This window comes from Aythya marila (assembly GCF_965140915.1).
Source record: "Aythya marila genome assembly, chromosome: 1".
Taxonomy (NCBI): Eukaryota; Metazoa; Chordata; class Aves; order Anseriformes; family Anatidae; genus Aythya; species Aythya marila.
In genome coordinates this window covers 25910480-26198837 of record NC_139042.1, presented here as the reverse complement: position 1 = coordinate 26198837, position 288358 = coordinate 25910480, and the positions used below count along the sequence as shown (strand labels likewise).

The 288358-nt window shown below is 36.9% G+C and overlaps 1 protein-coding gene across 2 annotated transcripts; it reads left to right on the top strand.

Moving 5' to 3' along the window:
• Positions 1-95259: 95259 nt before the first annotated feature.
• TRPC4 (transient receptor potential cation channel subfamily C member 4) lies at positions 95260-260583 on the top strand. Of its 2 annotated transcripts, XM_082752548.1 has the most exons (12): positions 95260-95831; positions 143203-143249; positions 158944-159348; positions 188609-189127; positions 216213-216549; positions 232391-232530; positions 240418-240728; positions 241586-241781; positions 243561-243755; positions 252676-252717; positions 255540-255629; positions 258027-260583. In XM_082752548.1, exons 3-12 carry the CDS (start codon positions 158971-158973, stop codon positions 258741-258743), a joined length of 2925 nt encoding a protein of 974 aa, XP_082608674.1. In that variant the 5' UTR covers positions 95260-95831; positions 143203-143249; positions 158944-158970; the 3' UTR covers positions 258744-260583. The 2 variants fall into 2 exon arrangements, with proteins under 2 accessions (XP_082608674.1, XP_082608673.1); XM_082752547.1 differs by lacking the exon at positions 143203-143249.
• The last annotated feature ends 27775 nt before the right edge of the window (positions 260584-288358 follow it).

The following is a 288358-nucleotide window of genomic DNA, read 5'->3' as shown; positions in this document are numbered from 1 at the left end:
TGTACCACATAGGCTTATTTTTTTTTTTTTTTTTTTTTGGAACACCATGACTTCAGTAAAGCAGTGAATTTTCTGTAGGAGGAAGAATTACTTTCTCACCAGCTCACATTTCCTGAGAATCTCAATGCATGATGGGTAAGATTATTTATGAGAAAGAGGAGATAGAACTGATTTTCTTGCAGGTAGGACTACTGAATATACAAGTATCTATGAATACATTTTATTATTATTATTTATTTGTTTGTTTGCTTGCTTGTTTGTTTGTTTATTCATCTGCAAAATCAGTTGAGTCATAGTGTGAGGGCCTTGTGTATTGTTAGAGGCATGGGGTATCTATTAGCCTAGTCATATCTGATACATATGTGAGCAAATAATCCCTGTGTCACAAACAGAAAACTCTAATGACAAAAAGCAGTAAAACATTTCCAAGCTGACATGTTGATTCATATGTATCAAGAAAAAACACCATTAGGATTTGATAAATTATTGCTGATGTACAAATGCTGCTGAATTATCCCCCAGGCTCACTCTTGCCTGCCTGCTGGGGAACCTCTTCTATTGCTAGTGTCTGGAAATGTATTAGCCTAATGTCACAAATAGCTTTGGTTGTGAGTATGTGCAGGTGGTTTGACTTCAAGATCAACTGGAAGAATCCCATAAAGATGGACTATATACAGGAGATGAGTATGTCTTAACAACAGCCATTAATCATCAGCCTTTCCCACAGCAACATAATCTAGAGCCTTCTTTATTTATAAGGAGTTATTTTGTTTCTCTTCTGTGAAATATCATTGGGTAATGGTGTCTTGATAGGATGTTAATGCTAAAACTATCCTGATGGAGTTTAATCAAAAACAATATTGTTCATTCCTAGTTGCAGAACACAGTGCAAACACAATGGCAATTCCAACCTTTACTTACATGCTAGGGTGTATAAGTCACAATGTCTGAATAGGTTATTTTTAAATTAATTATGACATTTTAGTTTAATATATAATTGACTTACGTGGTTTAGAAAATAGATGTTGCACTATAACCAGCAGTTGGTAGGTAGCCCAAAATTAAAGCCAAATTAAAAAAAGTATACAGCTCAAAAGTCTTTCTTTTTTTTTTTTTTTTTTTTTTTTTTTTTTTTTTTAATGTGAAGTGCTACATTTTTGAGTATAAATAAACCACTTCTTCCTTAAAATCACTTTCAAACACGTAAGTGAAAGATGTCATTAGAAAACCTTGTCAAATAAGAAAGCACACACACACAATAAAATTGTTAAAGGTTTTACATACAAAATTCGTACATACTTAAAAATAGTCTGAAATACATAATAGGATGAAAATACAGTGCAGGCAATGTAATAAATGTATTGATGTAAATTCTACACCATTACACTACAAAGCACAAAATAATGAATTTGACAATGAATCACAACTCTAAATTCTGTATCTAGAGCCAAAGAATAAAGAATTGTGAGAATATATGCTGTCAAATACAAACTAAAGAATAAGATCTGTTATATGTTTTTATATAAGAGATTCAAACCATAAAGAATACAAAGAAATCTGCTATAAAACTGATATATATACTTAACTTACTATTCATAGAGACCAAGCTTGATTTCTTGTCCTGATTCATAGAAATAGTGTTCACATGTCAGGCTGGAAGAGGTGCTTATTTAGTACATTTAAGCATTTCAGAAATGCATTTTTCTAAACGTGTAAGTTTCAAATCCTTGAAATAGGTAAATGAAAAAATCAAGCAAGAAACCATGCTGTTTGTTTGAAAATTGAGTTATTGTCATTTTTAAGGATTAGTTGTTTCTGACACCTCTTGGATAACTGTTTCCTCTTACTGCTATATCTCTGTTATATTGAGTGAAAAAGCACTTGAGACCCTTCAGCAAAAGTCAAATGATAGGAGTAAAACTTTGTCAATATCAGATGTAATTAATATAAACATTTTTAGGCCACTGACACAGAAATGATGTATACTACTGCCATAAGCAATGACTCAGGTAGGTCATGTTGCCAGTCTGTGTCTCAGTTTCCCCCCTCACTCCTTTTTTCCTCTACTAAATAAAATCTGCAATGCTAGGATCATCTCTCTCATGCTATATGCTGATAGTGTGCTCCTCTGAGACCCACATGAACGTGAGAATGTCTTGAGCACTGATAAGGGTAATTTGAAACAGAATATATTTTTTAAAAAGCTGTTTTCTTCTGTTACTTCAAGTTATTCTTACCTCACCCATCCTTTAATTCCCTGAATTGGGAGATGCTTAGGAGAAAGAGAAGAAACTGAAGGCATGTCAGATTTGTGTCTTAACAATACAACTCAATTAAAAAAAAAGTGAAATTATTTAACTTTCTTAAATGAACCTTTTCTAATTGCTTGTCATTACTGATGAGATCCAGAGCACTGAGTTGTAGGGAAGCTTGAAAGCTGGTATGCTCAACCAGAGTATTCATGGTAGATGCAGGTCAGTTGTGACAACCAATTAAAAATACCTCACAGCTATGTAATTGCAAGATTACAAATCCGTTGAAGGAGGAGAAGCTCTCATAGGCAAATATCACAGGTCAGGTGTTTTCTGGCTGGATTTTCTGCTTTTTGTTTCTGTGAAACCGATGGAAATAAATTAATGGCACAGTGGTCTTACAGGCAGTTTCCTTTTCATCACCATGGATGACAGTGAGTTATCAATTCTCACTAATCATCCAAGCCACAACTGCAAGACAAAACAACTGGGAGTGTGTTTCTGACTACCTGCAGGTCATGACTCAAGCACAGGACATAGGGGAATTTCTCAGGCTTTCAGAGCTATCATGCACAGCTCATGTCAGTATTGTCCAAGGTTTGGAAGAGAAGAGAGAATTATTTCACATTAAATGGACGGAACTGAGCTCCGCAGTACAAAGAAAAAAGAGTTGTTTAATTATTCTGAAAAAAAAAAAAAATCACAGATGATTTATTACTTTTCTCTTCTTTTGTCCCTACACTTCACAGACTAGAAGCTGTTCTGCTGGGAAGTTCTCAGTCTGTTCCACTGGCAGCTGTTGGAGACAATGTAGAGAAAAGATGTTCCCAGAGATACTGCTGACAAGGGTCACAAATGGGTCAAATATGGCAGGGATAAGCCACATAATTTATATTTTTCCAGACTCAGTTTTTGGAAATGGGCATAATCACAAGTTCAGATGTGGATCACTTTTCCAATAAGTGATTTTTTTTATTTTTTTTTCCTTTTCTCCTTTTATAAATTTATAGCTATAGATTTTTTTTATTTCCCTGTATTTGGGTAGACCTTCACCTCTACCAGCCTCCTTTGTAAGACTTATCTAAAAACATAAACATGTCATGAAACATATGAAATGTTTATTCATAAATGTAATGATTTCCAAATGAAACCATTAAATAATAGAAAATTATTATACCTGTGCTACTTTATCTGGTCTTGTGGAACAAGCTGGAAGGCTCTACTCTTATTCCAACTTCAAATATTTGTTTTGCTACTTGTAGAATGGGAATATATGTGATCCACATAATCCAGTCCAACCCCTCAAGATATGCCTAAACCATTTCTGATAGAAATCTCCCTAATTTTTAGGGCTAGAGATTCCCTAAACTCCCCAAACATTCTGCTCATATTGTACTATCTGTAGAACATCTTTTCCATTCAATCACCCACATTTTTTTCTGTTGAAATTTAAAATCTGTATAACTAATATCTCCCCCTCCCCCCTTCCAATTTTTATGGGTAGGCAGAGTTAATAGAATAGAAATTCTGTCATAAATGCAGGTCTTTAGCCTGACTAGCTACCAAATAATATGAGATGATAAACATGTTTTAAACTCAGTTCATCCTGTGTTCAAGATCGGGTGACATAGATTTCTCTACTGACTCATAATCAACTAAATAAGTGGTATGAAATTTTATTGTATTTTATTGGAAGTGACAATACACTCATGATATATAAAAGTAAGCCACCACTACTGAGATGCTGAAATATAAAAAGAGATCCATAACTATACATATTCAGTTTTGAAAGTGTTGACTCAGGCACGTATCCTATTATACTGGTTTTTTGTTGTTGGTGGAGTTTTTATTCCTGAGAAGTAATTGGGTAGTGTAAATGCTGGTGATAAATAAATGTCTGATATACATGTAGGTATTTCTCAACCCTTTGGGTGTAAATATTTCCTTGAAGAGATGACTATTTAAAAACCTAAATTTGAATACTTTGGTTAATTTAGAAATCCTCAAGTCATAAATAATACCTTTGTTACCGTACCACTAGCTTTTTAATGTGTACACCAGCAGAAAATTTCTTATATCTGAAAAGACACTATGCCACAACTTTATGTTTCTTTCAATTTAGACTACCTAGTGGAAATTGTTGATAAGAACAGTACCTATCTTTTATGCAGAAGCATCTTTCAAAACATTTGCACATATACAAATTTCAGTAACTATTTAATTACATGTATTTTAACAAAACTAAGGGACTCTTTATAAAGTGTGCTGAAAGTAATTCATCATTCCTTTTTTATTCTGGTTTGCTCATGTTCCCAGACCATTGGGAAACAAAGATTTATGTGTTTTTCTTCCCTCCTCTTCAGAACAGTAACATTAATGAATGTCTCCCCCATCTTAGGAGTGACCCGGTTCCTGGCATAGGCTATTCAGGGGATGCTTACTCACTCACGGGAATGTCCAGCATTTATGTGCACAGCAAACACAACACAGGAGAAAAGGATGAAGTTTACTTGTACTGTTCATATGCTTTGATTCCAGCCTAGAAGACACATGCCTTTGCTCTACTGCCTACTACAACAACACTAAAAAGTTCCAGAAGTTCCAAAAGTTATATGCTCTAAACCCTTCTTAGCAATTTGTCGATCTTTCTTTTTTTTTTTTTTTTCTCCTCCTTCTAAACCAATAGATATAAGAATATTGTATGTATACAAGAAATTATGTTAAAAGTTCTAAAAATGACTTGCCTTTCCATGAATGAATTTCTCTTTCTCTTACCGTAAATTTTTCAGTACTATCCTAATAGCCAATGCTTACTAAGTAGTGTGTTTTGCACTATTTGCACTACAAAGAGGAACAATCTTTCTTTCTTGGAGATAATATTCAAGAGTAAAACCTTAATATTTGCATAGATGTATGACTGCAATTTCATGCTGTTTTCCACCAAGACTTATAAGTGTATTTTAAGGCAATATGGACAGTACATACTGCAAACTGTTTTTAATTTAAATTTATTAGTCATTTTCTGACTCTAGGACACCATCTTCTGAGGTCCAACCTCTTCAAAAGCATCCTTTTGGATAAGTTTTGCATAAGCGATGATGCATTTCCACTGAGTGAACTGCCTTTTTCAGAAAGGAGCTGACCTAAACTGATATTCATCAGTATAGTTAAATCTGTATGGTCATGGTTTAAAATAAAAATTAATTTATTTAAAGTGAATGAAGTGATGGCTTTCTTTCTTTCTTCCCCAAAAGGAAAATTAAAATGAAAAGAAGGTTCTTCAGTGTGATGCATTTTGCATTGCCCATGTTAATAATTGTCTTGGGATACTTCTTTTTATATTTTTATTTCCCTTCTTTTCTTTTCCAATACCATACCTCAGAGAATATACATATGATGAAGTAGCATTATTAATAGCATGATTCCAACCTACCACAAGTGTCTTCTTCATTTTACTCCCTTGCACAATTGAAATCAGTTCACATATCCTATATAAAAATGCATATATATACCATATGTTTATATATATATAATGCATATATACATGCATTTAAAAAAAATATGTAAAATCACTTGGCAGACCTAGAAAGAGAAATCAACCCCTAGCTTCTGTGTCATTTCGGTAGAGTTCTACATTATTTTACTTCCAGACTTAATAGAAGGTGTACCTCCTAAGATGAATATCTTCTCAGTGGCTCCAAGTAAACAACACATAGGCCAAATTTTCATTCTTGATTATTGCCTTGCCTTTCCTAAAAAATAGAAATCTAATACTATTTATTGGTATGGACCTCAATGTAGAGAACTGTTCAGGCTACCGTGAAAGATTAAGGCAGCCTGGATCTCATAGTTCCTATTCTATTGCTACTGAGTGGACAGCAGGTTTATACTTCCAAAGAAGTGTGTCATTTTCAAGTGTTACCACATTACACTATTATTCATATTCTTTTTTCCAAGGTGTAAGAGGTGTTGCCACAGCCCAGATAGGGAAAGCTATCATTAAAATAAATAAATAAATAAATAAAAATATTTGGGCACATCTGATGCACTTTAGAGTATACTCATACTTCTATATGGTCCTTTCTATCAGTAAAGCTATAGGCTGGAAACCTCCTGAGTGTTATAAATGAGAAGCAGATGTGACAGGTAAAACTCTCACTGCTTAATCCAAAAGGCAGTGTCTGACCATGCTAATTTTGAGCCCTACAGCCCATGATTCTCATAGAGAAATTGCTAGTCTTTAAGGCTCTGCTGCACTCAGTTCCTTAGTAGATTACCAGCAGGGAATTCCCAGGTCTTCATCACCTGTGGGATGTTCTCAGTGCTGCCTTGATTTCATTTGCATCAAGATTTGTCCTAGTTCATTGTATTTAAAGAACTGAAGTAAGATAATAGATGGATATGTTGTCAAATGCAATTTGACTTAGCACTCAGCTGCTCTTATTCTTTCACAATCCTTTGACTGGGAGCTCTTTCAGTCATGGCATAGGAGCCCTTGGCCAACTCATGCTGTTTCTAATTTGTAAAGTGACATGTAATTTGAAATCTCTCATTACAATTTGTCTTTAACACTATACCAGATATTGGAAGTCATGAATGACAGAATGCAATTCCCATAAATATCATAGTTCAAAATCAGACAGATCTACCTAGAAAGTCTATTCTTTATATTCAGATAAATGGACTTTATTTTATAGAGAAAACCTCTAAGCACATACAATTACATGGAAGATACAACAGTTCAATCTCCCAGGCAGTTGTTCACTTCTTGTCTGAAACTATATCTTCTATACAGGGACCTTATTCTCTTTCATTTCTTTACAGAATTTAGTTTATTTTGGGAAAGTAACAAAAATATGAAAAGAAATCTCAGTACAGAATTTTGCTAGAGTCTCAAAGACTGAACAGAGAACATAAAATTTACCCTGATGTGTGTCTTACTATGTCTCATGTATCCGAACTCAAATGACTGGAGGTGCAAGGTCATCTGGGGAGATCTTGACAGAAGAGGAAAGATGTGCAGTCTGACTGTGTAATTCTCATTTTTGAATTCACAGTTAAGCCTGCTGAGAGGCATGAGTGAACAGAGGAATAAACTAACAAAACCTGAGTACTTGTAGCTTGAAATAAACAGACACCACAAGCTGTAAGTACAACGCTGTAAGTACAGCAGTTGAAAGCATGGGTGTGATGCCGTGTATGCAGAATACTTGTATATTGAAACAAAGCCAGATCCTGAGGGGAGGTCAAATTCCAATTAATTTTAGCATCTGATCCCTAATGTTCCAGCATTTACTGATCACTATATCGCCTATATGTTCCTGAATGATGAGAAAGATGAAATCTGGGGATAATAGTACCATAAAGTCTTGAGCATTGTGAGCAAGGTTGTTTTCTCCTTATTTGCTTGCCATCAGCCTTGTCTAACACGTAAAGTATTAACTGTTTTGGGCTGATCTGTTTAATTCTAGACAAACAGGGCAAGGAGTACGTGGAGCTTCTTGCCTAACTTTCTTTCGAGCATTACAGAACATTTGAATCATATTTTATCCCAGTGCCTAGCTATCCATTTATCCTATTTTACTGTTATGGGGGGATTTAAGAGGCTGTGAAATGCAAGATTTTGTAATCTAAAGTTAACATCTGAAGTCAAATTATTTTCTTATTTATTCCTACATATATAGGCAGTAAATTCATTCAAGTGAATAGGAAAATTCTGGTGTAAATACGAAGAGAAACATGTTTTTTTAGCTCTTGTAAATATTCACTTTAGAAAACACTTTTAAAGCATAGAGCTGATTGAACTTTGAATGCTAAAATGTTTTCATTATGGAACAAACAGTATTTGAATTAGGCTTTTTAACTTCTTCTCTGTAATGTTCAAAATTACTCTGTGGGAACTAGCTCTTTAAACCCCCCAAAACAAAACAAAGGAAACCGAAATCTCCTTCTCCCCCAGAACCTTAGGGGTTCAAATTAAGTCAATCAAAATCAAGATCTTTTGTGGGTTGAGAGTAAATGCTGTTTTCCTCTGAAAACTCTGACCTCAAATAGGTCCTTTTCTTTCTAATCTCATACTTTACATGCTGTGAAGAATGAAATGCATTTAAGTCTTTGACTCAGCCTCCCTTTATGACTATGTGAAAGAGCTGGTGAAAACTGCAGGTGAAGTTTAGTAAGAAAGAATAAAGGAAAAAGTGGTCTCGTGTGTTCCCCTACTCCTAGAGCTCAGCATGAGAGCTGAATTTCAAAGGTTAGAAATAAATTAAGCTCTGGAATTATAAGAAGGAAAGACAGTCACATTTTATTTTATTTGGGTGGAAGAGGGTCTTTCTCTGACTCTAGGACTGCCCCTTCATGTATCCATAGCCTTTATACCAGAGCCGGCATACCATTTCTCCCTCAGCATGATTTGCTGGAAGCTGCAGCTCTGTTTGGTGCTGTTTGGCACAGCAGATTGCTGTGTGTGAAGTGGCTATTTGGTTGCTTCTCTGGGAACTTCTCTGCTGGACAATTTCTTACCTGTCTACCTGTGATAGATAAAAATATTTCAGGACTTTCTGAGAAATACAATGACTTTAAGACATATGTGCTCTTCAGAACAAGATGGATTGCCTATCTCTATACTGCTAAAGAAAATGTGTTCATGACCACAGAGTGGGACAAGGCTCCTGAAGAAATATTTTTAACCTCCAAAAAAGAGCAAGGGCATCAAGACAGCCTAACAGTTCTCTGTGTGCTAAACTACTCAGCTGCTCCTGGAAATGAGTGAAAGACACTGAAAGTATCATTCTAATGATCTGAATGTGTTGACTACTATTTCTAGCACACAGGAAAGTTTCTTTACCCCCTAACACTAATCTCTCTCTCTCTCTTTTTTTTTTTTTTTCCCACAATGTTTATAATATAATTGTTTATCTGTTCTCACCTTTCTCGTCAATTCACTCTTTTCAACCATACATTATTTTTTTTTATATCCCACTTAAATATAATTCTTTTCTTTACCTCTTTTTTTTTTTTTTTTTTTTTTTTCCTCCCCAGACTAGAAAGAAAAGATTTTTCTCCCACTTTTATTCTCTGAATAGATATCTTTGACATTGCTGTCCATTTCTTTACCATGGTGCTCAGCAAATGAAATGCATAATTGAAGAACATGGATATATACGTTATGGAATTATCCTAGCTGCCTATATAATAGAAGATATAGACTTCAAAACAAGTGGAGAAAAATGTAATGGAAAACACCTTTCTAAGACAGTGGAACAAGTCAGTTTCAGAGAATTCTCATCTTTCCTCAGTGAGCTAATACTAAAAGCTCTAAAGCAGTGGGAATTTCTTACCGTGATAATGGCTAGGGTTCTCAACTGCTTCTGCACACCACTCTGAGATTGTCCTTTTTTATTATTATTATTTTTTTTTTTTTCATGATGACTTAATTATCTTCCCAGTATATTTTTCCTCCATCTTCCTTTAAGGTCTTATATCTAGGCCTGAGAGAATGGTGTTTTCTAAAACATAAGCAAAGAGGTCTAAATTTGAGAGCCCTTCAAACAGTATGTGAAGATTGAATCACCAGTCAATCACAGAAGTCTCTGTCTTCAGGGCAGAGAAGGCTATGGGCCAGAACTGAACTTCATACATGAAGACATGCAATGAGCACAAGGGAGACATAGAAAGTTAGAAAGTGGAGATTTTCCAAGGTGACACAGTCAGTGGTAGAGGTTTCCAGCATACTTTTCAGCTGTTTCTTTTCTTTTTTTTTTCTTTTTTTTTTCTTTTTTTCTTGCTAACACCAATCAAAATTTAGTTTGAGAAGCAGTATTTTGTGTCATCCTTACTTCAAAAATAAAGAAAAAGGAAGATCAAAAGCTTTTTTTAAAACAGACAAACAAACAAACAAACAAAAATAATACATCATCTTTTTCAAACATTCCACTCCACATATTACAAAGTGCTGCAGTAACCTCTGATTTATTGTTTTATTTTTTAATATAGTCAATCCTTCTCCCAAGTAAAATAGTGTAACACAAATAATGTCAGATCTATTAGCAGCATTTATCAAACTATAATTCAAATATGTTTTGAAAGATGATTTATTGTATTTACTGTTGGAAGAATGGACAGAGATCAACATAGCTCAGAGGCTCTATATTTATCTTCTCTACATTCAAATCTTGCATTATTTTTGCCTTTTTTTTTTTTTTTTAAACTAGGATATACCTACAATTCCTTTAACTGAGAGCCATAGTAAGATTATAACACTTGGTATTTTTCAAACATTAGAAAAAAATGAAGGTCAATCAGATAGATGTTCATGATTTCATGATCCTTCAAAACCGTACAACTATTTCATGTTTGACATCTGTTCTGCCCTTCTGTGTTCTCATCAAAATTTTCTGAAATACTTACAGTATAATAAAAAATATCACCACTGCCAATACACCTGAATCTGCTCTCACATGATTGTCTTTCAAAGAGAAATGTGTTGCATTTATGACGTATAAGGCAACAAGGCAGTTATATTTGACATGAATACATGAAGAGCTGTCAAATATTTTGGATTTTAGAAAACCAAACCTCTTCAGGAATATTTTTGAATACTACAAATGCATGACGCCTAAATAATAGGCAAAGGAGTAACCAATTAGAAATATTCCTGTTTGTGAGATACTTACCTAGAAAGCCCTAAAGAATCAGGTTTCCACATTTAGAAGTGTTTACATATTCAGATTACTGAGCTACAGTGAGATTTTTCATTCAAAATTAATTTCTCTTAGTTTTAGGCATTGATAGCATAAAGCTAATGAAAACAGACAAAAAATAACCGACCGACCAAACAAACAAAAACCACTAGGCATATCCAGCAAGAGATTCTCAGCTCTGTCATGGGCACCTTAAGATGCTTTCTAGGGCGATCTATTTTGCCCCAGTACCAGGAAATCCTAGCTAACATTTTATTACATGTTTGACCAAGCTGCCCAAAACTGAAGTCCACAGGAAGCATGTAAAGAAAACATAAAAGTTTTAAACTAAAAACTAAAAAACTAAAAACTAAAACATAAAAGTTTTATACTTCACAAGATTCAGAGCATTTCTTACTTATATGTAAGTAATTTAATGTATAAATTCTTGAATATTAGAGGCTTTTTTTTTTTTTGGTGGAGTCCTGACAGTATCACCAATTTTATTTTATATTTTATTTTATTTTATTTTATTTTATTTTATTTTATTTTATTTTATTTTATTTTATTTTATTTTATTTTATTTTATTTTATTTTATTTTATTCTTTACTTAATTTTGTTATTAGTTTTGTTTTGTATTATTATTTTTTAACTTATATTTTTATAAAGCCTAGAGAAATCTGCAGGTTTATTCTCTTATGCAGGTTTCTCAGAGATAACTTCCAGTTATGGATTTGGCAGAGTGAATTTTTACTTCAGGCTAGATAGAGACTATGAAATCCAAACTACAAAATCTCTTTATACGAGCCTGTAACTGACAATCACAACAAAATCACTTCTAATCATTAACCACATTCAGTTAGACTTAAACCAATGCCAAAGGAAAAAAAAAAAAAAATATCTGCTTCCCCAAATCATTCTGACTTCATCTACAGCTTGCATATTTTACTTCAGGAAGTAACAATACCATAGATATCCTGATACACAGAGAAACTCATGGGGTCATCTAAGATAGAAAATTTAGTAACTTATCCAAAAGCTCATACCAGGGTGATTCCAGTCCCATACTGACAGCAGATGTCAGTATTTCTTAAGGTTTTTTTATATTTGAAATGAAAATGTACCTTAAGGTTTTGAACAGGATTCTGGGTACCTGTGAACACTCCAATGATCTAAATTTAAGAGCAACAGATTTTGTTGTTTTCATCTCCTTATTTTTAAAAGGTGTTAAAGAAGGTGTTTTTCACTTAACCAAAGGAGTAACGGTTTAAATTTATGTATGGTCTCAATTCCAAGTAGTGCTGAATATCCTGAATTCATGCATGGCTTTTGCTGGGGTTAGAGAAAAAAGTTACTGTCATGTCTAAGCAGCTTCCAGAACTTTGGATTTGATCTTGAGTTATGTAGGGTATAATTAGGTCATCATTCATGAAGGTAACCTGCTAATCTCAGAGGCAGATGAAAAATCCTCTAAAATTTTATAAATGAAGTTATTAAATATAGAATAAAAGGTGAATATAAATATTTAACAGCATATGACATTCTTAACAAACAACTTTCAAATATGTGTACAAGACAGGTTTTCATCCAGATTATTTAATACATCTGCTGAAGTCATTGAGACTACTCACATGAATAAATCTGTATAAATTATATTAAAATTCAGAATAAGGGTTATATAATCTTTCCTTAAATCATAAAGTCTTGAATATTGGATAAACATGTTATATCTATACCAGCTGAAGAGCTGGTCCAACCCTTTAGTTTATCAAAAGAAAAGAAATTTACATTCACTTGAAGGATCTGCTCATTATGTACCTAACAGATGCTGATATTTTCTAGCAGTAGGAAGGTAAGATCATGAAACCTCCCTTGGTGCCCACAAAGAACTGTTACAGAATGATTATGGTTGCAGCAACTACTCAACATTAAAGCTGTATCAGAAATACCGTGCACTTTTTCAAAATGTTGTGTAGTTAGGAGGGTATCTGTAGTCAACAGCAATGAAGACACGATTACTTTCTTCCCAATGCTAAGAAGAAAATCAGGCATAAAAAAATAAATGGAAACAGTTTTAAAATATATTTGATATATACAACTCTAATTGTTTATTGGTATTGTTAACACTTGCACAATACCTGGATTCTTGGTATATAAAACCAAAAGACCACTTTGTTTTTCAAAGCATTTCTGTAAAAGGAAGAATATAGAATTAAAGGCTTACTTTGATCCAGATCAGCTTCCTGCAGGTGCAGAATCATTTTTAACAGCATATTTTCTGGTGTTTTGTTATACATGAGTTTGAGTCCCCTGAATGAGACTTCCAGCATTTTGGAGCCCCTAGTCACATGCACAATTATTATCAGTGAAGGTACAAATGGGATTCGTATCACCTAACTTTAGACTGAACTAGTCAACCAAGCTTCTCTTTGTAGTCAGTAGAGAAATATATTGTTTTAGATTATGGTTTCCCTGACCAAAGACAGATGTCTTTTGGAACAGATAATTCTACAACAGAAGTTCTTATTCATCTCACTAGCTACAATTAAAAGTGCCATGAACAACTAACACAGATGTAGATACTGTCTGTATAATCTATTATGTTAAGTATATCTGCTGAGATTAAATTCAGATGAAAAATTTTATAACAGAATGGACAGTATTTCAGTATTTCTCTGCAGAGCAGGGACTGCTTCATTTTGCATAGCTTTCTACTGAACCTCTGTAGTGCAGTTGACTAAAGCTCTGCTTCCCAAAAAGTCAACTCCAGGGATGTTGACTCAACCACTTCCCTGGGCAGCCCATTCCAATGCCTAACAAACTTTTCAGTAAAGAAGTTCTTCCTAATATATCCAGCACCCTGCCCAAAGCAGGGTCAGCCCTGGGATCAGACAAGGCTGTAAAGGCTTTCTCCAGGTGGTTCTTGAAAAAGCCCAGGGAGGGAGCCTGCACTAGTGCTATGGGCAACCTGCAAAACCAAAACCTGTTTGTGTTTTGATTTCATATGTCTCTCCCTAATGGATTAAAGAGCTGAGATAAAGGTAATTTATCCTTTTAAAGTGTTTATATGCTGTAATCAAATAACTTCTCAGTTCGCTAGGAAAAGTAGTTTTAGATCTTTTAGTTTCTAATTGTATTTTTCCAGCCTTAACTTAATTTTTATGTCTCTTTTCAGTTCCTCATGTTATGCCTTTTTATGAATTGAAGCAGGACGAACCTAGAATAAAATGGTCTTATGAATTGGATTTATTGCAGGTTCAGTATGAAGCAGGTTGAGTAGGGTTAAAACTCACAAAGTGTCTGCCAGCCAGATTAAAAAGCATCTTTAAATGTTTTGTCCAAAAGAATTACTTTAAAAGATGCAATACAAGACAATGATGTGGTTTGCTATAGAATGGGGTAGATGAATCCCATTTCATTGTGTTTTGAATCTGTTTAAGCATCAAATGCTTGAAATTTTATCTTGAGCTATTGTGTCAACATGTACAAAATAATGGCAAAAACAGACAAACAAAAAACAACCAACCAGTCAATCAAACTAAAAATAAGCAGAAATAGAAAGTGAATAGTATGACTACAGTGTCAGCAAGCTCTTGAATGAATATCATCAAGCACACATAACTCTGACAACCTAGCTTGTTGGCTATGTGCTGGTCTTAGTACATAAACAGGATAAACAAAACCAATGTATTTAATAACCTTTAAAACAGATCATTCTCTAAGTTCAGTCCTTGTGGCACCCCACTCACTTTGTACTCTTGATCACTTATGAAGCTGGCCATATGAGTTCCAGTGACAGAATTATTATTTCCACATTAGTTTTGGCAACATGGATAAATATTTCCCTGTGTTCACAGACTTCTTAGGTCCATGAGCTACACTTTTTACAAACCATGGCTAAGATACTGCTTTTTCTTTTTTTTTTTTTTTTTGTCTGGGAGTCTTCTGATTAAGTCTTCTGATTTAAAGGGAAACCTTTAGGCAGTTTTAAAGCAAATAGTAGATAGGGGAAAGGTTTTATAAACAATCCTATTAGGTGTTAATAGGATCAAAATGATTACCTCTCATATCATGCTGAAAATGCACCCTCAGAGATTTTTCTTCATGCTATTTATGCTTAGGTAACCTCTCAGCAGAAGTTTCAAATCAACTATAACTTTGAAGTAGTCTGCACAAGTCTACACAAGGTAAGGAGGTTTTATGACACAATCTGCAGTGAAAGAAGGAGGTTTTACATACCCTGTCTGAAACCTGGTCCCCAGATTTTTGGGCTTTTACACCATCCTGCAAAGCTCAATTTTTGTTTATAATGAATGAAAAGAAATAATGTACACAGAGCAGAGACTGCCTATTTTCAAAAAGGAGAGAGTTGTCCTTAATCAAACAGCCCAGGCTGGTGTAACACATGAGTCAGAGCTGGGCAGGGAATCAGGGAGAAATAGTCAACCAACCTCTGTTTTCTTCCTTTAGCAAAGAAATAAAATTTTGCTGATTTTTTTTTTTTTTTTCTCCTTGAAGCATACGACAAAGTGAAATTTGACTGAATCAACCTGTTCTTTCAGGAAAGACAGTAAATATATTAATTCCATTAGATAATTACAAAAAGAGAAATAAGGTGTTTGAAAGTTCTTCTAGTTCCTTTGAAATGGTGGGTAATCTACCAATGTCTGATCAGAATTGCTTTTTCCAGGGTTCTTATAACTCACCAGGACACCTTGTTTATGTGAAGGCAAAGACAATTCTCACACATATGTAAGAGAATTGTGTGTGAGAATATGCACATATTCAAGTGCACACACATACACACAAATACGTCATATGTACACACATGCCCATGTGCACACACAGTAGCTGTCAGGAAATAAATCTTTCTAGGCTACTCACTACAACCACTGTCACATGCAAAGATGTAACCGTTCAGGTTTTATTCCTGAAGTCATCAAAACAGAATTCAATGCTACTTACTTTACAAGCAAATAATGCGATATTTATTAAAATAAAAAATAAAAAATAAAAAAAATAAACACATTTGTAATGTTACAGTGATGATCTCTGAACATATCTAGAATAATCAAGAAAAAAGATCTGTGGTCTCTCAAAGACCATAAAAAAGTACTTCAGGCTTTCTGACAACAAAAACAAGAAGAAACAACCATTCGTTACTTCTTGTTACTCTTATGAAAAATTAATCTTAATTAAATTGTGTCCTAACAACGAGGAAGTATTAGGAAGCATAAGCAGGATCTCAGAACTCAGACTTTACAGCAGGACTTTGTTGTTCCCAGTAAAACATCATAAATAAAAACCAGAAGAGCTTTCTGTTCACGAGAGCTCAGGACTTCACTAGAAGACAATAGAGGGCAATAGATTGATGCACTTGGATAGGGAAAGTATGGAAAGACCACAATGATCAGTATGACAGAGACAGACAGCTGTGAAAACACTTTGGCAAAGGAAGTTTAAGTTTTCTCACAGTAAACTAGAAGTTCAGTCATGTATCTGAAAGTCAATATTGAAGTTAATGCTTGTGATTAAAAAAAAAAAATAAAATGCAGAATTGAACATTTCACTTCTGAGTAATGCAGTATTATTAACACACATATTAAACTAATATTGGCCTGACATATTTACAAAGTATGAGCAGCTGAATGACTAAGATGGTAATATATACGCATTTATGTGTTTTTATCATTTTGGAACCAGACTTTTCCATCCCCAAACCATTTTTTATTATTTTTTTAGTTAGTTAGTTAGTTAGTTTTTTAGTTATTTTGCTTCCTATCTGTTTCTCTTAGTCTCTTACAGGCCTCATAACTTCAGATGAATTTATAGATACTATTTATAGATACTAAAGAGGTCAAGAAGAAGCAAAAGAGCATGAGTTGAGCTTGTAAAATATACTACATAGGAAATAGGGGCTGTCAGCAGGGGATGACTAGAGATAATAGTTAACCTCTTGACATTGAATGAGGGGTGATTGCTTCAACTGAGGGACTGAAAGAGACTTGATACCATACCAGCCACATGACTGAAAAAGTAATCATCTTCACAGCATAAATCAGGAAGCATTAATAGTCACAATATTCTCAAGGACCTTTTCAAAAAAACAAACACTGGAAATGCTACTAAATACTGCGTATCTTCACAGGTATATTTAAGTACTGTTTAAAGGTCCTCTCTCCTGTTATCTGGCATTCCACTTTATCTGTTTTTGCTTCCACTTTATCTGTTTTTGCTTCTGATCTAATCTAATTGTAACATCCTTATAGCAAAGTTATGGCTTACTTTCTACATCTTCTTGGGTTTATTATTATTATTATTATTATTATTATTAATATTAATATTCACTATTCAGACATCAAACAGGAAGCAAATTCCTAAGTATCACATCTCTTTATGGTGTCTAACAATAAGAGAACTGAATCTATGTTTCTCACTGTATTCTTGATCTATACCCATCCTATTTCAAATCCTTCATCTCACAGATCTCAACATCTCATTTTTTTTTTCCTAAAAAAATGTGGATACTGACAAAATATTTACTTTTGTCTTCCATTACATATTGACTGATAGAATGCTAGCATGTGTTCACAAACTGAACTTTAATAAATACATAGTTATTGAATATACACATAGACTTCATGATAAGACTCATATGAGGACATTAGATGTGCAGTGACAGAACAATGTATTTGCTGTATTTGCTGTAACAATGTATTTTCCTGAAACAATGTCTTCATGATGAAATGGCAAATATAAGAAATATAATGATAGCACTTTCACAGAAAGTCACCTAAAAATAAACTAAAACATAAAAAAGACTAATGTACTTAAAACAGGCCTTTCAGAAATGTCATTGCTTTCTACATTGCCAGTTATTCACAATGCATTGTCAATACTTTCTACATTGCATCTCATTCATAAGAGAGAATTGAAATAAGTTTTTCATTCTTATAAGAGGAGTCAATGTTAACACTAGAATGGATGCTTACCTCCTGATTGTTTTACTGTTCATTCTGCTCTGCCAGCAGAATTTACTTTTTGTGAGTGATTATTACTTTTTGCTGCAGCTCTGGAAAATTGTATCACAGAAAGGGCTGAGATTCAGACCATCCAAAGCATTAAGTAAATGATTCATGCTGGGCTCTGCCAGTTAGATCTAACTGTTTCTGAGGATTCAGGTCTGAAAAACCTTTCAGTATATCTGAAAAAAAAATAATAATAAAAAAAAATCCGTACAAGACACAAAGATTTTCCTAATCGAACGGCTTAAACATTAAAAAGAAAAGCTAGATGCAAACCTTCAAGGTGAATTAAACTTCTCTTTTCTTTAAAGCATGGAAATTAGAACCAGAATGAACAGATACATGGAAGTGTGTGTGCTAACAAGTGAGCTCAGTATCTGTGAACTACATTATATCAATCCTGATGATTCAACAGAATAGATGAGCTATTCTCAAGCAATAGATGAGCTATAATCAAGCAATAATCCTTGTCAGCATTTTTCTTACCTCTACAACACACAGTATTGGTGTCTCCAGCCCATAGAACCTTGCACATTGGTTCTATAAGTACACTGAAAAGTTGTATAGGAAAAAGTTGAATAGGAAACAAACAAATAGCTTAATAGTCACCATTTGCAGATTAAAACTTGCCCTTGCCATTATTTATCATTATTTACAATCCATTTGCAAAGAAGCATATAACTGTATCCCTGAGCTAGTTCCACATATTTTTGTCCACAATCTGGCTTTCCATGCAAAAGAACCTCTTCTTAGCATTCAGAGAGTGTTTCAGGTCAAACCACTCTTCATGTGTCCTTCTGCCTTCCTAGGGAAAGGAAACATTCCCTACGCAGGAATTTGCCTTGTCAAGCCTCAGTAAAGGAAATTGACTTTGATCCATATGATAAGTTAAAAAAATACTGACTACTCTCTAAAGAGGAACATTCTTTTGGGGAGGAACTCACAAATCTGTGGACAATTTTCTTATAGTAAAACCTTTCCTGTAGAGTTTTAGGCACCAATCTTCTTTTTGGTATTAACATTATACTAGCAAGGAAAGATTCTCAGACATTTTAAATGGAATGCAAAAATGTCCTTTTTTGTGCACAAGCAAGTCTGATTGTACTGCTGGAGAAATTAAATAGAAATGTGTTCATTTTGAGTCAACACAGCTAATTATCCACACAAAGATCTGATACATCAAATCTAATAAACTTTATATCCATAGCATAACTGTCTTTTCCAGTGTCACTTTCTTTCAAACCAAGTGAAACATTTCTCAGTACTCCATTCCCCAAAGGTCTGGATTTCTTTGATTATACCACACACTGACTGCCAAGAAGTGTGGCAGGACTCAAGACTGTAAACCTGAGCGGATCTTTATTAAAACAAACAAACAAACAAACAAAACACACCTTATTAAGAATACCAGAGACAAATACAGCAAATATAAAGAGAATTTACATTGGCTATTTTGCCATTACTTCCTTAGGAAGTGTCCCTCATTCTTGTCATTCTTTGATCATATTTACATGTTTTCAGTTACCAAGAGCACAATTCAATGAAAGACTCACTGTGAGAATGAGGTTCATATTTAAGTAAACATAAACTTTTTCTTAATTTTAAGAAATGTTTTCTTAAATAAATAGAAACATTTTTTTTCTTCTGAGAGCTCTTAAAAATCCTTGTAGCTCTTAGTTTTATATTACTGTATTCAAGCCTGCTGCTCTTGTATGAGGATTTTTACTAAAAACAATTAATAGATAATTTGTAAGGAAAAAAAAAATCCCTTGATAACAAAAACAAGCCCATCAAAAAGCAGCAAAAGTATCCGGGAGGGTATTTCTTAGGTGTCTATTATCAGTGAGTATCTTCATGGGCTTTACTTGGCATTCAGTAAGTCCAAAACAATCCATCTTTGTAAGATAAATTCTAGGACAGAAGTTAAATAACTTCAGGAGAAGAAGGAACAGGAACAGGAAAAAAAAAAAAAAAAAAAAAAAACAGAAAAAGAAAAAGAAAAAGAAAAAGAAAAAGAAAAAGAAAAAGAAAAAGAAAAAGAAAAAGAAAAAGAAAAAGAAAAAGAAAAAGAAAAAGAAAAAGAAAAAGAAAAAGAAAAAGAAAAAAAAGAAAAAGAAAACCCTTTGTAATGTCTATTTCATCACATAACGACTGTGTTTTTAGTGAATTAATACAGTTAATAAGGAGTGTCAACAATCTGAAGCAGCTCCACTGATCTGTTACTTCTTAAAATGAATCTCTACATTCACAATACCACAGGGAGTTTGACTCAAATCATCAATTCTCTGTTGAGAAGTTTTCCACTCCAATATACTTTAGAAACAGTGACTGTGTTATAAAGCAACCCTACAATAAATTGTTTCTTTTTTTGTTCTCCCCAGTGGTGCTTCCCACTCCAACTCCTGTTTTAAACCTTCATTTCACAGACTTAGTAAAATGAAGAAGCCTCCTGCTCTGCCCACCTGCTTCTACCAGAAGCTGTGAATGCCTCCCACATTCCCTATTTCATTCTATAATTAGAACAAATATTTGAAATACAAATGCTCTCCACTTCTCCTGCCAGTCTCTTGTTGATATCCTGTCACTTTCCTGTCATCCTTCTGCACTGCCTAGAAAGACTGAGACCTTATTGAAAATCCACTTTTTCTGCTTTTTTTTTTTTTTTTTTTTCTCAAGGCTCTAGGTTAGATACCTCAGCACAAAGATAAATAATTAAATAAATAAATAAATAAATAAATAAATAAATAAATAAATAAATAAGCAAGCTTTAAACTGCTTTGTTCCCCATGGTTGTGGGAAGTCCCCAGAGTTGCCAGCAGATACCCTTGGTGTACCTTTCCTCTTCTCTCTGTGTTCACACCTTTCTGAGCCCTGGCAAGCAGATATCCTTGAGCTATAAATATTCCTTTTGAAGCAGACAACAGATTCTCCAGGGCTTTTCAGTGTGGTTAAATCATCCCTCGGTTATTGTTCAGTCCCCCAGAAAGATCCCCATGATGAAGCTGGACCATGGTTGGCATATCATGTTCCTGTTGCTTTTAGATCAGTTGTCATGGCTCAGGCTACGGCAAAGGCTAGCACTGAGGACTGTTCCCTCTACAGTCCTTTTCTGCTGCCAGACCCATAATAGTATTTTTCAAGGGTCAAACCCACAGACCCTCTTAGGCACATTCTCTGTTCTGCCTGACTTTCATAGCTGAGCCAAGTACTTCAGCACAGGGTTGGATTGAAGTTAAGTCCTTGATAGCAGCAGCCTCTCTGGAGACAACCCAGAGTAGGCTAAAACTCAGCAACAGAGCTACCAGAAATGAGCAGAGGGATGAGTTCATAGTTTTCCTGTCAGTCATATGTTTGCTTGAAAACAAATAGCAAACCAACCACAACACACCATGCTTCTACTAAGAGGCTTGCTACGTCTTCCCACCCCCGTCATGATGACTCTTCTAAAGACCTGCTGAAGTCCCACAAATCTACCAGACTGCAAGGTAGCAAGATGATATTGTAGAATGGTTGGGACTTTTACAGCTAAGCTTAGTTTAGGCAACAAATGTTTCTTCTCTCTGCTTCTATCATGCCTATTATTCCCCTTATTCCCCTAATCATTTGTTTAAGGTTTCTGAGACTTTGACAGCCTTGAATTCTTAAAGTGGTCCTGAGAAGCCCAACTGAGAAATATTCCAACTCCATCACTAAACATGCCTTTGACATCTTTCCTGTTTTTATTAATTATTGTTATTGTTATTGTTATTGTTATTGTTATTGTTATTATTGTTATTGTTATTTATTTTTATTTTTTATTTCCCAGCTATGAGAATAAGTCATTGATTGGCCTGTAAAAAAAAAAAAAAAAAAAAAAAAAAGGAAGACAATGTAGGAGTCTATTTTAATCCTTTTGTAAAAACAGCAATTCTTGTGAAGCATGTTTGTTAACAAATTCACTAGGGACATATCCAGACCTTAGTATTTCAATATTTTTGGTTGGTTGTTTGGTTGGTGTTTTTTTGTTTGTTTGTTTGTTTGTTTGCTTGTTTTTCAGTCATGATCAGTATGTGGGTGCTACTTGAATCTACTGATAGCATGAATAATGAGATTTGGAAAATATGTGAGTCTTTCTTTCCTGAACTCATATAGATACTGAAGTCTGTGTTAGGAACTTTAGGAACTAGAACAGGTGTTGGAAGTACAGTTCTCTACCTAAATACTTCTATTTGTTTCTTCATCCTTTGCTTGCCTTATATAAATATGAAATTCTTTAACAGAAATCATAGAATCATATAATATCCCAAATTGCAAGGGACACACTAAGATCATTGAGTTCAGCTCCTGGGTCCCCAGAGGACCACCCAAAATATCAGGCCATGTGTCTGAGAGTATTGCAGAAACACTTCTTGAACTCCAGCAGGCTTGGTGCTGTAATCGCTTCCCTGGGGAGCCTGTTCCAGTGCCCAAACACCCTCTTGGTGAAAAACCTTTTCCTGATATCCAGCCTGAACTGCCCCTGTCACAGCTTCAAGTCGTTTCCTTGGATCCTATCACCGGTCTTCCACTGGTTTATCTGTATACAATTGATAACAAGGGATCCTTCATCTTGTTTGCCAGAATAGTGAGATGAGTTCAGCTGTATGTGTATGTTCATAACTTTGATAACAAACAAATGAACAAACAAAAACCACCAAGAATGAACATTAGAAATTAAAAGAATGAAATAGAAGTGTTTGTAGAGTCTGTAATCAATTCTGTCTTGGGTTTGCATGCTCTGTGATCACAGCTGCATTTCTGTGTTTTGAAATATACTTTTGATTTAAATCAGAACAAAATGTTTTTTCCTAAATTTTCAGTTTTCACTGAGAAACTGGCATTCTTCTCTGTTTGCAATGGAGATCTTTGGCTAAAGCTTGATGAGCTTGATTTTGAAAGAATGTTTGAGGCTCAGCAAATAGGAATGTTCTTACTGAACTTCCTCCTGCCTAATATTAAGTATGCTGCAACGTTTGACTTTATAACTTTGCAGTCTTTCGTAAGGTATCCATAGATAATTCAGTGTTCACTTTCACAAGACATTAACAAGTATAGGGTCAAGTATATCATCATTAAGTACATACATCATTAAGTATAGGGTGGAGTCACCATCCCTGGAAGTCTTTAAAAGATGTTTAGATGTAGAGCTTAGGGATATGGTTTAGTGGGGACTGTTAGCGTTAGGTCAGAGGTTGGACTCGATGATCTTGAGGTCTCTTCCAACCTAGAAATTCTGTGATTCTGTGATTTCCATTCTGTGGTTGATTATACCATGGTCTAGCCTCAATATCAATCTAACATATGTTTGTGATGCACATCCAGATCTGAGATTTGGAAACATTCCCATGTATATAAGATTAGACAACTTTAATAAGTTAATAATCATTTTTTTTATTAATTTTCATGAATAAATCAATGTTTTAAAAGGAATTATTTATTTAGATATGAATTATTTGAAGGTGTTCATCTGTGCAGGTTTTTTGTTATGAGCCAACAATTTCAGAGAAGACAAAAAAAGCTTACCTTTTTTAGCCTTCTGAAAATACAGTCTGAAAGGGGTATGATTGCTCTCTGTAAATACATTGGGAAAATAAACACCAGAGGAAAGAGAAAATCTGTTAAAGCTAAAGACAATATTGACACAGACAAGGAAAAAAAAAAAAAAAGAGGGTTGTGAATACCAGCTTTAGACAGGCAAGATCCTGTATGGTTTTCCAGTTAGTGGGGGAAGGAAAAAAAAATAAAAACATAAAAGAAAATAAATAAAGAAAATAAATTTTAAAAAATAGGATTCTGTGACATATTCATCTGAGGTAGCAGAGCTGAAGTTAAGTATCCATGGAGTTCCCTCATGTACATTGTACATGTATTGATCTATTTGATTTATTTCTCTCCAGATAGTATTTAACTTATTTATCTCCTGAATGATTAAGACATCTGTCTGAAAATACCAGGATGGAGCAAAGATATTCAGCTTGGAAATATAAATCCAAATGCTTTAGTCTTATATGCAGTAGAAAATTACCAGTAGTAAGAATCTGACACTCTTTTTAATGAATAGTACTACAGATCTTCCCCACATTGTTGGCAAGTGTTGCTTAGACAGGTTTGCCTTAAAAGACTCAAGATTTAGCATGGCATAGATGTCAAATAATTGAATAACATCTTTAAATCACAGAATCACAGATTGATTGAGGTTGGAAGGGACTTCTGGAGATCATCTAGTACAATCCCCCTGCCAAGCATGGTCACCTAGAACACATTTCACAGGTTGTATCCAGGCAGGTTTTGAATATCTCCAGAAAAGGAGACTCCACAGCTTCTCTGGGTAACCTGTTCCAGTGCTCTATCATCTGCATGGTAAAGAAGCGTTTTCAGCTGGAAATTCGTTTCAGTTTACACCTCTTGCCTCTTGTCCTTTCTCTGGGCACAACTTCAAACAGTCTGGCCCAGTCCTTTTGATACCCTTCCTTCAGATATTTATACACATTGATAAGATCCCCTCTCAGTTTTCTCTTCTCCAAGAGAAACAGGCCCAGCTCTCTCAGCTTCTCCTCATATGACAGATGTTCCCTTATCATCTTAGCAGCCCTCCACTGGACTCTATCCACGAGTTCTATTATATCATTGCCTATCTACATCCCTCTTGTACTGGGGAGCCCAGAACTGAACACAATACTCCAGGTGTGGCCTCACCAGGACTGAGGAGAAGGGAAGGATCACCTTCCTTGACCTGATGGAAACATTCTTCCTAATGCAGTCCAGGATGCCATTGGCCTTCTTGGCCACAAGGGCACATTGCTGGCTCATGGTCAGCCTGCTGTCCACCAGGACTCCCAGGTCCTTCTCTGCAGAGCTGCATTCCAGCAGCAGTCCCCAGCATATACTGGTGCTTGGGGTTATTTCTCCTTAGGCAAAGGACTCTCCACTTGCCTTTGTTGAACTTTGTGAGGTTCCTCACTGCACAACTCCCCAGCCTGTCCAGGTCTCTCTCAATGGCAGCACAGCCCTCAGGGGTATCTGTGGTGGTTTTACCGTGCTGGGCAGCTAAACCCCACAACCGCTCTCTCACTCCCCCTCCTTTAAATGAGGAGGGGGAGAAGTAAAGCAAAGAACAACTCACGGGTTGAGATAAGGATAATTTAATTAAAGGGAAATAATTATAATAATTAAATAAAGACTACCATGAACTAAACAATTTAACTAAGGGGAAATAAAAGAGAAAGGGGAAAAAAGGGAGGAAAACAAACAAACAAAATAAATGAAAGCTATATGGAAGTGCAGAGGAAAGAAATTACTCTCTACTTCCCACAAATGAGCTATGATTGACCACGTCCTTGAAGCAAGGCCTCAACGCACGCAGCCGGTGTTCGAGAGGAGGACCGACGTCTTCTCAACGAGAGCCCACCCCTCCCCTCTTCTTCCTGTTTCCACCTTTTATTGTTGAGTGTGACACCACATGGTATGGAATATCCCTTTGATTGGTTTAGGTCAGCTGCCCTAGTGATGTTTCTCTCCTCACTTTTTGCCCACCCCCTAGGAGGGTTAGAGAAAGGCCCAATGCTGTGCCACTGCTGCTCAGCAGTAGACACAACACTGGTGTGATAACACTGCTGTTCCAGCTACAAGTACAGAGTACGGCACTGTATGGGCTGCTGCCGGGAAAGTTAACATTCCAGCCAGACCCAGTACAGTATCAGACACTCCTCCCAGTGTTGTGTAATCCACAGACTTGCTGAGGGTGTACTCTGTTCCATCACCCAGGTCATTGACCTGGTGATTTCCTTTCAAACCAAGCTCTAGTCTCGCGAGCCTTGCATAACATATGACACATGTCTTGCATAACTTATGGATCAGTTTCTGTTCTGTAAGTGCACTGCTATAAACACATAGATATTTCTACTAAGTGACCACTTCTTGTAATATACATTTGGAGGTGGCAGTAGTTGATTGTTAAGGTAATCAGATAGGATTGTAAAGTCTATCCCAGTGTTTTTGGTTAGTACTGGAATGGAACTAACAAATGATTCTAAGAGAAGTAAAAAATGAAGGCCTGGTGTTAGGTGATATTTATATGGTGCAGACATGCCTAAACTAGTTTTAGAGCCATATATTATTACCTTAATTCTGTAAAACCCTGTTTATTTTACTGTTGCTGTCTGGAATAATACCATATAGTAAAACAGCTAGCCAGCTTGTCACACAGTGATGCTGGGAATAGAAATTCCCACCAAAATAAATAAATAAATAAATAAATGGGGGGTGGAAAAACCTTTTAAGTTTATCCAGCCACTAGGAAAGTAAGATTCGTCAACAAAGCCAGCCAGTAGATAAGGAAACACTACAGTCATGAATTTATTGTCCTGTAGAGATGAAAAGATGAATTACCAGGATTAGCAGTGAAACACTTGGCTTCCTAAGGAGAACAACTCAACTTGTTAGGTCTCTGAATTGTTCCTTGTGGTGTTACTCTTGATTTCACCCCAAACTTTGACAATTAAACCAACCAAACAAAAACAACATGCAATACTTCAGTAAGCTTATTATACTCAAAATATTAATAAAACTTGTCTATTTGTTGCATACATCTGAATTGCTACCTTAGCATTTTGCTACCTATAATTGTTTTGTTCTTTATCTATCCAGAATGTCATTTTCATACTTAGGGACGTTAACATAGCACTGTGTGTGTTTAGGTGTAATCACCTCTCTCTTCAAACATTAGTCTGAAGCTGTACAGCTTTTACAGTAGTTCAAACAAGTTAAAAGAGTCTGAAAGAAGAAAACACCTGACTCTACAAGGTAATTGAAGATGTTCTTGACTGAAAGGATGTTTTCAGACATCATAATTCTACTGCAGAATTATTGTGCTTTAATTCTTTTTTACCTATGTTATGTGAAATATAAATTCTGTCACTAACTTTGATTTTTTGATAATTCTTCCTGAGTGACAATATGTTCGAAGTCCCACTCACAAGTTCTATTGGTTATGAAAATAATCTTTACACCAGGGTGCATATAAACTATGTTTCTGTGATCATGGAACCCTGAAGACAAATTGCTTTATATGCTGCCAACACTGCCTTCCTATTAGTTTTTCAAAAGGACAAAACATAAAACCAATTTAAACTAGAGACACCTAAACAGGAGATAGTATCATAAGATTTTATTTTATTTTATTTTATTTTATTTTATTTTATTTTATTTTATTTTATTTTATTTTATTTTATTTTATTTTATTTTATTTTATTTTTATTTTATTTTATTTTATTTTATTTTATTTTATTTTATTTTATTTTATTTTATTTTTAATTTCCACAAGAGTCTCTGAAAGCATTGTCAAAGCTTTGCTGTAAATAGGCTTCCCAGCCTAGCTGTCTGATAGCTCCAGAACTCTGACAGGACCTGAAATGCAACAACATTTGCAGGGCTTATGGAAATCATTAGTAGTAATAGTATTGTGCAACAATTTAGGCCAACAAAATCAGAGACAAAAAAGTGTATTTCAGCAGACAATACATGCACTTACACAAAATTACTTTGAAAAGTAAATTGCTGAACAGATCTAATAAAGACCACGCCTTTTTTAGGAGTGTGGATCCCAAATTGTTCAGGCAGATGTAGTGATTGACAGAACTAGGATCTCAGTGATAGTAGCTAAGCTCTGTCATCTCTGATTAGCAATATTACTTCTGCAGCTGCTAGCCTCAGGTGTCTTTTCAAGCATCTGAAATATTCATGGAGGTCTGAGCATGAGGAATCACTTGAGCACAAGTGACAAGGAAGAGGGTAGCAACGTCCTAGAGTGGAAATTCACTATTGAGGGGCAAATGGAAAATTTAGAATAGCTATCAAAATCTTTGGTGTGAGTCTGAGGGAACTAATGATCTTCATGTCCACTGGATTCAGTGAGAACAAGATTGAGTTAATCAAAAAACAACAGTAAGGTCTCCTAACAAATGTGTTGTAACTTCTAAATAGCTTAGTTAGAATGATCTCATGATTTTTGGAATATATGTGTTTACAAAAATTTCTAAGCTCACTTTAATATTCTGTTTAGAATCAGATAAATAAGAGATTATTTGAACATTGAATTTTTATATACACATAAGTAATATATATAATAGTAATATATATTATCCATTTTCCTTTATCTGTAAAAACAGATGCCTCTATATCTTCCCCTAAAGGCAGTGAACTTCTGTATAGACGCAAGAAACTGCTGCCAGAAAAATCCTTTGTGTCCTTAGTCATCAAGCTTTCTTCCATTATTCTTTGTTACAGGGTGCCTCATCACTTGAGGTTTCAGACAGTACTGTCACCCTATGTCATAATACAAAGAATAAATTTTCTATTTTGTGTTTTACTTGAGAAATAAAATGAAAAGCCTCATTATCTGGTAGCTACATGATGGAATGTGTTTATTTTATATTTTAAATAAATTGAAATTTAATGTGCTTGAAATCATAACATGAAAAATAACTCTGAAGAAGTTTACAGTGCAGATGCAGTCTGGTGTAGAAATATGTAAAAGTTTTAGGCTAGCTGACTTGATACTACCGTTCCCAATTCTGGGTAGTATAGAACAATCCAGTGGTTAATCTGCCTTGCCACAGAGGTGGATTTTCCTGGTTATTTACACAGTGAATCACACACTGCAAACTGCGCTGCTTGTGAACAACAACTGCCAGTGCATGCACTTTTTTCTTCCTACATTTCTTCCTGAACATTTCTTTCTAAACAGTTGTGAGCAGAGGATGGCTTGTGACAAGCCTTCTCCTTCTACAGAAACTTAGTTAAATTTAGTGATGTTATCAAATTAAGAAGTTGTTCTCCTGACCTCTCCGGCAGCAGTGAGCTCTGGGTGACAACTCCTTAGTCTGCGTACAAACTTCTTGCCAGGCTAACCTTGTCCATCCAACCAGCTGCTGGTGCAGGTAAGAGCATCTCTTGGGCTGGGGCTCTGTCATACAGGCAGCCATGACACCGTGAAGCTCTTCTGGGCCAGGCGCATATGGCTGCATCCATGTCTTTTCTGCAAGCCTCAGCAGAAGAAAGCCTGGCCCCATACAGATGTGCAAAAAAGTTTATTTCAATAAGCACAACATATTTTTAATTAATATTTTGTTTTTATTTTTACAGCATGGACCACACAGGTGAACTGGTGAATTTCACCCATTTGTTGGGTCTGTCTGTCTCTGTTTTTTTTGTTGTTGTTTTTTTTTTTTTTTTTTTTTTTTCTCTTTCTTTCTAAACGCTCTTCTTGCTGCTAGGGTAACCTGGTGTAGGAAGAGCAGTTCTGAAAGCTTGCACATGGCTCCTGTTGCTAAGGAAACTACTGACGTTGCCTGCAGACCTCTGGTGCAGGGCTCTTACGTGCAGTTGTACACTTGAGGGCTGAGATCCACATGGGTGAAAAGGCTGTGGAGAAAAGAGTATTGCTATTTTTTCATTCTGTTTCATATTGTGAAGGTCACCAGCATTTAGTGCCTGAGAGTGATTTTCCAAGAACTTAGCAAGGAGAGTATCTCTTATGTTTCCTTAGCAATGATGAGTGCCTGTGTTTGCAACCATTTGCAAAGTAGCTAACCAAGCAGCTACTGTAACAGCCATGTCCAATTTCCTTCACTCTCATCCTGAGTTATTCCAAAGAGAGACATAGGAAGGAGACATAAACAGATGTGATGTGTTTGGAAATGCAAACGATGACCCTTCCATAGTTCTTGTACATCTGTATAGCTGGTTAAGAACAAACAAACAAACAAACAAAAACACTTTCTAAGAACAGTGAAAATTATATGTATTGCTAAGCCACATGTTGGAAGGATGTTAGATTCATTCTCAAGAGTCCCAGTGATATTCCAGATGTGTCTATTTTGAGTTGAGGTTATATATGCAAAATTACATAGAAAACCTGACATTTCTAATATCCCATAAGGACTGACACTTATCTGTTCATTAGTTTACCTTCATGGGTTTCTTATCAGGTATGTATGAGCACATTTAGCTTTTTGACTTTAATAGTATTTTTCTTCCTCATTTCAACTCATACTCCACACCAGTTGCTTGCCTTGTAGCTTAGCCAATATTCTTATACTAGTAAAGATTCATAACTAATTTATTGAATGAATTATTGATCAGAAATAAATTGAACACAGAGGGCAAGTAAAAATTTAGGATGTGAAACAAAACAAGTTTTGTATAGCAGTCCAGTACATTCAGAGCATACACTGAGTGATTCCTCTTCTAACAGACAGACAGATTCTTGAGCCATTCCTGTACATTATTTCCAACATGTCATCTCTGGTTATATAGTTCCTATAACTCTCTCTTGGCCTCAGTCTATGAGGAACTCAATACAAATGCTAACAGCTACACGAGCCAAAGTGCTGCTCATTTGGTGGGACTGGGCAAATAAAAAGTATCTGTATAAATTAATGACTCATAAGGAGGGTTTCATGAGCTTTGGGATTATATTGGCAGCAGAATAGGGAAGAGCAGCTGGAAATTAACAGAAAGCTCAGCTTTTACCTTTCCTATTCAAAATGTATTTGAGGTTGCAATACTAGAATTTCGGTATCTTTTAACATCTATGGAGACATAGAAATACTGATCACATTATAATGAAAAATATTAAGTTCAACAATATGTCCAGCATCTCTCCAGCCATAAAACTAAGAAGTTAACCACACTTTATCTTCATGTTCATTTTGAGCAGTTAGTTTGTGAATCAGACTCATCCCTTTAAGTTTTGGACATACCTTTAAAACACTATTTTGCAGCTTCCCAAAGCCATCCTCTCCCCAGTATGTTCCCTTGTTACCATATTGCAGTGCATGGAAATAATAAAGAGTCAGAAAAAGCTTCAAGATTTGAAAGTATTTTAGCATTTTGAGAGGACACCTTTGGAGTTTAACTGTCCATATCTAAATGAGGTCTGTGCTGAAAATAACTGACTCTTTTCTCTCTCTTTCTCCCTCTCTCTCTTTCTCTCTGTTTTTTTTTTTTGTTTGTTTGTTTGTTTGTTTGTTTGTTTTTGTTTGTTTGTTTGTTTTAATAATAGAATAAAGTGTTATGAAAAAATAAAAACAAAAACAAAACAAAACAAAACAAAACAAAAAAACAAAGCTGAGCTTAAGACGTGTTGTTTTCCACTATTTCAAGAAAGATAACAGACTTCAGTGATAAATCCCACATTCTTCAAAGAACCCTCTTGTTCTGCTGAAGGATGTTTTCCAGAGAAACAGAAAAAAATTGTGTTTGACCAGTGTACTCAGAGCAATCCCGTGGAGAACTGACAGCACAGCAAGCAATAGTCAGACAAGTTTAGGTACCTAAACCTGGCCATACCTACCAGAATGGCCAGGAAGGCCCCTGGGGAAGCTGTTTACTTCACTTCCTTCACTTTCATGCTCTTCAAAATTCACTCAGCCAACAAAACTGACTGAATCTGAATTTGACAGAGGGAACTTTTATTCAGTCAGGCATTGATTTCTAATTAGTTGGCACTATGAATTCACTGTAATGCAACTCTTTCTTGCCCCTGGTGATCTGAGAGCATCTTAAAAATGCAGGTTAACACAGTTAAGAATTCACGGGGTTGGGAACCGGTTGTCATTTGTAGCCAATGAAAAATACATGCTCTTTTCCTAAGGGTACAATGACCTCTAACACATGGATAATTTTCCCCATATATCTTTAACAGTTTACCCCAATATTTCCAATTTTCATAAGTTTACAAAAATGGTCATTTTGATCATCTGCAAAAGCTGATTTATATTTTTCATACACACGTGCATGAGAACAAAACAAAAATTCCATTTGCTCAAAATTATGAAACTGTGGTGAGTGACTTCAACACCCGTAGAGAAAAACAAAATTATGACTTGTGAATGCTAGAGAAGGTGTTTCTGAACTCCCCTGGTTAAGGATAAGTGATAGTTATGGCTACAATTATGATTACTTATGCACAATTTATGTCAGAACCTGATTAGCAGGCAGTAAGAACAGATCACATAATGGCAATAGGCAAGAGTTTTTCTCTAATGAAGCAGAGCTAGAAGTCTGACTGAGAAGGTAAGAGCTGTTATTGTATTTGAAATAAGAGAACAAAAATAAGTAAAATATTTGACTAGCTTATGATTATTTTTCCATATGATTTTCAAATCTTTAAAGATTTGCATTTTCAGGGGCCTAAAGATTATTCATGTTACAGCACTGGTAAATTTGAAGATGCTGTCATGCAGAAATCTGTTTATCTATCTTGAAAAATGTCCTGAAAGTTGAGATGAAACACATTACTGGAGTGAAAGCTACAGATACTCTACTTCTTCCATTAACAAATAGTCTTACCACACCTTACTTAGCAGATACACACATCTTTTTACTAATCACATAGCACTTTTTTATGGTGAGGCACAGGAAGAAGAAAGTATGATGGGAAAGAAAAAGGCTCATGGATTGAGATAAGGATAAATTAATTAAAGGGAAAAGAAAGAGAGAAACAAGCAAAGGCCACATGGAAGCAAAGGGAGAGAAAAAGATCATTCTTTATTTCCTATCACTAAGAAATATTCAGCCATGTCTTGAGAAGCAGGGCCTCAATGCATGCAGTGATTGTTTGGGAGGACATATGTTTTCCTAACAGGAGTCCTCCTTTCTCTTTCCCCTTTCCCACTTTTGCTGTTGTGTGTGACATTATATGGTATGGAAAACCCCTTTGTTTGGTTTAGGTCAACAACCCTGGGTATGTCCCCTCACCTTCTCTTTCCCACACCCAGCCTACTGTTTTCTGGGGATTTTGGAGGGAGTCTTGGTGCTGTGCCAGCAATGCTTGGCAACAGACAAAACATGGGTACAATATCAGGGTTGTTCCAGCTACAAGTGTAGAGCACAGCGCCACATGGGCTGCTGTGGAGAAAGCTAACTCTAACCCAGCCAAACACAATACGCATTCAGAAACAGTGTTTATCCAACAGATCAAGATTGCTCAACCTCTGAGCAGCTGACAGATTCACAGAATTGATGGGGTTGGAAGAGACCTCTGGAGGTCATCTGGTCCAGCCCCTCTGCTCAACCATATCTAGATGAAGATCTCCAGTGAGGACACTCCACAACATCTCTGGGCAACCAATGCCAATGCTCAGTCACCTGCACAGAAAAGAAATGCTTCCTAGTGTTCAGACAGAACTTCTTGTGTCCTACTACCTCTTGTCCTGTCACTGGGCACCACTGAAAAGAGCCTGACTTCATCAACTTTACACCCTCCTTTCAGGCATTTATATTCATTGGTAAGATCCCAGCTGAACAGTGCTAGCTTTCTCAGCCTCTCATAGAAGAGGTGCTCCATCATCTTCGTGGCCCTTTGAAGGACTCTCTCCAGTAGCTCCATGTCTCTCTTTTACTGGGGAGCCCCAGACTGGACACAGCACTCCAGGAGTTGCCTCTCCAGTGCTGAAGAGAGGGGAAGGATCATCCCCCTCAGCCTTCTGGCAATACATTTCCTAATGCAATCCTGAATACCATTGGCCTTCTTTGTGAAAAGGACAGCAATTTCTCCATTAAAATGAATGGCAAATCTCTCACTAAGATTGGGGTAGGAGCCAGCTGTTAACATGGTTCCTTTCTGGTTAAGTATTTAATTTCACTCTTGGAAAATAAAATGTGGATGAGGAATCACAAAGATTCATTTCACTTTCATCACAGTCAATAATATTGGGCAAACTATCAGAACTCTGTCTGGTTTTTTTTGTTTGTTTGTTTGTTTTGTTTTGTTTTGTTTTGTTTTAACCTGAAAAATAATATGATAGCATTTCCCCTATTAAAATTTACTTGTAAAATAAGTAAATAAATAAAAAGATATAATTCTTTGTATATGCAATAGAAAGCTGAAAATGTAATATTGCAAAAATGACCAGCAACAGGCTAAGCTTTGTTAATGAAGTATCTTTTGCATATTGGATGTAATAACTCTATGCAGTAAAGTAGGCTGTTTGATTAGAAACAGCTTTGCATAGGAAGAGTTGGGTGCACCTAAAGAGTAGTTGTGAAGTAACAAGGACTCACTTTTGCTGCAAACTGATAAAAATAATTAAAAAAAAAAAAAAAAAGTGTTGTGAATGTTGTAGAACTCCAGCTCCCCCTTTCCTTTTTTTTTTTTTTTTTTTTTTTTTTTTTTTTTCTCATATACTTCTGCATTGGGAAACATTTAAGTGTGTCCAAAATCTGGGATAAAATATTGTTGAAAAGCTTTTGCCAACAGCAATCAGGTAAAGAAGTATGACTCTTCTCATGCTAGATCACTAAGTACTGCAGCAGTCAGGGTAGGCAGGAGACAAAGATGACTGGGAATTAAGTGGTAAACAGGCAACAGCCAAGGATCCCAGCTTTGGTTATGTTTTGAAAGGAGAAGACACGGCTTCCTGGAAAGATTCCTAAGAGTGCATCAGTGTCAGCAGTTTAGGATGTTTCTTACTTCAGTGACAAAAATTATAACATTTATAGAATAAATATATATATATATGGCTTGATTTTTATATACACTTCTATTTGGCAATTTTTTTCTTCAGTTTTGTTTTCCTTGAGATTACATTCACCATGAATGAGAGTTATTCCTACAGTTCTACTTGCAAAATTTGCCTTTGCCAGCATTTCTGTTTGAGATCACACTTCAAAACTGCACCCAGCTGGTTTAACTGGAAGGATTTCACTTCCCTCCTAGTGGCATATAACCACTACGGATTCTATGGATATGCAGCTACCTTATTTTCTCTGTCACTGTAAATTGTCCTTAAACATCAATCCAAGTGTTCTTGATAGAGGTCACAGTTTAGACACCTGGCTTTGAGGAGTTCACAGTAACCGAAAGCATTTTTTTCTTTGGGAAACCTCAGCATTTGCTGGATGCACTATATTCCCTGACTTTGTAAATGTACAGGTCTGAGCAGTGAAATGAAGAAAACCAAAGTACAGCAATGTTTCTTTAAGAGGAGGAAGTGATCAAAGCTTGCTTATTCCACCAACTCCTTGTTTGCTGCGTGTGGCAGGTCTGACCCTGAATTGCTGCCAGACTCCCACCTACCTGCTTTCTCACTTTCCCTCCACAACAGGACAGGGGAGAAAATAAGATGGAAAAACTCACAGGTCAAGAAAAAAGCAGGGACATATCTTACCATTTACCATTGTGGGCAAAATAGACTCCACTTGGGGAGAATTAATTTAATTTTTTTGTGAATTAAAATAGAGTAGGATGTTGAGAAGCAAAGGCAAAAGTAAAAACACCTTCTTCCAGCCCCACATATTTTCCAGGCTCAATTTCCCTGCTTTGATCCTGTCTCTTCTACTTTCTCCACATCCTAAGTGGCACAGAGCAATGGAGGTTGGGGGTTCCTCTCCGTTGCTTTTTTCTCCTCACACTTTCCTCCTGCTCCAGCATGGGGTCCCTCCCATGAGTTGCAGTCCTTCATGAGCATCACTGCTCCTACATGGATCCTTCTCATGGGTTGCAGTTCTTCAAGAACTTCTCCAGCATGTGTTCAGGTCATGGGGTACAGTCTTTCAGGAAAGGACTGCTCCAGCATGGGTCTCCCCATGGGCTGCAGCTCCTGCTCCACTGTGGGATCACCTCTATAGGCTGCAGCTTTCTTCAGGACACATCCATCCGCTCCGGTATGGGATTCTCCATGGGCTCCAACGTGGAGATCTGCTCCAGTGTGGTCCTTCATGGGCTGCAGGGAGACAGCCTGCTCCACCATGGGCCTCTCCACAGGCCACAGCAGAACTTTTGCTGCGGGCCTGGAGCACCTCCTGCCCTCCTGCTGCACTGATCTCTGCAGGGTTCTGCAGGGCTAGTTCTCTCACATTTTCTCATTCCTCTCTCTCCCAGCTGCTATACAGCATTTTTTTTTCACCATTTCTTAAACATGTTATTACAGTGGCACCACCAAACATCACTGACTGGCTTAACTTTGGCTAGTGGTGGATTCATTTTGGAGCCAGCTGGAACAAGTTGTGTCCAGCACAAAGCTGCCCCTGATCTCTTATTACTGAAGCCGCCCTTTCAGCCTCTTTACTACCAGTTCCTTGTCAACCCATGCATGTGTCAACCCAATACACTGTGACAGTCTCTCTTCTATAACAGATGTATTCACCCTTCATGCCTACTGGCTTAAAGCAATGTTTCCCTTCCCTTCCCTTCCCTTCCCTTCCCTTCCCTTCCCTTCCCTTCCCTTCCCTTCCCTTCCCTTCCCTTCCCTTCCCTTCCCTTCCCTTCCCTTCCCTTCCCTTCCCTTCCCTTCCCTTCCCTTCCCTTCCCTTCCCTTCCCTTCCCTTCCCTTCCCTTCCCTTCCCTTCCCTTCCCTTCCCTTCCCTTCCCTTCCCTTCCCTTCCCTGTGGACACACAATGACACAGCTCAAAGCCATTGTACTGGAAGCTTCTGCACATGAAGCATGTCAGGCTCATAATATTTTCATTAATAATTTTATATGCAAGTTTTAGGGAGTTTCTTCTAGAATTTCAGGAATTGTTCAGTGTCTCCAGCACATTTTCATGATCTGCTTACATCATTCATATTTTCTAAGTGCTTTCATTTTCAGCAATGAAAAATATTTAATTTTATATTGGAAGCTTGGCCAATGGAGGGTAATCAAATTCCCTGTCTGTCACAATGTGAGAATTCTGCCTGTTTATCACCCACATTTTGGATAAGAAGAGAGGTGATTGAAAACTGACAAGTGACACAAAGTTATGAAATAAATCAAAAAGACTTTGAGCTTAAAAATATCTCAAGGGAACAGTTATTTTCACAGAATCACAGAATCACAGAATTTCTAGGTTGGAAGAGACCTCAAGATCATCGAGTCCAACCTCTGACCTAACGCTAACAGTCCCCACTAAACCATATCCCTAAGCTCTACATCTAAACGTCTTTTGAAGACTTCCAGGGATGGTGACTCCACCACTTCCCTGGGCAGCCTGTTCCAATGCCTCACAACCCTTTCAGTGAAGAAGTTCTTCCTAACATCTAACCTAAAACTCCCCTGGCTCAACTTAAGCCCATTCCCCCTCGTCCTGTCACCAGGCACGTGGGAGAACAGGCCAACCCCCACCTCACTACAGCCTCCTTTAAGGTATCTGTAAAGAGCAATAAGGTCGCCCCTGAGCCTCCTCTTCTCCAGGCTGAACAAGCCCATCTCCCTCAGCCGCTCCTCGTAGGACTTGTTCTCCAGGCCCCTCACCAGCTTCGTCACCCTTCTCTGCACCCGCTCAAGCACCTCGATGTCCTTCTTTTAGCGAGGGGCCCAAAACTGAACACAGTACTCGAGGTGCGGCCTCACCAGAGCTGAGTACAGGGGGACGATCACCTCCCTAGCCCTGCTGGTCACACTGTTATCACCTCCCTAGCCCTGCTGGTCACACTGTTTCTTATCCTATAGGCTCTCAATGAGAGTCTGAATAATAGCAGAGGGAATCTGAGAATGCCCACTACATCAGACCTTTTACTGACATAAAAACAACGTGTCCAGCAGAGTGACCTCAGACAAGAGGAACAAGTTTGCACAGGTAACAGGAATATTATGCTGTTGGTAACTATCTGCTAAATATTGTGGTAGGACTTGCTACAGCAGGTCCAGTGACTGTATGTGAACATTTGTGTGTGTGTACACCTTTCAGCTGAGTGTTCCAAGGAAACAACACCTAAACAGTCATGCTGTTTATCTATAGAAGAGTGTATTAGTCTATCTGTCTTTTCACCTTTCACCTTGACTGTTGAGTCTGTTGTAAATTTCAACTGAATTTCATAGAGGAAAGTCTAAAGCTTCTAAATCTTTTACAGAAATTTGAAGCTGTGTAGAGGTTTGTAACCCAGCTAAAGCAGACGTAACATCTGAGATCAAGTACATTCTGTACTCAGTATTCTACTTGGAAAGATAATGACTCCAGCTACAATGAAAGCTTTGATTCAAATCCACACCTTTGCAGATAAGAGCTAATTTAACTATAAGATACAAAACCATTGCAGCCCAAGCTATGTTAGTTTCAATTGTTCTGGAGACTTTTTTTTTCTCCACGATCAGGGGTCTGTGATTCTTAGATGAGTTTCACATTCTTACTTATTTTTAGAAACCAGGCCCTTTTTATCCAAAGATTATCTAAATATAAAGTCATGGAAAATATGGAAAGTACGACAGGCAGATAAAGCTCTCAAAGATACCAGTTTTATGTGAACATGCTGGGTAGAGAAGGGAGTTTCTATTAAGGTCCCCATGACAGAACAGTTGTATGAACCACCAGAGGTCACACAGGCAGAGGATCTCATCTCTGCATAACAAATATGTAGAAAACTAAGCTTCTTTGATTTTGATTCTCACAGCATTGCTTGCAAATGAAATGCAAACAAAGCCAGCAAAATATACAGTCTCTTGGTGAAGAAATGGTACCCATACATGCACTTGGTAACATAGGAAGAGCTCCACTCACATCCAGCTGGGTATCACAGGAGAGCACTGAACTGCACTGAATCAGGGCATGCAGACTTCAGTGACTGTCATGCATGCCAGGAGAGGTCTAGCCATAGAGCTCAGTGGGAACACTTTATCCCTTTTCACAGTTCAACAAATTTAGGCTTATCTCAAAGCCTATGCTCAACTTCAGACATTTCTTTCATCTCTGGGACATTTTCAGCCTCTGGAAAAAAGAGTGCAATTTTTAGCCTGTCCTTTCTCCACAAATAAATGGGGTCTTCTGCCAGGTTCAATTTTAAATAGGAAACTGTTTATTTCTTCTGCAGGAAAGGAGGTCTGGTGTGAGGAGATCTTAGTGCACAGCCCATTCTACTAGTTCTTATAGCATTGCTAGAATATAATACAATGCATTTGGGGATAAAAACATTTAATACCTTTTAATATAGAAAAAAGACTTGCACAGAAATGCCAACATCAGTAATGTATTAGATGGATAACCTATGAGATAAATTGAAACAGAAACACAGTTCCAAAAGAAGTGTTATCTAGTGTTTTACCCTTTCTTAAATACACCTTCCCAGCAGTGCCATCAACTTGGCTGATGGGCTCAGATGTGTCCTGCAGTGGTTCTATTAGGGATCTATCTTGAACTGATTGTGTCCAGTATGGGGCAGCCCCTGGACTCTTCCTGCAGATGCAATCCCCCTTCCCAGATACCTAAACCTTATCACCTATATCCTACAAAATTTGCAAGAATGAAAACTGAAATCAGAGAAACACTGGGAAAAAAAAAATGCAGTGAGAGTAAACAAAATAACAGGATCTTCCTCCTTCCTCATATGAAGTTACCATGAACCTTTTTTTGTCTGTTCCTTTCTAAAACCCATGGATCTTAACCTGCTCTGTATCCTCCTTCTCAAATCATTTTACATGGCATCTTTTTTCTTCTTTGACCTACCTCCCTTAAGAAAATTACTATCAAAATTTATTTTTGTGTGTACATTTTAGCAGCTCTAGTGATTTAAGAAGTAAATTATTATTTATAAAGGCAAAAACTGTGAAAAGAATTGCATGTACTTACTGAAAAAATAAAAAATAAAGTAGGTTCAGCAGTAGGGTCACCATCTGAATAATTTTTCCCCTTCATTTCATTTTTAACTTTTCTTCTTTTTCAGTCATGTTGTACATCTTTAATTTTGGTCAACCAGTCCTTATTTAAATTCATAAATCATAGAGTAGATAAACTTCCTAAATACAGTGTATAATTTGGACCATGCAAACCAAAACTGATTGAGTTGGTTTAGGTATCCAAAAAATTCAGCATGCAAAATATCAGTAAATTGTAAAGTAGTATTATAATATAAAAGTAGTATTATAATATCTTAATTATTTTTCCTGTCTTGTCATGAAAAAGCAAAATGTCATAAAATGACCTCTTTTAAAATGTGAGATTTTATTCAGTAATTATGTTTTGAATTCTGCATTTAAAATAATATCTGAAACATATTTTTTTTCCCCATTCAATGTCAGTTCATCCTCACACAAAGCTTAGGAAGAGGCATTCCATGAAGAACAAAACCAGTCACAGAAATGACAGGCACCTGTTTATTCAGTCTGTCAACATTTATATTGGAAGTGAGCATGTAACAAGTGGTTAATCTTACAGGAATTATAGCTACAGAACAAAATATTATTACTAACTTGTTCAAACAGGTGTCCAAAAATGTTTTTAATGGATTTTCCTTTCCATTTTTAATGCAGGATATACACTAAAATAAGTTATGCTGAAAAACAAAAACAAAAACTGTTTCTTTATTTTTCAGTTGACAATTATACTAATAGCTAGGCTACTGTTACCACTGGAGCAGAAGCTAAAATAAAATGTCTCTATTCATCTTTATCTAGATTTTTATCACCACCAGGTGATTTCTCCAAATATTAGGAAAGAAAGTCTTTTGTATGCACAGTGATTACAATGCAACTGCAAAAATAGCACAGTGGGTTATAGCACAGCTTTTCCTTTAGGTCTCCTACTATGTTCCTGTCACATCACAATATAACATAACCTCATAAAGATTATTCTTTTTTCTCTAATACACTTTTTTAATATATTGGCTTAAGAACAAAAAAAAAAAAAAATAAATAAATAAATTAAAATAAATTAAAAAAAGAGATTTTTTTTTTATCTGAGCATCCTCAGATAGCATTACAAGGGAATCAAGGCAGTGGATGGCTGTTAGGAGATTCTCCTCTTGAAAGAACTAGAAAAAGGATCAGGAAATGATGGTAGGAGCTGGTTAAAGGGCCGCACTGATTGGAAAGGAGGGATGATGGAGATGAACTGATGTGATGGTTTCACCCTGCTGGGCAGCTACAATACACCACAAATGTTCTCTCACTGCCCTTCCATAAAGGAAGATGGGGAGAAAATATGATGGAAAGGGCTCAAGGGTTGAGATAAGGACAGGGAGTTCAATTACCAATTAATGTCACAAGCAAAACAGACTCAGCCCAGGGAGATTAATATAATTTATTGCCTACCACTATCAGACAAACATAATGAGAAACTAAATGCAAACTAAAAAAACTTCCCCCATTCACCCTCATCTACCAACTCCCCCCAAGTGGAGCAGGAGAACAGGAAATCAGTCTCTAATGCTGGGGTCAGCCCCTAATGCTTCATCTCCACCACTCCTTCAGGGTCACTCTCTGCCCCTGCTCAAGTGTGGGGTCCCTCCCATGGGATTCTGATACCCCCAGATCCCTGTTCCTGCAGGGGCTCTCCATGGGCCACAGCCACCTGCTCCACCAGGGGCTCATCTATACACCTGTGTGTTGAATTTTCTTAAGATACTAAATTTTCTGGTCATTTCTGTAACTCATGGGAAGGGGAAAAACATGCTAGAAAAAAAAATAATAATAATAATCTATTTTCATGTGAAATTCGTGGTGTAACTTTTCAGCTTTTGCGGAAAAAAAAAAAAAAAAAAAAAAGATGTTTAAAATAGTAAATACACTATGATACTGATGATAAATCTACAGTTATTCAACAGGTGGGCAGAGCTACCTAATTATCTTTAAAAATAATATTTAAAAAAAGTCATTAACACATTCTAACAAGATGCAGGTGCACCTTTGGAAAGAAAAAAGAGGATTCTGCCCAATGTCTCTAACAGAGCTTGATTTTGAAGTGATCATTAATTAGGGCTTATCAGAGGCTGACAAATTTAGCTTCTATTTTTTGAATAAATTAGCGCTAGTAAAAAAGTGTGTTTTTTTTTTTCTTCTTCAGTCAGAAACCCCAAACTGTCTCAAGGAAGAAGAAATATAATTTTTCAATAGCAAAGATTAATGCCATGAATACTTGTGACCTATAATTTTTTTTTTTTTTAAGGTATGAAATCATGTTTTTATTTATAACAGGAAACTAATTTTCATGTATAGCAAGACATACATGTTCTTGGAGTAAACTCACTGATAAGGTAAACAAATGACAACAATATCTACTACAGGTAAGGAATAGTGTTAACACAGTAGTGTAACACATATCAGTGGAGCCTGAGTTAGTTTACATGTGAAATTCGGAAAAAAAATGAGTCTTTTAGCCATCAAAATTTGAAGTTCTAGATGTGCTTTTCCACAAGTGTAATGCAAAGCACTCAATGCAACTTGTTTTAAACAGAGATTAAGACATTTGTAGCTGGTTCTTTCAGTTTGACTTTGATACTAGGTTCAACGTGGTGAAAGGGTTGACTCATAAGGGTGTTTTTGTGTGTGTGCTTAAAAACTGCTGATAAGATGAGAAAACATGCATTAAAAGCATTATCAGCAGTATGTTTTCATCAGGAAACAGAAAGAGAGGATTTAATTCTTATTTGATTTTTTCCTTGAAAAGAAGAAAGCTCTGCCGTGAGATCCAAACCAAATAAGTTGAAAGTTAAATATCTGTCAGACAGAAGAAAAGATATTTAGGGAGATAGCTTCATAACAGGAATTTTAATTAAATTCCAGGTTTATATTATTTCAGTGCTCACAAGCAATGTTGATGTACATTAGAGAGGTTGTTGGCCTTCATTTTGTCAGTGTTTAAATACATGTGGAAATCTAGTCAGCTCAACAAATAGAATATGTAAAAGTACTTAAATATGAAAGCAGTTATTCCATGAAGTGTTTGAGGTGTCAAAATGTGGTTTATTCTGATTTCATTTATTCATTATATTAATAATAATATAATGAATAAATAATAATATAATTAATAATAATAATATAATTAATAATAATATAATGAATAGCTTTTAGGTATAGCTTTTAGATATAAAGGACATTCGACAGTAGTGGGTCTGAATACAACGCAATATACATTTCCTATGCTTCTGAGATTTTTTTTTTCCTACAGGCAATTACATTATATTTTATATTGCCTATATAGTTCCCACTTCAGTAAATAAACAAATAGAAATCTACTAAGCTCTTGTAAGAAAGGCTTGAAGTGTGAAATGTATGTCAACTTTCATTTGTCTCAGCGAAACCTTTTCAGCTTATACATAGTCTGAAGGAATTCACAAAAACAAATGACTTGTCTAAGAGTGTTTGAGGGATATAGGCTACAATTAGAGATTTGTAAACAGAGGAGTGGCACTACCCTTACGTAGACAGGCAGTAAATTTAGATGTTACTTTTGAAACCAAGGAGGACCCTGCCAAAAAAAATCCAGTTACAGAAGTGACTTCTCCAAGGCTGAGTCAAGAGGGTTTCACAAAATCCTGTGATATTATCCTCTTCTCCTGCAGTTCTTATCTCAAAAATGTGTTGTATTTTCTTTGGAATAAAAATATATTGCATAAACCCATGTAAATTTAACACTAACCAAAATACTAGGATCTGAATGAACTTTGATGAAATGACCAATCTCATAACCTACGATAGAAACTAATCTTGCTAAATATGAGAATGAGAACACTTTCTATGGAATGTAAGAAGTTTCAGACAGAAATGGTCATTTAAATACACAAACAAACAAACAAAAAACGGTTGATGATGCATTAAACATGACTGATCACTAAAGAAGCAGATGTTTTTGTTCTCCTGCCTTTCTTTCTCAAAATGATTATCAGTAATTTATTTGCTTTTCCTATGAAAAGAAGAAAGACCAATATTTAGAAAGCCCTCATGTGATGGCATTTGCATGAAGTAGTAAAATCTTTAAAGTAAAGTAACTTAATACTTGGGGCAGTTGAGAGAAAGAAATAATTGTGGGTTGTTGATGTTTTTCTTCTTTTTAATGGCCCTGTCCACTGTCTTGAAAATATCTGAATAACAATAATAATAATAATAAAATCTAGTCATCTGTGGTGTTCAATACATATTGAGACAAAAGAATTTAATTTTCTCTTCATAGCATATGAGAATATCAGAAACTGTGCTAATAACAGATCCATCTCAAACTAGCTGTTAGATGAGTGAGTACCAATATGTAAAGAAGAATTTCTAAAAAGTAACAAATTTGCACCTCGGGCTGTCCTTTCTTTGAGGTATAGCTTAAAGAGGTTCTCTTGGAGCACTACAGTTAAAGCTTTTGTCTTTGTTGCAGAATTTTTATGTATGCTTTGGAGACTCAATTGTTTTTTGCAGTGCACAAAGCTCATAAATTGGACACTTCAAAATTGAGGATGTGAAGTTAAGAAATACTCAGGCTTAGAGAGTATATTTATGGGATCCTGTAGCAACAAAGTCAGACAAAAGACTGCAAAACAGAGACAAGGCAGTTGTTTAGCATGCATACAATCTGGGAAATGTAATTCTCTATTTCCAGACGCTCACATTCTTGCACTTCTTTGCTGGCACAGTCAGGAGATGAAGCCACAGTTTTGGCAAAATCTTGGAGACAAACAATGGTAACTGCTTTGGAAACTACTGGTACCTCATGTTTCCACAACATACATGTATGTGTGCATTATAGTTCCATTTTAAGAAATATAGGAAGTAGGAAAATATATGATGCTTATGTTTATCATGTAAAAACCTATCTCAGAAGCGATGCAGTCATGCTGAAAGTGGAGAGAAATAAGTGTTATCAGGGTGTAATTAATCTCTTCCTAAAGCATAGGAATATAGGCATATTGATAAAAGGATTAGCCCAGCTAAAGGATCTCCACAGCTGAAGTGGGAGAGAGAAACCAGTTTTTACACACTGTTGTGTGCCATAATCATATAGTTATAGTTGGCATACTACAGGTAATATAAGCTAAAGACATCTCCACTATCATCAGCAGAGCAGACATTAAAAAACACCCACCTTAACTCCCTTGTTTAGTTATTGAGATATAAAACACAGTGACTGGCAAGTTATCAACAACAACAAAAAAAAAAAAGTTGCAGATAATTTAGGTTATCAAATCAGAGAAGTAGGTCAGCATATTCCTGAATTTGGAAGGAGAAAATAAGCAATTAAGACAGCAGCCAACCAGCATAGACCTGTTTTTTTCTTACAGTCAAGTAAAATACAGAATTTAAGGAAAGATTAGAAAACTGTTGGAAAGCTACAGTTCTCCCCAAGATATATCAATCACTGTCATTTCTCATGTGTAAGCATAACACTGCCTCCCTTTTAGGCTGCAAATTAAAGCAATTAATATATTGCTACGTGAAATTTGAATAATTTAAAAGTGTGACAACTAACCTCATTATTTAGTAAAAAGAAAGGAAGTCTTCACAGAATGCTCTTCGTTACTAATATCAATCCATTTCTGCCTTTCTAGTAACCTCTGAAGGCTAACTTAATGGCTTTGAAAGGTGTTCCAGCAATGATCCAGAACCAAAATAAACATCTTGCCATTAGCAGTCGCTCAACAGGCAGTGAGCAGGGGGAAGACTATTTTGTGGTTTGGACTCATTTGCTACATAATGATCCCCAGTTTCTTCTTTTCTATCTGAAAACTGCATGTAGAAGTGCTAAAAGGAATTAGGGATGATGGATACTTAACTAACCCATGAAGGGACTTTTGTGATGGTATTCCAAGAGCTGGGCAATGTGGACAACCATGGGTTTTGGAGTCAAAACAGAGGTTCAGTGATATGATGAGCAGTTCCAGACTAGGACTGTGAATGAGTGTGAGTCTAAAGGCATTGGTGTTACGGTGTTTAAGGAAAGGTTGTTCCTAGTGATTAGGGATGTGGGTTAGTGGATTACACTGGTGGTAGAGTGAGGGTCGGACCAGATGATCTTGGAGGTCTTTTCCAACCTTAATGATTTTATGATCTAACTGCTGTCAAATCTGTGTGAATGAGTTGATTCTGATAAATGTCATTTCACCTGAATATATTGTCAGCCACATTTAATTTCCTTTATTGACACATCCTGTGACTGTATTTGGGTGAATCCCTTAATTCCTCTCTACATCCTCATTTTCTGTATGTTTATGACCTGTAAACTGCAGTGATGTTGCCTTACACATAGTGCAAACCTGGATACATACTTGGGCTAATCTAGTGATATATCTTCTGAAATAGTCTTGTAACCCATTTCATAACGTGTACTGCTTATGTGAGTAAATTAAGAACTTTAAATTTTAGAAGTGGCCCATTTAGAAAGAAGAATTCTCACAATTTTATATTCTGTCTGGAGGAAAAGAGATAAAATAAATAATAATAATAATAAACAACACTTTCTATGTTCAATTACTCCTTTAAAAGTAAGGAATAATATTAATAATAATTAAAAAAAAAAAAACTTGAATGAAAAAATAGTGTAGTCATATTTTTATCTCCTTAGTCTTTTTGATTCACTGTGGCAATGACCCATCTGTGTGATTTTCTGCAGTACATGACTCAATTACTGAAAAGCATTAGCTCTTGTAGGAAGCTTCCAAGCAAAACAGCTCTGTTCCCTCCTTTTCTTTCTTCAGCATTAATCTGAGCATCATGGGAAAGATGAATTCTTTGGTATCTACTTTCTCATAATATTTAGATTGTTGTGTTTCAAAATAGAATATAATCCCCAATAAAATAGAAAGTAATACTCCAGAATAGTTTTCAGAAAGTAGATTATGAATAATAATTTATTAGAATTGTACTCAATTAAAAGGAGTCAGAAGGTAAGAGTAGTTGCTGTGTTCTGCAGCTTGTACTGTGTCAGACTTTCTCATCTCTGTACTTTCATTTTTGTTCCAGAAGAAAACCCTAGAGTTTGATGCTTCTGGATGCAATGCATTAGTGGGGAATTAGTTATCCAGTAATCTTTCAATGCAGAAATTGTGTACTGGATGACTACATGCTTACTCTTGAATAAAAGTATACAATAGAAAGTACCAAAGTACTACAGTACTAAAGCAGATCATTGAGGAGTCCTTGAGTTATTTTATGTGTTTCCTTGGTAAGATATATATTTTTAATAGAGGAAGTCTTTGCTTTGGGAGGTGTGGGGGGTGTCAGATCTATTTTCCCACAGATTCTATGTAGATTTTAATTAATAAGTTGACAGTCACTTTGCATTTATTAGTAAAAATAAACTCAATGTTCTTTCACTTTCAGCCTTGAACAACAAAGCCAGTTTTGAAGCCAGATAGATTTATTGCTTTATGCTATGTTTCTTCACACACTTCATTTAGTGAGCAAGTCACAGTGGAAACAGAGTGACTCAGAAGTAAAAGTAACAAATCACAGAACACTTTGACCAGATGAAATTAGTGACAGAGAACCTAATCTCAATAATAAAGAAAAACTGTTGGGAACAGGAGAAAAATACAAACAAACAGAAAATCTCCACTATTTACTGTGTTTTGGTTGTGAGGACATATGGCACAAGGTTCATGCATAAAACAGTAATGTGGCAGTCTACATCCCTCACTGCAGTATGTAGGGTGTGATTCAGACATACAACCATAAGTGTCTACTGTCATTTTTGGCACTGTGAGGATAGTTACCAAGTTCTGGTTAAAGCTTCAGAAAGTTTTAAGTGGCCTGTACATACGTGCCATCTGTAAACAGGTATCTTGGATAAAACAGAACATTTTAAACAGCCATAAATGCCTACAGAATAAGACAGTCCAGTCCTTACCTTTTTGCTGAAGTATATTTTTTGGTGTGTTTACACATGTATACATGTATACAGCTATGTATTTATGCTGTTCACACAGTCCACAGTCAAAGGAGATAATCTATATTTATGTATAAGTATCCATATCTAAATGCACTTTCCTTTTTTATTTTTTTTTTTTAATAATAATAATAATAAAAGGCTTTTCCCAGACTGTTCCACTACCTATAGTTTCCATAGGATATATTATATCACTGTAGCTGGTTCTCCAGCCCTTTCCTGCACAATGAATGCAAAATATTATTTTTCGCCATGTAACATTATTTTAGGAAGTTAGGCAGTCAGTGTTTTATAAGCATAATCTGATTTTCTTTTAGTCTAGATGATCTGATCTTCTGGTGGGGCTGATGAGTTCTTCCAGCGAACTGTCAGGGACCATCTGTTTTCACAGACAAGGTCTCATTCACCATTTCCCTGCTGCTGAAATATTGTCTGTCATTGGCTAATGTTTATGATGTATAATAGCATTGAGGTATTTAAAGATCCATAGTTTCCTCTCTGCCCCCAAAGGTGCTTTATAATTATTATTATTTTTTATTTTTTTTTGGGGTGGGGGGAGGAAGGAGAGTCAACATGGCTAAGGGGAAATTCACTCCTTGTTAATGAACACTCAAAGTAAAAATCAGACCGTTCTCTGAATCAGGTGAATCTGTTAATCAAGTGGGAGGCATAAAGATGTACTCCAGTCCTCTTCACAGGTGCTCTGAATTGTTGATAGTGGCATGGAAGTGGCCATAATTAACCAAGCAGCATGTCACCTCTTTACTGGGTGTGAACTGAGTGCAGTCTTGTTCTCTTCGCCCTTTTAGAAAACAAGACAAGGCTTGATGAGGCAGAGAAGGCAGAGAGCAAGTCAGTCTGGGAAACAGGATCGCACTCTCCATCTTGCCAGAAAAAAAAACAGAGTCAAAATTCTGCTTTTCAGCAGTAACTTTGTATTTACTTATTTATCTTTCCTGAGGGACAATCTCTCTTTGACTAAGCACCTACAGGCTAGATTTAGTACTTATAAACTAGAAAAAATAAATTTCTTTATGAGTGAACTATCATACACAAGTTACATCTACCATATAAATTCAAGTTAATAGTTTTAAATGAGTACTGCTTTTCTTTTAATAAAAGGGCTGACATACAGTTATACAATCAAACAGTCATAAAATGATTATAAAAGTTTTCATATTTTATGTAGGAGAGATGATTTGTTTCAATTAGAGCAAAGTACCTTACAATAATTGCCATTTCTCTAAGAGTTACTTTCTAAGAAAAAGCAATTAGGAAAAAAAAAAAAAAAAAAAGTTTGAAATGAAAATTGCATTTAGAACTGTCACTCTTGTCCTGTTTCACTAACCTGTGATCTCAGTTGGAAAGAATTGTGTGATGATTATATTTTTGTACAGAAAGGAAGACTTTTATTTATTTAATTATTTCCTCTCCTGGTATATATCTTCATGGATCAGTCCTGCTGGATAGATTTCATCTTCCCTGTCTTTAGCCAGATAAATGTTAGTCACCCAGTTTTATTTAATTTCTCTGGAATTCCCAGAGACAGATGGGCACCCACAAAAGACATCTGAACATCCTCAGCTGTTGAGTACTATATGGCATGAATCGTACTCTAGATCATATTACATTTTCCTGGTAACTATAAAGAAAGAGTAAATGGCTAGTTTAGCTGTTTACCACTGCTGGAGTTGTGCTACGTGAACTCCATTCTTTTTCTCAGCATGACTTAATTTTTATCACTACAATTGCATCATTAAATTCATGCTGTACTTTTAATTACAATCCACAACAGATTCTAACTATATTTTGAGTACATACATCTTTACTGACAGGGCACTTCCACTTAACTTTTTCAAATAGGACAGCATCATTCCTTGTCCTCTATTCTCCAGAGGAAAATTCTCTTCCTACTTTGTTTTCTACTGTCTTCATTCTCTCTGGACTTTTCTCAAGATGACAAAGGAGGGTTAACTAGTAACTACGTTAAAAATAAAATAAAATCTAAATTTTCAGAATTTTCCGAGAAATGCCAACCACAACTTAGGACAATATTAGACAGCAACTAATAAAGCATTTTAAAATTCCATTGATGAATTTTAAAAGGTTTGATTACAGAGTTCTCTTGTTATAGAATATTGATTTGAAACAATTCTTGTAATACCAAGAAAGTTCATAAAGACTGGAAAAGGTTACTGTTGTACTCACAGTGTTGCTCAAATTAAAAATAGACCAATCTGACTAACATCAGTAAATGTGGGAATGGATGACACTCTGTTAATGAGTAATTAAGGGAATGATTAATCATTTATGGAAAACCATTAGATCTTTTCCAACTAGTTTGCTCTTTTAATGATCCCTGTTTGGTTAATAAAGGTAATGGACACTAATGTAACATACCTCCACTTTTTTTTTTTTTTTGTGCTCATGACTCAGTATTGTTTGATATTTTGATTAAGAACTATAATGACCTGAAATTAGTATGATGCAGCAAATGCAGACATTAAAAATAGTCATGAAAGATCTCAAAGGTAATTAAAGAACCAGCCAACTGTATTTCTGAGAGAGCAGAAAGATCTGTAAAGGTTGATTCTTAGTTTTATAAACCATCTACTTCTTTACAAAAAACAGAGAATAAAGCAAAATCACTACTAAAAATTGCTCATAGCACTTTATTGGAAAATAACAAATGCAAAGGAAGAGGATAGATTCCCCAGGTTTGAACAAATGGATTGTTTTGTCTGCTGAAAGGAAGCAAATGAATTTTTATTTTTTTATTTTTTTATTTTTTTTAATTATTCTGTTAGTGGGAGTTAAAGATTTTGAAAATAGGTGTTATTGAAAGAACAGAACTGCTGTTTAGCAGTGCTACTGGAGAGGACTCTGGAGTGACAGAGGAGTGGCAGTTAAATCCCTTCCAGAATTTCAGAAGATCAATGTGGTGTCCCAAGCAGGACCTGCATGGTTACTTTTCCTTTGTAATGACAAAGCTGTGGCTGTCACTGTATACCCACACACTTATTGCAATTTATGAGGGATGTTGGTAGCCTAGAGACTATGAAATCAAAAATCTTGCCTTGTAAAAGCATCCTGGGAGCTGAAGCAATTTAGTTTATCAAAAACTATAGACTAATAAAGACTTCCCTTAAGTACCTACACAGAAAGTAAAACATAGATAATGGGTACTTCAATCTTCCCTCTAGCTGACAAAGTTATAACAAAATCCAATCCATACTGGAAGCTAAGCCTACACAAAGGATTGCTTAGATAGAGAGGTGTTTTTCAGCTTTCAGTCTAATGATTCACTGAGACAATTTACAATAACTTCCAGTGTATTCTGCCTCTGAAAGCTTAAAACTAAGATGAGATACTTATTTTAAAAAATGGAAGTTGAATGAAAAGCTGGTGAGATCTCATAGATGATGTCTCAAAAAATCAGATTGATTTCTCTGCTGGGAACCCTCAAATATATATATTTTTGTAAACATTAGTGAATGAAGGTAGTTGACCTATGAGATGTAAATAATGTTACTTTTTTAAAAACCTTTTCAAAAGTATTAACATCTGAAGTTCAGTCACCTGTCCAGCATCATACAGGATGTATGCAGCAGAATCAGACACTATATCATCACCTCTGGTGTTCTGAATACACTCTTCTTTCTCACCCTTTGGGCATCGTATGGATCCAGCACCATCCATGTTTTGAAAATGACAAATGTTGGAAATAATCAATGGAAATATAAATGTATTTGCAAAAACTTTTGTTTCTGATTCATTTTCAAAAGACTTTTAAGCAAACAAAACAGAACTCAATCCCCACTGTATGCTATATATGATATGGTTAACTCATTCAAGGTTGGGTAGTGTTGCAAAATCTCTTGTTTTCATGTTTTATATCTCTGATTTTCTTTATAGACTTGCTAAGGCATCTTTCCGTGCAGGCTATACTGTTTAATTACTGTACATTAATTACTGTTTAATACTGTATGTTACAGCCTCTACCTAATGTTGGTAATAAATAAATAAATAAATATACCAACAGCCGGTATCTCAACCTTCAAATGGCCTATGAAACCTTATGGAGAAGCACTTTATACCTTTCACACAGGCTACTTTTTTTTTTTTTTTTTTTTAATCTTTAGCTGAATGGCTGGCACCTTAATACTATCTACTTGTTTTATTTAAAGAATTGTTATTCCTTTAAGAATAGCATGCCTTGATGATTTGTATTTGACTTGACACCCAGACTTAAAACATGTATCAAAGTAAAAGAGAATTACATATCAAAGTAAAAGTAAAAGAGAATTACATGTAGAACTCAGAGTTTGATATTTGGACTAGATGCAGTGGTACCCAAGATCCTTGTGGTATACTATGACTTGTCCTATCAAACACATGGGGCTGGACAGATGGCTGGCACCACAGGAAATAGAGACATGTGCAAAGACAACAAAATATATGTAAAACTGAGCTTTAATGTTTTGTTTCCTCAAGTCCACCCACACTTCAGATGTTAAAAAATGAAGGCCCCATAAAACTTAATTATCTATCTGTCCAGATACAGTCATGAATTTCCAAGGACCTCTATGGTACATTTGTTTTACATCAGTGTTTTTCTTCTTTGTTTATTAAAAAATGAACCACTTTTCTTAATTTATCATGCATGAAAACTAGAAAGATAATTTCAGTTCCTTCTTCTAGATGCTTGCCGTTTCTTTTCTAACTTCTTAACTAGAGGTAGTTAAACAAGAGAAGACACTGGGGGAGGGAAAAAAAGAAGGAGAGAGGGAGAGGGAAAAGTGGAATAGCAACATGTTTTATGGACACATTACAAATTCTCATCCTGTGCATCAGTAAAGGTGTAGGTGGCTGAAAACTGGTAGGTATGTAGTAACCTACAAGGAAAGAGTTACTCAGTATCTTTCTTCACGTGGTGCCAACATAATTGTACATTAAAACATTACCTCAAAACATCCCAAATATTTCTTAGCGCGTTTCCTCCCCCATAAAAATGGGCTCAAATCAGAACCATTCACCCACAGCCTTACAGCCTTCCTGACAAGGGAGCTGGAGGTATCAGTATTCATGTTTCAGCCAACCTGCAAACAACCTCATCAAGCTGGCTAATGTGACAAACAAACAAAAAAATACCCTTCCCACCCTTGTGGGAAACCACCCTTGTTTCTCTCTATCCCATGCCCAATCCACTGAGCAGTTGTTAATTGGACACAGGAAGGCTTTCATAGTTTAGGACTGGTGTTTTGGTATTTCAATTTGGCATAGTATAATTGAAACTTATTGGCTTCTTTTATCTTCCATTTAAGCTGCTATATTACAAAAGCAGTACAGAAAATATCAGATGTTCTGGGAGCTGGGAACTTTATGTACAGTTCAGGAGACAGATTGTGATCATCCCATAGCAGAGTTCATATCAGTCCGTATTGTTTGTTAGGAGTGCTTTTTCTTAAGTATATTAGTTGAAGAAATGCTTTCTAGTGATCCAAAAATACAGAGTTCAACCAGGAACCAAGACTTTGCATCCAGAACTGTCACCTTTATCACTCTGCAAGTAATACTAGCCAAAGCAAATGATAGCCCCTCAGCCAAGCAGCAAGTCCTCTTTGTAACCACTTCCTAGGAATCACTATGCTATATAAGCTATGTCAAATAGCAGCTCTTTTATCTTTCCATAGACATTTTTATCCTGAAAACTAACACCAGGTAAGAAAGTTAAAGGTTGCCGTCATGGGAAATATTACCTGTCTCATTATATCAGGTAAGAAACAAAAAAAAAAAAAAAAGGGGTATGTTTTAGCATGTACCTTTGCATCCATTCCTAACACACAGCTTGTTGCACAGTCCACATTCACTGAACTTCTTTAACAGCTGAGAAAAGAAGCAGTGAAATTGAAATGGGGAGGAGAGAGGGGAGGGAGAGATGAGAGAGAGAAAACAACATTTTTCCTAGGAAACTTAGAGTTTGAAGCAGTTCCAGAATCCGTACTAGGTCAAGCCTCTCACTTTAGTTAAGGTCACCATTCAACCATGTTTTTTCAGGTATGCTTCGTTATCCTAAAACTTTCAGTCCTAGAATAAAACATAGATAACCCAGAGTCATGAACCCTGTTGTTCTGGCAGACAGGCTGTTGTAGGTTTAGGAACACACTGCTTTTAGGGTCTTAAAACAATTCATCTTCATTTCCAAAGCAGATGTGACAAATTACTTAACGCAGGTCTAGGAACTCTGAAAACACACATTTTTTATAGGGTAGTACATCAGGTATCCAGACCAAAATATTTCAAACTGACATGTTAGAAAGTAAACATTTCAGGCTCAATGAACTAGAATTTTCTGCCAAATTAGGTTTAGATAGATTTTTCTTACTATCTCTAACTCTGTACATCATAAGCATTGAATAAAATCGCTACAATTATATGGTCAGTTAGGGCTACTTCTGCAGAGCAATCAATGTATTGGGATGTCTGTCTCATTGGGCAACACTTATGTTGTAAGTAAATATTTGGAATAAGATTTGAATAACTGAGGCATCAAATGACTAGGTCTCATTTTCTCTATACAGTGTTTCTAAATTGCATTCCTTACTTTTGACAGTTGTATTCTGTTTACATTGTTTATTTATTTTATGCTATGTTTGCAAACTCTGTGACATGCAGCTAGCAGTATGGTGTTTCAATACCTTCTTTATGGTAAAACATCATCCAGACTGGAATAGTGCATATCTCTCTTAGAAGGAAAGTACTGTTAATAAGTAATCAAGATCTGAACCAGAGAGTTTATGCAAGATTTGTTACAGAACGAGACTTCAAAGCAGTCTCAATCTGTGCCAAATCTCCTAATGAATACAATTTTCATGTTACTGTATATTGTACATGATCCAAAGCACTGCATATATATTCTGAAGAACAGAAGATCCGTCACATACTACATGACATATAAAAATAGCAGTGCAAAATGCCAGGTCCCTAACTCAGGAGATACATAAGAATAGCTCTAACATAGCAGCAAGGATGATTTACACTGGGTTTGTAATCCAACCTTCTGGCACTGTTGCAAAGACAGTCAAATTGTTACTGAAGAAGTTACTCTGTTGTTGAATTTCACAGTCAAAATTGTACAGATTCTCAAAGTTAAAGAGCAAAAATTTTGAAATTCTACACTCCAGACTGTGGCAATCATGGAGCTATTTCACAAGAAGTGACCCAAGGACCTGAGAAGCAAACTTGTTCAGCTGTCTCTCTATCAACAACCCCAACACTTCAAAAACTGGATCTTGAGTGGTCATAGCAAGATCCCTGCATTTCTGCACAGGGGTATCCAGGCTAGGAACATTGTTACATTGAATCTGGATTTAAAAAATGTTTCTCTTAGGTCTATCTTTGTATTAAAGAACAGGATTTTGTTCCTAATTTATGCTAACACGTACAGTACTCTGAAAGTGCTGTTTGCCTTAACACAGTCACCCATTGGAAAGTCATGGAATCAGAACTTAACTATTATTCCTTATTTTAAGCTAATCAAGCCTCTGCCTAGCAATAGTGTCCTTTCCATGTCCTCCTACATCTCAGTGACCATTTTCATAACAGCATTTGTCTGGAAGTGATCTACCTAGCAGAGTATATCATCAGTTATAACAGCTGACTGGCACACCTAACACTCTGCCTAAATGGTTAACTCAATTACTTATAAGAATCCAACAGCTTAAAGAATTAACTTGGAAAAATTGAATGTGTAGACTGTTAGGTGCTAAAATTTTGTACATTCAAGTCTCAAAACAGGACCAAATGATCAAAGTAACCTTGATCTATGCTAATGTTAAAAATTGCATCTACAGAATCACAGAATCACAGAATTTTCTAGGTTGGAAGAGACCTCAAGGTCATCGAGTCCAACCTCCAACCTAACGCTAACAGCCCTCCACTAAACCATATCCCTAAGCTCTACATCTAAACGTCTTTTGAAGACTTCCAAGGATGGTGACTCCACCACTTCCCTATCATATACAAAATATGATATATTTTTTTTTTAATTTTATAGGGGAAGTTTTTATACTTCAGAGTATAAAAGAAGTTACATATGAGTAAAAAGGAGAAAAAAAGAGTTAGAAACTTAAAATTTGTACAAGAAAATTTCACCAGATAATGTTGATGATATTGACCCCTTTCCTAAGACCTAGGCAGAATGTGTGTAAGCTTTTCTTTTTCTAGTTATTTTTCAAATCTGTTAGTGCACTGATATTTGTTACTGGCTTTCACAATAATACCTGGACTAGAATACCAGGAATAATAAAGATAAATAATATAGAAAATATGTTTTTTTTTTTTTTTTTTTTTTGTATCCCTTGTTTATTACCCCCTTTTGTTTCAATTTTTATTTCTTCTTGTTTTCAGTTATTTAAAAAAAAAAAAAGAAATGAAACCAATGGAGATATAGGAGAGAACTAAATTCCTGGTTTAGTGGGAAATTATTCAATTAAATTATTATTATTGTTATTATTATTAATATTCTGAACTGGAATAAGACCAATGAAATTAGAATGTGTTATGAAACAAAATTCTGATGGAAAAAAATAGAATTCCCCAGTCTTAGTTGATAAGCATATGTATAATTATTATTTTTTTAATGTTCTCACTTCAAATTAAAATTTTAAAAACCTTTTCCCTGCCTAAATCTTTCATAACTCTCAGTTCCTACCGTTCCTTGATTCAAGGTAAATGTTCCCTTCTTTAAACTGTTGTCAGAGAAGGAAGATTCTTTGGGGAACAAGGATGAAAAGACAAAGGAAAGCAAAGCAGAAGGGAAAGACAAAGTATAAACAGAAAATTTCAGTAGATCTTTCCAGAAGCTTCAGCTACAACCAGTCTACCAGTCTTTATTTTTACTGCTCTACCTGGTGTTACAAATCAAGTTTGTTTGTTTGTTTGTTTTAACCTTTATTGAAGCTGTTTTGCTTTCTATATAATGATCTTAAATTAAGAAAAATGTGAGTTCAAATTCTTTACTTTGACCCAGAAAAACTTCCAGCATGAAACTAGTGGTTTTTGTAGCAATCTGACACTGCTATTTAACTTCCTTTAACACTCCCTGTTAGTGTTTCTTTCAAAGTGTTTCTTTGCTGAGGTAGGCTAAATATGTATGCTTGCTGTGCTCTGATTTTTATTCTTTGAAATAAAAATGTTTCACAACAAAAGTCAGGTTCATGAGCTTGTCAGTAGCCTACAATGTATTGTGTCATCCATTTTTTTAGTAAACAGCATTGTGAATTTTTCCAGAAAAACAAAACAAAACATTTTTTTAATATATTTGACACTCCATGCTATCTTCTTTCAACTGTGTTACCCTCTCCAAAGAGTAGAGGCATGCAAAACTAAGAACCCTTAGGATTTCTCTCAGTTCTTTTACCACAATTGAATGTTTTCTGTTGAAAAGAGAGAAATACTTTTTCCACCTCTATTTCCAGGGTGTGGAAACACTAAAATCTAGATCCAAGGCATTCTGCTGTTTCTGTGCAGGATATTTCACATTTATATCCTTCTGTTTTGATCTAGCCCGTGTTGGCTCCACTCTATCTGGCAATTTGGGCATCACCTGGCTTGTGATATCAGTGTGTAAGAGGGGACAGGGGCTGCTGCATATACCTCTGAATTCTGATGACAGAGACCCTGTCTTCCATATCCCTCTCCTTTAACAAAAGGAATGCCTGGGGATATACACATTTTGTGGAACTACTGACACCTTCTCCTGACATCACAAGTTAGTACCGCTGTTGTTCCAAGGTGGATTCTGAGGTTGCAACACCATGGTAGTGACAGATATTTGTTTTTTCTCCAAATCTGCAGATCAGGATTTTCATCTGTGGTATGAAGAAATACAGGCCTGATATGATAGCAGAGCTTCTGAAAATTGGATACACAGGATGCAGGATGGAGGAGTGCAGAAATGGGATAGTAAGACATGGAGCACATGTTGGCACTGGGCACTTCATTGCTCGTCAGTGATCAACTACAGAAATGTAAGACTGGAGTTTGACAAAACAGGTTTTAGAGTTAACAGAACAAAGTAGTATATATAAAGTGTAACAGGCAATGTGCATAATAAATTCTTATGTAACAGCATTGCAGACCAGAGAAGAAAGATCAAAGTGTAGAAAGAAGCATGTTAGCAAATATAAAAATAGGCCTGCATGGGTCCTAGAATGATGAAGAAGAAATGATCAACATAAGCCTTCACTGAGCGAAGGATGCCAGCTGCTAAACACTACCTGTAATACCTGTGTGACCAGCACCAGGATGAAACCACCAGTATCAATATCCAGAGGATGTGTGAGAACAAGAAAAAGGGTAGAAAATAAGAAATGGTTTAAAACAAGTTTAACAGAATTATTATAATTTCAGGAACTTTTCTGCATAGATATATATTTTCTACAACAATTACTTCTGGACTAATAATGATTCTTATCTGACTGATTTTAGTTATACTATCTTTTAAGATTTTATTTAACAATAAATTCTTGGCTTTACATGAGGTGTGTTTCTTTTCTTCAAACCAGGATTTTGAGTGTAATACTAGCTTGATATCCCCCCAAAAAAAGAAGTAAGAAAACTGCTTACCAATGGTACCAATAAACTACATTGTTATGACCACAAGACATAGGTATTATGGTCATCTGACACCCACCAGTTGTGATATTGATATAAGAACAGGCCACTACATGGATCCCTGAAAAAATGTCCTTTAACCCACCTTCTGCAAAATGAAAGATCCAGGAAAAAAATGAGCAAGATGTGTGTTTATATGGCTCTGTGTATGAACTGGTCTGCTGTTTTGCCTTGCACTGAAATAATCTCAGATGATATGAAAAAATCAAAGAAGGCTCTTCCTTAGTCAACAGAGATCTGTAAGACTTGAGCAGTGGATTCTGTTCAGCCCTGGTTTTCCATGCCTTCCTGGATAGAGTGTTATTTATTGTCTTTTCATGGAAAGAACTAGAAGAATACTATCATGTTTTAGGTTCAATACCCCATGTTTTAGGTTCTATTACTCTTAAAATATTCAGGGTTTAAAGTTCACACCAAATCTGTAATTTAAAATGATAGCATTTCTCAAGTTTCTGTAGACTCAAATAAAATGCCTAAATATATCAAAAGAATTGGCTTTACAGGCTATAATCCATTACCCTTAAGAGTCATCATCTATCACAGCCAAAGACAATTTATTAGTGTCAGAGAAAAACTGGCATTCCTCCTGTCAGGACAAATTCTGCACAGACTGTTACTCAATGAAAAAGCCATCATACTCCCCTTAATCAGCAGACAATACTAAATGAAGAAGGAAAAAAAAAAAAAAAAAAAAAAAAAGAAGAAAACCAACGTTTTTTTTTCAGTTCCAATTTAAGGAGAAATGAAAAGACTACAGAACATTAATATGGGACAGCAAGGGACAAAGCACAATAGTGAATGTCAAATATAGGGTATAGCATTTGTTCTGAAGGCTCATGAGCTAAAAGACACGACCAAAAATAAGGACAACTGGTCCAGTTTTAAGTGTTAAACGGGTTACAATTTCTGATAGTGGGAATCAATAAGACAGACAAAAGCAATTGGACACAAAAACAAAAGAGGAAAACTGCCTCCATTAGACATACTTTGAGCTCAATCTGCTTCCTAATGACCCTGTACTTTAGTAGTTACACTTTCTTCAGTGGTGTAAACTCTAGATTGACACTGATAAAAAAAGATTATTCCAGATTTTTATACAAAGATTTGTTCCAGTTACTGTGGCTCTGCTGTAAATACATCATCAATTTCTATGCTTTTTCTTTGGATAAAAATGAGTAGTCGTAATTTACACAGCACTGACAGCTCCCTGCATATTTGTTGCTGTGCCTTGCAGGGATTCCTGTCAACTGGAGTCTCTCTGAGCCTTCACATTTCTAGTAAGTCTGGCCAGACCAGTTGCCATTTTGGCATTAATAATTTATACTGCAGAAGATATCTTTGCTGTGTTCCTCTTTTTTGGGGGGATATATTTTATATGGCTTATTTTGTTACCCCCTTTCCTTTTTGTCTGTTTTGTCTACAGTTGAAAGTAAATCCTACAGATACAAAGGACTAGCTGCTTTTGAACAAGGAAAACAAACAAAAAAAAAAAAAAAGAAAAAAAACACAATCTCAAAATATATTATTTTAAAAGCAGACTCAAATCAGTTCTACTAAGTTTTATGAGCTCCTACAAGTAAATGAAACACTTCTTTTAAATCATATACACCAAATTAAGTCACATATTTGATCTTGAGACAGACTTTACACCTTCACAGGTGTTCCTTTACACCTAGGATGATGAAGATGGTGAAGGGCCTAGAGGGGAAGACATATGAGGAGTGGCTGATGTCACTGGGCTTGTTCAGCCTGGAGAAGAGGAGGCTGAGGGGAGACCTCATTGTGGTCTACAACCTCCTCGCAAGGGGGAGTAGAAAGGCAGGTGACCTATTCTCTGTAAACACCAGTGATAGGACCCGTTGGAATGGTGTTAAGCTGAGGTAGGGGAAGTTTAAGCTTGACATCAGAAACAGGTTCTTCACCGAGAGGGTGGTTGCATTGGCTCCCCAGTGAAGTAGTCACTGCACCAAGCCTGTCTGAATTTAAAAAGCGATTGGACTGTGTACTTAGTCACATGGTCTAAACTTTTGGGCAGACCTGTGCGGTGCCAGAAGTTGGCCTTGATGATTCAAAAAGCAAAAAATGAGGGTCTCTCTTTTGGAAGACTGTTGCCAGAAATAAAACATAATAAAAGATTATTTTCTTGGTATTGTAGAGAATTTACAATTGATATTTCTCAAAACCAGTTTCAATATTTATGTATTTATATATTTATTATTTAAGATTTTTGTGTCCATTCTGCCTTTTTCACATCTACCACTGCTCTTAAAATGTTGTGCACATATACCCACAGTTTGGCTAAGCTGATCACTGGCCGTTAGCCTAATGTGACTCTCAAGGCTCATTAAGGCTCTGACTTAGTATCCTGTTCCATGGAAGACATGGATCTCCTTCCCATCTCTCCACATCTGTTCTTCCAGATAAATATTTTATTCTTCACCTGGAAGTAGCTCTGACAATCACTAGATCCCTCCATCAGTTGATTAAATTCACTATAATGTCAGAAATAATTATTTTAATAAAAAATGTAGAGAATTTTGTGACTTTGCTTTCATCCAAATCCAGCCTCTTTACTTGTTGAATGTGCAAGAAGGAGATGAGAATCAGAGAATAAATTTATTAGGGTTACTGTGGAGCCATGAACTAAAAGTTTTATTTTTTAAATATTAAAAGTTTGTTTTTTATATTAAATAACCTCTTGTTTTCCTCTTTTATTTTGAGCAATAAAATTATATGGCTTGCAGTAAAGGGAGACAGAGATGAATCAGAGTCATATCATATTAGTTAGAAGTGGTTTTGCTTTTGAAAGCATATGGCAGGAAATCATGTAACATTCTGAAAAAAATCTCTAAATAGGTGTAAGCAACAATCCAGTTAGCTGATCTTTTACAAATAATTTGCCTGAAGACAGCTTGTAGCACATGGAACAAATCTGAAGACTTCAACTGTCCTATAAAACAATAAAGGTGGATTCAAAACTGGATGAATGGCCAAATTCAGAAAGTGCTGATCAGTGGCACAGAGTTTTGCTGGAGGCTAGTAACAAGTGAAGTAACCCAAGGGTCAATACTGGGTCCAATTCTGTTCAACACCTGCATTAATGATCTGGATGATGAGCAGAGTGTACCCACAGCAAGTTCACTTATGAAAAACAAACAAACAAACAAACAAACAAAAAAAAAAAGGAAGAGTGTCAGATACACTAGGTTCATTCTTTCAATCAGATGGAACTTGACAGGCTGGGCAAATGGGCTGTCAGGAACCTTACACAGTTTAATAAGGGAAGTGCAAAATCCTGCAACTGGGGGAAAACAAAACCAAAACAAATAAACAAACAAAAACAAGAAAGAGCAAACAACAACCAAACCAAAAACAGGTACCAGTGCATGCTGGGGCCACCCAGCTGGAATGTTGCTTTGTAGAAAAAGAACAAAGGGTCCAGGTGAACACCAAGTTGAATGTAAGCCAGTTGAACATGTGCCATTACAGTAAAAAAAAAGCCAAAGGTATCCTGGGCTGCATTAGGAAAGTGCTACCTCTCCTTTAGGAGGAGGTGAGGGTGAGGGAGGTGATCCTCTAGTCATCACTAGGAACACCTGCCCAGTCCAGTACTGTGCCCAGTTCTGGACTCCCCCGGTACACAAGAGGCATGAAGCTACTGGAGATTCCAGCAAAGTGCCACTAAGACGATGAAGAGCATCTCTCCTATCCACTTCAGTGTGTTCTTGGATTGCTTAATTTTGAGGAGAGGAGGCTCAGAGGGGATCTCATCAGTGTCTATAAATAATTGAAGGGAGGATGTAAAGATGAGGGAGACAGGTTGTTTTCAGTGTTACACAGAGACAGTACAAGATGCAATGTGCACAAACTGAAACACAGGAGGCTCTGTCTGAACATCAGGAAACTTTTTATATTAAGTATGAAAGAGCACTGGTACAGGTTGCCCTGAGAAGTTTTGGAGTCTCCCCCTTTGGAGATATTTAAAAGCTGCCTCGGCAACCTGCTGTAGGTATTCCTGCTTGAGCAGGAAGGTGGGTGGACCAGGTCCCTTCCAACCTAAACTATTCTGTGATTCTCTATGATTTTACATCTGAAACAGCCTTTTAGCATCATTTACTTCATAATAACTACATTTCTTTGGACTGATCCATGGCAGACTTGATCATCTCAATTTCATAACCATAGAACAAACACTCATTTCCCAGTAAACAAACTTCAGGATTCATCGAACCCGTGCTGTCTCAGTACAGAAGTTTATAAATTTTATTCTGACATCAAAAGACCTTAGAATAACTGTGTGGATGAACAAGCAATATGCAAGTTTCAGAATGAATTCACTGAGACTGATTACGGACAGAACCCCCATTCCTATGGGAGAACATTTTTGTCTGTTCAAATTTTTTTCCCTCAGTTCTGATCCTCTAGAACTTCAAAAGACATCATAGAGCTAAAGTTCATTACTCATATGAGTATTATAAGCAGGAAGAGTAATTTGGTCTCATGTTATAATTTTTGTTGTACCATTTGTACTTACCATTTCGCTTCACTGAGCTTTGTGCGATTATTAGACAGATTCCCCAGCTGACCAGAGGGGCTAGCAATCTGGTCAATTCTCAGATTGTTGCTGTTGCTCTATCTGTATCAATCACCTTTTTTTTTTTTTTTTTTTTTTTTGCATAATGTATTTCGGTTAGAACCAGACCAATGTTTTTCAAACTGTAAGTAGCTTTGATTTTTGTTTTGTTTTGTTTTGTTTTACCATTTAAAACCCAAAGAAGGAGTTTTGTGATGAAGAAAAAAAAATCTATTTTTCCAATTGTTTCACTTGATGAAATAAAATATTTATTCTTTGAAATGTTTGCTTCAGTGCTTGTAAATACTGAAAACTGTCAATAAAAACTTCACAACTATGTTTGTACAAGTCAATAGCCAATCAATACATGGACTGAGTTACGGTAATATAGTACTACTTTCTAAAATGTTATTATTATGATTTTTAATATTGCATGCAAAAGTGTGTTCAAAATGTTAATTAACCAGATTTCATATCAGTTATCTTTTTCTAAGAAATATTAAGAAATATATTCATTTCAGACATGAAAGGCAAGACAATCTACTATATATCTAAACTACAGTCTTTGATTTTACATTTAACAATAAACTGTAATATGACTCAGTCTTTTTAAACCTTCATTTATATTTGAAGCTCAAACAATCTGATGCTACATCTTCTGATGTTAAATTAATTCACAATGATAAATCACTCCTCAACCTCTTAGCCTCTTCTGCCAGGATGTGAGAAAATAAATCTGATATAACCATGAATAATTTGATTATTTGAATGTTTGAATGTTAAACTTAGAGGAAATGATTTATTTGTAAAATTTTAAGGAAGACACATTTGTATTCACTAAATAAGATTTGACTATTAAAAACAACTCTAAATATTCTTTATTAGAACAACTCTGTTTTTATTAAAAACAACTCTAAATGTTGGCTATTGAGAACAACTATAAACCAGATTCATTTTAAGAGAAAAATATTTCTAATGTTATCGTATCATTAAATATAAGGATTTATCATGACTTAATTAGACTGATTGAAATGTAACTGTGGTAGAAAAATGAGTTAATCTGTAAAATTTGATTGTATGAAGTTACAGATGGAAGAAAATCAGTTTGGTGTTTTAATAATTACATTTTGAAACAAAATAGTTGAATGCTGCAATTATAGTGTTAAAGTACTGACTAACTTAAAACATCCATAAAGAAGAAAGAACAAATGTTCCAAAGGTTTTTCAAACACTAATAAGTCTAGTGTTTTTTAATTTGATCATGGTCTCTATTCTGCTAGCCTTCCTCATGTACATGTATATCCATTTATTATAAGAGCATCTTCCAAGACTAAACCTTTCAGCTTGGCTGAAAGTATTAGTCTACATTTAGTTGAACACTATTATGCATGTGTCTGCATTTACTAGTTAACATGAAAACAACATATTTTTCTATCCATATTTATGTTTTTTCATTTTGGGCTCTACATCACATTTTCATTTATCATGATGATACCTTGCATTAATAGTTAAAATGCAATTTAAAAAAAAAATGCATTATAGCTATCAGAAAAATAACATGCAAATGTAAATCCAGATAAATCCTGTTTGAAACTGTGTTCAAGCTATGCAAAAGCTTGCAAATATTGGACTTTAAAATCATATCTGTATTACAGAAGTGAAAGCTTTTCATAGTTTCAGTGTCTATGTGTATACTCTGCTAACATCTCGCCATCCTTAAAATATGATTAAGGAGGAACCATCACATTTTTTACTGTAATGGACCACAATTTCAAAGTATGTTATGGTATGCATTAGTCAGTATCTCTAACCTAGCTTTCAAGACAAATTCAGCATGGAATCAAGATTACATTAGCTTCTCAGAGATCGTTGGAAAATCTGTGGAGGTAAATATGAGTCAGTGAAATTTAAAGCTAAGATTACTTAGTACACTAAATTCAGAGCTATAACATCATACTGTTATACAATATATTATAGGTTATAACATTATCAGAGTACTATTATATAGCAGTATAATATAATGTGCTACGCTGTTGGGAGAGTGAATCTAACTTTCAACTCCTTTTAACCAATGAAACTAATCCAAATATTTTTTTTTCTTTTTTTTTTTTTTTTTTTTTCCTGAGATGAATGATGAAACTATGGACTTTTTGCACAAAGACAAGGTATGCCTCAGATTGATACATGTATAGCCTTTTCTGCCCTGTATAAAATTTTCCTTTGCAAAACTGGGGAACTGGGTTTCTGACTAATTGTGTTTTGTTGCTAACACCTTCATTTTTTCCATCACTGATGTTGGTGATGTTTGCTTTCCACCTGCGATAAAGTTTGTGACTCCCAAAGAACCAAGAAAAACCTAAAACAGTTTAGCCTACATCACAGTTTGTCTTTTACAGACACCTTTCTGGACTAGAGACTAGATGCTGGGCTAAAGCTTTGTCCTTCTCAGATATTTCTTCTGCTTTGGAGGAGAGTAAGTGAAGGTGTACAGATGAAGAAAGAACAAGGCCCAAATTCAACTAATTCCTCAAAAACATCAAAAGCAGTATATTTAGTATTACGTCAGTTTCTTTCTCCAAGTGCTTCTACAGATTTTCTCCATTAACTTTCTTCATATTTTCCAGTCAGAGGCTGAAATGAGATATCACTTGAATCACCATACTCACAGCTCCTCTGGGAAGAATTTTTCTCATTGGCTTCTCCTTGAAACAGGTGGATAGCAATACGCATGTGCTGGGCCAGAGCGTCACTAAATCTTCCTTTCCCAAAGCATTTTTGTATGTGCTTGTGTTTTCTGTTAACAGATAAGTAGACAACCATGAAACTGATCAAACCTAACTAAACCCAATAAATATAAACCCTAACTAAACCTAACTAAACTCTGGCCACAGTGACACAATAGGTTTCCTTTTTAATTAGACTGACACTCCAAAAGAAGAGGCCATATGTTGTGAAAAAGGTAGGGCAAACTGTGTGACCTAAAAATTAACCTGTGTAGAAGTAAGAGTGTATCCATGTGGAAAAGCCATCCTGTAAATTTACGACATTTTTTTCACCTGTTTTGCCGAGTCTTTTATCTTTATTGATCCCATGTGAGCCCTGTCAGCAGGAGACATGTCCAAGTAATTCTTCATTGCCCATGATTTCCAGGCAAAATATGTGAGATTGAGACAGTGCTAACTGGCATGGGAGCAGGCCAGATCCTACCACAGACCAAAGCGGGACCCACACTCTGGTCCCATTTGCTTTACAATATACAGTCAGGAATTTATTTCAGTGTTTTCTGTTCTGTTTTCTGGTGATAAAGCAGTGACAGATCAAAAGTTGAATCCAAGATGGGGACAGGGAGATCTTCTACTGGAAATGTTTACAGAAGAGAGGAAGACCTACCCCAGCAGACCAAGTAATCTAATAATCACAGAATCACACAGAATCACAGAATTTCTAGGTTGGAAGAGACCTCAAGATCATCGAGTCCAACCTCTGACCTAACACTAACAGTCCCCACTAAACCATATCCTTAAGCTCTATAATAAAAGATTATGGAGAATGCACAATGCAGAATGCCATGACCACAAGGGTTTGACAATTTGGGACTGAATTTTTCTCTATTATATGTGGAAAACTTGGATGTGGTTTTTTTTGTTTGTTTTTTTTTAACCTGGGTGAAAAATGAAAATGTTTTTGAAATCTTGAATGCTTTAATGGCATAAGAAATATGACTGTCTGTACTCAATAATTTGCCCATCACTGGGCCATTGATGTATGGGTATTGTCTTAAAAGATATTATCCTGAAACCTCTTAAAGCCATTCATTTTACTTTAAAGTCGTAAAATCCCTTTGTCTTATCTACCATCTCGTATGTAAACAGTACTTTTAGAGCCAGAACCAGGCCAATTGGAAACATTTTGTTCTCATAGTCAAGAGGGACTAAATTTAAAAGTGCTAGTGAGCCAACACCTGCTATGAATAAAAGATAGGCCCAACTGCATTCTCCAAATTTATTTTTCAGTGCATCTGGGAGATGTGATAAATCTACAATAGGCTGCTCAACAGTTCATAGGGGAAAATACACGTAAAGAGTAGTAGTATAATAACAAAGTATCATGCTGTGTAAAGAGTAAATCTTTCAATGGATTATATTATAGTGAAGGGATAGTCTCCATTTTTAAGCATTTTGTTATGGATTTTTTTTTATACCCAGACTGGTTAAAATTTAGAAGAAAACTGCATAAATCCGTCTCAGAGGAAACTGAATGTAGAGAATAAAAAAAATATCAGAGGCTTTAGCAACATGTTTGATTCAGAGATGTAGTTGATGAGATTAGACTTATATTTGTACTTCTCAGAAATGACGAGGGGCAGTGAATCATGACATTTCTCTTCCGGCAATGAAACGTACATTTAGTTCTATTGTATGCCCAGAATAAGATTTTAAGGCATTGCATATGTTTACTGCTAGTTCTCCACACAAGACAGAAAGTTGCACTGAGAACATTGACTACCTATAATATAAGTGGAAAAAAAATGAAGTTTGCTTTAAATATAATTTGAAACTTCAGTGTTACAAATATTAGATTTCCCATGCTTGCTCATTTAATCTTTTAAAAAATATATTTTCTGTGTTGTTGCATATGGGTCTCCTATGGATGGTAGCAGTCCAAAAAAAGACTTTGTCTGAATAACAAATCCAGCTGCATGCAATCATACTGCCTCATTATCCTCCCTATGTCCTTCCCTGAAGTACTCTTCTGCCAAGATGTCCACCAAAAGGATAAAATCTAGTTATGTTTCCTATGATTAAATTCATCAGGCTGGTGAGTTAATACTTATTCTTGTATTCTCTCCATCCATTCTATTTATTCACCTGTGGCCAGGTCCAGATAGCTTTAATTCAGGCATGATGTCACAGGCTTCAGTGAAATCTCCAGATGCATAGCAAGGCACACCCTGTGCATGTGCCCAGGTCACTAGTGTATTTTGAAATCAATAGTGAACATTACTATTACTATTGTTTCCCATGCTACCTATCTTAAAGCTGGCATTGTTAGGACAAATTACAATATATGTGAATAAAATTTCTGAGCCTTCAAAACACAGATAATTTCTTCTTTAGATATTATTAAAGAATCTAGCTTTGACCTCTAGGAATTACCTTGCTAATTCTAGTGTTACTGCTACTGCTAAGAGGCACATGAAGAAATTATTTATTTTCTCGTTTCCTTGTTAGACTGTGTTTCTGAGAGCTTGAATAATGTAAATACACTCTGACAGCACTAAGACAGTACTAAGACAGTACTATCAGACTAGATGGAAATTACCATTAAAGCTGCTCATTTTATTGGATGGGTCATAGTCTGCTCTCAGCAGTTTCAGAAACCCTTGAGGTTGTCTCTGACAGTCAAGTTTCTGGATGACATCTGTTTAAACAATAATGGAAATAAAATATATTTTTTTTCTTGCTATTCTAATAGTTTTGAGGATGTGCAAATTACATAGTTTTCAGACTCATAAAAAATCAAAGTAGATCTATACATAGCTACCTTTTTCTGCCTGCTTGCTGCTCAAAACATGTAGACAGACAGTTAGTGATTCTGTTCCATCAATTTTAAATTATAAGGCTCTTCTTTTGCTGGGAACTGTTCTTTGTCATTATTATCCTCCTTTGTGGAGGACCACCAGTAAAACAGATTTTTGGTGTATGTCTAAAGTGCTAAGTAATACATAGGGTAGTAGAAACTCAGAATATTTTCCATCAAAGTAGAGATGGGGGATCTTGTATTTTGTCTCTCCTTTCCCACCAGTGATTTTGGCATGAGCTGTCTTTTATCAGGTTTGTAAAATCAGACTCAGAGACAGCTCCCCAGTTAGCACCCCTCAAGCTATAATTGAGTTTTACTATGTATTGATCCCATTTTATGTAGACTCAAAATCAGGGTTAGATTGATATAAATAAAACTTTGCTACTTGCACTTTATAAGTGTTTGGGATTCATTCATTCCTGTATGGATAAAGCATTCAAACTTAGATATTTTGTTTAAACAGACATGGATGACAGCTTTTTTTTTTTTTTTTTTTTTTTTTTTCCCCACAACAACTGTTTATATTTCATTGAAATTCAAATGATTAAAATATTTGAAAATTTGAAAACAGATATTTTAATATGGAAACATTATAACAGCTTTTACCCAAGCCTGATAGTAAAAGTAGTTCACATGCTTTCTGATATTATCATCCTCCATATGACAGAGTCTCTGGCCAGAATACATATTCCTGTAATGCACTATTGCCTGTTCCTGGGACTTCTATCTCAAGTAAATCATTGAAGTCTGAGTCTGCCTGGGAAGTACAAGAAGGAGAAAATGATGATATCAAGAAATCATATGAGAACTTCTATGACAGAAGCATTTCTAAAATGAAATAATTAATTTTTTATTCAATTACATGAATTCTGTTGTGCTCTTCCTCTTCCTCTTCCCCTCTTCCTCTCTTCCCCTTCCTCTTCCTCTTCCTCATTAAAACTTATACAAGTCTGTTATCAAAACATGATTTCCAGTATGATTTATCTTTTTTTCTCACTACACAGTGTATATGTAACATGCCAGGAGAAAACATGGAAGAATCACTTTGAAAGCTGCAGTTATACAGACTATTTTTACAGTAGCAGAACCAGCAAATCGTTCCTTTTCACACTCCTCTGAAACCCCTTCCCATGACAAATTATTTCCAGCTCATTCTACACCCTCAGCTGTGCTGTCACAAATCCTGAAGGACATGAAATACCTTGTTTAGCTTCTCCCCTTTTGTGAGAGGCACAGGACATTACAGTTGTATGTGGTCATAGTTTTCATGTATTAAGACTTTAAAAAATAAGTAACTAAATAAAAAACTTATTTTTAAATAGCCTACAAAAGACTTCCCGTAGCAACATTTTCTATTTTCACAAAATTAATAATTACAAAATTAACTTCAATTCAATCTAAATATTTTATTTGCAGTACTAAATAATTCTTATTATTTTATTTACTTATAAGAATGAAAACTATTAAGAACATATTTTAATATATTTGTTAGTTATTTTGATAGAATTGAGAAATATTAAATGACTTTAGAAAAGGCAGAACAGTATAGGCCTATTTTTTAGTAAGACAATAAATTATCGACACATAAAAGAATGAATTTTTCTTTGCATTCGTGATTGTTTACTTTGTTTCAAGACTGTAAAAAGGTTAATGATAGCCATATATTCAGCACAATTAAAATTAACAACAGAGTCACAGTTTAAACCAAAAAGACAATATTTAAGAGTATCTAGAGTTGTCGACAACACAAGTACTACATTCAGCTCTGGGGTCCCCAGGCTCACGGGGGAGCCCTCAAGGCTCCCCAGCCCCAAGCCCCAACAAGAAAGACATGGACATATAAGAATGAGTCCATAGGAGGGCCACAAAGATAATCAAAGAGCTGGAGCACTTCTCCGTTGAAGACAGGCTGAGGCAGTTGGGGTTGTTCAGCCTGCAGAAGAGAAGACTCCAGGGAGACCTCATTGCAGTCTTCCAGTGCCTAAAGGGGGCCTACAAGAAAGCTGGGGAGGGACTCTTTGTCAGGGTGTGTAGTGATAGGACAAGTAACAGTTTTAAACTCCAGAAGGGTAGATTTAGATTAAATATAAGGAAGAAATTTTTTACTCAAAGGGTGGTGAGGCACTAGAACAGGTTGCCCAGAGAAGCTGTATATACCCCATCCCTGGAAGTCTTCAAGTCCAGGTTGGATGGGGCTTTGAGCAATCTGGTCTAGTGGGAGGTGTCCCTGCTCAAGTCGGGGGGGGAGGAGAGGGGTTGGAACTAGGTGAACTTTAAGATCCCTTCTAATCCAAATCATTCTATGATTCTATGAAGACATATATTGCAGGATTCAGAACAAAGTGTCCTTAGCAACAGATCCTGAATAACTGGATCAAAATATTGGACAATCCCATTAAGTATTTTAAAAAGATATAAAATGGTGATCTAGGAAGTTATAAATGAGGTAGACAAGAATAAGTATCAAAAGGGATCCTGCAACAAATCACAGAATCATGGAACTGAAGGGGTTGGAATGGACTTTGAAAGATCATCGGGTTCAACCCCCCTCTTTAGAGCAGGCTGCTGAGGTAGGCATACAGACGGGCCTTGAGTATCTCCAGAGAAGGAGACTCCACAACCTCCCTGGGCAGCCTGTTCCAGTGCTCTGTCATGCTCAAATCATGCAATTTTAAAATTGTAAATATTGAAATACATCTCATACAAAAGATAGTAAATGAGAATGATAATTTACTATCAATTCTTATACCAGTTAGATATATTTTTCTTCTTTAACATAACTTTTAAACCATCAGGTAGGAGACACATAAATGATGTGATAGATGTACCTTGAGTAAGGCTTTACTATCTCCTAGATTTTACTCCTTTAAACAAAATGGAGAACTATGAATTGGATGCAGTGATATTGTAAGGTAAGTACTAACTGAAAGATCATGTTCAAAGACCAGTAAAATACTTCAGTCATATTGAAGGAGTCTACCAACAGAGTTTCACAGGCTACCTCTGGAGAGAGTACTGGGGAAATGTGTTCCTGAACTTCAGAATCTAGGTCCCCAGGATGCCAGGACAGGAGTTGGCTAAAACACACTGTGAACCCCCTCTTCCCTCAAATTTTGCCTGATAATTTTTTTACACAGAAATCAAAAGAGAAATAAAATTCAAAGACAAGAATACAAAGGGGGGGAAACTAGCTAGATACAGTTACCATTAAAATGCATCTTGGTCCAGATCACAGGTGAAAAAGGAGTCATTGGAATAATGAATTATAAAAAAAAATGAACAAACAAAAAAACCTTATCTATAATTTTGAAGCGCACTGATGAACGTGTTATATGTAAGAGATAGAAACTCCTTAGTTATGTTTTGATGAGAACACTTATGTTCAGTTCTGGAATCCGCACCTTTAAAACTTTAGAGAAGTTAGGAAGAGTTAGGAGGCTGAAGGAGAAGTGAGAAAAAAAAAATTTAAAAAAATGAGCAGAGCATGGGTGAGTTGCATTTTTGTGTGACTTGGAAAAACAACCAGAAGAGGTGACACAAACATGTCTTTGAAAAGAATTCACTGGTTATTCTACCCCCATTTTCCTTCAGGGCAAGATGAGTTGTACAAAACTTATGTTGCAGAAAATCTGATTTTGAAAAAAGAATAATGAAATTATTCAAATTCTTTCTAATTTAAGGTTAGGTATAGCACTAAAGCACACTGTATCAGATGTGCAGATTCCTATCAAACAGGATTTTCAACAACTAATTAAGCAAATATTTGGAAGGCTATCATATGTGAGATATACTTGATTCTGTCTTACAAAACAGGATGAACTGCAGGTCCTCTTGCAGCTCTCCCTAGCCCTACATGATCCTGTATATAATGAGCTTCAACATCAAATTATTTTCACAGACTAAGAAATGAGGACCCAAATGTCAAATTACTTGCATTGATTCATGCTAATGTAATCAGCTAGGTAAGTGGTGTTGCTCCTGATAAGACATAACATGAACAGGAAACAGAACATCATTTTGACCTGGGTTCAATCCTAATTAAATGCAGAAGATATACTCTTTCACCAGTGTTATGAATATTTATTCTGGCTCTCTTTTTGTAGGTAAATATAAACACATTCATGGAGATCTGAGAAACATTCATTTTGCTTATTCCTAATATGAGTGAAAAGAGGACCACACATGATTTCCTGATAAGAAACAAAATAACCATTGCAGTGCTTCAGGATTTGTTCTTTTCTTGGCCTTCTTCCCCCCAGTGTTAACTGGGAAATACTCACTGTTCAATGATGCATCACATAATCTTATTCTAGCTCTTGAAGTAACTTTTCTTTTTTTCCTACACCTGGCAACATGCAACTAGATGTTTTTAGTGGTAGAACTCAAGGTCTTCTTCAGTTAAATGATAGCTCATAAGTAGTAACTGGACTTTGGATTTTACCCATCAGTGAGGAACTTGGCAAAGCCATTCACTATGACTGCTTGCCAGCAGCACAGAGGAACACAGAAGCAGCGAGGAGTTTGGCACTTCCCTCTCTCCCAAATATAACCCCTTCACAGTGAGCAAACAGAATCAAGACTGAATGACAGTCTTTTGTTGATATGCCATGCAATTTACCTCTCTGTTTTTAATGTATCTTTCTGTGCTCTGAGCCAGCCCAAGCTCTAAATAATAATCAATCATAATCAGGTAATAGTACATGAGTTTCAGGCACCCTTAAGAAAAACATACCTTTTGAGATGGACTGCAAACACATCAAAATTAAATGTATAAACACCCCTCTTTTTGTTAATCTATTCTAGAGTGTCTTACGGGTACCATCATCATGATGTCCATTCTCAGATTCAGGAGTTTCCTACCAGTATGTTTTAGAAGTGATGTGCCAGCAGGCTGGTATACCACCTTGAGTTTTGACAATTTGTTTCCTCAATGTTATAAGTAATTTCCTCCTCCTTTCCATTGGCTACTGGAACCGACAGATGCCATTTCTTTGGGATATGAGGCTTTTCACATCTGGCAATAGTTTTCTCTGGATGAGGCAGTGAGTTCCTGTATTTTGCATATTCCCAATTTAATATTTTAAAATTGTTTTAGGGTTTTAATTTGTAGTCAGAATTTCCAGCTGAGTATTTCTGCAGCACTGCAAACTTCTCCATAGAGAAGTCCTGAATTAAATTATTTTGTAAAATAATCAGATTGAGAAAAGCATTAGATTTATGAGGCATTATCTGTGATACTGATATATACTTTTATCACCAATTCTGGGTTATATTCCTATCATTTGGCTGTAAAGTTAGGAATAGAATGTCTAATGTTACCCACCACAGTCAATAAGATGAAGTCATTGTAATTTTCACCACTATAGTAAGAGTGTTTCTGTTAGTGACAGGTTATAACAAGGTGTGCTTTGTTGATCTATATTAAGCCACTGACTTGCCAATTGTTATTGAAAGACTTCAGGTTTTTTCTTCTGTATATAAGTTGAAATATCAGTTTTGATAAGTTACTGAAATTCTTTTGTTCCCTTTCTCCATACTCTTGCTGGCTCCTAACTACAACCTTCCAATGTGATTTAAATAATGCACAAAACATGACTCCTGCTGATACCAGGGGAGGATATGCTGGGGAGACATTGCAGTTTCCATTGGAAACCATACAAAGCTCTACAGTTTTGCATGGGAACATAACACGTTAGCCTAATGTTTTGCTTTGAGTGTTAAGAGTTTTATGAAGCCAGAACTCCCAGAGTGAGTCTAAGAAACAAAAGAAAATGCTTACATGGAGTTCAGCAAGCCACTTGAAGATTGTCATGCAGCTCTGATAATGAATACTGAAGTTTTCAAAACCTTGGTCAGAACTAACTTCTGCCAATCTACATGTTTTCCATTGGCTTCATTAGTGCTGTAAAGAGGGGGGTGGGGAGCAGAGAAGGGGATTATAGTTAGCATATTTTAGGTGGCATGCGTTGTCTGTGTTTTTTCCCTTGGACATTGTCCTATTTGTTCTTCAGAAACTCACCCAAGCATATTTGGATATGTTTTGTTGTTGTCTTTGGTGATGGTGCTTTTGGTTTTAGTTTTATTTTGTCAAGGAATCTTTATTCACTGATCTTTGTGTTTTCACCCACTAGTAAAGAATATTGTGTACATTTGAGTACCTTCACCTCTGACCACTGCATGCGTCCTCTTTATCTGTGGGACTACGTGCAATTCAGGAAAAGTTTATCTTGTAGTGAGTAGAACAGTCTACCTTCACCATTATCTTTTCTGGGGAATACTAACAGTGGTTCTTGGAACACTACAGTTTTTTTTTTTTCTGGACAACTCAAAATTGTTTTTAACAGTAGTGGTGTAAATTTTTCTACTATGGCTACACAATTTATTCTATCTTGTAACAGGTTGCTCCAAAATCTCACCAGCTGTCTTACAGTAAATGAGAAAGCAAAAGGCCCCATATGATTTTTACTGATCACACACTAATGTAAAGATTGATTCCTATTGTGTGGAATGAAGGAACTGTTGTCTTAAAGAAACAGAAGAATGACAATTTTGTATACTGTATACAATGTCACATATACAACAGAGTCAGAAAAATGTTTTGAAGGACCACACTAAGAAACCACATTTTTCCAGGTTTGGTGTAAGTATTGTCTGGATCCTCATCCTTTGGATGAGGTGTGGTCCCAGAAATAAAAAAGAACTAGTTTTATTCTTATGATCACTCTAATTCCTCACTTTGATATTATTGTTACAGTCTTATGCTCAAAGTGACTCTGTTCTCACATTTTCTGTGAAATTTCTGCCACTTTCTATACTGCTTTGCCAAAAAGGACCTGATAAACTATCAATGTGCCTTTACCAGTAACAAGGCTAATGGTATTCTGAGGCAAAGTATTGCCAGCAAGTAAAGGGAGGTGATCTTTCCCTTCTACTTAGCATTGGTATAGCCATACATGGAGTACTGTGTCCAGTTCTGAGCTCCCAGTACAAGAAACACATGGAAAGAGTTCAGTGAATGGCCACAAAGATGATGAAGGGATTGGAGCATCTCTCCTATCAGCAGAAACTGAGAGATCTGGGACTGTTCAGCCTGGAGATCTTACCAATGAATAAAAATCCCTGAAAGGAGGGTGTGCGAAGAGGCTTCAAGAGAAGAAATTATCTTTCCACATAAGCACTTAACTAGTGTTCTTGAAGCACTGTTACAAAAACACCAATCAGTAGAATTATTTGTAGCAACAGGACAATAGACCTGACTCTTGGTGGAAATTTGTGTTGGATAATTACATTTTACATGTTGCAGATATCTTTGAGGTTCAGTTGAATGTGAGATTCTTCCTGCCTAAATCAGCTGGGTACAGATGTTATTTTATGTTTAATGACTATCTGTTTCCTGATTTTAATACAGACATCTCTACTTTGAAGGCGAGAAACATTTTATCTATGTGAATTCTTTTCCAGAAGTACGTAATTTGTTAATAAATAAAATCAATTATTTTATTTTATTTTATTTTATTTTATTTTATTTTATTTTATTTTATTTTATTTTATTTTATTTTATTTTATTTTATTTTATTTTATTTTATTTTATTTTATTTATTTTATTTTTATTATTTTTACTAAAAGTGAAATAGACTATGGTGTATTCTTTTTTTTTCTTGCAAATGAAAGAGTTCTTATTAATTACTTACTCTTCTTTTATTTTGTTCCAGGATTTTTCACTACATATGAAATAAAAATAAAAAGAACATCTGTGTTCAGTAATGTTTACAATTTTAATAAACAAGAAGAATGGAGATAAACAACTACTTTCAAAAACAAAGATTAAGTCATACTTAAGAAATGGATGTGTTTTCCTTCACTCATTATTTCCATACTTCTTTTAGGCATAAATGGGTAGAAGACCAAAAGAAATAGTTACAGTCATAGATGTTGTAAGGAAAGATTTTATGTTTCTTCCTTCAAAGAGGTACTGAACCAGAAAGTAATTTCTACAGAGGTTCTTGCCCTTTGCAACAGCAAAACATGTAGTCCCAGTATTTTGCAAGATATAATGCAAAATTCTTTAGTAACGTGGCTTTGGAGACTATTTAAATGAAATCTTCACCAGCAGTATTTGGGGCAATACTTCCTTTCTTAGTGTGGCCCTTCTATACCTGTACCAGAATAAAAAGCATCATCAATCAACAACCTGTAAACACAGCTAACATGCTGGTGTAACCCATTGACCGTTTGGGTCAATGTCACAAATATATCTATTAGAAAACAACCTGATGTCCAAAGAGCAGGCAGGAAATATGTCTACAACATATTTCATGTTGTAGAACCGACTGTGGAAGAATGCTAATAATTTGGACATAAGTTGTCTAGAGAAAAGTTATGTTCACTCTGATGTCATCGTCAGGTTTGATTCATTGTTTCAAAAGCTTGATTTTAAATATGTGTAGGGTATTTGGGGTTCATTCTTACTATTTTGGATCCAACTGTGGTTTGATAGTGTGTGATGCTGTCTCACATCGACATAGTTCATTATTCTGGATGAACAAAACTGTAAAAACTTCTTTGAACAGGAATATTCCTGTCTGTGAATGTGGTTCAAAGAAACATAATCCTTATCACAGCTACCATAGTTAACAGTCTTTTAGACCTGCAGTCCTCTCTCATTATTCCTACTCTTGCTCTATTAGTCATCACTAATGCTATTTTTATCTTCAGAAAGATTTGAAAAGCTCAGTTTCAGAAGAAAAGAGCTGTCCATTGCAATTCTACAAAACTGCAAGCTAACTTAAAATAATAATAATAATAATAACCCCCCAAAATTCATTGCTTATATAATCACAGCTATCACTTAGAATGTCTTTCTCATTGTGCTTTTAACTGATTTATTCTTGGCCAGGTTACCTAACTCTTTAGCTGAGACATAATTTCATGTCAATTTATTTTAAAATGTATACCAAATGTATATTTAAATTAATAAATTTAAGGTGTAAATTTAAGATGTTGTTAAAATAACCAGCAACACTTCCTTATTAAACTTAATTGTTTAGTATGAATTGTTAAGTTTTTATCAATGCTTATTTTATCACTGATATTATTATTTTTTTTCTTTCTTAATATGGTATTTGCTGTAGTTGTTACAATTTCCCTAGGGACTGATATTGCCTGCCAGACAGCCCTATTTTGTTCTATACATTTTGACTGGGGCCAGTTGATGATCACTGATTCTTTCCAAGTTTCTGTCATGATGTTTGGCCTCTGAATGTGCTGAACTAAATAAATTATTAAGCGATTGGATTATGTTCTCTACAACAGTTGAGTGAAAGGTCTTCACTTACATTTATGCAATAAAGTGTCAGATAAATAAGCACTAGCTTTATAATAGGATGCATTTCAGTATGCTTCTCATAATTAAGTATATATTTGTGGTTAGGAGGTCTTTCATCAACTTTCTCAGTGGCCTCAATATTTTTTCACCCACTTACTGACTTGCTGGATTGCCTGCATAGTCTTTCAATTTGTTTTATTCTTATTTTTCATTGCTATTTTCAAACTGGCATTGCTTCCTAAATTCACAGGCTATGAGGCCAAAAGGTCTGTGGAACCGGACTTTGGTGGCCCTAGTAAGATCACATGCTTGTGACAAGAGCAGAAGCTGACCACTAGCCATGCTGCTACATTTAGCCACCTGCACTAGACAGTGCAGTGACTGCCAGAAGCATAGCAAGTTCTTAGTTTTTATATTGAGAGGTTTAAGCATCCTCTGATAAATAGTTATAATTCTTCATGAAAGACAGAGGTGATGGCAGTGGTATCACTGTAATGAAAAAAAATGGCACCCCATCACCCCTTAACACCAGTTACGTTCTGCTGATTTTTTTTATTTTTATTTTTTTTAAAAAGCTCTGTAGTTTCTATACACAATAATTCTGTAGTTCTAAGCAATTATATTTTTCAGTCCATTCTGACACTTGCATGAATCCTACATAAATGCGTTCTGTTAAAAAAAAAAAAATGTATATATATATATATATATATATATATATTTTACTGAGAGATAGGTCAAAAATCTTTTATTTTAAATGGAGATGTTGAGTTATTTCTATTTAAATAAAGCAACGCAGTGGTTCCAATTTTGCATCTGTGTGTTTGTGTTCCTGTGTGCTTATTGCTTCTCAAACCAGAAGTGCCTACAGTAGAAAGAAAGAAACAAGAAATAGTGAAAATAAGGTACATAGAGAAAAGAATGAGAAAAATGGCTTCCTATCTTACAAAGTTAAAATAAACGTGGTAGTTTTAGGGTGCATTGATGATTTAACAGAATTCTGTACTAATACATGCAATAACCCACTTAATGTATTAACCTCTGAAGTCCAGCTCTAAAACACTTTAATGTTAAAAGTTAAAACATAAATCAAATATTGTAAATATATAAAATTTGATCATTAAGCCACACAAAGTGGGATATAAAAGCACAGTAAATCATAAATAAATATGTGTTTTAAAATGTTTGTAATTATTTTCATGAGAGCAAAGGCTACTTATGTAAAAATAAATCTATGCAAGTATCTTGCTAAGGATATTGGTGACTTCAACATGAAATAGATAATATGAACTGTTGGCTCTCTGAAGTGTTATAACATTCCTTCTTAGGATAATGAGGCATTTGCATGACTTTATTTATGAACATATTTGCTAAGTGAGCAACAGTATTATCCCCACAGAAATAAATAATAATAATAATAAAAAAGTCATCTATAAAGAAATAAACAACCAATATCCTTGCTCTGAATTGCAATAAGTGAGCATAACAAAAACCTCAAATATACGGTGCTACAAGGAATCTCAGCAATAACCAAGTCCAAAAAAGAACAGCGCAGATACATTTGAGAAAATGATTACCACCAAATACACACAGCACAGCTTAGAAACATTATTATCATAGCCAAACTATGTTCATTCATGCATGGTAATACATTTATTCATCACAGATTGATGTCATAGATCAACATACTCTCTGTACAACAGGCACCTCCATGCAAATAGATGACAAAATTAAACATGCAAAATGAACTTTGGTAAATTACTCCGTGGACTATTCTGTCATTTGTGCTGCAGCTAATTAGTGGGCCCAAAATATAGTCAGAGAATGAGCTAAAAAATGAACTGTGTGGACTGGTAAGGTCCTGGGTCCAAGCTCACTCCATGACTTTTTTTTTTTTTCTTTTAAATATATTTTCCATCATGGTTATATTCATTGTGCCACTCTGTAAGTGACTATTTTAAAAACAGTTAAGAGGAAACACATGGTATTTGTTATCTGTGATACTCTGGGTATTTCTGCAGTGTCAAAACACTTCTCTCTATTGGCCTTTGTTCACAGATTGTCCATGCAGCATTAGCATTGTTTTATGCTAGAGTTTCTTTTTGAGTGTTCTGCTCACAGCAAAACCTACTATGGCAGGATGGGTGTGGAGACATCATCTCCATCTCCCTCCCCTCCTTTCCAACATTATCACAACAAGGTTTGTGCTTGTGCGTGTGCTTGACCCACGTAGGTCACAACTCTGAACATTCAAATCCCACTTCTGTTTCTTGACTTATAAATAGCATTGTAGTACAGCACTCCAATTATTTTCTATGCTTTAAAATGGGAAAAAAAAATACACAAAACCAACCAATCAAATCAGAACTAAAACAGAACTCAAAGAAATAATAGATCATACTATGTTTTATGTTTGCCACTAAACGCTGAGCTGCTGTGGTGATGACCTCTGTTTAAAAAAATATAGATGCTCCCTGTGCATCACTAATGACATAATATGATAACAATGACACACACGTTACAAAAACTACATTTTTAGGGGCTAATTGTTGTTAATAGGGCTAATTGCTGAACAAGACATTTACAAATCCTTGAATGTCACCCACATGTTCATACAGATTGGGTACCAGTCTGTGAAACACACTCATTAATGTCCTGGATCCTCCTAGAGCATGGGTTAGAGACTGTCTAATGAAGATTAATGAAGAAAAAAGAGAGGTAAAAACCAACAAGCATATTCATTTATTACATTAAGCAGAATATTACAGGTGAGACACCAATACATCTGACAAAATGCTAGACTTGAAATACTGTCTCTTTATTACATGAAGAGACATTAATCACAGGAAGGAAAATCACATATTTTTTCCTTCAGCTCCTCTGTTATTTTCCAAGATAGATTTATGTTTCATTAGTGACATGCTTTTACAGAGGATAGACAGAAAATTGCCAATGTTTCAGAGTCTGGATCATGTCCTGCTATTACAGGATATTTATCTCTTCACTTAAGCTGGCAAGGTGAAGCAGATGGTGACTGAGACCATTTGTTGCTTAGAAATATGTAATACATATATATATATTTATTTATTTTTCTAAAGGGGGTTCACAGCATAGGGTTAACTTTCCATGCAAGGCAATTCTGGATTAAGCAAGTTTCTTCCAAACCTTCTCATGAGCTTCAGTAGCTGTGAAAAACATTTCTGAAATATATCTGAAAGTAATTCTTCAAAGCAATATGTCAAAGTAGCAAAATTAAAGAATATTATTGGAGTACACCTATGAAGGTCAACTGAGTCTGACTTTCAGAATTATTGTTTCTGCTCCTGGTGAAAAATTTGCACATCTAAACAGCTTTTGATCTTTTAGTACAAGCCCATTAAATTGTGTGAGACAATACCAATGGAAAAAAAGCATTCTTCTTCCTTAAAAGAGATTTCTATATAATGTTTGAACACAGAATGAAATAGCCAGGGAAGTTTAAGCATATGTGTGTGATTTAGTGTCCCTAGAAGGGTTTTTAATAAAATATTTTAGGCTTCTAGAATAGTTTTATCTCTTTCTTCTTGTGCTAAAGAATCAAGCACTCTCCACAGTTCATGTGTGTGGTTCTTTTTTATTTATTGGTTTTTATTATCATTATTTTATTTTATTTTATTTTTAGAATTAGAAGTGAGAAAAAGAGGGAAAGAGGGAAACTTTGAAGCAATATGCAAGAAAAAAAAAAAGGGGGGGGATATTCTGCTATTTTTAGTAGATAAATGTAGTTTGGATGGGCACCTGCAGTCAGTAAATCTCTGCTGATTATGGATGGAAAAGCTCACCCCACTGAGTTGGCACAACTTCTGTGGGTATGTGTCGTTTTACAAGACACCAAAATGTTATGAAAAGTTGTTCAGACCCATCCAGCCTTTTGACTCTTACTGTCTCATGCTTGAACAATCACTGGCAAAGTCTTTGCAAGATTACAAGACAGTAGAGCTACTACTACTATCCATGTCTTTGAGCAGATGCAGTGTCACTCTGAATGAGAAATGTCACTCTGAAAGAAGATAAAAGACAGTTCTTAATATCTCAGATGCTTGCAGATCGATGTAAGAAAAAAAAAATAAATAAAATGAAGATATAAGTCAATGTTTTAACATTAATATAGAAGTGCACAGATTGTTCAGATAGGAGAGATGAATATTTATTTGTATAGAAATGGTCAGTAATAAAAATACATGGCCCAAAGTACTTGTATTGGCCATTTAGAGAAAATAAAATCAAGAAGAAATATGTAAAACAGTTTTTAAGCATGCACGTGAGAGTTGCCATAATGAATTGGATAAAGTCTTTCTATAGAATCTGAATGAAGTAGTTAACATTACAAAATGAGGAATTAGCCTAGGCTTTAGGAAAGCTCTCTTTCAATACTGATAGTCAAGCACTAGAGTGATTTAGGTAACAGGACTGGGGTATTTCTGTCTGAAAAAACAGCGCTGCACAAGCTTCTGTCAGGAATGTTTCAGGGATGGGCAGTTCTGTTTTAGGATTGTCCTGGTTTCAGTTAGGACAGAGATAATTTTCTTCCTAGTAGCTGGTAGAATGCTGTGTTTTGGCTTAGGATGAGAAGAGTGCTGATAACGTGCATTAGGTACCCTGACACAGAACTTCTGCTCCTTCTGGAAGCTCCAGAAAGTTCCTCTCCAGTGAGACTCAGCAGTCACCAAGCCTGTTGTGCTTCAGGACTTACAGAGATTCTAATGCAGAGCCTAAGGTTGAGCATCCTCACTTTTTAATAGTCCTTTCCTCTAGCAGCAAAATTGTCCAGCTGCTTTTTTATTTTGAAGAACTTGCTTGTTGAAGCTGAAACAGAACACAGTGCATCTCTATTCCTCCATCATCACTGTGCCTCTCAGGGCTGCTTCTCTCCTCCTGGCTCCAGCAGCCTTCTCCTGTAGCTGCACCACAGTGACAAAGTGAGCAACATCACCCATAAAGGGTACTTTTTCACCATGATAGGAGGTCTGTTTCCTCTCTAATAGCACAAATTAAAACCAGTCCTATCTGTATCTGGCACTGGCACTGTCTTCTCACATGGCTGAGACTGGCAGAACAAAGAACTGTGAAATGTAAGGCTGAACTCCATGAAGAGGGTTTCTCCCCTCCTTCTCTCCTGCAGGATTTCTCCAAAGTCCAAGAATAACCTAACTATACATGCTTTTAAAAAACTTGTTTATTGAAAGGAAATGGTGTTATGCCTTTATTTTTACTCTGCATGTATAATTTTACCAGAAGAAGTTTGACTGTAACCTAATTTGGAGGATCCTCAAGCTTCAATTCTAGCTCTGAAGAGTCAATGAAGCACTGTCTTCATTAGAAGAATTACACATATCTCATGTAACATGCCAGATATACTAAGAAGTGTTTCTAGGATGACCTCAGGGAATTAAACTGCTTTCAGTTTGAAAATTTATGACTAGTAAGAAAATACTAATGAAAAATGCTTTTGCCTGACCCTTTAAGCTTGGCTAGCAAGTAAACATCACAAAATGTTTATATTAAAGAAAGCCATTTCAAAAATAAATGTTAGTCATGTCAGTCCCTTTTTTTCCATATCTCTTTTCTGTAAAAACTTCTCTAAATAAGGTTGTTGTTTCTTCTCTTTGGAAAACCCTGTTTATGGAGTAAGTTTCTAGTAATACACTGTCATAGATAAAAATAGAAAAGAAAAGAAAAGAAAAGAAAAGAAAAGAAAAGAAAAGAAAAGAAAAGAAAAGAAAAGAAAAGAAAAGAAAAGAAAAGAAAAGAAAAGAAAAGAAAAGAAACAAGATTCAAAGCTGAGAACAGTCTTTGATGTTACATTAACTCTTTCATTAACTGTAGTCAGGATTAAATATGGTCAGCTGACAGAAGAAAGATGGATAACAAATCATGGATATGTCAGACCTTAATGTTCTTGATCCTCTTTCCCCATTTAGGAAAAAAAAAAAAAAAAAAAAAAAAAAAGATATAAAGAATTATAGGAAAACCCAGTTGCCAGTCCTGTAGCAAGCTGGTTATCTGTATAACAAAGCTGTAAAAATTCTGTATATAATTACTGTTGCTGTAATTTTGGACTGAGATTCCATATGGCTGTGTTCTGATCTTTCCCTTGTCACTAGCCCTGTATTGAACATGTTTGATCATATTTGTGAATGCCACATCCCTGGAAATGTTTAAGGCCAGGTTGGATGGAGCTTTGGGCAAACTCATCTAGAGGAAAGAATTATACATTTAATTTCATGATGTCTTTTCACTAACAGTAACCTGTTAAGATTAAACATGCAGAAGGTTATTTTTAAAAGATTTATTGCCTCTAAATAAAACATATATATATATATTTATTTTTTTTTTTCTAGATAGGAACAAGACATAAGTGTCAGGTTTACTTTTTAATCATTTTCATATTCAGCATTTTATATGGCTGGTATTGACTATTTTGGGAACTGTTGTTTAGGAGCCAAAGCAGGAAAAATGTTCTTCATTCATGTGTGAGATATGAAAGTAGCTAGTCCATAGGAAGTTTTTTCTAGAGTGACAGATGAAACAGTTTATACATTAAAACTGACTAATAACAAATACAAAATTTTAGCAGAGGCAAAGGTCTCTGTAGACTGAAAGTTGTTACAGAAATCACTACAAAGAAAGAAGATTAACTAATAGTCACAAGATCTTTGATTTTTTTTTTTTTTTTCCTGTAGTTCAAGTCATGTTTTAAGTTTGGAAAACTATTCATAAATTTTAACATGCATAATAAACCTAAAATTCTTGAAAATAATGGCAATCAGTTGCATAAATGATACAATTACATAGAAGTATTTCCACCCACAAAATTATCTAGGAGGAAAAGGAAAAAAAAAAAAGACTTCTTGCAAGCCATTAAATGGTATTTTATGTATTTAAGCAAGGAATTTGGATAGTAGTGCAGAGTATAAAATCTCAATGAAAGTTACAGCAATATATTATTTCTGACAATGGATATGATGTCTCCAATGGTTAAGAAGGCAGTTAATGATAAAGCTTTTGGATATTCATATTCAGTTTTTGTTGTTGTTTTATAAAACCATGTCTCCAAGTTCTTTTTCCGTTAACTCCTACTGGATAAAAGTCAAGGATTATCTCTTACAAGTCATTATTAATAAAAGTGTTGTGCTAGTTTACATAAGCACAGACTAATCTATTGCAATAAATATCCTTTGTTCAGTGAGTATGCTTATTTATTACCATTCTTCTACAGCAACGTGTATAACTTACAAATAGTTGCCTTCTAAATAGACTTTCAACTCTAATCCAAATTATCCAAACAGCTGCTTCAAATATTTTGCTACCCTAGAGAAGCATTATGAGTAAAGTTGGAAGATTACTGTAAACACATCCTCATTATCTCTCATTCTAATATTAAAAATGTATTTAACTACATCTTCTTCTTTTGTGTGCTCATCTCCTTAATAATTCTAGTTAACATATTCGTACTCAGAAATTTTCAGAAATTTAGTGGATTTGAGAGTATACTGCAGAGTATTTACAAAATCTAGATACTCATTACTGACCGTGAGTGAACTGGAGTTGTAGAAAAATGTTAAGGAGAGGATTTTGAACAAGTAATTAATGTCAAAGAGATGAAATAATCATTTCACCATTTTGCTCATTTCTATCTCTGATGTCTGAGTAACAGTGATTACAGAGTCTTTATACTCTGAGAAAGGCAATCCAGTAACTCCATTAAGAGTACACCACTGAGAGTAGAACAAGATAGTACAGGTCCAAAAGATATGAATATCATATCCTGTTGCTTCATAGATATCTTCAGCTGAAAAATGGTGCCATTAAATTCAGTTGCTTCCTTATGGTATCTCTCTTAATTACTTATCCCATCTCCATTACTGACACATCTAAATTTTCTTACTTGAAGATGTAGTATACCTTCATCATCCAATCATTTTTAGGTTACAGGACCAGGAGACACAAACCACTGCTGCCTGATGAAGTCTTTATTAATATCAGCTCCCAGTTATGGTATAGTTTTATGGATGATGCAGAATGGACCAATCCCCCACACGCTTATGGCCCACATGATGTCTAGAAAAAGAAGGATTAATTACTTATCAAACAAAATGAATCTTGACTTAAAGACTTCATCTGAGGTAATGCAACTCCAGTTTACTCTATACACAATGGATATCATTTTTATAAATTCCACTTTCCAAGTTGCAACTTTTCTTACATGTCCTTTTCCAAAGGACCATGTTCAGTTGTGTTTCGTTGATGTACAAGGATGGGATTCATTGCAGATGTTTATATGATGTCTAAAAGTGGTGTTCTATTTTTGTAGTCATTGAAGAAAAACAGGCAGTCCTATGGCAAGGTTCACCTTCTCTATGAAAATATATTGCTGAAACATTTTGTCTGCATATGCAAGGAAGTGTCTCATGCAGACATCTGTACTGTAGATGTTTAGCATCTGGTTAGGTGGATCTCACTAGAGGTCCTAGGAACTGCATACAAACTAGGCACCCATGAAAGCAGGATCTGAGCATCACATTAAGTACCAAACTATCCTGAGATACAGAGGATCTCATGGAGAATTTGCCTGTCGTACATCTCTATTTTCTTGATCCCCAGTAGTGATCCCACCATAGCATTGATGGAATATATATTCTTCTTGTCTACATCAGTCAGCCTTCCTGCAGCAAGAGCAGCAGTGACCAGAAGCAGCAAACAGACACAGCAAAGCTGCCACCCCTTGCTCCCACTGTTGCTGATTAAGTGACAAGAACTCTGTGCAAAAAGCTCTGAGCACTAAGACACACCTATACAAAACACGGAGAGATGACATCCTATACCACAGACTTTCACCAAAGCATATCAAACCAAGATCTATGATCAGTTTACAGTGAGTACAAAACTGAAATAAAATATTGGAAAGCTTAAATAAAAATGAAAATACCTAGATACATACACACACGATACATATTTCTCAACAAGATCATAGATGATTTCTGTTCTTTGGCTTAGAATTGAGCATGAAACTTTATAAGGCAAAAGTGTGTGTAAGAAAAGGGTGTGTAAAAAAAAAAAAAAAAAAAAAAAAAAAAAAAGAGAAGAGTAGAATCAATTCTTTGTTTGAGCCTATTTCCTACCTTACACAGATGTGTATTAATAAAATGATGTGCACCTTGCACATCTGTACAGTAATTGCAAATTGTCTCTATAGCACCATCTATCGGTCTTTCATTGATGGTAAATCATACCATGGAAAATACACACCTAGAAACCGTACCCCTCACGGCTATATTAATACTCCCATACTTTCTGAATGCTTGATCTTCCTTTCCCCCTGCCCAGCTTCTGTAACTTCTCTTGAGCTAATAATTATGGGAAAAACACACTAGAAACACAGGGGAAAATAATGGTATCCATTTAATGCAGGAAAAATAGAAGTTCTCTCTCTCTGGATTACTCATTAAGCAGCGTTCTGAAAATCTATGCAACTAATTACCTTGCTTTTCTGTTACTCATAATCAAATACTAAGTAAATTTCTTTCTGGGTTTAACGCTACTTGGAGAATATATACCAAAAATGTAGCTAAATACTGCATTAAGCAATTTAAAATCCAACAAGAGCATTTGGTATTCTGTCATACACAAAAACACACAAAAAAATATTGAAAAACCTTCCAAAGTACTCTAAAATGATAATAATAAAAACATGAGTTAATCCTCTTTTGGGTTATCTCTGCCTAGCTATATACAAGCATAAAAGATCTGGCTACCTTCCTGATACCTTCTGACTTTTCTAAGCTCACTAATATGATCTGCCATAATATAAATAAATAAATAAATGTGTATATATATATAGTTATACACAAACACACACACATAATTAGTAAGCTTAACTAGTAGAGTGTCTCAGTATACATAGCAAGACGGAATATCAGAAATATTTTATACACAGAAATAATCTTCTCCCAGTGTTTTACATTCATGAAAACATCTGAAACAAAGATTAACTTCTGTTATCTAAAATGCAGAATCAGTGCAGCATCCACCGTGGGTAAATCTCTTGTTGTTACCATTGTTACTATTTACAGGGGGTTTAATGGCTTTACAGACATTTATGATTTCTTCCTAGATACTGAGTGCACAATAATAATGTTCTGATAGAAAAAAAATAATATATATTGCCACATCACAGGTAAGAAAAATGAATATATAAAAAAAAATAAATAAAATAATAATAATAATAATAATAATAATAATAATAATAATAATAATAATAATAATAATAATAATAATAAAAACACAAAAGAAGCATTTACAAGGTAGGAACAGAACTGATATTTCAAGCCTGAATATCTTCCTTCCCCTTCTTGTTCTAGTGTCCTTCTGCAAATGACTTAATTTTATATTCTATGTCTCAGGTTTTACATACCTTCAACACATCCCACCACCAAGCTGAACTGTTGTTATTCTTCAGACAGTAGGAATTAGTATACTGTAAAAGCCATACATTTCTAAAAGTGTGTCCCTTTTTGATGCATTAAAAGCATTACTGATGGATTTCTTTGTCTGATGGAGAGAGAAGCAGAAGAATCATGTGGGGTTAATACTTATATATATATTTATTAAAGTTTGGGTAATTAGTCTATGATTTGCTTTTAAAACAGTTTAGTATCAATATCTCTTACAAATAGAAGTCAAAGAAAAATATAAAAATGTTAGCTGAAAAAAAAAAAAAAAAAAAAAAGAAAAAAAGGAAAAAAAAAAAAAAAAGGAAGTGAAAAACTAAGAATGCTAAGAAAGAACAGTGGAACACCTGGTTGGTGGGATATCCCAGTTGCTTTTCTGGGTGGGTGCAGATCTGCTGTCAGACTGGGACTACATCTGCTGGCCCTGTGTGGACCTCCACAATACACTAAGGAATCGAAAGTGGCCTACGGTTAGGCATATAAATCCTCGTTTAAAGTCCTATTGTCCTAGAACACAATGGGCACAACCTGCATTTACATGAATTATTGTCATATTAGAATCACATGAAAGCTATCTGAAGGACAAAATTCACCATTTTCATACATAAAGGCCAGGACAGAAACTTTACTTGCTCTCTTAAGCTACATATGCTTCCAAATTTGAGTCACACTGTTCAAATGGCATCTGAGGGTGCAAACAGATTGGCTGCATGTGTCTTTTAAAAGCATGAAAACTCAGTTTCCCAAAATGTCATATAAAAAAAGGGGTACAGTAAGCTTTGGAGAAAAATCTCTCATTATGGCCACTTAGAGAATCCTAAAATAGGAAAAACAGCTACTCCCAGGAAAAGGCTCACGAGTGTCAAAAATAAAGATTCCACAATTTCCTGAAGTGAAATCTTCCACTGTTTAACTCTTTTTTATAGTCTGAAACATTCTACTTATGATTAAGCTTAGATTTTCCTTGCTAAAATCCAAAGTTGATTACTTTACTCCTCTATCTGTTGAATATGCTAGCTGTCTTTTTACAACTATTTTTAAACAACTATAAACTATGTAATTATATAAATATAATTTAAAGGCATCTTTTCTTACACAGAACAAGCCAAATACATTGAAACATTTCTGAAAGGTGACCAGGCCTCTGCATTTATTTATTTTTTTCTTAACACCACTATCAAACATGAAGTCCAAAGCTGACATAAAGTGATGCTTAGGTAGAGCAGAACAACAATTTTTCAAATATCATAACTACTCATTAGTTCTTGCTAATATATTCTGAAAGCCTATGGCATTTTTGCAGTTATTGCCTTTAAAAATATATATATGTATATTTTATTACTATTTTTATCCCTTTTTTTTTTTTTTTTTTTTTTTTTAAAGTACATTGTAATTACTCCACTGCTTATTTCTATTATTTCAAAGTCACTATTATCAGATTTGTCTGAAGGGCACCCACCTGCATTTTCAGTTGTTTCTCTCCATTAAGACAGAATAAAACCTAGTTAAATACACTCTAAGTATTGAAGATGCAAAGCCACATCTCCAAAAAGTTTCCAGAAAAGGTTCCATTACTTTTTTTTTTTTTTTTGATTGCTTAAGGTGTTCAATGAGCTCTCTCAAATTGATAATTTGAGTTAAATTTGGCTAAACATCTCTTTTGAAATCCTGTTCATTCTCTGTCTAGAAACTTGTCATATGTCATTTCTTTCAGAAGATCCTAAACACGTTCCTGGTAATGTAATGTTGTCTTTTTTTTTTTTTTTTTTTTTTTTTTTTTCTCCTGCCTTTCTTTCCTGAACAGCCTGTATCCTTCTATATCAACACTCCAATCCTTTGATTTATCCTACAAAGTCTCTGTCTTGCCAATTAAGTTAATTAAGTTATAGCTTTGTTTGTGCAGCAAGACATCTAATTCTTTCTGTTTATTCCCCATACTCTTAGAGATACCTAAAATGTTTGGCTAGTTGCCCTGGAATTCTGTTTCTTGATTCCCTTTTGAATTCCCTTGATCTCCCAGTTGAAACATCCCATTTGTTTCCACAATTTCAAACCTTTTACCATGTTACTATCCTCATAACCATAGGTAAAGGATTAAACTTTTTCAGAAAATGAGAAAAGGATGTCCCCCCGTCCAGGAACAGGACAAGGAGTAATGGTCACAAGATAGAACACAGGAAGTTCCGCACCAACATGCGAAAGAATTTCTTCACAGTGAGGGTCATGGAGCACTGGAGGGTCACTGGAGCCCAGGGAGGTTGTGGAGTCTTCTTCTTTGGAGATATTTAAGGCCCATCTGGACACCTACCTGGGCAGCCTGCTCTAAGGAACCTGCGGGGGGGGTGGACCCGATGATCTTTCAAGGTCCCTTCCAACCCCTTCAATTCTGTGATTCTGTGATCATTGCTTAGGTTTGTTTTCTATTCCTTTTCAATAAAATTACCTTTTCCATCACTGTCTTAATGCTTTGTCATGCAATTATAAGGATTCATACATCTGATTTTATGTATCTGTAATGCTGACATTCACATGTGAGATAGGGGTCTGATCTCCTACTAGAGCCAAGAGGAACTCAGTTTGGATTCAGGTGCCTGTGCCTGGGTGTCCAATGCCCTGTAAGAGGCCACAGAGCATCTGATCTAACCTCAAAAAAGGTACAGATCACGTAAGACAAGTTCTTATTAAAACGAGGTGAAACAAATCCTATTTGCCTGCAGATGTCCTATAGATTGCAGATGTCTTGTAGAGCCTTGGGAACCTCAGACAGCATGAGACACCTCTATTTTGGTGTCTTCTCCTTTTCAGTATGGTGCTTAGACTATTCAGCATATCTTCAAGTCAAAATCCATATTCAAAGATGAACTTTTCTATGATTCCTTAACTGTATTGAATAGAGTTCTACTGACTATAGAGGGAGCTTAAAATGCTCATTAGTTCAAATATGTACACCTAAATAATGATGTCTCTAGTCTGGAGCTGAATCCCAATCTAGCACTGGATTTGTTCCATTAGATCTGTGTTTTACTAAAACTACTAAAAGACTGTGTCAAAAATAAATAAATAGATCAAAAAGGCAACAGCTGGGTCTTCTGAAAGAATATAAGTGTTTACTGGAAAGCACAGATATCTGAGAATAATCATGGAGGACAAAAGCTAAACAGTTTTGAAAAACACCAAAAATTTAAATTATGTCATTCTACTGCTGAGATCAATACTTGCCTGCTTTAAGGACTTTAAGGACTTAAGTGCTTTAAGGACTATTTATTCTCATCCCCAGATCAACATCTCACCTTTTACTTATCCTTCCCTTCACATGTTCCTATCACTTTCTCTCATGGCCCTTTTCTCTCTGTATCACAAGAACATTTTATACCCCAAACATTCCCAATAAATGCTTAATTAAAAATGAAGCATTTATGCTGCATTTTTTTTTGTTTGTTTATTTTTCTCCTCTCTCCATTCCTTTCACTTTTTTTCTTCTTTTTTTTTTTTTTTTTTTTTTTTTTTCCATGTTCTTCAATCATTCAATAAACAGAATCTCTTTTTCTCAAGTCTTTGGTCTTGGAAACTTTAGTTTTGACTAAAGTACATAAATGGCAATACACTGAGTTATGTGGAAGGAAAAGACTGAAGAGTATGGAATGCCTGGTGTGGGCTGGCAAGAACAATTTACCACTTGCAAAAAGTTCAGGCTGGGAGAACTGCATGGGCTGTAACAATAGAATTAATTGTTACTGTAACTTGTTACAGATTTCATAAATTAGAGTAATACAGTGAAAAAATGATAATCTGTATTTTTTCTAACAATGTAGTCTCCAAAACAAATGTAGAAAAAAAACACTAAACTGCAACAAGACATATTATTGTATTTTGTGATTTCAAGTTACATTATTTCTAATGTGTAATATATCAGTAGAAGCATACTTAAAATCATACGTAAACAATAGAAACCTGAGGAAATCTTCCTCCATCATCCTAAATTAATAAAAAATAAAATACATTTTTAATTAATTGACTAGATTATTTCAAATACTTGCCATAATTTTTTTTCCTAATGTATGTAAATTTTCGTCTTAGTAAAAATGATCTTTCATGCTGATATTAAGAAAAGCTTTCATTGATACAAAAAGAAAAGAATCTGAGCAAGAAGAATGTTAGCAGTACTTTTTACCTGGTACTGAGCAAACCTGCCTAGCATTTCTGCTGTGCTTTTTCTTTCCTTACGGATGTAAAAATAATGAGCTATGTCTTCGGTAAGCTGATTCAGCTTCACTGGTTTTGATAAAGTCATCCTGTCTCACACCTGCTGCAGATGTTCTTACCTATAGACAATGATATTGCAAGGCTAAATCAATTATCATTTGCTAAATTTTCAGCTTTCTCTTATTTTTCAAGCTTCCTTTTTTTTTTTTTTTTTTTTCCTGTGTCTAGTGGTTCATGAAATAAAATACACCCTAGTAATATTCGCACAAACTGCAGAAAGAAGGGGGAAAAAGCAGCATGGCTGTTATTGCAGACACATAAAATTTAGCTGAACTGCAAATGGTCAACTGGTGGGCATTCATCAGTAGGTGTTCTTAGGAAAGTGGTGTAACGGGAGTGGTAGAAATGCACATCCCAAGGGAAACCTAATTTGGTGTGACACTGTGCACAGATAATGGAAGGCCCAGACATGCTGTTACAGCATAACTTCTACAGACACAGTATGTGTTACACATTTCACAGTATGTTTAATTTTCTCCCTATACCACTCTCTCCCTGACACAGTACCTACTGCTGAGAAACATTTGGCGTCTAGCTACATGCTGGGAATAAAATATACTAGCATACATTCAGGACATTGCAAAGATCCAGACCCCACTGTCCTGAATCAGAGATAAAATTCTATTTATGTTGTTTTCTTCTGAGTAAGACCACAGAGATTTTATCTGAACATTAATTTAATTGGGAATTATAAGCACTGGCAAGACCCACAGGAGACTGCTAATGGGTTATCATATGTAAAATGCCAGAAACCATAAAGCACATTGATAGTGCCATGTTGCATTCACCCCAAAAAGAACCAATGTCATGATACACATAAAAAGGCACAGGAAATACTGTTAATTATAGAGGTATTTGCTAGTGATAAATTAAACATGATACACTCAAAATAGAACTTTGCTTCTCAAGATCTAATAAGGAAATGCATGGGGAAAAAATGCTCTGTTCTTGGACATGAGCATCAAAAACCTCTGAAAGTTTTGTCTACAATTCCAGTGTGTAGTAGTGCAGTCTACCCTCACTACTGCTGATAGCAGATGAAGAATTCATGCACAAGGTGTACAAATACAATATCTAGATCAGCTCTCAGTAGCAGTTCCAATGCAATATAGTGGTGTAGCCTTTTCTGTACTTCAATGCAGATTGTCATTGTCTCTATGGAGTACCTCTACTCTCTCCTTATCTTTGCATGGATTTCAGGCGTATGACTACATGTCTGCGTATATAGAGAGAGATATACACTTATATGCATGAGTGTGTACTAGAATGAGTGGATCAGCTTACCAGAGCAGCTGCTTTTGCCATTTGATCTGTACTTGAATCAACACGAGTTGATCTCATGAGTGCAATTAACATCTCTCAGGAAGAGCCAGGCAGAGAGACCTGTTACAGCGTGTCTGGATTGCGCACTGCACTGCTCAGTGGCACCAGGCTGTTTTCTGCGGGGCTCCCCAAAGGCGCTATGTTCTGCCGAAATCTTAACAGTAACTAATTTGGGGCATGTCTAAAATATGTATCACAGTGGTTCACCCAGGAGGTACAGAGGCTCAGTGCTGCAACCGTGACAGTCCCAGAGCAGAATTAATCTGGCATTTTCACCGCTCAGCTCCTGCTGAGCAGTGATGCAGAGTGGCTGCATCATCGCTTCCTTTTTCTCTGCTGCCCGTGGAGGTCTGGTGCTTGTACAAATAGCTGCCATCGAAAGCGGTGCATCTGGCAGTTCCTTAACGCTTGCTGTAATGGCATTTCCAGGCGTGTGCGCTTGCCTGCTTCATCAAGCGTTTCACGTCTGTGTGCTCAGGTCTCTGCTAGAGATGTGGGGTGATGCATTTCGCATTGTTTTGCATTCCTCCTCCCCGCCTTGGACAGCCTTGCCCTGTCTCCTTCCCTCTGCTCCCCTGTGCTTATTTCCCTCTCCTCCTCCCCCGCAACCCCTGCTGTTCCCGGGAGCCCGGGGGTGGAAGATAGCCTCCCAGGGCTTCGGGCAAACTCGGAAAACTCTGAAGCAGTGCTTGGTGGTGGTGTAGTCCCTACGGACAACAACAGTGTCGGGCCGGAGGCCGGGGCGGTGCAGGCAGGGCTGGGGGGGCGGCAGGAGCTCCAGGCTAGGGGCAGGACCCTGCACCTGTGGGGCAGCAGGTGCCTGCCATGCTCCGTGCCTGACCCCAACACGGGCACCGAGCCCCCGAAAAGGTCTCAAATAAATAAATAAATACATATATATATATATATATATGTTTGTTTTTTTGGTTTTTTTTTTTTTTGGTCGTGCTATTTCGGAAACTGGCTCAACACTCTGCGTCTTTTTCATACCATTTCTAAGCTCGTGTATGTCCTAATTTTAGGGAAAAGAAAAGTGAGGAAATGGTACCTAGCCTCCCTCCCTCCGCTCTGCTATTGTGAATCTTGGCTCCGGCTCGGTCCCTAAAGCCTCAAGCGTGACTCTTGGCCAGCCGGACCCAGGGGTGCCGGGGCAGGGAAAAGAGCAGGGACCCTTCCGGACAGGGCAGCAGCTCGGCGACAGCCCTGCTCGGAGCGGTCCAGGTCTTCCCCAAAGATGCGAGAGCAAAGTTTGCAGATACACCGTCCGGCACGGTGCTTTCCTCGGCTCACCCATCACGCCCCCACGTTCCGATGGCCCTTTTCCCCTCTCCTCAATCCCCCGGGGGGACGCTTCGGGGTGAGAGCAGCCAGGGCTCCGCCGAGAAGCGGGGCCGGGGGGGTGCGCAGGAGCGCGGTGCGGCCGCGGGGGGGCGCGGGTGCGGGCGCCGGGGGCCGGCGGGGGCAGCGCCGCGGGGGCGGCGGCGGCGGCGGGAGGGGTCCCCCGGAGGCAAACGGTGCCGCCGGCCGAGGAGAGAGCGCCGAGGAGGGAAAGCCCCGGTGCTTGCCTCTCCGTGGTCTTCTCGTCTTCATTCCTGCGCCTTATCTCCCGCCCCACGCCTCGCAGAGCTGCGCTCCGGGGGGGGAAGGAAGAGTCGCGTCGGAAGGAGCGGGGACTTTTTGCAAGCAGCATGAGGTTCTCCGAGGCGATGAGGAGATGCCACACTGAGGAGCCGGGGTTGAAGCTGCCTCTCATCTGTTGCACCGGTGCCCGGCGGCTGGCGCGGTCCCCTGGGCTGGGAGTGATGGAGACCCTCTAACTCGTGGGCGTGAATCCGAGCGTCTGAGCGTGGGGCAAAGATGAAGAAAATAAAGTAAAAAAAAATAAAAATAAAAAATAAAATGGGGAAAAGTGCCTGAGGCGGACGAGAGCCAGTGAACTAAAACGAACACCTCTTAAAGGGATTTAACTTACAAAAAGGATTGAGAAGGGTACTGCCGAGGGAAAATGTGACCTGTTAAAGCTGTTGAAGGAAGATGCCGGTTGTCAACGCATACACCTAAACCAAGTAAGTTCTCATTAACTTTGTTATATTTTCCTTCTGAATCTTTAATTCCCTTCTTGTCCTTCTACCATAAATAAATAAATAAATAAATAAATAAATAAAACTCCCCAGGACGGTCTGAGCTAACTTTTGCGCCGGCACAAGCACTGAACGACATTGCGCACCTCCATGATCACAGTCCAAGAAGAATTAGGACCCTTTTCTTTCCCCTGTACATAATAAAGGTATTTTTTTTGCCTCGCAGCTGCTACCGTGGGAAGCGGCATTCCTCGGTGGCTGGGTGAAGTGTGACACCTGCAGGACAGCTGAGCTCCCAGGGGCCGGGGGATGCCGGTCAGGGAGAGGGCAGGGGTCGGCTCCCCGGCGGCTCACAGGGGAACAAAGTCCCGCATTTGTCCCCTGCTTCGGTCAAAAAGCAAGTGAGGCTGCAATGGGAGGCTCCCGCCCCCCCGAGGGGACCTTGCTCCCCGCAGAGAGCCGCGGTGCAGCCCGCAGGGAGCCTCCTGGAAAGGTTGTGGTCCTGCCGGGAAGGACCTCCTGCCTGGAGGATGGAGAAATGCGAGGTAGATAGGAGAGGAGCATGATAAAGCTCCTGGTGGGATTCATCCGTGCGTTAGGTTTACATTTGCAAGGTGCTCGCTGTTGGAGAGACAGGACAGAGGCCGCAGTCTTGTTGGAAAGAAGCAGTTGATGCCCTGGAGCCATGAATGCCGACAGAAAATTGCACTCTACAAAAAGGCAGATTTGCAAAAATCGCTGCTATTGGAGAAACCTGAAGTCTTGTTAATCTAATATATTTCCCCATTTTCACAAGGAAATGTCATTTATACACTTTTGTTTTACTGGACTCTGTTGAGTGATTTCCTGTTAGCATGGCAACCAAAAATTACATTTATTGAAGCATGCCTTAAAAGTGAGATGGCTCTTCCAGTTCTAAAACACCTTTTAGGTGAAAGTAAATAAACCCACTTTCCAGTCTCTGCCTTTCTTCAGAACAGGCACTCCTGAAAAAAATGGGTGAAAAGATGATAAAATGGAAATTGCATCTTGATTACATTTAAGAAAGGAATGCTTCTTTTTACAAGAATCTGATCACGTATAGATTTTCTGTAGCATACAGGAAGCACAGAATGGAAAATAGTCTTTTTTAGGTCCTACTTGCTTAATTAACGCCAACATTAAAGCACTTTTCAACACAATCTACTTAAAATTTGAAATGTAATTGTACTGCAGTGACATAGCACGTTTCAGTGTTTAAGCTTCTTTTTCAAAACCCAGACCCAGATAGCTTAGCAAGGTTACATATGGAAATATGTAGAATTTTCTATGATTTTATCTCATTCACATAAGCAAGAATTTTACATACAGAGAAGCCAAGCATGAGTGAGACTACTTTACAACTGTCTTGGAATAACAAATTCTGGATTTACAGAGGACCTGAGTTTACACCACTTCTTCAGGCAGGACTTGGGAATAGTCCTTTAATATCAAAACATCTGAAACTTTTATGACACTCTCATGTTTTAATTTTGGTGTTACCTTCTATACTGAAAAAAAAAAAAAAAAAAAAAAGTTGTTTTTGCTTGCACAAGGATGATGTTCTTTACTACAGTTTTTGTTTCTCTTCTCTTGTTCAGACTTTGGAACAGATGAGGCTATATTAGGAAACAGCAAAGCATAAATACGCCTGTCTTTTAAATTTAACTTCGGCCACTTATTCTGACACTATATATAGTAGTCGATGCACTTAAAATAGCTCCAGAAAAAAATCTCATTTCTTCTTATCTCATCTTATTTAGAACCAAATACTGCTAGTTGAAATTTGAATCAGTTGAGGTCACTCCAGATCTGGTATGATTTTGCTTCTTTTTGAGTATGCCCACTGCAAATACTGGGTCCTGATCAATGGAAGTGGATTTGCATTACCTCAGTTTGGAAAGTTTATACTGGAGGACACATATAGAGAAAACTATTAAGAGATTAGTTTTCAGCTTTGTGTATACACATACATATTTTTGTATTTTGTATTTTGCCTTAGGTGACAAGCAAAAATGAGCATGACAGCACCTCCTAACACCTGAGACCTTTCTCCATGCCAGTACACTGTTTGATCTGTCATTTTTTTTTTCTGGGACATGATTCATTGCAGTGAGGGGGCAAAATCAACAGGGAAAATCTTGTGTAGCATCTCTGCCTGCTCTGCTACATTGGTGATTCTGGTAATCAGTGCTAAAAAGGACTGTATTCCTTTTGAAAATGAAGAGCAAGTCAGCATGACTTCTCTTATGGAAAGGTAACATAGAAGCAGGAAGAAAAGACATAACCTATTTCAAGAAAAAGCAGATAAAAATATAGAAAGCATTGTTCTACTGAGATATTTAATGGCTTTATGTGTATCAGATTTACCATTACCATTTCTGTTCAGTTTTAAGGTGTATCGGGTTATAGTTTGGTTATTTTATCAAGCATAATATTTTAAATTATTGAATTTACGTTGGAGATAAAACTTCATTTATAAACCAGTTTTCCATTACCATGTTTGTTTCAACAAACAAAATTCCAGGAACTATCTGCTTAAGAAGCCTTGATTCCACTGAGGAAGATAAAAGACAGAGATGTTCCCTTACTCTGATTTTAAGTACTGGGGCATAGCATAACACCAGCAACAAGGGTGCCAGGATCTTCATGCCTGTTGAGATTTGCTGCTGGAAAATAAATTCACCTGATTAAAAAGATATTAATTATTTTAGTTTATACGGTGAAAAAAAGAGAAAGGCTGAGCAAATTGAGTCTTCTTTTTGTAACAGATATCCATGCAAAAATCATTCATAGGTGCATTAACTCTCTGTCAAATAGACTTTGAAAATGGTAAAGAGCAATGGTAATTGCTTTGCACAGTGAAGTTTACAAAGGAATTAAAAGATGTGTTGAATTAAAAGTGTGCTGAACAAACAATAAATATATAATGCACCTTTTAAAATCATTCTATTTTTTTTTTCCAGGGATTTCTTTTTCCTCCTTTTTATTTTATTTTTTAAACTTCTATTTTATTCTCAACCACTTATTTCTAAAATAGATAGTGACTGGTGTGGGACAAGAATTGAAAGGAACCTTCGATAAAAAATATAATTTTTTTACAGCTAAGCTATTTTTTCAGTGATTGTGGGCTGAAGGAGGACAGGAAAAGCTACTTCAGTTTGGGTGAATTTTACATGTATCAGGGAGTCAAATTCAACCTGTAAAGTCTATGGCAACTTGTGCAATTGCTTGGTCATTGATTGAGCCTGTTCTGGATATGCTCACCTGAAGAGCTCCTCTCATACATATGCATGTCAGATGAACCATTTGAATATTATGGTAATAATATTGTGTAATATTGGTAATAAATCTGGTATTTTGTAATAATATTATCTGGTATTTTATGTAACAGGTAGAGAGGGAAACAATAGATGGAGAAAGACTTCCTCCTGGGATTTTCTGAAACAAATGTTATGGGTTATTCCATGGATACTTCCCACATACTGTGGAAAGCTTCTGAGGAGCAAACAGCCTTCCCCAAGAAGGCAAAGGCCCCATCCTATCAGTTGTGCATATATGGTTGGTGAGCAGCCAAGCCTTGCAGTGGTGCCCTTGAACTCTTCCAGTCCTACCTCAAACGTGCTTGTTTTCCATGCATGTGCTTGAGGTACAAGTTTTTTGTTTGTTTGTTTGTTGTTTTGTTTTTTACTTTTTTTTTTTTTTTTTTTAATGTGATTCCTTCTAATACCAGTTTTAAGAAACAGAAATACATCCCTATTGGCTCAGAGAAATGTAAAATTTGTGTCATCTACACTCACACCTAAGATCAGACTGGAAAAACAGTTCTATGGGCTCTTGCTCCTTGTGTCCTTATGCCAGATAGTCATGTAATGTGCTTTTCAGTTGCTGATACAGCAGTACATCCTATCCTTTTAGTTGATTTAAGGTATGTTCACTGACTGCTGACTGCCCCTTATTCTAGGAGGGCACCAGTGTCTTATAGGTCATGTACCACACAGGCCAGCCTTTTGTGGTTACTTCTGATACCCTGAACTGATGCCTAAATTGACATGAAATACCTCTGTGTTGGCTACTGAATCCTTTCTCTTCTGGAGAAAGAAAGGCAGAAGACAAGAGTAAACCATCCTCTGTACTTCGACATCTTCTTTGGAACAGAAAAAACATCCTCCAGGAGTGTCTGTCTCTCTTTGCTCACGATGCAGATATGAGATAAGAAACCTGCCTTCTTAAGCTGGGTTAGTTGAATCCCAGCTGTGCAGGGTGTACTGTGATAGTACAGCATGAAGATTGCTATAAGCAAGATAAAATGCAGGTGAAAAATAAAAGACATGCACATACATACACCAAACTTTGAAACAACCTGTGAATAGCGTGAATTTATGACTGTTTGTTGGATGTACACTTCTGGAAGGTTGCCACCTACTACCTCTGCAACCCCTTTTCCTTACAGAGGATTCTTCAAAACATCATCTTATGCAAACTGGCAATAACAACCTAAAGCTTCTGTCACTTTTTGGCTCGATGTCTGGTCTCATGTCCATCATAAAGAGGTAGAAACAGCCAAGAGAGACAGCGATGCTCTTTGTGATGGCCAAGTATCAGGTATGATTACTAACCCAGGCCATAAAGCACGAGAGGAGTATCAGTGCAACTCTGCATTTACCGTCCTGAAAATATATGTGAAGCTGGCCTGGCCTGAGAGCCTGGGAGCTCCTTACGAGATGTGGGCAGTCTGCCAGTAAGGACCTTCCTATGGTAGTTTCTGTGTTGGATTGACTGAGAATTCAATTTGCTCACTTTAACCATCATTTAATCAAAGTACCCGATCACATCACAGGAAGTTAGCAATCCTAGAAAAATCAATGCAGTCCTCTCTTCATTAGATTAATGGACAGACTTTTGCCTGTGTTCCTTTTTGTGTTGCCATAAATCAGGAGAATACTGAAGGACAATTTTTTGAAGATTAAAACTGCAGTATTCCACAGCATAGAGACTGTCTTTAGCAGACTGGCAGTCTAATGTGAGACCTAAATGTACTGGACTAAGAAGGGAGAGCACCAAATTTATTTCCAAGGAAAATTACATTGTTTTCTGAATTAAAACATTACTTTTGTTTGAAAAACTGAAATTCTTTAAATATAGTTTTTTCTGTTTTAAAAAGTACAAACAATCAATTTATTTTTTGAGTAAAGGAATTGACAATAGGGTTTTAGCAGAAGATACAGGGTCATTTTATGTCTGATTTAAGATTAGCCCCAGTGAATTTGTATATTGTGATCTATGTCAAAAATATCTTTGCTGGTAAGTCTTGAAAAGTGCTAAAAGGGTTTTTTTTTGCAACAAATGTTGGATTCATTTCACCTAGCCACTATGAATTTGATTGCCAGTTGTAAACCAACCATCTATGTTCCTTGTATAGTCTGTGGAGAGATACAGAAACTGCCAGTGGACAAACTAGTCCATCTAATTCATATACCTGTAATAGAGTGGAAGGAATTGCTCTCTGCAGGTATATATTGTTGCTGATGTTGGATTTCATACAGCTAAATTTAGGTGAGATGATTTTTCCCTAATGGTATCAAAGGAAAATAAAACCCACATTCAGAGGTGCCAGAAAATAAGTGTCTTTTTAATTCTGAAGTATCTCAAGGTCCCACTGACCTTCATGGTACAGATGCAGACATCTTAGCATCAACAAGATGACTCTACCATGGTAAATTAATACAAATATCCTGTTGTCTGTTCCCAGAGTTTTTAAGAATTTGTGGTTTGGTTAAGTATCTGAAATACATCTTGTAGCTGTGCCAAGGGAAATGGGAGTGTCAACTGGACCTTTGTAAAGGGAGAACACACAGTTCTGCGTGCTCACAGCCTGCTTCCTGTGAGTGCAAGATGTCTCTCTTCCAGAGAGCACATTCTGCTTCTGCAGAGCAAAGGAAAGCAAGGACAAATTCTTCTCAAATGCTCTCAGCATTGCTATTTCTACAGTGAACCATAGTGAAATGAATACATAATTACAATGAAAACTATCTTTCAGAGATGATATCATTGTTTGAATCTCTGTTCTTGTAGATATGTTTGTTATTAGCAAAACACTTCAAAATAAACTCTCTTGTTATGCTTCAGCGCTGACTGCTGCATATACCCTGCTTACCTTTTACTGAAAAATAACTAAAATATCCCATTTGTGTTTTGCTTATACTGAGAACATTTTATTTTAAATTGGGAGAGATGTTTACCTTTCATTTTTTATGGTAATGACATAAAGTGATTGGACCTGCAGTAAATCCCTTGAATTTTGTGCTGGCATGGTGAGGTTTTTTATTTATTTATTTATTTATTTTAATTTTGTTTTATAGTACATTCATAGCTGCAAAAACTACTGCCACCAGTTTCAAAAGCATACACTTTCACTATGGTGGCTTTAACTACCTAGTAGATACCATACAGAAGGGATTTTGGCCATGAATGAAACCAAAACCAAGTTGCCTACAGATTGTTCTCTAGTTTTCCTTACACATCTTAACTACAAAGTTGACATTCCAAAAACAATAACTGCTTGTCTTTGAATGTATTTAGACACTTTAAAAGAATCACAGAATCACAGAATCATCTAGGTTGGAAGAGACCTCCAAGATCACCTAGTCCAACCTCTGACCTAACACTAACAAGTCCTCCACTAAACCATATCACTAAGCTCCCTTTCGGTAAAGAAGTTCTTCCTAATATCCAACCTAAACCTCCCCTGGCACAACTTTAGCCCATTCTCCCTTATCCTGTCACCAGGCACGTGGGAGAATAGACTAATCCCCACCTTGCTACAGCCTCCTTTACTGTACCTATACCTAATGTACCTATACATTAAACATGACAAACTTTGTAGTCTGTGGAAGGAAATTAGTAAGTTTGTAGGGTGATTGATGTGACCTGTCTTGAAGAAGGTTAATTGTCCCGTACAGGGCAGTGCATTTCTTCCCATTACTAAGGAGGATTGGGATGACAAATCAACTTTGTATATCTGTTTTTGGGATTCCTACACTAGTAAATACTAATCTCACCTTTATTCTTAAAATGTTTTTGATCAAAGTACTTCTTAATGGCACATAATGATTAATAAAGCTTCATAATGATAATATAAAGAATATATTAGTATTTTAAAAACTGATCAGGAAGCTAACACAGAAGGCACTGAGGTCACATGTTGCAAGTTGATGGCATAGGTACTTAGTCCTTAGTTTGTACTTAGTCCTTAGTTTGTACTTAGTCCTGTGCTATAATTACTCCTTTTTTTTTTTTTTTTTTTTTTTTTCTTGTGCGGAGCAATTACAAAAGTGCATTTTGGTCTGCACACTCACATAAAAACATTTTATTTATGACTGTTTAACTTAGCGATATTAACTTTGAACATATTTGTTTGTGGACTGAAGCCAGTTGTACCAAATACGGAACTGATTTGAGATGATTAAGTACATTTATCACTACACTATCTTAATGTATAATGTATAATGTATAATGCACTATCTTAATGTATAATCTATAAACTTCCTTAAACTTATTACTTTTAATAATAATAATAATAATAATAATAATAATAATAATATCTTGTTTGAGGATTTGTTTCTTCCACAATATTTAAAACAAGGGCTCTGACCAAAGGTTTGAATCTCCTCTTTTCTGAGAGTGCCTTTGTCCATAGGGACAAAGTAGAGGATTCTTGGTGAGCTGGGTTGCATTTCAGTGGTCAGGTATTTGTCCTACCTGAGAGCTTGCACAGTCTGATCTAACTGACACACTGAATTTTGTAGGGGTGGGTTAGGATAAAAGAAGGATTTATTGCTTATTGCCAAAATGCTTCCTCTTCACCCACTTACTAGGAACCACCTGCTTTTCACAACTGCCTCTGCTGGCTTCAGGCCCATTGGGAACTTTCCTCTATTTGAAGAATTCCTGTGGGTTAACTGCAGACAAAGATCTAGCCTTTTAGGTTTTAATAATTCAAAAAATGTCCAAACATGAGATAGGGTCTGGATGAAAGCCTTTTAATCCTCCCTTTCATTGTATTTTTTTGAAGGGACGTTACTCTCATCACATTCTGTTTCCTTGTTAGGGCCATTGGTGAAGCACCACATTGTTTTACTGATGTCTTCTTACTGACGTGCCTTTGATCTTTTGCCTTTTACCCCTTATTTCCCACCCACTCATTCATTATATTAAGTCCAGAAACTGTAGTTGAATTCTTAGTGACACTGAAGTGGATTTCATTTTAGCTTTAGTGTCACCAAGCACAAGACTCTGGGATGTAACTGGCCATCCAAGCCATTAGGACGACAGTACCCATGTGTGTGCCTGCAGTGTCTGTCCGATGAGATATGTGCAAGGACCTTTTTATCTGGTCAGTCCTCAAAGCATCTGTAATTCTTCAAGACAATGCTAATAACACCCAGGGAACCAGTAACCTTGCACAGAGTATCCTGCACTACCTAAAGTCCACATTTCAGGGTCCTTACATTCAGGAATAATCATTGCTGATGTGGTAACATCATTGTGGTAATCATTGCTCCTCAGTGGTAACATACAACTACACTTGTCCTTTAAACGAGGTTTTACTTACTTACTTTGGACAAAGTAGCAAGTGCATGAATGAGACTTCATGGAAGACAGAAATAACTTGACATTTCAAAACAATAATAGACAAAACAGTTTTCATTTCAAAGCCACCATATATATATATATAATAAATAAATTAATAATAACAATTAAAAAAAAAACAAACAACTGAAGACAGTTGAGACACTAGCACATTCAAATAGGTCATCTCTGATCATATTCTTCATGATATTCCCATTGGTAGATAGATAAAAGACATCTTTCAAGGCTTGATTTCCTTATGGAAATATACGTGTTTGGTAAACAAGTATTCTAGGACAAAATGACACTTCAGTCATCTTCCATTAGTTCTTTCTTGCTTAACTCAATGTTTACTGTTATTTTAACACTTTCCTTAAACCTTTCTCTTAAAAACAAATTTTACAATAAGAATTACCTACATGAGTCAACAGCTCAAAATAGTTAAGCTTTATGGTCAGCATGCAACAGATTTTATTTTAAAGAAACAAAATGTTCCATGTGTTTTGCAATTAAGGTCTTGATTCAAGGAAGTTTAAAGTCTTGGTATTCTACTGATAACAGTAGAATGCTATCATTCTACTTCTTGTTAAGTGTTCACTTCATTCCTTTCCTCAGTATGAGACAGTTGACTGAATGTAGGCTTAAGTGGTATAATTTGAAAGATCAGGTGAATATTCTCTATATTATAACAAGGAAAATATTAGTACTATACTAACCCATTATGGAGAATCCAGCATAAATTTAAGAACTTTACATGTAATGTAATTATGGTAAAGATGTTTCTAATATGAATGTTGGCATTTTTCTGTGGAAAGATTACTTTGGTTCACAGAGATATGATTTTTTTTTTTAATTTTTTTGTTTTTGTTTTGGCATTTTTTTCCATTCCTTTATCACAAATGTCTGAGAAAACTCCTATTATTTTCACTTTTATTGTATGGGTAGCTGTGATTTAACAAGCCCATTTTATAGCCAAAGATGCCATATTCAAAAAAAAAAAAATAAAAAAAATTAGCAGCTTTTGCATATCATAAAGTTTCCTAAAATCCCACAAGCTACCTGCTCTTCTATTTATTTGCATACTTGTTTGCTCTAAATTGCAACTGTGTGCACTGTTTGGGGTGGAGAATATGAAAATCACAGGTTAATTAAAATTATGATAATAGTAAAATTCCTTTGAAATTCTAGCTCCCTATTGTGAAAGTCTATGAAATACAAAATGAAACTATTGTGTCTTTTCATCAGTCATACATGCATTGGTTTAGACAGAAGATGATATTTCAAAAATTTGCCCCCTTGGTTCCAAGAGAATTATAATGCTCTGGCAGCTTCTTGTTTCTTCTCAATAATTCATCAGTTTATAAAAAATAAATTGTCTCATTCTCCATTCCAATGCAGCCAATGCAATTACAAGTTGGGGAGAACCTACTCTAAAAACTTCCTGCTGTAGAGTGTTTTAGGAAAACATGTAGGCCTAAAACACTCATCTATTTGCTGTCATTGTTACCACCCATGGTTGCAACCCACACAGCTACCATAATGTGGCAAGGGCTTGCAACCATTCTGTCATTTTATTCTCTATCTAAATTCTTTATTTTTATTTTTTTCCTTTTGCAGTTCACATTGAATCTTTTACTGAAGGGAAGCAGTGAATCTTCTCTTTACATATATAGACATAGTTAACAAGAACTAAAATCTCACTGTATCTGATTATAAGAATCCTTGCATTTTTCTGTTGTTGGTAAATTAATTTTATGAAACCAAATTAAACAGATGATGACATCTGTAATTTTTAAAACAAGTGTTTGTTTGTTTGTTTGTTTGTTTGTTTTTTTTTATGGTTTTTAGAACATTCAGGAACCATTCTGAACAGTTTTTGTTAGCATCACTAGAAAACTGGTTGCCAGTTCAAGATTATGGCACATCAAAGCAACAAATCAGTCTTGGAAGTCTCTATTACAAGCAAAACTCTAATGTACTCTTACATATTCAATACATTCAAGCTGTTATTCATAATTCCAGTAAATGACATATATTTCACTGAACATAAGGAAACACAGTTTTCATTTAATGTCTTATCTATTTATGTCAATTATGAAACCAGGTGCTGTGTAATGTAGGAATCATCAAGATTTTTGTTCAGTTTCCCCAACTTTGCTTTATGCCTTGTGATATCTCAATAACTTTACATAGTAATAGCTTGAAACATTACAATAATATTAATTTCCAACGTGGGGATTTCATTAGGAATGGAATATTTTATAGGAAATACAAGAAATTATGTTTATAGTTTGAGTATTTTGAAGGAAACGATAGTGTGTACATTGATCATCTGAAAGATTTATAGATTTATGGATGTCCAAGTTGTATTCTGTGACAAAATATGTTTTTAGATATATATGTATGTGCATGCACATTTGTACAGTATACACATATGCCTATATATATATACACATAACAGAAAAACACGTACATAAGTTTACATATACATAGATATTTATCTGCACTATGTGCTTGCCTTTTACTGGGACGCGTTAAAAGTTAATTTTGCTCCTGCAAGTGTAAGAGAAGGTCTATGCTGAGGTCCATAACATAACCTATTAAAGTATCTCTCTGTCTTGTGTGTGCATATGCAGGAAGTTATCTGCATTTTGTTGGCTGGGAATATTTAACTCTCTCTGCACTGGCTCATATGATTTAAAAGATAAGTGTTTAAGTTAAGTTCTTGGCCAACTGTAGCTTAATTGCCCCCACAAGCAAATAAAGGCTGTAAATTTAACTATAGTGGCAACCTACCAGGGTATGGAAAATTAATAGTGGTCCAGAGACATTTCCTTTCCTTACAAGTTCAGAAACTCCCAGGAGACAGAGGCTTCTTTAACAGCCAGCAACTTCTGGGCATGGAGCTGATGAGCCCTGACACTGTGCTAACAGTCACAGCTTCTACTAGAGAATGTTTTTCCTAAATCTGGTAGCAAAAACAGCTTGACTAAGATGGAGCCAGTATTTTTCATTTTGTTTATTATCAAGAAGGATTTTTTTCTAGACTTTTATGTAAAAATAATAACTCACCCATTTAAAAACACAGCAATCTATTAATCACATCCATGTAAATCTAGCAACAACATTTTTAATCCTAACATGAACTGAACAGGGCAGCTGTTAAGGAAAGGTTTTGAAAGCAGACAGGATACTCTCATGCTATGCAGCTTCAATCTTCCTCAGAATCCTGCTTCTGAGATTGGAGACAACAGTGTGCATGATACAAAACGAAAAAGTAGTTGATCCTTCAGCATCCTGCTGGTTGTTTCACAGAGGTGTTGCAATGGCAGATGCCTGGGAGCTGTGTTTTCTGATCTTCTGTAAGAACTGTAATGAGAATAGAGGAGGAGGATACAGAATACAATGAGAAAAGGTATTTTAGAGTAAGCAGTGTGTATCATCTAAGCCAATATAGAAAATGACAGCCTGGCCCAATAATTTCAATCCCCCTGTGACATGCACCTGAGTGTGGTCCTTGTCAATTTGTTCAGACAAGCAGTTATTTGAAATATCTAATAAATCATCAATCCAACTTGTTGACTTGGACTTCTTGAACATCCCTGTATTCACCTATCTACAGAACACTGAATAAGCAAATAAGCAGCATTCTTTTTGCATGGGTCTGTGAAGTAGCTGCACAGAGTAATTGAGTGTAAAGGGCTGAAGAGGACAAAACCAGACAATTCCTCTGACTTCTCTATATAACACTGTTGGAGTTAGTTACAGACTCATCCATAGCAATTACTTTTCAGATCTTGATCTCATATGCTTTAAAAAATATTTATAAGTTTTCTGAACTGTGGCACAGAAAGGTTAAATGGTTTCTTACTCAATATCTATCATCCATAGACAGTATTTCCTTTGCTAGCTAATAACTTATACAGTGGAACTGGTAACTTCAAGTGAGAGTAATAGCTAATACTAAAACAAAATGGGTAAAATGTAAAGATTTGGCTTGGGCTGCCAGATCAGAAACAGAAATGATAGCCAAAAGTAGTTTGCAAAACAGAACGGCTGATTCAAGGGAAGTCAGTTGCAGCTGTTCTGAATAACATAGGTAAAAAAGACAGACTGACCTTTGCTCAGGTCTATAAAGAAGGCTCTTTTCATCATTATTAGGGAAGATGATATGATTTTCAGTCATATTTTCGGCGTGTTTTCTCTCCTTTAATATTGTATCACTTTTTGCCTTATTGTTCACAATCATATATTCAATTTTTAATCATTATAATAATCGTCCCATGTCTCATCAAACAAAACACAAGAGCTCTGTCCCAGTGTTGGAGCACAAACAGACATTGAGGGCACTTGGATTCTTCCTTCATCTGTCTAAATAAACCTCGAATGCTGGTGCAAAGAAACTGAATATCACTCTTCAGGGGCAAATCATCATCTCCAAATATACTAGAGGCTGAAACAACCTCTGGAAGCCCCTTAGTGAGTGAAAAATCTTAAGTTATCTTAGCTTAACATCTCCAGAGTTCTTACAATGAATCTGTTCCTAATCAGAGGTCTGAAGTTGCGAAGTGTGACAACTGTCATCTTCACTTCTCCCATCTTCCTCCATTGTCTTTCTAGGTTTCAGTATTTGTCAGAAACATGACTGAAATAATAGAAATAAATGCAAGCATCCTCAAGTGTTCTATAATGCTAAAAACAAGAAGAGGAAATTTCCAGAATTTCTACATCACATTATATATATATAAATTGGAAATTAATTGATACAGGATTACAGTTATAAAATAGATTGGAGATGAAAATAGAAAGTGGTAGTAATTAAGACTGACTTAAAAGAAGGTTTAACAGCTGTTCAATTCCAAACGATTAAGAGACTGTTTAAATAAAGCACAAAGAATAGGAGGAAGCATGCCAGGGAACAGAAAAATACTGAAGAGATTTGGAAGAGGTTTTAAGAGTAGAAAATAAGTGGTTTGTTGAAGAGGAAAGAGATGGCTTGAAGTAGAAGATTAAAAGATTGAGTGGTAACACTAAAGCCAGATCACAGTGAGTCAAAAAATGAAGAAAAATGTTAGTTCTATCATTTGCTAGTGTATATGATATCGAAATAGGTAGTAGTAATTTTAGATTACTAGTAGTAATCTACTAGTAATCAGTAGATTTTAGGATGTTCCAGAACTATTCAACTGTAATTGTAATGTAGCAGTATTGTTATATACATCATGCATGTCTTCATAGTTTTCTGATCTATAACATCTGTCACATTTAAACAGAAATCATAGATTCATGAATTAATTTATCATTTCCTTAACCACAGTCTTACAAAAAAATTATTCCATGCACTGTGAGTAATCTCCTACCCAGCTAAGTCAAAGTTTGCTTTGCCAGTGACTTCAGCTGTTACGTTACTTCAACTTCTGAGTAGTCCTAAGGCCTTTGATATTTTAGAAGCAATAAAGATTGAAAGATAATATGAATGGTGGGTCAGGCTGGCTTACTGGAGTGTTGGCATTTGAGGATGGAACATGTTACCATATATCATCTTGGAGATTTCACATTAAAGAAATCAAAGGGTAGACAAGAATGTATTTAAGATTGCCTGGGAAAGCAAAAGAAAACAAATATGATAATATCACTACAGCCTTAAATAACATTATATGAGTGACACCAAAAGTCAGATATGTAGTATCATGGTGTAGTGGTTTCACACTGATGGGCAGCTAAGCTCCACCATACTGCTCTCTTATTCTCACTCCTCAAAAGAACAGGGAGAGAAAATATGATGAAAGAAAGGCTCATGGATTGAGACCACCATACAGGGAGATGACTTGCCAATTACTATCATGGGCAAAAGAGACTCAGCATAGGAAGATAAATGTAATTTATTATCTATTGATAACAGACTAAAAGTAAACTTAAAACACATTCCCCCCCTCATCAATCCTCTTCTACTTCCTCCTCACCCTAGGCAGCACAAGGGAACAAGGAATCAGTCCCTGACACTTTGTCTCTGCCACTTCTTCATGGTCACTCTTTGCCCCTGCTCCACATGAGGTCCCTTCCATGGGATGCTGTCCTTCCCAAACTGAACCTGCAGGGGCTGCCCACAGGCAGCAGCTCTTCAAGAACTGCTCCAACATGGCTCCAGTACTACAGGGTCCATCTGTCAGGAATGGACTATTCCATCATGGGTCCCCCACAGGCAGCAGCTTCCATCAGATCTCCTGCTCCACCATGGGCTCCTCCTCAAAAAGCTACTGCTCTGTCCTGGAGTCTGCTCCTGTGAGGGATTTCCATGGGCTGCAGCCTCTTTCAGGTCAGCTCCACCTGCTTCTTATGCTGATGTTCTTCAGTAGCACCGTTCTTGGAAACGTGAACATGCGTATTTCATATTTTTACATCAATGCTTTCCACTCAGGCGGCAATGTCTTGCCACAATACCAGCCCATTGGGTTTAACGCTTTGCTGCCAATTGTTTCACTTCCACTGCTGTAGTCACCCCCACTGGGCATTTACCACCATCTATGTGTCAGTATAAAGATAGAACACTGGCCACTTTTCTCTTTTGGCAGCTTTTAGGGCCAGCTGAATGGCTTTATTCTCTTCAAACTGCCTCTGAGCCAGACATAATGGGGTGATTTTGCCACTCATTCCTATTTAGGCTCACTTTGGCCTCCAATACTGACAGCTGTTGGGATCCCTTTGTCACCCTTAGAATCATAGACTCACAGAATGGTTTGGGTTGGAAAGGACCTTAAAGATCATCCAATTCCAACCCCATGGACAAGGGCAAGGACACCTTCTGCTAGACCAGGTTGCTAAAAAAAAAAAAACATCCAATCTTGCCTTGAACACTTCCAGGGATGGGGCATCCACAACTTCTCTGGGCAACATGTTCCAGTGTCTCACCACCCTCATGGTAAAAAATTTCTTTCTTATATCTAATTTAAATTTACCCCCTTTTAGTTTAAAGCCATCACTCCCTGCCTTATCACTACACTCCCTGATAAAGAGCCTCTCTGCAGCTTTCATGTAGGCACCCTTAGGCCCCACTCTAGAAATACAGAGGGGTTCTGCCTCTTGGTAACTTGTTGACATTAGGGTACTCTGTGTGCAGGTTGTGAGAAACAATCTGTAGCCCATAACACAGGCTCGGGAGAGCATCTCAGTGAAGTAGCATTTTTACTCACAATTGTAATGGCAGGCATCCTGCAAGAAGGAGCACCCAGCAAAAGTATATCATAGCCTTATATTCTGTATTACCCAACAATTGATTCTCCCCCTGTTTCCTAGTTGGCTGAGTACTACTTATTTTGGGACAATGGGATCTTCCCCTTATCTATTTATCATACTCCCCACTGTTATACCACTGTTATGCCTGCATAATCACTTTTGAATATACAAGTTTAGTGGAATTTTCTACTGCAAAAACACAAATTTATTTCTCACAATTTGTCCACTAGAGCCTTGTACTCCTGTGGGTCTGATGTGCCAGGTCATCATATCCAAACAGTCCAATAAATCTGGTTGTCCCTTTCTTCTGCCTATCCAGAGGCAGGGTCCCTCTAGTCCTGACCATAGTCCTGACCATCATTTAATTCTTTCAAATGTGAAACAGAAGTCCCTTCCTAAGGGTCAATAGTAAGATGAGCCCTTCTGCTCCTTCTGGAAAACTTCCCAATAGAAACTGGAGCAGTAATTTTCCTAGAAGAACACCTTTTGGCTGCTATTTTTCCTTGCAGTTCACATACCCAAGGTTCTAGGCTCAAAGTGTGTTTGCCATTCCACTTCCTCACGTCCTCCTTATGGCCACTCAAATAAAACCACAGGGAGCAATGTGGTGCGCATCCACAGTATCCTTTCCCTTGAGCAGAATAGCACTGTCTCTGAGGTACCTCATAGCTGAGGTACTGGTCCATATAGGTGAGAAGGAAAATCTATGCTCTTCAAGCTGCTGAACCTGTTGGGACAGTTTCTCCACAACTGAGCTGCAGGCCCATAACAGAGAAAGGAGATATTCGTATTGAAAGAATTGGCAGACCACTACGTCCACTGTTGGTTCCTCTGCATCTTTCCAGTCCATTGCTGCCACTGGTCTGCTCTGTACAAATTTCCACCATGTAGACCACATGACTGGATCTTTGGATACCTGCTTGTCATCCATTTCACTATAAATCACCTCCAGCACAGCTATCTTACTCAGGCACTGGATATCTTTCTCCATGGTAGTCCACTGGGCAACATATAACATCTCCCTCGAAGTGTTACCAGTCCTTCATGCCTAACAGGAGGTGCCTCCAGAGTCGGAGGACTGGTGTCCCTTTCTCAATCACTTTGTCAATGGTCACTTCCCTAGAGAGGGATCCCAGCTGCTTGGCTTCTCTATCCTCTAAGTCCTGGCAACTGGCCCTGTTATTCCAGCATTGGAACAGCCAGGTGACAATGTGTTCACCTGGGTGATGGCTGAAATGTTTTGCATATCTGTCAACTCACTCTTCTCCTCCAGCTGCTGATGCACAGCATTTATTTATTTATTTATTTCATCCTTTCTTAAATCTCACAGAGGTGCTAACAAAGTCACTTACTGGCTCAGATCTGGCCAGTGCTGGGTCCCTTTTGGAGCTGGCTCTGACATGGGATAATTTCTGGGCTCTTCCTACAGAGGCCACTCCAGCAGTTCCCTTGTTACCAAAACCCTTCCACATAAGCCCAATAAACATGGATGCAATTGCTGAACTGTAGCATGCCTTGCAGCTTTTGAGAAGTAAAGGAATTACATATTTGGGTGATACAAAATTCTTAAAGGTATTTAGGTCTCAAAACATCCTCTAGCTGTGTTGTAAGAAGCAACACAGACCAAGATCTACATCAAGTCTTGGAAGTCAAGTAAGAAAAACTCCAAAGAAAGAAAGAGTTGTAAAAAATCTCTTAAAATGAATATGCTCTACTTGAATGGGTAGATGAAACCGAGAAAAAGAAACAATTCTTTTTTTCACATGAAATAAATTCAAAGTGTGAGTCCCATTTCAAGTATAAACCATTCTGGATTAATTTGTGTTTTTCTGTGTGCTTGAAAAACTCTTTTGTTACTTTTACTAAAAGGCAGTGTTGATTTCCCCTGTATAGGTTGTATGAATTTCATTACTTGTGTAATGTAGCGGTGAACTTGAAATCTTTGGTGAAGTAAAGCCTGGAAGATAATAACTGATTCACTGAAATGAAGGAAATAACTTGTGTTGAAGTTAATGGGAGTTTTTTTTCAATTAATGTTAACACAGTTACATCCTTACTGACTCTATCTAATCCCATTTAAGCCTAGTAGTTGTGTTTGACAGTGGGAAAAAAGCATAGTTCTGGACAGGAGTACAGTAAGACAGAATGTGTACAGCGTCATTTCTTATAGTGCTTTCCCAGACTTTAACCACAGATTAGGGTCTTTGACAGATATTGTTTCTATATGTTTTGTAATCTTTTTTGGATTTTTGTTTCACAAGTTTATTCAGTCTTCTGTGTAAGCCATATACACTTTTAACATTTTCACAATCCTTCAGCAATGAATTCCTCAGGTCACAATGCGAAAATTCATCAGCTCTTGTTTTTCTTGAACCTGGTGCGTACTGCCTTCATTCGATTGCTTTTACATCTCATACTTGAAAAAGACAGTGAACATTTAATCCATGTTTGTCCTCTTCTTGACACCCATAATTACACAGATTGATATTACACCTTACGTTAGTCTTTCAAATTTTTTCAAACTTTAAAAAAAAAAAAAAAAAAAAAAAAAAGATTTCAAACTTAACTTAGTCATTCAACTTTTGGAAGCTTTTCTGTAAGTTTAATTATTCTGTTGCCCTTCTCTGAGCGTTTTTCAGTTCTGCTGACTATTTTTTGAGAGGAGGACACTAAAAATGCATGTTCAATCCTTTGTGCCACTCTGAAATGAAAGAAAAATATATATTTCCATTAGTATAAGTGAAGCAAATTCTTTTTGACAGAAAATGGACATATTAATTAGAGAAAATTAATCTTATCTTTCTGGAACCATGACTGCAAATTCTTTGCCTTTCCCCTTGTTATAAAACAAGAGTAACAGAATACTTTTTTTTTTTTTTTTTTTTTTTTTTTTCCTGGAACCAACTTGGCAGAGGTAGCTGAGACACATGGGAATGTAAGTGGTCATGACTCATTTAAGCTTAGACAAGAAAAGAAGATTTATAAAATATCTGCTATTTTGTTTATGGAAGTCTATTTCAATGCTGGGAGCATAAATTTTATTCTTCTATTTGAAATACAGATCAAATGGCTTTGTAAAATCTGAATCATTATCTTTTGGAAATGCTTGTTAATATCAGCAATTAGGACTTTTAATTCCCATACATTTGTTAAAATTCTGCTTATTACTCACTGCAGCATATGGATCAAATGCAAATTGCATAAAACTTCCATTATTCAGTTGAGCTTTTACTGTTTTTGCACTCTAATGACTCTCCACCCAGCTGATCTTGTAATTCTGAGTTTGTTAAAAACACATAACAGCCAGGCCTGTGAAACTGTAGAATTTAAGAGAATAGGAATTTACTGAGTCACTTAATAATGAAAATAAAAGCAGGGAGACTACCCACTGAGCCATTCAGAAACTGCAGTTCTTTTCTGTCTTTTATGGTCTAATTACATGTATCACAAAGTTACATTCACTCATTGAAATGTAATTTCAGTACATGTGTTCCTCTTCAAGAAATCCAAGGAAAATAAATTGGAGATCCTTTAATAAAAAGTTAACAGAATACCTCATTTGTCTTTCCAGTTGTCCATTGAGGGGAAAGGAGTCATCATTCAATCTCATTTTTGTCATGTGTACCTGAAAAATTAGAATCGATATTACAGTACTGTTGAGATGCATTCGTAGTCAAGTTCCTACTCAGTTGGCATTGACAGAAACATAACCCAGCCATGAGCTAGAGAAATTTTGATTTTCATCAGGGATATGTCTGAAGATTTTGTGCCTGTCTGAGTGTTGTCTATTCCCTAACACTGTGAGGTGTCGTCTGTGTTTGACAACACAATATATGAACAGCCAAAGTACAGGGAAAGCCGAGTAGGCCAATGCCCCACAGAAAACCTGTGGCTGAGACGTTTCCAAATTGTGAGAAATACCACTGACCTTATAAATGTTTCACTGTCTACCTTCCACATCCTGTCTTATAATCCAGTTTTTAGCTACAGAAAATATAAAGGTAGTATGATTCTATCATATGCATCTATGGCATAGCCTTAGGGATGATAATCCTGTAGTTCAGAAAATCCGTGAAGTCTATAACTCCAGTCACTGCTATATAATCTGAAAAAAAAAATAAATAAATAAATAAAAAAAAGTTGACTGTACTTTTCATTTCCTGTTGTGTTGCAGAGTTCTTTTCTCAATGGCTGCATGGCAAAGCTTATTCTGCTTCTGATGTGTTTTGATCTGGGATTCACTTGATTCCAGTAGCACCCCACATCTTGATCTTGTTGACATAGATCATTCTGGTTGATAACATTTCTCCATGCAAAGCTTTGGAACATTTGCATTACTCTTTCATAAAGAAAAAGGTTCAGTCTGCAATGGCTCAGTCCTACTTTTGCTAAAAATCTTGACAGGGTTGCAGAACCATACAGATAAGGTTTAGTCATATTTGACTCAAGAAAAAATGGTGAAAATAAAAATGGAGACATACAGCATCTTTGAGGTCCCTTGGTTTTCCCTGCTGGACAAGAGTAATTAAAAATCCTTACTGTTATATGTGACCAACTTTGATTACTGTACCCAAAGGGATTACTCTTGCCCCATCCCAATGGGTCGGAGGCTGCAGTTACATGTCCACATGTCCAACCCAACCCATGTATTCCCTAAAGACGCATGTGCAATGTCCTGGTTTCAGTTAGCACAGAATTAATTTTCTTCCTAGTAGCTGGTGGAATGCTGTGTTTTGGCTTAGAATGAGAAGAGTGCTGATAACACCCCGATGCTTTAATTGTTGCAGAGCAGTGCTTATACTAAGCCAAGGACATCTCAGCCTTTGCTCTGTCCTGCCAACGGGCAGGCTGGGGGGTGCAGTAAGAGCTGGGAGGGGACAGACCCAGGACAGGTGACCCAAACTAGCCAAAGGGGTATTCCATACCATCTGACGTCATGCTAAACAATATATAGGGGTGGCTAGCCGGGGGGAGGGGGCCGGACTGCTCGGGGTTAGGCTGGGCATCGGTCAGCGGGTGGTGAGCAATTGCATTGTGCATCACTTGTTTGTACATACTATTATTACTTTCGTATTATCACCATTGTATCATCATTATTATTATTATTATTATTATTTTCCTGTCTTATTAAACTGTCTTTATCTCAACTCACGGGCTTCACTTTCCATTTCTCTCCCCCGTCCCAGAGAGGGAGGGGGGAGGGTGAGCGAACGGCTGCGTGGTGTTTAGCTGCCAGCCGGGTTAAACCACGACAGCAAACATATGCACATATAGAAGATATGGCCACACAGATCAACACAGGCAGAACATAACACCTCTACCAGTGCTTATAAACTATATTCACATAAAAGCAGGATTACTGCAGAAGTTCTGGTCCTCCTCCTCATCTCTATGTGGTTCCCTTTGGTTGCTGACCTTAGGCACTCAATGTAGCCAGTAGCTGGCTCCAGATCCCATCTCTCCCTGATGTTGACACCTGCTCCTGAAGTTCATGGTTCCCCTCCAAGTGCTGCTACTCAGACTTCATAACTACCTTGCCTGCTAGTTAGTCTGAAGTTTGCAAGTGTTCACTCACAACCACTCAGAGTAGACAGCACACCCATGCAGAAGGTGGTGAAGAATAGAATTTAATGAGAAGGTGAGGTAGACCACAGCAATCAAGTGCAGGCTTTAGTCAAACAAGTGTGCTGACCAGAAACCTGTCTGAACTTGACCAACCCTTCTTATCCCATTGTCTATTTTCACATATTTATTTCTTCCCAATCCACTGTAATCTCTCTCTTCCCCTCCTTTTGATCCTTCTTCTAAACACACCATAATAAATTTTGTACACGTCTCAACTCTTTGGAGCATTCTGCAATAAGTTTTACACAATCCTAACAATTTCTTCTCCCTGAATCTCACAAGAAGTTCTATGCCTTGTAGGCAATAAACTCCTCTTGTTTGCATGGACTTATAGAGAGAGTTTTCTGCTTTGACTCTTCTGGATGAGTTTCACAGCAGCAGGTCAAATTGCTCAAAAATTTGAGTAAAACCCTCAAATCCCCTTTGAGGGTTTTAGGAAGCAGACAGGTTCAGATGGGTTATTGGGTTTCCTTCACTTGCTATGGTTCCTTTGGCTCTCATGGATCACTGTTTACTGCAATTAGCCTTAAATCAGATGATCTAACACTTAGTATCTTCTTGGTTAAACTCATGAATGAGCCATTATGTTGGTAGTCATCCTAGAGGGTAATTTCACCTTTTTAATTCTCCCTATGAAAACTCTTCAGTTCTCACTGCAATTTGTACCATGTTTGATTAAAATCATCTCAATAAAAGTGTAAAATATGACAGCAAATCATCATTAAGGAAAAGGCAAACTATATGAATGCAAAACAACAAACAAACACTCCCCCAAAAAGCAAGCAAACAAACAAACAAACAAAAAAAAAGTGGCTAGATTTTGTCCTTTTTACTTCAAGCTGATGCCGTTGGTCTTCTGGCAGAATTGTTTATGCGCATTGTAATCCTTTGCTTTCTTCACTGTGTCACAAAGCAAAAGTGCCAATAAAACATAACTGGACCTGTCTCAAGAGCTTTGGGGTAGGCATATAATCACCTCTGTACTGTGGGTCAGCATAGATATGATATTCTTTTCTTTCAGTATACATAATAAGAGACAATATTGTGCTCTTCAGCTTCCTGGACAGAAGACAACAGGTGTGCTATCTAAAGCTCAGCTTCTTTATAGCTTAAGGTGATGTTAAACTCTCTCTGTGCAACTCATGCATTAGAGACTGGTATTTTATAAAATCTTGGTTTACCTAGAAAATTCTATTAGACTCCATATCTTTGCTTTCTCTTCCAGTGAATATAAGTTGCTTGAAGAGAATGTTGTTCCTTCATCGTTTAAAATGTCTGTGATCATTCACCAAAATTCATAACTTCTACTGTGATGAGAGCTACACACCCCATTTAGGGCTCCGCTGAGCCCCAGACTAATCTAAGGCTTGGCCTATTAAATTCATGCTAATAGTTCAAAATCTTTACATTAGATCTTAGTGGCTCTACAATTAAAAGATCTCACTTCTGATTAACCAGTTCATCCCTTCTCTCCCTGATGTCATTGTATTTATCTGCCATGATCCAAAACATACATTACTTACCCTAAAGAATGATATTTCCTAATGACATGATTATTGTCAACAATAACACATTATAAGACAGGAATTGGTCAGTGATTGGCTACATTGTTTTAGGCTTTTTTTTGTTCTTGTTCTGTTTTTGGTTTTTAGTTCTACCAAGATGAATAAAGAAATAGTCATCCAGAATTTTAATTGTGCGTAAAGTAAAAACTAAGCATATGTCCATTTGAAGGCTGCTTGGTATGAGAAGTTTTATACATACACTTTAGAGGTAATTATCAACAGAAATTATTATTTTGTATATAAGAATTAAGATAAATGTTCTATCCTGAGACTCAGAAATGAGTCAGAGAGAAGCAGGAGAAGAGAGAAAGTCCTATGAGCCAGCTCAGATAGACCTCTGTGCTCCATCAGCATTGCTAGAAGCATAGCTAATGAAGGTACAAACCTCAAAGGCAGACATTGGAAATACATTCCTAAGCAAGGCATCTGGATCTTGCAGTTGCCAAGTGTGGTCTGTTTATACTTATCGTAAATGTTAACTAGAAGAGAAAAAGGAGGAAGAAGGCAGGACAAAACAGGAGTCATAGCAATAACAGAACACGGTAGTAAATCATCCTACCTGAAATGGACTGCTTATGTTAAGAGAGATGAGGTCTTACTTCATTCTAATCATCCAGCTATGCATTTACAAGTTGTAGGTAGCTAATAACTACTGCCTTGGGAAAAAAAAAAAAAAAAAAAAAAAAGAAAAAAAAAAAAAGAAAGAAAGAAAATAAAATAAAAAGATCATGTTTTAATAAGGGACATACAATTGCAGATGAGTATTGTTGAACTGCACATTTCACCTATCTAACTGTTAGAAGAAAAAGTACCTAAACGAAAAGTCATGCTTTAGTTTTATCATAGTACTTTTAGTGTACAGTAGGAAAAGTTAAGAACTAAGAGATATATATCAAAAAATATTGTCAGTACTTCCTTCCAAACCAGAGACTGCACTAGACTTTTAGCAGTGAACAGAATAATAAACATTGTAGTATGTAGGTGGGACTACTTCTGCAGGGAAAAAAAAAAAAAAAAAAAAAAAAAATCTTGAGAGCTTGTGATAGCTAATCTAATGAAATTTTTCCTAAATAATTTCTTAAGGAAAGTGCTGGCCCTTGTATTTGATAGCATCCAAATGATTTTAGAGAAGGGATTAGTTTTGTGTCAAGCTTCCTTTTGTTAACAATTGTAAAGTACTCTTGTAAACATTTGCAAAGTACTCTGTGATATACCAGAATGAAAAACAACCTGTATATACATTATTTTCTAACTATCACGTAGAGAGATACAGGATGGATATTTGTGGTCTTATCTAGTATCAGTAGTATCAGTCAAGACTTAGTACTATTTTGATTGCTTTAATAAGAAAAAAATATTTTAATCTGATGAGATTTATTATTTTTTTCCCCAGAAGGTGTTTATTCACTACTATTTTTTTCAAATGACAATTCAGCTCAGTTTCCATGAAAATTTTGTATGACAGGGTTTAAAACTTGTTCTTTATAGACATTCCTGACTACATGGGCTAAGTTTACTTAATCAAGGAACAGAGGCAGTGCTAACTGACCGCAAGAAATACATTTACAATAAGCATGCCTGCTACTCCATCTGTGTTGCTAAAGACAGATTTTTTAAAAAAAAAACATTTTAAAAATACTCTTAGTTATGGTGATTCTGCACCCTTTCCTTCACTGTACTTAGAATTAGTTTTCTGTTGATGTCACAGCTAATTGGAAATGAATAAATAAATAAAAAAAAATAGAATAAAAGTGAAGAAAATTTTGAAAGTATGTTTTAAAAATGATATATTTAAAGTAATTGCTACCTGTACATATATATCTCAAAAGAAATCTGAGAGCAAATGGAGATTTAGAAAATTTCTACTTTTCTCTCATTGTGCAGGCATTCTCTAAAAGGAATTTTAGTATTTTAGTAAATTTAAATTTTTAGTAATTTTAGTAAAAGGAATTTTTTATTTTAAAAGTTTAAATATTTAAAATATTTCTTGGAAATTGGGTAAAAACAGCATTGTTGAGCCAGTCCAGCAGCTTATGTGCAGTTTGGATGCATATACAAGTAGGCTCAGTGGCTTCATCCCAGATTCATTCCAACTTGTGAATGTTGACTTTAGTTTGAGTTTTGAGCCATATCAATTTGTAATTTGTTCATTAAGTTAAATAAGGGCAGTATTAGACACTGTTCCCTTGACAGGAATGACAGTAATAGTTCTTCTGCATGCAGCACTTGTCCTGTGGTAAGCCAGTTTCATAATCCTAATTCTGTGAGTCACTGGGCAATGTGACTCACCCAATCTCGCTGATATCTTGAATTCCAGCCCAATGCCTTGCTCACCAGGTAACTGAACACAAGTACAGCTATTCTGATGTCTTTTGTTCCACTTCTAGGAGACCCTCCTAAGAACGTTATATAAGCATGATCAAACTTTTCACTGATGCAAGAAGAGCTGTGACTATATATGAGTGCATATATATAGTCTGTAATATGGAGCTGCATACATGAGTTCTCTTTATTCAGTGTTGCGAAATTTATGTCTTTTTGTATCTTTGAATGGAGGTGAAGGTGGTATGCAGCATTATTCTGGAAATAAAATATTTGCAATTCCTAAGCATGAGTTTAGGGTTTAACTAACACTAAGATAGCACAGTGAACTTTTAATGTCTTAGGGAAGGGAAAAAAAGAAAGTGTGATAAACTGATCTGTAAGCGAAAAATTCAATAATTTTACTGTTGTTGTTAGAGAGGTCAAAGTTAAATGCACTGACTACACATTATATTCCTTTTAATCAGCTACATTGCTTGCATTTTAAATGCAATGGAAATTTTTGCATGTTCAGAAATAAATTCTCCTTTTTTTTTTTATCACCTGGCATTTATGCTCTGAAAATATCACACACTTTTCTTGAAGTCCAATTATGAAATACAGAAACCCAATCTTGAAATCCAGAAATGTATGGCTTAATTCTGAAATGCATTACCTCAGTTTGACCTAGATCTTTTGTTTTGTTTTGTTTTGTTTTGGTGATGGGTGTTTTCTTGGTGGTGGTGGTGGTGGCGGTGTGGGTTTTTTTGTTTGTTTCTATGTTTTTGCCTTTCAGGATACAGTGTTCAGGGAGTGATGTAAGTAAATATAGGTTAGCAAAATGATCTAGAATAATGGTCTCCTTAGAATTTTGCTTCATGTAAAGTGGTGTGACTAAAGGGAAGATGCAAAGGTTTGTATAATCCAAATGTTCTGTGTCATTCACAAATACTTGTAATGGCTGTGTAGGGCAAAGCCCATTAAATCCCACTGAGATTTAAGTAGATGCCAAAGTGTTTTCTGAATCAAGGAGCTTCTATCTCTGCTTGGAGGATACTTTTTATTAAAAAATAAATAAATAAAATAAATACATTTAGCATTTGGGAAAATAGTGGGAAATACATTATGTCCCACATCTAAATTGAAATCCATCATAGTCCATTTGCATCCTGGTCCCACAGTTGCTGATTTCCCATGTGCAGGTTCAATCAGTAGTGAGGCTGAGTGTGTATCCCAGAGGCACACACAACTGTACACAGAGGGCAATAACTGCTAGCCATGCCAACTGTCACAGACAGTGCACAGACTTCAACAGCACTCACACTTAATGCTACCAGAGCTCGCATACACATTGTACAGGTAGTCCAGTCTTGTTCTTCCTTGACAGCTAGTCACTAGTGAGAACACACACCCCATCACTGCCCAGATTCTCAGGCACCCCCACAATCACCCCCACAAGCACGGGTTCTCAGGCGTGCTGTCCAGCCTTGTTTACACATGACCAGCTCCTTTGATTGTCCCCTCCTATTTTATTTTTCATGCTTGTTTCTCTCTGCTCAGCCATGACCCTCACCTTTTCCTCACTCTTTTCTCCTCCAGCCCATAATAAAAAATCACATAGTACCATAAAATATCCCATAATAATGGTTTTAATGTTAGTCTTTTTCTTCTTATGAGTTACAAAGTTGGGGATAACCCTCTTCAGGGTTGACCCTCTTTGACTTTGTGCCTGCGTAATTTTTAATGGCCTATCAGTCAGTGGCTAATGAGTTCTGGTCTTTATTGTCACCTTTGTCACCTGCTTCTCTGTTTTGTTTGCCTGAATGTTTAATTTATCACTTCATGTGTTATTTCTTGTTTCTTTTATACTAAATAATCCCTAAAAGGATAAATTACTGAATCAGACACTCTCACATTCTTCATTTCCTTACAAAAGGCAGCATCCTGCTTATGAGAGGAACCAACATAGCTGGAGAAGTCCTGCCTTGTGTACTGCCAGTTTTGGGCTGAGCCAGTATATGGGCTCAGGAGAACAGCAAGGAAGGCTTTATTATTTATCATATTTTCCCAAGTAATAATAACATAAGTGGTAAAAACTCTCTAGCTGTACATCTTGCAGTGAATTTACTTTGAAGTCATTACTGTCATGTTGCTTCAGTATGCTATGATATTTGAATGTCAGTGCCATATGTCACAAAATGTAATTTATTTTAAAAATAATTAAAAGAATAGGAAAAAAGAAAAGTACAGGTTTCTCTTTCAAAGCATCTAACTTGTGCCTGTTCTAATGTCAGTAATTAAAGTGTTCCAATAAATATATTAGGAGTTTCAAAATATTATAGGATCTTGCCTCCATTTCAGCTGCAATCTCTTGGCATTATAATAAATTAAGGAAAACATAGCAGTTTTTATTCAATATTTCTTGATTTGATTTTTCCTGTGATTATTTCTTGATATGTAGTAAAAAATGTGTCATTCTTAATTAATTTTTAGAGTTAAATAATGTTTAACTATGATACTTTTAACAATAATTAGTAGAGAAATCCTTTGCCTTTCACTAACATTTTCCCTGTCAAAAGACTTCTGAATAGACTGAGACTATTTATTATCACTACTTTGATATAGCTGATTTGCAATGTGAATTGTAACCCAGCCTCATGTATCCTTCAGGCAAGGAAAACCAAGGCACAACTGAAGTAAATTTTAACCAAGCAAAGCAAAATCGCACAACCAAACAAAAAAATTCAGCCTTTGGAAGCAATCTTCATACCCAGACTGCCAGTAATACTGTGTGAACACAGTGCAAGCTGTTCAGCATTTTGCAGATAGTAAAACTCATCTGTAAATTAATTTGAGGTGTGTGGCACCTGAGTGCTCCATTGCCTGATGAGGAGAAGTCTCTTGTACAGCAGTAAGGCAAGATTGCTTCTGATGAGGCACAGCTTCTGTGAAGAGTGTGTTATCCCAAGCAACAGGGCTCTGTGCCTTGTGGGCAGAACTGCTTCATTATTCCCATCATAGGAATTTTAAGTTGCTCAAAAAACATGTAAATGTCTGTTATTTGAAGTTGCCATCATATTTGGCAGGGTTTGAGATCTGTTCCATTTTAGTCCTTTTACAGTACATGTTATGGGGTATTAGAGCTTCTGCCAGTGCAACCTTAAAATATTTGCATAGGACCTTTCCCAGGCAGTCTGATTGCATATCTAGCCCAAATGGAAGAATAGTGAAAACAAATATATATATATACATACATACATACATACATACATACATATATATATAAATTATGGCATTCTGTTACCTCAGTACGAGGCTTAGTATGGTTGAAGCTTATTCTCTTATCCACCTCTGTAGACAAGACACAAAACACCAAAACATCATATTAACTGTAGAGGACAAGATGCCCAGAGAGGAAGACATACACAATTCTTCTGCACAAATCTGCCCAGAAAGTGGAAAAGTAGTGTGACACAAGTTGTGTCTGGACCAAGGGAGGAAACTGGGTCCTCAGCTCTGTCTTTATCCTTCTGTCCCCATTCTTGTATAACAGGACACAGGAGAAGGTTGCAAATGGGTTGATTCAAGCTCTTTAGAACATATGAGTGGGACAGTCCACCAACAGCAAAATCCCCTCAAAACTAGAGGGCATCCTCCCTGTAGTCCTCAGTAAGTCAGAGGCTACTGGGTCTCATGGCAGTGTGGTACATCACCTCTGAAAACATTTTGCTGTGAGCAACAAAGGACCATTGACAGATCTTCACAGACAGCAGGAATGGTGGCAGGCCAGCATAGTTAAGCACTGTGAGGATCAGTAAACAGCTGAATAAGGCTTTAACTTACATTTTTGGTTCTATGGAGATTCTTTAATGATACTTCTATTGTGCCTGTTATGGTGTGTCCTAGGCTCTTACAAATTCTGTCTCCTTCATGAAGGTCTCTACCTGTGCAAAATATCTACCTCAGGAAATGCATCAGCATTCTGGATTTATTTCAAGCAGTTAAACATGGGCACATGGGACCTCTTCTATTTTTTTTTCCCCCTCACATTTCTAATTCCATTAAGGTGTAATGGACCTTGCCTTAGGGTGCTTTATGCAGATCACCTGAATTTTTTATGGCTTCCATTTGCATATTTTATATAAAGAACCCTGAATCTCAATGTGGAGTCCCTCCTAAGCAAGCATGCACACACAAATCAGAGGGTTTTATTAGCTAACTTTCATTTATAATGGAATATTTCTACAGAAATATGTACTCAGACTACACTCCTGTTATATGATAGAAATTTCTTTTAATATGATTTGGTGTCTATGTGAATTAATAGATTCTATATATAGTAGGCCAAGGGAAACCAGTTGATGCAATCTTTCTGGATTTCAGCAAACCTTTTGCTACTGTTTCTCACAGTATCCTTCTGGACAGAAAACCCAGCATACACCCAGAAAAATACAATACAATGACTGAACAATTGGCTGACAGGTCAGGCTCAAAGGGTTATAGCAAAAGTGGTTACATCAGGCTGGTGGCCAGTCAGTAGTGGGGCTCCCTGGGGCTCAAATTTAAGGCCAGTTCTCTTTAATGTTTTTATAAATGATACTGGCGCAGGATTCAAATGCATACTGTGTTTGCAAAAGATACTAAATTAGGAGGAGCTGTTGACTCTTTTAGTGGTAGAGAGGCCTCGCAGAGAGATTGTGACAAATTAGAAGGCTGGGCAATCACTGATCACATGGACTTTAACAAGAGCAAGTGCCAGATTCTGCACCTAGGAATGGGCAGCCCTGGATATATTCACAGACTTGGAGATGAGAATCTGGAGAGCAGCCCTGCAGAAAAGGATCTGGGGATTCTGGTTGATGACAAGCTGAACACGAGCCAGTATCATGCCCTGGCAGCCAGGAGGACCAACCATACCCTGGGGTGCACCAGGCCCAGCACTGCCAGCCAGGAGAGGGAAGGGTGCCATGGTGTAAGGAGGGCATAAATCTATTAGAGAGTGTCCAGAGGAGGGCTATGAAGATAGTGAAGGGTCTGAAGGGCAAGTATGAGGAGGGGCTGGTTTGTTCAGCCCAGAGCAGAGCAGACTGAGGGCAGGCCTCATGGCGGCCTGCAGCTCCCTCACGAGGGGAGCAGAGGGGCAGGCGCTGAGCTCTGCTCTCTGGGGACAGCGACAGGACCCGAGGGAACGGCATGGAGCTGGGACAGGGGAGGGTCAGGCTGGGGGTTAGGAGAAGGTTTTTCACTGAGAGAGGGGTCGGGCACTGGGACAGGCTGCCCAGGGCAGTGTTCACAACACTGAGCCCACTGGAGTTCAAGAAACATATGGGCAATGTTCTCGGACATATGATCTGATTTTTGGGTGGTCCTGTGTGGAGCCAGGATCCCCATGGTCATTGTGGGTCCTTTCCTACTTGGAATAGTTTATGATTTAGGATCGTAAGATTCTATGATTCTATGATTCTCTTAAATAAATCACATAAAGTGCTATATATACCATACATTTAACCTTACATTTTGATCCAAAAGTCTGTTTAATGTTACAGAGATTTGGACCTATTTCAGTCTTTTATAAGATAATTGCAATTGATTTTTGTCTTTAAATCTGTACTCTATAATAAAAATATCAACACTTTTAATAGGAAATAGAAAATATATATATATATTTATAAGTATTTAAATATAAATATCCCAGTAGGAATACAGACCTGTTATACAGTAAGAGCATCTCTACTAATTATTGTTGATGTTATATTTTGTTCAGTGTCTACAGATTTAGTAATGTGTATTTAACAAATGAAAAGATAAAACAACTTACATCACTGCTTCTGAACTATGAAGCAGAAAGTAATGAACATAATCCATTTTGTTAATGAGACTCATGAGTTCCTGCTCAGTGTAAATCAAAGCCAGTAAAATTTAAAGGTGGTAAAAATGAAGACATTAAAATTTTGTTCAACATACACCAGAACGGTTTATATTAGAATTGTATTTTGTATGAAAACTTCAGGGGCAGAGAAATATTCTCACAATGTTAAATCGTCAGATTTGATATTTTTAGAACAATGTTTCAAGAAGCTGTTATTTGATTTTTCATTTTATTTTCAATTTATTTAAATGCACTATTTATGTCAATATTGTAACATTTTTCTTTGCTTTTGATTAATCAACCTATTCTTTCTCCCCGTACTTTTATCTCCTGGCACTTTAACTTCTTGAAGAATATTGAAAAAAAATTTCATTTGGAACAAAGCCCGGTTTTGAAATTTTGAACTCCACAGTAAAATGTTGTTTTGAACTTCAGCAGAGCCTTAGCCTGTCAGTAAATAATGACCCCAAACTGAAAGAACTTGTCAGTATTTCAGCTTGACCACTATGGACCTCCATCAGAATTATCTCTGGCTTCACCCTGCCCAGAGGTTGCCCAGGGAGGCTGTGGATGCTCCATCCCTGGAGGTGTTAGATCAGGTTAGATGAGTATGTGAGCAACCTGATCTAATCAGTGGAGTCCCTCCCTGTGGCAATGGGGTTGGAACTAGATCATACTTAAGGTCCCTTCCAACCTGAGACATTCTATGATTTCAGCTCATATTTCTTTTGGCAGCACATTTCAGAATAATCTGTAAATTTTAAGAATTGATTAGCATGTTCATTAGCTGTTTGTACTATTGATATAATGATGACAAAATTTTAATGTACTTTGTGTTATGAATTATTGACATAAAATCTGCAGAGAAAACAAGGCCCAAATAGTGCACTCTGACTAACTAACTATCGCAAGTATTGTGCATTTCAAGCAGGCTTTCTAGGCAGAGGGGGTGAAGCCACCGCCTCTGGCATGAACCTTACATATGATTAATTTTTCCCACAAAATTACTTTGTGTTAAGTAATAGATAATAGATAAACAGATTAATGAAGGACAAACTGAGTGCACATTGATCAAAATTTGCATAAGTTTTCAAAGAAATGCAGTGCTGATGGCTCTTTGGCTCTGACTTGAAGGTTTTCTCTACAGAGAGAGCAAAGGAAAGGTGAAAGAAACTACACAGACAGTCTGTTCACATTAACTTTATTTTCCTGAACACTTCCTTGGGTTGTTTCTGCCCTGGGGAAGAGAGTGGAGATTAACTAGTGTCATTTAACAGTTATAAGCTCTCCCTCTGCTCTCGGCAGGGTTAAATTAAATGATTTTTGGAGCTCTGTCTGCAGCAATATTCCCTAGTTGGAGCTAAAGTGGGACAAGTGGCAACACTGGAAAATTTAAAAACAAGTTACCTACTGAAAGATTAATTTTTAAATACTGTGAAGCAGAAGGAGGAGAAAATACAAAGGAGGAAGCTTATTTTTATTGGCTGATATGACAACATGGTTTCTTTGTTACAGTCTCTACAAGCTGGTGTTGTGTTGAAAACACAAAAGTAAGGGTCCTTTTTGCTATTTCTGCAGAAGGTCAACAGGTTTCTGCACCAGTTGATAATGAGCTACATATTCACATCAGACAGTGAAGCTCCACATTAATACAATGACAGCAAATAATCCAGAACAAACAGCTCTGAAGAAAATACAGGGGCGTGGAGATGTGTGTCCAAACATTGCTCATGTGACGTACTTATATTAAACAGGCACTTATGTGAGTGCTGGGAAAGGGCTGTGCAGCCATGTGCTAGCATTCACACCACTCAGCACAGGGTCACTAGATGCTCCTTAGCATCAATGAAGGACTAGACCCACCCTAAGGCCATCAGCATTGCTTTGATTAACACGCTTTCTGAGCAGATATGAAAGACAGGTGTAGGTTATGTTTTCAAACATTAACACAGCACACTGTTTTCATTCAGAAGGGCTACAGGGAGTGTAATTTATTTCAGATGAAAATTGCTGCATTTCACTTCTTCCATAGAAAAGAAATCAGCAAAGAGAAGATTACTACTCCAACTTTAATTAAATAATTCTACACCATCTAGCTCCCAGGTTATTGTTTACTCCAAGTAACTTTCTCAATCTCTGTTGTCCTTCTACTGAAATAGACATAGTTTGTAAGAACTACTACTGCAGCCCTTCATATATATAAATACTGTATCTCTAGACTGTAGTACTTGGCAGTAGCAGCTTATACCCTAGTATCTTACCCTTAGATCTGTGTGAACAAGAATTTGATTTTTTTTTTTTTCTCAAATTTGGGTATTTTTCTTAGATTGAAAGTAATATATTGAATACAACTATATATAAGTAGAATAGAATTTGTCAAAAGCTTTTTTCCATAAACTTTATTCTACAAGCAGGAGTATGTCCACATTCATGTCAGTGGAAGGTGATGAAATAACTTGTCATTATCAGTAAGGCTACTAATCTCAAACCTGAATTTGATCAAATCATAATAATAAGCACACCTCAAAGGTCAAGCTGAAAAACACCTGATGTCATAAAAATTATGAGCAGTATAATCTGGTTTACATTTGCTAATATACAGGATTAAACAGGAAAAAAAAAATAAAAAAAAATGGAGTCTTATCTTTATAGAGAAATATCATGAAATATGGCTCTTCAATTTACTAAAGTAATCTCAGTTATGTGTATTATTTTCTTTGGACAGTTATGATGGGTCTTGAGAAAAAATAGGTATGGAGATGCTATCACAGGTGTGACTTGATACAAGAAGTTCGTCGTTCTGAAAAAAAAAAAAAAAAAAAAAAAGACAACAAAAAAAAACCTCTTATTTCCAACTCAACTGTGTTCCCCTTCCAGTGTACTTCCTGTATCAACATTTATTCTGTAGTTTATTCAAAAGACCTTGTAGCAAAGAATAAACACCATTTGATTCTTACCTTGTGAGACAAACATGTATGGTCATTAAGGTTTTGCCTTATCAGTGACCTTTTATGGTCACTATGGTTTTGTCAGTTTGTCAGTTTTACTTTAAATATAAGAATCACGCCAAAAATCAGCTATTATAACTGTATGTAAAGATATCATATTTGATCCTCTGTGTTAATATATTCTGAATATTTACAAATAAATCTAGGGATCATTTAATAATCATTTTAGTAATCATTTCAGCCTCGTTTCCTATTAGACTTAGCAATTAAGGTTGTGCCAGTAATCGGTGATTTTAGTTTAAGATCCTATTTTCAAGACTGCATTCAGAAATGTACTTTTGGAGAGGACATAGTATATCTAGTGAGTGTATGTTGCTGGTTTTTTGTTTGTTTGTTTGTTTTAATAATCTTAGAAAAGATTATTAAATACAAAGTCTCTAAAACACAGAGATGAGAAGTTAAGAATTTTGACATGATCCAAAGAAAGGGAAGAAAACCTTTAATTAATAGGAAGGGATAGAAACACTGAGGGTAGATAAGCCTTCAGTCATTTCATAGACTTCTTGCTTAATTTTGAGAGATGTCTATTGAACTATTTTCCTTGCATATTTATGTGATTTAACTGGATGAGAAAAGCTATACTCATCAGCAAACACACCTATACTTACAAAAATGCTATGGCAATGGTTGAATGCTTTTTTTAGCATAGATTACGTCATTTATGGAAGTACTGAAATTATTTCAGATGCAGTCCCCTGAAATGTGAGATGTTTTTCCACTTTCCAGTCTTCACTTAGCATGTTTCTATCCAGAGTGCAGTCTCTAAGGGAAGTTACTGATGGCTCTGGAGCTTTCCTCCTAAACCATTGTCTTATTCTTTCCTGATAGTGAAGATTTTATTTCTCCACGCATTCTCCAGTCTTCTGTGGATTGCACACTTCTCTGTCACTTTTCTGCAATTGGTTTTCCTGGATGTTGGTATCTGAACTTTTCAAGACATTGTACTCAATCACCTGCCTCCTTCTCTGCAGGTCTCCTGATATGCTCATGACTTTGCACACCTGAAATGGTGACAACTTCATGCATGAACACATTTCCTTTGTTTCAGTTCAGACTCATCATGATTATTGCCTGATTCCAATTCATTGCTGAACATATTCAAACATTAACTATATTCAGAAGCTCATCATAAAATGAAAGGTGTTGTGTCTTGATTTAATAAAGGTAGGTGAAAAAGAGGTAGTCACAACAAAATGACTGTCTGTGTGGAAGAGCTTGCTGTGCTTAAAAACAAACGTGAAATTTTTAGTGGATTAGGTAATAAGCAAGCATTTTCACGGCTTACTCTCAGGGTGTCATCTGATCGACCTTGATCTTTTTATAGGACGACAAGAAAGAAACTGTGATTTATCAGAGCTGGTGAAGTTCTGTTACATGGCAGATATAATTTGCGTACATGCTGCAAAGACACTTATTTCTAAAGATTTTTATTTATTTATTTATTTATTTTGTAGTCTTCTATGTGGCTTTAGTGTCTCTTTAAGGCTGTTGTGTGGGAATGAAATGCTTAGTGGTGAAGGATCAGATCCAAAAATAGAAAAGAAATACTTTTGTACATAAGCAACCATCTGAAGTACAAAGCCTAATGATGAATATCATTATTAAAAATAGGAAACAGTGGTATAAATGCTACTGAACGATTCCTTTCTAGTAGCAGTTTATTTGTTCTGTCTCTAGGAAGATAAGGGTTCTGGAGAAACTCAACAGAAAGATGTTAAATTAAAGGTAGTAAATTAGAGTTTCCCACCACCACATTTTTAAAGCTGAAGTGTACACTCCATTACAGCAGAAACTCTGGATAATTCTTCCTTCTAGTTATTCATATGACCAAATTAGTTACAAAAATTAAAATAATTAAAAAAAAATATATCTACAGAAGCTAACATCTCCTTAAATTTTCTCTTTCAGAGTTTTACCAGCTGAAAATCCTAACAATAAATGTATACGCTGTTTTTTTGTTTGCTTGTTTTGGGAGGAGGGGTAGGTTTTATCCAATTATTTACAACTACTGCCCTGGCTTGAGGATGGCTTTTCCTAAGTAATGTGCAAGAATAGTTCTAGTGATGTCTCAGCCCATATGTACCCTTTCTCAAGTGGTGTTATGTGAGGCAGATGTTGATGTTTCAGTTTGCAAGGTGAAGGGTCATGGAATGTTTTGAGTCTCAATTTAGGCCCAGGAACAAGCCCTGCAGCCACTTGGGAAGAATATTCTCAGCTGAGAAACAAAACATTCCACGGTCCTTAACCAACTCAAACATCAACATCTGACCTTCACACACAGGCATGAATGAAAGATTTAAAATCCAAGAATCGTACCACTTTAGTTATGAGTTCTTCAATGTATTTGGCATTGACATATGGTGACCTAATAATTTTAAGTTACACACTGTACCAGGGACATTGTGTTCATTTAATAAGTGAACAAAAAACATATTCACGGATCATCATTTCTCTTATATACCAAGTATATAAAGGACTACATGGTTTGGGGTCAAAGAAGTTAGTATGAAATTATTTCATAAGAGATTAAAAATAAAAGAAAATTTTCTTAAATATACAATAATATAGTTTCACAAAACTGATAATCATAGAATTACAGAATCATTTAGGTTGGAAAAAAGCCATAAGATCATCAAGTTCAACCATCACATAACACTACCAAGTCCACCACTAAACCATGTCCCTAAGCATGTCAAGCTTCAGAGTAACTGCTCAGAAACATAAATTAAACAAAGACCTATTTTAATTAAAGTTTAAATTACAAATAATATGTTAAAATTAGGCATGTCACAATATTTTTAAAGGTATCATTGTTATAAAAGTTAACATGACTTCCACAGAACAAATCAATTCTAAATCTATAAAAAAAAATGTTTACTATGCATCTAAATAGCCATCTATCCAAAACACAATTTAATATTAGGCCTTCTCCTCCTGCCTTTCATCACTCATCTGTGGCCCAAGTGAAAGGAGTTTAGGAGATAAATCCATCTTCTAAATGACCAGATAAGAGTCTTCCTACTTCATTTAGGTATGTCTAAATTGAAGCAAATCAATTTCAGCCCACCATGTAGTCCTCAAGACCTGCAGAAAGAATTAATCTGATCCTAAGGAAAGTATCTAAGACATGCATGAGGAATCTCCCCCTGTAGCAGCCTGTTTCACTACACTGAGTATAAAGGAGGACTCCCCTAAATTAATCCACTAAATTTGACTAAGCCTACTTGTAGACAACTAAATTTAGATAACTAAACTTAGGTGGGAGGAATTCCTCCCCAGCAGTTTACATGCAGTTAGAAATTATGCTCGCTGTCGTGGGCAAAGATGAAACTGGCTGTTTGTCTTGATGAGACTGAAGGCATAGTATCAGGACCCAGGGAGGATTTCACAATTGCCCTGTTCTGTGTCTGAGAACCTGCTAGAGACTTGAATTAGTCACTCCAGTATGTTCCTCATACAATTCATTTTAAAACTGATAGTCATTTCATTGTAATCGTATGATGATTAGATGAGTTTCTTCACCTGTATCCTCTCACTCAAGCTGAAATAGTTTGGTATACTCTTAAAATGTACATCTCTGGGTACGCTTGCAGTGTGAAATAATGGCCAAGGATCAGGAACACTACAGAAAAATCTCATCTCTTTTTTTCCAATAAGTTTTTGGCATGGTATGTGATACCAGGCATTTATGGTTCTGTTTCCTTTTTCATGCATCATCTACTGCAATTCAAAGTAACTTTTGCAAAAGTAACTTTTGCAAAGTAACTTTTAACTACCATTATGGTAGTTTGCATTTCAACTATTAGTTTCTAGGTATTCCAATAACACTATATATATATATACACACACACACTATACATATATAAACACACTAAATATGTATATGTATATGTATAGGGTTTACGTGGCAAGGGCTTAGACTTGCGTAGCAGGGGGACTGCTGGGGTAGCCTCTGTAAGAAGACTCCAGAAGTTGCCCCACATTAGTTCAGATCCAGTTTCAGCCAGCTTCAAAGTGACCTGCTGATGATGATGAGAACTGAGCCAATAAGCAATGATGGTTGGGCCTCTGCAAGAGCAGATTTAAGAATCTGCTGCACAAAAGCAGCTGGCAGAGAGGGGTGAGAACCATCCCTGCAACCCCCAAGGTCAGTGCAGCAGGAAGGCAAGAGGTGCTCCAGGCACACAGCAGCAGTTCCCCTGAGGCCTGTGGAGAGGCCCCTGGTGGAACAGGCTGTCCCCCTGCAGCCCATGGGTCCTACATGGAGCAGATCTCCACGCTGCAGCCCGTGGAGGAGCCCCCAGTGGAGCAGGTGGATGTGGCCTGGAGGAGGCTGCGGCCCATGGAGAGCCCCAGGCCGGAGCTGCAGCCCGTGGAGAAGAGCCCACACAGGAGCAGGGGGTCTGGGAGGAGCTTCTGCCTGTGGGGGACCCGTGCTGGAGCAGTTTGCTCCTGGGGGATGGAACACGTGGTATGGAGCCATGTGGGTGAAGTTCTTGAAGAGCTGTTGCCTGTGGTTAAGGCTCCGTTTGGGAAGGATGGCATCCTGTGGGAGGGACCCCATGTGGAGCAGGGGCAGAGAGTGACCGTGAAGGAGAGGTGGAGATGAAACGTTAGGGACTGACCACAGCCCTCATTCTCTGTTCCTCTGTACTGCTCAGGGGAGAAGAGTTAGAAGAAAGTGGGCATGGGGAAAGTGTTTTTTTTTTTTTTGTTTGTTTGTTTGTTTTTTTTTGTTTTTTTTCCAATTTGACAACTGTGGAAACTGTAGTTAAGAACAGCTTATTTTAGTTACACCTTTTCTTGATTTACAAGGTCATAATGGAGGACTTAGAAATATTCACCTGTTGGCTGACAAAGTGTAGAATTTTGAACTTGGCAATTGACCTGATCAGTTTGGGATTGACAGTGATGGTCTTACAGGAACAGTATTTATTTGTAATGCATTAACTTGATGCAATATGACAGCCCCATTTTTATGTTGTATTACAAGTTTGATGGAATATTCCTTAGAGTTTCATTATTCTGCAAATCTCCATCTATTAAAAATGATATAGCCAGATCCACTTTATAGATTGTTTAAGCAGCAAGAAACATCTTCCATTCCTTTTACTTGGCAACATACTCTGCCTCCATCATCTTCCAACTTCATTTTGAAAACTATGCTAGTAGAAGATTCAAGTCATATAAATGTATTTTGTAAACATTCATGATGAAAATGTATTCGATCCATACAATCCCTGTGATTTAGAATACATCCATGTCCACTGTTCCAAACTTTAAAAAGGAACAAAGTTGCATCATACAAGGAGCCATTTTTAGATATTTTTAGCAATAACTAGAAATAGTATCACAATACAATGTAGCTCCATTTAGGTATTCGTAGATGGTATGGGAAGAACATTATCTTAAGAAAAAATATACAAACTATATTTATTTAGAATCAATGTAGCAGGAAACAAAACAATTTACTTCTAGATTTAAAATGTCATGATGTAATTAATTCATGAACTTTATGGTTTTCTAGATTTTTTCTAGAGTTGGTTACAATCTGGAACTGAACATAAGCGATGGAAATCCCTCAATTACTGTTCCTAGAAAGCTTTTCTGGAGGTATTCTAAGCATAAAATAGTTTTCCTTGTCTTACCATCTGGATCAATATTTCACTATCAAGGTTGATTTGCAGAATTTCTGAAGAATAGTTATTAAAGCCAATGAATCTTTTAGTATGCCTAGAACATTTCTTCCTGTGTTGTTCCATTGTATATAATACTTTTATAAACTTAAAAACAAACTAATGAGCAACAAAAACAACAACAAAACACCCGCAGAGATTTATTTTCAATCAAGAAGGAACAGAAAATAAACGTAGCTAGAGACAAATCACTCTTGACTTGTTCTGGGAGTCAGTACAAAACCTTGGGCAGAGTTTAATGAATATAATTGAAAAAGTGTGCATTGCCATCCAAAACAAAATGCCTTTTCTTTGTTTAGCAATTATATTCTATTACTTGATTATATTCTACTTTCTTAATCTGTACTGCACAGTGCATAGAAAGCATAAATCCAAACTCTTTTCAATGCTGTTCAAAATTAAAATTATATACTGGCAGAGCAAGACTTTGCTAAACCTAGTTATAACTGAGGCATTTATTGGGCAAATCGAGTTCCTGTATCAGTTAATTTCCTCTATGCGTAGAATATGAATGTATTCCTATTAGCATTCTGCTGTAATTCTACCATTGTGCATGGTAAAAGGCAAGTCTGAGTTAAGAGGTTCTTCTTTTTATTTTACCTCCTGACCCCTTAGTACCAGTCAGTCCTGAATGTAGAACCAAAGACTGACTCTTCCAAGTGCCATAAGCAGTTGTCTTTGGCATCACACTCTCATCCCTTGTCTCTAGCCTAGTCAGATTTGAATCTCTTCTTTAGTGGTTCAATTCAGAAGGAACACTGAAAGATATGATCCTTCATTGCAACACTGCCATTAGGAGACACAAGTTTAAACCATTTCAGGATATTCCTACATTATTTGGCCCAGTGCTATAAGCACTGAACCATTTCATGAAAACCAAGAATAACGTCTCTTTCTGGTTTGAAAGCAGTGATGCCAACTCATTTGCCTGAAAAACAGATTAGATGGTCTTACCTTTAATAAAGAGTTTCTGACCCTGGGTCTTACCTGAAGTAGAACAATTTCCTCTAGATCAGTAAATGAGGGTGGCAACTGTCTTCCCAACAAGAAGTGGGATTTACAGGCATCTGTTCTCCTTTGCTGTGTCTTTTTGCAATACTGTCACTTTGAGACCCCATCCTGAAAGATGTGCTTTGCTATGCACATAGTAAGGAATCTATTCATGAAATACAGGATAATTCTGTTATATAATTGAAGCCTTTTATCGATCAAGCTGAGTGTTTCTTTAAAACATAGCCAATTGTGTGTACAAGCCTCCAGAACCCATGAAAATAACCCATAATACACTCAAGTACCAGTAAGACGGGGAACTTTCGTGCATATTTAATTATCAGAGCAATTTATATCAGTGCTATAGTTTCAATTCTGAAAATAATGAATTCAGCTACTGTAACTGCATCTACATCAGTGTGCTATCATATCAAAAAAGTATTATTTAAGTGAATTTCGTCATTTTCCTTCTCCTACCATGCTTTGTCTGATACTGCAGAGCAGCTTGTGGCATGAGAATTAGATTCCTTCCCAATTACCCAAAGCTAAAGCATGCACTCCAAGCATATGCCTAGTGCATCCCAGTTGCTGCTTCAGTTAATAACACCGAGACAGAGCTCATGTTGGGTAAGTCCCTAGAAATAGAGGGTTCTCAGAACCTTCTGTGTCACTTCAGATATCTGGTACTATTGCATTACATTAATTGCTGAGGCAGGTGCAGTGTTAGAATATCTTTTCCACTGCATCTCACAAAAAAGAAAAAATAACAATTTCTAGTGCACTGTTGTGACCCACTAAAGGCATGCAGATGCTTTTAAGGAGCATAAAGCAATTCTCAGAAAGCAAACTGGTGCCTTTCTTTATCCCTGGTAGCAGGTGGTTTTCTGAATATAGCCAAGACAACAGGTTCTTGTCATGTCAGGCACAGGTATACACCTGCTCCTGCTTCCTCTTTGGTGGTTGCTCTTGATAAGGCTTGATTGCTTTTCACAGTTAAAAGCAAGATTGCAATGTTTAGTTGTTTTAGCAATTGCTCAGCTTCTCTCATCAAATAAGCCTGGACTTGTAAGGGAAAAGCAGAGCTGGTCAATAGCCAATTCAATTCTTCACTTCTACCTTCTCACCTGACACAAACTGAAGTTTGGTAGATCGGCTGTTAACAGCTTTTTCAAGATGGCTGACTTGATTTCCTTACACTTACTATTTTTGGTTTAGTCTGGGTTGTTTTATCTATTTATTTATTTATTTTGGAGGAGAGGTGTGAATAAAACAAGAAGTTAATTGAAGTGTGAAGGAAAAGGTAAGGATAAAAGCTCTTGCTTCAGAGGTGGCACATGATATTGAAGTCATCTTATGTTGTTACCTCTGAAAATATTACAGCAACAAGTTGTGAACACATTAAAAATCATTGCTCATTGTCCCGTAGCAAAAGGCACACATATAACCAGTGTATTCTAAATCTTTCTAGTTAATAGATGTCATAGATAGAAATAGCTAGGTGGAATGGTTGTCAATAAACAGGCAGTTAATAAAATTTGTTTAAGTAGGTCATTGTGATTATAATTAGAAGTAAGAGGGTAAAAGTTAGCGGAATAAAATATCAGCTAAATATCTCAAAAGCATTTTGAATAGTGACCTGTGTTGGACTGTGAAACTTTTTCCTCTGGTGTTGAAATACTTGCATATGTATTCATCATTTATAAGCTGTGGTGTTTTGCCTTTCTAATGTGGTATGAAAATCATGTTTCTATGAAAATTATTAGGAAATCTTGCCGTCTCTGATTTAATTCTAGCAGTGTATATCTCTAATGGGGCAAATAGTGAGCCAAGTATCATAGATCAGAAGCAACCAGATGGCAGCCCAGAAGGGCTCTGACGTCTGCTCAAATGTGGAGTAACAAGGTACCAAACTGTGGGATGATGACACCCTGTTGCCTGCTAGCACTTTGTGTCAAGGCAAAAACTTTAATTGCCCCCAAAGTGCCTGCAACAGCTCTATATGTGCCAAGTGATGACTGCTAATGCATCTTGTCTTCATTTTCTCATCAGATATAGATTTAATGGGAGACATTCTTGACTTCATTATTAGAAGCAACAAGTGCAGAGTAAACTAGCTCATGCAATGAAGTACAGCTGCACAAGCATCTCCCACCAGTATGTTGCCAGCATCTTCTTTGAATTGTCAATATTTTCTAGTGTTTTTAGCACTACAGGAGAAAGAGACATGCTCCTTTCCAGCCTTCTGCTCTAAGGCATTTTATAGACTGCACAGCCAGGGAGCAGTTTTGACAGTAACACCCCTGGCATTGCAACTGCCTTGCTGTGCATCATGTGTATTCCTCTCTCCCCAGTGGACATCTACACTCAGTGTATTCCTTGGCTCTTCTTAATGAGTAACCTGGCAGAGCATACCTGCTGGGGAGGCAGCCTGTGTCCTTCCTGTCATGACTTTCTCCTTACCTGGTTCAGTGTTCTTTCTCTACTGACATTTTATGTCTAACAACTATTAAGTTGAGGTTACTCTGGGCAGCCATGTGGAGAATCTGTGAACTAGAGCTTGCACTGCTGATCTGAGGCTTGGGACTGCTTACCAGCAGCATTGGTTCTCAGGCAGAACCACACTGCAGGTGTGCGTGAGCCAGAAACATGTCTTGCCTGTCTCTCCAGAAGGGCATGGGTCTCCCGCTGGGCTTGTTTCATACCTCTTACTCACTTGTTGACATCTCTGACAGCCTAATGTATCATCTTATGCCTCTACACACCACTTTTCAGACGTCTTGAGAATTCACTGAATTCTGCTCAGCATGTGAGATTTGGTTCCAGATCTACACAGTGTCTGTATGGAGGTATATATGAGCATCTTAGGTGACAGTGTAGCCTTGAGAGTGTTGCAGCTTACCCAAGATGAGTTGAACAATGTTGCATGTTCTCCTAATCCTGCTAAGGTTGTTGTTACGTGGCCCAAAGATAGATGTCTAGTGCCATCTGAAATGTCATCTTGTCTGCCTTCTACCTGTGGCCAAAGAAGCATATACTCTTTTTGGCTAGTCCCCAGGAGTGACTCAGACATATCTCAAAGATATGTTAAAGGTTGTTAGACTCTTTGTTAGTAAAATTAAACCAATCCTGGCTATCCAACAACAGAGGTCATTCAGGGACTTAGCTCAAATGTTGGTGTCTACATTTAGACAGTTAACGTAGGTGTCTTAACCCTGAGCTGAATCCCACCCACAGTTTTACCCTCCAAAAAGAAGTAGTCTAAAGAGATGAGATTGCCTGAAGCAAAACGACAAGAACTTGCCAGTAAATGATTGTCATATATATGCAGCACTTTGACATAGCTCTCGTTCAAACAGTTGGTTGCTTCTTGTAAATAAATATGAGTATACTTTTAGGGTCCCTGGCAGTAGGTGTGATTCTCAGTTCTGTGTAATTTACTGTATTAAGATGGATACATTCTGTTTCTTCTTCCACTGCCCATTGTGTGTGTGTGTTACAATTCATGTATGGCCCAGTCCTGCCAGTTGGTAAGCCACTGCTAAAAATGGTGAATATTTTCCACTCTTACTGATCTCCACAATTTGCAGAATCAAGCTACCCTCATTCAGTCAAACAGAAAAATTGTGTCTCAGAAGAGGAGAGTTTTATTGCCAGCTGTTTTTTCTGCCTTGGGGTTGACCTTATGTTTTTATAAAATTAAGTTGATTAAGTTCTCCCTGACATGCCACTATGCAATAAGGAATGAAACTACTCTGCACAGAAGTTTAAATTATACTACCTTTGAATTAGTCCCACTTGTCTCACTAACTAAGCAGCTCTGAGTGTAATTATTCTAGAAACAGTTTGACCTCTGAAAAACAAAGTTGATGATTTTTGCCATGAATGGTTACTGTGAGTGACATTAAAACCTCTTCCAAAATTTACTTCCTCAACCAGAGTTGAATAAGCACTCAAGAAGAGCATGTACCAATGACAATTTTGTTTCCCCCCTTGTTCCAAGTAATGAGTATAGAGGACTGAGGAATGTGTACTCCATGAACATGCTATCCTAGGCATCTGATAGCCTAGCATTTTTTCCTGCTGTAAAAATATGACTTTGAATTTTTCAGTTCTTAACCTTTCCCAAAGGGATTTTTCTTTACATCCACAAGCCTTCACTTTAAATGGGGTGATTTAAAGATAATCGACCTCTTTTCCCCTCAGGGTCCTCGTAAAACAGTATTAACAGTTTTTATGGTAGATGACAGGTTAACAGTTCCTTATCATTTCTCAAGGGCTATTGCACATCTGGAACTGTAGCTCTCAATGGAAAGAATGTCATTACATAATTTTAGATTTCCTCAAATAGAAACCACCAGCGTTGGCTAAAGCATCGGTACACTAACCCATTACAGAACTGTTCAGCACTCCTTTTAGTTGGCTGTGGCTTGCCCAGTGGCCATGTGTGCCATGTGAGTGTGGTGGTTTTACTCAGGTGGGCAGCTGAGCTCCACCACAACTGCTCTCTCACTCCCCTTCGTCAAAAAAGGAGAAAATAAGATTAAAAAGGGCTCAACGGTTGATAAAAGGACAATTGCTCAACAATTATCATCACAAACAAGACTGACTCAGTGTAGGGAGAATGGAGAAAATTATTGCCTATTACTAGCAAGCTAGAGAAACAAAGAAAACAAACTAAAGACATCTTCCCCCCAACCACTTTCTTCTACCTCCTGCCCCAAGGCAGCACAGGGGAACAGGGAATGGGGGACGCTTAGTCTCTGCCACTCCTTCATGGTCACTCTCTGCCCCTGCTCCATGTGGGGTCCCTCCCACAGGATGCCGTCCTTCCCAAACTGATCCTGCAGGGGCTGCCCACAGGCAGCAGCTCTTCAAGAACTTCACCCACATGGCTCCATACCATGGGGTCCATCCCCTAGAAGCAAACTGCTCCAGCACAGGTTCCCCACAGGTGGGCAGCAGCTCCCCCCAGAGCAAACTGCTCCTGCATGGGCTCCTCTCCATGGGCTGCAGCTGTGGCCCAGGGCCTGCTCCTGCTGGGGCTCTCCATGGGCTGCAGCCTCCTCCAGGCCACATCCACCTTCTCCACCGGGGGCTCCTTCATGGGCTGCAGCATGGAGATCTGCTCCATGTAGGACCCATGGGCTGCAGGGGGACAGCCTGTTCCACCAGGGGCCTCTCCACAGGCCTCAAGGGATCTTCTGCTCCATGCCTGGAGCACCTCCTGCCCTCCTGCTGCACTGACCTTGGGGACTGTAGGGCTGGATCTCACTACTCACTCTCTCAGCTGCTGTTGCATAGCATTTTTTTTTTTCCCTTTCTTAAATCCGCTCTCAGAGAGGTGCAAACAACCTCGTTTATTGGCTCAGCTCTGGGCAGCAGCAGGTAATTTTGGAGCCGACTGAAATTGGCCCTTATCTAACATTGGGCAGCTTCTGGATTCTTCTCACAGAAGCCTCCCCTGCAGCCCCTTGCTACCAAAACCTTGTCACGTAAATCCACTACAGTGGGGAAGCACAGACCAGCAAGGACTGGTGGAGATCCCTGCCGAGGACACCAGGAGACAGTTTGGTGATATGGAAGTGATGGCTGGAGTGTATGTTTCTGAGATAAAATGCACTAGCTGTGCTTTCAGGGAAAATGCTATTGCCAACCCAGAATAATGTGTTCTTCATTTAGTTAATGCACCCCATGAGCGTGGAAATCATAACAGTCATCATTAATTTTTCAGCATTTTCTTTGCTGTTTCATTTGTGCTCTGCTGTTCTCCCTAAACATGTGTCCTGAATACTTGTTTTTGTTTCATCAGTTCCTTATATGTCCCCTCCTACCAACTTCATGGACAATTTTCTTTGTGGCTTTGCTTCTCTCTTTTACTTTAGCAACTTTTCATGGCAACTCAAATTCATCTTGGCCTAGGTTTTTGTCTTCTGTGCTGCACTGGAACCTGAAGCCAACTTATTCAATGTGGATAAACTTGTATTCCAAAATCTATGTGTAAACACTGAGATGTGTTCTGATTTTATAAAATACAATTTTCTGCAAGTCTGCATCGACTTGGATGGAACCTGATGAATTTATGTTTTTTGTTTGCTTGTTTGATTGATTGATTTTGGTTTTTAAATCATGGTAAAATGTGCTCAAATGAATGTTTAAACCTGTGTTTTGGAACAGTGTGCATATAATTCATAACATTGGCCTACTCTTATATTAACATAGCAATCTAATAAGTGAGAAGAAATGCTGTAGATTGTGTCTAAACATATATTGCCTTTACAAACTCACTGTTTTTTATAGCTACATCAATGGTTTTCTTTTATATTAGTAATATTACTTTGTTCCTTGCTCACAGGAATAAGTTTGTTTCAGAAGTTCAGTACTAAAATAACATTATTTCATTTTTTTTCTTATTTCCTGAAGACAGAGATAAAGTTGAATTCCTTCCTAAATGGAAAATGACAGTGCAGGTAACCTATCTATTGCTGCTAAAGATAACTTTAATCCCTCATTTAAAATGAATCCCAGAGTGACTCAGAAATTCAGTCAGCATCAAAGATATTATTGTTTTCTACAAATGCATCATGAAGTTGGGGAGTTAGAAAAGTTTCTTTAAAAGCCGGTGCTTGAAGAAGAAAAAGTGGCTATGAGCAAATTTAGACTTGAAATTAAGTTTTTAAGCAAATGTGTTGTGCAATGATATTCTAGAAGAAGATATTCTAGTATAAGAAACTAACTACTTTCAAGATTTCTTAGAAGTATACAGCAGCGTTACAAATAGCCTTTTTGTTTTTACTAACAGTTTTTCATTTGGTTTATGTGAATTATGATCAGCTTCAGTTACCAGACTCTCATCTTTAGAAGAAAAAGTTATTTGTAAATGGAAACTTTGTCACTAGTAACTGAATTTGAAATAATTCCTACATTCAGTATGTTTACTGTGCAATGTTAGCATGCTGGGGACAATAAAAAATACAGGATTCACCTGCACAGTGATGTTTAATTGTTTGTATTTTCACCTTTATGTACCTTAGGGTCAATTTTTCCTCTTAGAAAACTAATTTCAAGGAAAAGTGGGTATTACTTCCTGTATATTGTACATATATATCCTTTTAACATAGGTGATCTTCTTTGTTCTTTCAAGGTATTTTAGGAGATTTCCAGTGCTCCCCAATGGTTTGGAATGTTAGTTTAGCATGGTATCTGAAAGAGGATGTATGACACAAGTTATGGTGTAGGCCATCACTGCTGCGATATGCATACATATTTAGAAGGTAATTAGAATAGGAAGTAGGTTTTCTGTAAAGTGAATTTTTTTCCAAACTCTGATAATCTCAGACCTTAGACTTAGTTAGGTCATTGCTTTACCCAATTTAAAATAGTGAAAGACATTATCCCACATAAGAGGAGATGTCCCTAATCAAGGCAGGGGCATATCTTCCATCATCTTCCTTTAGTTTTGACAAAATGCCAGGTCATATTTACAATTTCTTTTCAAAAAGAATATTTTGAACATATTTGCTTAAGAAACATCTTACCATGAAGATGTTCAAGCCTATGATGTTCAAACCTACCCATCAACAGAAAAAAATGTGGATTTAACTGAATTGCTTGCAGCTGGCCTCTCATTCTCTTTCTCCATTAACTTTAGAAGGATTCCAAGATAAATACATTCCAAATAAGCAACTCTAGACATGTATCTAAGTTTAGGTAAGTTGAATCTAGGTGCAGCACTACTTAACATGTTTATCTACAGTACTGACCCCTTATATTCCACTAGTATGAGATGGCTTCATTTTATTGACTTGAAAAACAGTAAACACTATAAACTTCTCTTCTTGATGACTGATGTCTGGTTTTGGTCACTGACAAACCTGATATACTGGAAGAAAAAAAGATTTTAAAACTCAAAGAACAAAATACTTTCTCATATTTATGTTTTACCTATCTTGCTCGATAAAGAAAAATGATGACAGGTATATTTAGAACAAAGTTTTCAAGAAGAAAGTTCATGCAGTTCACAGGGAACATTTGACATTCATAACTACATGAGGTCACAGAGTCAAAGACTTACTGAGTACTAACAGAGCCAGAGAAGTATGTGATGCATGTAAGTAGAGAAAACTGACTAAAAGTCAAGCACTGGGGAGGAAAATGATTACTGCAAGGGTGAAAGAAAAAAATAAATAAGTAGCAAAACATATATATATGTTTTACCACAGAATTAAATACATTCATCAAGAGGCTTCTTTTCCTTTTCCCTTGAGACCAGTTATTTCACAACTGCAGGAAGCAAAGTACAAAAGTTTAGTCTAATTTATCTAGCAGAACAAAATACAAAATTAATACACAGACTTATAGAAGAATATTTTTTTTTTCTTTTCCCATAAAGCATAAAGTGGAAGCTCATTGACAGAAAACATCTGAAGAAGAAAAGAACATGAGTTATCAGCAGATTTAAGATTAAGATCTAGAACTGTATTAAGCAAAATATCTAAGCATGAGATATGGAAATATTAAAATAATTGTCCAAGAGGGCATGGAAGTGTGTCTTGAAGCAAAATGCATCCTTCAGGTAACACAGAGAAAGATTATGTGGCAAAGCAATAGTACAAATGTGAAAAGAGACAGAAAATTCAATTTGATTGCCCGCTTGTAAACATTTATTGCCATTTGAATGACTACGGGTACCAGGGTGTTTGGTGTCTGACACCAAGAGCTGATGGGAACCCGTGTCCACCCAGGGAAGTGGCTGTGTCATGGATCAGACACCCTGGGATATTTTAGATGGTATCGAAGCATGAGCAGCTGGCCAGAGGTATAATAGAACCTAGATTTGTGCAGCCTGGCAAAATGAAGTCTAAGAGAAGAGAGAGCTTTCTCTGCAAGTATGGGAGGATAAACCTGACAGCAGTCCTTAACAGCTGAACCTTATTTAGGATTGAGGAAATTGTCTCATCAGAGAGATGAGTCTGCCACTGCTAACAGGAACAGAAAAGAAGGTGGGTCAAACTGGGCAATCCCAGCTACTTCTAACAGGATGTCTGATCTGCTCTAGCAAAGATTGTCTAAAAGTGACAATGCTGCCTGTGATAAAGAGGCTGGGTTTGGTGACCCAGACTCTTCTAGTTCTGGCTTCTCGGGACCAGAAAGCTGTGCTGATTAGACCTGTCTGATGACAGATTTCAGCTGAGATATTTGAGCTAATCCTTACGTCTGTGACTTGACCACAACTTCTGAGCTTCTTGAAAGAAAATATTTCATAGAATCATTAGAATCATTAGGGTTGGAAAAGACTTCCAAGATACCTGGTCCAACCATCACCCTCCCACCAATGTCACCGACTAAACCATGACCCTAAGCACCACATCGTTCCTTTCCCTGAACACTCCCAGGGAAGGTGACTCCACCACTTCCCTGAGCAACCTGTTCCAATGCCTGACTCAAAGAGCTCCTGGTAACCAACTTTAAGTTTGCTAAGGTTTTCATAGAACTCCTTGTTCTATTCAGCTTTTATTAGATTGTCTTGCCAAGCAAGAATTCCCATACTGAGAATAATGCTTGCAGCTCCGAGTTTGGCTAGTTTGTGTTTAGATGAACTTGTCCCCTTCTGGCTCTAGGTGCAGGAAACATACCACAAATGCTTCAAAATGAAGCTGTGTACTCCCTAATTCCAGAGATAGATCTGAATTATTGCTTTTTTAGCTAGATGAGTGGAATCATGGCCTAAATGAGTACAGAATTAATCCACTGTTAATTGGAAATCATGGCAAGACGTATTTTCCACATTGAAAGTTTCTACATCAATTATTTATTTCCTATCTCTATCCCTGTCAAATAGTTTTCCTATGAATACCATACTGGAATAATTATGTGTCTGCAAGAGGAGTCATTATTTAGGATAAAAAGCTTCACATAATATTTGAGAAAGCATCTGATAAGTGAGTGCCGGCTAGCTAGCTAGATTTGTTGTGAAGATTTTCCAGTGATCTGTTTTTAAAGGCTTTGTGTTGTAACATCGTGATGTACATTCTTACTATCTTCTGACCCAAGAAAGAAAATACAAACTTTCTGAAGGCTACTCAGAGTACTTTGACTGTTACCAAGCTAACATAATTACTGCTAGATAGGTTATCTATACAGCAGTATATTAAACATGCCTGTAAGAGTCAGGCAATCCACATGAAAACTTTCTGGTTTCAACACTTCCTGGGAATGAGAATTCTCTTATTGTTACTCTTTATATTTTTAACTCCTATTCTCATTTAGCAGGAGACTTTTAGTCCTCCATTTATGCAAATGCATAAATCACAATTTGGCCATGCAGACAATTTTCTGAAAAGAAATGTTCTTCTGGATTTAAGCAGCCTTATGTAATACCTCATCAAAGTATTCATTAAGGTATGTTCTGTGCTATACATTTAAAGGTTCTGAGTGACATGAAGCTGTCATTTAATTCTTCTGGTAAATAGAATTTGTCAGCTTTCTGGTTTTATATTCTATTCTTTGAAGCCCTTATTGCTACAAGGGCAAGAAGGGGTTAGTCATCATATATGATAGAAAGTATTAAGGAAAAAGATTATCATTATTTTTGTCAGGCTTTGGTCCAGACAGTAGTTTGGTTTTGGTGTTCATGTAGTTAACAACCCAAAGTACAGATTTGAGTCATTTCAACCATTTTGTTATTGTCATTGTTGGGGCTTATTGCCAATGGGCAACCAACATTTTTAGTGTTGTATAACTATTTTTTTTTTGTTATCCAATAAGATTGTAGAACATACTATCAAGTCTAATTGGTGTGCTGTGATCTCAGTTTGATTTTGATTTATCTTTATAATTCTTTTTGCTTGAGCTAGTGTGGTATTATTAGTAGCTGGGCTTAGGTGAAAAGCTTTCCTGATTTTATTTTTTAATAAAGTCTTTTAGTTAAATATACTAAAATGCTCATGTTCACTTAGTCTACACATATACTAAAATGCTCACTCATGTGTCTCTGAACAAGAAGTGTAAGGGCAAAACCATTAAGGGTCTGAATGGAAACAGGCCAGTAAATTCCAAAGACTGACCAGCTTCCCCTAATTAGTCTTCATTTCTTACCAGCTTTTGTTTTGTTTTAGTTCAGTCTCTTTCAGAGCTCCCTGCAAAATACACATACCACTCTGAGGGCAGCAGCCAGTAAAGAAATGTTTATGTGAGCACATATATTTGTACACAGATCTCTTCACAGCTGGCTTGCTATCAGTCCTAAATACTAGAAAGTTTCTTAACTTTCTCGGGGTGGCTTAGCTTGTACATCTGAAAATGGACCCCCATTGGAGTGTTTTTATTAGCAAGTCTTTATTAAATGTATTTGGGCAGTCTGCCCACAACCTCCCTTTTCTGGTCAGACTGCATGCTGCTTGGAGCTTCTTCATATGAAGCATGGAAAGACATGTGGATCTGCATGTAAACACATTCTGAAGCACAGAAATGTCACTCCCACTTGTAGCATAACTCTTACAAGCAATGAAAAGAAAAGGGTCCTGCCCTATATTTCCCAAGCTGTTCTGCCTCCCCTTCCCTTCCCTCCCCAAGCCAACATTTACATCTACACCCTTGCTGCCCAACCATGGTGTGAATTCTCAGCAGAAATTGCATACTTGCTGCTTCTGCCATGCTTGGGAAGAGTTTAGAGAAACCCTCCACCCACCCTGTAAGCATAGGACAACCCCCTCCCCAAATCTCCTGAGAAATGTTGATGTACTGTAAGAATACTGCAGGATCACACCCACAGAGCATAAGGTCAGTGCTACTGTTGGGAATGCTGGAAGAAGACCTTCTGTGTAGCCAGATGACACTGGAGTACTTTATCTTGAAAATTATTTTGGAGAGCTCCTTGAGTTTGCCCAGGAGAATAATCCCAGCCAAGCAGACAGGGAGGTCAGCTCAACTGGATGGTGCAGCAATTCATTAAGATCATTATCTGTGTTACTGCCGTTTCTGTCCTTCCCCCCTCAAACTGTCTGCCTACTCCATGTAGCCTGGGCTTACATCATTCATGCTCCATCATTTCAAAGAATAGGTATGTGTCAGTCCATGGAAAGAATTCTTTCTCTCCTTTGTTCTGCTAGTATGCTTCAATATTCTCCTCTGAGCAAGAGCAAATAGTTCAGGCTTCAGGCTCATTCCCTCACTTTCCTGAGGGTATTTGCATACCGCTACTCATCATCAAGATCTAACCATGGGTGCCATTGGGTTTTTTAAAGGAATGCCTCTTTCTAGTCTGCATAAAACTGGAAAGATGAACTAATATATTATGTACTAGAGAGTTGCTATCATCTAATAATGTTTTGTGTGTTTGTTTGTTTGTTTAATTCGAAAAGCTGTATTTTCTCTGATAAGTTAAATGAAATTATGCTCGGTTTTAGCTGTATTTGAAGAATTGAGTTGAATACCTCTTTTTAACACTAATGCAGATTCACAATAGCAAGCGCCTGGCCCCAAATCATCCTACCCTGATATGATCCTTTGGTCTGTACATGGCATTTCTAATATCTCTCAGTAAGTATTTTTTTCCATAAGCCCCTGAATCTGATCTTTTGGTATTTCTCATTCTGATAAGAATCCTAATCTTAAATGTCACTGTTACATGAAGAACCTGTCATTTCCCACTGAGATCTGATGTGATGTCAGCCCTAGGAGATGAAAGTTCTCTCCTATTTGTGTAGACTAAGTGAACATACAGAGCATACTTAATCTGTAGAGGAAGCACTATACTTTAAAACCAAGATATTGCTATGAAATTGCATTCTGTCTCAAAATTGACACAAAATCATCTAAGCAAGTAATCCATGTCACTATGTTAAAGGTTTACCACATTCAATGTCAGTATTGCATTCTCTTGGGAATCAGTCTTTAAAGCTGCTAATGTAAGAAACTGGTAGAATTTCATCAGTTGTATATCCATTCTGTCTCAAGCTCTGGAATTTAAGAACAACTTCTTAACTGATGTCCTGCTTTGCTGATTGTGAAGCCAGAATATACATAAGCAGAAAGCATGACAGCCTGCCTCCCGTCATCCACTGACAGCTGTGTACTACGTCATGTTCTTTGCTTTACTGCAACTTGGGTTTCAGTGTACTTTAAGCCAGAGAACAAACAAGAGATTTAGCTCTATTCAACATGAATCAACAGCCTTGTAAGGAATGTATACCACATTATGCTATTCAGTTTATCTCCTAATTACATGGCTATATGTTAAAGTCCAGATTGCTACTTCTGTTCTTGTTAGTTTTCAAGTCTGAAGCTGACTATAGAGCTAACTAACAATGACAAATGACTTTCAGGAGAGGACTCTGTATATTATATTCTCAGCTATAACAATTGTATAATAAACAGTGCTGGAAGACATATATGGACAGTGGAACTCCATTATCAGTCCCAAGAATGGTCTTGGCTCCAGCAAATTACATTGTCCCGTGCAATTTTCAGACACAGTTTGAAAGTTAGCATGGACCACAAATTATTCCCACTAAACAGTTTTTATTCAGCCGTCTTATTTTGGGACTGAGAGAGTTTAACAGTATGGGCACAGCTTATCCAGTTGACCTCAGTGTTAGAGATATGCTTAGTTTACCTGTCTAAACATGTGTCTATACACAAGTATTTGGACAGATTCTGGGTTCATAAAAGGCATTTCTTTTGTTTTTGTTCAAAAAACAGTCTGTCCTGGTGACTGAAAGTAAAGGAACTTCAAGTTTCTTTTGGACTGAGGCTTATAAGAGCTGTAGTCTTGTTTTGAAAAATTCACTTTGAATATCATTTTTACTGTGTATCAGATAGGTTTCTGTGTCAGATTAAAGCTGGCCTGTCACATATCTACTTTAGAAAGAAAATTTCATGCTCTCATGAATATATCAAATGTCAGAATCTCTCCTTTGTCATGAAAAGTGCATATAAAATAGTTTCAGGAAGTCACACATAAATCCATGAGTTATTCACTTGTCATAACTGTGCTGGTTTCCTGAGAAAGGTATCTCCACGGTTACTTCTGAAGTTTCACTTTTTTTTTTTTTTTTTTTTTTTTCACCCAGTCTGAAAAACAAACCGATAAGCAAAGTGTGGTGTTTTAGTGTGGGCAGCTAACCACAACCACTCTCTCACTCCCCCTCCTTAGATGAGGAGGGGAAGAAGTAAAGCAAAGAACAACTCACGGGTTGAAATAAGGATAATTTAATTAAAGGGAAATAATAATAATAATAATTAAAGAAAGATTATTATGAACTAAACAATTGAACTAAAGGGGAAAAAAAAAGGGGAAAGGGGAAAAGGGAGGGAAAAAATAAAAAGGAGGAAAACAAACAAAACAAATGAAGGCTATGTGGAAGTGCAGAGGAAAGAAATTACTCTCTACTTCCCACAAATGAGCAATGCTTCACCACGTCCTTGAAGCAGGGCCTCAACGCACGTAGCCGGTGTTCGGGAGGAGGACCGATGTTTTCACGAGAGCCCACCCCTCCCCTCTTCTTCCTGTTTCCACCTTTTATTGCTGAGTGCGACATCATATGGTATGCAATATCCCTTTGGTTGGTTTAGGTCAGCTGCCCTGGTGATGTTTCTCTTCTCACTTTTTGCCCACCTCCTAGGAGGGTTAGAGAGAGTCCCGATGCTGTGCCAGCACTGCTCAGCAGTAGACACAACACTGGTGTGATACCACTGCTGTTCCAGCTACAAGTGCAGAGCACAGCACTGTATGGGCTGCTGCAGGGAAAGTTAACATTCCAGCCAGACCCAGTACACAAATTCAAAAGAGTACTTCTGATGACATCACAGTAGAAGCTATAAAGTGTCATAATGCTTTAGTAAGTCTAACTTAGAGATCAGTGCTGGAAGTAAAGAAGGTCAGTAACAGTGATAACTTGAGAAGTTGCACATGCAGGTACTGTGGAGCACACCTGTGTCAATCCAGCTTTCCATCTGAAGGAGATGTGTGACTGGGTGTCTCTTACTGTCTCTAAAAGGGTAATAATAATCAGGCACTGAGGCTAGCAGCAGGAGTGGTTTGTTATGGAAGCCCTTGATGCCTGCTAGTAGGTCACTTTGAAATCATGCTGTGTCCTCTAGTACACTGCGGGCTACAGTAGCGTTTTTGGGTAGGAACATTGGAATGCAAGTCAAGGTTACAGAATCATAGAATCATAAAATGGTTTGGGTTGGAAGAGAGCTTAAAGCCCACCCAGTTCCAACCCCCTGCCATGGTCAGGGACATCTCCCACCAGACCAGGTTGCCCAAAGCCCCATCCAACCTGGCCTTGAACACTTCCAGGGATGGGGCATCTACAGCTCCTCTGGGCAACTTATTCCAGGGCCTCACCACACTCTGAGTAAAGAAGGGTGGTGCAGGTTTTTCAGATTCCCCTAGGGAAAAAAAAAAAAAAAAAAGAGAGAGAAAAGAGAAAAAAGAAAACAGAAAAAAAAAAAAAAAAAAAAGTAGTGAGGATATGATTGTGCACTTAGGGAAAACTAAAGGTTGAATAAAATCCAAGGAGTTCAGATTGCAATAATTCAGCTTTAACTTTGATTGGGAAACTTCTGAGTAGCTTTGGTTTACAGTATGTTTACATATACATTCAAAATATAGCAGCAGAAGGTAATTTCTGGTGATTTCTTTTAAAATCAGTAAAATTAGTATCAGCTATAATCAGTAAAATTATTATAATCTTTTCTTAAAAGTATTAGACTTCAAGAGTAGAAAAAATTAAGTTTGCAAACAAGACAGAACATTTACAGAATATTTTATTTTTCCCTGGAACAACCAATATATGAAAAATTGTGTCAAATCATGTGAAATATTAGTTTGTAGCAGGTTTACATGAAACTGCTTCTGTAAATGAAAAAACCTTTTCTCATAAGACTGACTTCACATCAATTTTCCATTAAGTATTATGGCTTTCTCCTTTTATAAATTTCTCCTACTCAGATACTGATGATGTTTTCCTGGTTTCTGCAAAAGGCAGGGAGCACTATACAGTGTGTGGTATGTTAACGTGTATGTGCGTAGACACACTTTGATGTATACAGCTGCTGTGAGACAATGATAGCTGAATATCTCAGTTAATATCTTGTCTTCCAATATTATAGTTATTTTGCTTATTTTCCTATAACACTGGCTTTCTGAAAGAGGGGGGGACAATGGAAAAGCCAGTAACTCAGTAATTACCAGGCCCTCCTGATAAGAGATTTAAATAAGTTCTTCTTTCTTTAAAAAAGAAAGGGACTGTTCTGAGCCCTAAGCTACTACTTATTCCAGGTCTGTAAATATTTTTTTTTACTTTTTTTTATTTTTTTCCCTGCTGGAAATAGCATCAAACCATTGAAAAACAAATTCTGTTGCTGCGACTACTACACACTATATATAATTACCAGTGTATATGAAAATCTAAGCTTTCTGAATTTCAATATGCTCTCTGGCACTGGTTTGTTTCCTTACATCAATATCCAACTCAAATTAATTTCACTAATGCAAAGGTGTGTTAGAGTGCTTTTGTTTTTTGTTTGTTTTTGTTTTGTTTTGTTTTGTTTTAAGATAAAAGCACAAATGTAATTTAAAATTTTGCTTCCAAAATAAAGATTTTAAAACTATGTGGAAAAGGGTTTAAAAACTAATTTTCTTAGTCAACTGTTTAAAAATGAAATTAAGAATAACTGGGAGACTACAAACAAGTGAAAAAGGACTGATCAATACAATAAAATGGGTTTTATAGGTCACAAAGTGCAATACTGTAAGAGTGGTTATCATAAATCAAGCTGATGAGACACTTGAAAGGGAAATTATATTTAAATTATTTTTTAACCATGTTAACAAAGAAGGGTATGACTTTTTTGTTCTATTGTATCTGTCTAAAACAGGCCAGACAAATCACTCTTGGGAAGTGCTTTACTCTCAGCTTTAAACTCTGAGGGCAGGAATCAGTTGCCAAGGCAGAATATGGGTGTTTGGGGCCATCTGAAATGGCCAGGACTTCAACACAGGGCTGGCAGATGCGACATGAGACCTGCAGGAGACCTCTGCCCTTCTGTAGAAACAGCAGAATATGGCATGACATACTCTAGACAATGCCATTATGATAAATGTCAATATTTAAATAAATGAATTATGGTCCTAAAATTAATTGAGAATAATCTTCCATTGGAGGTTATGCACCATTCAAAAGTGTCTCATGCCACCGGAGAAGCCCTAAAGCATACTGCATGGCCTTGTGTCACTGGAAATTGCTTGACTCTAGGTGGTCTGTAGTTAATCCATTATATTTCATCAGTTATAATTACCTAGCCTATAGCTAAACATTTTACAAATGTTGAGCTGCATTTTTTGGTAGATTTAGTACTTTATTTTTGAAAAATTCATTGAGATTCTTAAAGTATATCATAAGTATAGATTAGAGTATGTAGTACGTGGTATTAGAGTATACATGTATATTACGTGGTTAGACCAATGGGATTAAAGTCATTGAATACTTTTTATAATAATGAATATAAAAGTAATCAATATCTGTGTTAATATTTGTTCTATCATTTTTACAAATAACATGAATAGCATAATTGAAAATACTGCTAAAGAAAAGAATAAAGATAAATTATTTGACACTATTTGAAGCTGATTTGTTTTATCTAGTTGTGGGAAAGTTAGTTTCATTTTTTTAATGGTTTGTAATTCTATTTGGAGAAACATGCACTTTTAAAACAGATATATTTTCAGCTATGACATAATTACCTAGTAAAGATTATTTCAAAATAAATACCTTTTCATTAATGCTTTTTTAATGCAATGATATATATAGATATATATATTTTAAATCCCTAGCATGAATCTTAATCTTAAAATGTTCCACAGCTGGGTTTTCAGCTAGACATCAGAATTTCAAATTATTCTGTGCATGTTTTATAAATAAGGAGAATAGGTATTGAGGTATTTGCAAAACACAAAATGCAATATAATCTCTTCATCTGAAGGGTCTTAAAGAGTGAGCATCATACTTGCACAGTTATTAAGTTTTAGCTCTTTTACTGACAGTGCCATAACTCCCTTATCTGGATTAACAGATCATGGATTAGTAGAGAAGATTACTGATCAAAATACTATTAATTTTTAAAGCAGTTGTAATTTTCAGTGCTATCAGTTGCGTTAGAGGTGTCATGGTGTCATCCAATTTCTTGCAAAGTTAGTTGTAAGAACTTGTTTTGAAAGGAAGGAAGGAAGGAAGGAAGGAAGGAAGGAAGGAAGGAAGGAAGGAAGGAAGGAAAGAAGGAAGGAAGGAAGGAAGGAAGGTCTGATGCTATTTCCAGCAGGGAAAAAAAAAAAAGTCTGTCTATCTATCTATCTATCTATCTATCTATCTATCTATCTATCTATCTATCTATATATTTACAGACCTGGAATAAGTAGTAGCTTAGGGCTCAGAACAGTCCCTTTCTTTTTTTTTTTTCAGGGTAAGTCTCCTCTGAAGTAATTTTACTCTATTAAGTATCAGGTGTGTGGACTGCAGAAACTGTAGCTCCACTCTTGCTAAATTTTGGACCTTATGTTTCATATTTTCTTTTGTCCCCCTGTCACTGGTCTGGTGTACTGGACCTCTTGTTTCTTAAAAATCTTGATACTGCAGAGGAACTCAAGGCAAATAGAGACATTGGTCATCTCAGCTTGCTACTCCCAGCTCTTACAGCTTTCATGGTATGCCCTTGTAGATGTTATACATAACTTTGCAGGTGACAGCATAGTATATTTGTCGCACAAAACTATCTGTACATAAAACCAAAATAAATATTTTACTTCTCTAAACACCTGTGAGCTATTACCTTCATAGTATATATGATCTTCCAGCACTGTACTGCATCATCTGTTAATCTTTACTTTCTAATTGCATATAAGGATGATTACTTTCAGGAAGTGTTGGGTTTGAAAGAAAGACTAGCAGAAGAGAGTTATTTAGGAGAAGGACAATGTCTGTTAGAGGTGTCTCTTCTGTAAGAGAGAAACTAAGCTTAAATCTAATTTTTCCCATTTGATAATCATGAAGAAGTAAACACAAGAGATTCCAGCAAGTGTTTTCCTTAGGGCTTACCATGAGGCAATATAAGAGCTTCTTCAGTCTTTTAAAAACAAGCAAGCAAACAAACAAAATTATACTAATGCAATCATAATAGATCCCGTCTGTAAATTACAGTACTTCTACCATAAACATCTCTGTGATTCCCAATTTCAATGATCCAAATTAGTTTCAGGTTAAACTACCAATAAATGAGTAGGCATCTATGCATCTATTCTTTCCTGTTCTTTCAAGAGGCAGGAACTTACAGCAATGGTGTCCAAATTGCAGTCACTCGTTTTTCTCCAGGAGTCTTGAGGAACTCTGTAGATATTAAGAAACTGAACAATATTTGTTCAATCCTACATTCAGCAAAAATCAGGGAGTTATTCAGCTGACCAAGTGTCGGTGTCTATTTTAGCATAGTATCAATAGACTTCTAGGCTGCACTTAATTTATTGAGTAGGACAACATTTAATTATCCTCTCTCAAGCATCAGAGAGACTCTCATAAACCATAGCATTAACCAAAACTTCTCTGTGGAGCTGACAACTAGGAATGAGACCCCATGTGAGACCTAAGTCATCATGAGGTGGCACCTGGAGCTAGGCAGGATGCCCTTCAGCATCCAGCACCTGTTTATGGGCAGTTTATAGGCAGTGGAATGGAGCCCTAAATCTCCATAGCTGTAATGAGAATGTAGCACCTTATCTTTTAAGTAGATATCCACACGTAAACATCTACATTTAGGTTTGTTAAATTGGAAGTGATAGTGATTTTGTACATCCTTTTTTTTCTTCTTGAACCTAAAAAGTAAGAGTGAAAGACAAACTATTAAATACAATGCATTAAAAATAAGAATATGCTATATCTGTTCCAGGGACATAAAAATGTACAATGGATATGTGCTCTACATACAGTGAGTTTACCAGAACATAATCAACTGTCTGTACAACTTCTAGTAGTCCATGGTGCAGACAGATATCACCTCAAGGCAGAATTCAGAAATATTTTGGATGCAAAGTAGTGCAATCACTTAGTTGCTGTACGTGGATTTGGAGGGAAATTCTTTCTAACGTATCTCCTTTGCTGCTACATACCTGCCTCAAGTGCTGTTGATCTGTTCCAGAAAATGAAGAAAACAACTTGGTAACAGCCTTTGCACGCACTTCTCATTGAACTGCATATGGAGACTGGAGCAGATGAATCACTGTTTCTCACAATGGCTACTGAAAATTTTTGATGAACTGAAACCTCACATAGTAAAAATAAACTCTGCATTTCCAAAATTAGATTCTGACAGAAATTTGTATGATTTTTAATGACAGAAGGAAATGGAGGAAGAGTCCTTGTGTTTACCAAACTTGCATTGTCAACTGAGAACAAGACAAGAATCTATAGTTTTAGTTGATTAACAAACTAGGTGGGCCTTTGTAAGCCTCCTGAAGTTCAACAAGGTCAAGTGCAAGGTCCTGCACCTGGGCTAGAGCAATCCCAAGGCCTTTCAGTACCTAACGGGGGCTTACATGAAAGCCAGGGAGGGACTCTTTGTCAGGGGGTGTACTGATAGGATAAGGAGGATTGTCTTTAAACTAAAAGAGGGCAGGTTTATATTAGACATTAGAAAGAAATTCTTCACTATGAGACTGGTGAGGCCCTGGAACAGGTTGCCCAGCAAAGCTGTGGGTGCCCCATCCTTGGAAGTGTTCAAGGCCGGATTGGATGGGGCTTTGTTCTAGTGGGAAGTGTCCCTGCCCATGGCAGGGAGGTTGGAACAAAACCATTCTATGGTTATATGAAACTGCTCAGCCATTACTGGAACAGCATTTTTGTGTGTGTGTGGTGTGTGTGTCTGCTCTGTTCTTTTAAGTCAATCATTTTCTCTCTCTTTTTTTTTTTTTTTTTTTTTTTTTTTTAAGGTAGTAGGTACAGTCAGGATAAATTGTTCCTGTTAGAAGGAACTATTTTTGCAAAGTTCTTGCACAAAATGTACAGACTAAAAGAGGCATTAAATGCTTTATCATCTGTAAGACGTTAGAGTTGCTTTATAGTTGTAGCATCTCAGTATTCATTCTAGTTTAGATTTTAATAGCTCAGAATCAAAGCCATGATCTTTATCTAACCAGTCTTTGTGACTTTATCTTATATGGCTTTTGTTTTTCCTTTCATGCTCTGAATTCTAATTAATATGTTAGCAAGTACTGGCTGGAAAAGTATTTTGTATGACTGTTTTTCTTTATAGCATATGAGACTGAATCAAAATCTTAGTAGGAAAGCACTCCATTGAACTGTGGAATCTGGGTCTAACTATCTCAGATAAGTCAGGAGAAACTAATTCAAGTTTAAAGGGTATTTCAGGAGCAGTCAGAAAAACTGAAGTCTAAACCTATTCCAACTCTAACTTATTTTTTCGACTTATTTTCCAAGCTAAAGATTCAGACAAAATGGTCTGTATTCAGTGGTCCACACACAACCACCAGTAACACCTGGGTTGCATGGGATATCAAAGACATGTGTATGCAAGTTCTAAATGTGAAAGACCCGTGTCATAATGGAGTGCTGGTGGGGTACCTAATATATCTCAAAGAGGACTAGGTACCTTTAGAAGGGCGGATGAAACAGCCTCTAAGTGACATAACTGTTACCACAATCAGGCTCAAAAAGTATAAATGCCCTGTAGTAGTGGGCAGCAGTAACTGTGTATGAGTGTACTCTCGAGCTGTGGCAAACGTGAGGTAGCAGAATTTACTACAAAAATAAAGGATGAAGTGGGACTACACATTTGGTGCAAAATGCATTATATCACCTCATACTACATGTTTAAGGGATATATATATGGGAATGGTGTGCTGACATGCTTTGGCTTGGTAAATTTGAGCAAGATGGTTATGTTTTTGTTTCGCACACTTTGTTGGTGATCTCACAATTTTTTTTTTTTTTGGATACTTCTTAAAGTTATGTTTATTTTCAACATCAGTTTATTAGTTTATTATTTAGTTTAAATTATTTCTTATTTAAATACTTATATATTAAAAATATTAACTTGGTGTACTGTACCCCAAAATACATTATTGATTTATTCTTTCTTTTCATATTTCAGAGATAAAGTATTAGAATGGCATAAAATATGGCCCAGTTCTACTACAAAAGAAGTGTCAATGCTCCCTACAGAGATCGTATCCCTCTTCGTATTGTACGAGCAGAATCTGAACTTTCCCATTCAGAGAAAGCCTATCTGAATGCCGTGGAGAAAGGAGATTATGCCAGTGTGAAGAAAGCTTTGGAAGAAGCAGAAATTTATTTCAAGATCAATATTAATTGCATTGATCCTCTGGGAAGAACTGCACTCCTTATTGCAATTGAAAATGAGAACCTTGAGCTAATTGAACTGCTCTTAAGTTTTAATGTATATGTGGGAGATGCTCTTTTGCATGCCATACGAAAGGAAGTAGTTGGTGCTGTGGAGCTGCTGCTAAACCACAAGAAGCCCAGTGGGGAGAAACAGGTATGTACCAGGTTTGTTCTAGGTTTTTAGTCTGCTCTGATGAAAAGAGAAGAATTTGCAAAGGGAGTACACACACACAAAAAGTAAACTGTCATCCTTGCACACAAGTATTTCAAATGAGAAAATCAATGGTTTTGATACTGTGTTTATTCTAAGACATCTCTCTCGATCAGTCAAATCTGCACATGTCCACAGGTTTATTGGCTTAAGGTAGTTGTCACTTGAGACTTAGCTTCCAACTAGTACAGATAAAAACAATTGCATCCTTTTTACACCCTCAAAACACTCTTTTGGAACAGTGTAGTGAAAATAAATAAATAAATAAAGGCAAAATTCTTCAAGTCAAGAGTTTTGCAACCAGGATAAACTCACTCAGGAAAATCTGGAAGTTGGTAAAATTGTTTTGCTTGTGAAACTGCTGACATGGTTTAAAAAAGTAACTCCCCACTGACTGCCACCTTCTGAGCATAGATTGAGCTAAGACTGCTGGAGACTGCCACATAACTCCCTCTTGTTTTCTAAGCCAAATAAAACATTTTCTTCTACTTCAGCAAGAGTTTACATAAACTTGCTTTAATCTGCACTGAATTTGCACTGAAGGCAAATGCAGGGTCCTGCACGTGGGGCAGAATAACCCCATGAACCAATACAGGTTTGGAGCTGACCTGCTGGAAAGAAGCTCTGTAGAGAAGGTCTTGGGAGTCCTTGTGGACAGCAAGCTAACCATGAGCCAGCAATGTGCCTTTGTGGCCAAGAAGGCCAATGGTATCCTGGGGTATATTCAGAAGAGTGTTGTCAGAAGGTTGAGGAAACTGATTCTTCTCCTCTACTCAGCCTTGGAAAAGCCACACCTGGAGTACTGTATCAAGTTCTAGGCTCTACAGTACAGGAGGGACATAGATAGACAATGCTACAATGGAGATCCTGGAGCGGGTCCACCAGAGGGTTACTAAGATGATTTGGGGACTGGAGTATCTCTCATGCGAAGAGAGGCTGAGAGAGCTGGACCTGTTTAGCTTGGAGAAGAGCAGACTGAGAGGGGATCTGATCAACGTATGCAAATATCTGAAGGGATGGTGTCAAGAGGATGGGACCAGACTCTTTTCAGTGGTGCCCAGCGACAAGGCAGAGGCAACAGGCACAGACTGAAACACAGGAAGTTCTGGCTAAATATGAGGAAATGTTTCTTTGCTGTAGGGGTGACAGAGCACTGGAACAGCTTGCCCAGAGAGGTTGTGGAGTCTCCTTCTTTGAAGATATTCAAAACCCACCTAGATGCAATCCTGTGCAATGTGGTCTAGGTGACCGTGCTTGGCACAGGAGTTGGACCAGCTGATCTCCAGAGGACCCTTCCAACCTCAACCATTCTATGATTCTGTAAATTAGGCAAATAATATTCATGCAGTCGCGTGTCAAGTCTCATCTAAAGAGAAAGGAAAAGAAATGAACAGATGAGAAGCAAACCCAGCTAATATGAAGGTATCACCAGGAAATGATGTATTTTCCAGCTGTTTGGCCATTCTGCCATTTCACTGGTATTTCAAAGATATTTGTGGGAAATCCTTATTCATTCAAAGATGCAAATCATTCCAAAAAGAATAGCACTGTAAAGACATGGTCTATGGGAATTAATTTAGGAAATCCTTTGAATCATAGATTCCCTTGAATCATAGAATCATAGAATGGTTTGGGTTGGAAGGGACCTTAAAGACCACCTAGTTCCAAACCCCTTCCTGCTAGACCAGGTTGCTCAAAGCCCCATCCAGCCTGGCCTTGAACACTTCCAGGGATGGGGCATCCACAGCTTCTCTGGGCAACCTGTTCCACTGCCTCACCACACTCAGAGTGAAGAATTTCTTAAATTCAGTAGAGGTTTTAATGTCTCCATGTAATGGAGGCATCTCTCTGCTCATTGTAAGACACGACCCAATTAATCAGAACTTCAGCCCTGTCTTCAATTTATGGGTGATGGCATAACCCATAAATTCTGATATTCTTAAGACTATTTCAGGAGGAGAATCCTTATAAATAGTTATAATGTTGTCTTCTATTTTCATCTGTTTCATTTTTTGTATATTATAGTTACTGTATGAGTGCATTTCAATGAATAATAAGTTGAAGTGATTAGAGATGTCTCAGATAATGCATACAATAAAATTTAATTACAGTATTATGTACTTGCTATAGGTAGAATTGCAGATGATAAGTAAGTGTATAATTTTTGCTGATAAAATAACATGAATTATATGATCTTTTTGTTAAGGAAAGAAAGAAATATAGTAGGTCTTCGTACAAATGTGAGTGTCTGCCTTATCTTCTAGACAGTAAAAGCAGAATTCCTTTATATGACAACAGATTTATGTCAGAGAAGGGGAAGAGAACTAGATTCACCTTATTTTTGGCTCATTTCATTATTTCCCCACTGACAGTACAGATAAGAATACAACAAATTGAACTTCTCTACGTGAAGCACCAGAACCCAGAAGGTTCCGTGCAAAGCCCAGTGCCAAGTCAGTTAAATCACCTGTGTCACCATTCTCCAGCCTCTGTAATGGAAGCTGCCATCTGCAGAGCAGAGTTTGTCTCACTGAGCAGTAGCCACCTCTGATCTGGCTGCCTGGGATCCCCTTACCAATGGAGAAAAATAGAGATACTGGGGGAGAAATTCATGCTGCCTTTCCAAATTACATGTCTTAAAACAGCATAAACCACTTTTTGGACTGTAGAGAGAGCCTGCGTATTTACCTTGTACTACGCTCTTGATTTCAGACTGTTCTTTAGACTTTCTGGGCTGGTGTGTGCAGTCTCCACAATATAAGAAGGACATGAACTATTAGAATGTATCCAAAGGAGGACAACAAAGATGGCAAAAAGTCTAAATGGGGAGCCATGAGGAGCGACAGATCATTTAATTTGTTCAGCCAAAAGAAGAGAGAGACTGAGGGGACTCGGTCCCCACAGAGCACAGCAAGCTGAGGGGATGCCTCATGGCAGCCTGCAGCTTCCTCAGGAGGGGAGCGGAGGGGCAGGTGCCGAGCTCTGCTCTCTGGGGACAGTGACTCAGTGCTGGAGTACAAATAGTAGAAGCTCACAGAATCACAGAATCATCTAGGTTGGAAAAGACCTCCAAGATCATTGAGTCCAACCTCTGACCTAATACTAACAAGTCCTCCACTAAACCATATCACTAAGTTCTACATCTAAACGTCTTTTAAAGACTTTCAGGGATGGTGACTCAACCACTTCCCTGGGCAGCCTGTTCCAATGCCTAACAACCCTTTTCGTAAAGAAATTCTTCCTAACATCCAACCTAAACCTCCCCTGGTGCAACTTTAGCCCATTCCCCCTTGTCCTGTCACCAGGCACGTGAGAAAATAGACCAACCCCCACCTCACTAAAGCCTCCTTTAAGGTACCTGTATAGTGCAATAAAGTTGCCCCTGCTATAGCATACTATAGAAGACAAAAGATAGGTTTGCCTGTTGAGTACATACTACAGTGTTAAATTAGGCACAAACTGGTTGGTCCAAAGTGGAGGGTAGCACTATTGGCTCAAACTTAAAAATATTTCAGTGCCACACTCCACAACTGGATGGTATGAAGAGTACTGCTTCTTTTTCTTTTCCCGTCTTTCCTTGTGGGATAACAGTATTTACATCCTCCTCACATTTAACATGGCAAAGTGTTTTACAAAAGCTCTTTTTTCACAACATTTGCTAAGGGTCTGCCCACTACTGTAAAACATGAAGAATAATCACAAATCACTTGAAAAGTAACATCTCCATTTGTGTCTGTACAAGGCTAGGTCTGTCCATTGCAAAGAAAAATATTGCCTACAAGCTAGTGCTTGCAAAAAATGACCTTTAAAAAAGCTGTGATTATTTGCATGTTCACACCTTTGTTTGCACTGGTGACCCCACCAACCACTATGTTTCTATGGGTGTTGTAAATGTAGATAATAACATTGGTTCATTTTTAGGAACAGTTCATGATGAAGTCAATGCAGATATAGATTACATTTTTGTAGTAAGCATTTTGCTGCAGTGAAGCAGATAATACTGAATATTTAGCATAATCAAAAGCAGCACTCTGGCTGAAAATTCATTAAAACGGATTAAAGATATAAAATCTGAATGCTTAGAATTATATACTAAAACTTATATGTTCAGTATTTAGAAAGAAAGCTACATTTTCCCTAGAGAATCAAGGTCCTTTCAAAACTCTATTTCAAACTTTTATTTGATTACTTTTGTAATTTATAAATATTTGCCATATTGTTTAGATGACGATTCATTTTCAGACTCTGTACTTTAAATAGCATGATATCTTTGTCTGTTTGTTTTCTTCTCCTTTGTGTAAAGCTGGTCATGTGTGCTAAAATCCCAGCCCTTGATGTTAGTGGGGGTTTTGCCACTGATTCAGTGAGGTCAAGATTTCACCCTTTTGCTTTTTTATTTTTTATTTTTGTTCTCCTTGAAGAGAAGTTATTTGCAGAGACGGATGAATAGGGAATTAGAAAAATGTGTGTGCTAAATACTGCCAAGCTCAAGAAAGAGTTTAGATTCCCAAATACTTTATTGGTGATTAAAGTTGTAAGCATACAAAGAATAATATAATAAAAAGTAATAATATTAATAAGCATTACTTATGATTTACAGTTAAATCAATTAGCTTTCACTGATTTATATTAATGAGATAATATCCTATATATGAGGTATAGCTAATTTCAGCTTCATCTTCATGCAATAATGTGATAATATTCATAAAACTAAAGGATTTTTAAGCATAGGCTTTCAAGAGTTTATTAGCAATAACAGAGAGCCAAAAAAAAATAATAAATAAATTGCTTGTTGTCAACAGAAAGCTACGATTCTTTAAGACAGTTGAAGTATCTTTTGAAAGAACTATTTTTTTTCTCAAAATTTTGATTCTTTAAAACATTGAAATATTTAAAAATAAAAAAATAAAAATCTGTAAAGAGATTTGAAATCTTTGCCTCAGTCTTCATTAGTAGGACCAGTTGTTCTCTGGGTGCCCAGGCTCCTGAGCTGTTTGATTGGGACAGGGAGCAGAATGAAGCCCTTAGAATTCAAGACAAAATAGTTAGTGACCTTCTACTCCATTTAGATGTACACAAGTCTATGGGGCCAACCAAGGGTAATGAAGAAGCTGGTGAAAGTGCTCACTAGGCCACCTGACATCATCTGTTGGCAGTCCTGGCTATCAGGGGATAGTCAACTGGCAATAGCTGATTGAATATGAGCCAGCAGTGCCTCAAATGTCCAAGAAGACCAACAGCCTGTACTAGAAATAAGCTTGTATTAGAAATGGTGTGGCCAGCAGGATTAGGGAAGTGATCTGTATTTGTTCCCCATACTGGGCCCTGGCGAGGAAGCACCTTGACTACTCTGTTCAGTTTTGGGCCCCTAGTTACAAGGGCATTGAGTCCCTGGAGTATGTTCAGAGAAGAGAAACAAAGGTGGTGAAGAGTCTGGAGAACAAGTCTTCTAGGAATCAGTTGAGGGAACTGGGGTTATTTAGCCTAGAGAAAAGAAGGGTCAGGTGAGACCTTATTGTGTTCTACAGTTACCTTGAAAGAGGCTATAGCAAGGTGGGGGTCAGTCTTTTCTCCCAAGCAACAAGAAATAGGACAAGACAAGATGGCCTCAAGTTGCACTAGGGAGGATTAAGTTGGATATTAGGAAAAAATTCTTCACTGAAAGGGTTGTAAAGCATTGGAACAGGCTGCTCAGGGAAGTAGTTGAGTCCCTGGAGTTTGGAGTAGTTTTGAATCCTTGAAGGCATTCAAAAGACCTGTAGATGTGGTGTTTAAGACATGGTTTAGTGGTAGATTTTGCAGTGCTAGATTAATGGTTAGACTTGATGATCTTAGAGGTCTTTTCCAACCAAAATGAAATGAAATGATCCTAATTATAACCAAAAATCAATGCATTTAATTAAAATAATGGTATATTCCTTCATTTTTGTAAAAAAATTCCAACCATTATCTTCAGATTTGGAAGATGTATCTTCATCTTTGATGTTTCCCTTCTTCAAAAAATAGAATAAAATAAAATAAAATAAAATAAAATAAAATAAAATAAAATAAAATAAAATAAAATAAAATAAAATAAAATAAAATAAAATAAAATAAAATAAAAAATCAGATCTTGTTAAAGCTTAATATAAGGTCTGCAGTCTACTGACCACTCAGCTATTGGGAGCAACTTAATATCCATAAGTGATGTGCTTTGCATTTCAATGACCACAAGGGTTACAGTAGCTTTAAGCTGATTATCAGTATATGGATATATCTGGTGCCATCTGGTGACTACGGATGAGCCATGTATATTTAATAGCTTTGATCTGTATTTGACTCCTACTGTTATTCAGTTTCTGAGTGAGGTTTTTATGGTATACATCAACATAACTAAGGAAAAGGTTATTTGTCAACTGCATTATATTTTCTACACATTTTAGCTGCAGCAGCTGCTACAGAGTACATAAAAGAAAATAACACAATTTAAGGTGAATGAATTGAAGAAACTTGCTCAAGTACTTTTAAATTATCAGTTTTTCAAAGCCATATGTCCTGAATTATCTGCCAAGACACTTGTTGCTTACCCTGATAGATAGTCAAATGCCAAATTAAGAAGGGAAAAAGGCCATCGTTCTTTAAAAATTAGTATCTGTCAGAAATATATTTATATTATTAAACTACATATATCACCATCCACAGATGGGATGTGGGTTAGGAAGCACAAAAAAAAAAAAAAAAAAAAAAAAAAAAGGAATACAATACCTGTATCTAAACCACAATATGCTCTGCTGGTTGACAAACCCAGGCATCAGTCTCTACCTGGGTGGCTGACTTCCTAGATATGCATTTATATTCAGGGAAGATGGCAGCAGCCTCTTGAGGATGCTACAAAACACATAAGTGAAACTGAAGTCATAGTTATTTAACTTGAATCTATGTAGTACCATATTACCTGACAGTCTAGATTTAGGGCACTGGAACATAACTGCAGTATTTACAGGCATTGCCTGCCTAGCAAAAGCACATGGTAGCGCCTCCCTGTTTACTGTTAGAAAATGATCTTGTGACACTGCCAGTATTTTGAAAAGTGGACACCCTGGAGATAACTTTTTGCAGGTGTCTGAAAAAAACAACAGGCTAATGCCAGACTAGCATTCACAAATGTAAGGGGATTGCAAGTGGAAGGAGTAATTGAGGACAGTACTTCAGAGAGTATCCTGTCAAGGTACATGATACTAAATTTTTCTTATCTTTTGTATACGTACTTTGTGAAGACCTAGCTTAGGAAATGCCTGTCAGAATTGCTTCAGTTAATTCCACCTTTGAAAAAATGTTGTGAGATGCATGTTTCATTTACAAAAGGGGGAAAAAATGATTAATTAGAACAAACAAAACCCAAACCTCCAAAACTTCATATCTACTGAATGAGTTAAATACATTCAGCATGTGCCTTGACAAAGAGCCTATTGCATATTGGTGCCAGAAATGAGGTAAAAGAGTCTGGCATGTGTTTGGAAAGTGGTAAAAGATGCTTATACCTGAATTAGCATCTCAATACCTTCATGATTTTTTTCTCGCCCTTTCAAGACTACAAGTTAGTGAAAATGGAGATAATTACAGCAGGGCTTGTCAGTGCCAATTGGCTATAGTGGACCTGGAAATGTCCATCCAACCACCCCAAAGTAACATATATTCACTTTACAGAAACCTCTTCCACCACCTCACTTCTTTCCATGCTTTCTACTAATCTGGTTAGCTATCATTTAGGTTGCACTCAGAGCTCTGTGTTCAAATTTCTGATTTCACTACAGTATTATGAGACTCCTTCAGAAAAAGCATATGTATAGTTATGATTTTCTCTCCAGGTAGACTCGTGAGCAACCCTTCTTCCTCAGTTTTTAAGGACCTCTTCAAGTAACTTCTCTGGTCATGATAGACTACAACAGGCATTTTTCTGAGCAGCTGAATAAAAGGGATAGTATGTTTTATCCTTTATCACTAAGGGAAAGGACTGAAATTAAAGGGATTAAGTTTTGGTGAAGGGGGTTAGGACAGCAAACTGTGACTATATGTTTTAATTTTACAAGGAATGTAGCATCAGGCAGAGATAGGTGAGATGTGAAGTATGCAAGAAGGTGACAACTCTGATACTGTTCTTACTAGATGTGAATCCATCCATATAACTCAGCCAAACATATACTAATGGTACTGTATGCCACATGCACAATGCTTGACATGGACATTTAGCTATGTATGAACAAGAGGATCCAGGACACACTGGAATTCTGGGTCCCAGGGCATGGCGTGGCAGCACCTTAACTCTGGGAGGTCCCAGTCCATCGTCCCACATTTGGGTGTTGAAAGAGCTAGAAGACAGCTACAACAGGGTCTGGCTAACTTCTTGCTTTGGGTGACAGGCAGAGCAGCACCTCAGAGCTTGCTCTGGCATTTATGTGTATTAGCAACCAGTGTGTACTCCTGGACAGGAAGAGTTACGGCAGAGTATCAGCTGGCTGTCCCAAGAGTTTTTGGGAGGTGGGTTGAAGGGACATTATTGTGCTGTCACAAGCTAAAGTTATATTTTATAAATCTTGATGACTTTAGCTGATTGATAATTATTTGGAGTGGGGGAAGGCAGAAGAGAAGACGAGGTGTTGACAATAAAAGTTGTGTTTCACTTGACTCTACTGCATGCAATTCTGATTAGAATAAAACAAGACTGATCATATGTTCAACATCTGTTTGTTTTTGTTTGTTTTGTTTGTTTGCTTGTTTTTGTTTGTTTTGTTTTTAGCTGTATTGCCATCTAGTTTGGGGAAGAATGCAAGTATGTGGGAGAACAGCTAGGGAGAGGACTGGCCCCATAAAAGCATGTGTAAAGAGTGTTGCACAGTATAGTATCTAAACCATTGACACTTGGATGTTCAGGCACTCACTTAAACTGACTAGGAAAGGACACAAACAGCAAAGCTAGGCAGCTTTTCAGGCAAAGTGTCTTCAGTCTGGCAGTATCCCAAAAATAGATAAAAAGTCTAAAGTTGAAAAATCAGGAAACAGCATGAAAGCAACACAGAGCCTAAAGAGTCATTTTCCTTGATTGAGATGGTAGCAGCCTAGATTTGACACTTCTTTAACAGAAGCTGACAGAGCTCTTGGCTCCTGAAAAATCCCCCACATGTGGCCTCATCTCCCACTTAGTAGACTCTTAGTAGACCCAGAGTATTCAGTTAGCTTCAGTCCATTATTTTCCTTTCAGGCCAAATGAGATAATATCATTGTCTCAGCTCTGTGTTGCCCCACAACCTCATAGTGTTTGGGGGTTGTACCTCCTCATAGTAAAAGTGCAGGTCATGATGGAGAGGACCAAATAAATATGTACTGGTTGTAGGCCTAGCTCACCCGCAATGGACTTTAAACCCAAAGATGTTGGATCTGATATTTTAAAAGGTTATTTCAGATTTTCACCCAATTACAGAACTGGGACTTATTTTGATGAAGCTGGGGCAGAAAAAGAAAGATTTTATGAGGACTGCATGATGCCTTGTAGTTTTTCTTATGTTTCTCCAGTAACTTTGGAAAATATCAGTCACAGTCACTTTTGTAATGCTCTTCGTCTATTGAGATTAAAGCATCACTTTTGTTTTGAAAATGTCTCCCACAAAAGTTCATGAACTAAGTGCCTTTTTGAATGTTCTGATTAATGACAGTCTAGCTAGTAAGGAGTATGGAGGAGGGAAGCGAAGCTATTTTGTAAGGCTTCAAGTACATAGGCTTGAAGTGGAATATGAGGACACAAAGTTGAATCTTCCCACTCTGAGTGGGTAGATGAGTTATTTATTTATTTATTTATTTATTTATTTTTCCAGTGGCATCTTATTAATTTAAATTCTCTGGCAGGTTTTAAAATATTGATAGACAGAGATGAATGGGAGAGGCTGTGTAAAGTATAAATCAGTTTATTAATGAAATTTATATAAAAGCCTATCCACATATTCAGTTTTTAATACAACATTTTGGGCACATGCAAAAAAAAACACGTAACTCTGAAGGAGAAATGTACCATAAAGGCATCAGTGACTAATTGCACAAAAGATGGAGATATGGATTTACAAAAATAATGTTCTTTAATTCATTTTTAGAGAGAACTGTTTTCAAGTTCAATAATAATAATAATAATAATGAAAAGAAGCCACAAGTGACATTACATCTTGGCAATAAACTCACATATCCTATGTTTATATGCATCAGAAGTAGGGGGGTGGCTGTATAGAAAAGAAAAAAAAAAAGAAAAAAAAAGTGACAATCACTAAAGAAAGACTTCAGAAGCTGATATTGGTGCCCTTAAATAGAGCTGTTGGCAATTTCAGTATTCTACAATATGCACCCATCACCTTGTAACAAATGCTAAATCATAAATTCCAAATGTAAAGCACTGTCAAACAAACTAACAAACAAACAAAAAATAAGCATGCCAAAATATGGGGGAATGTGATAGTTTCTTGAAATGTACAAAATGATGAGCCATTTTGCTATTGGCAACATACATATTGCCAGAGTGTCATAGTCTTTAAGACTAGATTATTGGTGGGTAGCAGTATCAATGGTAATTTAAACAAAGTATAATCTAATCCTCCATTTTAGCAGTTTGTAGAATTTAAAAAATAATTAAAAAAATAAAAATAAAAATTTGATGATGACAAATATACATTTAGTTCAAAGACAATTGGTGAACTAAACTTCTACCCAAACTCTAAATGTTACCAATTTGTAATAATTATTTTATGTCATTATTCACTTGCTTTTTCACACTTCTTTATTTTAACTTATCCTGCAAATAAAAGCACTTTTCTACTGCAAGGAGATGCATGAAAATTAGCCATAAACAATTAAAAATCTAAACTATATTAAAATCTTTAGAAAATTTAAAATAAATCAAAATCTCTAAAGGATTTATGCAAAAATGAGATCTGTAGAAAAGTCATATTTCTCCTCAACAGTTCCCATATTCAATACTGTCTTCTTTTCCCTTCTTTTTATATTTGTTGACTGCCATTTTATGACACTCATTCAAGTTTACTATCCAAATAGGTACAGCATACACATAGAAAACAAACAAAAATTCTAAAATCTCTGCCTTCTACAGTTATTAGACCCTGTACTGTTATTTTCATAAACCCCCATGCCTGGAATCTATTTGCTAAACTTGCCTGCCTTTACTTCTCGTTAACTCAACAGCTATGCAGATAGTTTTGACTAAAGATTCTAATGCTTTTGATGCTTGAAAAAAAATCTAAAAACCTAGCCCTGACACCAGTGTTATGCATCTATTAAAAAGACTGAAAGGTTCAACAGACAAAACCTTCTTTGATTGAGGTAAGGTCTAGAAATGCACACAGCCAATTACTTTTCATTTGGCTGTGCAAGTAAACTTTTGAAGTTAACAAAATACATAGACATTCAAGAAGCAATGTAAACAATCCAGTGTCTCTTCTGACTAGAGCAGCTTCTCAGAGGACAATTAATGGTTTTGTCCATGATGAGATAGACTAAGATATGCATTATATATAAGCAATATGTATACAGGTATATTTATGTAAGGGCTAGGGTGTCCAGCTCACGATTCAGATTCCTGAATGTAGTGCAATGTAGTACTAGAGCCGTGTCTTTGTGAAGAGATGTCTTCTGCCTCAGGACAGGCCTGGCCTCCACCTACACTGCCATCCAAATCTGAGTGTTACCTTAAGCTATGAAAAATAGTTCTGTAGACCTTATTGACTGAATTGACCAGGGGCCCAAGTCAGGGGCTTACGAGTCATTACCAAGTGATATGTGAGGCATTCTAGAGACATTTCAGAGATGAATATGGGGCTGGAAATACAACACAGGACCTCTGAGAGACCAGTGCCTGTCTGGAGTGACAAGTGGAGGTCAGACAGGACACCTACAGAAATATCTGAAATTGCACCTACATGGGGACAAGTGAGCTGGGTCCTAGATTTGCACTGGGTTTAATGGAAGCTCAAAAACCTAACTCATATGTAGACACTATAATTGTTTTCAACTGGAGATAAATCCCGTCCTCTTGTCACACTCTTGTCACAGGTCACCTTTTGTCAAATTGTTCTATAAGAAGTGAGATTTATGAAATCTGATTTTCACACCACCATGTGCATTATGATAGAATTATATTTGTTTTTAATTAATTATGAATACTCATAAAAGCTTTTTAAGAAGTTGGTGTTCTCATTATATATATATATATATAATTATTTTTTTCCTTTGGTAGGTGTGTGTGATTTTTCTGGTATTTATTAGCATAGTTGAGATGACACTCCAGAATTTTCTTAAGACCTCAGTCATCCACCTCCAGAGCATTTTCAGGAAATTTTTGGGATTTTATTACATCTAATATTCCTTCCTGTTAACATTCAGCTGGAACAGCACAACAAATTCAAAAATCACAATGGGGTGGCTGACAGAGTCCATTAACATGATTACAGAGGCTTATTTTTCTTAGATTACTACCAATTTACCCTGTCAATTTAACAACCACTTTCTGGGTGGAAGTTTCACATGTCACATATTGTACTGATAGAAGTCTTTTAATTGCGTATCATGCCAGTGTCAAGATCCATATCTTCTACATCTTCACCCTGGACTGGCAGGATGCAAAATTATTTCTCCTTCAAATTAAGCTAGTAGAGGCTGGTACTAAAATATTATCGAAGTCCTCAGGCTTGTCACCATGTGTGAAGCCTTGTGGCAGGAAAAAGGAAAACCTGAAATATTCACCACCAAAACCTTATATTTCATGCTATGTACTGGCCCAGGTGCTGCTGAAAATTTACAGAAAATCTCTGCTTATTAGTTCTCTGTAACTGCCATGTACTTAATAGAGTAAAAATATATTTTCTTAAACAAACAAACAAACAAACAAACAAACTTTTTACATCTTAGAGCATCGTAGAATTAGAATCATAGAATGGTTTGTGTTGGAAGGGACCTTAAAGATCATCCAGTTCCAAACCCTCTGCCATGGGCAGGGACATCTTCCATTAGAACAGGTTGATCAAAGCCCCATCCTTGAACACCTCCAGGGATGGAGCATCCACAGCTTCTCTGGGCAACCTATTCCAGTGTCTCAACACCTACATTGTGAAGAACTTCTTCCGAATATCTAATCTAAATCTACCCTCTTTTAGTTTAAGCCATTCCTCATCCTATCAGTATGCTCCCTGACAAAGAGTCCCTCCCCAGCTTTCTTGTAGGCCCCCTAAGGCCACAATGTCTCCCTGGAGCCTTCTCTTTTCCAGACAGAACAATCCCAACTCTCTCAGCCTTTGAATAAGAGAAGTGCTCCAGCCCCCTCCTCTGGACTCATTCTAACACTTCCACATCCTTCTTGTGCTGGGGGCCCCAGAGTCATACACAGTACTGTGTGTGGGGTCTCATGAGAGCAGAGCAGAAGGGGAGGATCTTAAAGCGTCCATCATTAAGGAAATGAACACAGATGAAGTTATCATTAATAAAATGTAGTTGACAATCTTTTACCTCTCAAAGAAAGTTCAATTTTTCTATGCCAGCATGGCTGCATGAGCTTCAGTCTCCTCAATTACACAAAAACAAGTCTTGTTCATCTGTCAAAGTCGGAAGACTTATAGTTTGATGGTTGGAAAGTTAGAGCTGCTGCTTAATAACAAACCACTAACTGAGCAACATACCAGAAATAACATGGTTATGAAACTTCTCACTATAATATTTCTCTAAATCCTCTCTATGGTTTATGGGGGTTTGTCTCTGCCATACTCTTTTGCATTCATTTGTCATAATATTTTGAAAATATATAGAATCTTTTTTCCTTAAGTGTTTTGCAAATTTGTCTGATTCCCAATTTGTTCTTTGAGTGTATAACCTTTTTTAATTTTCTTAGATGTGAAGTTTACTTCCCAGCTGTGAAGATATCTCAGATTAATTTATAATGCTAAGTAATTGCAATCAGCTGTAAAGAAGTTTAGCTAATTCCTGCCCTTCCCTCTGAAACACTTTTATATCCTAAACAGTTTGTTGATTTCTCAAGATGCCACCAATCTATTATTCCTCTTTTTTCAAAAGCTCCTTTTTAAAAACCACGTTTCTCATTCCACAGCCAGCAGGACACCTTTTCTGTTTCTAGAACTGTGAAATTCAGGAAATAAACAAAGGATCCATTTCAGACTGTTAGAACTCATTTTTTACCATTTTTTTCAAGACCTCCCTGGAGAAGCAAGTCAGTTTCTTCTGCCTCTCCCACTGAGTTTTGGAGCCAGCTTGGGTGAAGGCTAAAACTAAGGAAGAGCAAGAGCTTTTCTTCTATGGTGTTTTTGATCTGCTAGAGAGTAACAAGAGCCTGCAGAGGGACCTGGACAGGTTGGATCAATGGGCAGAGGCCAGTGGGATGAGGTTCAACATGGCTAAATGCCTGATCCTGCACTTTGATCACAACAAGCCCATGCAGTGCTACAGGCTTGGGGCAGAGTGGCTGAAAAGTTGTGCAGAGGAAAAGGATCCAGGGGTGTTGGTTGATGCTTACCTGAAGATAGACTAGCAGTATTTCCAGATGGCCAAGAAGGCCAACAGATCCTGGCTTGTATCAGGAATAGTGTAGCCAACAGGACCAGGGAGGTGATTGTCCCCCTGTACTCTGCTCTGCTGAGGCCACACCTGGTGCTGTGCTCGTACTGTGTTCAGTTTTGGGTCCCTCACTACAAGAAGGACATCAAGGCCCTGGAGTGTGTCCAGAGAAGACCTACAAAGGTAGAGAAGGGGCTGGAGCACAGGTCCTGCGAGGAGCAGCTGAGGGAACTGGGGGTGTTTGGTCTGGAGAAGAGGAGGCTCAGGGAAGAGCTTATTGCTCTCTACAACTTCCTGAAAGAAAGGTGTGGAAAGCTGGGGGTCAGCCTCTTCTCACTGGTAACTAGTGACAGGACTAGAGGAAATGGCCTCAAGTTGTGCCAGGGGAAGTTCAGGTTGGAAATGAGGAGACATTTGTTCTCAGAAAGAGTATTCAGGTGTTGGGATGGGTTGCCCAGGGAAGTGGTGGAGTCACTGATCCTGGGGGTGTTCAAGGAAAGGTTGGAAGTGGTGCTTAGGGACATGGATTAGTGGGTGATATTGGTCATTGGGGGACAGTTAGACCAGATGATCTTAGAGGTCTTTTCCCACCTTAACGATTCTATGATTCATCCTGATAGCTATTGAAATTACAGTACACAGCTATCTCTCACTCCCTCTCCTCAAAGGGACTGGGGGAGAAGATACAATGAAGAGGGGCTCAAAGACTGAGAGAACAATAGGATATTGCTCACCAATTACTGTCACAAGTTAAACAGACTCAATTTAGGGAGAGTAATTTATTTCCTATTACTAACAGACTAGACCAATGAGAAACTAAAAGCAAATTAAAACACCTGCTCACCTCATGTTCACCCTCATCCCACATCAAGCTCTATCTCTTCCTGCTGAGCAGTGCAGAGAAATGGCAAAGGGGAGTTGTGCTTAGACATAATGCTTTATCTGCTGCTCCTATATCTTTGCTTTCTTCCCCTGTTCCAAACTGGAATTTCTCCTACAAGATGTTGTACTTCTTGAACTGAACCTATATGGACTTCCCATAGACAGAAGTTCTTCAAGAACAGCTGAAATATGGATCTGGACCTTGGCATCCATCCTTCAGTACCAAGCTGCTCCAACATTGGTCCGCCACAGGCAGCAGCTCACACCAGGCCTCTTGCTCCACTACGGGCTCCTCTACAGGCTGCAGTGTGGAGATCTGCTCCACCATGGTACTCTGTGAGCTACAGGGGGACGCCCTGCTCCACCAGGGTCCTCTCCACAGGCTGCAGGGGAACTTCTGCTCTGGCACCTGGAGCACATCCTGCTCTCCTTCTGCATTGATTGTGGTGTCTTCAGAATTTTTTCTCCCTACAGTTTCTCCCTCCTCTCCCAGCTGCTGTTGTACAGCAGTTTTCCTCTTTCTTAAATATGCTCTCAGAGATGTGCAACCAGCATTAGTCAGCTTTGGCCAAGTATCTTTCAGAGCTGGATGGAGCTGACTCTTACCTAACGTGGGGCAGCCTTTGGGCTCTTCTCACAGAAGATATCCCTGCAGCACCCCTGTTACCGAAACTTTGCCACATCAACCAAATTTTTCTAATTAAAGCAGAAACACAGGACCTCTGGGGAGAGAATGTCAGATATAAACATAGTTAAAATGATTTTGCCTTTACAAACCATTTTGCCTTTCAGAAAAGAATCTATGCATGCATTTAAGAAAATTCTCTTGGGAAGGACCCAACCACATCTACTTCTGAATATTCAGGAAGTTTTGATATTTGCTTTTTTCATCATGCTAACTTTGTGAGAGGCTTATATGAGTTTTATTATGATGTGTCAGAAATAATCTGAGTTCTCCTTTAATCATTTCCATAATAAGATCTTTTTTCTTTGTCAGGTCTCTTTTTTTTTTTTTTTTTTTCTCAAATCATTTCCATCTTCTTCTTTCACTGTTCTTGAGTGAAAACAAAATTCTTTGATTGTCATTTTTCATTATGAACACTCAAGGAATGTCCAGAATTCCTACTTGAGAAACCCTTTATTTGTCTTGTTTCAAAAAGATGTGCAGTGAGAGAGCAGGTAAGAGTTGCAGAGCTGGAAACAAGCTCAAACTATCTTGACAGTCACTTATTGTGAGTCTATTTTCAAGTCATTTCCTTCTGTTGCTCAAGATATTGACATTGACTGCTGGAAGGACATATCCATCCACTAATAATGCTCACAGGAAAACATTAATTGAAAATGACCACTTTCTCAAAGAGAGAGAGAGAGAAACTGCTGAAGGCTTTCTCATCAGTCACACCCAACAAATGCATGTCCCAAATCTATCAACTCAAATATCTTTTTCTCTTATTCCATCTGGAAACTGTCATCAATTCCTTTTTGCAAGATTTTCTTTCCATTCTCTACTCCTCTTTTTCAATAAAATAAATCCATACTTTTATCACAGCAGGAAGGATTCTGAAGAAAGTAATCAAACATCCTTCTTGTAAGCATCAAGAAGAAAACCTGAGTATGCGTAGCAGCCTACCTGGATTTGTCAAGAACAAATCTTGTCATAACAATATAATTTTCATTCATCACCAGATAGCAAGCTATGTAGGTTGGGGCAAAGCATATCGTATAGCTTGAGTTTTGTAAGATTTCAGAACCTGTCAATCAAAATATGGTCTAAGATGAAAACCACAATCATAGTAGTTGCCAACAGTCCTCTGTAAAACATGATGAGTGAATCAAACAGAAGGATGAAATGAGCAATTCTGTAAGGGTGTATCCCAATCAATATATTCATTCATGACATTTAAGATGAAATATAGAGAGAACATGTTAAATTTGTAAACAACATAAAACTGAGGGCATCACAAAACTGTTGCAAGACAGAAATAGAATTCAGGATGATCTTGGTAAATAAGATAAATGATTTTGTAAAAAATAAAATAGTTCAGTAAGGAGTACAAGGTTATAAATGAACAGATACAATCAAGTATAAATTGAAATGGAATATGTTTAAGGCAACAATTTTGCTTGGACAATTAAAACAAGACAAATATAAAATGGCTAGACTATACCATGTTGGTGTGAAAAAGTCAATATCACACTCAGTTACATCAAACAGGGTACAGAATACAAGTAATGTCAATTTGTCCTTTGTTATACTGAGAAGTGGTAAAGAATGTGCAGGAGGAAGTAAGAAGCTTCATAAAATTAGGAAATATACCCCATAAGGAAGTCTGAAGCAAAAAGGGTGTTTAAAAGAAAAAAACAGGAGGTATAGCAAATAAATAAAATATTCCTTGTATCCACATTTTATAAAATGGGTCATTATAGGCTTAATCTGCACATAGGCAAAACAAATTAAATATCAGAAAAGTTACCTGGAAAAAGTGCAACATATCCACCCACTGCTGCAGGTCATCACGGGATGATGCAAATCATCCTTATTTAAAAAACTGATGTTATTTTCAGTGAGTTACTAAATGTTATTGTATTTGTTTATTTATTTATTTTAAATATATCAATACCTTTCATGCAATATGGCTGGCACAGTAAAAGGAAGTCATCAGTCCATGTTGTGATTATTGAGGCACAGAAACTGATTTGGCTGTAATAGCATGAGCATGATAAATCACTAAAAAAAAATCTTATGGTATTTTAAGTGTAACTGATAAGGGAAAAAATTAAGGTTTTGAAAACCCAGCTCACACTTGGATAAAATAGAATTAAAATAACTCAGGCTTGTAAATTTAACTGAAAAATTCCTATATATATGACAAGATAAGCACTGAGGACACCTTAATATGACATGGATTTAGTATTGGCTGTGGCAACATCCCTGTTCCTTGTCATGTCCCAGCTAAGCTGAAAGCAAATTTCCAGCAAAATAAATGGATGTGATATCACATAGTATTCTAACTAACTGGGTGTGGGGTGAGTGTGTGGGGTAGTTAACCCTTGTGAACAGGAATGCATATTATCGGCAAGTAAAGATATATATGCCTGATCTCTGGACAGATTTATGGACGTTATGTTGTACACTGAGAAAGGCTTTCAGGAGAACCAAAACTGGCAGCTCCCTGCCATACTAAAAGGAGACAGAAAAAAAAAATCCTAAAGATAAAATATTTAGCATAAACTGTTAATATCTTCTTTCAAATTCTGGAAAAGAGGATAGAATTATAAACCCAGTTCTTTTGAAAAATATCCAACTTGTATCCTACTGTTACAGGTTGTGAGGCATGCATTATGGTCAGTTGCAGGTTAGTATTAGCATGGGATAGCTCAGCCAACACATTTTAAGCTAATTCATAACATAGATTGTTAAATAAATTCTGTTGATCCCCAGGCTAAGGGGAGTATTAACCAACTTGAGCTATCTAAAGTTAGGTGTTTCTTGCTGAAGTTGCCATTTGGGTGAAAGAACATCTAGAACTTTTGGAGCATTGCCTCCAGGTGGTTGTTGAGCAAGTCAAGAGCTTATAGGTAAGGGTTAAAGGACAGACTAACGATGGGGACACTATTGTGGGTATTTGCTACAGGCCACCTGATCAGGAGGAGGAAGTAGAAGAGGCCTTTTACAGACAGCTAAAAGCAGCCTCGAGATCACAGGCCCTGGCTCTCGTGGGGGATTTCAACCACCCTGACATCTGCTGCAGGATCAACAATAAGGCACAAACAATACTGGAGGTTCCTGGAAAGCACTGATAACTTTCTGACACACGTGATGGAGGAGCCAATGAGGAAAGACATTCTGATGGACCTTGTACTAACAAACAAGGAAGGACTGGATGGAGATGTCAAGTTTGGGGGCAGCCTTGGCTGCAGTGACAATGAGATCCTGTATTTCAGGATCCTGCAAGGAGGAAGCAGTGCAGTAATATTGCAATCGTGGACTTCAGGAGAGTTAACTTTGCCCTTTTCAGGGATAAATTTGGAAGAATCCCATGGGATCAGGCCCTAGAAGGAATACAAGATAGATTGTTAATATTCAAGGATTACTTACACCGGGCTCAAGAGGTGCATTCCTATGAGCAAGAAATAGAGCAGAGTGTGCAAAAGACCTGCAACAAGGAACTCCTGACAAAACTCAAACATAAGCAGGAGATGTACAAGATGTGGAAGCAGAAACAAGCCACTTGTGGTGAATATAAGGATGTTGTCAGAGCATGCAGAAATGTGACAAGTAAGGTCAATTTGGAATTAAATCTGGCTAGGGAAGTCAAGGACAACAAGAAGGGCTTCTTCAAATACATCAATAACAAAAGAAAAAATAGGGAATATGTTGGCCTACCAGAAAACTGGTGACAGAGAACAGAGTGAAAGCAGAGATACTGAATGCTTCAGACTTCACTGCCAAGACCAGCCCTCAGGAATCCCAAACCCCTGAGACAAAAGAGAAAGTCTGGAGAAAGCAATTTTTTTCCTTGATTGAGGAGGATCATTTAGGCAAATGTGATGTCCACAAGTCCATGGATTCTGCTGGGATATATCCATGAGTTTTGAGGGAGTTGGTGGACATCATTGCTGTCCATCATATTTGAAATTTCACGGAAATCAAGAGTGATAACTGAGGACTAGAAGAAAGCTAATGTCACCCCAATCTTCAAAAAGGGCAGGAAGGAGGACCCAGGGAACTACAGGCCAGTCAGCTTCACCTCAGTCCCTGGCAAGGTGATGGTCATTCTGGAGGACTTCTGTAAGCATATGGAAGTCAAGATGATCAGGAGTGGTCAGCATGGATTCACCAAAGGGCAATCATGCTTAAACAACTTGATTGCCTTCTGTAGGGGAATGACTGGCTGGATACATGAGGGGAGAGCAGTTGATGTTGTCTACCTGGACTTCAGCAAGGCTTTTGAAATGTCTCCCATGATATCCTCATAGGCAAACTCAGAAGTGTGGGCTGGGTGAGTGGACAGTGAGGTGGATTGATAATTGGCTGAATGGCAGGTCTCAGAGGGTTGTGATCAGTGACACAGAGTCTAGTTGAAGACCTTTAGCAAGCAGTGCCCAGCATGGTTCAATACTGGGTCCAATATCGCTTAATTTATTCGTTAATGACTTGGATGAAAGGATAGAATGCCTCCTCAGCAAGTTTGCTGATGATACAAAACTGGGAGAAGTGGCTGATACCCCAAAGTACTGTGCTGCCATTCAGAAGAATGTCAACAAGCTGGAGAGATGAGAAGAGAGGAACTTCTTGAAATTCAACAAAGGCAAGTGCAGGGTTCTGCACTTGGGGAGGGATAACTCCATGAACCAGTAAAGGTTGAGAGCTGACCTGCTGGAAAGTAGCTCTGTGGAGAATGTCCTGGGGTTGTGGTGGGCAACAAGTTAAACAAGAGCCAGAAATGTGCCCTTGTGGCCAAGAAAATAATAATATTATTATTATATATATATATAATAATAATAATAATTAAAAAAAAGTCCAGAATTTTTGTTCAGAAAATTCCACACAGAAATCTTATATTTTAATAATTATTTTTTGCTAAATCTTCTTGACATGAATTCATAACTGCATTTATATCCTGTGTCAAAAAAAAAAAAAAAAAAAAAGTGGATACAGCTGGGAAAAGAAGGAGAAAGAGACGCTCTTCCTAGGCAACCTGGAGTTAATAGCAGAATTGCGAACAAAACCTGAGTTCTGACATCCATATGAATTGTCCAGCTGCTATTGTCTTAAATCAAATTTACTGTTTTTCCTCCTGAATAAGTAATTTTTTCTGTTCACAGCAACATTTAAAATCTAACAAAAAATATGTCCATCTCAAAGCTGCAACACAAGAAAATCATTGCACCACAAAAGCTGGACTTATAGTTAGAATTTCAGCTAGTCACTCCTTCCATTTTGCTGTGAACCAGTCCATGATTTAATCCAAATGGATTATTTTATGGTTTTATGAGTCTAGCATTTTGAATGTTAATTTGAGGTCGTCATATACTTTATATAAGAATCAGTATCTTAATATTTTAAACATACATTATTTAACAACCAACATTTCTTTCAGATTCAAAATATAAGAATCCCTTAACCTCACATATGTACTGCTCCATTTTTATTATCATTCTTGCTTGTGGTTTGAATACAGAGAAAAGCGAAAGATGAGCATTAAACACCTTGACAGCACTGAGCTGAACTGAGTGTGAAAATGTTAAAGGACACAAATTGAAACGAAACCTTATGTGCTAAATTTACATAGGGAGCATTTCAGCTGTTTAATTAGTATTCAAAGTGTGCATTCTGTAGAAGTTATAATATCTCTAAAAAATTTCAATACTCATTCATGTGTTGCTGTACATTTACATCTAGCTATCTAGCTATCCTCCCCCCCCCCCCCCCCCCCGCCCCGGCCCCAGACTGTTGTTAGTTAACTTACAGTGCCTTTGAGCAAGGGTGAGGTTTTGTGAATATGTCTGTCTATATATATATATATATATATATATATATATATATAAAAGTATAGAGACAGAATTTTGTAAAAGAAAGAAAAATATTTCAGTGGCACATAAAACATGTGGTACTTACATCCCCAAATAGTTTAGGAAATGAAATGAGTCCAAGGGCAATTAACAAGTTGAATCCTTTTCAGAGAAGCCAGGGAAGCTGCCTATGGAAAGCAAGAAAATATGCCAGATGGCTGTTATATGGCATGTATCACACACACTGCTCTGAAATTATGCTTTTCCTTAGCTCAGTTTGATGACTTCCTTTCACTTGTCTGCCAGTGGTGCTCAGTAACCAGGCAACATTCCAGCTGTGCAAGGCACAGTGAATACCCTGGAATGGGGAGTAGGACCTTCAACCACATCTTGGCCACTACTGCCTCCCTGCAGTTTTTGCAGACTTGTGAGGATAGTTTCAGCAGAGCTTTCAGGATAGACTAAATCCAGCCCCTTTCAGTGGTGTGACAACTGAATTCAAGTTGTCTTGAAATTATATCTTCAAGTTATTCAAATTATATATATAGCAGTTTATCAGCAGCAGCTTGGTACATTTGGAAAGAATAGAATTAGAGTGATGTTTTTTCATTTTTTCTTCATGGAATAACTTCTATGATCATAACGTGTTTCAGCTGATATTATAGTAATATGGAATCAAAGAAGGGAAGATTTCAAAAACATAGAGGCTGACTGTATATGCATAGAGATATCTTGTATACCATGGGCTGTACTGAAATTCAGAGTTCAGCATTTTCAAGGAGTTCAGTTGATTAACAGCTACAGAGCAAGAGTTATGAAATAACTGATGAGCTTGATAACACACCTTTATAATATTAATTTCCTAATATATTGTGGTACTTCATCAGAACACATATGCATTCATTTTGTTATTTGTCATATATATACGTATTTCCTTTGCTTTATTTTTTCCTCCTTTTTTTCCATGATTCCTTCATTCATGCTGTCATGATTGACATAGCTCACTAATTCATTCATCTAACTACTTGCAGTCATTGCAGGATTTGCTTCCCTTTTACAAACAGGCAAAATAACTGTAAATAAATAAACAAGGCAAGACTTGAAAATTAAACGGGAACTGAGCTATCCAAGGAAATAGGTTGCTTTACATAAATTCTGAGCTCTTGCGCTTAAAAACTAAGTAAATGGGCATTTAATTTTTCAGTCTTTCTATTAGAATACTGCAGGAATGAGGGCTACGAGAAACCTAGATATGGTTTGTACAGACCTGGGGTTTCAGTTCCTCTTTCCAAAGTGACTATTTCCTGAATATCTAACAGATCATAACAGAGCAATTGGTCTTTCTACCTTGATATCATATTGTTAGGAACAGAAAATGTCTCAGACCTGACTGGCATTAATTTAGACTCTTTCTGTCATAGCAAAGGGAGTTTTCTTCACATAGACCATACAAGGAACTTAAACACATATTTAAGAGGGTTGTTCCACTTGGTACCTAAAAAATTCTTAGATATCTAAGTCAGACTGACTCATTCCCACTTACAGCAAGCACAGGGGAAAAGAATGCAACAAAAAGCTCATGTCCTTGAGCAATGAAAAGTACAGGCTTTGAACTATGCTTTCTTCTTTTCTGTTTTTTTCCTACTCATCCCCATACAGATAATCATACAAGCATGCAATCCTCAAACTGCTTTGCTCAGCCATATAAATAATGTTGAAGTAGGAAAAAAAAAAAAAAAAAAAAAAAAAAAACAGCAAAATGTAAGAAGGCAAAAATAATTTGACCTTTCTAAGTTTAGGCAGCCTCACACTTGATATATTAACTGCAAAGTGTATCATATATTCACACAACTCCTAAGCCTTGGGGAGTTACAGTCACAGTCAGTGACTGTAAAACCCAGTAGCTTTCCATCCTCCCAGGATTTAAGGAATATTCATATGTTTTCTGTGACTGCTTTGTCAAAGATTAAAATTGGGTGGCTAATATCTGTGAGTGCTGATTATTTGTTTTGGCTTACTTAAGAAGAATTGTTTTCAGTAGTTTGAAAGTAAAATTCTTCATAAGTCTGGTGATTTCAGAGCAAGTACAAGATCAACAGTTAAATACAGAAATATCCTGAGTGTCTTGAGAGCACTCAAAACTTCAAAAGATAAGTACTTCATTATGCTGCAGATAAGGGAATAATTTGACCTTATTGCTTTGGCTTTCTTTATATCTTTGGTTTAAGTGAGTCGGAAATCTTAAAATAGGATGTGAAGGATCAGGGGTTAAACTCATGATGTAATTAAAATTGCAGTCTTAAGGTTTGCCCTTTAAGCTTAAATGTTTCTGTAAGTTAAGGCTGAAATGATTTAATGCACACTACTATATTTGGGTAAATTGTGATGTTATGAATTCCAGAATGTGTGCATCAGCTGAGTTCCTTTAACATGAATGATTTAGATAAACTATGAGGGAAAAAAAAAAAAAAAAAAAGCAGCTTTTGAATTAAAGGACCCCACATACAAGTCAGTCATTGTAATGCTGTGTTGTTTGGAGCTTTGTCTCTGTTAACATTTAAGAGAAGATTGAGGTTAATGACATGTTACGATAGCCTTCAGTCTGGAATGGCTGGAAACGAATATTAGTTTAGTACTGCCAGACAATTCAAACATAATAACATCCTAAGTGACACAGAAATACCCTGAGCAGTCAGCGAGATTTGGAGCTATGTCTTTGTATCCTTAAGCTTTCTGCCCTTCCAGCTCTCACCTCTGTGCTGTGGTACTCAGACCCCAGGGCCAAGAGGGGAATCTCACTAGTTGTGGCAGATGCTGTCAAAGCACAACATATTCCTCTCAGTAATGTTTGTTCAGCCAAATGATAGCCCAAAGCTTGCTTCTACTAATGCAGACTTTGAGCCTCTACTGCCATTTTCTTAGCATAAAAATGTTGATTACGGTTGCAATTTAGAGAACAGAACAAGTGTGTGTGCATGAGTGTGCTCCTTTTTTTTTCTTTTTTTTTTCCCCCCCCATATAATATGTAACAGACAAGACAAATCTATGATTGAAATAACCAGTGAGGTTTGGGGATTGGAATTGTCTCATTTTGCTCACGGACACCACAGACAAATGAGAACACAGATGTATTTCAAGTCCCAGACCAAACTGGACAGGCATAATGAAACAATCCAGTGCCCAAGGTGCTCCATGCAGTAGCTAGTCTGGAGGTGCCAGATAACTGTGGGTTTCCAGCACTGGGAGAGACCTGACAGAACAATGTGGACACACAGAGAGTTCTCTGAAAAGTCACACGCCGAGGTTGTGCTCTTGTCCTGACCATAGCTGACACCAGGAATAGTGTAGAGACCTTCTGCTTGTTCTTGTATCTGAATGTCCTCTCCAGACTTACGTAACTCTAGTATATTCTCAATCAGGTTATTTACTTCCTGAGTAATATTTGAACACATATATGGGAAGAGTGACTGATGTCATCTACCTGGACTTCTGTAAGGTCTTTGACAAAGTCCCACATGACATCCTGGTCTGGATGAGAGAGATGGATTGGAGATAGATGTATTTGATGGGTGAACCATTCAGTGGATAAGGAATTGGCTTGAAGGTTGCACCCAGAGAGTGCCGGTCAAGTCCAGGTGGAGGCCGGTGACAAGTGGTGTCCCTCAGAGGTCTGTCCTGGGAGTGGTAATTTTTAAGAACTTTATCAGTGACAGACAGTAGGACCAAGCGCACCCTCAGCAAGTTTGCAGATGACACCAAGCTGAGTGGTGCAGCTGACACAACAGAAGGAAGGAATGTCATCCAAAAGGACATGGACTAGTTCAAGAACTGGGCCAATATGAACCTAATGAGGTTAAACACGTCCAAGTGCAAGGTGCTTCACCTCGGTCAGGGCAATCCCAGACATGAGTACAGACTAGGAGAAGCACTCATTGAGAGCAGCCCTGCAGAGAAAGACTTGGGGGTTCTAGTGGACAAAAAGCTTGATATGAGCTGGTAATGCACGTTTGCAGTTCAGAAGGCCAACTGCATCCCAGGGCTGCATCAACAACGGAGTGGCCAGCAGTTTGAAGGAGGTGATTCTCCTGCTCTACACTGCCCTTGTAAGGCCTTACTTGGAGTCCAGGTCTGGGGTCTCCAGCACAAAAATGATGTGCATATATTAGAACGGTCCAGAGGAGGGCTACAAAGATGATCAGAGGGCTGATCAACTTTATTCACCTATGAAGAAAGACTGAGAAATCTGGGGATGTTCATCCTGGAGAAGAGAAGGCTCCAGGATGACCTTATTGCAGCTTTTCAATGCTTAAAGGGGGTTTATAACAAAGATAGAGAGCAACTTTTTGCTCAGTCACATGATGACAGAACATGGAATAGTTTTAAACTAAAAGAGGGGAGATTTATATTAGAAGTTAGGAGGAAATTCTTCACTAAGAGCATGGTGAGGCCCTGGAACACGTTGTCCAGAGAAGCTGTGGATGTTTTATCTCTGGAGGTGTTAAAGACCAGGGTGGATGAGGTCCTGGGCAATCTGATCTAGTGGGTGGTGTCCCTGCCTATGGCAGGGGGTTGAAATCTTTAAGCTTCTTTCCAACCTAAGCCATTCTATGATTCTATACACACACTATGCAAAGATGTTACTTTTCATTTGCACTTCAGAATATGGAACATGAAAGCAGAAAAGAACTTGCTCAGGAACTGCTGGGTTCACAACTGCCTGCTGTAAACATCCCCCATAAGACGTGGGAGGACTGTGAAGCTGGCTGCTCCTTCTGTATGTGGTCGTGAGGGTGGGTGGGCTATCTCAAGACACCCTGCAGCCCTGAAACAACATCTGTGCCAGCTTTACTCAGTGCTTCACAGTTAAGTATGTTTGAAAGCGTGGGAAGGGAGAAGGTGTTTCTGCCTGTTGAATTCATGTACTGTCTCAGATCTGGTCATCAATACACTATGGATGGGAAGAGATTTTTTTCCCTAGGGATGTATGATTATACTCCTGAAGGCTGGATCTATGCTTTTGACTTTCTACCCCTTTTTACTTGAATAAATGGCCACCTCTCAAAGTAATTCTGATTCAGCTGATTACTGCTTGAGGTCCTTGTTTTACAGCCCACACGCATAGCAGTTCTTATACGTAGATGCAGTCCCATTGAACAAACATAAGTTGTTTAACATGCAGAACAGCTAAAAAAGGTACAAAATATACACAGTGTGTTCATTAGAAAGAGGGGAAAAAAAAAAAAAAAAAAAAAAAAGCCATGATCTTAATTAAAATCAAAGCCATGATTTTAATTCTGGATTTAGATCCACAGAATACTATTTGTTTTCAGTTTAATTTCATTCTAGTTTTCTTTTCTCTTGCATTTCTGCCTGATTCTGTGCATTTCATTTTTTGCACCACTTCTTTCCCTCCCAAGACTCAAAATGTAGTTCATCTCAACTAATTCTAATACTGTCCTCACATGCTTTACCTGTTTCTTATTAGCTTCTCTTGGATGTTTGTAGTTTTTCCACTTGGCAATGAGCTAATACTGCTGTCATAAGACTATTTTCAAATATTTTTTCCTCCCTCCAGTGGCCATATACTTCACTACGCTTCAGCTAACTTTTAGCTGGATGTTTTCCCCTTTCCTCCTCCTAAATAAGCATTGTCACTCGAAGTACCTCGCTGACTTCTTGTAGCATGACAAAAGTCACATTGTGCATCTGCTTCCAAGACAGCTACAAAATCAGAGAGTAGTACTGTGAATAGTAGCTCTCCATGTGCTGTTCTGCTTGTTGTGCTGATATACTAATAAAAATACTATTTCCTAGCAGCACTGCAAATCTATCAAGGGCAAGAAGACTTGTCCTTTCTCTCATTGCCAGTCTGTGTTGTAGAATTGCCCTATAAGGTCTTACATGTATCAGTAGTGACCAGAGATGCACAAGGGAAGCACTTCAACTTCTGGATAATGCTAGCAAGTGGATTTTGTGTATTCTGTACTTTGAACGTTGTTCTGACTTTCAGCTTGGAAAATCCAGAAATGGAGTGGATGTGTTGTGTTTGTCAGTTTTCTTCCTCAACTATATGACTCAGTAGTGAATAGACCAAAAAAGAAAATAAGTCCTGAAGTTAAAATTGAGTAATAAAAGAGAAATGCTGTAGATCATATAATATAATGATATGGAAGGAAAACAGATGGAAGAAACATGATTATATGCTGACTGATACATACATCAGACAAATCTACATATCCAGATACATGATCGTGAACTTAGATTAATATTGGTCACCTTCCCCCTGATGCAGATTGAGTTTGCACTAGGTTGCTGAACTAAGAACCAAAGGTATTCCATAAGCAATGCTGCCAATATTTTTTTTATTTTTATTTTTAATTACCATTGGCTAATCACACTTGCCTGGCTTCATTATATGAATCTAATAAGATGTCTTGATATATGAAAAGCATTAAGAGTCAGATATTGTAAAGTATAGAAAACAGCATAAAATGAAACATCTTACAATCTTCTGATAAAATACATAATATAGCAGAAAATTAAAAATGCAGTAATGTTTCTTCTTTGGGAATCCTATGTTACCAACTGTCCCATTTTACTACAAAAATAGTATGTTTATGCATGCAAATGTAGAAATGAACCTTAAGATAGTAAATTCTTTGCAACAGGTATCTTTGCTTCTCTGCACGCCATGTTTCTAACCTTCTCCTTCAGGAAATGTATCTTTTCTTTCTCATTTACTTGCCATTTATATTTTGTAACTCCAGCTTTCCTGCCCCTGTTAACTGCTTCCTTCAGAGTATCATAATTATGCCTCCATGAATCTCTTTCCTTTACAAAATTGAAATTAACAAGGGAGAGACCAGAAAGTGTTTACATCTTGCTCACAGCTGGGACTTAAGAGACTTGACAGGAACATTTGTGTCTAACTCTTCCTTGTGTATCTAATCATTTGCTCTAATGAATTGCTGCCTATGGACTGTTTACGTACAAAAAGGCTTTATGAAAAATCATACCCTGTTTATTGCAATTTATGAACTGAAAAGAGGCTATCTTGGTTAATTGAATTGTTATATTTAAACTGTTTCTTTCACCTCCAGTTGGAAGCAGAGATACATGAGAGAGGGTACAAGCTGGTAAACTATTCATAGTATAATTTTCTGTAGTTCTTTTTCTATTTAGAGGCCTGTAATGGTTTTTGCCTTTTTTATAGGTGCCACCAATACTTCTGGACAAACAATTTTCAGAATTTACACCAGATATCACACCCATTATTCTGGCTGCCCACACCAACAATTATGAAATCATAAAGCTCCTTGTGCAAAAAGGTGTCTCTGTGCCCAGGCCACATGAGGTCCGCTGTAACTGCGTTGAATGCGTATCAAGTTCAGATGTGGACAGCCTTCGGCATTCTCGATCCAGACTCAACATCTACAAGGCTCTGGCAAGCCCATCCTTGATTGCTTTGTCCAGTGAGGATCCTTTCCTTACTGCTTTTCAGCTGAGCTGGGAATTGCAGGAACTGAGTAAAGTTGAAAATGAATTTAAGTCAGAATATGAGGAACTGTCGCGGCAGTGCAAGCAATTTGCAAAAGATCTTCTGGATCAGACACGGAGTTCCAGGGAATTGGAAATTATTCTTAATTACAGAGATGATAATAGCTTGATAGAAGAACAAAGTGGCAATGATCTTGCAAGATTGAAACTGGCAATTAAGTACCGTCAAAAAGAGGTGAGTGTGATGAAGAATATTTAAGCATATTTAGTAATAGTAATGTGATAGATAATAGCTTGAAATACATCCTTTTAAATGAGACAAATTGCTGCTTATTTTTTTCTCTTCTTCTACAGATTTCTTATTTTTTTTTAATTAGATTAATTTGAGTAACATTTTATGGTTTAATAGTATCAGAATCTGAAATGCTTTGTTATAGCACAGATCCAAATAAACTTTTATTTTCCTTTTACATCTGAATAGACACTGTCTCCAGTAGCTGTGCTACTGAAGCTGTGCTTCAGATCTTTTTTTTTTTCTTCCATAAAATCCAAAATAGAGATACCCGAGCACTGTTTTTCATAACAGTTAGAAAAACATGAATTTGGTTTGTTGATACGGATATTCAGCTGGAATTGGAGGATGCCTGCATTTCTTTTAAAAATATTGAAGTTTTTACATGCATGCAGAAACAAAAGAATCAAGACAGAAATATGGGTTAGGAAAATAATTCTCCTGAGATTTCCAAAACTTCACTTGATCTCTGCTAGAAATCACATCAGAATGTATGTTGTCATCTCGTTTGGAACCTGCACATCCAAGATAAAAAGAAATGTGGAAATGTATAGGCAAGAATAAAAACTTTAACAAATAAACAAATATTACTTGTTCATATTAAGTATGGTAAGTGCTTAAGAAAATTCTGTGTTCTGTTGAGCCAGTTTATCCCCATTAAATCTCTGTTCTGCGAAATATATTAGTAAATGCATTAATATTTTAGGTACATGAGAAAAACTTGCAGGAACAATAACTATTGCTCCCTACAACTACCTGAAAGGAAGGTGTGGGGAGCTGGGAGTCGTCCTCTTCTCGCAGATAACTGGTGATAGAACTAGAGGGAATGGCCTCAAGTTGCACCAGGGGAGGTTTAGGTTAGAGATTAGGAGACATTTCTTCTCAGAAAGAGTAGTCGGGCATTGGAATGGGTTGCCCAGGGAGGTGGTGGAGTTACTGTCTCCGGGGGTGTTTAAGGAAAGGTTGGACGTGGTGCCTAGGGACATGGTCTAGTGGGTGACTTGGTAGTAGGGTGATGGTTGGACCAGATGATCTTGGAGGTCTTTTCCAGCCTTAATGATTCTATGATTCTGTGATATGTAACAATTATTTTGTCCATTTAAAATACAATTTAGTAATGTTAAGAAGGTATTGTGAAGGTAGGGACCCACTGAAGTTCTACTACAAAAATATCTGAATTGGTCTCTAGCTTCATGATAAGTATTCTAATAAAAATCTTTTCCTTCAATAAATGTATTGTGTTGTTTCATATTTGATAGTATAATGTTTTAGGTAACATGTTCTCTGCCTTTGCAAATTCTTTTCAGATGATGCAATACTAGACTTAAAAAAAAAAAAAAAACTACAGTTTCCTTCAGTAATTACAATTTGGATTTCTTGAAATGCAAATCCTGTATTATAATGCATAGTTAATGCATTATAATGCATAGTAGAATTTAAGAAATTCTACTTTCACTGAAATGCTAGAATACATATGCTTGATATATACAAGGCTTGAATTTCCTTAATTTGATATAGAGACTGCTGAGGGGAAATGATTTTTATAGTCACATCTGATTCCCTTGCCTAATTAAATTGCAGTAACACAGTTGATTATACTTTATTGATTCTGCGTAATAGCAAACATTAAAGCAATAGTGACATAGTCACAATAGTGCAACAAGTCCAAATCAGAGGATCTTTTATATTTTACCTACATTTTTTATTTCTATAATTATTTACCACTATTACCCTGTGAGTCTTCCTGAAGTAAAATCAGATTTTATTAAACTCCTTATCTGTGGACCTTCTCAAAACAAACGAATAAACAAATAAACAAACAAAATCAGTGAAAGGTACTAATCTTCATTTCCAGTCCTTTTTCACTTGCTCCAGGTTTGTGAACATCTCTTTCATACACTGTCAAAAGACATCTCAGAAGTATCAGTTCTTAACTCATGCAGGCATGTCAAAGGGAACCTGCTGTGTACTACCAAAGAAAAAGTTCAGTGATAAAACCAACTACCTTCTTTTATTAATAATTAATAACATTGAAATTAATGTACGGTTTCATGTTTGCACCGCAGAATGATGTCTGACAAGACTCTGCAGAATATCTCCACAGTGTTTGGTGGCAGAACCAGAGTGTCCATCAGCATGTACATTTTTTGTACTTAGCTGCAGCTTTTTTACAGAATAGCACAGAACACCCAATGTACAACTTTTTTTTCTGTTCATTTTGCACCACTGTTGGTGGTTGGTTGTAAGAAAAAACAAGCTGCTTATGCTTATAGTGCCCATTCCTGACACCTACCATTTCCTGGGCTACAATTAGCAGCAAATAAGAGACATTCCCTGAAGTCATGCAACTACTCTGCATTGGGTACAAACCACTTGTTAACTCTCTACCATATAATATTATCTCAACTAAGGCAGAGTTTGGTTTTATAAAGGCTGTCACATTTTCATTGTGCTAGATTGTAGGCATACAGTGAACAATGAGAAATAGTTTCTTGTTTTGCTGAAGCAAATAAAAACATTGAGTGAAATAATTGTTTCATTCGAGTACGTAGAAGGAAAATCCCCAATTCTGTATATGATTCACAAGCAAAAGTTATTCTCATATGTCACATATGACTCATATGTCATTCTGACTTAAGCAAATTGCAAAACTTTAGTAAAACAGTACAATTAAATATCAGAGAATAATAACAGTCTATAATAAGGAGTAGATACTGTCATTGTTGCCACTGATTGCAAAATACATGTTGTGTCTCATATATTGGGAATTTGTAATAGAGAAATCCCAGTAAAACCACATTGTCTCCCACTGCTCAATTATCTTGTTTTACCTACGGTTCTGTTTAGGTGTTACGCATATATCTACGCAAATGGGAAGAAGTGTTTACTAAAATGCTTACTAATTTTCCCACATACCTGAAATAAAGAGCAGGGAGATTAATAGAGTGAATCAATATCCTCTGGTTTCACGACAACTTTTGTTAGGGCAATTTGAATAATTATACTTGTAATTTACATCTCTGTCTTGCCTGGCCTGCCCAATACTAACTGGTCAATGTCATTTAAACAGTTGTAGTATGAACTCAAACATGGTAGCAGGGTGTGGTTGTCATTACTGGCAGTACTATCTCATTTTGCTTTTTTATTATACATTCAGTTACCAACACAGAGAAAACATGAAATTTTGAATATTAACCTATTAACCTTTTCTCCAACACTTTCCAAATAAATAGATACTAGCTTATTTTTGTTTGTTTTGTTTGTTTTTTTCCCATTCTTATTTTACTGTTACCATTTTTTATTCCTCTGTAAGTAGAAGGTAAAAAACCAAGCCGCCTTCTTTGTCTCTGGCTCCTAGTGCAACAGTTTTTTTGAAGAAAAAAAAAAAAAAATCATTAGAAATGAGTAAGAAATACCTTTGCAAATTTCATTTTTCCTGGGACTGTACAGTCACCTTGTCTTTTTGATACCATTAGGATTTCTATACAAAAATATATATTTTATTTCTAATAAAAAATATTTTGTGTTCTACTGAGAAACATCAGTTCTGTGGTAGAAGAGTGAGTGAGAAATCAAAAGCAATGTGAAGGCAGATCTATCACATTACAGGATAGGAAATAAAAACAAGAACTACCAACAGAATATTTGAAGATTAAGAAGGACATTTTTTCCTGATCCTGAATTATTTTTCAAAGGTTTGATTTAAAACATAAAACAGTTAATAAATTTTCATTTCTCTTCCCAGTATTTTTTTTTTTTTGAGCTGAAACCATTTTTTTTTTTTTCAGTGAGGATTTAGCTGTCTAATTACTAAAACTTTTCCAAATGTCTCTTGTTGGTCTTCTGAAAGTTCCCAGTTCCCAGGAGCATGCTTATTTCTGAGTCATTGGTACTTGCAGAGCCTGAACTAGCAGAGACAATGAAACAGGGAGAGAGGGACAAGGTCTTAAGAGCACGGTTAAAGACAATTAGATTAAAAAATGTACAGAATTTATTAATTAGAATTTCAGGGAAAATATTTCAGGGAAATCAGCTTCAAACTACCTTGATCACTTATTTGCACTGGATTATTATATTACCAAATTAATATATCACTATATTATAACTTATATCTATCCATATATATTATTCATTATATAACATACTACATTATATACTAAATTATTATATCATTATCACTGTACATTATTATACATTATAAATTATTACGTCGCTAAATTATTATGTCACTAAATTATTAATTGGTTAATTAAATTTTAAACACAATAAGATAATATTCATATTTCATGGATCAATTCTTGTTTTCTAAGAAAATTAGGATACAAGATAACGAAAAAGTTAGCTTTGTCACTGACAATACAAACTGTATGCTCTTCTCAATACAAAACTTTTAAAAATACCATCTTCCATTTTTCACCAGTTCTCTATGTAAAATAAAGCCTCCCTGGAATGAAAATGTTTCACAATAATGTCATAAATTCAGTGAAATTTTCAATGAAAACATGTCAAATCACTTAAGATCTGTCATTTCACATTGATGTCTAAATACTTCGTTTCAGTAAAGCATTGTTTCGCTACTGTTTCTTATTTCACTTGGACTTTATCATTTTTGACAAAGCAAAGTTTATACCTAATATCCTACATATCATATTATTGTACAAAACAGTATAAATATTACATAAGCAAAAAATATTCCTTATTATAATTGAATATTTCAACAAGGCTGGAGAAGTATATTTGAAAGTACTAGAATAAAAAATTATCATGTTCTAAGTAATATGTTCTAGTGTTTAAACTGTCATTCTTTTGGAAATGTTAGCTAACATGTAATAAAATATATGTCTGAAAACACTGGAAATTTCCATACAGCTCCTCTAGCAGTGATACAGTTTAAAAGTCTGAGTTAATTTTCCTTTCGAACCACAGGTTGATTTTGAGTAATTTTAGTGGCCATTATAATGTGTTTCTGTTTAAAATTCTTTGAGATGCAAAAGCCTGAATTATTGAGTATGTGAGGAGAAATAAATTTGTAGACACATCTAAGAACTACCTTATATTTAAAAACAATTAATCTGAAAGATAAATGGAAAGACAGGAGACCTGTGTTAGCCAGTCACTGTAACTACATGAATATTCATCAAAAGACTGGAAAGGTTCAGTAAGAAATTCCATGTAAAAATACAGAAAAACCACACACACAAACACACACAAATATGACTCTGATAATATTTGGACATTTTTAACGCCAAAGGAAGATGCGTTTAGTCTATGAATCTTGTAACTGAGAAGAGTGATGTATGTAGGTTTAGGATCATGTCTTCAAAAGACTTATTTCTGCAGATTCGCATTCATAGTATTCAAAAAGTTTGATAAACATTTTGCCAGGCAAGAGCCAGGTATTCTTAAGCAGGTCATATGTTTGCTTTGTAGATAACGTAAATGTCTCTGTGTTTACAGATATAGACTCCACAAACTGTTATATAGCAGAAAATATGAAAGTAGTTTATCTACTATATATACTTGAAGTTTTATTCTATTTGGTTATCTATTACCTCAGAACTTAATGTAGTATAGGTGTCCCAGTGGAAGCTGCAGTTAGTGCTGCTGGAAAAAAAAAAAAAAAAAAATTAATTACAGGGTGGGAGCACATCTGTTTCACATGGGTATGTAATTTTTCCTACATTTTAAATGCATTGTGAAACAATCATAAAGTATGTGAGCAAATTCCATATACAGTCAAAAGAGAGGTGTATGCATTCAGGGAGATCCCATCTTCTCAAGATAAGACATCTAAGTTAACTCTGAAGACATCTCTTTCTGCTCTCAGCTGGGTAAGGAAACAGGAAACTTCAATCAGTAGACATTGAAAATGTGCATGCAAGTTACACACCTGATTGCAACAACTGCAATTTCTACCCTGTGGTAATAGAGATTTTAGATTCTGAAGGCTCAGAGCCCACGTAAGGGGAAATGAATCTCAGCACTAACTTTTTAATGATGTCTCAGAAGGCATCAATAATCTTTGAATGCTATATGCTGCACACAAGTTCCAGTCATCTCATCCCAGTTCTACTTAAACTATTCATGAACTGACACCAGCATCTTTTTATTTTGAACTCTTGGCAGAAATAATTAACTCAAGAAGGAGGAGACTTGCTGTTAATTAAGTACAGTGTCAGTCTCTCATTTCAGTTCCTTCTTTGCATTATCCTTCAAAGAAATGCTGCTGTGATGTCTGCCTTAAGCAGGAACAAACAGTATTGCATATCCCTAACTAGCAATGCACAGTTTTTCTATTAGAATATGACTGCAAGCAACAGAAGTTCGCACATTGTTTGAAGGAGTCACTAATAATGCACCAACAAGCTTCCCTAGAAACCTTGGATATATTTAGCCCCAGGAACTTTTTTTTTTTTTTTTTTTTTTTTTTTTTTTTGTATTTAAAGCCATAAAGCTTTGGCTTAAGAAGCAAAATATGAGAGACAAAAAATCTTTCACATAGTGGATAAATAAGGTAGCACGCAGTATTTCATCGGGAATGTAGACCTATACCTATAGGAATTTTACAGCTCTCTTTTCTCCCTTCATGTACTACCTTGTGGTTTTGCTGTTCTTCCACCAGCCCCTGCAGGAGCTACAGTTCAGATTCATTAGTTTTGCTGAGGGATGAACCCCAGCATGAGCTGTGGAGGAATTTGTTTCTTCTGGCTGCCTCTAATCCTCCCACAGTCACCTTCAGTCCTTCCTGATGCTGCCGCCTCCTCCCTAGTGCAGCTAGCTATTCCTTTGTGCTCCCCACACATGCTACTGTAGCTGCACCAACAGCTATGTTTCACCCCATTCTTCTCTACAGGTGATTTTGGCAAAGTCTAAAAGCTTCAGATAATTTATGTTATTTCAGCTCTTAGCTCTTAGTATCTTTTGTTTTGTTTTGTTTTGTTTTGTTTCCTAGCTCCTACAATGCTCTTAAGCAACTCTTCTTCTCTCATATATCTTTTATGTTTTTCTCACAGAAAGCTTTCTCTCCTCCTGTCCAAGATCTAACCTTTCCATGTCTGTGCTAGGAGCAATTGACCTATGACTGCTTAACCAAGACACATTTGACCAGTTAGCTGGCTGAAACTTCTGCACACTGTTGTGGTGAGATATTTTCCCCTGGCAGGTCTCCCTCCATTAAGGTTTATTGACCAAAAAATAAAAAATAAAATAAAAGACAAGCAAAGCAAGCTAGCCTGTCTGCTCATTCTTTTCATATAGCTTCCCTTTGCTCCACCAAGTTTCCACAGAGATTTCTCTCTTCCCTTCTGATCCCCGTTAAAAAAAATAAATAAATAAATAAATAAATAAAATAAAATAAAATAAAATAAAATAATAATAATAATAATAAAGTTAGTGCACTCATGTCTAAGGAGAGGTCAGATTTTTTTTTTTTTTTTTGGTAGAAAATAAGTCCTTCTAAACTTTATAGCTCCAGGTAGAAAAAATGATGGAGAGGTGCTGAGTATGGCACTGGCTTGACAAACAAGGACGAAGGTTTGTGAAAGCCATGTAGATCTCAAGTTTGACTGGTGGCATTTGAAATTCTATTTTTTCATACTGAAAATAAAATGTTCATACAAAACTATTAACAAGTAATCCTGACAGAGATGCTTGGCTTTCTTTTGAAAAAAAAAAAATAAAAAAATAAAAAATAAATAAAAAAAATAAAATAGAATGACATTCCTCCCCATCTCATTCCCTCTTCACTAGATCATCCTTAGACTATCTCCACTGGCACGGTCCAAGAGTGGATCTTCTACCCATTTCCTTCTAGCCCAACACTTCATAAATTCTGATGACCAGTGGGGGTATCACAAGAAAGGCTAAATTGCCAGTCTTCGTGGCTTATAGACAATTATCCCCTAGGCTGACCATCAGGAAAACAGTGTCTCAGATCCATGCAGTGTCAGGCATTTCTGTTGAATCTTGTTTTCCCTAATTTAGTGACTCCATCTTGAGACTGAATAGATCAAACAGAATTCCTGAGACCAGAAATACTTGAAAAGACACATGGATCATAAAGGAAAGTTCTTTTGTTTCTAAGGCCAAGTTACACAAGAGACAGTATGGCTAAGTAGATCAGACAGGATTTTAGTCCTTCCTCTAACACCAGCTTGCAGGTTACTTTGGAAAGATGATTGCACATCAGATTCACAAATATAATATAGGTATCTTCAGCTTTTGTCTGTCTTTGTAAGTATGTAAAATCCCTAGTCACTTATGAGTTCAGTGGAATGATCACTTCAGTTGCTGTCTGTTCCTTCTGGATATTGATGCAGTCATTGACATGTTTGTATGTTGACTTGCCTGGTGCCATATTCATAAATGTATCTGAAAAGGGTTCCTGAGGAGGGACTTGAACTCCCTTCTCTGTTTAAAGGACTGCTCCTTGAGGGTGCAATAACCATGGAAAGTGCCACAATTTATCCTGTCTTAGGGCTGTCTGCACTGGTGTGGCCTCACCTTCAGTACTTTGTACAGCTTGAGGTACCAAAACAGAAGGAAGAAATAAAACTATTAGAGACGGTCCAAAGGAGGGGTATGAAGATGGGTGAATGGTCTAGATGGGGAGATGTAAACAGCTGAAATCAGTTGGTCTGTTCAGTCCAGAGCAGAGCAGGCTGAGGGGAGGCCTTATGGCGGCCTGCAGCTCCCTCATTAGGGGAGCGTAGGGGCAGGTGCTGAGCTCTGCTCCCTGGGGACAGCGACAGGACCCAAGGGAAGGGAATGGCATGGCACTGGAACAGAGCAGGGTCAAGGTGGGTGTTAGGAAAACATTCTTCACCAAAAGATGGTGGTCGGGCACTGGGACAGGCTCCACAGGGAAATAGTCACAGTACCAAGCCTTACAGAGTTCAAGAGTCATTTGGACAATGTTCTCAGACACATGGCCTGGTTTTTGTGTGGTCCTGTGTGGAGCCAGAAGTTGAACTCGAAGATTCCTGTGAATTTCTTCGACTTGGAGTATATTATGATTCTGTGATTCTATGATTGTCTCAGTCTTGACTGGTGAAACAGACAAGGGTGCTTCAGATCAGATAGCAACGTGGGCTTTGGGACATAGCCAATCCAGAGATCAGAGCCTCAGAGCTTCAAGATCAATTTCCATGTCAGTCCCACTGAGCAGATCTTATGTCCTGTATGTGCTATTGTAACACATTGAAAGCAATAAATACGGTACAAGTGTGATTGCAGCTCCTCGTGGTGAAGGGCGTAATATAACAGGAATCGCTTTCTTTATTTCATAAGATTTTTATTTTACTTCTGTTATGTATAATGTATCCATGACGATGGCAAAACAAATCACGTAATTCTTCTTTTCTGCTGAATCCAACCTACCTCAGCATAAAGAGGGTACATTTAGGCCAGCCCATGGAGCTCACTGACTCAGCTTCTGCCTTTGTGTTACTTGATAAAGATCCTGCTTAGGCCTGTTGTGGAACTGCGATTTCTTATGCTTTACTGATATTTTATGGACATTTTAAAGTTGACCAACCAGCCTAAGAGAATGTGTTTTTGAGACAAGAACATTTTTCTTTGCTTCTGAAAATACATTCTCATTCACTTCTTTACCTTAAATATTTTTAACTTACTTTTAAAACTTGGAAAAAAAAAAAAAAAGAAAAAAGAAAAAGAAAAAAAAAAAAAAGATTATGCCTTTTGAGGGCAAAACACCAGAAGAAATAAATTGCTGATGTTATTTGCAGCTTCAGTTGTCTGGAAAACAATGCATCAATATCTGCTAAGTACTGATTTGGGGACTGAAGGAAGAATTGGGAAAAAACATCTGAGTTGTTAATAGAAGATTGTGAAAAGTTTGATAGCTTTGTTGCTTAAAGAAATAAGTTTTATTTTATTGCTATCATTAATTAATATAAAACATAACTGCCTTTCTTTTTTTTTTTTCTCTGTTGCTTCAGATTTCCTGGTAGTTTCACTTTATATAGTGCTAGATTATCGGACTGATACAACTTAAAACCAGTGCAAAAGTGTATTGAACCAGAATAAACAGGGGAGACAACTGAAAACATTTTTTTTTTTCAATGTTCTTTTCCTTTTTACAGTACATTTGGCTTCACAGTAATGGAAATAGACAATTTAGAAAGTTATCTGCTGCAAGTTGTGCTCTGCAAACATACTCAAAAAGTAGTTTGTTTATCTGATATGTAAGCTCTTTGGGTTTGATTTTCTTTCTGCCTACGTAAATGCTTAGCAAACCCAGAACAAATAGCTGAGATTTCAGACTCATCCAGTCTTTTACACTCACTACTAGAAGGTGTGTCAGGGGCTCAACAGATTAACACTGTTTTGTTTTGTTTTGTTTTTTTATGATAACCCACTTTTCCTATATCAGGTATGTGTCTTATGCAGATGTCTTGGATACGTTTGGGCACATCAAATGGTACAACACATGAAAGAATTAAGACCTTCTCAATAAGATAAGATGTTTTGAGGAAAGATTTTAAGAAAGTGAAAACTCTTTTGCCAGAGGCAATAGGCTTGGTGTTAGTGAACACTTGCAAATAAGTAAGAACTGATAAGGAAGTATTTTGCAGAAAATTTTGAAGAACAGGGGAAAGCCAAAGGTGAGTAGGTGAATGTATATGAGGAGAAATGAAACCAGAGCTGAACAGAGCTGAACTGAATAGTATATTCTTTAACATATCATACACTTTTATTTTTTCTCTGACTGTGCTTCATTCCTGAATAATGTTTAAAAAAAAAAAAAAAAAGTAGCATACAGATCCTTAGCATCTATAGAAGAGAAAAGACCACTGCAGACCTTCAACACAGAAATTTCTGAAGGTCCACAGTGAAGATAATGCACCTATGCTCTGTTGCTCAAGTACAAGATCTGGCTCATTATTTTTTAAACTGGATGAAGAGAAAAAGGAAATGTTTTACACTGCCTGCTGTGAAGAAAAGATAATAATATTTAATTAGCAGGGTAATGTATTCATTTAAATTAGAGGTTGTTTTAAATAGCTAACCTTAAAGGTTTCATTAGCAGCCCTGTTAGGGTTCACAAAAAGACATGACTCAGTTATGCAGCATTTGACATTAAGCTAAGCTGAAAATGTAAGAGAAGGTAAAAAAGATTTGACACGTTATTAATAAAAGTAGTTCAAGGCTTGGACTCTTTTTTTTTTTTTTTTTTTTTTTTTTTCCCTTTTTATGGCATGCATATTGAAACCAGAAATAGCCATTTTTGTAGTGTGTTGGTTGGTGCTGTGAGTCCTTCCACATAACCAGGTATTTAAGTAAGGTACCTGTCAGCATCTTAGCCTAGGGTCTTTTCATATTTGATGGGAAGAGACAGACATCTCCAGATAGCAACTCAGACTGTCTAAGAACAAAATTATTTTTGGCACCACCTACGGTTCTTCCACTGATTGCAGAGGAGGCATGAGATAACTAGATGTGTTATACAGGGTAAAGAGAAGGTAAAATTATTTAAGAAGGATAGAACAAAATTTCTGGAAGGTAAGTAGCCTTAAGCTAATTTTGTGAAAGTCTTAATATTCTATTCTGAGAACTCCTTAACTCCTCAGTTCTCCTTCTGAGAACTGAAAGCTCCTTAAAGTGGGATAGATGAACCTGGAGTGTCTATTCACTGGAATCTCTTTGGAAGTCCAAGATACAACTTCCCTTCTGGGTCTGTATTAACCAGAAAGTTCAGAGACAAAATTGAGTTTCCCACAGAGACTCATCTACATTGTTTATACACTGTCATGTGTTTAAGCATGGACTTAGACCTCATTTTAGAGTTCTTTGGAGTGTAAAGACAGAACATGTTAAATGTTTGTACTGCTTTAGGGAGAAGGTATCATTCATACAGTCTGGACAGGTTGTGTTTGGTTTAACAAAGTGATTAAACATAGTCTCAGATCAACCTTTCCTAAACAATGTTATGTTTCTGGCTACGTACAGATTAAGAGTCAGCAAATTTAATAGAAACATGCAAGACTGTGTTCACTGAACTGCTGTCCATATTTGAACCTGCTCTTCACTTTTCGATGAAATATAGCTTTCCTTTAACTACCATAACCCATGTATCTACCTTACAGAGGAGCTGACAAAGCTCCATGGAAAATAGCTTTATAGGACTTATACTGGTCATACAGGTATCATTTTCCTCCCACCAAAATCAAGTGCTTGGGAGCTCCCACCAATATACAGAGATTGAATGATGACTTTGGATTTCATGTAGAGAAATAAACATCATGTAAAGCTGCATTCCAGAGTTATGGTTTGAGGGAATTTTACTTGATTTTCAAGATTAGATGGAAAGTTTGCAGGGAGTAATGGCTGTTAGAAGTATGGCAGCCTGCAAGACTCCTCTCGTATCAAGCCATCTTTTCATCATTATTTCCAAAGCCGGAAATCAATAGTGAGCTTATTCAAAACCAAAGTCAAAATCTTGAAATAAAAAGCTTTTATATGTAATGAAACAAAAACAAAAACAAAGACAACCAACTTTTCTTTCACTTTTTTCTTGAATTTATTTCTCAATACAAATACATTAGTCAAATCACATTAAAGGTAAGTAGAATAATTACACTTGAATGAAGAGAAACCATTGTCATTTCCATTAAAGTAACTTAAGGCTAGGTCTTCCTAGCCTGGCTGTGAAAAATTGTTCTTTGCTCTGTACTAAACCTTGGCAGAATTGATCTGGGAGGGAGAGAATTTTTATTTTCAGTGACAGATCTTTCCAGGTATAATCATTGCAAATTATTGTGTAAAAATGACAGTTAAACAAAACCTAGTGAATACTTACAATTATACATGTATAGATTTGAAGATGGCTTGCTTTTGAAATTAAACATTCCATTGAGACTTTTGCAATCAGAATATACATATTTGCTTGGATACTAACTAGATTTGTAGCCAAAGAGATTTCCTTTATCTTGACGTTAACAAGACTTTCAACACCATTTCTTGCTATATTGTTGTGTCCAATTTAGGAATTAGGATGTTACAGACTGGATAGTACAATAAGATAGGTAAAAAACTGGTTGGATGGTCAAAGTCAGAAGTTTATGTTTAATGAGCCATACTTTACCTGAAGATGAATAAAAACTTCAGTGCTGCAAGGATCTGTACCAGCCCTTTGCTTATTCAACAGATGTAGCAGAGAAGTGAAGGTGATAAAGGAGTCCAGTCTTGAAATCTTTGCAGGTGACACCAAGTTAGAGAGACCAGTTGATATCCTCAAGGACATGGTTGCGAGGCTGGAGTAAGAGGCTGACAGGCCTAATAAAATTCAACAAGAACAAATGCCAAGTCCTGGACCTGGGAAGGAAGAAGCTCCTACAATGACACAGGCTTTGGGATTGACTAATTGGTAGCTTTGCAGAAAAAAAAAAAAAGCTGGAGGTGTGAGCACCTCCAGCCAAGCACAGGCCAGTAGCAAAGAAGGTTAATAATAACATGGGCTGTAGTAACAGGAATATAGCCAGTATATTTAGGCAAGTGCTTGGCTTGTCCCCCTTTAAATAACACTCCTTGGACCACATGTGAATACTGCATCCAGCTGTGGATGCAAAAGTGACATCAATAAACATGAGATAGTCCAGAGGAGGACTACTGAGACTGTGGGGAGGCTGAATTACTTCCCCTGTGAGGAGGGACTGAGGGAACAGGGTTGGTTCAACCTGGAGCAGGGACAGCTAAAGGTGAGCCAACATGACCTGCCAATGACTACAGAAAGATCATTGAATATACGAAGCCAAGCTTTTCACAGGGGTGCACAGTGGAAAGACAATAAACAATTGATATCATTTTCCAGAAGAAAAATTCAGTCCAGATATACAGAAAAAAGATTTACCATGAAGACAGTCAGGCAGTGGAAGAAGTTTTGCAGAGAGTCTGTCTCCATCCTTGGAGGTTTTCAAGATTCAACTGGATAAAGCCCTGAGCAACCCAGTTTGATAGCTGACCATGGATTGAGCAGGAGGTTGGAAAAAAGACCTCCTGAGGTCCCTTCCAAACTGAATTATCCTATGATACAATGACAGAAATCAAGGAGTCATATACATTGAGGCCAGTGTGCTTGGAAGTCTCTGTGAACCTGTCATCAATTGTACAGGGGATGACAGATACTTACCTCTCTCTCCTTCTGTGACATTAAGAATTCTGGTCATGTGACTCTTTCTTACATGTATTTACCAGTATATGTCCTGACATTTCAGCTGAAATCATAAAGAGAGGAGCATTTTTATATCTTCTTCATTCTTAGCACCTTTTAAGAGTACAGAAAAAACATTGTTGTTGTTATTAATATAGTAGCAGTGCTCCAGGGATATTTAACTTTACATATATTTTAATGCATCTGAAATAAGCAAGCAATACAATTTTTTGTATGATTAAGGAAGAAAAAGGGTAGATCAGTACAAAATGATTTATCATATCAGAGGAGAGAATATGGAAGTGTTCGTTTACAGATTTTTTTTTTTTTCCCCAGGAGTGGAACACACAGTATTGGAACTAAAATTAGAAACAAAACAAAACAAAACAAAACAAAAAAAAAAAGGAAAAGAATGTTTTTTTTAGCAAATGTATATTACTCTTCCTCTATCAAATGTTGAACAATTATTGTGATACTACCTCAAAATACAAAATTCTTAGGTGAAAATCATTATCTTGTAATTTTCAAAGAGAAAATAAGGCAGCAAATTTCCTTGGATTTCTGCCTCAATTTCTTTGCAATTAATGTAAATTGACCATAGTTGTAACAATACCAATACAAATATTCTGCCCATACAATTGCTCTCTCAGCTGTGGGTCCTTTAGCTTTTGTCCTCCCTGAATTTCCATGGAAAAGCTGGGTTCTGGAACAGGTCCAGAGGGTGCAGAAAAAAATAAATAAATAAATAAAAAATTTCCCCAAAACAGGAGTGAGATATATCTACTATCCAGTCTTCTCTTCAAAATAGGAGGTGAGTTTTTGCCCTTGCAATCCATCAAGGTTGAACAATTAAAGGTTTTGTGTCTCAGATCCCTTGTTGAGATTTTTTTAAATCACCCATACACAGAAAAAATAAATAACAATAATAATAAAAAAAAGGCTTGTCTTTGAAGTTCTGAAATTAAGCACTAAAGAAGCTTACAGTTAAAACTTGAGAGCTGTTGCTTTTTCCCTGTTGATGAAGATGTAATCTAGTTAACATTATAGTTTAGTTTCCAACAATGGATTGTTTTGGCTGACATCCTCTCTTCCTTTCATTGAAGTGTAGTGATAGAAGCTGGAAACAGAAGCATTACAGCATCTGCTGGGGTTTGACCTAACAGGAGGCTCAGCGAGGTGGTATTTAGGGAGTAAATTTGAGAGTGCTGGTTAGTAGGAAAGAAGCTTTATTTCTCTGATTACCATATTTGATGCTATTAGCATTAGGCATTTACAACTGCTGGGTGGATACTGTGGAGAAGAATAAAGAGATAGAATAAATAAGAAGCAAGATACTAGCTCAGAAGACATCACCCAGCCTGCCTGTGGGTCAAGACAGAAGTCCATCTGGCTGATTTTGTTAGCACCTGCATGTTATGCTTAAGTGGAGGAGATATGGAGGGCATGCGCAGTCTAAATTTAAATCACACGTCACATAAAAGCTCCAATGTTTTTGTGGTTTTGCTTGATTTTTTTTCCTCCTTATTCCCTTATCTTTTACTCTACAATAATTTCCTTTATTCTTAATTATAACATATGTCTTGTTCTTTAATTAAATTTTAGATTAGGGAATCGTGACTTCATGCATATGATCAGATTGCATCTGCTTAACACAATAGGAGAGTGAAAAAGAAGCAACAGATAATATTCCTTCAGAGCACCAGTGATATGTATTTCACATGGATTAAAGAGCAGCTGTTTCTTACAAACATATCCTTTCTGACATGCTGGAGTAGAAGCTGGGGCATGCATGTCATGCAATGTCAACAGCCTATGGAGTGTATTTCTCTGCCAATGAACAAATTGTCCATGATTTCTTAAGGAAGAATGTGCCCTCAGACCCACTGGGACCATAGCACAGCATTTGCTTATATCAGTGCATATACACAATATGTCTCCTCCACTTCTAGCTTTTGGCAAATGGTAATTTTTTCCCATATTTTTAAATAAAATATACCTCTTTACCTAAAAATATAAGTGAATGAGTTCTGCTCCATCTCCATAAGAATATCTGTGGAAGTTGGGCAAAAAAAAAACATCTTCAAAACTTTAGAAGTGTCAGTCTAATGTAGAAATGCACCATGCAGTTCAGTAAAATATTGTTTACCTAAGTGGTATCTGAGGCTTTGTCTATAATGCTAAATGAAAGAAGACCATAGTTTAGCCCTGAGACCAAGTGACACTAAGGGCAGTTGCAGATGGCAACTGGCATAAAGCCATCTGGAGTGGTCAAAACTGGAAACAGACCAATAGGTAGAGTGAATGACTGGGATCCATTGCTCAAACTCAGTCACTATTTGGTATGTTGGTGTAAATATAGCCTGAACATCCCTAAAAGTCATGCATATGTAAAAATCAAGTACACCCTTATTGGTTCCTTCCTTTGTTCTGGGTCTTTACCATGAAAGAAGACAGTAGTGTTCTGACATCTTTCTGTACAAGAACAGTGAGCAATGTTTCAATGAGGTACCAGACTGCAATGGCTAGCTACAAATAACAAGGCTTCAAAGGGATAAAAAGACTACCAAAGGGCTGTCATTATTTCTCAAGTCTGACAGATTCCTGATACATAGAATTTCATTAACAGCTATTTTAGATATCTTCTCATTATGGGGAAGTAAGTATTTCTTAGGTCTGTTCACAAAAGAATGACATTTTCTTGAACCACAGTTTGCTCATAAGCATAAAGGAAATTTTGGAGCAATTATACTTCTTGTAACCCTTCCCAAGTTTCATATTCTGTGTTATAATCACATAAGCTGCACATGGTGGTTGTAAAGAACTGTGGTTCTGAACTCACATAACGCAAAAATGGGAAGAATGGTGAATTGCAAAGATAATGAACTGATGAAAACCACCATCTCTGAAGTACAGAAGTTCATGAAGTGCACACTTGACACACAATTGATGCATCGGCTATAGACTTACTATGAAACATGCATTTCTCCTGCAAATGGTCTCAGAATCATGCTTACTGACTGTCATTGCCAAAGACCTATTATTTCATATGAGTCTTTATGCAGGAACTGGGTGGTTATCTGATTTTTTAGGTAAATGCATAACCATATTAAACAAGAGGAACTTAAAGATGGAAAACACTGAAGTTTCTCATTGAAAGAGAAAGAAAAGTCGGTTGAGTGACTATATATATTCTTTTCATGAATACTAATGAAACTACAAAGCCAACCCTCCCTACAACAGCTTAATAGAGAACTTTACAGAGAAAATATGGAGTTTATTGTTTTATATAGTCTAAATGCCTTTGTAATCAGTCAGTGTGTTTATTTTTCTGTCATTTCCCTAATTCTGTATTCAAGCCTTCAAATGAGCATCAAGCTTTCTGAAAACAGGATTTACACTGATTTGGGGAATCTTGGGAGAACAGTTCCACACAAGCTTCATATAATAAACAGATAGTTCCAAAGAAAATGGGAAACCTTGGAGTTCAGCATGACTCAATTGCTGGCTCTCTGATCACTTGGCTAGAACACATAAGCTTGGAGTCAAAAACATTTGTGTTCATATCCATTTTTCACATCAGGATGCATGATGGTACCTCATAAGCTAAACCAAGGGAGTGAAACCAAAATTTGCCTGGTACTAATGGAAGGTGATTACCATTGTTTTTACAGGAAGAAAAAAATAAATAAAAAGAGCTCATCTGTAAGTCAAATGACATGACAATACATCAGTGCTCCAAGAATTCTTCACAGAAAAAGGCAGAGCCTGACAATGGAGAAAATAAAAATAAAAAGTTTTGTTTTTTTTTTCTCTGTAGTCAGTTTTCTTCCAAATAATGACCTGCTCAAATCTGAAAGAATGTCCAAAAAAAGGAAAATGAAGCTAAAAATGTCACTCTAACTTGTTTGACCCCTGCTCAAAGGAGGAGCAAGGCAGTCTCCAGTGATGTCCGTAGAAATTCTCAGATAAGCAAGTATTGTCCAGAGAAGGAACCTAATTTTCTAGCCCCTTTCCTATCCTTCCCTTACTCAGAGCTTTTCCCAGCTAATTCTTCTTGAATTGAATCTTGCTGCTTTCCGTGCTTCAGTTGCTTTCAACGTATTTGCAGTACCCTCATGAATTTTGAAAGGTTGGTATATTAATTTGTAACTCTTCCTTCTGGCAATCTGGCAGCTATAAAAAATAGACAAAATGGTACAATGAGCTGGATATGAGTGAACTCACTGATTCTGTCATACTCTGGGTTTGTAATAGAAGCCTTAGTGATACAGGACACAAAAACAGTTTCAGTGTAACAAAGATGCTGCTGGTATTTGCTGAGTGGTTTGGACTCCCTTACTTCCTTTCTTTCTTCCTTCCTTCCTTCCTTCCTGACCATCTTTTGTATAAGTGCCTGTTTGTTCCCAAATCAATTTGACTTGATAAAATGACTTACATGAACTTTATGCTATGAGTGACCCATGTAAATATATGAAGTTGCTTAGAATATATATTGATTTTGGTCTCCTAAAGTTATGAATAAAAGTGTTCATAATCTCATTTTTTTCAGTGTTAGAATGAGTACTGGGAGAATGATTATCTTCTTTTTCTATTCTCTCAACAGTTAGTTTATTTTGTAAAAACTATTGGTGAAAACAGAAAACATTGTCAGAAATATCTGAAAACAAACAAACAAACAAACAAACAAACAAACAAAAAAACACCTTGGGAAATAATAAGATTGAAGTGATAGAGAATTAAACAAATATTTTGACTATTATGCCTTTTTACCTAAACATGATGCACGTATTATTACAGCACACATTTGGAATAGCTGAAATGGTTTTATGTATTTAGCAATAATACGGTTCAGTGATATCAGGCAGACAGGCAGAAAGTCTCTTCCTCTTTTCAGAGGTAATAACCAACCATGAAAAAGATCTTAGCAATAGACTGTGTTCCTAGAAAACTTATTCAAACCTAAATATATTAATTCAAACCTGTAAACACAATTACTATGGCTCTTACTAAAAAATGTTTTAGTATAAATCAGATCATGAAAATGCTTACTTCAAAAATACCTCTCAAGCTCATCTCATTTGACCTCATTCTCAAAACCAGGCTAATATCAGAGTTAAAACAGGTAGCTAAGGAACTTTCCAGAAAAATTGTGAATATTTCTGAGGATGGAGAATCTGTATCTTTCCTTTGCATCCAGTGCTCATAGGGAATGTAGGAGCAGTTTTCCTTAGATCCAACTAGAATTTGTCTTGCTGCAGCTTGTAACTATCCTCATCCTTTCTTTTTGTACCCCCCAAAAAAACCTGCTTTTGTCCATAACCTCCTTTTTGTTTGTGTAAGACAGCAAGTGAAACCTATGATTTGTCTCTCAGGCTCACAGACTTCTTTTCTTCTCTCCCTGTGCATCATGCAGTCAAGTTCCACAACCTCGTGGGAGTGCCCTGCTTGACTTATTCAAATTTTCCCATATCTCTGTCATAGTGGGGGACCCAAAACAGAACACAGCATTCCAGACGTAGTCTCACAAGTGCCAAATAGATGGGAATTACCACCTTCCTTGCAAGTAATGCTTGCTACGCTTGCATTACTGCAGCCCAGTGTGCACTGCACAGGCACAGTAATGTTCAACTTCCTCCTTTCTGCTGTCCCAATGTCTGTTCTATACAGTCAGATCCACCCTATCCTGTTGCACAGGGTTATTCTGTCCCACGTGTAGAACCTTGCATATAAATATCAACCTTATTTTTTTAGATTATTATGCATGAAAATTCACCAGCTAGCTATGTAAAAATAGCAATCTGATATAATGGCAGCAAATTCATATTGTATTTTCTCTGTAGATATTAACAGATGTTCTTTAAATGTTTTGAAATATTTTTGAAATATTTCTGAAATGTTTTTGAAATATTTTGAGTTGTGGTAAGCCTAATACTTGCCCAGAAAGGGAGCTAGAGACATTATACCCACATGTTAGTTCTGAAGTTTTGAGCTATTTACATACTCATCCCCAAGCCCAACAACTGATTATTTTTTCTTTATTACTGGAAAGTCTAACAAGGCTATTCATGCATAGCTGGTTCCTAAGAATTGCATTCCGTTTTCAATGGCTATTGCCTTTTCTAAGCAATTAATCAGAGTCATTCCAATTATAGATAAGTCTTCACTTATTAGATATTTAATAGTTTTCTGTGTGCAGATTCATTTCACTGAAAAGTACTGATGAATCAAATGGAAGGTTTCTGCTTGTATTGGTGTGGCAAAAAGGAAATTTAAAATGTTAAAAGTAAAAACTACATCATTATTTGTACAATAATGTTCATTAATCATTTTAATGAAGCATTTCAGTCTTTGCTTTTATGTTTTCTTTTTCTTTTGTTCCTTCTCTTACTATAAGTTAAACATTAGGATAGGAACTCAGCCCAGAAAGCCAACTGTATCCTGGGCTGCAACAAAAGAAGCATTGCCAGCGGGTGGAGGGATATGAGTCTCCCCATCTCTTTTGCTCTTGTGAGACCCCACCTGGAGCACTGCATTCAGTTCTGGGGCCCCCAGCACAAGAAGGACATGGAATGATTAGAACAAGTCCAGAGGAGGACCGTGAAGATGATCAGGGGACTGGAACACCTCTCCTATGAAGACAGGCTGAGGGAGTTGGGGTTGTTCAGCTTGTAGAAGGAAAGGCTCCAGGGAGAACCTACAGTGGCAGTCCAGTACCGAAGGGGGCCTACAGAAAAGCTGGGGAGGGACTCTTTGTCAGGGAGTGTACTGATAGGACAAGGGACAATAGCTTTAAACTAAAAGAAAGTAGTTTTAAGTTTTATATAAGGGTGGTGAGGCACTGGAACAGGTTGCCCAGAGAGATTGTATGCGACACATCTATAGAGGTGTTCAAGGCCAGGTTGGATGGGGCTTTGGGAAACGTGATCTAGTGTGAGGTGTGAGGCCCATGATGGGGGGGGGGGGGGGAGGAGGGGTGGAATTACATTATCTTTAAGGTCCCTTCCAACCCAAAGCATTCTACAGTTCTATGTTTCTATTTTATAAGTACTATAGAAAACACTGGCATAGTATGCTGTTCTCCGTGTGAGCTGTATAAATGCATCTTTATGAAGACATCTATGCAGTCAATTTGTTTTGCTAAAGGAACTGAACTGAAGCTGATTGCCCTTTCAGGTAGTATCCTGAGTTAGCTGGTTAGTTTCATTAATGACAAAGCTACAGACAGAGCTGAGGAAAAATTGACACAGGTTTGGTTCCTGGAAGAATCATCATTATAACAACATCCTTCTCCAGTTGGCTAGTGCTTGCACAGGATGGACATCAAAGATTCATAGCAATTGGCACAGGAGTGCCCAGGTTCCTAGCCTAAGGCAGAAAACAAACAGTAGAAATGTAGCCAAAGGAGTCCAAAGAATGATTCCTAGCATTTAGAAAGGAAAATGTAGTGCTGGTCAAGGAAGTTAAAGAATTTAAATTGCATTTCAATGTTATTTGACTTGATGAACCAGTCCTCACAAAGTGCCTAACTCTATAAATATGCTTTATGGACTTAGGTCAATAAACAGGCTGGGGGGGGAGGGGAGCAGGAGGGAAGGAGATATAGAGGAGAATATGTAGTAATGTCTCTAGAAGGAGAAAGAAAAAAATATATACCAACTTTAGGAATCTACTTAATGATACTGGAACTCAAATCTGTCATTAGTCATCTGGCAAGCAAATACAATTTTCACTATCAGTAGAGAAAGAATTTTGACATCTAAATTTGAAGTTACATATCAAGAAGAGCTTAGGTTTTCATAACGTATCTGGGAAAATGTGTAAGCTAAGAAAACATAAAACATTCTAGAGAACGTAAAAGAAGCTGTGCTTAATTTTTGTTGAACTGGAGCATAATCATTGCAAAATGTGTGTGATAAAGTAGAAGACATCAGTGCTAACCTTTCCTACCAACTTGGCTGTAATGGCAGTAGAAAACAGCACAACAAAGAACCTGACCCATGGCTTTAAAAATATATTATAAGAAACTTTGTGATAACCATTTATTTTTCCTTCACACCCTTCCCCCATCTCTCCCCTATCCCCAGTGGCTTCTTTAATATTAATGCATTAGAAAATGATATCAGGGATATTTTTCTGTATTACAGCATAAGCCACTTATACATAAAGTCAAAAAGATCAGTTTTCTTTGGCAACTTTCTATTTTTAGATGATAAATCACATTCTTTTTACTTGTTATATATACTAAAACACCTATTAACCTCAGAACGAGAATTTTGACCTCAGATTTTGTTAGACTGCTTTGTAAGCATAAAAATGAGCACTCTGTAACAACTGTTATGTTTTGCTGAATGTTTTTGTATATTTCCTAATATAATGAAATGAATACTTAATGATGTTGTGCTACAGGCAAAAACTAGCTTAACTTAAAATGACTGATATCTACTTCATAAAAATACTTATATTTATAAAAACTATTACTTCTAGAAAGTCTTTATATAGTTAACAGTACCACTTATGTTATTATTTCACAATTTCCATTCACAATAGAATATGTATTATAGCAAAATTACAGATCAGATGTAATAAGCAGTGAAAATGAATTTATGCACAATGTATCTACTTGAGTATCATTAGAATCTGGCTCTGCTATTATTTATATCAGACTGTTTTTTGCTGGCACTGTGAATAATTGCTGATGAAGAAGAGAATGAATACCAAAACATTTTTAGACAAGCAGACATTGTGAAGTAGCAAAAGTTGTGCAACTAGGAATAATCATTACAGCAAAATCCCTCACATAATTATAAACTGCTGGAAGCTAGTGGAAGGCATTGTAATGTGAAAATATAAACATACTGATTGCTAATTATATGGAGACAATGTCAAAGTCAAATAACATAGCACTGAAAGTACAAAAAATACTTTGAATTTTAATGTAATATCTCCAATTAAGGAAGAAAAAATATATTACAGTGAAAATATTTTGGCATAGGCAATGCAGAACTGGCAAATTACTGTCACAGAGTACTCTTAATTTGGCTAGTTATAAAATATTTGTGCAAAACATATTTATTTATTTATTTATTTGTATTTTTTATATATATATATACATTTATTTTTTTTTAGACCCTCAGTTCAGCAGAGGACCTATATCATCCTAGATGTGGTCCAACCCGCTTATAGAGGAAGTATCTTATTGCTTGGAGCATGTCTTTTTTTTTTCCAACCACATCTCTCAGTCCTTTCTAATGGAAGAGCGTGCAATAGTTAGAGTATAAATCTGATGTAAGCTTTTTTTTTTTTTTAATAAGATTTTTTTACCGAATTAATCAAAATGTCAACTGGAATACTCATTCACAATCACTAATAAAATTGACCTATATAACCATATGCAACATATGAGTTATATCTCTGAGACAGCCTATACAGGCAGCATTTACACAGTGGGGCCCAGGAAGATCTTCCAGCTCCCAGTTCCTATATGATGTGCTCAAACACATGAGAACAAAGCGTGGGAACACATCATCTTCCCTTCATTTGCTTGGGAGGAGACATGTCCCCAAGGACAAGAAAGGAGATGCAGTGTTTGGTAACAAGTTCCCCCTCTCTGGGAAGTTGAGAAAAAAGCCAGTAGGTTCAGCACCGACTGCTGCCATCTGGGTGCCTGAACAACTGTTCTCCATTTAAGAATGTGCCACATTCTTCAGCTAATATAGTAAATGTAGTTATCACCACTCAACAACTTTTGCCACACATGGTGACAGTGCCTTCAGCACAAAACATGGAGCCATTAGTCAAATGTGGAAACTAACATGGACATTTTAAAAAATGTTATGCAATTCCATAATAAACAAAGCAGAAAATAACTCTAAAAGAAGTGTCAGCAAGATATTTAGGTTAATTTTCTGGATACCTGAAGACACTTTAGAATAGTTCATAGTGTGTATATATATATATATATATACACATATATATATATGGCCAATGGAGCTCAGAACCATAACGAAAAGACTGCAGTGAAGAGTTTTGCTACTTTAGGACATTGTTGACTAACATTGCCAACAGTGTTATTCAATAAAAGTGACAGCATGAAACTAGCTATCTGGATCTCCCAGAAATTGAATATATCATCTGTAGACATTGTGTTGTCAGTTCTATTATAGTCCCTTGCCCACACTACTAGAACTGCTTCCTTACAAGTGCAGTTCATAAAGTGCTGACATAGCATTTTATATGCTTGGTCCATACCATCCAATTATTCCTTTTATATTTGTTTTATATTTGTTAATTCATTTAAAGTACATTGCCAATGGTAGTCAGCCTAACTCTAGCCACAAAAAATGTATAATATAAGTTAGTTTTCCCTTATTGTCAGAGGATCTGAGCGCTGCGTAAATTGTCATGTCACTCTGGTAACAATCATGAGTTACCATAGAATCAAGAATACTATGAGAGATAATTTACTGAAAAAAATAGAATTATATGGATATTAGGAAGCAGCAAATTTTTTTTATGTCTGCTCAGAAGTGTTGCAATTATACCTCCTTTCCTTTATTAACACTGGATATTTTGCATTATAACCGGTATAGAAGTTAGGACTAAGCAGCTACTGCCAACAGTGTACAGCATCTTCCTGATGGTGTTGTCGACAGCCATCTTTCTCTTCATGACAAGAGATACTTCTGCATCAATTCTGGTCTACACTGTCTCAGAGCAGCCCAGTACTTGGTGGACATAGGAAAAAAAAAATATTATAATAATAATAATAATAATAATAATAATAATAATAATAATAATAATAATAATAATAATAATAATAATAATAATAATAATAATAATGTCAAGGAGTATGCCCCCTGCATCCACCACTATCCTTTGAGGTAAACACTGGAAGTTGTTCCTTCACTTGGGTACCCAAAATAATGAGGGTGGCCTAAAGATCTTGAGAAGGGGACAGAGGCAAGACTAAGGAACTACTTTTAGAAGGTGAGAGGATTTGTATTAGGGATACATTACAAAGAAGGTGAAGAAGGGAAAACGAACATGGATCTGACACACTTGGAAGGAAGAGAGAGTAAGGAAAATACTGTACTCAGGAATTAATCCAAAAGTCATATTATTTTCACTAGTCAAGCAAAGCAAGAATTTGTGTCTACCCAAGCAAGTTGAGGTGAGATTTTTTGTAGGGAGACCCCCATTAAAAAGTTGGCAACACATAACTTAGAAACTGTCTGTTCTGATTATATGCAGTATTATTCTAGGCATTTGTATCTTGAAATAAACACCTTGAAACCTTGTGAATGCATTTTTCCCAACAGAAGAGAACACTCTGTTATTCTTTTTTAAGGCTATTTTCAAGATGGTTATGGTTTGAGTAGATTATCTTTCACAACAGGCAGTTTCAGTACTGGTGTCTGGTAGGCAAATATGTCTCTACTAAGGACACTGGCATTTCATTAACATATACCAGGTCTTAATTTGGCTCACATTAACATTACTGACAAGATCCAGACATATATGGAAAGATGCATGCTGACTCTCATTTCATTCCAGTCTAAATAACATTTTCTCCTAGTAGGATTCCCAATAATTTCAGAAACTCTAAGTTGCCTATTACTCATCAAAAAGAACTTGGCTTCTCTGGTTACAAGTGTTGCCAAAATCATGTAAAATTCAAAACTAGGTGCATTTAAGTAGGACTCAAATATAAAAATATATTGTGTAAATTAACATTTTTATTATTTAATAAGATAAAGAATTTCCTACATAGCTTTATTAAGTCTTCTGATTTAATCCAATATATGTATGTATGTATGTATGCATGCATGTAAGGTAAGAAGGAAAAAGATTCTTTTGCTAATTTTATTTTAAAATAGAAAATAAAAAGTAAAAGAATACAACTGGTTCTCTTTGGTGCATATGTTGCTTTTATTCTATATTTCTTATGTCAAGTCTAGCATGCTACTACTGTATGTCCCCTTTTAAAAAAGAAAGCATTAGGGAAAATAGGAACTAGTGATCAAATAAAAATATGACATAAAAGGCTTGAGTATACTTATAGAGAAAAAATAGCTGAAACAAAATATTTACTGATAGATTTATTTTTGTTGAAAATAAATTTTAAGAATCATATTTTAGAAACTGAAACTATATCATAGAGAATAGACAGACCATAAAATAATGTACAAAATAGGAATATAGCCTGACAAGGTTTAGTGAAGCACTGGGGAATGCTAGTGCTTAGTTCATATTGTGCAAGCATTGTGTAATATATCTGTAGGAACTTTGTCTAGTATAAAAGTATGTAAACTTGATTCTTAAAGAATTAGCAGGGAACATACTGAGAATAGTTAATTTTTGGCTGTTGAATTCAGTTTTTCTGTTTACAGATCTTATTTGTGCTTTGGTAAGAAATATCATGCTTTTCATTTTCATAGTGTCTTTCACCTGGTGTTCTAACTATTTTCCACAAGTTTTGTTATTTAAATAATGGAAGCAATCTTTGTAAACATATTTTTGAATTTGAAATCAGGTTTTGAAGTATCTGTGGTTTACAGTTCTTTCGCTCCCTGTGTACTATAACATGGGGAAGTCCAGCTTTACTGTGAAAAGTGAATCTTGGGAGGATATGGGGTTCTAGCATATTTTTTACATTGAAGGAAGGGAAGGCTGACCCAGCCCTGCCTTGCTGTTATTATCACCATGAATGGGCATGCGAAGGCTGTGGATTTTTTTTATTTTTTTTTTAATCTCCATCCAGAAGTTAAATATTGTAACATGGAATTAACTTGTAGAATGGAATGAACTTCATAATGATAATAGAGAAATAACTGTCTCCCTTTCTTCTTCTCTCTGCAGTTTGTTGCCCAACCTAACTGCCAGCAGCTGCTTGCATCCCGCTGGTATGATGAGTTCCCTGGATGGAGGAGGCGACACTGGGCTGTGAAGATGTTGACATGCGTTGTGATAGGACTTCTTTTCCCCGTCTTCTCTGTGTGCTACCTGATAGCTCCCAAAAGCCCATTAGGGCTATTCATCAGAAAGCCATTTATCAAATTTATCTGCCATACTGCATCCTACTTGACTTTTCTGTTCCTGCTACTGCTTGCCTCTCAACACATCGACAGGCCAGATGTGAAGTTGCAGGGACCACCACCAACCATCGTCGAGTGGATGATATTACCGTGGGTCCTGGGTAAATGTATTACTAAAGAAAAATACAGTGAAAAGTGTTTTGAAATCTGTTTCTTTTTTTTTTTTTTTTTTTTTCCAATAATTTCTGATGCAGGAAGATATGGTGGAGAGTTCTGTTATAAATTATTGATATATGAGAACAGGCAAATGGTACATCTACTCCAGTACTTAGTGGGATTAGTGTACAATTTGGAAAGTGTTTAAAAATCCAAAGTGTACCCACCCAGTAGTGTCTGACATACTACAGGAAGGGAGAAGATTAAGCAGTATGTGATTAAGTGGAGGCCTGAAAAAGAAATTGTGATAATATTTTTCATATCTATCTTCTCCTTTTCTCTGGGGCAGAAATTGCTCCAACTCCTCTCATTCCTTTATTCCTTTCTAATATCCTTTCCTTTTTTTTTTTTTTTTTTTTTTTTTTTCCTTCACTAGTCTAGCTTTTAAAAAGGGGTTTCTTTACCACTGAAATATTTTTCATGTATTAGAACAAGGTACAGTGCTAATTATGGTGTTATCACGGATCTTTGTTACCTATGAAAGTAACAAATACTTAATGTCACAGACCCACCTGTAGTAAATAGTGCTGAACAGCATTTTCAATCGACTATTTTAATTAAAATATCCATACAGAGTAATTTTTCTGTGCCAAAACACTGATGAGAACTTGTCACACAACTTCAAGCAAAACATTTTCTCACCAGAAGGCATAAGAAAATCTGCTAGGATTTTTTCAAAAGAGGGAAAAGATTAACCTTCTGTCTTGATAGTTCAAAATAAAATTTCAGTTTGGTTTTATTGAAAGGCTATTTTGTATAGGCCATGTCAGCTTTAAATGACTGCCTGTGTGATTGCTCTGTCCTATAAAATCACATTATCTTTGGTCTTCCCTGTACTTGCCTTTCTTCCCTGCTAGATGTTACCTCTCTTGGCATGCTCTGTTTCTTGTTTCAATCAATATAAGTTGATTCCTAACCACATCAGGCCAAATATACCTGGTCTTGACTGAAAAGAAATTGTAGAAGGAAGGACTTAGAGGCTTTAACTGCAAGGATTTAAGTTTAATATTTTCATATCATCACCACATAGACAAATTCATGCACAAACTCTCTGAAATGTTTTGGTGTGCTTTCGTTACACTTACCTCTTCCAGAGCCTCCCATTAAGACGCTGCTTCTCTTCAGTTTTGCAACTTTTCCTAGGCTTTTTTTAGAGCAACAAAATCAACAAGGCTTTTGGCATCATTGCTGATATAATTTACAATGTAATATTGAATTTATAATGCACTAATTGGCAGTGTCTGACACACAGAAGGAGAATGAGTCAGTAGATTTTCATAGAATCATAGAATCATAGAATATCCTGAGTTGGAAGGGACCCTTAAGGATCATCAAGTCCAACTCTTGACACTGCACAGGTCTATCCAAAAGTTCAGACCATGTGCCTAAGTTCACAGTCCAATCTCTTCTTCTTTCCTCTATATGTTCCTTAGTAGAGCACTTGGCCACTACTACATGAAGCATGAGGCAGAGGTACATACTTTGCTCACTTAATCAAACAAGCAAGCATGACCAAAAACATGTTCACACTATTTGGGAAGTTCTCAGAAGGAACTACTGTCTGTGGTTTTCAACATGATAGCACAGCATAACATAATCCTCACCACTCACCACCAGTCTTCACTGTAAGGTGTATTTTCCATTGCATGAGTAAATATTGTTGCAGCATGTGACAAATATGTCTTTTTTTTTTTTTTTTTTTAATAAATTAATGTCAGATAAAATCTGATGCTTTCTATTCACATATATATATATAAACTGTGGTCCGGTCATCTTTTAGTAAATGAAATTACTTATTTTGTTAAGTTCTTATCAATAACATTAGGTTAGTTTCCAGGACAAAATTTAATCTGTTAGCTAATCTCTTCACAGTATACTGGTATGCAATATCCTTAAAGAGTATATAAAACACTCTTGAATTGCATGAGTTATCCTATCTCAAAGGTGCAAAGATATATCTTTGCATTTACGGATGTAGATGAAAAATGTTGAAGTCTGAGATGAAACTAATATAACACAAGGGTTATAGCTTTACTCTGAAACTGGGAACATGACCAAGTAAACCCTTTTCCCAAATTAAGGTTATTCTGGAACAAATACAGCATGTCAAAACTATTAACATTTTAAACAATATAACTCTTTGTTTGTCTTTCTTTCCATTAAAATAGTTCTGCATGTAATTTACATTTTAATAGCTGTATTTTATATACCTCTATAAAAATGAAGAGAGGAAGAGAGGTTCTGCTTTCCAGCTTCTCTTCCAAATGAATTTCAGCATTCATATATTTCAGAATTTAAGAGGTTTCGGGATTGTCCATAGTGAACTTAGCTCTCCAACAAACAAACAGTAATTAGCATTTACCTACTACTTCGCAATAGAAGACTGAATGTGCATAATTAGCACATATTAAAAGTGTCACTAGAGTAGGAGGTTCAGAGGAAAAAACCTGTATTGGGCTACATTTCCATGGAGACTATCAATTTTACATTTAAAAAGTCTCTTAAGGAAACTTCTGCATTAATTTTGTCTTTTACATGATTAGATGATTACACAAGAGATTACACAAGGTGATTATCCATGGAACAATAAGTCAGTATAACAAGGCTGATGTTATAGCTTTAAGAAAGAGTTGTGGAAAGCTCTGCAGGTAAGAAAAGTTGGAATCTCCTGTCCTTACATATAGGAAAATATTAAGTAGGCTTTTGTCAGTAAGGACAATTATATTTTTTTCTTCTTATCAGCTGTTAATTCAAATTTCCCAAGCATGCAAGATGCTTCACGTTACAGAAATATAGGACCAGCTTCTACACTTGAAAATCTGTCACCACTGGAGAAAGAGAAAAAGAGAAAAAAGAAAAAAAGGAACAGCAAACCCCTATTGTTAAAAAAGTGAGGAAGAACATTAACTTGCATAATCAAATTTCCTTTCCAATTCCTGACTTGCCTTGGATCATGCAAGAAGGCAACTCTTAGTTGATGAGAAGCTGGTAATGTGCACTTGCAGCCCAGAAAGCCAGCCATATCCTGGGCTGCATCAGAAGTAGCACAGTCTGCAGGGCAAAAGAAGTGATTCTTCCCCTCCGCTCTGCTCTTGTGAGACCCCACCTGGAGCACTGCATTCAGTTCCGGGGCCCGCAGCACAAGAAGGACATGGAATTATTAGAACAAGTCCAGAGGAGGACCATGAAGATGAGGACGATCAGAGGGCTGGAATACCTCTCCTATGAAGACAGGCTGAGGGAGTTGGGGTTGTTCAGCTTGTAGAAGGAAAGGCTCCAGGGAGAACCTACAGCGGCCTTCCAGTACCGAAGGGGGGTGACAGGAAAGCTGGGGAGGGACTCTTTGTGACTCTTTGTCAGGGAGTGTACTGATAGGACAAGGGACAATAGCTTTAAACTAAAAGAAAGTAGATTTAGAACACTATCTTTTTTTTTGTTTGTTTGTTTTGTTTGTTTTTTTTTGCTTTGTTTGTTTGTTTTTCTGTCAGGGATTTATGCAGATTATTAGAATGTGTGAATCTACAGAGAATATTCAGGAACTGTGCAAACTGCAAACATTCATGGTCAACAAACTGCTATGGGGAATATACACTCTTGCCAGTACTGAACAAAATGAACATCCATACTGACAGTCTGGATGAAGGGATCATAGAGGTGGCATGTAAACTACACATCATATTCTAAATTTGGTAGGAAAAAATATGTGTAAAAAAAATATGAAACAGTACAAATTGACATGGTCTGGGGAGCAGATAAAAGGGATAATACAGCCAGTAAGATGAAACAGTACATAACCAATAGTGACAAGTAAAGTGTAGTGGAGGAAAATAATACCAAAAAAAGCCGGAACACAATTTCAGTCACAAAGAAGGATAATGCACATAATGACCACTCAAGGCCTCTTAATCCAAACCACTGCTCAACACAGGCTACCTACAAAGATATATCAGTTGCTCAGGCCCTTGTCTAGTCAAAACTTGAAATTTCTCTGGGGATGTATATTCTACCACCTATTTCAGCAACCAATGCCTACATTTAGCCACTGGTGATTTTTTTTACAGGTATCAATGGGAATATCCCATGCCACAGCTTGCAACTTACCTTTTTTCCTTTCAATATGCACCTCTAAGATAGGTCTTTTTTCCAATTATTCATAAGCAGCATTTTCATTAGTGGATGACAGCATTAATATCCTCCTATTAGTGTCCTCTTCTCCAGGCTGAACAAATCCAACTCCCTCAGCCTTTCCTTGTACATCACGTTTTTCAGCCTGCAATCAGTTTGATGGCCTTCTACTAGGTTCAGCTCAGTCACATAACATCTTTTTCTTGGGGTATCCCAAAACTGGATCCACTAATGAAGTCATTTATTTAAACATCCAGAGAGTCAGTTGTCACTAGTGCCTGAATCGTATTGTAGCAGGACCTTTTACTTAGTTCCTTGGAGATTTACCACATTTCAAATATTTGAGCTATATAGATGATTTCATTTTATTTTTTGGTTGTTGGTGGTGTTTGTTGATATGTGTGTTTGTGTGTGCAAGATTTAGCTTAGAATTGTCTTGCCATTTCCAAAACTGAGGCCAAAGAGATACATCTTGTTTTGATTATGATTATAAAGTCAGAAGACTTTTTGTTTGGGAAAACAGTTTAATTGGCTCTGTAAATTCCACCTAAGCATAGGTAGCTTTTATGTATTTTTTTCTGTTTTAGTAAAACTCTATCCTAGATTTGAAAAGCTTTTGGGAGTATGTCTTCCATCTACAATGGAGCTACAGCCTGTTTTTTGGTTACTGAATACCATCCATAGTGTCACAATCAGCCATAATCAGTGGCTCTTAGTCACAGTAGTGGAGATGTGGTATCTGGATCAGGATATCCCTGAACTTAGGAAACCTGGAAGTTAGTAGAGACTTTACCTTACCCTGTCTTCAAATCCTTTCCCTAAACATCCAGAAACAATCACAGCTGAATGGGGGTTTAGGCTATATGGAGCAGTTCTCTATCTTTACTGTCCCTTTTCAACATTTAAATAGAGTACAGAAAATAACGGACTTTGTTTCCTTAAAACTGAGTGTTCAATTAGCATTCACTTTTATTAGTTATGGAAAATTTCCCTCCCACAGGCAATATCTGTAAATGAAGATTCTGCTTGTACATGATAATATAATCATATATAGAAAAGTATTCAAGTATAGACAAGTATTCAATGCAATCAAATGTTTTCTTGAAATTTGCTGATGGAAACAGGTTTTGACAGTATCCTGAGATCATCTTCAGGCCTCAGGCTTGTTTTCAGTGTAGTACCACTGTACTTGGTCCTCTAAAATTCAAATATTTCACATTTAGACATTATAATCATATAGCTTAAGGATCACAGAATCAGAGTCATAAAATGGTTTGGCTTGGAAAGGATGTTTAAAGGTCATCTAGTTCCAATACCTCTGCCATGGTCAGGGATACCTTCCATGAGATCAGGATGTTTACCTGATCAGGATAAAGCAGCGTGTGTGTGTGAAGCCTAGCTTTGATGACGGTGCTTCCTAGTAGATACCCTAGTAAGGAGGCTAAAAACACTAAGCTTGTCACTGAAGTTGTGGGTTGTTTGTTTTTTTGTTGTTGTTTATTCATTTGTTTGGATTTAGCTTCTTTAGCTCCCTCTTCTTCAGTTTCCCTTTGTCCCCATTTTTATCAGGAAGGTGAATGTTTCTCCCCTCTCTCCCCTTATGCCTTCCCTAGTACTCTTCTGAGAAAGAGGTTCCATCTTCCCTCATGCTGAGAAAAGGCAAGTTTCCTGTTCCCTGAGAAAGAATTTTACCTATAAAGCTGCAATGTCAAATGTTGACAACAATGTTGGATATAGTTTCAGCATTTCAGGAAAGGAAGGTGCTCTAAACTCTGAAACTCAGTCTCATGTGGACATTTAGATGAAGGTGTGAGATAGGACGCTAAGTGCTGGTGAGATACAAGACTCACTACTCTTTCCACTTCTTGTTATTCCTTCAATGTGTCATAACTGTCCACATAACCTGTGGATCTCAGCTCAACATCTGAAACTCAAAATGAGCATAAAATGGAATTTATGGGGAATTTAGGTGCCCTGCATGGTGAATTCTACATTCAGTACTGTGTACTTAAATTAAGCATTGAAGCACCAACTATTTCAATGACTAGACTCTTTCATAAGATTTCATTCTCAGATATGAAATTTGGATCCTCATTATCAAGAACTTCAAATCCTTACGTGCCTGTTAATAGTGTAGAAGCAGATGAGTAGTTTCAGATATCCCTAAATATCCACTTCTGGCCTTAGCTGCACGTTTAATGCTGTGCTGCACTGTTCAGAGCTCCAAGAGCTTTTAAGCAATACTACAAAAGACTTTCTGTGCTATACATTCATTTATTCTTCCTCCAGGTCTTGCATCTTTTTGTGGATTTAAGACTTGCACACACTTGAAAAATGTTTTTGTTTGCTTGTTTGTTTTGTTTTGTTTTTCTACTGACTGCATAATATCTTTATTATATTATTCTAGCAACACCAAGAAAATGCAATTAATGCTGGGAGCAATAAAGAATATATAGATGTTTGTAGATACAACAGTTTAATGGGTATTAGACTGCATGACCCTACTTCTAGAATATATATATATTTATAAATTAATGCTTTCTTTGGAAATAATGTATCAGCTTTGCTCTTTACCCTTTCCACAATATTTTTTGTGAAAGTAAGAAAATAATTTCTATATTAAATCAACTTCAGCCAATGGCTGCCACGAAGTTTCAATGAAACCATGGAGATTAAAGGATAATGAGTAAAACTTTGCATGCTCCACTCCTCATGTAAATTTGTAGAGCCTAATAGAGATGTGCAAGCACTAAATGAGGATATATTTTTTCTTTAAAGGTATTTACAGATCCCTGTGCAAAAGTACCTGAGAGAATGGACCGATACTTTGGATAGGTAAATTTCTATCTACAACATTACTGTAGACCTGAGTTCAAACAGAAATGTACAGAATTTCTGCACTGTACCTCCACATTTATATCTGTCCATAATCCCTTACTCCAAACTCAGGCAATTAGCAAGTCTTGTCATTATGAATTAGGAGATTAAATCAGAGTAAACATAAAGAAAGCAACTCAGGTGCCTACAAAGATGAAACTGTTACCAATTTTGAAGTCTTTGAGAATTGGATATACTTACTGAGAGGTTGTACCTCTGATAAATACCCTACAGGAAACCTGTACCTTTTTTTTGACAATGCATGGGATGGCCAGTTTGGATATGCATCTAAACTAACACCAGACACTTCTGTTTAAGCACACAATCCATTCCAAAAATACTGTCTTTCATGCTTCTCCAGATTATGACAACTACATTGTCACTGTATACAGTCCACTGATATGAAAAAATTAGGTACACAGAAAGGAAATGTTAATCCAGGATTTACAATTATTTTCACGTACACTACAGGAAGAGGATCTTAAATACTTTTTTTTTCTTTTCTTTTCTTTTCTTTTCTTTTCTTTTCTTTTCTTTTCTTTTCTTTTCTTTTCTTTTCTTTTCTTTTCTTTTCTTTTCTTTTCTTTTCTTTTCTTTTTTTTTTTTTCTTGTAAAACCTGTTTTTTTTGGAGGTGTAAAAACAGGACAAAGAAAGGATCAATAAAGTTAAGATAGACATACTAAGTAAAATCTCCTTTAATCTTCCACTATGAAAATGAACGACAATTCATTTGCATTGCACAGCATTTTGAAAAGGAAATTAAAAAGATTAAAAAAAAAAAAAAAAAAGTATGCTAAGTACATATATTTTCTTTTATCACTTATGAGAGTACTGCAAAATTCAGACTTCTTGTTAATTAAAATACTGGGTCAATGGAACAGCTATCCCAGTTATATGGACACCTTGCTGCATAAGTACTTAAGCAACTGAATAATCTGATAGTTGGTGAAATATTAAGCCTTAAATATTTGAGGGTCTGTTTGACGCTGATTGTCCAGACTGTTTGCATTTGCCATTCCATAGTGGGTGAAACACATATATACATACTTCACAATGTTCCTAGACCATTTTCATTTGTAACTGATCAGTGTTTCTTGGAAATTGTAATTTTCTTTGAACATGAGAGTAAATATACCGCTGATTTATAATCAGCACTGAATAGTTTCAGCTCTGATATAGTACATTTCATCCAGAAAGTTTGAATCCTTCATAATCTTCATATTTTCCTTTATATTCTCCCTATACTCTTGAGACATTATCAAACTAGTCTTCACTGTTCATGCAGGGGAAGGAATTAAGCTGAATTGTACAACAGGAAAGCCAGGACAGAGAGTGAACTGAGGTTAGATATTAAGTATTCTCAGTGTTGAGTTGTGTGCTCAGATAATTCCCAGATTCAGATCACTTAAGTGTCATTGTCTTGAGAAAAAATCTGGAACAACAATGCCTCTAGCTATGTCATTCCCAGCCTCTTGCCTGACCTGACACAGGACACAGACACTGCACAGTTGTTCCCCTCACAAACATCCATTTCCCTATTCCTAGGAGAAAGCAGAAAACTTGGTTTTAATTTTGTGTATATTCCTTTGAATAGCTGTATTTTACTTTAAAAAAAGAAAAAAAAAAAAATCCCATAGATTGGGAACCCATGAATTACAACAGAATGTCTCACAGTTCTTCTCACAACCTTCATACCTCTTCAACAGAGATCAGATGTCAGACCAGATGTAAAACAGAAGAGAGATTTCAAGCCTTATTGATGCTCATTTAATTCCTTGGAACAAACTCTCCTCAGTTCACAGAGTTTAAATCATTAGCAACTTGTCTCATTTCTTGTACCTGTGAAAAACTTGAGTGCATTGCAGAGCAAAGTTGAGTATGTCAGTTAAGTGGTTTCACAGTCCAGTGAAAATACATTCTTCGAGAAACATACTGAAAGGTTGTTGTTGAACTTGGCATGTAGAGACTGATCCTGAGGAGCCTCCTGCTTCCCATCACTAAATGGTAAGGAATGAAAATAGAAAAGAAAAACAAATCTTTTTTCAGGAAAGGTAATGCCAAAATTAGATAGGAATCCATTGATTCCTTCCATTGACTGAATGCATCAGTCAAGTTGGACTTCAGTCAAATGGTTGCAAATTGATCAGCTTGCATGTGTAATAACTCACAGTGCTTTACACAGTCTGTCCTAGGCCTCATGTGGGGTGTGGGGTTCTTGCCCTGACTTTAAGTTTATTTAATTCCATTAAAACTATGGGATGTTTAATCACATTTGTTTCTATCATTTCATCCTGTTTCCAAATATCCATGTTGCTATTTCTCTTTTACTACTCTAGCTTTTAATTTATAAATGATGATAATAAATGCTTGAAAGTATCACCTTCAACATTTTGATTTATTCCTCAATTAATGAGGTGGAATAGCTGCATAATATTGGTAATTTCCTTTTAAGTGGAAATAAATGATAAAAGCAGAATGATGGGGAATGGACAGGTGAGGCTGTAAGAGACAGGTGTGAAATAAAGATTACATGAAGAGTGTACAGGGTCTGGCTGGGATGTTAACTTTCCCTGCAGCAGCCCATACAGTGCTGTGCTCTGCACTTGTAGATAGAACAGCAGTGGTATCACACCAGTGTTGTGTCTACTGCTGAGCAGTGCTGGCACAGCATCAGGACTTACTCTAACCCTCCTAGAGGGTGGGCAAAAAAGTGAGAAATGAAACATCACCAGGGCAACTGACCTATACCAACCAAACAGATATTGCATACCATATGATGTCACACTCAGCAATAAAAGGTGGAAACAGGAAGAAGAGGGGAGGGGTGGGCTCTCATTGTGAAAAATGTCGGTCCTTCTCCCGATCACTGGCTACGTGCGTTGAGGCCCTGCTTCAACGACGTGGTCAAGCATCGCTCATTTGTGGGAAGTAGAGAGTAATTTCTTTCCTCTGCACTTCCACATAGCCTTCATTTGATTTGTTTTGTTTTTCCCCCTCCCTTTTCCCCTTTCCTTTTTTTTTTTTTTTTTCTTCAGTTAAATTGTTTAGTTAATAATAATCTTTCCTTAATTATTATTTTTTCCCCTTTAATTAAATTATCATTATCTCAACCCGTGAGTTGTTCTTTACTTTACTTCCTCCCCTCCTCATCTAAAGTGGGGAAGTGAGAGAGCAGTTTTGGTGTTTAGCTGCCTAGCACAGTAAAACCACCACAAGAGAAAGGGTTGGAAGAAGAGAATTGGAGCAAAGAGACAATCAGGATAAAGCCAAGTTTATCCAGCTACCACAGTGAAATCTGATTTGTGTGGAATTATTTCAACTAAATACAAGCACCTGGAAGTTAGACATCTGTTTTAATTCAAGCTAATCCTCCACAGCTACTTTTTCAGTCAATTCAGCCACCTGCAGATGACAGGATCTTGGAGATGATTCTTTCCTGCCAGAGAGACAAAGGGAGCTTTGGGCAATTAACTTGTTCCCAATCTAACCGTCTAAAAGTGTTCACTTGTACATCTACCCCTTATATTTGGCTGGTTCCTCTTAGCACCTAGTACCAGGGTACAAGGAGAGGATGCACTCCTCTGTTGTATTGAGATATCCTTTTTTGTTGTCACACATGTGGCTCTACCATTATGTGATAGCATTGCTGCTTTTACACAATAATAATTATGCAATGCCTGGACCCTAGATCTCTTTCCTACCTGTAAGAATGCACACATCAGACAGTCTTGTCTCTGTATCTCTTCATCTCTTATGTCAGGTCATATTTTGGAATTGCCTAAAAGACTCGTTAGATAATAATGTCAGGTTGTGTCCAGCTACCCATAAGTCCACCAAGTAGAAAAGGGAAGTGTGTACAACGTCACAGAAATAATACTGCTTTGATCTCTGGGTGTTTTTGTTGTTGCTGCTGTTGTTGTTTTGTTTGTTTTTGTTTTGTCTTGTTTTGTTTTGTTTTTAACACATCTATTTATGTATTTATTTATATGTTTAACTGATTCTCCCAATGAATGTAAAAAAAAAGAAGTTGACAAAATGTGTCAGACACTGTGGAGAGAACTGGCTGATGTCTTCTCTCTGATGACTTTTCTTGCGAAAGTCTACAACAGGATTTCAAAACCTCTGGATATGTGACTGCAAATTAATCCTAAACTGCACAGCTTGGAATCTCTGAGGTTCCTTGCCCAGAATAGCTCCATCATGTAAGCTTATCAGGCCTTCAAGAAGTCTTCAGAATGCAGAAAGGCTATCAAACTTCAGAGTACACTTTCTCAGGCACACCTGGGAGGACTTACAGGATGCTAGAAATTCTAGTTCTCCCCTCATTCACTGATTGAGCACCTCTCAGGGCACCTAGGTATAGAGATCTGGTACCTCCAAAGACAGAACTTGGCTTTCATGTTGTGATTACCATGGAGTTATGGACTTACACAATCCACCTTAGGAGTTTCTACTTTCCAAGATTTCTCTTCAAAGAAAGCATAAGCATTAGGTATCTGGCATGTCTGAGAAATGCTACTACACATGTATGGATAGCATGTGTGTCACAAATTTATAATCAATTTACCTGGAATATCCATCTCAAGCCTAGTCAGCTGACACCCAAAGCAGTGTTAAAAACAGAAAACTACCACAAATAGGTAGAGTCATCTGTCTCCAAATTGCATTGTAGCATCATGGGCCCTGAAGTCAGGGCTGGAATGTCCCAGGCTCTGAACTTCAAGACATGGAAACTGCTCAAAAACAGTAAAATTTTTCAAAAATGATGGAAATAAATGAAATCTTTGAAATGCTCTTAATCATACCTTTCAGTAATTCTTGCATTACGGGTAGACTGCGAGTATGGGATTCATCCAACTAGATGTAGACATCTGCAGTGCAGTGTCTGTGTCTAAGCCAATCCCCAGAATCAACTCTCTCTCTCCATTGATTTTAAAGGGAAAATAGGGTGGTTACTTCAGGTGGAGCTGTTTGTACTGTAGAAAATTAAAGCTAGGTAAGAAAAATCTCCTCCTCAAACACAATGCTCCATGATCTATCCACTGAATTTTTTGTGTCAGCTGCTGTATGGAAAATAAAAAAATAAAATAAAATAAAAATATCACTTAATTATCACTTAATGGAGAAATAGAGTCATCCTAGCTTCAAGTTCTCTTGGGTCCTATAAAATCTTAGTAACTGTACTTATTTGAGGAAAATGCACTTAGATTTTGGCTGGCAAGAAAGATTAAACTATCATATCTCCCACATAGCCAAAAATAATGTAGGATTTCCAGTTTCTAAAATCATTTGATTTAAAGGAACAAGCCCTACATCAGGATAAACATAAAAGTAGTCTTGAACCAAGAAAAAAAAAAAAAAAAAAAAAAAAAAAGAGTGAATCACCAATATTATAATGTCAAACTATACTCCGAGCTTTTTAACTGACAAAGGACTTCAACATTACTGATAGTTTGGGTTAATTGTGTTTCTCATTCTAAATGACAAAAAAAAAAAATATAACAGGAATATACTTTATTTCACTAGGATTCTTTAATTGTTCAGTATTTCTCTGCTAATATCAAATTTACAATTACATTTCATTTTCTGAAGCCAAGGAAATTGTTGGACTGAGTCTGAATTTCACTTACAAAACTGATCAAATGCAGAAGTATTAGTCAGCATTTCTTTTTCAGTCTGTACATAATTCTATTATATTTCAGTCGGTGCTGTCAGAGTATGTGATGCTGAGCAACAGTCTTACAGAGAACAGCCCTGTTACATTTGTGAAAGTTCATGTTTTTGTCCGAGTATGAATCATAGTATATCTCAGTAGAAGACTTTAGGGAATCTACAGCCTTTAGAATCATAGAATCATAGGATCACAGAATCATAGAATCACAGAATGGTTTGGATTGGAATGGACATTAAAGACCAACTAGTTTCACCACTCCCTGCCATGGGCAGGGACACCTCCCACCAGATCAGGTTGCTCAAAGCCCCATCCAGCCTGGCCTTGATTACTTCCAGGGATGGGGCATCCACAGCTTCTTTGTTCCAGTGCCTCACCACTCTCATAGTAAATAATTTCCTCCTAACATTTAACATAAATCTACCTTCTTTTAGTTTAAATCTATCCCCCCCGCTCTTCCCCCTGTCCTATCACTATCATGTAAAAAGTTGCTCTCCATTTTTTATTAGCTCCTTTTAAGTACTGAAAGGCTACAGTGAGGTCTCCTTGGAGACTTCTCCAGGTTGAACATCAGCTCTCTCAATCTTTCTTTGCAGAAGAGGTGCCCCTCTGATCATCTCTGTGGCCCTCCTCCGGGTTTGCTCTAATAGATCATATCCTTCTTGTGCTGGGGGCCCCAGACCTGGATGCAGTACTCCAAATGGGGCCTCATGAGGGCAAAATAGAAGCATGCTTCCTCTAAGCCTTCATCTTACTGATTACCCCTACGCTCTGTTTTTAAAGCATGTTTTAAAAGGATTGTTTAACTGTGATGAATTAGAAAAGAGCATATTTAGTTCTATGAATGTGCGCTTCAATTTCTGTGAAGTTTTTTTTTTTTTTTTTTTTTTTTTGGGGGGGGGGAGGGGTGCAGGAGGAAGGGAGATTTTCTGTCAATGTAACTGTCTACTTTCTGACTCACAGGAGTCATCCTAGTGTCAAGATCACTTAATTAAAAAGGGCAAGAAACTGTTCTCTAACACTAAGGCTTAGGGACTATACCTGTATTATACAGCCTTTGGCTCCAGATCTCTTCTGAGCCCCACCTCAGACTCCTGTGGCACAATGGTTAATTTTATACACTCTTCTGCAGTTTGAGCAGGAGCAATTCAGAGCAGTGTCTGAAATGTGAGGCATATACTGCAGCCCACAAAACCACTGCTTTTACGACATGATGATGCTCAAAATATTGTGCCTAAAACATACCAAAAGACCAAAAGACTGAGCAGAGATATTTGCAAGTACATGGACTATATGCTGAATGTTAGAGGGGATTGTGGAGCAAATTGGGAGCCAGACCTTCTGGCTCATATTGTGTGACAGGAGTGAGCAGCTCTTTGAAAGGAAGATGTCTAAATCTTTGCCCAGGCTGAAAGTGGGAGGCATTTAGGAGCCCGCCTGGTAGCCCTGTGATGGTGCTTGTGCAACAGCAGCAATGGACACTGTTAGTGGACACTGATACCTGCCATGTAATAATATTCAACTCTTTTCCCACTACGAATCATTACCTTGGATAAAGCATTAAAATAAATGTTAGCTTCTTATCAGTGTTATATTTTATGTATTAGTTTTATCTGATCAATTAAAGTAGAGTTGCAATCAGCCTGTCTAGGCTGATGTAGATATTAAATTGGCATGTCCCTGTCCACATGTTCCCACTATGGTCCTTTCTCAGAATGTGTTCCTACAGATCTGCAGATAGAAATAGTGATGTTGGTGTATCTGAAAAGGAACTCTATGAGTATAAAATTTGCTGGATCTATTAGATGATTTAGGTACTCTGAAGTTCCTGATAGCATGCAGGAACAAGACAGGAAGGTGTGGCTGAGATCAGAAGGGGCAAAGCTGTGAGGAAGTTTTCCTTTCAAAAGCAATCAGGAGACAGAATGACTTCAGACAAAACACTACAAAATTAAATTGTACTTGTCACACCTACTCCACTCCTCTAACTCTCTTTACCATTGTAGTCAACTAGAAGACCACTGAAACAAAATGTTGAGTTTCAAGGTAAATTAAGCCCTGACTACAGTGATGCAGGACTCTGAAAATCCATGTATGAAATCTGTTCAACATTTTTTAAAGGAACTTATGATAAGCAGCTGGAGGAAAGCCATGATGAAGTAACTGTATCTCAACATCCATACGTTTTAGATTGTCCTCTTAGCTGTAAATGTTGTCCCCTTAATGAGCACACAAGTATGAAAATCCTTTCAGCAAAGAATTTACTATGGAACATGTAGAAGCTCTACCGAGACTGGTAACCAAAAAGCTTTGTAGATAATAATATGAAGTATGCATATAAAGATTACATTGTTTTTTATATATTTTATCATTCTGTATTATAAAATAATGTGGAGTATCCTCTTCAGACATTTTATTTTAATATTTACAGTACTAAAGTCTCCATACAGTTGTCTCTGGAGCTGTTAAATTGAGGTTATGTCAGACAACTCGCAAAATGTCCCACTGGGATTGAATATTTCTGTGTCACATTGTGTCCAGAGCAATGCATACTTTGCACACCTGAAAACAACTTCTATTCCTTCCAGTCCCAAAGGCAAGCACCAATAAAAAAAATATTCCACTGAAGACAGTGGTCTTTCCTATGGGAAAGGCAGACTTTAGTTTAGCATTGACAGCAATAATGAAATCCTCTCACCATGTTTGTTCCAATTGAAACAAAATAATGAGCTGGGTTGGTTCCTGCAGTCATACAGTTTACAGTTAGAGTTACATTGCAGCAGATACTGAGGATAAAGTTGGCAATAATAATTGCTTTGGAGACCCTTTTTATACTTATTAGGTTATAAGGGAGAAGGAGATTTAAGAAAACCAAATAAATTGTCCTCGTATAAGCAGGTGATTTTTTGTTTGTCTGACAATTCCAAAAATATTAATTGAAAGATAAAATTTCACGTGACTAGACATGTAATTTAGAGCAGTCATCCACTTTTCTTTTGTAATTATTGTAGGGAAGCTCAATCCAATGTGAGATAAGTGTCTAGGATACTCACAGACTTTTTTTTTATTATTATTTAGTATTCATGCTTAATGAATTATGTTCTGTTTACAGGCTTTATCTGGGGTGAAATTAAACAGATGTGGGATGGTGGACTGCAGGACTACATTCACGATTGGTGGAACCTCATGGATTTTGTAATGAACTCCTTGTACTTAGCAACAATCTCTTTGAAAATTGTTGCATTTTCAAAGGTAACTTTTATTTATTTATTTATTTTAATTTTAGCAAAATATTTAAGTTAACTGAGACTGGACCTGTTCAGACTTTCTTTTGTATTTGATGGTTCTCAGGTCTAATAATGTAAGAGATGTTAGATTTGCTCACTGAATCTTCTGCAACTATGACAAGAAGCTAGGCCAGAATAAGAGCAAACAAAAGATTACAAATTATTATTTTTTCTGTATTTGGACCAGACAATCTCTCTCTCTTGTTCTGAATACTCATGCTATGATATTCTTGGAAAAGGCAAATCGTTCCTAATACTTACACTGCTTGCACAATGTTATGTTTTGTGTTAGTCTCTGCCTATTTTCCAGTAGGAAATTACAGCCCCTAAGAAAATGTTACCCTCTATGCTAAACTTCAGGGCAGGACTGCATGAAAAATATTTACTCAAAATTAGGGGAGGGGGAAGAGGAGAGGGGAAAGCTAAAGAGTAAGATTTTAATTTTGTTTTGAAAATTCATGGTAAGTGCAACTTGATTAAAAAGTAAAACTGAATGGGATTGGTTGGATAAGAGGTTGGATATTTTCTCACCTGTTTCAAAGGCTTTTTATTACCAGTGTCTGAAATGTCTTCCAGCAAAGTAGTTCTTTGCAAAACCACAGAACATGTTGCATTTTCTGTATATTCAATGTGAATTTATAATATATAATAAAATCCTTGTAAAAATGAAATATTTACATCACAAAATGGCCTCAAATGCAAGGAAACCACTTCTGAAAGCATTTCTTAGTATCTGTCTTAAACTTCTTGTCATACCCAAGATAACAAAGCCTTTTTTACTGGCCACTCTTGCAGCATTGCATTTCAGCTCTTTCAGGTTTCCTGACACCAGCTACTTCATATGTATGAAAGGAGTGTCTCTCCTCTGCCAAGACTTTTTTTTTTTTTTTTTTTTTTTTTTCTGGAAAGAGCTAAAAAGCTATCAAATAGTCAGTTACAGCTCCCCGTCCCCCCAAACTGTTGCTGTTCCCATTGCAGCCCTGCCATAAGCAGAGAGTGATATAGGAATAATTTATATAACCTGATGACTATCCACAAGGGTCAACATCAGCTGATGAGCGACAGGGATGAGCAAAGACTTGATCAATTGACACAACAGCCTCCCCCATCACAGAATGTTTCTGATTGCAAACACTTGGAAATCTTCTCATTAAAATATATTTGGAACTGTTGCCTGAAAGAGCAAGAGGCTCAAAGATGTGGGGAGAGCTGTAATATAAAGGTGATGAAATACTGATCATAGCTAATGAAAGCCTCATCATAAAGTGACTGGAAAATAAATAGTCATTTCACCTTCCCAGGTAACAAAGCAAGCAATTCATTGAAAATGCATGTTTCCAAAGCATTGGAGATGGCCAATTATTCACTTTAGAATGATATTAATTACAAGACATTACAATCCTTTCATCTCCCAGACAGTTTCGTCTCATGGCAATCAGATTCCAAGGTGACAGTATCAGTGTTAATGTGCATCCATTACTCTCCAAATCAGTGCTTGCATGTCAATCATAAACAACACATTGCATAAAGCACTATTTTTGGCTCTGCAGCTTTTTTTTTTTTTTTTTTACTGCATGTGCAATATTGCACCCAAATACTTTTTCTGTTCTTCTTTAGAAGAGCCTCAGTTTTGGTAGACAATTGAAACACAGTGTGCAAACAATGAGCAGAGTAATGCAAGAGTAACTTACTGCCCCAGCCATGCTTCAAATAGCTACAACAGAGTTCTCCAGCTCTGAGCAGGGGTTTTGAAGGTAACTGGTACATTTTGGTACAAAACTTTCATTTTCATTTCCTAAACCTTGGAACACACATTTTTCAAAAATACAGCTTTTCTGTATTTTTTTAATCAAATCTATAAGCAAGTTTTTAGATGTATTTTACCTTTCTGTGAGTCACTGTAGCAGCTCAAGCCACCTAAGAAACCATTTTTAACTAAAACCTTTGAATATAAGGATGAGAACACCCTCATATCTCCTTTGTGATAGATGTTCCCAGAGACAAACTTACTGTTTGTGGCCCATTCTCTGACTGACATACTAGATAAGAAGATGGTTATTATTAACAGCAGCTGATGGGATAGTGTAAAACATACCAAAGAGTATAATATCAGGATGAGGGAACTGCTAAGACAACTCAAAGTTATCTGCTTCACTGTCAGCATTTAAATAAAATGACTATATTTCATAATTTTCAAAGGGCTATGCTTTTTGTCTCTGATTGTATATCAGTGTGAGAGATTTTTAAATTATCCACTGAAAATGCTCTCTCCTCGATAAATAGCATGTGACTATAAATAGTGCACTGTCACATGTTTTATATGAGTACAAGATGACTGATTTTAAGCAACACATCTGTTTTGATCAAGGGTTATAAATATAAACAGAAGCTGTTGAGCTCTAAGAAAAATGGATGCTTTCATGTTTTTGGAGGATTATTTATTTTGTACTGATAGGTCAAATGATGTGCAATGGTAAGTCATGTGCAGACACCACTTGTTCTACCTTAAATATTTACCGGGCTTGAGCATTGGATGCAGTGCTTTTTTCCAACTGTACTAGAGACAGCATGCAAATTCATATTACTGATTATGTGAGTCTCAGCTGCTGACATGAAAATCTAGTAGGAAAACATGTTCCTATTCAAGGCAAAACTCTGAAAAGTAACTGAAAATAAATTATTTGTCTCTATATTTATTATCTTAATGATCACCATGTCAGATCCATTCTGCTTAGTAAGAAATAAGATGATATTTCTCTACTGTGACAAGTTCTGCAGAAGCTGACAGTTTTTCTTCTCCCTTTGCACTGTAAAATGGTTTTGATTGATGTTTCACTGGTTTCAAAGACCAAATGTTCATCTAAATGAATATTAACCCCCAAGAAAAATTATTGACTCCATTCCTGAGTGTAATTAATATTTTAAAGATCTTTGCTAGCCCCCTCCCCACTTCCTGACTCTTTCTACTTTTAATTCCAACTTCCCTACTCTGAAACACAGCAAAATGAATGTAAAGATTGAGGCACATATTTTAAATAGCAAGAGTTCACATGCATATATGGCCTTTGGAAAAGGATTTAATGTTTTTGTGTTTGTTTGTTTTTATTATTATTTTTTAATTTTATTATTATTATTTTGTTGTTGTAGTGATTTGTTGTTGTTTTTTCTGCAGTGGATAAAGTTATTTAAACTTTCTTTTTGGTAACAGAGTCAAGGTGTGGTGGTTTCACTCAGCTGGGCAGGTGAGCTCTACCACAACCATTCTATCACTCCCTCTCCTCAAAGGGAAAGGGGGAGAAAATACAATAAAGAAGGCTCAAAGGTCGAGGTAAGGACAGGGAGATCACAACAATCATAATCACAAGCAAGATAGACTTATTAAAGGGAGATTAATAAAATTTATTGCCTATTGCTAGCAAGCCAGAACAGTGAGAAATGAAGAAAACAAGCTAAAACACCTTCCCCCACCCACCCACCCTCTTCCACATCTTCCCAGAGTGGCACAGGGCAACAGGGAATGGGAGCTGTGGTCAGTCCCTGATGCTTCGTCTCCGCCACTCCTTCATGGTCACTCTCTGCCCCTGCTCCACGTGGGGTCCCTCCCATGGGATGCCATCCTTCCTGAACTGAACCTGCAGGGGCTGCCCACAGGCAGCAGCTCTTCAGGAACTTCACCCACATGGCTCCATACCATGGAGTCCATCCCCTAGAAGCAAACTGCTCCAGCACGGGTCCCCAACAGGTGGGTGGCAGCTGCCCCCAGACCCCCTGCTCCTGTGTGGACTCCTCTCCACGGGCTGCAGCTCCGGCCTGGGGCTCTCCATGGGCCGCAGCCTCCTCCAGGCCACATCCACCTGCTCCACAGGGGGCTCCTCCACGGGCTGCAGCGTGGAGATCTGCTCCATGTGGGACTCATGGGCTGCAGGGGGACAGCCTGTTCCACCAGGGGCCTCTCCACAGGCCTCAGGGGATCTTCTGCTCCTGCCATCCTTCTGCACTGACCTTGGGGTCTGCAGGGCTGGTTCTCGCTCCTCACTCTCACAGCTGCTGTTGCGTAGCATTTTCTTTTCTGTTTCTTAGATCTGTTCTCACAGAGGTGCAAATGACATTGCTTATTAGCTCGGGTCTGGCCAGCAGTGGGTCTCTTTGGAGCTGGTGGGAACTTGTTCTGATCTGACATGGGGCAGCTTCTGGATTTTTCTCACAGAGGCCACCCCTGCAGTCTCCTGCTACCAAAACTTTGCCATGTGAACCCAGTGCACAATGGTGTCGTATTTGACCAAGGCCCCGGAGCATATTCAACACTGAGGTGGCCTGATCTACCTTTTAACTGATGTCTGTTGGTGATCTCATTAAATCTACAGCTAGTGACTTTAGTCCTAAAGAAACCTAGCATTCTTCTGACAAATAGTTCAGATATTAGATTTTCATTTGAATTCCTCTGAATAATGACCAAAAATTGTTACCTTATATTCCTTGGGTGATATCACACACTCATCATACATTTGCTTTGATGTTCTATAGTTTATATGCTGCTCAATTTGTTCTCTGGTCTTAATTTTCTATTGACATGCCACATGCATTTTTTTCAACCCATAAGCCTATGATAGTCATCATTCAATCGTGCTTTAAAAAATGGCTGGCTTTATAATCTATCAACAGATTGTGTTTGCATTTGAAGTGGAGTCAGAAATTCATCAGGGCCACAGAATAACAAAACAATAACTGCAGAGAATTGAAATCTGAGTTACCACAAGCTTGGCATTGCTATATATGTTTACTTCTCTAATTCTGTACAATATGGATTGTTTAGTTTTTGGCCCTAAACTATATTTTTTCTTACCTTTATATGTGTATACACACACACACACACATACGTACGTATATGTGTATGTGTATATATATATATATACTTTCATTGCTTGTTTCTGGTTTTAACGTGCCTAGTTTCTTTGCTCCTCTGCTTTCTTTTCCTTTTCATGTAAGCCTCTTTGTCGTCTTAATTCTTCTTTTATCTTGCTAGATTTCTTTTCAGTGTCTTCATATCCTCATATCTCTGCCTCCTCTAGTTAGTAAAGTCAATGGGGTTTTGTTGTCAGAGCCATTTCATACTCACGATTTTCTTTATCACATTTATTGTCTTCTTTCAGCTAGTATGTTTCACAGATCATTTCCAAACCTACTTCTCAGGCCTTTACTTCTATCACTATATATATATTTTTTTTTCATTTCTCATCTCTTAGAGCACATCTTTTCAAAACTAAATTAGCCCTCATTGTTTATGCCCTCATTGCGTTTATGACTATGAGACCTTTTGCATCATCTCCACACATAATGGAAGCATTTGGGTCCAAGAAAGGCAGTCAGTAAAGCTGAAATAACACTGTTGTGACTTTGATTTCCCATTTACAGACCAGAGGTCACTTGATCTTTTCTTATTTGGATAACAAGAAATAACAAATAGGTTGTGTTAATTTGTTAGACTGGGATATTCTGAAACTGACTTTGAACACACCAGTTTTGCATCTTGGTCGAGATCATCACTGATAAAGTCCTTTCTTCTCTTTTCCTTAGCTTCATCATTTCCTTTAGAAAAAGTGACATTTTGTCAGACTACTTCTTAGATATCTAAGATAACTGTCCCCTACCCCAACTCATATAACTAATAATGAGAAAAATATAGTGTTAGACCACATGTGACCTATTTTATTTATCTGCTTTCCTACTACTCTAGAAATGTGAATGGTGACTGTAAAAGAAGCTGACAGAGAGATCGGATGTGGCTGTCTTCACCTAATTGTTTGAATATGATCCTTCTACAATAAATATGATCTTTGAATATGATCTTTCTACATCATATGCTATCTCTGTTCATTGCCATGTAGTTCTATGTTTTTCTCAGAAGGGTATTTCCTTACTTTTTTAAAAACTATTATTATTTTCTACTCTTTATTTTATTTATTTATTTATTTATTTTTACTTGCTTGTTTAACTTCCTTGGAATCTACTACTACATGCCCTTCATCTAAAATATGTTTGCAGATGGATGCTTTTGTATATACCAAAAATTCCATGTCTTCTCAGTTTATTTTTTTTTTCATTAATGGATTTTACCTTATTCCAATAACACACAGAGTATACTTTTCCCTAATTTGAGCATTTATTGCATTGTTCGACATCTAATATTTGCTTATACTGGCAACTGTTCCCAGTTATTTAACAGCTATGAGTTTTCATACACCAGGACTTTAAAGTACCACCAGAATTCACAGTAATATATTGTATAACATTATGCAAAGACACTATAGAAAACACACAAAGGATTTCTCACCTCTCTTTTCTCAATAAACATTGTAAATTTTCCATATTCATTTTATTTGTGCTTTAGCTGGGGGCTCTGGAAACTCAGTTCTGTTTTCTACTGCCTTTATCATTGATCTTGAGTCAGTCAGAACTGAACTGAAGGTCAATAGTAAATGAGGCAGAATAGCATCTCTCTTGGAGTTACAATGTCAAATATAGTAAGACGTGATTTTACAGCTTGGTCATTAGAGAACGAGGTAGTCTAATGAACAGAGTAATGACCTATGACTCCAGCAGGACTCGATTTAATTTGCTGCTCTGTAGAAAACAAATATCACTGGTGGTTGAAGCATAAGGCAATGTGGTTCTTAACTCTGCAGTAGACTATTCTCCAGTTCTGCAGTTCCCTTCCCCCAAACTGCAAGACTGTCAGATACTGTTGGGACTACATTGTATATACTTATACATAAATAAAACTGCCAGGGATTATTGTGGTGCACTGGCACTGTCTCACCTGTCCTGCAGATTGATTAAAGCATCCTCAATGTGGTAGGGTATTGTGCCAACTAGTACTGCCCCAGAAAATGCCCAGATCCCATCTGCAGTTCAAGAGCAGTCATGCTATTTGGTGGCTGAGCGTGGTGTTGAAATTTTGTGATGCCTGGCTATGTTACATCTGGCCACAGCATTAGGGAAGGGTACCTTTCCTTACTACTGAGGGCATGTTCACCATCTTTGAAGGATGCATCTGGGTGGCCCAGAGTGGGTAAATACAGACTTCGTGACTGTCCTTATTTGTATCTGCTTCATATTACATTATTGCGTGGTTTTAGAGTGCTCCATAGCTTAGATCCTGTCCTCTGATACGTCCTATAAAGCAGATTAATGAGACCCAATAAATAATAATGAGTCTGACACGGTAGTTAAGCCTTAGTTCAAAGTAACATCTTTCATCTTCAGTAAGTGCTTTGGTAGAACTGGAACAGTAAAGAATCATAGTCCCAGGCATAAGACTCTTTGATAATGAGATACACAAGCAGTTTGTCATGGTTCATTAAAAAACACTTTTTCTTTATTGGTCCATTGTTTGTGATTAAATATTTTCTTCCAACTTTTTCAAAGTTTTTTTTGTGTTTCTATCCATAACTGTCATATCTTCACGGTTCTGCAAAAACAAAGCAGTTGAAATTTTCATCAGTTCTAAAAATCTAGATGTTCAAAAATGGTTGATTTTCTCAGATTTGTTAGACATGCTTTTGCTACTGTAAAAATCATAATCAAATGCAAAGCACAATAAAACCCAAGAAAGTACAGGCTATTCCGCAGATGGAAATGAAGGACAAGTACCCAGACACCATCCATTTTAAGTTTTGCTAAAATACAAAGGTCTCAAACAGACATTTTTCTCCAAAATATGTTTATTTTTATTGTGCTATCATCAAATTAATGGAATGGCTCGTAAAAAAAAAAAAAAAAAAAAAAAAAGACACTTTTTTTTCCTGCATATAAGTAGTGAAGTAATTTTTTTTTCCCTTCTGCTTGTTTTCAGTATAGTGGGTGTGTTCCACGACAGAGTTGGGACATGTGGCATCCGACGCTGGTGGCTGAGGCCCTGTTTGCAATTGCAAACATCTTTAGCTCTCTACGTTTGATCTCATTATTCACTGCAAATTCTCACCTGGGACCTCTGCAGATATCTCTGGGAAGAATGTTGCTGGACATTTTGAAGTTTCTCTTCATATACTGCCTCGTGCTGCTAGCTTTTGCAAATGGATTGAACCAGCTGTACTTCTACTATGAGACAAATGAAAGCAAGTGTAAAGGGATACGATGTGCAGAGCAGAATAATGCATTTTCAACGTAAGTGGCTGATCTACTTCTAACCCTACCCCAATATTTTACTCATGTAGATGTTTTTCACAGGAAAAAGGCTGTCGTTTTGTTCCCTATTTTTCTTACAGACGCATCCTGACAGATACTCCTAAAGACACTCTATAAATAAATAAATAAATGTTAACATTGTATCAGTCTGAAATAATATTCATCCTATAGTGGGATTTTTTAAAAGTGGGATTTTGTTATTTAGCTTCCTAGCTGCTGTCCCAAACTTCTTTAAGAGAATACCATAACATTTAGTTGTAAAAGAACAAGTGCTATATGAGAGTGGCATGTTTGCTTATAAATATTTCCATTCTCTATGAAAGCAAATGCATGATAAAGATAGTAATGCCCTTCTAATTTTAGAGTATTTTTTAATCTCAATGATTCTCAACACAAAGTAGAAATGGCATAAATTGACAACACAGAATAGGTACAAAAATACCATAGTTATTTTAACATCTTGCTAAAACACAGTCAATGAGTTACTTTTGGATCCTTGTTCTACACTCTAAAGACAAGGCAAAGGGCAAAATACTTCAAAGACAAGTGTCCAAAGTAAGATCTCTAAAATGACATCTATCCTTTAGGAGTTTGAACAGAATCAGCCTTGAACTCACAGGTTTACTTATAGATTCAACATTGGATATCTAGAGGTTCATATCTGAAACATTTAGACAATGTTTCTCCAGAAAAATATTCCATATAGGTTGCCTATATTGTGAATCATCCACCTCAATCAATTCAACGACATTTTGTGGTCAGGGGAAAAAATGAATAATCTGAAAAGTATATGCATTGGTATTATACAGATATTCCTTTTGGGTTTTGTCTTTCAGATTATTTGAAACGCTGCAGTCATTATTCTGGTCTATATTTGGACTCATCAATCTCTATGTGACCAATGTGAAACCAAAGCATGAATTTACTGAATTTGTTGGGGCTACCATGTTTGGTACCTATAATGTAATCTCTCTGGTTGTTCTACTCAACATGCTAATAGCCATGATGAATAATTCTTACCAGCTAATTGCTGTAAGTTGATCATTTGTAATATATACCTTCTCTCTGTTCCTACATACCACATTTTTTTTCTGTCAGAAAATCTTTTTTGAAGACTGAATGTAGGGTTTGTTCTAATTCTTTTGCGCTATTCTGGAAGGACACAGAAGCCAGACCACAGCTGAGTTGGAGCAGAGGGGAATTTCCCCAGAACTCGGAATGGGGAAGAGGTGGCCCCACTGCAGAAGCCAGCTTGAGGGTAGAGAAGGGTGTCCTGGCAAGTGACAAAAGCTTCAGCACTGCCCTAACTGCTCTGTGCAGGACCTCTGTTCTGAATGAGACGCAGACATAGAATATTTGATCTCTATTTTTAATGTCTTGATTAACCTTTAAAAGGCTGTTATCTTGTAATTCTTATATAGTACGGACATATAGTGAAGAGAAATTGGATGTCTGCATTTTGTGGACAATTTAGAACCCATTAACAAGTGAAATAAAAGGTCATGACACCTCATTAAGCAGTACCTTGTTTTCCTGTGTAATGAAAACTGTCTTTATCCTTACCAGAGCTATTTTTATTTCTCATCTCTCTATTATGAGACTAATGAAATTAAACACTGGTGTATTGTATAGTAATTCAAATATGATCATGCAGAAAGCAAACAATGAAAGAAAACTACACATCTTTAAGATTTTTTAAAGGGCTGCTTTTTATTTTGCTTTTTTTCCCTATTTTGGAAATAAATTACAATTTTTTCCACAGATGAAATGTGTTTATATAACAGTAGTTGATAAATTCTATTACACAATACCATGATGTATTAATGTTCATCAAAACTCATTCTGCAGGCAGAATACTTTCCTGATAAAACTTCTTAATTACTGTTTTGGTTATAGTAAATCTGTCTAAATATTAAAAGTTAGGGTTAGGTCTATAGAGTAAGTTCTTGGCTACTATTTTTTGTTGTCAAAATCAAACATTATTCCTTTAAAATTCTTGTTCAACTGCTAAGACTTAGCAATCTTTTCAAGCTCTCAGTTTTAGTTTTGATTTTTTTTAACTTTTCAAAATGATTAATATAATATAGAATTGAAAAGAACCATTCAAATTCAAAAGAAAGAAAGAAAGAAAGAAAGAAAGAAAGAAAGAAAGAAAGAAAGAAAGAAAGAAAGAAAGAAAGAAAGAAAGAAAGAAAGAAAGAAAAAGAAAGAAAGAAAGAGAGAGAGAAAGAAAAAAACAATACCATAAACAATTCCAAATATACAATTTTGAAGTAGTAGAAAATAATTCTGCTCAACTCAACAGTTTTAAGTAACCTCATGATTTGTTAGATAGGTTATTTGTAAATTTCAGGGGCTGGCAACAAATGAGAGAGTGCATGAGGCACAGACGTGTTGAAGCTGCTACACAGTAGAGTAATTAGAGTGATCTATGTGGAATAATGATGAGCTGCTATTATAACAAAACATCTCTACCAGAGATGTAACATTTTTCTGCTTGTAATTATCCTTTGTTTGAGAGACTTTGTTTGAGAGACTGTTAATTATTTAAAAGCCCGTAGCTAAGCAAGAAAGGTTGAAAGTGGAGATATACTGTATGTATGTAACATCTCTTTATTGGAGTAAACCAGCTTAGCTTTGCTTTGTGTTAAAAACTTTCTGCAAAAAGAAGGTTCCAGTATTTTAAAAAGAAAATTCATTAGAGTTTCAGGGTTGTTCTAGCTTTATGTTCAGTTTTTTTTTTTTTTTTAGAGGTTTGTTTCATCTCCTTAATTACAGCCACGTATGTGTTGTTGTGTTTTTTGTTCACAGGATCATGCAGACATCGAGTGGAAGTTTGCTCGGACAAAACTTTGGATGAGTTACTTTGAAGAAGGAGGGACTCTGCCCACTCCTTTCAATGTCATACCAAGTCCAAAGTCCCTCTGGTATCTGATCAAATGGTTATGGAGACACCTGTGCAAGAAAAAAATTAGAAGAAAGCCTGAAAGTTTTGGAACAATCGGGGTAAGTCCTATGTGCTACTCTGCTGTTAATCCTCCTCTTTCATATACAGATAAGTCTTTCTCAGCCTTAGAGAGATAGAAAGGCTCTGAACTGTCAAATAATGTGAATAGGAATTACAGAGTAATTCTAGAATTCAGAGAATTATTTTTTTATTATTATTATTATTTACATTCATGTCAATGTATCTGACTGGAGAGAAAGCATCACTGGATTTCTGCACAATGACAGTATGAAACATGACTATGTCTACCAATTCCAGAGTTCTGGTTAATGCTCTCGAGCTCAAGTGTCACAATGCAATTTTGATCAAAGTTTCATGAACCACAGAATTGTATAGAAACAACTTGTCATGGCATATTCTCTCTCTACATGTAGTGAAATGGGTTTACATAAAATCATTCTTACCAAAAGCTGTTCACATTAAATAAAACATTTTGAAAGGTAACCTATTACTTAGAATTGCTTACCTGAATCTTCAGGTCGAGTTATTTCAGAATCATATTATTGCCCTATTCTAATAGTGCTTAATAGCAGTAGAAGTTTCTAGGGGAAAAAAAAAAAAAAAAAAAGACACATGAAGAGATCAAGAATAATCCTGCATTTAGGTTCAGCAGATGTCTGCGTAATACCTTAACCACAAACTCTCTGGTAGCTGCAGTGCAAGGCAAATTTGAATTTGCTTCTCATATATTTATTCAGTTGAGATTCTCCTGTAAGCAGCACAATGTTCCTATATTGTCAGAGGAAATAGTCAGGTAACAACTTGACCAACCAACAAGTAAATCTCTCTAGGAATATTTCCTTCATTTCATATATAAATCAAGTGAGTACCTTGTTAACTAGACTGCATTTAGACAATTCCAGCATAAAAAAAGTGAACAAACAAATCAATCTATTGCGAGTAAAATAGGGTAATTTTTTCCCTATACTATAGGGATTTGATGAGTACAAATGTTTTCAAGTCTGTTATGAGCTCAAGTGGCAAAGCATTAAGGAAGTCTATATGATTTCCATGTATGGGTAATGGGAAAAAAGGATTGTAGTCCTCACAATGTTTAAACTATTAGCAATACACTAAAGAAGCTGGGAGTATGATATGATTCTTTGTTGGACCATTATCTACAGACATTTACTCTACGTACCTTCTTTTCTTGTGTGTACTTCTTCCCAGTTTCCTGAGAAAGTGAGAGAAATAAGTAATTTTTTTCTTATCTATTCTCCTGTCATATCCTGGCATTCAGCTTTATCATCAGATACACCTCAAGGAACAAGTTTGCAGAGATGCACAGATATGTCATAAAGAGGCAGTGTGGCAAATAAAACCATTTCACATTTCCTTATCTGATTAGTAGATTATGCAGTCTGTGAAAAGCTTTTAATCAGGCTTATTGCAATATCCTGATCTTGTTGGACATTGTGAAAGGAAAGTATGCTTCACTTAGCTGTCATACTTGTAGATAGGAAAGAAAGGGACAGAAAAGGTAGCTTATAAAACATGAGGATGATATTGAAACAAACTAGCAACTGCAGAAAATAAACACCAAAAAAATCCTTTGGATTAATATTAGAAAAGCAGTGAAGACAAATAAGTAGTAATTCAGATAGAAATAAAAATAAAACACATGAACTGAGAATGAATGGTGAAGAACTTCAAGAACAAAACATCACTGTGTAATCTAGCAAAGAAAAGAAGTGCAGAGAGCGACTGTAGGAAAAACTGTGAATTTTTGTTAGAAATAGAGAAACTGATGTACTTGTGTGTAGGGGAGAGTGGGTAATACTTCTAGGCATTTGTTGAGCATTTGGTAGGGATGATTATCTAGTGTAAACTGATAGAATGATATTAAAATTAATGGAGAGATGCCAGTGCGTAGCAGCTGAGTATCTATACTTGGTTAACACAATATCTGTGTTTGACTGGGACAGATTATGAATACTCTTATACATCCCAGAAAAGCCTTCAGGACAATATTTTCTGACAGACTTTCAATCCAGGATAAAGGACTTTTTTTTTCTTTTTCTTTTTTTTTTTCCTTTGTTTCCCTCTCAACGTGCAACTCTGGGAGTAATCTTATTCCTGGCTGTCTGGAAGAAGGAAGAAAGAGACAGGGTGCTTCCAGCCCCCTGCTGATTTACATGGTGAAAATGTAAATGGGGGTTCAGACAAATCACCCCCTGGTTCCTGCAGCTACCCACAGCTGGGGGAATAAATAAAAGCTTCTAGGTATCAGGAAATTTGTTTTCTGCAAAACTGTTGCAGCAAAGGGTCAACAAGAGTGTATACACAAAGCTCTCTGGGAATTTTTTCCACATAGCATTTTCCTTACAACCTTTTTTTTTTTTCATTTGTTTGTTTGTTTGCTTGCTTATTTTCTTTTTTCATAAATATATACCAGTTCCAGAAAACTTTTTTTGTTGGGAAAGACAGATTCAGGACAAAATTTCTTGTTGGAGTACATGCTAAAAATAGCTAATAGTTTGGGCTATAGGAGACCCAGGTTCACTTCCATTCTCCAGTAAGTACTTCATTATTTATGCCAAGCATAACAGCTCTGACAAGAGGTGATTCCTGTCCCAAAACTGTGAATCATAGTCATAGAATCATTTAATCATTTAGGTTAGGAAAGATATCTAGGATTATCAAGTCCAACCATTAATCTAGCACTGCCACCACCAAACCATGTCCCTGAGCACCTCATCTACATATCTTTTGAATACCTTCAGGGATGGTGACTCAACAACTTCCCTGAACATCCTGTTGCAATGGCTCACCACCCTTCCATTGAAGAATTTTTTCCTATTTTCAATTTAAACCTTCTCTGGTGCAACTTGACATTTCCTCTTGTCCTCTTGGTTGTTGCTTGGGAGAAGAGACCGACCCCCACCACATTACAACCTTCTTTGAGGTATTTGTAATGAATGATAAGGTCTCCTTATCATTTCCTTATCATTTGTGACCTGCTGGCCACACTATTTCTTATACAAGCCAGGATGCCATTGGCCTTCTTCGCCACCTAAACACACTGCTGGCTCATATTCAGCCAGCTATTTATCAATACTCCCAGGATCCTTTCTGCCAAACAGCTTTCCAGCCACTCTTACCCCAGCCTGTAGCATTGCATGGGGTTGTTGTGCCCCAAGTGCAGAACCTGGCACTTGGCCTTGTTGAACCTCATGCAGTTGGCCTTGGCCCATTGGTCCAGGCTATCCAGAGCTCCTTGAGCAGATCAATACTCGTGCCTAACTTGGCATTATTTGTGAACTTATTGAAGGTGCACTTGATCACCTTGTCCAGCTCATCGATAACGATTTTGAAGAGAACTGGCCCCAAAACTGGGCCTGGGAGATACCACTTGTGACTGGCCACCAACTGGATTTAATCCTATTTACCACAGTTCTTTGGGCCCAGTCCCCCAGCCAGTTTCTCACGAGGGTGAGGACACTGGGGGAAAAGGTGTTCTCTTCAGACAATGTAAAAGAAGGAGATGAACCCAGCTTCCCTATGATCTGAAAGTGAACTTCCAATAACTGACCTCTTTGAAAGCAGTGGGCATAGGGGAGGGAGAGATGTAGGGGGTTGTTGCTGTTGTTTTCTGTACAGTAAACTTAAAAAAAAAATGTTTGATGAGAAAATGCAAAAATTATGAAGCTCTGTGAGACAATAGGGCCATGTCCATCACTAATTATAACTATAGAACAGACAGCTGTAAGTGTAGCTGAAATCCCTCTGATGCAGAGTGTTCACCAGCTGAATCATCACAGCAACAAGAATTACAGCTTCTTGGAAACGGTGAACGGCTGTGGTCGACCAGCCAGATTCAGTCTACATATCTGGGCATCTCATAAAACTATGAAATTCTTAAGCCATACTCAGGTGTAACAGCTGCCCCAATAGAGCTGTCTACATTATGAATATTTTGAAGTTTCTAGGCCCAGCTATGCACTCAAGCTTCAAAATGGGCAAAGATTGGCGTATGCGCTATAACTTCTGCATAAGGAAAATTTATCTGAACATGTGTGAGAGCCACTCACTCCATCATTCAGTTCTACACACTGTCTGGGCAGATGTAAAGCAGACACTGTTAAGTGGATTTTCTCCAATAAAGAGATTAAGTTGTTAAAGAAAAAATGGGCACATTTTCATGATTTCAGAGTTTGTCCTGGAGAAGTGCATTGTTTTCTGATTTTGAACAACTTATTATCATCACCTATATCACCCACAGCTCAGCCTTTGTGTTCCCAGAACTCTTTCAGTTGTCCCAACAAACTGTACCAAAAATTAAATTTAGAAACTTTATACCTTTACAAACAAAGAGAAATGAAGAGTTATCACTGCCTTTTGTTTGAAGACTTCAGCTGACAGCTCTCTGACTCCAGCTCACTGGAATTTCTGCCTCAGATCTACAAGATAAGCTTTTTTGGGAAATATTTCTCTTCACTGAGTCTTGTATTATGAACTCTGATATCTTTTTTTTTTTTTTTTTTTTTTTTTTGTGATCAGTAGTGGGGAAAAATGCACTTGACTCCATTTCAGGCTCATTTTCTTACATCAGCTAAATAGATGTATGAATGCCAGGTTGTCTGTGATGCAGAAGTCAGATCTGAAAACATTTTTTTCCTGAAATTTCTGTATGCTAACTTTGCTATTAGGAAGCTGTGATCAGCAGTGGCATACTGTGGTGTTTTCCAGTAGGAAAAACAATAGTGAGCATCCAAAGGCTGAGTCAGTGCTACAGGGTAAAAAACAAATGATAGACAGAATATAGGTGTCATGTTAAAGCCAGCATTTTTCAAGGATCAGGCATAAGATCTGCATAAAAAAGCATCAATCAAGAGCTAAAAGGAATCAAGGAGGTATAAATGTGTCACCAACAATCTGCTCTGTGTGTATATATATGTATAGTATATATAGATTATATAAAGATAAATATATATAAAGAATATATATATATACACGGTGTATTGTTGGATTATATATGTAATGTTAGATTTAATACATATACATAAAGAAAAAAGCACTTGAAAAATTATACGTAGGTAGAACTTGTAAAGAAAGGTTTTAGGGTCAGCATAATTTACAGTAGCACCCAGTGAAAAGATTTATGTGGCTCACACACAAAAAATGTCAGTAGAGATACCTTTGTCATGATTGCTTGGGAGGACCGTCTACAGTGCTACTTACAGAAAAGCTATCGTGGGAAATAAGAGGGTCTGCATGGAAGTGAGGAGCCTTTGAAGAGAGATGATGAATTTTATTCTCCTTGACTGTCAGTTCTGTTTCTAGCATCCTTTTTTTTGTACCGGGACAGATGAAGAGGTGGGCAGTGGAGTCAAGTGGAGCTTTTTCAAAGAACAGTATCTTTCTCCACAGGCTGCCCAGCCATGTTGATGGCATGATCTTTAGCCACAACTACAACTGGCTTCCTCAGTACAGGAAGGACAGTATGCTCACACATGATTCACTAGCACTTCAACATGCTATTAATCAGACAGAGATCTTCTGCCTTTTCAGATTTCAGCAAATTTTTATTTTGTCATTTTGACATATCCCAGGTACGCAGCATTCTCTTTAGCTTTTATTACAAAGTATCTCCTACACTCAAAACTCTGAAATAACAGTGTGTGCTGCTCTTAAAGCTATATATAGCAGTTCTGCCAACTTTTTCAGCTTGCCTTTGCAAAAGCCAGAATGGTAATTCAATTCCGTTGATCAGGCTGAAGTTTTCCTGACTACCCTTTGGGTGTCTCAAGGTTACTCCTGTTGGTCATCTGAAATCTATTGATATACTCCTGTTGGTCATCTGAAATCTATTGATATTTCTAAAGAGAAGAGATGTAAGAAAAGAAACCCCAAGCCCGCTGGAATAAATTGTACTGTTTTCCTCAAATTATATTTCAGTTTGTGTCTGATCAGTCACCAAAAATTTTTTATCTATAATTTCAAGAATTTCAGAGGATAAAATTGAAAGGACTTGCCAGACATACCTTCAGTATTTTTTGCGCACCTAATGTTTAGATAAATAGCTACTTTTTTTTTTTTTTTTTCCCCTAGCTATCCTGATTTTCTTGCCATTTTTTCAAGCAATCTACATTACAGTGATAAGCATTTGTCAGAGAAAATCTTATTTCGCATTCTCTTAGCCTTCTTTCTCCAAGTGGAAAATGATGCAAGTCCTCAGTCAATACAACTGTTTTGTATTTTCCTTGAAATGTGTCTTGCTGAAAACTAGGGCAAAAACAAACCACCTTCCACCTGGAATGGAAATCACTAATCTGGAACACATATGTTGTATAATCAAAGACCACCATCTCACAGGGAAACCTTTCTGAAGACACAGATAAGTTCTTTCCCCTGTACCACTGTAATGTTTCAATTCCAGATGAGGAATATTTTTTATGACTTCAGATAATCATTACATTTTCTGGACCTTTATCACCAAGCAGTTTGAGGTCAAAGATAGATGTGAAATTTGAATTCATATTTTATAAAGGATATAATTTTGATAAATCACATCAAAAGAACTAATTTGACTTTTTTTTTTTTTTTTTAACTGCTAAAGAAATTTTTCTTCCAAAAAAAGTACAAATTACTAGCAATGCCATATACAGGAAGACCAAAATGATTGTCAATGCCAGTAAAGTGCTGTTAAAGCTTCATAAAACATATTAGGGGCCCCCTTTGGGAAGTGATAAAACATTTCTTTTTATTTCGCCATCTCAGACAATATCTCCATCACAAAACTGTTTCTTCCCTTGTTGCTATTTTTCAATCAGATTTAACGTTTAACCCTTTGTCAGCCATACTTTTCAACAATTCTTCTTGCACACAGCACAGCAGTTCCTTGAAACAAATTGTGAACAGTGACAGGTTAGACTATGACCAAGTAGAGAAAAGCCAGCTAATTATAAACTAAATAAAGAAAAGAAGTGTCAATATCATTTTTTGTATCAATTAAATATCAATTTTGGGGAGTAATTTGATTTTCAGACATATTTATTTAAAGATTCGTTCCACTTTGACAAGGAAGCAAAAGGAGATTATGATCTGGGGACTGAATCTGAGCATTTAAACCAGAGATAATGAACTGATGTGGTTAATAACTTTGATAGTCTAGGTGTATGCATATTCCCTTATGCTGTGTCTATGTGTATGCAAATACACCCTTAAATGCATTCTCTTTCAGCTTCTTAGAGTAATGGATTACTTTTAACTGTAAAATAAAGCAGAGCAGACAGCAACTGTAGAAAGTAGCCTTCAAGGCAAGAGTTAGCATTTGTTTTATTTATAGGAGTTTAAGAGGGTTACCTGAACTGAAATTTGTTTCACTTACACCTTAAGGTGTTCTTTTTCCTTTGCCTGTGAGTCAGAGCAGTTGTGGAAAGCTCTTGTACAGCCTCAGATTTCCCTAGTGCTCTCTCAGCAGGAATGAAATACCTCCATCGTGTGGTCAACTGCAAAAAAATCTTAAAATTAAATCTGCTTTAAAATAGGTGGTGGGAGGGTATTACCTTTCCCATAGCTACCTTGTCCCCTTCAGCCCCAGCAGTGGACACAGACTTCCATCCCTCCCTCCTTAAATATGAGGAATCGCATCCATCTTGCCTTTGGATGTGATATAAGATGCAGAAACACCATATGGAAAAAACTTTGAAAGCAAAATGTTTATGTACAAACTCATGGTATCTGAGCAGTTTGGAAATCATGGCTTTCCCCTTTACGTGTATATTCTCTTTTGCCAACCCTAACCACACAGGTACTGCATCTCTCAAATTAATTACAAAATGAAATCAATAATAAAATGGAAACTATTCCCAAACAGGGAAATTATTAATCATAAATAAATTGCCAATCAGTTTCAAGTAACAGAAGATGACAAAATACCTTGTTGTGCCTGGCTCATTATGCAACTGAGATCAATTTTATTGAGTCTCATGGATGCCATTTTATCCTGTTTTAAGATACTCTAAGTGTTCTGTTTTGTAGAAATATGGTTAGTGGTCAGACACCTACTTTTCTCACCAGCAGCAGATATAAGAAGCCAAGTAAAAACTATATGACTCTCTTCCACCAGCTGGGGATAATTAAGGTAGAAAATAAAAAGAAATGTTACTCAGTATGTTGAGGACAACAGTAATTCAAGGCTCTTTTTCACCATCTTCTTCTGGACTCCCCCTAGATATAGCAGCATAATCTAATGCAACATTTTCTTGAAGCCTATACTCTATTTTCATTCTGCTAAGCTTCTTTTTGCTGTTCCTCCTCATAATTGCTATCCCTTATACCCTCCTTCCTTATTAACATAGAACTCTCTATCACAAAGCTAAGTTTCTGTCTTTCATACTTCTCTATGTATCAAGTGGCTTTTTAACAAAGAACTAAGCAGGGAATTTTCTTTTAAAAATGGTTTTATATTGCAGGCTGTGGATAGCTCTATCCTAAATGAGATGTAAGGAGACAGCCGTAGGTAACACCTTGTATATGTCAAGCTCTTCTCAGTTCAGTAAAATATCCTTCAATTTGCGCAAATGAGTGACATAATCACATCTTCTATCTCAGATCTGTGACTTCAAAGCTTTGCAAGCAGAGACCTCGCTGCTCCACCACATCCACACCAATGCCAATTCTAGCACCACACAAGAAAATGTAGAAAATCAACTTTGCCTCTCCAGTGACGACATACTCCCTTCTGTAAAGCTAATGACAGGATTCACTCTAATGTTGCAGTTTTTCAGCAGACATTGAACCATTGAACCATCTCTCAGGTTGTTAGATACCCCACAGACTGCACAAACCTGCTGTTTTGCCATGATATATTTTTCTACCAGATAGAGATTCATGTTTGTTTGTGTTTTTTTTTTGTTTGTTTGTTTGTTTTGTTTTGTTTTTGTTTTTTGGTTTTTGTTTTTTGTTTTCTTCCAGAGGCGTGCAGCTGACAATCTGAGAAGACATCATCAGTACCAGGTAAAGGTCCATGTGGTTTTTTTTTTGTAATTGTTTTTCTATGGCTGTGAAAAAGTGTCAGGAGGAGAAAGGGAAAATTTTCACAAGAAAGCAGAGAAAAATACCAAAGGGAAAAAAAAAATAAAAAAGAGAAAGAAAGAAAGAAAAAAAAAAAAAAGCAAAAGGATAGTACATTTTGTCTTGAAAGAGCATTTGAAATATAGAATTTTCTTCTCTTGGGGTGCAAAATGATATTTCCTAATGCCACAGTATGCTGACTAGTATTTTATCCGCTGTAACATAGAATCACTGAATCATTAAGGTTGGAAAAGACCTCCAAAATCATCTGGTCCAACCATCCCCTTACTACCAATGTCACCCACTAAACCATGTCCCTAAGCACCATGTCCAACCTTTCCTTGAACACCCTTAGGGATGGTGATGCCACCACCTCCCTGGGCAACGCATCCCAATGCCTGACTGCTCTTTCTGAGAAGAAATATTTCCTCATTTGCAACCTGAACCTCCCCTGGTTCAACTTGAGGCTATTCACTCTAGTCCTGTCACTGGTTATCTGCAAGAAGAGGCTGACCCCCAGCTTTCCACACCTTCCTTTCAGGAAGTTGTAGAGAGCAATAAGGTCTCCCCTGAGCTTCCTCTTCTCTGGACTAAACAACCTGAGTTTCATCAGCTGCTTCTCATAGGACTTGTGCTCTGGGCCCTTCACCAGCTTTGTAGTCCTTCTCTGGACATGCTCCAGGGTCTTGATGTCCTTCTTGTAGTGAGGGGCCCAAAACTGAACACAGCACTTAAGATGCGGCCTCACCAGAGCAGAGCACAAGGGGACGACCACTTCCCTGGCCCTGCTGGCCACACTATTCCTGACACAAGCCAGAATGCCTGTGGCCTTCTTACCCACCTGGGCACACTGCTGACTCATGTTCAGTTGAGCATTGACCAAAACTCCAAAACATTTTCCTCTGCACAGTCTTCTAGCCACTCTGCCCCAAGCCTGTAGCATTTCATGGTGTTGTGACCAAAGTGTAGGACATGGCAATTAGCTATGTTGAACATCATCCTGTTGGCCTCTGCCCATTGATCCAACTTGTCCAAGTCCCTCTGCAAGGTCTTCCTACCCTCTGGCAGATTGACACTTCCCTTTAAAAAACAAAACAAAACAAAACAGAACAGAACAAAACAAAACAAAACAAAAAGATAGTTCCACCTCCCTTCTGGGATTAACCAAGTCCATATGTGCAGCTAACTGACATGCTCCATCAGAGTCAGCTCTCCATCTCTCTCTATCCCCAGTTCTGTTCTCCCATAGACACCTCCTTGTTCCTTAATAATCCCTTTCCCTAGATGCCCTGTAAACTGTTCTCCATCCTTCCTGCTTCAGAGTCTGGATTTTTTGAGATTATTGTAGCATAAGGAATTTTCAGATTTATTTTCAATTTTCATTCTGTTAAAAGGGGTGCAAGTTCACCAAGATGTGGGCTGTACACTTATAAATTTGGTAATGAATAGATTCCATATGGGAAATGACTGAGTAAACCAGGACTTTCCAACCTGAAAAACAGACAGCTGTAGAGAGTACAACAGGGATCTATAAAATCATGGAGAAGATGAACACAGAGCAGCTCTTTACCATCTATCCTCAAACTAAATACCAGACAAGTACTAGGCTTCATTAATAAGGCTGTAGGCAGCACTTTGAGAGAAGTGATTATTCTCCTCCAGCCCACACTTGTAAGTCTGTATCTGGAGCACTGTGTCCTGTTTTGGGCCCCCTGCTGCAAGAAAGATGCATCAAACTGGAAGGAAATCAGCAAAGGGCCACCAACAAGGTTAGAGGGCTGACCTAAAAGGAGAAGCTGGGATCCATGTTTTTTTAGCCTGGAGTAGGTTTGTGGGGGGGGGGGGGGGGGGGGGGAGGCAGAGGCATGCTTATTGCTATCTTCAATATCACAATGTTGGTTAGAGAGAAATGGAAGCCAGATTTTTCTTGGAGGAACATAGCAACAGAACAGGAGTCAATGGACACTAGTTCCACAAGGGAAATTCTGTAAAGAAAATCATTATCACGATGTGGGTGGTAAAGAACTGAAAAAAAATTGCTCAGGGAGGCTGCAGCATCTCTAGCCTGGGAGTTGTTCAGCACTTAACTGGACCTGAGCAACCTGATACAACTTCAGAGATAGCCCTGCTTGGAATGGGGCAGCTGGATCAGGCTGTCTCCAGACATTTATTCCAACCTAAATAAATTTAAAATTCTTAGAAGTAGAAGGCAACACTGGAAACTATCAGAGAGAAGATTAAAAATAAGCAAAACCCCACAAGGATTATTCTATCTATACTTTGGTTTATATCTAGGTTTTAGTCTATCTATACTGTGGAATTCATCAGGAGAGAATTTGTGGATGCTGAAAGTTTACATGAGTTCAAAACCCATGGGGAAAACCTCTCATGGACCATTAAACATAAAACTAACATTTCTGATTCAAGAAGTCCCTGAATCTCAGATTGCAGGAGGCTTGAGAGAGTATAGCTGTAAAAAAAACATTATACAATTGCCCTAGACTTATACTTCTCATGAGGCATCAGCAACTGCTCACTGTCAGAGAAGACGTTACTAGCATGAGGCATACCTTTGATCAAAGCCAAAGCAGCCATTCTTAGGATAATTAATTATCACCTCTTTCAATTGAAAAGCAGGACAAATTTTTAACCAGATCAAAGGTTTATACATTTTTTTGTCATGTTCCTTAAACACAAGAAGACACAGTGAGTGTAGATTTAGTAACTATTACCAAGAAAACTAACACAATATTTTACATTTTTAGGAAGTTATGAGAAACCTGGTTAAGAGATATGTTGCAGCAATGATAAGAGATGCCAAAACTGAGGAAGGACTGACAGAAGAAAATTTTAAGGTATGTATTTAATTATATGTTCATGCATGTTTTTCACTTGCAGCCCCAAAAGCTAACTGTATCCTGGACTGCATTAAAGAAGCATAACCAGCATGGCGAGGGATGTGATCGTTCCCTTCCACTCTGCTCTTGTGAGATTCCACCTGGAGCACTGCGTGTGTGTGCACTGCGTGCTTGCAGTCCAGAAGGCCAACTGGATCCCAGGCTGCATCAACAGAGGAGTGGTCAGCAAGTGGAGGGAGGGGATTGTCCCCCTCTACTCTGCTCTTGTGAGGCCCCACTTGGAGTATCGCATCCTATTCTGGGGCCCCCAGTACAGAGAACGGTGTAGATATGCTAGAACAGGTCCAGATCAGTGGTCTGGAGCACCTCTCCTATGAAGAAAGGTTGAGAGAGCTGGGGATGTTCAGGCTTAATAGATGGAAAACTTAAATAAGGAGTTAACTATTAAAATCTGTTTTATCTGAAAGATTAAATGAACAGGTCCATATGTACCACAACTTTTACATTAATCACTGTGTATTTCTAGCATCAAACATTTTGTTACTATTAGTGCCTCTACCTTCAAATATCCAAAATTATATCCATCAGTCTCAGCTTTGGCAAGAAGAAGATACAGTTGGAGCCTGAGCTAGCTGCTCTAATATTCCTCTACAAAAAATGAGGAGAAATAGGCATTTTGTAAAGGCAAGGAGTTTTCACCTAATACAGGTCTTTAAGAAATAGAGGATGCACTGGCAGAAAGTAGTCTGCAATGATTAGCTCTTGACTTACCTGACAGCTGCCCAACATTTAAAAGAAACGCACAAAGTCCTACCTGCAGTTCCTGCACGCTACTCATAGGGAAGCAAGCACATATGTCCCCCATAAGATCCTCACAGAGAAGCTGTAGAAGTACAGGTTCTATGAGCAAAGAGCAAGGTGGATAAAAAAATGGGTGAACTGCTAGACCCAGAAGGAAGTTGTCAATGTACAAAGTCTGATTGGAGGCCAGTAATGAGTGGAGTTCCTCAGGGGTCAATACTGGTTCTAGTCCTGTCTAATAGTTTCATTAAAAATCTAGACAATGGGGTAGAATACACCCTCAAGAAATTAAGATGATATGAAACTGGGGGGAATGGCTGATAACCAAAGGATCATGCTGCCATTAATAGGGACCTTGACAGACTTGACAGAAACCCCATGAAGTTCAACAAGGAGAAGTACAGAGTCCTGCACATGTGGAGGAATGACCCCAGTCACCAGCTGGGAGCTACCCAGATAGAAAGGAGCTCTGCTGAAAAGGAGCTGGGGGTCCTGGTGGATACCAAGTTGAATATGAGTCGGCAACATGCCCTTTCCACTAAGAAAGCCATTGGTCTCCTGGGCTGCCTTATGAGAAGTATTGCCAGCATGTACAGAGAGGTGATTCTTCCCCTTTGCTCAGCACTGTTGAGGCTGCACTTGGAGTGCTGGGTCCAATTCTGGGCCCCCCAGTAAAAGGGAGACCTGGATATACTGGAGAGAGTCCAACGGAGGTCCACCCAGATTCTCATGGGACTGGAGCACCTCTCTGAAGAGGAGAGGCTGAGAAAGCTGGGACCTTCAGCCTGGAGAAGAGGAGGCTAGGAGGGATCTCATCAAGGCTAGGAGGGATCTCATCAATGTCTATAAATCCCTGAAGGAAAGGTGCAAAGAGGTTGGAGCCAGGCTCTTTCCAGTGGTGACCAGTGCGAGGACAAGAGGGAATAGGCACAAAATGGCACACAGGAGGCTCCCTCTGAACATCAAGAAGCTCTTCTGTGCTGTGCAGGTGGATAAGCACCGGCCCAGGTTTCTTAGACAAGTTGTGGAATCTCCCTCCTTGGGGATTTTCAAAAGCCACCTGGACGTGGATCTGGGCAACCTGTTATGGGTGTCCCTGCTTGAGCAGGGTGGTTGATCCAGATGATTTCCGGAGGTCCCTTCCAACCTAAACCATTCAGTGATTCTTTATGCCTCTTTGTGTGTGTCTGTATATTGGGGATAGTGTTAACATCTGGTTATAAGGCCGTTATGATGATGGGACAACACTGTCCTGCAGGTGTTTAAGTTATCCTTGCTCCTTCCTCCACCACTGTTGATGATTTCCGTGCTAGGCCAAAGTACATTTCCTTTGAAGATTCCCCTGATAACATTGATTATCACTATTTTGCCTCACCTGGAAGATCCATTAGACAGAGTATGCAAAGCACCTCAAAGATCTCAGGTATTGTCCAGATGATGAGGCTTCTTATTTATCCCTACCATAACTAACTTCTTTATCCCTACCATAACTGACTTCTTTTTTCTTTTTTTTTTTTTTTTTTTTTAATTACAAGATGAAAAGTTAAATTAGTGTTCATCCTTTGATGTTTCATCTTTCTTCCTCATTTTTAGGAGTTAAAACAAGATATTTCCAGCTTTCGTTTTGAAGTCCTGGGTCTACTAAAAGGAAGCAAGCTTTCTAATTTGCATACTCCAAAAATGAACAAAGATGCAGCATCTCTGTCAGAAACTGAAGAAAAGAGTGAGAGTGAGGGAAACAAGAAAGGAAAGAAAAAGGCCTTTAGCCTTTTTGACATAACTACAATGATTCACCCAAGATCAGCCACTATTGCCTCTGAAGCACATAACGTAAGCAATGGCTCAGCAATGATGGTATCAGAGTCTTCTAAAGAGAAACAAAAACGTGTGAATTTTGTAACAGACATAAAAAATTTTGGGTTATTTCACAGACGGTCAAAAACAAACTCTGTGGAGCAAAGTACAAATAAAATATACACCGTTTCTGAAGAAGTTTCCCGTCAACAAGCAGAAGAACAATGTGAGAAAGCTGATGAACTGGAAGAGGGAGAGCTGACCATGAACTGTGAAGTAAACACCCAAAGTCCTGATGAAAAGTGCATGTTAGCTGAGTCACAAAATAACAGCGACACTTCAGATTCGCAGGATGAGGGAAGTATTTGTGCTTTAGAAACAGAGAAAACGGAGTTACACAACTCTGAACCAGCCACACCACAGGATCAGCAGGACAAGGAGTTGGACATTAGCATTGACTGTGATGGGAAACAGGAAACAATTGATCAGGGTGACTATGTGATAACAAGGTTGTGATGCTTACAGGAAGAAGCATTTACAAATATATATATTTTGCATAGTGCTTTTGGGGGGCAATGTTTTAAGAACATATTAGCAAATGCAGAATTACACTTTATAGTACTCAACTGTGGCACATGATCTTGTAACATAGTAGTCAAGAGAAAGATAATAAAGGGACCTTCTGTTTTGTAGCCTGCTTTAGCTTTCACAATTTGTTTTACATTTTTTAATAAATGGAAGCATCTTGTATTCTTGTACTGTTGCAATAACCCACAGAAACTTTTTAGCTATCTTTTTCAATTACAACAAATGCAATTTCTCTCATATGATAGTTGACTCCTATGATAAATATTTTTCTATGCAAATAAAAAGTAGCTTAAGAGACTTGTAAGCCTTTATTTAACTTTGTAGGTTCTTAAAAGATTCTGGACAACATCATTATCATAAGTGGTTCCTGTCAACGTAATTCATGTCAAGCTATTAGAATCATTTATTTAAATTGCTAGAAAGTTGATTTGCTTCAAAATCTATGAAGAAACAGAATATAAAGTATATTCTTTTATTTATTGAAGGAATATGAATACCTGTAAATTATGAATGATCAGTCTATTTGATTATTCAATTACATCTTCTCCCACCCAGGAAGAGGACTATTACCTTCCTGATACCAATGTTAGGAATGCATTTTGCAGGATCTGAAGACTGTAAAAATGTTTCTTATGGTAAAAGAAATATTTGTGGCTTGCTAAAATTTGATGACGGATTACTCCTCAGGAATCCGTAATCACAACAGCTACTGCTTCTTCAACCATTTATTTTTCCAAATGTGGACAACCTATGCACTTTAATGTTTAACTGCTTATTAGCTTTTGCCTTCACAATACACTTGTATTTGCGAAGAGAAAGATACTTCAGGAATAAACAAGCATACAAGGATCCCCTGAGTACTTGGGAGGACATGACAATTTGCTGAGAAGTTTTTAAAGGCAAAACTTAGGAGAGTTTCTTCGACAACTTCAGAGTTTGGGAGAAACTGATTGGAGGTTTTATAAAAAAATATTTAGACATTTAAATGTATAAAGATAACATAATAGTATTTTTCTTAACGGAGTGACTTATTGTCTTAGTCAAAAACAGTATTTTTAAAATTAAACAGTCTGTTGCTTTTTAATCAGTGACTGGTGTCATACATTATTAAAAATAATAAGTTTACAACTGACCTAAGAAAGACCACCCTTGAGCTCCCAGCACCATCCTTCTTCTCCCATGGAAACATGAATATACCACTTCAGTGTGGTCATTTCATTCTGAACTTCCCTAGCCCTGCTATAATAGATTTCGAAGTTCATTTTACCCTGTATTAAGGGATGTGCAGATGCATAGAGTACACTTACATAACATAGCCCTATAAATATAAAACAAGAAGAAAATGAGGACAAAACAGATGGAATCCATGACATTAACTCTCACCATGTAGGACATGACCTAAAGCCTTTAGGTGCATTCTGTACCTAAACTATGCTTGTACTTTACTGAGTTTTGAAAATTCAGACTAACCTCCTCTCATTGCTATACATTTGGGTGTGTTTTCCTGCTCTGCTTTACACGTGTACTACTCTCTCTGAGTTCATATATTGAGAGCTTCCTTCCTGTACGTGTACCTGTGCCATGGGACCTAGGAGTGAATTAGTTGAACAAAAATGGACAAGTAATTGGGAAATAGTTTGTATGGCTTTGCAACACTGTGTTCACATCACATTTGATTACTAAGTTATGGTTGATTTCCACCTTGGCCTCTTGAATGCTCTGTGAAACTCTTCTCCTCATCTCTCCCCTTATCCACCTTTAGATTGTGAGCTCCTTGGGGCAGGGCCTGAAGCTTTTCTGTTTGGAAAGCACTTGAATTATTACAAGCATAACAAGAAATAAATAATAATAATAATAATAATAATGGTGGAATAACTTCATATCATTTTTACCAGGTCAACTCTTTTAGAGAGTTCTCTTTTCTTCTGTAACATCTGTGCTAAGAATGACATAAAGTCAATGTGTCCCATGTAGCTTTCGTCACAATCTTCTCTATATCCCAGTTAACAGTCTTTTACCATCACTGATTTCATATAACATTTAAATCATATTTTATTAAGGCCTGTACAACCATTTGGGATGCTAAAATTTGCTACTCCAGAGATGCAGCTACCCAAAGATACTGGATTAATTTCCCATGAGCTTTTAGAAACTTTTTTTTCCTTTCTACTTCTCCCTTTGGCATCTTGCCATTCTGCCCATTTGAATTGGGATGATTAACTCATCTGGTTGCCTGATGTTTTGCAGTCTAACATAACACAGAGAAAAGTATCCATGCCAAGCACTGATGTTTTATAGACATATAGAACAGGGCACAGATGAGTGAAACCATAGCATAGGTGTCATTGTAAATGATTTCCTCTTCCATCACAACAAATGAAAAATGCATTAGTACCATAATGACTCTACAGGTTCTTTGTTAATGACAAATGATGGTGACTACAACTGTTAAAAAATTGTAAAAGAGAAGGATCTCAGTACAGGAGATTTCTCCCTATGGGAATGTAGAGTGCAGCTTGAGTGCAATGGCACAAACTGGCATCTGCAATTTTACTGTAATCATGGCAGAATTGGAACTTATGAGTCTGTGAAATGTGGCTACATTTTCTGTCCATGAGCATTGCTTGCCCCAAGTAGACAGGAACTGTGAAGAGTTCCACCTTCTCATCCCACGATGACTTTCCTAATCTGAAGTTTTCTGTGAATAAGTAGTGTCTACTTTCAGGACAACGTGTATCTTCATCATAACTGTAATTGTTGAGAGGTATAAAAGGCAATGAAATTTGGGTGTATGGGCACCAAAAAGTTCTTAAAAGGAATGCTTGAAACAAGAATGTCTTCCTTCAGAGAATCCTTGAACCAATTTTCAGGATAATTTCTGCATAGTTACCTCACATACATATATTGTAGACAAAAGACATGAAGAAACAATTATATGTTCATCTCAAATTCTACTATATATATGTATTCCAGGCCATAACACCCCTTTTCCTCTCTAGATTTCAATAAGCAATTAGATTCTGGTATGGAAATGTAGGGAAAATAGTGAGGGAGGTAACAAGAAAGAGAAAATAGGTGAGCCATATGCTTAAAGAGGGTGGTGAGGCAATGCATTTTTGCTTCCAGTTCAAAATATTTGTTTCTATCTGGTATCAAGACTTTTTATGGGAATGTAGAGACATAAATTGGAGAAGATTATAATCCATTTTCATTTTAAAGTCTCTTAAAAGAATCCAACACCTTTGCTGAGTAGGGCAACCTCATAAAAGAGTATTAGTAATGGCAATGGTAATAATTATTACTAGTAATATTAAATGTAATAATAGCAATCTTGTACATTTACCTGGGAAACAGAATTCCTCAGTTTTGACCCTTATTCAGAAGACTTTGTGTCTTCCACATCAAACTATGGGTTGATAATACCAGTAAGCTGTCCTTGGGGCAGGGACTGGAACCTGGAGTTTCTTCCTCCCACAGAAGTACTTTTAACCTCTAGGCTAAAAATCTTACCTCTCCATGTTTCAGCTCTTTGACTAGCTTTAGTTTTGAACCCTACAGCCACTGTAGCAAGAGCAGATTAGAGATCCTCTGAGACAGTCCATAGTTAAGTAGTTGGGTGTGCTCCAAAATAAATCACCAGAGTTAAGGGTGAGTCTGAACCCTCCAGATATGAAAAGGATTTGAACACATTGAACAACATCAAATCAAGTTCAGTAACCACTGATCTAATACTTGAGAGTTACCTTCTTGTATGAGTTTAAAAGAATGCAGCAGAGAAGGCTTTTCTTTATATTAAACAACAAGTTTCAGTCTTTCACCTTCATGAACATAGGACCGTAGCAAACCAGTCCTACAATATACTTCAGTTTTTTTACAAGTCGCCCCATCACATAATTGTCATCCTAAATCAATCAAATCCTCTGTTGTTGTTAAATATAGTTCTGAAATGTTTATACTCATGAAATATTTCAGCTGTTTTTATTCATACATTTTAGGTGGTCAGTAACTTTTAACATTATAGCTCTTCTCCATCTAATATTTGTTCTGATAGCATTCTTTTCCTTTCATCTTTGTTTTTCTTTGGGTTTAAAGAAATTATGCTGTTTACATTTCAGCAAACACTTTCTGCTCTCTTTAGTTGACCATCATAGTTACTGTTGAGTGCTGTGCAGCATTGGGTGTCATAGTGTTCACAGTGGCTTTTCAGCCTGGCCTTTAGCCATTTGTAATCTATTATTCTTTTATTGTGGAAAGCAATTGGTACAGAAGCCAATGCATCTTATTTCAAATTGAGAGATACTTTTCCCACTTTGTACTTTCTAAAGGGAGTTTAGAAAGCTGTCTATTACTAGAAATTTAACTTTCCAACAGCTGATGTTAGATACCAGTTCCATAAGGTGCTTCTTCAGTTTATTTTCTCTCACCAATTCTTCTCTTCTAGCTTGCTGATAACAGACTCTCATTAAGGCAATATATGCACTACTGTATTTTAAGAGTATAAGAGCAGTGCTTGCATCAGGAACAGAAGGAGTGTTCAAGATGTAAAATTGGAGCTTCCAACAAGACTAAGCCACAAAAGACATTGCTATTACTTATGTTCTCTAGTCTGGAAATTAGTAATAGAACCTCACTCAAGCAGAACTCATTAGAAATTATTCAATCACATGAAATCAATAATTAATTCAAAAGAGCTTGCACACTTTTCACTCAGTGGAACTGAAAAAGCAAAGATAACACTCTATATTTGTTACATATGATCAACTTAAAAAAAAAACAAAAACTTTATTATATAATGATTTTCTAGAAATCCATGTGTTTCAATTTAGTAGCTTGGTGAAAGGAGAAAAAAAAAATAGAAGAAAAGAAAACAACAAGAAAGGAAAAATAATAATAAAAAAAAGAACAAACAAACAAACAAACAGATTTCTCAGACTTCAGAGATTTATAGTTTTTCTTAGTATAATTAATACCCTCACAACATCTGAAATCATTGAACTAACCTTTCATAAATTGAATGGGCAGCATAAACTGCTCTTTAAATGTAGCAAAGTAAGAATCATAACTGCAGAATAACTCATTCTGGTAAATGACTAATGGTTTTAGTACACAATATGTAATTTACAAGGTGGGAGATGCATACATCAACCTTTGATGAGTGTCACGTATGCCTTAAAATAAATATGGTAAGTATTCATATACATATAGAGAAAGCGTACAAAGTTCTGTGCAAGTGCTTATTTCTGCAATAATTTTCATCATTTTTCTTTCTTTCATCTTCCCTTTTTGATGATTTGTTTACACGGAGGATGTGTTGTTTCCCCAGTAAAGATACCTTTTACATTTTTCCAGTATATGCTTTGCAAATGTAGACACTAAGACCCTTTAGTGCAATATTTTATGTCGCATCATCTGGTGTATAACATAGGTCCTTGTGTCCATACCATAACATGAAAGTTTATTATGAAATACTAGAAATAATTTTTTTTGGATGAATTACATTTAATACTGAGAGATACTACAAACATGAATACTTACATCCAGACACCAAAGCATGGAAATAATCTTTCTCCATGACTAATTCAATTGAATACAGTTCTAACTCAAGAAGTAAGCAGCAAAAATAAACTTTAAAAAGACACATATAAAAAAAAGAAAAAAAAGAAAAAAAAAAAAAAAACATAAACTTGGTATAGTTTTTTAGTATCCTCAGTTCCCTTCACTTTAATTAAGTAATATTAAGGGGTTTGTTTTTTAAGTATTTATCTTTAAAATTATAGTTTCTTTTTAGTTTTGCTTTGCAAAAGATGCAGAATTTGTATTTAATAGTTAATGAAAGTTTCATTAGCTGAAAGATTCTAAATCATGAGATGTTAAGGGAGATCTCATCTGAGAACTGGTTCCACTGATTTGGTTTTTACAGAACTGTAACCTCCCTGAGTTATAAAATTCACTGACCATTTTCCAAATAAAGTCACAGTCCTTGAATTACATTGATCTGAACTGAAATCAGATTCACATAGAGGAAGCATTAAGATTTCAGACATAGAGAAATATGCTGTGCTCATTTTGAGAGTCTGCACAAAGAATTTGTTTTCAGGAGGGTCACCCATTGAGTATCATCATTTAACCTAGTGTCAGAAGAACAGTACAAAAAATAGACACAAGCAATATATGCTGAATAAAAGAGGGGATCATCCATGTTTTAATATTGAAGCAACAGACAGTCTAAAACATGCCCACCCAGAACCTCAGTCCAAACATCCAGACTTTTGGAAAATCACACTCAAACCTAAATCTGGCCCAAATTTCCCCAGAGAAAAGAATACGGCTACTGCTTTGCTTGTTTGTTTGTTTTCTATTTCTGCTGAACACAAATAAACTCTGAAATCTGACATATTCCCACACACTCACACCCAGAGTCTGATGAAGAGAGAACCAGATGTATGATACCGAGCCAAGAGTTATGCAGCATGGTCAAGTAAGTAAGTGATGAAAGACTGAGTGAAAGCAATCATAAGCTTGAAACTGGCTGCAAGTATTATAAAACATGAAAGTTTTTATAAAGAACTATGTCACAATTTGCTTGGGGAAATATTTTTTCGTATAAATTTATTAAAATCCGCTGTAGTTTAACCCAGCAGGCAGCTAAGCACTACACAGCTATTTGCTCTCTACTTACCAGTGGGATGGGGGAAAGAATCAGCGAAAGGCAAAATTTGTGGGTTGAGATAAAGACATTTTAACAGGACTGAAAAAGAAGAGTAAACACTAACAACGACGACAATAATAAAGAATATACAAAATAAATGATGCACAATGCCACTGCTCATCACCCACTGACCAGCCAGACCCCAAGCAGCAGCAGCCCCCCCAGCCAACAACCCCAGTTTTATTGTTTAGCACAATGCCATAAGGTGTGGGATATCCCTTTGGCCAGTCTGGGTCAGCTGTACTGGTTTTGTCACCACCATTGTGCACTCCTAGCCTCCTGGCTGGCAGGGCAGTATGAGAAGCTGGTAAGACCCTGAGTTAGTGTAAGCACAGCTCAGCAAGGAAAACATTAGTATGTTGTCAACATTAATTTTCTCCTAAATCCAAAATATGGCATCATACCAGCCTCTGTGAAGAAAATTAACCCTATCTTAGCTGAAACCAAGACAAATCAATTGAAGAATTCTCATTAGTCAGCTTCTGAAATCTCACATGGTATTTCACAGAATCACAGAATTGTAGGGTTGGTAGGGACCTCAAGAGATCATCAGGTCCAACCCCTCTGCCAAAGCAGGTTCCCTAGAGCAGGTTGCTCAGGTAGGTGTCCAGACGGGCCTTAAATATCTCCAGAGAAGGAGACTCCACAACTTCCCTGGGCAGCCTGCTCCGTCACCCTTACCGTGAAGTTCTTTCACATGTTGGTGCGGAACTTCCTGTGCTGCATCTTGTGGCCATTACCCCTTGTCCTGTCTCCACAAACCACTGAAAAGAGGTTGGCCAAATCCCTCTGTCTCCCACACTTAAGATATCTGTAAACATTAATAAGATCTCGTCTCAGTCTTCCTTTCTCCAGGCTGAACAGGCCCAAGTCTCTCAGTTTTTCCTCATAGGGAAGATGCTCCAGGCCCCGTATCACCTTTGTGGCCCTCCACTGGACTCTTTCCAGGAGCTAAATCCATGATTTGCTTGCTGATCTTCTCTAACACTGTCACCAGCATCAAGGAAAGTATAACACCAACAACTTAAGTTATCTTATGACTCTGCCAAAGTGATTCTTCAAACTAGTAGCAACATTTCAGGTTTCATGTTGGCTGAATTCCCTCTCTGAATTAAATTTCTTTCTCAGTTTGAAAAACAGAGAGGGAATACAACTCAAAGAAATAATTTATTTAGTTCACATCTTATTACTTCAGACTAGAGTAACTATCCTATTCAAAAAGGTAATGGGTCATGCTAGAGACAGGTACATTTCCAAGGAAGATGGAATAGCTCCTTTCTGTATATCCGTGTAAGAGAACAGATGTGCTGGGAACTTCAAATGTAAATTACAGTAACATTAAAATGTATTATTGCTTCATCTACAAGCCAAAACTGCTGCCTGTGGGAAGTATTTATACCTTCATTTGATGCAAGGCTAAGCTGCACAGTTTGAATAGTAGGGTTATACAGCAGTTCCCATGCAATGAGACTGGAAATACATCATAATGAACAGAATTTTTGAAGAAAATACACCATGCTAAGTCATGTCCTCAGCACCTGCTTTGGAAATCACACAAAATCATTCAATCAATCAATTCAATCTTTAAAATTAATTCTATCAGTAAATGGCATAGATGAACAGTACACCTACCTCTGCGTTCATTTGGTTCTTTATTTTCCAGGCTCTCTCTGGTATTCCAAATTCTCTTTTCTTACATTTCCGTCTTTATTTATTGATGACTTTTCCCCACTTCTAAATCTAGTCCTTCAGTTTCTCTTCTTCTTCCACCGTTCTTTTTCCTGTCATCTTATCTCCTAGTCATTTTTCATAATTTCTTTCCCTCCTCTGTCCTCCATGTTCACGCATTCATGTCATTCACAATTTCTGAACTATCCTATTCTCTAATTAATCATGTCATGTGATCAAAAGAGTTGTTTTTTTTTTGTTTGTTTGTTTGTTTTTTTGTTGTTGTTTTTTAGTTATTTCCTCTCACTAATCCTGGGTTAGAACACAAATTTTCTTTTAATCTCTATGTTTTTGATAATGCAATTGCAGGTGGTGGGAAGATACTTCACTTGCCATGCCCACAGGTTCCTATGAATAAGTTCAAGGTAAAAGGATTCTCTGCCACTTCAAATGGTGCAAAGAATCCTTTTTTCCTCCTTAAATCTAACATTAACTTGTGTTTTCATACTATTGCGGCCTTTTTTCATCTGACATAATGCATTAAACAGACACTACAAATATTGAATAGCACTCTAAAAGCTTAAGTTGAGAGTGAAGAACACTGCATCACCGGAAACTGCAGTTGTAATTTACTTCCAGTACAGTTTTAAGCCTTTCAGTCTGAGACACCTACTCACACAACAAGACCGTCTGCTTTTTTAATGATGACAAGCACTGAGGATTTAGTATTATACTTCATCATTTTAATTTCCAGCTTGGGGCCTATTTTGTGTTTTACACCTTCCTATCTGAAGTTCATACTGGTGCTTTCTGATAAAACTATTTCAGTTAATGGTAGGAGGAACTGAATATGAAAATGACTAAAGTATTCCCATCGCTTGCAGAAGGATTTTCTAAATGATATTTTTTTATTTTCTAACCTTTTAAAATGCAAATGATTAATAATAATAATAACAACAACAACAAAAATAATAAAAAATATAAATTAAACACATTTTTTTTTTAGTTTCATACTTTCATTTGTTGGCTCTGGAACAAAGTTTTCACTTTTCACCTCTTTCCCAGAAATGCTCTATCCTTCCACTCCCTGAGAATAGGGGATTTACATGGGAACAGAAATATCTTGTATTTCAGTAGTTTATTTTCTGCTCTTAATGTTTTGTTTGCTAATCATGACCTTGTGATCTTTGTATTTTTCTGGCATATGAACTGGGCTTGTTTAGGATGTGCTTTTGATTTGAGATCAAGGCAGTGAACAAGCATATACTTTTAATATCCAAGCATGCTGCCTAGTAGTTAGACCATCTCTTCTCATAGAGGTTCTTGAAACTTACTTGAAATATTACTGAGAAGTTAATGTTTGTTTTACTGCAGTGAGGAGTGGTGGAGGAAACTGGGGTTGTTTAGTCTGGAGAAGAGGAGGCTCAGGGGAGACATTATTTCTCTCTACAGCTACCTGAAAGGAAGGCGTGGGGAGTTGGGGGGCAGCCTCTTCTCACAAATAACTAGTGATAGCAATAGAAGGAATGGCATCAAGTTGCACCATGGGAGGTTTAGGTTGGAAATTGGAGACATTTCTCTCAGAAAGAGCAGTCAGGCATTGGAATGGGTTGCCCAGGGAAGTGGTGGCGTCACCATCCCTGGGGCTGTTCAAGGAAAGGTTGGACGTGGTGCTTAGGGACATGGTTTAGTGGGTGACATTGGTAGGGGGGGATGGTTGGACCAGATGATCTTGGAAGTCTTTTCCAACCTTAATGATTCTATGGTTCTATTAACTAAATATAATATTGAAAATTAAATAATTCAGTGCTATACCTTGAACCAGACTTAGGTAGTGTTATTAAAAAAACATGTAGATATTTAGCTGCCTCATTGTTTAGCACCTAAGCTTACTTTACAACATATGAGAGTTAGAAATAAAACCTCTGAATATCAAGCCACCTCAGTTACTCCAGGCAAAATGGAAGATACAAAGGAGAAGGAGGTGTTTCTGTCTGGTTTAGATTCCTAGGTAAGAAAAGGACTGATCTTCCAAAATATTGACAGACACCCAGTTCAGAAGAATAGGTTCCAATTTTTGCTTTCTCTGAGTTAAACATCTACAAAGAGATAGTCTGTACTTCAAGACTTTTAGACCGTAGCAAGCTTCCCAATCTCAGATGAAATATCTACTGTAAAGGAATATGATGTTACTAACTCCAGCTAAGTACCCTCAACAGTCTCTCCATTTATTAAAAAACAAAACAAAACAAACAAACAAACAAAAAACACGTTAAAATAAAACACATCTAACAGGAGAATATAAGAAAGTTGCTTATTCAAAATACTCCAGTGGATTTGGCTCTTGTCTCAGATACAACACACTGTCTCTAATGGGGCTTTATCACACTATCATCAGCAGCAAGTAGCTAGGTCTCCCCTGAGACTACCGGAGTTCTCTCAACATTAACCTATTCTTGGATGAAAGACAAGCATAATCCAGACTTAGCTGGGAAAATCCATGGCTTGCCAAGAGTTCATTACTCTCTGGCATGGTTGACTTGAAGCTGCACCTTAGCCCAAGCTGTGGAGGGTTCTTTACTTGCAAAGAACTGAGTTGCTGGTTTGTCTTTGTCAGCTGAACCTCTGCTATGAGCTGGAGCCCACAAGCATTTCTGAAAGCCTCACAGTTCCACTCACTAAATCCCTGGGAACAGAAATGTATCAGATGCTAAGCATTTATTTGAATCTCAGAGGAAAAAAAAAAAAAAAAAAAAAAAAAAAAAAAAGGCTAAGAGGTAGCTTTAAATCATTTCTCCCTTGTCCTTGCTTCTGCCTTGAACAAGTTCACGGGATTTATGTTTTATATGCTGTGAGAGAGAAAGAGATGGAAACATGGTATTTGCAGCAATGTACTATTGGTTTGACCTTGCCTTTGAAAAAATTAATATACGAAGAGAATTCGGTGACTAGCTATTGCTGCCTTCATTTTAAAATTCTCTGCTATTTTTTGATGGATTGTTCTTGATGCTTATCAAGAACAATTTATTACCTATTTTTATCAATTCAGTGGTTGAATTTTCAGACTTTTGTAGAGAAAGTACAGACCCCAGGTAACTTGAGGCTTTTTAGCCTCAAGGAACTTTTCAGAACATCTGAAATTATTGAATGTGTTCACAAAGTTTAAAATCAGATAGGATAAAAAAATATTATAAGATAAAATAAATGTTTTAATCACACTTACAGTAATTAATTTAAAAATAAATAAATAAATAATGCATTGGAGTAGCTTTATAGGTCTAATACCAACACACCTGGAAGTCTAAGACCTATTTTCAAAACAGTTTTAGGACATAAACAGAAAAATAAGTTTGACTTTCTATTTTTAGAACAACTTAAGCTGAAAACCATGTATTCTCTTTATTAAAAAAATATGTATATATAACTTGTATATATTCTGTTCTTGCTGACTTGTATTTATTTCAGATAACTTTGTTATTTCAGGGAGGCTTTGACAAAAAGGTTTATTTTCTGCTTTTGAAAGGATTTTAATTTTACCAAGAGTAAACTATCCTTAATCCACAAACACCAGTGTGTTTAGCTTCGAACATACAAGTACTCCCACTGAAATTGAAACTGTATGGAACTGTGCATTGAATGCACAAATGCAGCTTCTCTCTGAAGATGACTGGCCCTCTAACTTCTGTATTGCTAACTTGTAAACTACTCAATGAAGAAACAGAAGACACTCTGCACTTTAATTCAGGGTACCATCAACAACTCAGTTTTTCAGTTAAAACTAGTTTTTTATGTCAAAAGAACGACATGAGATAGCCCCATGCAATGAAACAGAAAAACTGATATCTAAGAAGTACCTCTCTCTGTGCAACTCAGAGGGAAGATTTCCCCTCAGAAATTGTCCAGGGTTTTGCTAGAAAGCTGCAGACTTCTTCTGTGATGCTTGGAGGCTATCATAGTTTGTGCTAAATAGTTTGTTCTGATGTTTCTCAGAAGTTTTTACTTTAGCACAGACTGCTCCCCAAGCTTCTGAGGAAAGACAGGAATGTAAAATTCAAATTCTCCTTACAGAAATGACCCCAGAAATTCCTGAGTACTATTCTATACGTGCTTTCTGACTACCAGGAAGATTTATTTCTGCCTTTATAGTGAAATCCTGCAAAATGTACTAGGTTTCACATCCCTAGGTCTCACATACAGGAGTCGAGAATGACGGTGATCAGGACTCATTTTTGTTTGTTACACTGCTCCTTTTTCAGGGTCTACTTATAACTATTATAACAAAACTATAGCTACAAACTGTAGCTATTATAACAAAACAACATCTGTCCACAGATCTTGCTGGGAATCCAGCTTTAGATCAAGCTGTGCATTGAAAGTAATATCAACAGTATGAATTCCCTGTATAGCTCTATGTTGCCAACACATGGATGTACTATTTCAGCTTTTAGGAACTGTTTTTGTTTTGTTTTGTTTTGTTTTTTATCCATTTCCTTCTTCTCTGTTTATAGTTTCCTTTCAGCTTGTAAGTGAATTATCTTGGGCTCTGGTATTGGGACAATATTAAGAATGACTCTGGATCTGAGCTCAGCCTCTTCTTCTGAATGATATCTGGTTCTCATTGTGAGTAAAGACATGAATACAAACATGTACCTAGCAAATACAGGGCATACTGTAGATAGATCCTACTTTCAAAATGGGTAACACTGGAAATAGGGACACTGCAAATCTATTTATAGTTTTTTTTTGTTGTTTGTTTGTTTGTTTGTTTTATTAAGTTTCAATTTACCAAAGAAGAAGAAGACATTATTACAATAATGGTTCCACAACATTCATTACATAGCATAGGTGTGGAAAAAAGTCTTTCACTTTACAATTGCAAAAACAGATTGAAGGAATTTTTATAGAGATCTATTAAATTATCAGCTCACCTGTATGACTGTAGTAAGTATTAAAAAATTAATCTATATTGCTTCTTAGTGATGCATTTAAAATGTTATTTTCTGTTCTTCAGGTACCATCTGAATTGATACAATTATTAGAGACAATTATGCCCTAGAAAGCCAGAGCAGGAGAGATCCTAATTTAAATATATATACTCTGAAGGTACTAGATTGAGAACAAAGACACATGTAGATGATTCCCCAAGACTTTTTTTAAAAACATGACATTGACTGAAGGAAGTGAACTTTTACCAGTTTACATGCAGCTTTTTACATGGGTGTATTAATTTACCTTGTAATTACAATTCATAACACAGTGGTATTAATATTTCCATTGTTGCTCAGGCCATACATTTCCTGTTACGTTATTTAAATTATTTAAACCCTTCCAGGTTACTAAATCTGCTGAACATACTTGGTCTGTACTCTGTATAAGCAGTTTCTTCTGTGTACTCAATATCCAAGACTGACCTCTTTGGTCTTGACTGGCTCTGATGAGTCACTGAAGTCTCACAGCAGCTGATCCTTGTTAAGCTTTCACATACCTAAGGCAGAGGAATTAGAGTATTTCAAGCAGCTTCTAAAGTTTGTTCACATCTATAAAGTATTTTTAGTGTGTTTGTTTTTAATATTTTACTGGAAAAAAAAAAATTAAATATGTGGGATTTGTTCTTGCTTTTTAAAAAACTGTTCACAAGAATCTGATACTTACTTATGGGGAGGTGTCTAATGAAGCTTAAGATTAATTCCTGGAGATATTCCAGGAATATTGCAGCTCCAAACAAACCGCTGTAGCTAATGAGACTTTGAGCAGGGGGTTGGAGTAGGCAATCTCCAGAGAAGCCTTTCAGTCTCATTCATTTCTAGCCCCATTCTTTTAAATCACAAGAACTTGAAATGCAAACAGGACAAGAGAGTTACCATATGAATATTTGCTCTCCATTGACAAGTTCATTACTGAATTTTTAGATTCATAATGCAATGACATCCTATAAGCTTCCAATAGAGGAAACTTGGGAAAAAATGATTGTAGACAGCCTAGAAGTTAAGTTTTTGTTCCCTCATTTGTCCACCTACCACAAGAACAGTATCGAGTCTGGTGGTGCAGGCTACTTCATAGTAAATGACACAATGGGTTAAAACCTGTACTGTATCATTGAACAGTCCTTTGCTTTTTTAATACACAAATGCCTCTAATCAGGGTTACTCAAACACAGTTGTTCAGGCTGAATAAAGACCAACAAAAAGACATTTGCAATACTGCTTTTTTTTTCCAATGAAAATCCCGTGTGGAATCAAGTAGAGGGCTAAATGATATACTCTGTGGAATTAGGTGTACAGATTTTTTTCACAGAAGAAAAGAAACAGCTGGCTGCAAACTATTTATTAGACTGTATTTTATTCTTAATTTCTGCTTCACTTTACTCAACTGTTTTCCTCAACTTAAAATTATGTTTATATTCTCCAAGGTATTTCTGTTTTTTAACAATATCAATGAAAAAGGAGGAAGTCTAATATCAGAACCTGACTTGATATCACAATCTTTGCCTTCTAGATCACTCCCCAAACGTCTTCCAACATCTTTTGAGATGTCTAATTCAAAACTTCTGCACAGGCTGAAACAATTCCATCCATGAGGGGGGTCTATGTCCAGTATAATAGACTCTCCCTCCCTGAGACCAAGTCATCCATACAGAAGATGGGGTGACAGCAAAGAAGCTGATTTCTCTGGCTTGTGGAATCCTCTTTAAAGTGATGCATTTTTTCTTATAAGTAGTGTGGGCATAGAAAGAGTTTTGTGCATCTGTGGAGTTTAAGATACATACAAATGTTTTAAACTTTATGCTATTTATGTTGCAGCAGACTATATATTTTCCAGATAATCCATAATTATTGCCATGGACAATGATATAGTAGCATATTGTTAAGACAACTATTATTTGCTTTATAAATGACTCATTTAAAACTCTTGCTATTCATTATGTCAGAAGATACTTACATAATTACTAGAGGACACGTGCCATAGTTAACTATCACTGTTGTTTAAGTCATTACTCTTGTTCCAGTATCTGCAGTCCCTAGAGAAATGTTTTCTTCACCAAACAGTACCCTGATAAGGCTAAAATGTATAAAACAAATTAAGTAAAATTCTCTGTTCTGGAACATAACCTTCTGTAATAGAGTAGGTGCCTTTGAAATTCCCTTTTCATGTTTATATGCAGTCACTTATTTTAAATATGAACCAACTACAAATTACCTATAAAGTTGAAGAGCAAAATGAGCTAGTTTATGTAAAACAAAAACAAACAAAACAAACATCAAGAATCTATTTGTTCATTATGGTTTGAATATTTTATATCACTGCACTGTCCCCACCAACTATTTACACAGTGTCAATACCACAAGCTGGGGTTTAGATCCCCCTCAGGGAGACAGGTGGAAAAGCTCTTACATTCTTAAGTCATTTAACTTATGTAGCCCTAAGTCTACATTACGTTCTGTGCAAGTGTATTTAAGTGTTCTATGTTATACGAACATAAATAATAAACCTTGTATGTAATATACTCATTTTTAAATGATATGATCATGCTTTTTATTCAAAACAATTCCTGCAATATTTAGTGCTTAATAGCCATGTATTTCAAATAGTTGTTAGAAGTTATTCAAATTCCAGTCCTGAATTAAGCCTTCATCAGAAAGGAAACTTCCATCTTCAAAGACGTTATTCCAAGATGGAGGATTCACACTATGTATACTGTGATCATATAACAGTAGTTCAACCAGACAAATACCTTTTAGAAAAAAAATAGCCATGCAATTCCTCATGTGTACGAGTTTAGTCAACAGTGCATCAAATGCATCTACAGAAACATGTTCTTCCTGAGTCACAAACTTCAATTTCTGATGGCCAGCAGTTGACAAAAAGGAGAAATTCCAAAACTGGAGGCTTAAATTTTCTGCATGCATGTGGTGGTTTTACCCAGTTGGGCAGCTGAGCTCCACCACAATTCCTCTCCCTCCCCCTCCTCAAAAGAAAAGGGGGAGAAAATACAATGAAAAGGGCACAAGGGCTGAGATAAGAATGGCGAAATTACCCAACTATTATCGTCACAGGCAATTGTGACTTAGCATAGGGACATTAATGCAACTTATTACCTATTACTAACAAGCTAGAGCAGTGAGAAACCTGGTGTCTGCAATGCTATTTCTCACTCCTTGCTCTTCCGCTGCTGTTGTGCAGCAGTTTGTTTTTTTTTTTTCCCCTTAAATTTGCTCTCCCAGAGGCACAAACAACACTGCTCAGCTCTGGCCAGTGGCGTGTCCCTTTTGGAGCTGGCTGGAGCTGGCTCTTATCTAACGTGGAGTAGCTTCTGGACTCTTTTCACAGAGGCCTCCCTGCAGCCCCCCACTACCAAAACCTTGCTACATAAACCCAATACAATGAGCTAATAAGCTTCACTAAGCAGCTGGAGAAAACTCCTCTGTTGGTTGCACATCAGCACTAACCCACACACTCCACCTCTGCAACAGGTGTCAACACTAACAGAACAACCCAGAACCAGTACAAAGTTCACTGGCTCAGTTGTATTTGCAGGATGAGTTCTACCAAATTTACTTTCCGTAATCATTCTCTGAAATCTACCTTATTAAAACTTGCTGTTTCCAGAAGTTGTTTCTGAAAAAGAATCTTGCCTGAAGAAATAATCACAGCTGGGACACAAGTCTTGTATCTTTAGATATGCAGGACCTATTACTGGCAAGTGATGGCCCTCAACTGAAAATAAGCAAAACAGTGGTGGTTGAGAAGTATATGTAAACTATATTGCTAGATTGCTAGATGCATTCTTTTTTTTTTTTTTTTTCATTTCATAAAACATACAGCTCCAAGGGAGCTCTGAAAAAATACCACATGAGAATCTCCATGCTGACAAAGTCAAACTAATCCAAGTTTTATGGAGAAGAAAAGCCCTCAAGACAACCTGTGATTTAAATTGAAATAAATCCATTCTTGTCTTCAAACACAAATAATTAAAAAAAAAAAAAAAAAAAAAGATTAAAAATTTTATCAGGATTGTGAGATCCCTCTCATTGCATAGAACATTTCTAGAGACGGTAATGCTATGGATTGTCTTGGGTGGGAGAATTCAACAGTACACTATGAATACTGAGGAAGACAAAAGGATGCCCATACATCCCACCCCTTGCTTCATAAAGCAGGTGTTTGAAAAACTGTTTGAACATGCACCTGTTACAAATGCCACCCTTGCTCCCAGGGTGCCATAGGGACTGATGTTTTAAGGATGCATTCACAGCCTCAGTAAAATGTCACCTGTCACCCCCAAAAAACACACAGCCAGGAAGGCAGCAAGGGTCTGAACATTTCTCCATGACAAACTCCATCCTGCTCTCTGTCCACCAGTATGTGGGATGTAGAACAACAATTAAAAAAAAAAAAAAAAAAAAAAAAAAAAAAAAAGAGTAAATGTTAATGAGAGTAAAAATTAGAGTAAAATACTTTTTGCTTCACCTGGCTTTATGAAGCTTTCAAATATTTGAATATTAGAGTCCATGTAAACTGCAGATCCTATTTTTGCTGAAGGTATTTGTGACCTAAGCCTGCTGTGGAGACAGCAAAGCTATTGCAGCCAGATGGTTGTGTAACACTTGGAGCAGCTTCATGGTGCTTAAGGAAATGGCAACCAACTGATGGATTCTGGGAATGAGGAAGGAAAACATAGTTGGCCAGATTTTCCAATTAGCTGTGATATGGCAGAGAGACACTTGGCTGTAAATTGTCATTTAATGGTCTTTCTGTCTGAACTGCTGAGAACCAGAACAAACCCAGGCTGCCATTTATGATGGCACCTTAAACAAAGGGGAGTTTCCTTAACACTATGTGAACCCGGCTGTCCAGTGCACAGGGCTTCAAAGGATGGGTCCTGCCCTCTCTTGCATATTTCATAGCTATATTCACTTCAAAAGTCCAGGGGTTCCAAGGTGGTTATTTTTGGTTTATTTGTTTGTTTGTTTTGTTTTTTCTTTTTTTTTCCTTTTTTTTTTCTTTTCTTTTTTTTTTTTTTTCCTCCCAGCTTAGAAGGTAACAGTTGGAGCTTTAAGAAAGGTCTGAGCAAGATATCAGATAAATGCGGAGTTTTTCCACAGTGACTCAAAATCCACATGCAGTTTCATCTCTCATTAAATGTTAGCAGTATGTTTAAAATTCAGATGTGAACTTTATATACAGTTTGGACTGACTACAGTGTATTTCGACAGCCTCATTCTCATTTCAATGTCTTCCATGTTAATTTTCATTTAAAATCTAAAGGGCTTCCTTAAAGTGTGTGCAGGTCTGTTTCATTTCCATTTAAGCCATCCTTATGGTGACAGAGGGAGCTGTATGAAATAAAGGAGGTCTTAGGTGTTTTTAAGCAATGGTGTGACAAAGGGCAAAGAAATTGAAAGTACTGCTAAAAATTACAGAGCAAAGCATTGCATTTTTAATCACTAACTCTAGAGCTGCACCTTCTGTTAGAAAAAAATATCAATCTTAATATCCTCAGGACTGCTCTTTTCCTATTTTTGCCCTTCATCTTATTTAATTCCAGCCTTTAATTACAGATTGGAGGATTATCGTATCCAAATTCAGGCCTGTGAGAACTGAACAAAGGAAGAAACTCTAAATTAATTTCAACACAACCACTTATTAAAAAAAGAAACCTTGGAACTGATAATTATTCATGCTTGAATTATTATTACTCAAGCTAGAACTGGAGAGTATTGTGCAGTTAAAAGTAACTTAAGTCATAATATTGACTTAGCATTACTAGATGTTCACATCAAGGACTTGTTTGCATTAAACTGGTCAAATATTGGAACGCGAAACAAACAAAAATCATCCCAAATCAAACTCAGGAGCTCTGAGTGCTCAACTCAGGAGAAGCCACTTTTTTATGACTGTCTGGACTCAATGATATTCTTCTCTTGTCAATATTCTACAATATAAATTCTACAGAACAAGAACCATCTTGATACATATCTGCTACCCACAGTACACTTCTTATGTGACATGTATCACAGAAAGTCATATGATAACTGGGATGAATGGAAATATGTTATTTGTAACATAGTGCACTGCAAAACCTGTGGTTCAGTGGCTTGAATTTTGCATCTCTCTTCCTTCATCTGTTTATCATTATGGTAATTTCTTACATGGGCTGCCTGATCTATGCAAGTGGCAAGTCATCACTGAAGAATTCAATAAATATTTCTATATCCATTTTTGTGACAAACATGGATGGAACTTCTGAAAACTCACAACACTAAAAACCAGTTGTAGATGGGAAGTCATTAAACAGTAACCAGAACTCACTCAAAAACCTCCCTCTTTCTCTCAGTCTAATGAAAGTGAATACACTGCATAAAAGTGTCTGCAGTAGCCTTACAATTTAAGTAATCAGTATTGTTATCTAAATGTTTAAAAGAACAATCCATGACTTCCTGGAAGATAAGGCATTCCCATTATTTTGAATGAGAATCAGATTAGGCATTAAATTAGGCAAGTATTATTTTCTCCTAATTTAAAACAAACAAACAAACAAAACAAAACAAAACAAAACAAAACAAAACAAAACAACAACAACAACAAAAACAGTTTTCCAGTTTTCCTGTAGTTTTGTCAGAGTACTATGCACCTTGCATAATACCAGTGTAAAATTCATTGCCTGATAGTTCAAATCCATTTGAATTTTTATATGGGTGTATAATTGACCTCTTGGCTAGCTGCAAAAAAGCAGGAGCACAGTACAACTTTTTCTTTCTTATTATAAATATAAATAAATAAATAAATAAATTTTCTTCCTGTTTTTGTTTTTGGTGGTGGTTTAATTCCAAAATCTCACTTTTGGATTTCCTAATGTAGTGGGTTTACGTGGCAAGGTTTTGGTAGCAGGGGGCCATAGGGGTGGTTTCTGTGAGAAGGATCTAGAAGCTGCCCCATGTTTGGTAAAGGCCCCACTGTTTTCCAGAGCTTAGCCAATAAGCGATGTTGTTTTACGCCTCTGTGAGAGCATATTTAAGACAGGGAAAAAAACACTGCGCCACACAGCAGCTGGGAGAGCGAAGGGAGTGAGGAACGGCCTTGCAGGCGCCAAGGTCAGTGAAGAAGGAGGCGGAGCTGGAGCAGAAGTCCCCTGCGGCCTGTGGTGAGGACCATGGTGAAGCAGGATGTCCCCCTGCAGCCCGTGGAGGAGACCACAGTGAAGCAGGTGGCCCTGCACCGACGGAGGCTGCCGCCTGTGGAAGACCCCTGCCAGAGCAGATTCCGGGCCGGACCTGTAGCCCGTGGAGAGGAGACCACACAGTAGCAGGTGACCTGGCAGGAGCTGCTGCCAGTAGGGGACCCAGGTTGGAGCAGTTTTCTCCTGAGGGATGGACCCCATGGTACGGACCCATATCCGGAGCAGTTCTGGAAGAGCTGCTGCCTGTGGGAAGCCCACGCCGGATCAGTTCATCAAGGACTGTATCTCGTGGGTGGGACCCCACAGCACAGGGGACGAGAGTGACCAAGAAGGAGCAGCAGAGAAGAAGCGCTGTAGACTGACCATAACCCCCATTCTCCCGTTCCCCTGCGCCGCTCGGGGGGAGGAGGTGGAAGAGGGTGGATGGGGGGGAAGGTGCTTTTGTTTTCTTTCCTTTGTTTCTCACTTCTCTAGCTTGTTAGTAATAAGCAATAAACCTTACTATCTCCCTATGCAGCGTCTGGTTTGCCCATTACAATAATGACTGCGTGGTCTTCTTGTCCTTATCACAACCTTTGAGCCCTTTTCATTGTATTTTCTCCCTGTTCCTCTTTGAGGAGGGGGAGTGAGAGAGCGGCTGTGGTGGAGCTCGGCTGCCCACTCGAGCGGAACCACGACAAGTCCTTTTTTGGGGAGCTCGTCCGGCACCTATAAAGAACATCTTCTCATACTTTATATTGTCAGTTTCCTATATTCTCCATTCTTTGTTCTCATAATTGTTTATTTTATCATAGACTATACTAAGTATATGTTCATCTACCATAACTTAATTGGTTAAAAGTTAAATGTCACTTTTGTACTCATTGGGAAGGTATATAAGTAGAGCATGATCCTTATCAAGTTAAATTAGGCCCACTGGAGATGCTCAATTCACTCTGTTAAATGGATAAAACCCAGGGGATTTAGGTACCTAGCTTTAAAATGTCTAAATCTGCAAGAGATTAATGGTATGCTTTATTTATTTAATAAATTTATTTTATTAAATAATTATGAGTATTATCTTTCCACATCAGACCCTAAAGTCATCACAATTGTTAAATTTTCATACTTTTCAAAAAATGTATTTTCTTGTTCTGTACTTACTTTCTATCAAAACTTGTCACGACAGTCCATCGATTCTGCTCTAAATAGCAATTATTTTATGTCCTTGTCTTATCTGCTCATCATTTCCACCTCTTCATCAATAAAGTACTTTTCCATTTAACGTTTTAATTTTTTTTTTTTTTAATGACAGGTAAAATCAGCATATTCAACCTTTAACATGTCGATTCAGAAATAACAGACTTCAAAATCCTTGTTAGTTTTTTCTTCTACTTGTGTTTGAAGAAGAAAACATGAAGGCCATTTTTAAGCGTAGAATAATTAATTAACTATCCCACTTCCACAGTAAAGAATCCAGATTGTTTTCACCATTGCTGTTGAAGTGTAATTTGCATCTCCTCATAAAAAAATTGCACCTCTTCAAAACCAGACATCTTTCCATGATACTGATACACCCAACCTGTTTAAACTCCAAATACACATATAGAAGACTCAAAATCTATCAGCAGAAAGCATGAAGACACACAGCAAGAAACCAAAGTCAATTAGTAGTAGGAAACATCTATGCAAACAAAGCTATGAAATTACTGGTATTATGGTTAATCGATTAATGTTTTCCTTCACTGTCTATGCAAATAAAGCAGCTATGATTTTAGTTACCAGCTGAATGAAAGAACTGCAGAAGCTCTGAGTTGAAAAAGCCATGAGACATTGTCTTTAGTTGCCCAGACAAACAAATGATTATCAAATGAAAAACTACAGCTGCAGAGGGTCAATCTGGTAGGATTGGCTTTGGCTGGAATGGGTCAGGTCTTTCCCCACCACTTTCAGATGGATACCAGATGTGTGATTTAGACAGACCCATTGCAGTGGCACAATTCTGGTTGGGTGAGATGTTTCTCGTTAGATGTCTGGGCCAGATGCTGACAAGACTGCAGGAGATGCCCTTTGGATCATCAGGGAAAACAGTGATCCAAGAGAAGATAGGACAGCTGTCATTCCCCAAACTCCAAGAAGCCCTGCATCCACCATCCATCCATCTTCACAGCCGCAGCGAAAGCGAAAGTTATGTTTGCACCCTTTCTCCCAGCAAGTAATGATGGCCCCCCTCTCACCACAGACATACAGACATAGCTGTGCTAGAAGGAGCACAGGAGCCTACCACCAGAGGCGTGCTCAGAGGCGTGCTCAGGGCTTCAAAGTCTGCTCAATACATTTGGAAAGCGCAAGGGGATCCAGGTGCTGTTGAGTCACATTCAGCAGATAAACCCTGTGGACTGAGGTTGTTGCTTATACTGGAGCCTCTCTGGAGCATAGAATCATAGAATCATTAAGGTTGGAAAAGACCTTCAAGATATCTGGTCCAACCATCACCCTACCAATGTCACCCACTAAACCATGTCCCTAAGCACCATGTCCAACCTTTCCTTAAACACCCCCAAGGGATGGTGATTCCACCGCTTCCCTGGGCAACCCATTCCAATGCCTGACTGCTCTTTCTGAGAAGAAATGTCTCCTCATTTCCAGGGGGACAGCCTGCTCCACCAGTGGCCTCTTCACAGGTCGCAGGGGAACTTGTGCTGCGTGCCTGGAGCACCTTCGGTCTTCCTGCTACACAGACCTTGGGGTCTGCAGAGCTGTTTCTCGCTCCTCACTCTCCCAGTTTCTGTTGCGCAGCAGTTTTTTGTTGTTGTTTTGTTTTGTGTTTTGTTTTTTTTTTTTTTTTTTTTTTTTTCATTTTCTTAAATTTGGCCTCAGAGAGGTGCAAACAACCTCACTTATTGTCACGGCTCTGGGCAGCAGCAGGTCCCTTTGGAGCCATCTGAAAACTGGCCCTTATCTAACATGGGGACACTTCTGGATTCTTCTCATAGAAGCCTCCCCTGCAGCCGCCCTGTTACCAAAAACTGTTCACATAAACCCAACACAGGGTAGTCTGTGCCATGCCCACCTTGGGTGGAGCAATCATTACAGATAGACAGATAGTTGGGAGATAGGAGCTTGGCCTGCTCTGTGGCTGACAGGCACTGAACAAGAGGACCCTGGAGGGGGGCTGGTGGCCACTCCTGACAAGCTGGTCTGCTGGGTTTACCGTGGCTTGCTGATGAGGCGAGCCTGAACAAAGCCCAGGGAAGAGACTTCAGGAGATGCAGGAGGTATGCTGGTACTGCTAGGAGGCAGAAGCAACAACTACAGAGCCCTTGGGATGGCATTTTTGGGTGTGCCAGGGGAAAGCTGGAGGTACATTACTAGGCAGTTCTCATGGGTGCAGAGACTGAACTTCTGGCTTTTCTGCACATAAATATCTGGGTCAACACACGCCTGACAGCACAGCATGCATGCAGCACAAGGAAGAACAAGTATCACAACCACTGAGCCCCTTTCTGAGGCTTGGGAAGTGTTCTTGAGGATCACAGCCCACAGGAACCTGTTCTGTCCCTCCCTTTATGGGTGACTGAAGCTGCTGGAAGGGGCTTTATGGCTTTGTAGATGAAAGGGACATTGTAGAAGTGTGTGTCACACAGGTGTCCCAGCAGATGCAGGGCAAGAGAGGCTGAGGAAGGCTATGGCTGGTGTCAGAGGTTGTCTGTGTGGTGAGAGGTTCTCAGACAGCATCTGAAGTCACCTCACAGCTGTCAGCAGTCCCTCTTCCTGTGGTCGCCTGTCACTTCTTTTGGATCAACATCACCCTTATTTTTCTCTGGACTCATCAGATCATATAGCTCGATGGAGAATTTCCCCCCAGAATGGAAACAAAATAAAACAAATAAACAAACAACAACAACAACAACAAATGAATCTAATATAACCTTTTTCCTAATTTTTTTTTTTTTTTTTTAAAGAGCTATTTCTGCACTGTATATGTGGCTTCCTATATTATTGTGACAAGGGGTTGACCCTGTATTGGGGCATCCTGAATTTGAGAAGTACTCTTACAGTCTCTGACAGTGACACTTCTGTCACACTTACAGTCAGGAGTTCTGCTGCTGTCTCTGAAATGTCACCTTTTCAAAGTTGCCTTGGGAACAGAATTTCAAAAGTATTTAAAGTTGCATGGAATTGCAGATGGAATTCTTCACATGTTTGAGAATGCATCTCCTAAGTTGCTAAATAACTTTTAGAAAGTTTGTCAATCAATGATTTAAGAATCTGGCATCCACTGAAAGTATGTAGAATACATGTATATTCAGTTTAACTTTCTGCGTTATCAGTTGTAACTAGATTCATAAGGTTATTTCCATTTGTGTTAGTAGAATCTAAGAAGCTAATCCTTTGCATATTGTTAACACTAATCAATCAAACTTCTGAGTTTGATATGAACTGTAACTACTGGTTATTTGCTTGGATAGCTTCGGTGTCAGTCACATAATGTAAACTTCCTGGTATCGATGCACCACAGCAGTCAGCAGCACTGAAGTGAGAAAGTCACAGTCTGGTTATTTAAAGAGGTGGTTGCCATGTGTCTAATAGCTTATTAGCTATCATTTCATTAAAATTCAGCATATTCAGCAGAGTTTAAATATATTTAACGATCAGCCAGATTTGTACCATCTGTAGCATATTTTTTAGCACTACAGTGGCATAGTCTGTACTGCAAAATATGTAAGTTTACCCACTCACTCAAACAATCTGGTATAAACTTTTATGTATGACTGAAAAGGAAAAACTGTCCCTCACATACCTGCAAAAAATGCATCTCCCTTAGCAATACAGAAGATCTCTCTTGTATCCAAGAAATACAGTACAGTGTTTGTGCTTCTACTTTATTATTTAGGTGACATAAGAAATTATAAACTTTCTTTTTCAGAGCCAGAAGTCTCAAAGAATGATTTTGTTCATCAACATAACAGCACAGTTCTTTTAGACATCTTTTTATGCACTCTTGAGAATCTGTTTTTTAATTAGGCACACATCTGATCTTCTGTGGATGTGGATGCTTGCTTCGTCCTGTCGCTTTTACTACTAAAAACAAATATTATAATTTAATTATTATTAATTCACCTTTTCTGCAGCAAGGGATTATCCGATATACAAATGTTTGCTTGCACTGAATACTGTCTACAAAATAAGTAAGTTGTGTTGCTTAAAGATGCATCAGGCAGACTTTGAGTTTACTTTTTGCACCTGCCTTTCATGAGGACACCATTTTAAACCAGTGTCAATGTTAACAGACATCACTTATCTGTCATGTAACTGTAGCTTTTAGTGTTCTGCAGACACGACACAACAGGTGGGAAACACACACAGTCACAGAATGGTTCTTGTAACATGAAAAATGACCACCTGAGAAATCTACTATGGGTCTTTCACAATATATTGATGCATTAAGTAGTACAAAAAATTATTATTTCAAAAGACAGATCTGTAAATAAACACTAAGTATATTTGGTGAAGCTATGGATTGTTCAGTCTAGTTGGGGTGAAAAAATGATTCTGTCATTTTGATTAAGCTTTGTTCTGAATACAATAACCCCTCCCCCAGTGGTTAAGCTAAATAAAGTATATCAAAAGCCACTGAGTTGTATTGCTATGGTAACCCACTGAACCACTGAAATAATAATTGTGTTCCTGACATTATACATAAAGATTCCATTTTCCCTCCAAAATACAATACTGATGTACTTATTTTTTTTCCACAACCCTTTCCACAAGTCAAAGAGAAAATCAGTTTTCTGTAACCTCTCAGCATTAAATCTACTGATTTGTCATATTATATTCTGCATAGGTTTGTTTGTGTAACCTTAAAAGTCATGATCTTTAAACTGAACAGAGTAAAAGCTATGGAAGAGATCACCTTAAGTTAAAAGTCACGTGTTTTAGGAAGGACTGAAAACAAAATTGATGTGTGAATGGTGAACTGTATCTGGACAGAAAGTAAAGATCAACTGTGACTGTGCGTGCTCTGAAACATCTAAAATCCAATAAACATGCTGACAGGACTTGTTGAATTGAAAACTAATTCTGAAGCACGCATTCATCTACCAAGAGCAAAACTATCTTCTTTAAAGACAGAAGTGTGGTATCCTTGAAGTTGGTTTCTATGATCTGTTTCAGAAAGGGGACACTACTCATATTTTCATGCTGACTTAGTTTTTCAGGAGACAATATGTGTATTTTAAGATATTCATGGGGAAGACAGTTTCATGAATTTTGCCAGAAAAGTATTTATATTTTAATTCAACTTATCACATTGCATCCAGAAACTGCAGAGAGAGACTGGAAATCAATTTTTGCTGTCTTTTTGATTGTGCTTTGTTTTGCACACAAATGTAAAACCAGTGAACTAGTATGAGACAATGCCTCTGCACTGAGTTCGTACTATTATCAGGACCATTTGTGGGTTTTCTTGAGTGAACTGATGTTTTTTAAAAGTTAAAAACCTAAGTTTTTTCTGCCATTCCTGGAAAACTAGCTTGTTTCCTAGTAAATATTATAAATCATAATCTTCTTCAAGGCTTTGAAAAACTAACTGCTTTTTGGAGTTAATCTTTATAGGAAGAAACCCTGTTTCAGAACCCATACTGCTTGTTTATTTTACACTTACAGTACATTAGCCTAACCATGTACAGAGAAAACCCTAAAATCCATGCCACATACTATAGCTGGTGTTAGGGAAATGACACCAGACAATTTTCTTGACTCTGGAAATTATAGAACCCTAACAGGCTAGGCAGGAATATAAAAGGATGGAAAAGGAAGATAAGGAAGGAAATCGGTATCTTGTCATGTTCCATGAATTTAATTTCAGCTCCGGACAGAGAACAGAAACTTGAGTGTCAGGCAGTTAGAGATGCCTGATACTTCACACTGGTCACAGTGTTAATCCACAGTCCAGTCCCTTCATGAACAGCTTCAATGGAAGCTCTGGATATCCAGTAATTTTTCAAACTTTATAAGCTTTATAAACAATTTTCCACGTTGTAAATAGAATTATATTGCTTCATTGATTTGTTTGAGAATGATATGTTCTGCATTCAAATATAATCTATTTTTTAGTATTTATCACTGCATTATCAGTGATCAATCTGATGCTCACTTGGTGAAAGCTACATTACTTCCAATGTAAAGAATAATCTGAATTGGAAGTACATTTGAATCTTGCCAACAATATCAATACAAATCTTTACAAATCTATCAGATAATTCTCAAAAAATGCATCCAGATGCCTAGACCCATATTCTTTTCCCATATTCAATGTACACAGCTGCATCCTTTGCTTGACATTTATTTTGTTATGACAAGTACATGAAACCTAAGGAAAAAATCATTAACAAACTTGCCTTTTAATGTAAAATGCATTCCCCTTCTATACATTTCACTACAACCAGCTCAACTTGAGGAAGTTAAGTTTTCAATTTTCACTCCACCTCAATTATGGCAATCTGTATTTTCACATCTTCTAGAATTTCACTTATTTCTGTGTTTAACATCACTACCTTTTAAAAGCTGGAAATATTTATTTCATTTGGAGCCACACCTAAGTCTCTCTACATTATACATGTACTCAGTGCAAAACAATACTGTTTCTTTTATTACTCATCATATTGATGTGATCAAAGGCCAAACATGAAAAGTTTAAGTCTGCATAAACACTAGTTATATCCATTTTTTCATGTTTTTCTTATGCAGAACATTTTCAGTGACCACATTCTCTCCCCTCACATTAATTCCAATATCTTTCTTATGGTTTTGATTCATGCCCTAGAAGTTACATATTTTAGTTCATACCAGGCTCTATCAGGAAGAACTCACAGCAATTATGGTTGTACAATCTATAGTAACAAGAAATTTAGAATTTTATTTTGACAGCACCCAACAAAAAATTCAAATGAATAGTGCAGCTACCATTTTTGTAATATGTATCCTGGGAATCTGTCTTCAGTGTTCCTGCCAATGCAATCACTACAATAAATGGCCTTTTGGTTAACTAGAAGCCTGGTAATTTTACATGCACTAGAGTGGATTAGGCGACCTTTGAAACCAATGAAAGCTTTCCAGCAGACTAGATAAGCATTTAATTGGGGATTTAGAATGCATATTACTGTCAATTTGCTATCATTTCAATTTTGACAATATATATATAGTTATATATATATTTATTAGCAAGGAGATGTGTTAAAAAAATAAATTAACTGAATTAACTGGATGGTTCTGACTGACTAGTGGGTGTTTGCTGTTGTTGTTTGTTTGTTTGTTTGTTGTTGTTGTTGTTGTTGTTTGTTTTTTTCCTTTAAATGGTAAAGAACAGACATTCCGGAAACAATGTGGTTAACTGACATACCATCTACTACCAGGGACACCTTGAAATATTAGCAGGAGAGAGTACAAGCATCTCTGATGCAGGCTTTTGTTGCTTCCTTGGGGCTACATGTATGTACTAGATTCCATTGCTGCCTGAATCACTTTTTGACTTCTATTGATTGGTTCACTCAGCTCTTATCTCAGTGTTGTGCTGACACTTGCCATGTGCTATGTAAGCACAAGAACTTGCTAATATTGTGGGCCTTATCTCAAACTGTGCTATCAGATTATGTGCTCATTTTCTGAGGAAGAACAGAACTGTTTGCCTATGGCAAGAGCATCACCTGCTGTTGGATGAGGAATCAACATTGCCATTTCCTGAGGAGTTGGCTTATTGTATTTTTCAGAGTAGCTCAGCTGAACATGCACATAAAGTTTGAGGAAGAAGACCTGATGAGTCATACTGAACTGTAATTTTTTATAAAATATTGCTACACGTACACAGGACTAAAGTTCCAGAGTTTGTGGCTGGCAAGAATCCACACAATAGCCAAAAATACAACACAGTTTATTATCAGTCTAGAGCCAGACAGTCCCAAAAGTTGCAGGGAAAGCCCCAGGAGCCCTGCCAGGACAAGGGCTCTA

Coding starts and splice junctions, on each gene's coding strand:
- TRPC4 (XM_082752547.1), top strand. CDS start 158,971: ATGGCCCAGTTCTACTACAAAAGAAGTGTCAATGCTCCCTACAGAGAT. Junction 159,349..188,608: donor AGCCCAGTGGGGAGAAACAG/GTATGTACCAGG, acceptor CCTTTTTTATAG/GTGCCACCAATACTTCTGGA. Junction 241,782..243,560: donor ATTCTTACCAGCTAATTGCT/GTAAGTTGATCA, acceptor TTTTGTTCACAG/GATCATGCAGACATCGAGTG.